Below are 222,632 nucleotides of genomic sequence, written 5' to 3' on the forward strand. Positions count from 1 at the left end.
AGTGCAATAAGTAATGTTTACCATACATTACTAACTTGTCCTGCATAATTAGCTATTTCTATAGTTATATACTTGTTTCTATATAACATTTTAGAAGACAACAGGGCAATGTCAAAACAAAGGGAGGCTTTCTACTCTCCATTAAAAAATCAATTGATACCTCTTAAGCCTTTCATGTATCTCAATCACAGCTGAGAAACATGTTAATTGAAACTAGATGGGCTTTTAAATCGCAAGTCTTACTTTTTCATTTCAAAGCACAGTTAATGTATTAATGTAAATACAGTCACGCAGAACAATTGTAATAAAGTGTGTCCAGCATAAAATACTTTATTTTTCATTATAGCTTTTAATAAAGAGTAGACTCTTATTAACATGTTGCGTTCTCGTTTGTGCTTTCTGCTTGTTAATCAAAAATTAAAGCTTGGCCAATTTAAAAGCCCACTTAGTTGCTTCACAGAAAAAAAAAAAAAAAAAAAAAAAAAAACTCTTTTTCACTGTATAGATTGAACTTAGTGAATGTTTTGATCTTTTGAAATCATAAATGATAATATTTTGCAGTGTATCCTTTAAAATTAAATCACAAAACCATTAAAGGCCAAATTCAATTAACTTATAACGAGGTTAAAAAGTGATTGTGGCCTGAATTTGTATATTTTGCCTGCTAAAAAATAATTAATTTGGCCTGATTTTGTCCACCGTTTCTAACTTTTGTCCTTTAATACTGTATATAATATCTTACTTATATAACTTTCCAGTAGTGCAAGTGTTATTATATCTATCTGGATAACCTGTGTAAAAAAAACATGCATCCAAACCGTAGGGGCAGTCACTGTGAAGCAATGTAAAAACAGTTACCTCACCAGGGAGCATTCAAACTACTCAAAGTTCGGTGTCTCTTTGTTTTTCTGTTCATTTCATTCTCACACTGTATTCCCAGCACCTCTCAATATCTGTCTTTAGGTCAGCAGTGACTTAATTAACTTCATAGAAGTTCTCACTGATTTTAACTTTGCCCTTTTAGGAGACAGTGGGGAAACATTTGCTAGCTTTTGAGCTATAAATAAATACAGCTGTTTTTTTATTTTTATACAGCTAATTTTTCATTCTTACCTTGCTTCCATCAATCAACATTAGTCTACTTTATTTTCCTTGCCATTGTTGACCTTATCACACAAAACATCCCGGGGGAAATTGTAGTAGCATTTAACTTTGCTGAGTCCCTCTCCTTCGTAGGTTGCAAAGCATTTATTTTGCAGACCTCAATTTTAAATTCTCTTGCCTGCTTCTGCCTTCGACTATAGCTAGGAGAGTCTGGGACTGTAGATCCACTAGCATGGGACTCTCTTTACAGCTCTCTGTACCCATTGATCTTTGTAGCACATTCCCTGCTTGTCAGTGAGGATTCCAGTCCTGTATCAGCCCTAAAGCTGAACACAGATATTTCAGGCAATTGTAGCTGGGTAGAATGTTTGCTGGAAATGTGCCAGTTCTTTCTTTCTTTCTTTTACAATGAACACAGCACAGCTTAAATACCAGCACCTGGTTTGAAGCAAAAGGCGATTCTGAAGGGATAGAAGCACATTACTTACTGGATATACAGCAGAAAATATATCTAAAAAATCAGATACCAGATAAACCATGTATAATCTCTAGATTCAGGTTAGAGATTATAGCAGACCCCAAGAGCTAATGTTATTTTGCACCTCTAAGATAAACCTTTAAACCAGTCCTGTATACCAAGTGTTATTTATTGTCATCCTTACTGTGTTCTTTTTGGCTGTAGAGCATTATAACAGAGTCCGTACCTCATTGGTTTTAAGGCTCAGACTCCGAAAGCAAAAGTTTGTTGAATTTCTTATCCAATCGTACAAGTTTAGAACAGATTAACGACAATATGTATTAGTAACAGTTATGCAGAATAGGCAACCAATGATTTCCTATGTAGAGTGGCAATACCATTCTACAGTAGTTCAATATTTGCTTCAGTTACTGTCTAAAAAGGCAAACAAAATACTTGCATTAACAAACTAGTTGCTGAATAAACAATGACCACAGAGACAGCTATAGCGGATGATAGTTCAGATTAAAAAATGAGGATGTACAAAACATATACAATCCCTAGTGCTGTCTTGTTCACTGGGCAATTACCAAACAATTCAAGTCTGACTCATTTGGTGTAGGGTACTTATTTGAAGTTAAAATGTCTGTTTGCTGTCAGAGTCAGTCAGTAAAGATATTTAAAACTTTCAATCTGACAATCTGAAACCAGTCCTGGACTCCTCAGCACAGAGTAAATCAAACTTTTATAATGACCTTGGAGAACCTTATGTAATCAGACAGATGACTCTACATTGGAGATGTGAAAATCTCCCATCTCCCCCCTCCCTTTTGTTTCCAGAGTTCTAGGAATTATACACTCTCTTAAACAGCATGCTACCCCAGCAAAATAAGTCACGAACTAAAGTGGTACCCCCTGTTGGCTTCAATGTGATATCACTCTAAATTCACCCTAACACATTCTGACCCCCTATGGCGTTTGCAAGCATGCACAATGAACTCAAAGTCTAAATCTAAAAACTCTTTCATCTGATCTCCAGCAGCAATATTTCACATGGTCCCCTATGCTCAGGCTTGTGCCAGCATCTGTGAATTTAAAAAAAAATAAAATCATCCTGTCTATTAACTATTAATCAGGGACTTCAAAGATTTATCGACTAACCCTGTGCAGTAGATTCACATCAATGCGTTTCAGGGAATTTCTTGTATGTGCAGTATAGACGGTCATAAGTAAATATACTTACTGTTATGGACTAATATTTTGCAGCTTCTGTGTGAAATATTGCCATAGTATAATGATAAGATCAGGGTACAGTGAGTTGATGGGGTAGCAATGGGGAGCTATAAAGATAAATGGATAACAATCCAGGTTATCTCTTCTGTTTAATAATGTTAGGAATATTGAACCATTGTGATGACTGGAGTAAACACATAAAAATATGTACTGTAATACCACATTTTATGCTTCTTTCATTTCTTTTGTGTAACCTAATGCAACTCTTCCAGCATGAACTGTCTCCCTTGTTACCGTGGTTACCAAGTAAGCCTTTTGTTTCATTCAAGTTACCATTCTGCCACTTCTCCTTGCATAACATGAATTATTCAGGGTACATTTCTTTTTTTTACCTGTAACTTAGGAAGAGAGCTCAGATGAGAGGAATAGTTTTGCAATAGTCTTGACAGTCCAGAATGCCTTTATTTTATGTTGTACGTCTTACTAAAAGGTCAACTCTGCTTTTTGTATAACCTGCAACTTGGAAAAAGGGTCTTCAGTAAGCTATTATGTCACCAGATGGCTCATACAAAGAAAGTGGAATTATTACAACAACTGTGACAACTGACAACTAGATGAGAATTGATTTCAGAAAATGTATTGCCGACAATCCTAGGTACAAACAATACTTAACAACACTGTTTTTAGAGTTGCAAAGTTTGTTTCTGGTTTCTTTGCTTCAGTATTAAGCAATGCATGTTTGTAAAGTGATTGAAGTGCTTAAAATGTGCTTTTTTATTTTCTAAGGAATTGTGTTGATGATCTAAATGGGTATTTTCAGTATTCAGTGTAAAAGGTAACACGCCTTTTTAGTGTCAGAAACACTATTATTGACCCTAACAGGGGAATTTAAAGTTTTACAAAACCAAAAGATACAAATACCACAATTGAACAAAGTAATTTGCATTTCACCTCTCAGCAGTGTTACTTGGAGTTACCTCCCTTTAATTTAATTTAAAAAAAATAAAAAATAGTCAGCATTTCCCTGTGAGGGCCAAGGAAATAAAGGAAACGGTGGTTAGTGTTTTGATCACACTGAGTGCCCTTGGCTATCTATCTGTTTAGGTTTCTGCACTCTTTATCTCTCACAGCTGGTGTGACGTAATTAGTATCCTTTAAAGTCAGCTTTATATGAAAAAGTTTTTTCTAGCTTTGTGGGACTTATTGGCATTGTGCTGTATGCTTTGAATCCCAAAGGGTTTGACTTTATATTGCCAGATTTCGACATTAACATTTACACAGGCAGAATAACTTCCTTGACATTTAGAAAGAGGGAAAGTAGCACCAATTTGTGTGGAAAATGTAATTGTCCAAAATTAGGTTAATTTCAAGGTAACACATTCTTCCATTAAATCTGCATCAACCTAGAGAGAATATGAATCTGCTTGTTTTAATGACCCCAAAGGGACAAAGGCATAGATACTGAAGATGTGTAGCAGTTATGTATTTTACAACCTGCAAAGAGACATGCTCCCTTAAGGTGGTGGACAGCAGCATTGTAGCTGGTATTTCCCTTATAAATACACACATACTGGAAATTGCTCTATCTTTGCCCAGTGCAGCACAATACTGGAAACTGTCCTGTAGGCTAATTAGTTTGACAGGTATTTCACTCTCCACCCTCATAGGTTGCGACATTGCAAGCAGTGCTGTGCAGCTGGTGGAAAATCACCTTGCCACCCTGGTCAAGTTGTTACCTTGTTTCTTAAGAGAGGAGACAGACCTAATCTACCTTTTTATTTTAAGGTGGTGATAGTCATTTGTGTTAAAGAGGGCTTTCAGCCTTCTAACAATACCAACATGTTACATAATAGGTGTTGGTATGCACAGTGGCATTAATAGCTCAAGTTATATTGAAGATTCCATTTTGATAGTTAATTATTCAATGTCAGGAACTTAAGGAAGCACAATTATAGGAATAAATATGGATATTGGAAAGGGGATTTCTCTTGTTTTATTTATTTTTCTCTGTGTAGCTATAATTGCAAGCGCATTACACCATTTTCAACTATTATTCACTTCAGCTGCCAAAGTTCATCTGACAGGATTACAAAAACTCTTATCCAAATCAGCTCAGTGAAAAGACTAACTGGCTGCATTAACCACAGGGTAACTTGAGAAAGGATTTATTTATTGTCTACTGAATAAATAAAATACTAAACCTAGAAGAAACACTGTAACCTTAGTTACATCAAAGCAATTGCTTTGATTGTATGAGTGTTGCCCGTTTTCTGAACTGTCTCGAGAATTCCTCGTTGTTAATGTAATTTGTTAATTTTAATAGGATCTATTAAGTGTTCGACTTTATTCTTTTTATGGGTGATCATGTCTTGTCAAACAATCCTGTACGAAAACAACGAATAGTTAACCCTCCTATTAGGTTTCGGGTCTATTTGACCCGACTCTAGTTTCCAATTAGCTTAAATTCTATTTTTCTTTTCATTTTATGTATAATATTTTATGACTTTTCCTAAGTTGGGGTCATGAACTTATACACAGAAAACAGAACCTTTGAGGTGTTTATTTTTTTTAGAACAGGTCATGTATACAAATAAGATGTTTCGGGCCACTGTGACCCATGGCATTTATATATGTAGATTTGTGTGCAGGAATAAAACAAACTTCTTTATTATTATTATTATTATTATTATTATTATTATTATTATTATTATTATTATTATTCTGGAAATGGCTGCACCTATCTGGAGATATTTATAAACAAAAAATATATATATATCTTAAAGGCAGAGCCTAATTATCTCTGTCAGCATTGCAACAGCATCTCACTGGTAAAGATATTCTAAAATGAGAAGCTCCCAGGTTGGCAGTCAAAGAAGTTTTATCTCCGCTCCTGGACTAAAAGAGCATAAAAGAGTAAAACCTTTGCAAATAAAAACATTTAACTAATCTAAGGCTGTTCAAATTAGTTTGAAATTGCATCTGGTCAATATGACCCAAAACATTAACAGATGTACCTAAAATCTGAACATAATAGGAGGGTTAACTCCACCCCACCCCCCCCCTTCATCCTCTCAAACGTGTGTGTCTTCTGAATGTGAATTCTTCAGTGCCTTAACACAGATAAAGCTGCCAAAATAGGATCAATCAGCCACCCCCAGTGACAGAATTTTAGTGCCCCACTTCATAACTACTGTTCACTATATAGAACAGATCAAGGAACCTTCAAGTTTTTTGTGAACAGAATGCATGTTGCTTCATATGTTTTGTACCCGAGGTCATTCTAAGAGTACTTGAGATTCAATCATCATTTCTACCTCATTTTTAAAAATGGCCTACGGTACCTGTAATATGATAACTGATTTGCAAATTGCTGTCAAAAAGTCAAAACTGTCTTATTTTAGGCTGACATGGCAAATTGTATATACAGCTCTATGAGAAAACAAAAATTCTGACTGATGCTGAAATAGAAACAATTATCTTAGTTTATGTGATCAGCTGATTAAGTTTATAGACAGAGATTTTTTTTTAAATTTGCATATATTTTATAATATATGTTCATAGATCTTGCTTATATGTACACTTGTGTACAATACTTCACTGAAACCTGAGGCTGATTAAAGCCAGGTACATTTCTGTTTGCTAATCTTCTCAGTAGTTGACACTGGTGACTGTTTGTGGGTTAATGTATATTACAGTAAAAGTAAACTTCCATCTGGAAGCAAAGTGTGCTCGCTAGACAAACATGTCCCCTTTAAGAATTCAAACTGCCTTTTACGAAATAATTATAATTCATTACAGAGGGCTGTCAGATTCATCGTGGCCCCAGATGTCCTTCAGCTATCCCAACGCCTGTCATTCTGTCAGGCTCCAGTCGGCCAATCGATTCAGAGATCTTTACCAGAGCATGGAGTACATGCATGCCAAGTTCCTTTTATTTTTTCTTTACATTGACCTTTTATTTTTTAAAGGTCTGTGCTAGAATAAAAAATATTCAAGCTTACTTCCATAAGTTAGTTACTTTTAATATAATTCAGTGGAAGAGCCTCTCTTTGAAAATGAAGACTCGAGAAAAGGAGTCTCCTCTCTCTGCAAGTTTTAAATAATTGCAGAAAAGCATTTGTGAAATTTTGAATAACTGTGTTTTGGTTATTTTTTGGACTGGGTAGCGTAAAATGCTTGGAATGTATGTGAGTTTAAAGATCTAAAGCCATATACATTTTTAAAGGGAACGTACCATGCTGATCACTCCAATTGTAACCTTAGAGGCTGAGACAATCGCTAAGGTATATAATACCAAATAGTTCAATACTTGACTTAAAGGAGTCCAGCGATTGAATTCCTTGACACAGTCTTCACACAGAAAACAAAAGCACACTGACACTTCGTTTCAAGATTTCTTAATTTATTACTTAATTTTATTTTTTTGCTTACTTTCTTTTTGTAAGAACATTACTGAGAACTTGATTCCTGATACAATGTTCTCAGAAACACAAGCATATGTTCGTGGTACCAGACATATTTTAATATATATATATATATATATATATATATATATATATATATATATATATATATATATATATATATATTATAAGATTGTTATGTATATACAGCAAAATCCCATCAACATGGAACAAAGTATACCAGCAGCTGGATTTCATTCTGGTATAGTGTTACTTTCAGGGATTGTGAAAGACTATGGAGGCACTCAACTCCATGCACTAAAATAACCTTTTCAGTACATTGTTTGTCTGCATTCACAACCCTGGGATTATATTAACCCTTTCTGGATCTCTCTTATACTGATGCTTGGAATGCATGATTGGGGATGAAATGTACATATGAAACTTTTTGGATTGGAAAGACCTACAGTAAAACTTTCAATAAATATTTGCCAATAGCCTGAGCGACTATTTGAGATTCTGTGTTTATTATGTAAGATCACTAATCATGAAAAAGCTGCCTGCACACAACCTTATAGAAACGACATAAGTAAATTACAACATTCCAGCAATGTCATTAAATGGTTGTGGGTAATAACAATTTGTAGTGTAATAATAATAAAAACAGAAAAATCCACTGAAGACAGCTGTGTAAATATCGGAACACAAGCTTGTATTAAGGAAGGCTTGCAGCACAATAAAAAAAACAAACATGGTTTTAAAATTAATAAAAGCAATAAGTGTCATCTTTATTAACACATATTATATTTATTGTTCACCCTGAAAAAGTGTACATTGTTAAGCATGGACAATCGATGAAAAATTAACCAGCAACGAATCTTAATTGCAAAACAAACGCATGAAATACTGTGTTCATACAAAAAATAAGTTTGTACTGTTGGCCCACAAAAACTCAAAAAAGGTTCAAACTGTTTAAAGATTAACAATAAAATCAATACAAGTACCAGTTTTATCACAAAATCAAAGCAAAAGTGACTAATTTGTTTTTATAATGTGTACATTGATAAATAAGAACTCTGAAAAAGGAACAAAATACAAATATTCATTGTAAGATTAAAATGCACAAAATACTATTAATACAAAAAAACACGTACAAATACACTAAAAGGCAACCCTGTTAATATCAGAAAAGAAGTTTAGATTTTATTTTCAGTACGCTCAAAAAAGCTTCACAATAAGTTAAATTCAGTTTTCTTATCATTCATCTTGAGCTTCAGGGTCTCTTCATCGCTGTTGAACAACAAATTGGTAAGCTCGTCTTACAGCCATGTGTGTATTGGCTGAAACACTCAGTATGACATGCATTGTATTATTATTCATAACCTAACTTTTAAAAGAGACCCGGTGTCAATTTACCAGATTTCCCAGAAGACCTGGCGCTTATTAGAGACCCAACGAGTATTGGAGACCGGCAGTTATTTGAAGTTTTACGGTATTCAAACACCTTGACAGTCTGATAAGAAATATGCATTGATTTACATCCACATTGGAAAGACCCACCCAAACACCTCCATCACAAAATGAAATGTTAATCCAAACACCTAGCGGGACACTTAATACAACCCTACCCTTAATTCTTATCCTGACCTATTATAACATTTCCACATTCAAACCCAAGAATGAACAAATTCATGTTTGACAGACTTCAATAAATATAATCCTTCTCTAACCGCTTGTCAAACCCAATTATAACTCTTACCTAATCCATTTTTAAAAGCCCATTTCTGTGTTATGAGAATGATCTCTGTCGACAGAATCTTTTATTGAGGAATGAACAAGGAGCAGGAAGGGACAGGCAGAGGCTACTACGGGTAAACATGCACTCACACCTACCATCTTACTTGTGTTTGTGGAATGATATAATGGGGGAAGAGAAAAATATGACATTAAATAAAGAAACCCAAAGGAAAGAAAAGCTAAGGAGTTGTCACTTTTGACAAGTTTCAACACAGAATCCCACTGCCGGTATTCTTGAGGCCTTATAAATCATTGAAAGACAAAAAATCTAATTTTTTTTTTCTTTCTTGCAGGACAATCATAACAGTTAACACAGCATAAAAGACACCCCCTGATTGATTAGCTGTCCTTCAGAGTAGCAAGGATTGGTTGAAGGGCACGCAATGATTTATAAATGACAGAAAGATAAACAACTTGTATTTACAAACTATAGCTGATGCCCATTTTAGGTATACACTGAGGGGCTGCCCCATGAGTATAGTTGTACAGTGGGAAAACCAAAGCCCTTCACAGAGAAACTTGGGTTTTAGGCAGTACCTAAACTGTTTCTCAAGAAGTGGCAATGACACATTACCATCTTCATCACTTCACACTCATGTGCTGAAAAAGCAAGATTTCTTTTTGGCCTTACCATTACAGCACGGTGGAAAATACTGCCCTTTGTGACAATGAAAGGCAAAAAGAGCGGATTGACAGCGTATAAGATACTCTTATGTGAGGGAAGTATGTAAAAGGTTGCTCCATTTGTAAAATATTGTTACCTTGCTTTTCATGTCATTGCCTCCAACACAATGGCTTTTCAGTAAAGCTTTTATAGAAATTGAAAAAAGGCATAGTCTAGGTTAAGTAATCTCAGGTTGAACAACAACTCCACCTGCTTAGCACGTGATTGACATGCTGACTTCAAATCCTTTAGCAAGCTGAAATTATACAATTATTTTGTGTAAAACTGCCAGGAATATAGCCAGAAGTGAAGATCACATCCACTTTCTTCATAATTTCAGCTGCGGTATTCAACTGAGCAGTGCCAAGGGTGAGTTGCTATAGTAACACGTCAAACCTCAGAGAAAAGATTATGTACAAAACAAAAGTCGAAAATCTTGTGAAGAGAAACTTTAAGAAGATATTTCATAATAACACTGTTGATGCTGGTTGTGCAGGATTCAGATATGCAAATGAGAAGGGGGAAATGGTTGCATTTGAAAGGAGGGAGCACTTTGGCAATTCCATTGTTCGTTGCTTCAGACAGCTCAAAACTTATCTTAAGCTTAAACTGCACTGCCAAATGTGCAATACCTTTTGTTCAGAAATTGAGTTATTGTATAAGTGTGCTTGGTTTGCCAAATATGAACACCTCCACATAAGAACAAATACAGACACAATCTTCACTATAGTTTTTGGCATTTTTACTTTTACAATTTCCACATTTCACTTTTTATTATTTGGAATCAATGCACGATTAGTACATTTAAAAAAAAAAAAGTATATAAATTAATAACAAAGACATTGAATGTTATCTTGTCCTTTGTAACCACTGTAAGACACTGTCTTACTTCAAATTAAAGAAGGTTACTTCTGACCTGAATCACAAAAACTTTTCTTTAAGGTCAGTTGAACAGGGGATTCGTGATTTCAACGAAACCACAAACTAAAAAAGTGACTAACTACCTTCTTAATTTGATAATTTAGGTAGATATAGCTCATTGACTTAATTCTGATCAAGTAAAAGAAGGGGTAACCCTTGATAAGGTGTTCCATTTGTTGGCAATTTGGGGTCCACGTACATTTAATAACAAAGCAAGACATTACAATTTACATTCCTTGGACCTGCATTCAAAGCACAGTGAGGAATAGTACTGAAAGGTAGAGGCACAACAACAGGTATTACAGGGTCATTATGTACAGAAATAACCAAACCTTCCCTTCATTCTTTGTTCACCTGCAACATAAAGACTACTGAAACACAACATTCAATACTATCAAAATGTTCTGTAAAAAAAAAAAAAAAACTCTTCTTTTTTCCTTTTTGTCGAACATTCAAAAGAATAATCTTGAAGTAAAAAAAAGTAAGTTTTGTACTTTTGGACTGACAGGTGTATCCTGCTTTTTCAGAATGAATGCTGTGCTTCATAAACAACATCAAACCAAACTCCCATCTGCTCTTCTGAAATAAAGACTTTCATTGATGAGCAGCAAGGCAATCTTAACCTATTTCCTTCCACCTGTGATGATTAACCTTAAAAAGGAGCATGCATGCTCGAAATTTTGCCTCGTATAAATGTATACACAACTGAAAATAATGATGTGCCATTAAACATGTACAATAAGACTTTGTCTTTAGGGGCATGGCAGACCACCCAGAGTCCAAAGCTAACTGCACAACTGGGTTAGCTCCTGATCAAATGTGTTTGGCAGTTTGGAGCTAAAGGCCTGAAGAGAGTCTCGAATTCTAACCACCTCACTAGTGGAGAGCTTGAGCCTATGCCGCAGCAGACAGGAGAAGAGATCCAGGCGCTGTGGGTTATGTGGGGACAGCCTATTGACCCGCTCTCGCATCTCCAACAGCAGGAAGAAAGCTGAGTCCTGAGATCCCTGAGTGTAGGGATAGTCCAGTTGCATGATCAAATCTCTGATCCCTTCTGGGTCAAAGTGCATGCTATAACCAAACACCTTGATGCTGTTTATCTTCATGTAGCCCATGTCATCTGAACCATTTCCAGGGTCTAAAGGCTCATAAAAGAGAGTTTCATTGCTGCTAGGATCATCTGACCTGATCCGGCTCCTCAAGTAGATGTGGACAGTTTCAAAGAAGGACCTCCACTTGGTGCCCATCATTAAGGTCCAGTTGTAACACTGAAGTCCGTCGTCCAATTTAGTTCTTTCCCAGTCTGGGAAATCCTGTTGGCTTACAGGCATGAACCAACTTTCAGAGTGACTTCCCCCAAAGGGGTTTACATAGATTGCAGGCACTGGCTCCAGGGTGTTGTTTTTGGTGGAACAGATCTGAAAGGAGATACCCATTAGCATGTGGATGAGGTTGGACTTGTTCTTGTTGCTCTTTAGGGTGAGAAGCATGCGCTTGCGCCAGGCCGGGTTGAACCAGCTGCCTAGGCGGATGTCGTTGCTGATGTAAATGGCGTGCACTTCCACCCTGCTGTCCAGATGCTGCAGGAGATACTTCAACTCTGCGTCTGGCACGGCTGAGTCAAAGTTGATATAGTGATCCAGAGAGTCAGCAACTTTGGGCTTGCAGGCACCATGAAGCAGCAGGTAGCCTGGGTTGCAGCTGGCGCAGCGGGTGAGATTGTCAGGGGCACAGGAGGAGCAAGCTGCTGCGTCCGCCACCATGCACGGGACTGTCCCCTGGCAGGCTGTCTGATCAAAGGGGCAGGTACAGCCATGGACCTCTTCAGAAAAGATTCCTGGAGTGTTGTGCTCATTGCAGTATAAGAGGGACTGGGCACGGTTCAGCCAAAAACTCAAAGGTCTGTAGGAAACAGAAAAAAAACCCAAAAGCTTAGTACAACCTAAGAAGATGTTTTCTTATCTCATTAAATTATAACAGATTCAGTGTAACATTAACTGATTTGTATCTTAAGGGATTTAGATTCCTCTTTTCAACAGTTTGGTTGTTTTTGTTTTTCTCCTAAACTTACTAAACTTAAATTTCATGCCAGCTGTAGCCATTAGTAAAAAACTATTAAGAACCGCTAGGTGACACAAAGGTTGTTTTCCTTTCTTGTTTTTGCTTTCTTAGGAGAGCTTCAGGTACGGGTAAAATATATTCTGTTGGCTTGGTCATTAAAGATGATGGCCCCTTAACATGCAACAAATGCAACAAACAAAAAAAACCTTATGATAGTTTCCACCATGTTCAATAAAAAGCAGCCTTTTCTGTCTGTCACATAAAAGACATGTAAAACAAGGAGTAGGGCTCAAGGGATTAATAATCAGCGAAACGTTTACAAATAAATAGTTTCCTCTGTCTCGACTCCCATCCCCCAACAGTCTAATTTTAACTACACCAGTACTCATACAAAATACAAATTAAAACCTGTTTAAAACAAAGGTGCCAGATACTGTTTACCTTTCCCTGGGGAGGCTAATCCTTGGCAGTTTTGGGCAGCGTTTGCTCAACGTGAAAAGTTTGCGGACAATCTTTTGTGCTTTCCAGAGAAGCAGCCTGCTGCTGGCTTCCAGTTGTCCATAACGTTGCTGGAGATTGGTGTCTGCCCTCCAGAACTGGAATATGACTGATGTATTCAAAAAGCGATCAGTCGGCAGTCTCTTCAGGAAAACCTTGTATTCATCTGAGGAAAAAACAGAATCATATTTGGACATAATCAAAAAATAGCATATGTTCTGGAAAGCTCAGTTCTGGGGGGGGGGGATTGGGAATACCTGGTGCTGTGTAAGCAATTACAAGATTAAGTTCAAAATAAAACATGCACTGCTAGCTTTTTTCATTACAAGTCATCCCTAAAGGTGTACTGAAAATTTAGAGTTCACAACCCCTTTCAAGAAAAAGGAGATGTCCATTTGAACTTTAAATTATTATTCTTTGTCTATGACATGAATAGCCCAGTTGAGAAAGCTGAGAGAAAAATAGCACATTTGCTTCAGGTTTGATTTTCAAACTTACTGTAATAAGTCTCATTCTTTGGATAATTAGTATTTCCAATTGCCTTGTGTCATACAATTGACAGAGAATGAGGAGAAATATGAACAGAAGTATATTCATATTCAAAATGCAGACAGAATTTAAATGATAGCTTTGTGTTTGGTTTAAATGGACGCCATGTACTGAACCATACTGGGTATTCACGCTGTGCAGTGGTCCTTGTAAAATTGAGAGCCTGACTAAATTTGATGGGTATACAAGAAGACCTAGCACTGGATAAAGCAATTGAATAGAACCCTGATTAATTATGGGTGTGCCTAACTTGGGAGACCATTTTGTCTCTCACAGAATTTCAATTCACTATTAAATTTCTTTTAAAAATCCTGTTCTTTGTATAAGGCTCTAAGGGTTAAAAGCTACCGTATATGAATGACAGAGTACAGATAATCCAGGATAGAAATGCATACACTTAACTCAGGTACCAGTAGTGCCTGTAATTAGGCACCTGTCATGTTGTAATGAATGGTATCCATGGAAATATACAGCCAGAAATACACTTCTTAAATGGCAGTGGTGATCCCAGTGGTCAGTGAGCTTACTCCCACTGATATTATAGGTTAATTATCATTGAGTCGCATTGTGCCATTCTGTGCACAATAAGACTCAAAGCCAACACCTCTAGGCTCAGATCTCAGCCTAACTGTCAGAGCTTGAATAAATCTGGAACTTTTCATGAGGTGGTCAGTGAACTCTTCCACTGGAGTGCATGGCAAATCCAGCTGCTCATCAGAGCTGCCTGAAGTTGTTGTTTGTGGGACTGACATTGCCTCTATGGAAAAGAATAGACAGATGTCATGCATCATTTTAGATTAATGGCAAGATACTTCAGAACACTGGCTTACTGTACGTGTTTGTATAATAATATATGCACTGTATCAGGTTTGCATTTTGTAGCATCTCACCAGGTCTAATATCCTAAATACAAATAAAATGGTATTGTACAATTCTGGCCTGAGACACTTTCTAAGACCTTACCCTCAAAAACAGTTGGGTAGTATTCTGTATGCAACATACCTATACTAGTTTTGCAGTACTGTTGCATTGACTGCATTAAAAAGTTACCATGTTCATACTATCAAATGTCAAAACTCAAAACTGCAACATATTAAAAGGATATTTACATTTGGACCATAATAATTATATGTTATTTAAATAATCCACTGAGGCTTCCATTTATAATCATAAATCTTTAAATGATAGATTTTTTTGTTATACAAAACACAATAAATATGCACATATTTCAGATCTTAGTTTGATATTAAATGTAATCTATGAAGCAATGTTACCACAGAAATTGACAGAACTAGATTAATTACAGTAACTGCATAAACACCTCATACCTAAACTGTTAATTTAATTTAAATGTCAACTCTCTGCCTTTGTAATGATTAATAACTGTTAAAAATAGGCCATGTTCCATAATTATAATCATTCTAAACAACACTGTATGGGAATATCCCCTGAACCAAAGAAGAATTTTGCTGACAATACTGAAATAAATGCCTACTCAGGTTGGGAGATATTTGCATCCTGATTGGCTGATAGGCATTCGAAGCCTTTGAATTATTACAGTACAACCAACAGTTAAAAAAAGTCCCAGCAACTAAGACCTTTTACAAACAGATATTACTGCACTGAGTGTTTAAGAACGTTTTTTTTTTTTTTTTAAAGTTTGAATTGGCTGCCATTTCTTCCCCCCAATAAAAACAAAATAATAATACGATGTCAGACTTCCTCCATGTAAATTTGAACTTGTTTGTCCACAACAGTTTGGTAACGGAACCAAGTAATAATTAAAAAAAAAAAAAAAAAAAAAAAAAATGAAACTGTGAGTACTATAAGACACCGCTCTCAGTAATATGAGGAACATTGGTATACAAGGTGTTGGAAATTCCAATATGACAATTCAGAACCTAATTTTAGAAAATGCTGGATTGTAGGTGAACATTCTTGGAGAGTATAAAAGGGTTAGGCATAGGATGATTGCTGTCATTACCAATAAGTCAATATGGAAAAAAGTAAAGAGCTACCTGAAGACCTTAGGCAGAAAACGATTTATTGTAATAAAGCTTGAGAAGGATACAAGAAGATTTTCAAGCATTTGATCATCCCAATTTCAACTATTGTTTCTATTATCAAGAAGTACAAGACTCGTGGTACTGTCACAATGCTCCCTCGGTCTAGAAGAAAGAAGGTTCTTTCATCAGTAGAAAAATTGTGAGGAAGGTTAATATCAATCCAAGATTGACGGCCAAAGATATTTAAAGTGAATTAGCTGCAAGTCGGACTGGGGTTTCCATTTCTACCACAGGGCGAGTATTGCATGCTGAAGGTCTCAATGGTCGCAGGCCAAGGAAAAAACCACTCTTAGGAAAACACCACAAGAACAATCATTTAAAATTTGTAAAACAGCATTTCAATGATGGATATGAGTTCTGGTCAAAGGTTTTGTGTAGTGTTGAAAAAAAAAAAATCAAGCTATTTGGTCACGCTGGTACAACACAACAACGATCCAAAGCACACATCTTAATATACTTCAGAATGGTTAAAGAAGAATAAAATCAATGTTCTTGAATGGCCTAGTCAAAGTCCTGATCTAAATCTGATTGAGAATCTTTGGTATGAGTTGAAGAAGGCTGTGCACAAGAGAAGTCCTCTGAATTTGAATGAACTGGAACAATTTTGCATTGAAGAATGGTTAAAAATCACTAAAGAATCATGCCAAAAACTCATTGACAAATATCCTAATTGTTTAAAAGAGGTTATTGCTAAAGGTACCTCAACTAGCTATTAATTAAATTTTCCTTGTCAGGGTATGAATACTTTTGAATTAGCATTTTTGGAGTGTTGCAAAAATAATTAGACATATTTCTTGTTACTTTTTTTTTTTCCTTATCACAAAAGCTACAAAAGCTTTTTCTTATAATTATTTGTTTTCGAGAAATTTCTAGAAATTATACATTTCCATTGGGATATGTAAACTTTTGACTACAACTGTATATTCTTGGTGTAAAATATATTCCCTTTGTTAACTGTTTGCTGCAACCTCCTGAATTAATCTGAACTTCCATTCTCATGGTTGCCATTCGTAAGAGAAAATATTGTTTTTGTGCTTTTGCGTTTCTGGCTTCTGGCCATCAAAAACTAAACATGATCTTTAAAAAAAAAACGAAAACATCTTTTCCAGTTTTATCAACTTTGTCCCTCTCTCCTCTCCTGCCCTCCTCTGAAACATACATTGAACAAGCAGCAATAACCCTGTGAACTGCATGCCAGTGATAGAAATAAGAAAAATAAACAAACAAATACAACAGCATTTGTGGATTTTGAATTACCCAAGGAGAATTTCAGTTTACCCTGATCTTCAACATGTACAGTATATGCATTACAAGGGTATGTTGCAAATGTTTGGAATATTTAGCAACTTGTAGAAACTTTCATTTGCACTTTGTGGCTGGACTGAATTACTTAGTATTTCTACTCTGAAAAAAGAAAAAGCTTACTGTTAGACAATACGTAGTGTTGAATGCTTTATTCTTTTTTAATTTGGTTGCTAGTTTCCCATTTTCACACCTGAGAAGCAGTGCTCACAGTTTAGATGAGCTGGTGTGAGAAGTATTTTAAAGACTTCAGCCTCAGTTATCACCTGCTGTCTATCAATTTCCTACAAAGCGGAGGCTTATATGCCTATTTTCTCGGCTATAGGGGATTCAGTTTTTTTCCTCCGGTTTACCATTCAGCTTAAAGCCAGCAGGCCTTTTAGGCAAACAGCTGCCTAGCCTATGAGGGTTTTGAATCCACTTAAAGAATTCTGTATCTTCCTGTAATTGTCTCCCTCAGGAAAGGAGGGAGTTGTTTTTGTACGAGCCCACTGTCTCTATGTGGAAACGGGGAAGCTTACTGCCAGTAAAAATGCTCACAGTTAATTTATAGTTGCCTGTGACAGAGAGCGAATGAATCCTAGTCAGTAATCTCCATCCCGTTTTGGGAGGGTGCTGTATAACAGGATAAGTGTGCCCCGTACTGGATGGTTTGGCAGTTCATTCCAGGGAGAGTTGGAAGCCAACCATCCAGGAAGGGGGCCGAGTCACAATACCATAAGGTGATGTGTCAGTAATGGATTGTAGGATACGTGATTGGACTCGCTACCGAAGGGCGTGTCATGAAGCAATCGGTTCCTTTGTTATGGTTTTACGAAAGGACCAGGAGGAGTAAAAGCGAACTGTGAGTTTGTGCTGTATTCTGTCTGTCTCATAATTGTTACTTGTACCACTACTAGGCCAGCTCTACACCCGGGCAGCACTTCACCACTGTTCACCATTCACTGTACTTCACTACGTACACTAATAAGCACTCACTCTGGACTTGTGACTGTGTTTCGTGTGTTATTCGTGTTGCTTGTTTATTATTTCAGGACTGTACCCCTTGGTATAACCTCAGCTGTTTCATTGAACTTTGTGCCAATGCTTACACAGCTGTAGTCAAAAGTTTACATGCCCCAGTGGAAATGTATACTTTTTAGAAATTTCTTGAAAACAAAAAAATTTAGGAAAAATCTTTTGTAGCAAAAGTTTTGCTTTTGTGGACGAGGAAAAAAAGTTACAACATTTTTTTTTTTTTTTTTTGGCAAAACTCCAAAAATGCTAATTCAAAAGTATTCATACCCTTTGATGCTATGTGGTATTGTCTACAACAGTGTTCCCCACTAAAATATTGTGATGGGCCACATAAGTGACTGAAATGCAGGTTCGAATAGAATCAGGTGAGATCAATGCACATTGTTTGTTTACTCAATCAAGGTATGAGGATAAAAAGAAACAACTTCCTTTTGTAATTATTGTTTGATTAAGAAAGCAAATCGGCTCAAAATATGTTTAAAGGGACATCATGTGATCAAAAATAAAACCCGAAAACTAGAAGCCCTATTTATAAGCTACATGGTCCAAACAATTTTTCATAGCGCTTGTTTAAGATAAAGGACACCAGGTTGGAGGTTATTTAGAAAACTGCACTGCAGTGGTACAGCAATTTACACTGACCAGGAGTCTATTTCAAACTGTTCAGAAGCAGTGACAATTTGCTAATAGTCTGCACATCTTTTGAGTCCAGGACTGGGTCCCCACAGATTGCAATAAGGATGGATACATTACAGTTATTCAGTCAAGCAAGGCATTTAACAAATTACTAAAACATGTAAGAGTTTCTAAAACAAATAGTTTACAGCAATTTGGTCATCTGACTAAAAGGTATAGCCATTTGGTCAAAAGTAAATGTTCTGGAAAAGTCTAAATAATTGTGACTGATACATGACTACAGTAAATGTTCATCACAGAATCACTCAATACTTTGTTCAAAACTTGGCAACGCAACATAGCTTTAACATTGGGACTGAGGGGACAAAACGGTATACAGCTGTTGATATGAAGATTGATTCTGTATATTGCCAAAATATTGCCTTGGTTATTCATTGCAGATGACTTCACAACGATCCAAGATACACAGTTCTCTCATATAATCAAGGTTAGTGATTATATAATTGCTGTCAGCATCACAGAAGGCAACCCAGATGAGAGTCAGAAGGAAGGCAGGCCACACATTAGTATCGCCTAAGGGATCCACATAAATGAATAAACTGTGGTTTGCAAACCAGTGCAGTAGAGCCAATTATAGCTACAGGCAGTAAAACATTCTGCCTTCAGGGGTTATGGACTTGGTATTGCACCTCCACCGGTTTACAACACCACAAAGCTATTCTGATAATGCATGTTTATTACAGTGGACACAACAGTTATTTACATCACTGCTTTCTATATGGTAAATATAAAGCAGTGATATTGAATTTAGCAGCTAAGTTATTAAGATCACTCCCAGCAGAGAAACGATCAACATGTACAAGGACTCATATCAAAGTGATCTAGAAATGGTCTACCATGTACAAACCATTTGTGCTTTTATTTGTCTTATTTTCCATTTAACAATGACAGTCGCTCCACTTCACCTGTAAGGCAGAGATAATATTCAGATAACTTCTTGTGTGAAGTGCCCTATGGCAAAGCAGTGGCAATTATATTTGATGCCTCAGTGACAGTAAAGAAAAGCTTTCATCAAATCATGAATCTCTGCACTCGCAGTAGGATGTCAACCATTTTATGTTGCTTGGTCTAAAAAACATTAACAGCCATGAGCTATTAAAAAAGTGGCTTAGAAATTTGAGATGATTTCTGGAGTGAATTAGTAATTAAGAGGCTTTTCAGGATGTATTTTGTAGGTTTGGTATAAGCTTAAAAACACTAAAGCAATTAATCGAACAAACAAATACCACTAAACACAATAAACTGAAAAAAGATAATGATTTATGTTATAATAATAAACAAGTTTGAGAACAGTCTTCCACCTCCTCCCCCTCATCACCACCCACACACTACAACTGAGCAGTTTGTGTAACAAGGGACAAGAAACCTAACGTGCTATTGGCCCACTACAGCGAATACTACAGCTTGAACTATAAAGCAAAAAGTTAAGAGGTTGTCCTTCCTAAAAGGTAGATTGTATAACAAGGGTCAAGTCACCATCCACTGTGTTACTGCCCCTTCTAATGGGCACCTTGTGTAATAAAGGCCAGACACAGTCCCAACTGGCAGTATGAGCTGTGCAGTAAAAAACTGCCTCATTGCTGTTTCAGTTCCTGTCAGGGCAGGGAAGCTCAGAATGGAAAGATAACCAGCACACAGAAAATTGTTTTACTCCTAAACCCCATAGGGGTTCTCAACCACTAACTGTGTTATAATGGTCGGGTTCATAAACCACCAACATAATCAGGGTTCACATGTTAAAAGAAACATTGTTTTTGGGCCGAAATTGTAACTGTACCTGTTTATGTCGTATCTGCGATGTTGTATGCTGGTTTATCTAGTCACTGTATTGTACAGGCAGTTGTAAAAGTCATAGGTTAGCAGGCAATTTGTTCAAAGTATGAGGTGCTTTAAAAGCAAAACTGAGTTTAGTGTTCAGCAGGGGTGACTGTTGTATAACTGTGACAGAACTCTCAAAGACAGGTGGGGTGGTTGCTCATTTGTGGATGCTGAGCCTTCCTGAGGTTCCCACTGTAACAGGCACTGCCTAACAGCTGCTGTTTTGTAGTTTTTAATGTATTTATGGTATTCTTCTTTCACACTAAACTTTAAGTGCCAAGAGCTTTCATATTATTCATGTTGCTCATAAGCTGTTTGACTCAAAACAGGATCAAGTGGGAGATGCGGTCTCTAGATGTTAATAACTGTTTCACCCCAAAGAAGTGATCTCACAGCAGACTCCTGTCAGACTGGAACATACTGGGAAGCAGCTCATTCTTTGTTGTTTGGAGGTTTGGGAATGACCACATAATTAACAGAAGCAAAAAACATTAAAAACACCCAAGGGAAAAACATTGGGAAGGCATCCTTGTAGGGAGAGCTTGCGTCTTGGCCTTAACATATTGAGTTAACTGCTAAATATGGCCACCAGTTATCTTAAGGATCACTTCTAGCCATGGACTAGCATTATAAACAACAGAACAACTATCCACAGGAATAGTCAACAGTTCTTGATGGATGACGTCCTTCATTTTAGCCACTGCTGTTAGACCAGAGCAGTGCAAAAGAAGTGGCCTGCTGATTTTTATAAACACCCTGTGTTTCACTTATAATATAACATGTGTTACATATTTAACTGCTCTCATATTTCGTAACGGTGTCTTAGAAATGTCAGCTGAATAACACAATTGATTTTTAACCCTCTCTATATTGAAAAAAACAGGCTGCGCTGACACAGCTTGTATATATTGTGCTGGCTTACATTTAATGGATTGTGTGGATTGATCTGTTTGCTTTCGGTTCTCTTGTCGGTTGTCTTTACATGAGAATGGCTTACAGTCACTGCTATGATTATTTACATAACCATGTCATTATTAACCCAGCCTAGAATACAGGTATTTATTTTATTTAGGATTTTAAGAGAAACAATAATTTTTATGTAATGCTAATGTGCATCACCTACTGTTAAAGCAGATATAAGGCGGTATTTTAGTGTTGTACTTGGATCCTAACAGTTTATTAGAATTCCTCTCCATCACATTATTTAGTTTATGCATTATAAGTTACAAAATGAATGCATTTACCATAACACCTATTCATAAGAGTGAAAAACAACAATATTTAAAAGTGTGTGCGGGGGATTCTGACTCTTCCCTATGAACTACCAGAAAAGAAAGTAAAAACAAAAATAAAGGATTAAAGGAAACCAACTAGACACCACGCATCATTTATTTATTTATTTATTTATTCTGACTGCAATATATAAGCAGTCTCTTGCCGCCATGTCATTTTTCTTGGCATGCAATCTGTGTGCCACCGTCATCTTATGTAAAAAACATAGAGACTACAGACTATTATCACTTTTAACAACATTTGTCATTTTGAATTGATATTTTTATTTCAACAGGGGAAGCCAATACAGGCAGCAATATGCCTTCCCTGCAGCTTATCCAACACTAGTTTTTCCGTTACAGAAATATAAACCAGCAACCTATAAACATGCAAAAAAAGAGAGATATACTTGCTTTTACAAGTTCTGTTTTAAGTAATGTGTTATTAGTAGTTTCATTTTTAAAGGTGACATCCGCTATTTGGTTCTGGTTCAGAAAAACCTATGTGCATAATGGTTTGTGAAATGATAATTACATTTGGAAATGGAAGAAAGCCAGTGTATGAAGTAAAAAAGTTGCAGCATACAGTGTTTTGGGAAGAGATATTATTTAAAAAAAAAATTCAGATTGAAAGGTAGAGGGAAAGGATTAAAACAAAAAAACATGTTGAGTAGGGGATACTCACACGGAGAGGAACTGTCTTAGCTGGCAGCTATCATTTCTAAGAACACTTTAAAAGGTATTTATAGGTACTGTCAGAGATGGTCCTGTAGCAAATCTGTTATTCCTTTCAGGCTTCACCAAGATTTTGACAAAATGATAAGATGTATTACTTGGCTAAATACAATCTTCAGCTGTGCTCCACTCTTGCCATAACATCCCTCAAGAGCAAATCACTTTGCCTGCTAAGGAGAGATATGCATTCTGATGAGACAAACTGTTACAGTTAAAGCGATTTGGGGGCCCTTTCATAACAGCACCACCCTTATCAGTGGCTTGTGGGTGAGGGCTGTTTATCCATCCCATCAGATCTCTAAGAAGCAATGAAAAAAATCCACAGCTATGTTTAACCCTGTAACATATCAACCATTTTGGACAAAAGTGTACTCCCACCAAAGAACTACGTAAAGGGGGAAAGCCAACTGGAGGCATCTAGAATAGACAAATGGATGACGGTTTGGACAATACAAAGCTGGTTCATAAAAACGTACAACGGAATGTTCTTACCTGATTCCTCAAAGTCTGCATTAAAGCTGGCCCAGGCTTTCTTGCTTTTACGCAGATTGTCCTCCATAACGTTGATATCTGTGGAAGGACAGTTGCACTCTGGGAACTTGCTGCTGCACTGGCACCAGCAGTCATTGCTGCGACAGAGGAGCTCACCCTCTGAATTGCAGGCCACATAGCTGAGGGCCGCCTCCACGAAACGGTTCTGAAGAAACTCTGGGAGGATGTCTTGGAGGCCTAAGATTAAAATGAGGAGAAAAAAAAATCCTGGGAAATCCTTTCTTTGAACTGTTCAGGGTCTTATGAATTGTTAGTATGGCAGCATACCCCCTACCAGGAGTTTAAGTGAGGAGGTAGCTTCTCCTGAAACTTACCACAGAAAGTCAACCATATATTTTTTTTTAAAGTCATACAGTTATTACGGAAGGATAATGTGTTTATTTGATCCGTTGAAAACAGGTTGTTCCACTAATATGTAATTATATGGTACTTCATACTCTCTTTTATAATTGTATTATGTGAATGATTTAAAATTTACATTTTTATATTTCTGTATTACTGTAGACAGTAGTTGGGCTACTGGTGTTTTTACAGGAGAGCAAATATTTTAAATGAATAAATCCCTCTTGTTTTTTATCCATTTTAAACAGGGGGAAAATGCACTTAAGTCATGTTTTCTGAAAGAAAAATCTGCAATGGTTCTGCTGTTTCCAGCTGCGATATTCACCTTTGATATCCACTTCCCCAGCGATATTCACCTTCTGGCTATGGATCACTGATGGGAACACATGTTAAAATTTCCAGCATCGCTTTCTACTCAGTTCAGTGGAACCCTAACATAAGCCTATCATGTTGCAATTACCATAAAAAACATACCCACACACACATAAGAACAAGGAAAAACAATCCAACCTGTGAATTGGGTCAGTGCTTTGAACCAAAATGCCTGAGAGTGACAAATCCTGCATTATAAGTTAATGTCTAAGTCATAATTTAACAGAAAATGATAGGACTGCAGATCTCAGTTGTATTTTTTTTTTTATGTTATTTAAGGTATATCATTTAAGTACATGATCCTTTAATGGTTATTTTTTGGGTTATATAAATAGTAGAACTCAATTTCTACAGTACATTGATCTCCAGATCCATTCACATTAGTAAATAATGTAAAAAAAGACTCTGAACCTGAGTTATAGAATGTAGGCTACATGACTCTTTGAATTTAGGTCAATACTTAATCTAGTAAAGGGGAATTCTGGGCTGCTAACAATGGGCTCCTTAATTGCATCAATCAGAAAATTTGGAATTTATTTTTTTTGGACAAATCTAATGAATTACAAGGGTGCACTTTTCATAGAGTGCATATAAATATACCTACTCTGATTTTCCTAGAAATGATTACTGTGGTTACAGGATCCCTAGCAGCTGGAGGCCTCCTTTAGGTGATGACAGTGTCAAGTTAGTTGATTACTTTAATGTCAAACAGAGGTAAATCAACAGAAATAGAACGCTTTTTGGTGGTATATCTTCCTCCCGACCTCTGAGGGCGCTAAGTAACGGGAACAGAGTACCCTGGACTGTTTGGCCTGAAAATTCATTCCCAGGGTTAAAAGGAAGTCAGTCATATACAAAGGGGGCGGAGCTTCAGTGCACTAACTCATCGACCCAGAAGGGAAATGATGTGGCAGCCGCAGATTGGAGGAGCGGCTGAAATCGTTTACCAAGGGGTCATGTGTGACAGTACAAGAAGGGAATGAAGTGACATAATCTAGTCCTTCTTTATGGTTAAGGAATCGATGGGAAGGACCTGTGTTATATCGTGCGTGAGTGTTTTGTTTGTTTTGTCTCGTCTCTAACTACTGTTACTTGTTATTTAGTAGACGACTAAACACGTCCGGAGCTGTCCACAGAGGCCAGCACAAACCCGGCCATCACTTCATTTGTTACCACAATTAATCGTATTTTGCACCACGAGCACTACAGCTCTCACCCAGGACTGGTGACCATGTTTGTGTATTGTGTGTGTACTATTGCTTGTGTTTATTATTTGGGACTGCAACCCATTTATTTATTCCAGTGCATTACACATTGCTGTGCATTGCATGGAATTATTGTTTAGTCACCAGACCAGGAATATAATTAAAAAACAGTTCTAAATGGATTACAATGGTCTATCTCCTGATTACGCACCGCATCACACCTGCACCTGTACACTGCAACCCACTTTGCCACAGGCATAAATAACTAAATGCAGCCATAATGGAAAAAAGGTTCAGAGAGATTGTTTTCCCTCTCTTGCCTCTTACCTTTGATATTAAACAGCATATTAAGCTGCTGACATTCCAGCAGTCATGTGACATATTTAAAAATAAAATTCTGAATGTTCTTCTGGCTAACACAAATCCCTTTACTGTCATGTAAAACAGTAAAGAGATTTGTAAATAAATATTTTAACACAATATTGCATTATGATCTAAATTAAATATAGCAGACGACCACACGTCATAAAATCAATTTTCTGTCCCCATTAGTTACATTGCAGAGACAGTAGTTAATAAATAAACAGAAACTACATAAATACAGAGACACAATGTTATAATAAAGATGACAAGGCAGGGTTTTCCAATCCAGTTATAACCTCTGGCTCTTTCTCTTCCTGCCATCAATGCATTCTTGAGGAATGTTTTTCCACTGCAGTCATGAGATCAGCAGCACTTCTGGACTTGGGAGATTTCCTTTCGAGGTTCATGGCCATCATATTTTCTGCTGGATTCATGTGATGGATTGGTTTGGCCACAGCATGGATGTTATTTTCTTGTGTGTGGGTGTGAACTGAGTTATTTGATGTGATTATGCCTCTGTTTGGTTAACAGAGGCATAATCCTCTTTTTCAAAATGACCATATATCACAGTTCCAAAGCGCCAACCTTGTTTTCTCACCTTTAAAGTTTGAGTAAGATGTGGGGTATCCGTATTTATCCATTAAATACAGACAGTTGTATTTCTTTTTTTTCCCCACGGTAAGTCATTGCGTATGTTTTTATCTGCACTTTATTGTGTGTTAGCTTGGAAATAAGTTGACGCTTTTCTGAATATATTGTATAATTACTATTCACTTGTTTGCCTCTGGCTGCAAGTACAGCATTTATTGATTTGTTCTCCACAGAGACAGACACATAATCCAAATAATTTTACATAGAGTACTTGAATAAATGTCATATAAATGAGTGTGTGTGTGTGTGTGTGTGTGTGTGTGTGTGTGTGTGTGTGAGAGAGAGAGAGAGAGAGAGAGAGAGAGAGAGAGAGAGAGCTCTTACCTTGTAAATGAATTTTGTTTTCAGGACTGTGCACTAAGACTGAACTGACTGAATCTAGGCTGTCATAATTACTGCATCCTAGCGGTCCAGTCCTGGTTTCTGTTACCTAGGAAACAGGAAGGCATTTTTAAAATCACTTATCAGTATTGCATACTTTTCCATTGATACACTTTACATGAAAGAATACCAATTGACAATACATTTTATTAAGGAATTTGTCAATACAGAAATGTCATAGGCTTTAGATTTTAATCCACCTCATTAAAGAAACTGAAGTGTGGTGCATCCTTGAGGTGATGCAATAATAATTTATATAGCAAGTGTTTGGTCCTGGATTTTAATTTAAAAAGGGTAGTAGTATGCTTTGAGTCTGATTTCAGTTGAATCAGTCAAGGCTGGTTCATATTTAAGTCTTACTAGAATAGGGAGATGGTTGTGCAAACGTAAAGCTACAGTTGAGATAAATTCAACTCTAACAACCACTCTTCCTTGGGTCACCTGACAGTTTCATGACCAGAGAAGCTATAAGTCTCCTGTCATTGAAGTATTAACCAGTATTTATTTGGCTTGGTAACAGGCTGCATTATCTTTCACCTTCATATACCATTTGTCATATAATAACACATACAGCTGTCTAAGTTCTATAGTTCAATATCACCTGCTCTGGTCCCAAAAACATGTTTCACCTTCCTATCTCGGCAAAGAGACACAGCATAACAGAGTACAATTAGAGTGAGTTGCTCAGTGTTCTTGTAGGCTTTTATTCCTAACCACTGTATATTTCAACGAAAATACAGCTCTCTATATAATGGGTAATATCCTCCATCTGAGGAGGAGGCCAAGAATCACAGCGACATGCATTCATTGGGGATCTGATCTATTACTGACATAGTAACCTACCTTCTGGCAACCCCACAGTATGTAGACACCAGGTTTTTACCAACTGTTAGAATTTAGATCACTTGAATCCTGGTGCAGAATTTCAAGTAGTTGCTGATGGAATTCAATGTAACCTAACAGATGATGTTATTTATATTGTGTTGCCTGTTATCCTTGTTATAGACAGTTGTTTAAGCACTGTTTGCAGACAAGGTTAAGGTTACTTTTGCAGCAGAAGCTGCTGTCTGTAAACAGAGCGGTTAGCAAATGGACAGATGAAGTTGATTTGTACAGTTTTATTTAAGCCTATATGACACTGTGATTTTGCTGAGCAACGTATACAGAAAATTAAGTGTCATAATTAAGTGTAATTTTACACTGAACTTACTACTTACAAAATGTGGGTGAATGCAGTTCCATTTTAGAACATGAAATTGATCCTGGGGTTAGTAAAGCTGTTTAAAGTTGCCTAAAGCTGCCTGGATTATTAAAATGGGTGTTTGTCAATGGAGAAGATGAAGTGGTGTTTGTAGAGACAGTTTCCCTGGAGAACTGACATTTCTGTCTTCAGATGGAAGCAGATTTTATTGACATGTTTCGGTGGAGTACAGTAACTTTCATGGCTTAACTCATTACATGTCTAAAGTTGGTTTAACTATTGTACCCTGAGAAAGGAGCTTTGAGTTGTTATACAGTGTGTATTGTAGTAATTGCAGAGATAGTTAAAGATGTTCCCTGAATATTGTACACTGCACACTGGTTTAAAGAGTGTTAGGAGTTAAAGTTAACCTGACAGCGATAGCTTACCAGATAGAGAACGTTTCTATAGACCGTGTGACTAGGAGAGTTCAAGTACCTTAATGGCAGAGGTTGCTATCTGGAGATGGTGCAGTCTTCTTAGTGTACTCTCCCTGTCAATAAAATAAGAGGCTGCCAGCTGATGCAGGGTCTCCAGAGTTGCTGCTGAACTGTTGCCATTGCCTTCTGCTTTTTTGCTCAACTTCTGCTTGTCCAAAAATATAGTAAGTGATTCTTCTCCTACAAACATAATTTAAACATTAAGAAATGGGGACATACTTTATGTTAACTTCGTATTTTTTATTTACACTGCTTTACCAAGTAATAAAACACTATCTGTGGTCTTCAATCATTCACTATAAAACGTTGGAAAGAGGAATCGGGGATTATTGCTCTTCCAAACAATGAAACATTGTAAAGAAATGTTGTACAGTAGGTTGAGACACTGGTCTTGTACATAAGGATTTAAAGTGGTTGCACAGGCAAGGTGTGGTTTGTTTGTTTGCACTGTCCATAACCCACTTGGTCAAATCCTAATGTTTTCCCAAGCAATGCATCTCTTATATTGCACTTTATCATCATAACTAGTACATGTATTATCTTCCACTTTACAACACAAAGTATACAGAATATACTATACAGAAGGGAGCTTATGTAAATGACACAGAGACCTTGGTCAGGTATCCACAAATGATGTTTTTCCCCTGGGATTTCAGCTTTAAGATCATTCCTAGCCAGTCTCATCGAAGGGACCTTTCTGCAGAAAACTTTTTTTTATTGCACTTTCTACACAGATAAATCACATCATGGGAAAACAGAAGGCAATAGATACTGTGTCGGGTTAGGTATTTTGGAAAAGTAAATTACATATTACATTACCACACAAATCAATTTTTTAAATTGCACAAAATTAAATGTATTTTGAAAATAACACAATTTTCTCTAAAAGTCAATCTGCAGCACTACAACTCCATCACAGAGCCAAAATTACAGTTAATTAAAAAATATAACAATGTCTCACACATATACCGTAATGTGTGTCAATGAAACAATGGCATCAGGGTGTAGCAAATTCTGCAAAGCAACAAGGATTTTTAGAATGCACCCAGTAAAGCCTTTTAAATCCTGCCAGCCAATGAAGGCTGAAAAACCACTATAGTGGAACAGAAAGGAAGTAAAACTTTATAAAAAATGATGCAAGATAAAATAAAACGTTCTGCTCCTTTGTGCATTAAGAGCGGCACGACCATGGGGTTTCATCATGCATCTTAACGGCACAGCAATCTACCTTTGTTTTATAGCATGATCTTAAAACATTGACGCGCCCTTAAAATAATAATGTACAGAAAGAGAAGCATGCTATACGATGATGATATTTACATTTTATTATAAACACTTTTGCTTTCTGTACTCTTCAAATATCTCTCCTGAATGAAACAGTGGTTAAAATGCACCTATAATCTGAAGCGATTGTAGGAGCTTCACGTGGCTATAGTGCACTCGCTTATAAAACCAAGCATTCATTAGATATGACGAAGCATAATCCAGTATTGACATTTATTGTCCCCGGTTAGGACAAGCAGATGCTATATATGTACAACAAGATCAATCTGTGAGAGAAAACGTAGTTAATCAAGACAGATAGATAATTTGAGCTAAAACGTCAAATAACAATTGATCCGTTAAAGATAAATAGGTAGATAAAAAAATGTGTGGGTGTCAGAATCGACCAGATAAAAGTTCAAGTAAGATAAACTATCTGGTTCATTAGTTCTTCCCATTTTCTCTCACCAATTGATCCTATTGTACTGATGACAAAATCCCGGGGCTTCATTAAATATGCACGTAGAATTAAAGGTAACCAATTACTGCTTTTAAGGAATAGATTAGTAATTTACATAGTAATTAAATTTTATGCACACCAGTACTGTACAAGTGATGGACACATATGCTCAAGGAATAGAAACAAATGCGCTGTGTTTACCTCCTAGTGTGGCCGACACCAGAAAGTGGGTCCCGTATTTCCTGATCAGGTTTTCATTGATCTGCTGCAGACTGGGCCGGCGTCCCAGCAGTCTCAGATTACGAATGAACTCGGGGGTCAGGGGTAAGGGGGCCTTAAAATAGTCCCGCCGTTCTGCAGCCAGGTTATTCACCTTCCAGTGGCTGAACTCTCTGCAATAAAACATACGTTCTGTCACGTGTTTATGAACCGTTTATTCAAAGATGTATTGCACCCTTATGGAAAGCTATAAAACCATATCATTTGGTTGTTTCAGTGGGCGTGTGATAGAGCGAGATTAAAATATAGCAATGTTTATTGTAACAGGAACCCCCTTGATAAAATCTGAATAGATTATATATATATATATATATATATATATATATATATATATATATATATATATATATATATATATATTATATTTGGTCTAAATATCTTAAGAACTGTCATTGCAGTAACGAGTAATCTCACTCCCTCACACACACACACACACACACACACACACACACACAAAAAAAACAACTATGCAGTTATCTAATACCCTAGACACACATCTAACTGTAAATGAAGTACGATTAAAACACACTGAAATCACTTCATTACCGTTAACTTAATTCAAAGTTGCACGTTGATCTGCATTGTTTATTTAGTGTGAGAACTGCTATAGATGTTTAGTAAAGCATTTGGAGCAGCAATTCCTCCCCGTTGTCCCCTATGTACAATATGCTGAAGAGACGGTCCCTCCCAAATAAGAGAACTATGAAAATGAAATAATTACCTTCGCTATTATTCTTTATGGACCACTAGTAAATGAATGCAGATCAGGACCCCCAAACCAGGCAAAGGACTGTAAATAATTTGCACAATCAGAACAGACCAAAACCTCCTTCACTTGATCATTAGTAAATTGATTTGGGTGGCATGGTCAAGCAAGCATGAAATAAAATAAAGTGGGAGGCTTATGAAAATTACTCCACAGACTTAAAAAAAAAGGTTGCATGTCCTTTCATTTTTTCAAATTAACTGTAGCTATTGTGTGGCCCTTTGAAGATGGTTTTATTAAGTTAATTAGAGGTAGAACAAGCGGAGGACGTCCCGCCTGCCACTAATGATGATGGATGGGCATAATTAAAGGGCTTAAATACAAGCTGATGTAACCTGGAGCTCTGCAGGGTTTCAATATGCATGTATTATAAAACATGCTTCTCCACTTTGGACACCTGAACAGCTGCACTGCTCAGACACCTTTTCTATTTTCAGCTCCTGTGTTTGTTATCCAATGCAGATAACCTCAGGCTGTGGCAGTCGCATTGTAACCTCATTATAAAAGCAGTCCACACTTGCCCTTCTAAAATGAAAGGGAGACAGATAAAAGATGTGTATCAGTGCATTTAAGTCCTTTACCCTGGGAATTGTCTAATTCTGATACAATAGCACCATTAAGCCCCCCTTTCATCTGGGATCTTATATTTCTGATAATGTGCTCTGGTCATTCAAATATAATTGAATGCATACAGTCATTAATCTGTGTATGTTGCTGTAGACACAGGAGGGAAACTACAATTGCTGTTGATGTTTGCTGAATATTTAGTTTTGATTGCCCCATTAAAAATCATGCAATAAATGATTAGGTCACCAGGAGATACTAAGCTGGAGAACATTTTTTTCTCCAAATATTAACAATTTATATAGCGGAGTGATTTTACAGACAAAATTTTTTTTAAATAAATGAATAATAATGCAGAGGTATGTTTGAACAATACAGCAGATGATTCCAAATGTGTTGACTAAAGCTATTTATTTTGTTGTTTTGTAAATTAAGTGGTGAGTGTTTTATATCCTTTCAGAAAGTGATTAAGCCAGAATTCAGACCAAGGATGTAGGAGTTCACAGTCTTTTGCCTAACCAGCAGGACAATACCTCCTTAAATATCGAAACCTTACACAGTAAAAAATATTCAGAACAAGAACATGTTTTGCTTTCATACGGTATAAGTTAATAATTTAAACAGAACCTTTAAAAATGTAGTTTGCACAGGCATGTTACAAATGTGAATGATGTTCAACTAATCACTTGGAATTGTGTTCTTTTTTGTGGCTCTGGTGTACAAAATGCTTAGGACAAAATTTACTAAAGCCTATAGTCCTAAATCTTAAAAAAAGAAAAGTTTCCAAAATATAGACAGAGCTTTAGTTGTTAAATGTATTGTTGATAATGTTTTAACATTAATTTTCCTACCCATAATCATCTTCAGAACCACTGCAGTTAACCCTTTATTTTATAATACTGTATGCTAGGTACACTAGCAGGCTGATTGTAACCATGTTGGCTCATGTTACAACAGCAAGAGAACATTCAAAGAGGAGATTAAATGTTTAAGAGATACAAATGGCAAAATCATAGAGGAAGAAAAAAAATAGCAAATATGTTAAATGATTACTTTTCACAAGTTTTTACAAAGGAAGATACTGACAACATGCCCCACATGTCATCCAGTTCCTATCCAGTTTTAAATAACTTTAGCATAACTGAGGCAGAAGTGTTAAAGGGACTAGGAGCTCTTAAAATAAACAAATCCCCTGGGCCGGATGAGATCCTCCCAGTAGTACTCAAAGAAATGAAAGAAGTAATTTACAAACCGCTAACCAAGATCATGCAGCAGTCTCTTGACACAGGGGTGGTACCGACAGACTGGAAAATTGCAAATGTAATACCGATCCACAAAAAGGGAAACAAAACTGAACCAGGTAACTACAGACCAGTAAGCCTGACTTCTATTATATGCAAACTTATGGAAACTATAATAAGATCCAAAATGGAAAATTACCTATATGGTAACAGGGTACTGGGAGACAGTCAACATGGTTTTAGGAAAGGGAGATCGTGCCTAACTAATTTGCTTGATTTTTTTGAGGATGCAACATCGATAATGGATAATTGCAAAGCATATGACATGGTTTATTTAGATTTCCAGAAAGCTTTTGACAAAGTCCCGCACAAAAGATTAATTCTCAAACTGAACGCAGTTGGGATTCAAGGAAACACATGTACATGGATTAGGGAGTGGTTAACATGTAGAAAACAGAAAGTACTGATTAGAGGAAAAACCTCAGAATGGAGTGTGGTAACCAGCGGTGTACCACAGGGATCAGTATTAGGTCCTCTGCTATTCCTAATCTACATTAATGATTTAGATTCTGGTATAGTAAGCAAACTTGTTAAATTTGCAGACGACACAAAAGTAGGAGGAGTGGCAAACACTGTTGCAGCAGCAAAGGTCATTCAAAATGATCTAGACAAGATTCAGAACTGGGCAGATACATGGCAAATGACATTTAATAGAGAAAAGTGTAAGGTACTGCACGCAGGAAATAAAAATGTACATTATAAATATCATATGGGAGATATTGAAATTGGAGAAGGAATCTATGAAAAAGACCTAGGAGTTTTTGTTGACTCAGAAATGTCTTCATCTAGGCAATGTGGGGAAGCTATAAAAAAGGCTAACAAGATACTCGGATACATTGTGAAAAGTGTTGAATTTAAATCAAGGGAAGTAATGTTAAAACTGTACAATGCACTTGTAAGACCTCATCTTGAATATTGTGTGCAGTTCTGGTCACCTCGCTATAAAAAAGATATTGCTGCTCTAGAAAGAGTGCAAAGAAGAGCGACCAGAATTATTCCGGGCTTAAAAGGCATGTCATATGCAGACAGGCTAAAAGAATTGAATCTGTTCAGTCTTGAACAAAGAAGACTACGTGGCGACCTAATTCAAGCATTCAAAATTCTAAAAGGTATTGACAGTGTCGACGCAAGGGACTTTTTCAGCCTGAAAAAAGAAACAAGGACCAGGGGTCACAAATGGAGTTTAGAAAAAGGGGCATTCAGAACAGAAAATAGGAGACACTTTTTTACACAGAGAATTGTGAGGGTCTGGAATCAACTCCCCAGTAATGTTGTTGAAGCTGACACCCTGGGATCCTTCAAGAAGCTGCTTGATGAGATTTTGGGATCAATAAGCTACTAACAACCAAACGAGCAAGATGGGCCGAATGGCCTCCTCTCGTTTGTAAACTTTCTTATGTTCTTATGTTCTTATGTTTATTAGGTGCCCCAAAAACATTTTCTGCCTTTATTCAATTTTTAACCCTAATTCACTTGTCCAAACTAGACGCAGTTAAATATTCCCTCTGAAAGGGGCACTGGTTCACTCATAAAAGCGGATCAAGAGTGGTGTACTTTCAGGGGGGGTTTAACAGAAAGAAAACTGAGAAGAAATTAAAATCGATCTATAATACGAGTCTATCAGGTCGATGGCACCATTATTTGTTCACCTAACACAAACCAATCAAAAAAGACATCAACAGCAAAACCTTAAGGTCAATGGCTTAATCATATATCCACATTCATGTCAATAGGAATGCAGTCTCAAAACCACATCAAACTCGCAGATAAAGTGGAAGACGTAAAGAAAACATGGTTCTTATATCTATTGCTGACCAACACAATTCATTTTTTTACATTTTCTATGTGAATGTACACAATGTATCTTACCAGGGAAACAAACAAAACAAAATTGCTAGGGACTACTGCTCTCCAAACACAATCCTTTTTGTTTTGTTTTTTATTTTCATGCTGTTCTGCATTGAGCTTTTATTTGTGAAGGTGGTGTTTATAATTGGATGATGCATTCAAGTTAGAAAGCTTTTGATATGAAAATACACATTCTGTAGAAATATTATAATATTTTTAAAAACTCTTACATTTCTACTAATTAAATAGACAATTAGCATTGCCCAAAGAAAAGCACAGAAGCATCCTAGTAAAATAAATAAATAAATAATATCTCCTATATAGGACTTTTTTATCTACGGAATCCTGAAACTAATATGTTATCTGATTGCAAATATTTCGAGAAAGTGTTGTATATATATATATATTATATATATATATATATATATTATATATATATATATATATATATATATATATATATATACAGTGGCTTGCAAAAGTATTCAGACCCCTGACCAATTCTCTCATATTACCGAATTACAAATGGTACATTGAAATTTCGTTCTGTTTGATATTTTATTTTTAAACACTGAAACTCAGAATTATTGTAAGGTGACATTGGTTTTATGTTGGGAAATATTTTTAAGAAAAAAAAAAAACTGAAATATCTTGCTTGCATAAGTATTCAACCCCTGTGCTGTGGAAGCTCCCAGTTTGCACCGATGAAAGAAATTGCCCTAATGAGGACACAATTACCTTACCATTGGCCTCCACCTGTGAACCATTAAAGTTGCTGTCACATTTTCTGGATAAAAACCCCACTGTTGAAGGATCATTGGTAAGGCTGTGAATGAAGGAAAATGAAGACCAAAGAGCATTCTACAGAAGTTAGAGATAAAGTAATACAAATGCATAGATTAGGGAAAGGGTACAAAATAATATCCAAGTGTTTGGATATCCCAGTGAGCACAGTTGGATCAATAATCAGGAAGTGGAAGCTGCATCACACCACCCAGGCACTGCCAAGAAAAGGCCGTCCCTCAAAACTCAGCGCTCAAACAAGAAGGAGACTTGTGAGAGAAGCCACAGAGAGGCCAACAATCACTTTGAAGGAGCTACAGAGTTCAATGGCTGGGAGTGGAGTAATGGTGCACCAGTCAACCATATCAAGAGCTCTGCATAACACTGGCCTGTATGGGAGGGTGGCAAGAAAGAAGCCGTTACTCAAAAAGTACCATCTGAAAGCATGTCTGGAGTTGCCAGAAAGCATGAGAGTGACCCAGCTGCGATGTGGGAAAAGGTTTTGTGGTCAGATGAGGCCAAGATAGAGCTTTTTGGCCAAAACTCAAAGCGCTATGTGTGGTGCAAACCTAACACTGCCCATGCCTCAAGAAACACCATCCATACAGTGAAGTATGGTGGTGGCAGCATCATGCTGTGGGGATGCTTCTCATTAGCAGGGACTGGGCATCTTGTTACAATTGAAGGAAGAATGGATGGAGCAAAATACAAAAAAATACTGCAAGAGAATCTGCTTCAGTCTGCTAAAAAACTGAAGCTTGGGAGGAAATTTACCTTTCAGCAGGACAATGTTCCCAAGCACAAAGCCAAAGCAACATTGGAGTGGCTCAAGAACAAAAAGGTGAATGTCCTACAGTGGCCCAGTCAAAGTCTTGATCTCAATCCCATTGAGAATCTGTGGCACTATTTGAAAATTGTGGTCCACAAGCGTCATCCAACCAACCTGAACAACCTGGAGCAAATCTGCCAAGAAGAATGGACAAAATCACTCCGACACTGCATGCAAAGCTGGTACATACTTACCCCAAAAGACTTAAAGCTGTTATTGCAGCGAAAGGTGGTTCTACCAAATATTAATGTGTGGGGGTTGAATACTTACGCAAGCAAGATATTTCAGTTTTTTATTTTTCTTAAAAATATTTCCCAACATAAATCCAATGTCACCTTACAATAATTGATTTTGAGTTTCTGTGTTTAAAAATAAAATATCGAACAGAACGAAATTTCAATTCAGTAATATGAGAGAATTGGTCAGGGGTCTGAATACTTTTGCAAGGCATTGTATATATATTGGCACTAGGATGCTTCCATAGAAAAGTCAGGGCAACAGAAAAAAACATTTTCACAGGGTAATTCAATAAATAATAACAATTAAAAAAAAAATTCAACAAAGGAAAACACTCTAGTATTACATGCTTATTGTGTAAATAAAAACAGAAAGCTTTTGTAATAAAATTTATTTTCTTACGCAACTATGGGTTTCAGGTGGACAATTTGAATAGTGAAAAAAAAGAAAGAAAGAAAATGTTTGCAACTTAAATTGCCAGAGCCGGCATTCTCTCCTTCCCTGTCTGTTGAGACTGTGCCAGTCGCTGACTCTGTCATGCTGGTTTCTGCATGCCGATTCCAGGATTTACTTACTTGGGGGGGGGGGAGCCAAATGTCAGATGCATGTAGGGAGATTAAGGAAAGGCAAGGGGTCCTGCATCAGCACTGAGTGCAAGCCGCTCAATAATAAAGCAATAACAAGAACTGCTGAAAGGGAATTGAAGAAAAGCGAACAATCTATTTTCTGACAATGAAACTTTCTCTGAAATACCTTTAAACAAAGTGAACACATTAGGGCTAATACACCTCGCTGGCTCACATGTCAAATAGCAACAACAAAAGTCAGGACTAAGTTTAAATGATGTCTGCAAAATCATGCAACTTCAAATACAATACCATAATGGCTTATACTGGAAGTGCTATATCTCTTGGTTATTCTGATTGGTCACATTAGTTTCCTGGTTCTTGGAGGCATCTGCAGCCAGCTAGGGGGGGGGTTCATCTTGAGGGACCCTTGCTACATTAATGGTTTGACTTACATTGTTGTGCAGAGGTCCTTTTTTCACTTATTGTTTGTATTTGTAGGAAATGGACATCTAATATTTTAGGCTTGTAAAGTACTGTTAACAATATAAATCTACTTTGAAAACTAGGCTACTGAACGCTTAACTTATTCCAAATTGTACAGATTCTAATTTCAGTGATTCTGTTTCCATTATGCGAGAAAGTCAAAATCACTGATTGTACTGTTGATTAGCAGGTCTAGCAGTGCTGAACATACTCGTTACATAAAACCAGTTTAAAGCATTGGCCTATGTAATCTGAAGTGTCCCACTTAATTATCCAATATTATCAGAGATATCACTGAACTTTATTTATCCATAGACTTAGTGTATTTTAAAACCTTGAAATAGACTTTAAATCAGCTTTATAGACTTTACAACACACTTGCTTCCCCATGAAATACAGGATAACTATAGCTTATTCTGCAGTTACAGGACATCAATTCAAGCGACCCTACTATACACACTAATCTGCTTCATTGTATTTTTTTCTAGTCACTAAACAGCTAAGAACTCTCAAATAAGGTCCCAAGATGATAACTGTAAAGTTCAATATGATAGGAAATCTTTATACAATTATATTATAATAACTTAATTCATATAGCTTGGACCATAACTGTCACAGTTTGGTGTCTTTTTATTGGACCTCAGACACCTCTAACAACATTAAACTTGCCACGAGGGATACATTGTGGATTTGAAAGAAGTCTTTTATCAGTGCATACAGGTCTATTGTGGATTCTCCTAAAACATATTTAAATATCAGCATGTGAGGATCAGTGGTGTTTAATCTTCACAAGGTCTATACATCTGATTTATCTCTTTGTTTCAGTGCCTACAAGGCTTCCACTAGCGGTTTCTGAGATATACAAAATAGCATTTCCTACCAGGACAGTGCTTTGAGGCACTGAATGGCAGGCATGACAGATTTAGTCTCACTATAAATTTAATAGAAAGGTTTTGACATCCATAACATTAAATGCTCAATCATAAGATGTTCAGTAACAGAAATTCTAAAATTACACTAATTTTATGACAAGTGTTTTTGTCAGTGTCTCACGTTTTATAGATTACACCATTCCTACTCTTTTGTCCCATTCTGCCAGAAAAACACAAGGCATTGAAAAGGGACATTATAAGACCTTCCAGACTAGTTTAAGGGCATCAAGTTGTTGTCAGCATGTTAAATTAATAAACTTGAACACTTAAGAACCGAGTTTCTGTATGACCTTATTGAAAGGAGATAATAATCCTCCCCTAAACCACTAATTGATATCCTTGCTTCTGGTGTTTCCATGGAGATTTAGCAGATTGTAGAGCAAAGGGCCAAACATGTTTTAGCTTCAGAGATGGAAGGTGGTAAGAATAAGAGCGATGCATTCATTCGAATTTTGAGAAAAAAACTTCTTCTCCCCCAGCTTTTATTGTGATGCCTGCATCCTCTTCACTTTAATTTTTGTGAAGCTCTGTTTTTTCATCATCATTTCAGATGAGTGTAATCCAAAACTATTCACATGTGGACTCGAATGGAAATGTACCATTTCCAGAATGTACCAGATGGCCCACAGCTAGAGTATACAGTTAGAAACCCAACTGGGATGGCTTGTTTTGTTTGCCTAATCCCATTTATCGCTTTTTAAAAAAACAAAAACAAAAAAACAAAAAAAAACAACAGTGCATATAACAACATATAGTCAACACATTTACACAGCCAGGAAAAGTATAAGCAAATTATGTATCAAGAAAAAAATAGAAAATAATTTGCTGAGTTTCTCTCACCTGTAGATCTTGTATCTGGTGGTGAAGCCCTGTTGGAACCTCTCCTTAAAGTCAGTATACTCAGGGGAGCGGTGAAAGGGTCCCCTGTCAAAGAGGAGCCAGTCCAGGTGCCCGTCCGTCCTGGCAGCTTCTGTGGAGGTGGCACGCTGATCCGGAGCAGCAGCAAAAACCAAAAACCAGCCGAGACGACCCAGTACTGCCCACTGCCATAGCAACATCAACGACAACCATCTAGCAGCTGACGAGCACTGCCAACGCAACTCCATCCTGCCCTAGTGCACCCGGGACCAGCATTCTTCTTGTAATCTCTCAGGACCTGCAGAGCAAAGAAGAAGGGGAAATGCAACATAAGATTCTTGTGATTCTGTTCCCACGAATATCATTGATGAAACCTATTTCGCTGTCCAAACACTATGTTTTACAATGACCACCAGTTGCACCTGGTCTTTGCCTTCCATATATGGCATTTATAATTCCTTTAAAATTGGGAGCATGTGAATAATATGTGAATGTTCCTCTAATTTAGTCTATTTAGATTTTTATGATTTTCAAATTTTTTTGGCATAATTGCTAATCTATTAATGTTATTTTAGATATTCTTACATTTGGCACAGTAACTAGTTTTAATTTCTGGGAACGTATACAGTTGTCTATAGGCTAAGGGCTGATTGTTACAGCGTGATCCTGCAGCAGAGTGCTTCTGTGGAAACTTTGTTGTGGGCAAATTCTTGTTGCCCTCGTTGCCAGAGCAAATGCTTCTAATTTCTTTCAAATCAAAACGCAAACATCTCAAGATTTGACAAAAAGGATTCTGTGACATTGTCTATATATATATATATATATATATATATATATATATATATATATATATATATATATACAGATATATATATATGTTTCAATAACAAATGAAAAAAAAAAAACCCAAATCTTGCCCTCACAATATGGGGCTCGACTTTTACACAAGGTCGACTTTTACTCGAGTGAATACGATACATTCCTTCCTGAAATGATGTTAGAATGCATTCTGGTTTTAATAGACACTCACTCAATTAACAGCTCTTTTCAGACCGTAAGCTCCAAAAATACATACGCAGAGGGGTACTGTCTATTAAACACCAGTACTGCTGTTCTTTAAATAGAAGATTGCACAGGGGCTAGAGTTTGAGGATACAGGAGACTTGAGACAACAAAAATATATGTCTGATTTCTTAAACCTACACTTTTACAGCCTCAAGATTAATTTAACAGTTATTTCTACTGTAGTTGGTTGAAAGCTGTGACATATTAGAGAGGCGGTTGGAAGTTGCAATGATTAATAATGTTTTAATATTGATTGTCTTATTGAACACACCAAATGACTGTATTCTTGTATGCGTGCAGTATTAAATGCTAATAAATTACAGTAGAAGGTTGGTATGGAGATGTTCAATTGACTTTTTGGAGGTGCTCCATGGTAACCTGACATCACATTGGTTGAGAACACACATTTTAATTATTCTGTGATTCTGCCTTTGGAATCCGATTTGTTTGTTTGTTTGTTTTTTGTTACACTAGTCACTGGTTAAAAATAGAATTGCCTCATCATACATCTTAAATATTGCAAGGCCTCACAAGGAAACACAGGATAGCTTAAACAACTATCTTAGTTGATTAATATTATTATTAATTATTTATTTTTAAAGTAGCTGGCGCTCTACATTCTAACTGAAATTTTGAATAAAGAAATATAATTACAGCATGCACTTGTGTCAATGTTTCTTCCCACTGTCCTTTCTCCTCCTCTCTCCCACTTCCTGTCTCAGTTTCTTGCCATCCCACTCTTGCTTTCTTTAGTGCACTCACCCTGCTCTGTTCTTTTTCTTTCCAATCCCTTGTCTCAGTTTTATATCACTTTTATAATTTACTCATTCCGCTGCAAGCAAGAAACAAACTGCATGCACAGCAGCAGGGGTGAAGAGATATTTTCTGAGACAGCTGGAGCTATAGCACTTCAATTCATTGCCTTTTTCTTAATTTTCCATATTGAATTTGTTTCTGCAAGTGAACTTGTTGAGGTGAACAGCTCATTTGCATAAATGCCCTTCAATTGAGGTAGAAAAGTAATTACACTGGAACAGGCTTGGACTGTATGGTATAAAAGATCTACCAGCATGGTGCATGGCTGTTGTTAGTCTCATTGTAATTTATGGATCACTAAAAGAAAGAAAGAAAGTTCCTGACTGCGGAGAGTTGACTTCTGAGATGTACCAGTATGTAGGCTAATTGTCTTTACTGCAAAAGAGCAAGATGAAATTCATTTAAAGAGCATTCTGTCCTCTTGTGATTAGTGACCACTATGAGACAGTTGAAACACTGACACCTAGTGCCCTCTGTCTGATTTGCAACAAAACACCTGTTTATCAGCCTGTCTAGTGTGACAAATAGTTATTATGCAATTAAGTAATGCATGTATCTAATCTAAAGCAGATGCAGCGTTAAATCGTTTGGTCCTACTCTACCTCATCCATAAATGTACTGTGCATATGTTTTAAGAACTGTCAATCTGTGATCAAATGTTTTCTGTTCATTGTATAATATGGAACTAAATAAAAAAATACAGTATGCATATAACTGAATCAATAAAACAGGCAGACACCTGAATCTGAGTACAAATTAATAAAAGGGTAAGATAAAAAGTAATTGGTTTGGTCCACAAGCGGGGAAAAGAAACATTGAGAAATTCTGTGTGCCAAATGTGATTATATTTTTTCCATATTTACACTACTTTCTAACACATCAGAAGTCAAGTTGGATTTTAAAAGTTGTATATAACCTTATAATATGATTTAATTGTATTATTTCCTCATAAATCTACAATATCTGCGTACAGTGTATTTCATACCAAAGTCAAAACATGATTGTGTGTTATAATTTCTGTTCACATGTTGTTATTATGTTTTATTGCCTAGCAGTCTTGTGCAACTGTATAATTATACAGATAACATACAATTTGCAGTGCAGAGCCAACCTCTCAAACTGTCGAGAAGAATTGAGCACAGGAGAAAGTAAAGAAAAGCTTCTTCACAAAGCAATTAGGTTCGATAATAGTGACAAAAAATGATGGCAGCTATTAGTATGCACTCCACACAGTAATATACTGAGCAGCTGTCATGAATATACAACATGTGCTTGATCTGTATTGCTATAGTTTGCAATCTATTGCAAGATAAGCACACTGGATTGATATGCATTATAGAAAAAATGATCAATCATGACTCACCCCTTGAAATATTCTAAAGATTTTTTATATTTAAAGTTTAACTTAAACTCAACCCATTCAAATGTAACTAACAATATCATTATTGGTATCTAAACACAAGTAATGTGGGGAAGTTATAGTTATTTTAAAAATGCTGAGCATTATCAAAAGAGGTAGCCACTGCTTTTCTGCTAAACTAATGTTTAACATCTATTCTCCTATTACTTCCACAGGCCCCATTCTCTACACCAAATAAAAGAGGAGTACAGAAAACAAACAAGCAAAAAAAAAGAAAAACATATCTTGTTTATTTTTTTGTTCCTAATCATCATGTATTTACAGGATGGATCAAAATGCTTCACTCATTAGGCAAGGTATAACAACAAGTTATATTGAGATTCGCTTCCAAGCTTATGTCTTGTGCTTCCTCATTATCCAGGTAGACAATAAAACAGCGATGACTCGACTGCACTCACAGGCACCCTCTCGTGCTTCACTGACCTGCTCAAAAGTAGAGGAACCAACAACTACTTAATACAAAGTTCCACTGGGCCAACTGCCAGGATTCTGAGCATAAAAAAAATCTTCAAAATCTCCGACGATAATGAAGATACCAATTACCTAGTAACAGGAATCGGGGTTGGGTAACATTTTCCCAGCTGTTGAGTAAATAAGACCCCAGCTGGCTCTAAATACTGCAGTGTCCTGGGACATAAGCCCCAGTTACCCTAGTTTCCAGCTTCCTTTCTACTCATTATGTCACAAGATGTAAGCAAGAAGATATATAGATGCCCAGAGCCATGCTCAGCCTTAAGTGCATCCAAGCACCTTTAACCACCAGAGAAGTGGACTGGTTCAGTACCAAACACCTTCAAGTGTGTTATTTTATATAAATATCAGATATTGTTCTTCTGATATACAGCCAATTTCATGGCTTTAAACCCCTTTTAGCCTATCAAATATCGTGTAACTGCTATTATAAGAAACTACACTCAACTCAGTAAATGTAACCTGGTATTCCAAGTCTACATTACGTTTAATAAAAAGCCCTGCTCTTTAACCCTTTTCAATATCTGATATCCTATTTCATGACCCTGACATGTTTTGAAGACATTCACTGAGACCCGTCATCCTTCAGTGTGAATATCAATTTTCAGCTTAGAACACTCTGATGGTTTAACTGACCCTAGGAACTAAAAGTGTTGAAAGGTTACTGAGATAAAGTTTTTGAAAATAGAAATACTTTTTTTACTTTATTTTAATGACAAGCAGCAATGAGCAGGATGTTTTCCTTTTATGTCTTCCTGTAAAAGTGAATGTGAAAGCAGCTTGGGCTGATCCAGTCCTCTTTATTGTGCTGCGGACTCACTGACAAGCACTGGCTGAAGGGAAGCTCAAGGTTACTCCTAGGGGAACTAGAAGAATTATAGAATGTAATAAAATCTGAATTGGTTTAGAGTGGTGGTGGGGGGGGGTTGATATGGGGTTGGCTGAAGTTATTGATCTCAAGTTACTGATTCCTTAAACAGTGATGCAAGTGCGGATCACAAATGCTTGAAGAAGTTTTCCAGTGGTAAAATTTAGTATGATTGATGTTATTAAAAAATGTTCACATATTGTAAATTACATCCAACATTCAAACGTGGCTGTGACAGAGATCGAATGACGCTTGGTGTTAGATCTCCCTCCCGATCTGAGATTGTACTAGATAAAGGGAGCAGAATATCCTGGACTAAAAGGCATGATTGGAGAAGCGGATGCGCTCGTTAACCAAGGGGTCATGAGCGAGGGTATAAAATAGGGGCGTAGCAAAGTAATCTGTTCCTTTGTAAAGGGTTGGATTTGACCTTGAAGGAGTAAAACACCATTGCTGAAAACTGTGAGTGTTTGTTTTGTGTTTGTTAGTGTCAGCTGTAACTGTTGTTTGTCTCAATAGACTCCCAGTAACACGATCCGGAGCTGTAGCGCAAGCCAGCATCAACCCGGACATCAGTTTCACCCCTGCATTTCACAGAGTACTGTAATCACCACTAGCACCCTTTCACTCACTGTTTTGTGTTTGTATTTTGTGTTTAGTGTGGGTGTGTGTAAAATCTGGACTTCAGGTTGCAGGTTAAACCCGGGGATTACAAATTACGAGTGATACACGCTGCTGTATCACTGCAGCATTTATTATTTGCAGGTGTTTGCCTTAAGGCTCTGGACATTGTAATTTATTTCAATGAACACCCTTGCACCTGAAAGCAATTGTCTGCATGAGTAATCTGCTCTGCACTGCACTCACCTCTTTGCCACAGTGGTACAGACTGGGGTGTGCAAAATAAAATAAAATAAAAACTACTGTATAAACCCATTGACTACAATCTACAGATAACACAAATCATCAGCGATATTTATACTTAAATCAGGGGCACATCATATACGGAGTGACCTCTTATTCCCTCGGCAGGCAGTGCTGTTGATGTCACTCCACGGAGGGGCCTATCAGCAGCACTGACATAAAATGCTCTGGCACCTTGGGTTGCCGGTATATAGAATATATAGTATCAGCCCTTATCAAAAAAAAAAAAACAAACTTCACCAACTTTAGAAAAACAGGCCATAGGTGATCTTTTTTATTCTGGCACAAATATATTTGATTTTGACACTGATTATGTCATTATAGATTGCTACCAGTGCCTAAAGCACTTGATAATGTGGGATACGCTAGGGAATCAATATTGTTCTTGCTCCCAGGCACATGCAGGCTCACCTCGCTACTGTCCCTCTTATAGCTATATTCTCACATACGCATCACACACGTCTTACAGACGGTATCCTGAATATTTCTTTTTTCATTAAAATGTTGGTTCTTATTTATTTTAGTGCTAATGAAGGTGGAGGAAAAATAACAAGTTTCTCAACTGCAGCCAATGCAAATCAATCACTATTGGAAAAACATTTGCTGCCACCCTGTCCTGTGCGATGGTATGTTGATATTAACCTTACATATGTATTTATTCGATAAATCAAAGCTATATTACAGCTCATTAAGGCTCAGATGCTCAGATCTTACCAGTCAACTAAAGAGCTTGCTCTAGTCAAGTGGTTGAGAATGTGTTTGTGCTGATGTCACTACATCAGCTGTTAGGAGGCATTACATTCTTTAACCCAGATATGCCTGAATTCTAATTCCAAGTGACCTATATGTAGGGCAACAGGCTTAATCAAAGCCTTTCCTTGAGCGTAATCAAGAACATATTTACATCCAATGACACAGTGCTGAATCATACAAAAATAATATCATATTTATAACCTGTAATGTATTGGTATCGTGGACCATTACATTTAAGTAAATTAAATAAAATAAAAATAAATAGAAAGGTAGGGGTATCTCAGAGATGGATGTCTATTCAACTAAAGTGCTTAGCAGTCAAGTATTGTATGTGCCTTTTGCTGATGTCAATACACATACGGCAAATAACAAAATCGCAAGATTAGTCTAGATTGTGTTATTAGGTTTCAACAACCTTGAATATGCAGTAGATCAGTTAATGCTCTAAAAAATATGTTGACCGCCGCTTGTTTATCATTTGAGATCAGGCTGAAGAACCCTGATTTACTATGAAGAACATATTACTGTTACTACCCATTAAAGGCACTGCTCCATGTTGCTTTGCCAGCATGGTAGCTCAATTTGCTAAACTGCCGCTCTGTGCCTTCATTTTCTGACACTCACCACTTATCTGTCAGTATTGTGGTGAACAACAGGGTTTTTTTTTTTTTTTTTTATATTGTGATAGCAATTAAAAAACAAGCCATACGTGAAGTCAGTCTGCATTGCAGATTTCTGTCATAAGTGAATTGACAGACAGGGGCTGTGGAGGTCCCTGCTTCTGCTTGGTTTCACTGGAATTAAGTAGCTATGTTAAATGCATTTACAGAAGAGTTATGAATGCACAGCACTTAAGCCTTCATGCGTTTCAGGTTGCGTACTGTACATTTATAAATGATAAACGTCCGAAAGACAACAAACACACTTTAATTTTATCTTTATAATCCTGCCTTACTTTAATAACCATATTGGCTGTCACATGTAATATCATCTTAATACAGCTTCATCAATAACCTTACTGTTAAAACCTTCATTATGTATATCTTGTATTATTAATACTGGTAATCCACCTGCTTGTGATGCTATTTCTGTACAACAATGACAGGCTGGAACATCTGTAGGTCAGTGGTTGCCATGGCCACACCTGATCAGCGATAATTGTAGGTGAACAAATTGATGGTCACCCCTCAAACGATTCACCTTGCAGCAAAGGAAAGTGATCTTTCAGATGTGTGAGTTTGAAGATGGGCACCTTGATGGATCACTACAGAGTAGTCAGATCCCAACCAGAGCTGAGCTGGCCTGCAAACACTTGACCTTCATTTCGAGACTGTGGCAACAGCCACCAGAGTATTATATCTGAATATAGTGTGATGTAATAACTAGCTGAATGCAATTTATTTTAACCACAGCAGTATTCAGCACCTAATACTTAAGCCCTAAGGTTCGAAAATCTAAAATGGTGGACAATCTGCATAATCTGAATTCTTAAGAATAAAGCAAGTGGATAGTGGATACATTAATGTTATTTCTAATCGTAATATAATGGTCTGTACTTATTGACTTTAGTCTCAAAAATCCCCAACTTTGGATACACCAATATTTAAATCGCTAATCTCTAGTATTTTATCTCCTTACAGTGTACCCTAGTCTTTAATAAAAACCTCTTGGTTTTAAGTTATTTTTTACTGATTATTAAAGTATGATTTTTGAAATGATCAATTAACTAATTTTGGCATGCAATCTCTCTCTCTCTCTCTCTCTCTCTCTATATATATATATATATAGTTACTGAAATAAAAAACAAGTATTATTGAATTTCAAATGAAATACAGAATTTCAAAATGGACATTTATTTGTGAAGGACATTTGTATTCTATTATGATCTATTGTGACATTTATGCCAGTGGCTTAATCTTCCTGCAGCTGACTATTTTAATGATCTGAGCCTGCCAATAAAGGACATTTTGAAGAGAAAAGATTCGAACCCTTCAATGGGCAAATAATAAGAAATTCAATATAGACTATGGGGTCTGCCTTGTGGATAAATGTTACATTCTTTGGCCCAGAGTAAGAAATGGGTGATGTATTACTTCCTCCTGGTGCTTTTTGATCGAATGCTATTTTCTTAGTGTAAAGCACTGGGTGTCCAGATGATCATTGTGGATGTTAAATATATGGCCTGAACTATATCACAAGATATTCTTACATTTCACGTACAGCATATGCAGCTTACATATATATGTTTTGTTCAAGGCCCAGCACTCAGAAATCAAAAGAGGAAAGGAATCAAAGCAAGGTTTGGTTTGACACGTTCATACCATAATACGCACAGTTGCCATTGGTTTCATACTTCATACTCCCTTCCCTAAGCATTGCTTTATATTTGTTTTGTTTTGTTCTAGACTCTAGTTTTGGTTTTAAGTGAACTTGTGTTTGTTCTTTCTCTGGCTAAAGATTAAACTAATTATAATATACAGTACAATCAAAGATACCTTTCAGTTCACCTCCCTACATTTTTAATATATGGTATTAAAGTATGATCCTTATGTTTTTCATATATAGAAATCGGCCCCTTTAATATATATTTAAATGTATATGGGATATATTTAAAATATATTTTAGTCTGTTATCCACACATCCACATTTATTTTATATGATGAAAATATATGGTGCACCATATATTTTCATTAGTCTGTAATCCATATAAAATAAATATATGGATTACAGACTAAAAAATATATTTTAAATATATCCCATTTATATATATATATATATATATATATATATATATATATATATATATATATATATATATATATATATATATATATATAAGGATCATACTTTTCTACCACATATTAAAAATATATATTTGTTCCATAGGGGCTGGTATACCATATCAACACACACATTCCATTCTTACAAACATTCAATTAAGTCATTTTTATTTATGTTTTTTATTTAAATTATTTGCTCTTCATTGAATGGTTTTCTTTTTGCGTTTTAGTTTACTGTGTTATACCATCACAACAGCACAGCAAAGTAAGAAGTGGGGTAAAATCAATAGTAAAGCATGATGGATGCTTGCTGTATTAGGGAAATCTGTAAATTTACCATTTACCAAATTTTCGGAAGGGTTAAAGATTGAATGGTCCAGATCTGATCAATCAGAGCTCACACAATGGCCTCTGTGGTAAAAACAAGGTCACAGATTTAATGTTAAATACCAGGCTGTGGCTGGTATTGGATAATTAGCAATAAGGAGAGACAGCTGTTAACAGCTAGTATCGATCTTGTTATATTCTGTGGTGTGTTAGGTGCAGTAGAAGACTGGCTGCAGAAATGCATGTGTAGTTTCAGTATAGTGTACTGTACAAGAACATGGACCAATGTTAGCAACCCACTGCTGGCTCCACCTACTTCCAATATTTGGATAAGAATGCCTGCTATTTATTACATCACAATTCACTACAAATTGTAGTAAGTTCCAGTATTCTGTTCCCATCACCGATGCACAGAGTATGCCAGCAATGAGAAGTTTTGTCCACTGCTTGGTTCTGTATGTCCTTGCCTTCATTGAGTCCAGCTGCACTCATTCGGGTCTTCCTGCTGCTTATTCCTAATTGAGCTTTTGACTGAATGATGCTTCCAGGTTGTATTGCTGGTGCGATAAAACTAGAGTGTTTAGAAAGCTACAGAATGCAAAGAATTACTCACAGCAGCACTCCATTCTTAGACTACTGTGCCCAACAGCTTTTACACACGTACAGTACATTTTCATCACACCTTATCAAACTGCATATTAACTAAGATTTATAACATACCTTCAAAATGATTTGCACATATATAAATATCTGACTTATATTAACATGTCTATTTTATATAGCATGCAAGAGACAGTTAAAAGCTTTTCTCATGTGCTACCGGTAAAGCGTTCTGAAAACATATGCCTACTGGTAAAATTCTGCATGAGCTACTGAAGCACGACGAATCCAAATCAATAATCTCCCTCTCAACCTGTGAGGGTACTGTACAACAGGAACTGCGTGCCTTGTATTGAGTAGTTGGGCAGTTCATTCCAGGGGCAGTCAGAAGCCGGCCATTCAGGAAGGGGGGCGTTACCAGGAGTCCTCGCCCTAGTACGGTAAGCGAAGTGTCAGTCATGAATTGGATGAGACATGATTGGACTAGATATCAGAGGGGGTGGGGCTTAGTGTACTTTAGGGGGGCGTGATGTCGTAATCTGTTCCTTTTTTTGTGGTTAATGGGAGGAAGGAAAGGCGATCAAAAAATGAGTGAAGTGTTGCTAAACCTAAACTGTGTGTTTATCTCTGCCAGACAGCTAAATCCGGATCTGGGAGCTGCCGATTTACCCAGCGACACACCCGGACTGCACTGAACCTGAACACACACCCGCACCACTGTCTCCAGCACCGCACCTGCACTGAGAGCAAACACTGTCCAGAGTCATGTCTGGAACCAGTGGACAGAGGAGTTAGCTAGCTGCAGGTCCAGCCTGAGGTGATTTTCTCTTTAGTAACTTCCATGAAGTTCCTGTGTGCGCATGTGCGCATGCGCGCGCACACACACACACACACACACACTCACACACATACAGTTTTAATAGACATTTAATAGAATATTAAAACATTTTAATAGTAAGCAGCAAAAATGTCCGTTCTCAATAATTTAAACATGGAATCATCCTTTTGACTGTTACAATAAGTTATTAGTGAGATTTCTTTCATACTTATTAATTATTACATTTTTCATTCTTTTGAAAATGTACGAAAGTGTATTTCATAGCTCATTTTATTCTAGTGCAGTTCTAAATCTCTCGGAGTGAAGAATTTCACTGCTTGAAACAGGGAAACTATCTATACAAATTAAGCATTTGATTGCGAGGTAAGTGTCTGGTACTTGACCGACATTTCAAAACTAACTGATAGCTTTCAACACTGCCTTATGACAGCAGTATATAATTGCACATCAAAATAAATCGTAAGACAAATGCATAATGGTTTCTGATACAGTATGTCAACACATGCACATTATGCAATTACAAATTTAAAATGACAATTCTGGTGAGAGTTTGTCACGTCTTTGTAAACTGGGAATTAATCTTAACACCTATTATTAAATAATAGATAATATGTTGTATTAAAAACTGTTATTATTACATTTTAATCACAAATATAACTGCACATAAAAACAAATAATGTGACAAATGGTAAATTATTTCTGTTTGTCATAACCCATATACAAAATAATGTATATTGTATGTATTTTTCTTTCGCTAATACTTGCAAATATATTGCAAGTACAGGTGCGAAGAAAACCTATAATATAAAGTAGCCAGTGATTAAGTGTAAACTTTGTACACTACATAGCCTAAAGTTAACCTATCATTAAATAATAATATGAAAAACATGTTATTAATATTACAACGGCGTGTTTCTGATGTTTACCACATATACTGTAGCTTTTAACAAAGATCCTGACAACATTAAGAGTAAAATAATTTACTAGACACATTGGAAACATCGCTATAACAGTCTGTTCTGAATAAAAGTACACATACACAAAGTCCTTGACTTAACCTTGCGTTTAAGCGCTAAGATTCGTGCATGCGTAGAAAGGCTCAATAAGGCAAACGCTCAAAAAGGCAAATTTATTCACGGCTAACTTATTTCCCGTGACACCGGCACTCTGACTGCTTGTTAACAACCCGGAGGAGCGCACCTCGCGGTGGGGGCGTGGGCACCGCGCTGGAGTGAAAGGGAGAACTCAGCCTGTACTTTTCCATCCAGCGAGGTTACCCACGGTCAGGCTGGGGCCCCACCCCCTTTCATTTAGTGTTCAGCTCCCCAGACTGAGGCACCTGGGATGGAGGATTTCCATACAGCTGTCATTCTGGAAACTTCCAGTAAAGCGAGGTGTCCATTCTGGATTGGTTGGAGTGGGCACCACTTCCCTCTAACTCTCCGATAAAAGGAGTTGAGAGCTGGATCTTGGGGTCTGACTGAGAAAAGGAGAACAGAGTGAAGAGAGAAAGAGCTAAAGAGACAAAGAGCTAGAGAGAGAAAGAGCTAAAGAGAAGAGAAAGCTGATTTGTAGAAGTGTGCGCTGTGGCTGACAGCAGCTTTGTTAAAGCGATTATTAAGGCTAAAACCAATAAAGTTTAGCCTTGAAACCTTGTCTTGCCTCTTTCTTGACACCGTCACAATATGTTTATGCTCCAGCTCCAGTGAATTTGGATCCAGTTCCATTTCTTGTTCTCGTTAGTGGAACCAGCCCCCGGAGCAGTGGGTAGTCCCATATATTATTTAGTGGATGGTTTGTTACTGTACATACTCAAAGATGAAACCAACAAACCAATCTGTAACGGATTTATTTCAGAAGAAGCCAACTCTGGGTATGAAAGTTTAGTGCTTGTATTTCTTATATTATTATTGTTTTTATGCAGACAGTCTCGTACAATGTGATGTTTAGCTGTGATACGTTTTCATAAATCAGTGTTTTTCAAGTGCAATGGCAATGCCTTCCCCTACCCCGATATAACGATTCATAGCTATAGTACTTTTCACGTTTTGTATTTGATGCCATGGGTTAGAAGAATTGAAGGTAATTCTATTTATAAGTTCACTGTTTGGCAACAGAAAAAAGTTATTTTCCTAATATTTTCGTTAGATAAAAAAAATCCAAGGAAGTACTCTTTTAATACCGATGATTATTATTATTATTTTTTTTTATCATTTTCAGCCTCTTTAAACAGCTTGTTCAGTGGTAACAATGCGTTGGATACTGAAGCATCATACAGTCTCAGCAGTCCAATCAGTCTTAGCTATAGTATCAGCCATCTTACAAGTCCCAGCAGTAGCAACACCAGTCCCAACGGTGTCAGCACCAGTCTTACCAGTCCCAGCAGTGTCAACACCAGTCTTACTAGTCCCAACATTGTCAGCATCATTCTAACCAGTCCCAGCAGTGTCAACACCAGTCTTACTAGTCCCAACATTGTCAGCATCATTCTAACCAGTCCCAGCAGTGTCTGCACCAGTCTTACCAGTCCAAGCAGTGTCAGCACCACTCTAACCAGTTCCAGCAGTGTCAGCACCACTCTTACCAGTCCCAGCAGTGTCAGCACCAGTCCCAGCAGTGTCAGCACCACTCTTACCCGTCCCAGCAGTGTCAGCACCAGTCGCACCAGTCCCAGCAGTGTCAGCACCAGTCTTACCAGTCCCAGCAGTGTCAGCACCAGTCCCAGCAGTGTCAGCACCAGTCTTACCAGTCCCAGCAGTGTCAGCACCAGTCTTACCAGTCCCAGCAGTGTCAGCACCAGTCCCAGCAGTGTCAGCACCAGTCGCACCAGTCCCAGCAGTGTCAGCACCAGTCGCACCAGTCCCAGCAGTGTCAGCACCAGTCGCACCAGTCCCAGCAGTGTCAGCACCAGTCCCAGCAGTGTCAGCACCACTCTTACCAGTCCCAGCAGTGTCAGCACCAGTCTTACCAGCACCAGTCTTACCAGTCCCAGCAGTGTCAGCACCAGTCCCAGCAGTGTCAGCACCAGTCTTACCTGTTCCAGTTATAGCATCAGTGTCACCAGTTTCAGCATTAACTTCGGGAGCAGTGAACCAAACGCATGTCTCACTGAAGGTATAAACCCTTCTACTTACTCATATTTATAAGTTCAATTCTTCTTGTCCTTTTAATATCACATATCTTTAACAGTTTGCATTAATAGTCTCCAGGCTTTATGAATAGGATATGTCAGATTTTTTAAATTTGTTTTATTTAGACACAAATTAGATTTTTGCCACAGTAAAAATCTATTCCTAGCTAAGCCCCTATACATGATTAATGATTGAATATTTAGAATAATTTTCTGCCAGTATAGTTCGCAGCATGAGTCATTTACATTTTTTTACATTCGAACCAAGTCTGCTCATTGCCTCAGCACATGTGTGCAGTCAATAGCGACAATTACATTCAAGGGACAGCACAGTAGAAGTCTTGCTTCATTTTGCTAAGATTTCTTACCTCAGCGGCTATGTAAATGTAACCATTGACCCTGGCTTTCATTGGCAGTTAGTGTGTGCCTAAACATGCTGCTGTAACAGATGTTTTAACAGGATAGGATTTTAATATTTTAATTCTACCTATTAAATACGTTATTACTGCAGATTTGTCATGCGCTGATCTTCTGCTGCATTTAGCACAATCATTCTGGCTCTGCAGACATTTCTGAACCCTAAACATTATTGCCTTTCCAATATGTTATTTTATTTTGACACCATTAAATTGAGCTCCCTCATCTGTCTGGATTTGAAACCGAAATACATGTTGCCTTAAACATATTATTTGGGATTTTCTCTATAGATGAATATTCCTGTTTTTAAATTATTTAAATGTTTTTTTTTTTTTTTTTTTTTTTTTTAACAGTGGTATACGTACGTAAGCAACAACTGAATCCCACATACCTTGACAAGCATCATCTTTGAATTCTGACATCAATAGCTTGCATATATGGAAGTCTAGAAATGCATTCCTTGTTTTGGGCAAATCCCCATTGGATGGCGATAAGACCAGTGAAAACCACTTAATATAATTACTGGTTGATTGAAGTGCATATTGTAATCACAAATTGAATTTTCTTTGTTATTCAACTAAAATCAACAAAACTGCTTTATGTGATCAAAATGGAGCTCTAGGTACCAACATGATTACATTAAAATGTACAGAAATACTGTAACTTTATACTATAACAGTCTGTGATTCCCAATTTCCTCACTACTTAGAGGACACTTAATTTTACTTGTTATTCTATATTGTCTACATTGACCAGTAATAAGTTTCACCTTCAACAAAGGTGCTGTAAAATATCTCTCAAAGGCATTTTAATGACAGTTTTGTAGAGGACATGTGTATATGTTTTAATCCAACAATAATAAACACAATAATGACCAAAGAGTTGTAAGTAAGTTTAAATGAATCAGGTCTGAGGGATGCGAGAAGCCTTTACTGACTAATTGTGACATCACATTCTATTTCTAATATTATTCATGGTGCTTGAGGTGAATTACGCCAGTGTTTTACTTCTGACCTGGAAAGCACCTTAATCAAGCTGTTAATTCAGTGCCATCTTCTATCATCACTGACGGAGAGAAGCATGCAGTGCCCTCTGTGGTGAAGCGGGGCATATTTAGGTGACCATATCCTCCCTTCCAGATTCGTTTAGATATCAAAGATGAGATAATGTACTGCTACACTGTACCCAAGCGTTGGTCATCTGAGTGACAGGGATAGAAAAAAAAATCCATGAATTGACTTTCTTTAGAAACACGCTCTTTCCTTCAAAAAAAGTAAATTGCTGTATTGCTAATTACTACAATAACCAAAACTAAAAAATACTGTATCACCTTAAATGGTCCTGATGCATCTAATTATGTAACTACTATTTAAATATAGTATAATTACAATTACAGTTTGTTACTACAAAATATGTATTGTGCATATGTTTTTTTTACCATCAAATATCTGCTTCCCCCCCCCCCCCGTTAGAATAAAAGTCAGGCACTGCTTTACAAATAGTGTTTTTCTTTAGGTTTAGAAAAAGGTTTTATTTTCTGTAAAAAATATTAATACATAGTTTTGATCAAGAACTCCACGGCACACACAGACCAGAAGGAATTTCACTGATCAAGTGGGAGTGCTGCCAATGCTTCCTGGTAAGTAGGGATATTTTAAAATAAATTCCTACATGTTCTACTCATCTGGCAAGCCTGCATAGCTCTACCAGGCAAATGCCCAAGATATTCAGCAAAGAAGCTATACAGTAGCAGTAGTTTAGTTTATTGTTAATCTTAGATGTGCTCCCTTGAGGATGAAGTCATCATATTTTGGTATTTCAAGCGGTCGTCTCTCATAAGAGCAAACACAAACAAAATAGATAACAAAGACCCCATGAGTACAGTTCAGAGGATTTATAAAATCCATTCTCCTTCTGCTGCACTATGCATTCCATAAAGCTCCATGCTGAACCTAATTTGTTTTTTCTCAATGCAAAACTTTGCGACATGTTATACAATATGAACTAGCTAGAAAAATAATCTCTATAATTAAATGTAAATCATTGTTATTGACAGCATGCATTTTTAAACAGTGAAAGACATTTTAAGAGATTTGTAAAATTTCTGATATATATAATATATATATATATATATATATATATATATATATATATATATATATATATATATATATATATATATTTTTTTTTTTTTTTTTTTTTTGGAGCTAATGCAAGTGGGGAAATACATCTCTATTAAAAGAAAACCCACAGAAACATGATCACACAAAACTGCAAAAAATAATAATAAAAAATGCCTACAAATGCTGGAACAAAATACTGCTAAGTATTAATTTCCAACTCCCCCCTGCCAGGCACAGAAATTCAAAGAAATCAGGTTATACTTACAAGCCCCAGTGTGCCGCACTTTTGATTTTGTTTGGTTTCAGAATATCTTCAATAAAAATGCAGGCTATTTCTTCCTCAGCTTCAGGAAGGTAAGTGGAGAAAATATTTCCACCAAACTCAGGCAAAGACAGAGGAAAGTTTAAATAACAGCTGTCTCTAGGAAGAAAGTAAAGATCATTTCAAGATCATATGCCTTCAATCATGCACTAAAGGCACCTGTGACAGCTTGATTTCTGTGTCACTATCAGTAACAATACAAGTCCAGTTGGTACTAGTAGAGACTAAACCGAGTCTCAAGAGGATGGTACACCAGTGGGGCTGGTTTTCAGAACTCCACCAAGTTGTTTGTTCAGTCACAACTAGAAATATTTGACTGCGTGTCGACTTAATGCTCACTTGGAATGCTGCTACTTCTGCGCATCACCTGATATTGCTGCGCTGCAAACTGTAAAGATCTGGATGCTGTAATCCAGTCATTGTCATTGGAATTTAAGCTAGTGGAACCTGGTAAGATCATTGTCCCTGCTTGACAGCTAATGCAGACTTTGGTTTTCTGAATTAGTAGATAGCTTCATGTTGAACAGGTAATCTGTTTCCAGTTCAAGACTATCAAAACTGTTGAACCTCCATTTAACACAACTCGGACCCCAGTTCAGGTAGCGCTAGAAATCGTTTACCATAAATAGTATATCTTTAAAAAATCAATGATATCCTCCAGGAAAAAAAGAAAGTATCCTTAAGTAGCATGAGGATATCAATCCAGACTATTTGTATTCTCTTGATCCCTTAATAAAAAAAAAAAAAAAAAAAACACACACACACACACACCTTGGAATCAGAGCATGACATCCACTTTGAGCATCTCCTGTCTTCACAGAAAAGTCCCTTGTGAAGCCTCTGTACCAGGCACCATGCACTTTCAAGCACTGTGCTGTAGTTCAGTGATTCACACACAAGCACAGCCTCAGAGTATCTTTCAGGAAAGTATGTCTTTTCTTTTCAACAATACTCATCCAATTGATTCCTGAAACCACACCCCTCCCCACATGTGATTGGTTGCTGGCTCTGTAAAGGCGGGTTTGAAAGCTGGTGGGTGGTGTGTTTTTACTGCCTGGAGGGACAGGCTCGATAATGAAGGCTAGATAAAGCTCCTGTGTTTTAGCCAGTTGGCTGCTGCAGAGTTGTAGTGAAAGCTGGCAAACAAGATTTGTATTGACATCTCTTGTTTATTGATGGACAATTATCTCTCTGTTTAACCTGTAAATTAAAAGCTGTTTTGTTGTATTCAGAAAATTGCCAGGTCAAGGGTTTTTTGCCCTTATTGAGTGTCCTTGGATAATTATCCTCATGTTGTTGCTATTTTTTTCTTGCTGTCTCTTTAAGGATAGCTAACCTACCTCTCACAGCTTTGTGTTTTTATCATGCTGACTAGCTACTTATGCTGGGCACCTTGCACTCTTCTTAATACTCAGTTACATATAATGAACTGTTTGCCACTTCAATTATCAGCTCTCTTTTACCTACATGACCATCTATTCTCTCCATATAATACTCTATTCACACTACCTAAATATGTGTGATGATCATTTAATTGTGAATGAGGTCAATGGCTATGACATGGTTTAACACATTTGAGCATTATTTTGGGACTGTTGTCTTCTCTTCATTCCACAACTAACTACATGCACTTTTTTATTTTCAGGTTAGTTTGAAAAATGCAGCTAAACCTATAGTATTTTCTTTCCAGATTTTCAGCTTGGAACAAAAACTAATGTTGTAATTCCGTGGCTTTCACAAGGACAAAACACCCCTCAATGGGATGAACTCATTTTTGTAGATTTTTTGTTTTTCTTCCTACGAAACCATGTAATATATATATATATATATATATATATATATATATATATATATATATATATATATATATATATATATATATATATATATTTTTTTTTTTTTTTTTTTTTTAAAGAACAACAAATAGGCTCTAGGCTCTTTAACACATAATTTAATAATTTTCTGTTTAGATTCCATCCTGAAACATTGACAGAGAAAATAAGTGCCACCCATGTGAATTAGTGCACAGATTCAAAAAGAAGAACCATACAGTGTCATTTTTATGAGACTCAAACAAGCTAGAATTTTGTAAAATTGATGTAGTATAGTCAATAACTATACACTATTTTAACATTTATATGCAGACTACATAAGTGTATCCTTGTTTTTCTGCGCCTTTAATGTCACGATTAGATCACAAGGCAGTCAAGCAATATTAATATGTAAATAAGTACACTGGGGTATCAATGAAAGTACATAATGACATTTCAAGGCCTCATTTGGCTATTCCCCAGCTCACCCCAAATTAGAAACAGTAATGAGAACCAATAAGCCACAGATGGTCAAACACTGGGGCACAGAACCACTCTGATCTTTTTACTTCTTATCGTATTATGGTCCAATCAAAGAGAGCCAGATGCTGTTCTCTCAGGAGGAAGCTCGCGTCTATCGGAGCCACGCGGTTACAAGTTCACAGCCTTTTTAGGGCACAACCTGGACCCACTCCATCTTCCATCTCGGTAACATGGAGTGTCAGGTGGTCATGCAGCTAAGAGCTTTAGGAAGACACATTGAACTGAGCTTCCATCTGTGTTGATGATTTAAAAACATTCCTACAGCTTCTACTTCCAAACAAAAACTGTTCAGTGCTCTTGCTCCCCCGTCCTCCCATTACAATTTCAAACTGTATCCCCGAGCTAGTAAACAGGGCATCATTAGACAGGGCTGTGCAATTGTGCAAAGCGAACCAGTTATCAAATGTTTCTTCAGTTAACCACAGGACTAAGATCATGTTTATTTATCACGTGTCACCGAGGGGGATGTCACAGATCTGTAGGAAATGTGGCCTGAAATGTAGGCTTATAGGGAGCTGTTTTACAGGCTTTTTTTTTTTTTTTTTTATACGAATGGCACATTTGTTTTATGAATGTCTGTGCTTTTAATAAGCCATTGTCTTCATTAAGTCAAGTCCTTACCTTTATAAAATGCTTGTTAGACAGCAACATAAACATTATTTTTTAAATATACATTTAACATGAAACATTGTTTAAATAATCTGCTCAACATTTACAGTACTGTTTTTTTTTTCTTGAATCACCATATTGAACCCTGCGTTTAGTTTTGACAAGGATAAAACAGTGAATGCTGGTTTGGAAGTAATGGACTAGAGTCCAATAATACAGACAGACGCAAAAGCAGTTGATTGCCCATATTGCCTGACAAACCTACAATGTGTCTGCCCTGGATGAACTACCCTATTAGGGGTAAAGAATACCTTTCTTCCTGACCTTCAGTCTACTGTCCTAATCACTGATATCATCAAATACATTAACCCACTGCTTACCCTCTATGGCTATGCACAGTCAAGGCAAACCATTTTTTTTTTTCACCACTGCCATCCCCTGGTCCTTTCTTTCCAAATTATTTTTCTTATGCCTTCAGTGTTGCTACGTATTGCTTGAAAAGCAGCTATGGCTGTTCAGGCATATTCATTGTGTGTTACAGTACCTGGAAATGCATATTGTTATGCTTTTTTATATATTACAGAGATGAGTGCTGATCTCAGAATTACGATGTCTTTAAATAATCCTACCACTGTTTTCCAATAATGAAATGTCACTGCAACCTTTTTTCTTTATTGTGCTTTTCTTTTTTCTTTTTTTTTTTTTACTTTGCTCATTGTACATCACTATAGTGAATCATTATAACTTAGAAGGGAGTAAAACAGGATGTCATCCTTATGCAGAAATAACAATGGGTTGATTATTAGAAAGTAACATGTCATGTTAATGCATAAAAACACATTTATATTTTTCAGACCAATTTCATAAAATGTAGATAATTTTTCTTCTTTATTTACCCTCTGCACATTATAACATAGAGTGCTCTTTTTGAAAAAAAAGCTAAACAGCAGTGGGAGGTCCTAATGCTGTCACTATAGTGTATATAATTAACCTGCTCTTTCTTGACCTTGTTATTTATATTGTCTTCAGCAATAAGAGGGGACATTGCATGGCTCATGTGGAAAAACATTAGCAGTGTTAATGTAGCTATAAAGGGAGGCAGTGTTGTAGATCTACCACGGTTTTGAAACTGTTCCACTTGCATACAGTTCACCTATTAGAGTCGTAGTTAGGGTTAGCTGTATATTTTTTTCCCATGTTATGTTATTTGGTTTCACTTGTGACACATTTTTATTTCACAGCTATTTCTCTCCCTACAGAGGCCTTTTGGTCAGAATAGACTGTACAGTTGTCAATAGCCCAGTTGGATCCCATATATGATGTAATTCCCCCCCAAAAAGTGGTTGGGTTGGCAAAGTTTTAATTTCAATGAGATTTGGTAGCTGGTCAAGACAGTCACATAATCCTAGATCTTTGGAGAGTGGTTTTGCCATCTGATATTGAAGAACCCATTGTAAGAAACATGGCATTGTACAAACAAGACCTTACCTACAACCCTGTTTGAGACTTATTTCACAGGGGACCCTTATAGCAATAAATAATCTGACAAACACAACTGAAAAAGCAACAGTATAAGAATACAGCAGGAGAACTTGGAGGTGCAGAATGGCAATGCAATAGCCTTTCACTCCACCAGCCTCCAGGGAATCAAATACAAATGAATTTGGAGGCTAAATCACAAAGCCGCTACATGATTTCAAATACCTCTTTGACAAAGGCTTAGGATTAAGGTATAGTGCAGTGTAGGTCCATCGGGACAGGTCACCAACCAGTATATAGCAAATATAGTCCCTCAGCTATGCACACTAAATTTACAACACAAGAGTTTATGACACAGCGAAGGGCATTTAATGTAGGACAGGTTTAAGATGCATTGGCAGGACTGTGAAGTCTACTGTTGTCCCTGCTCACAGTGTACCAGACCTTCAGTGAACTCTATTCATTAGTGCTGTCAAGCCTACTCCTTAATTAGCATCATTGCGGGACTATGCAGAGTTGAATACAAACTATTCTATTCCTTTGTCTTAAACAAGAAGGACAAGCTTGGCTTTCTCTCCTCCTGGCCTCTAGTGACATTTTTGTTAATAATATGTGACATGCTTGGCTAATCCAAAAAGTTTGTCTCAGTGAAGATGTTCTTAATTAGCGTCTTATTTCTTAATACACTATGAGAGGCCAGTAACTGATAATCTGTACACAGTGTATTGAACATCTAAATAAAAATCACTTCTTTAATCACAATTTACAATATGAATATAAAATATAACTACTTTGGACAATCAACATACATGTATCTGTGATGTCCATAAAAGGAAACTAGATATTTAATTTAAAAACCGCCATGTAATAAACAAATGTGATGTTGGCAGTCTGCAGTGTTTCACAAGTTAAAATGATATAACCACAACCAGTACGCTCTAAATCTGAAACTGAACAACAAATTAGCACACTGTGTTGATATCTGGAATCAGATGAGCTTATGAAAATATTAAATTGTGGATCATTTAAATGCAGGGAAGGGATTCCAAAACTGAAATAAAGTACAGTGCACAACGAAAGCTCTCCGTTTATGTCTCACTGTGACCTATTTAGCTCAGTTTGTCACTTAAAAGAGAGCACCAAGAAACAGTCCTGCAAATTAAACTGAGGTCAATTTACTTGCAGTCTGTTAACCAAAGTGATGGCAGTTCATTTTACTGTATACTGTATTCGTTAACAATTTGTTATGCTTGTGCATATTCAGGGTTTTAAGGGATTGAAAACCCACTGAATGGGAGAGTGCAGATTATTACAAATATACCAGTGCAAAAGGACGTGCAGTGTTATTGATATATAAATATTGCTATACTATTAATATAGTATTGTTGATCAAATAATGACTACTATATATTTAATTTATTGATTCCCCTTTAAGTGTAAACAGAAAGTATAAAAAGCTTTACATTTTGTGTTCAGTAGTTAATAACCCCAGTTTTTTTATCTGAAAAATACCATTGTAGTGCCTATCTGTCCGCCCTGTTACTGCATCCCTCTCGCACTGCAGTTTATGAGGACCACCACCATTCTTATATCACAGGCACTGGATTCACTGGAGCTATATATATTATCAAGAGATTGGTTGCTAAAAAAAATACACATATAGATTTCCAATAATAATCTATTAAAAAAAAAAAAAAAAAAGATAGCAGAGTAAAGCATCCTACGTGTAACCTGTCAGTGTTTATTTTGCACAGATAGCAACCCTGAGACCCGTGCTTTAGCATCATTCTCCTCTTTATCTCGCTTCCCCGACACACTGCAGTTGCATCTTTGTCAGGGAATATCCGAAGCAACGTAATGTCTGGGATGATGGAGTTGTGGCTGTGGTGGAGACAAATCGGTTGCTTCCTGGGGATATTCGCCACGATCCTCGCAGGGATCCCCGCTTTGAAAGCAGAGGAAGACCAGTCCCAGGACCTAGAGTGCAAAATGAAGAGCGTCACCGTCTCTGCGTTGCCGTTTTTGAGGGAGAACGACTTGAGCATCATGCACAGCCCGTCCGCCTCGGAACCCAAGCTCCTGTTCTCTGTCAGGAACGATTTTCCTGGAGAAATAGTGGTGGTGGACGACCTGGAAAACACGGAGCTGCCTTTTTTTGTGCTGGGTGAGTTTTTGCTTTGTTATTTATTCATTCACATTTGCACGTACATAGACATCCTGTCTAAGTGTGTGTATATATTTGTTATTTTGTTTGTGTACGCTACTGGTCAATTGTTTTAGCTGCAGCTTGGACAGGTGAGCCGGAGCTGCATACAATAACATTCACTATGCTTGTTTCCCTGTAGCGGTATTAATATGGAGTTTGTGTTTTAACAAAAACACATTGTTTTTTCTTGTACTAGAAATACACGTTTGAAAATCATATTCAGTAAGCATGTTGCACAAATTCCAATGAGATTCTTATAAAACAAAAAATAATTTATTAAATACTAAGGCATTTTGTGTTTGCATTACTTTTTATGTAAATTTGTTTGCATTTACTTGAAATGGACTTCACTGAGTAGGCTTTGGATGACAATGCCCAGTACAATTAGTGTTTTATTTATCTGCCTGCATAAAAGTTGGTACATGACTAAGCTGTAGAAGAAATAACGGTAAACAGAGCAGGGCTAATTGGCATAGGTTTTCTACAGGTTTGGACACTGGTGGCCTTTTTATCTCTGACAATTGCCTCAGTTTATTCCAAGGCCACAGTGACTGAAAGTCAGTTCCATGAATCTCATTAAACATACCAAAGAGTTAGGAAGTTAGAATATTAAAAAGTAAATGAATAAGTCAATACATAAATAAAACATACAGCATATTTCCCTGATGCCTGGATTAAGGCACCATATTAAGGCTATTCAGGACCTGTCAGTTTACTTGGGCTAAGATTAGGCTAAATTCAAATTATAACATTACTGTTTTCCCTCAACAGTTTATTCAGGTCATGTTACACTATGTGTTAATATAAAAGCACCCAAAATGGTAAAACAAAATGCTTCTCTACACATCTACTAGCAAAAGACACAAACACGTTCTAGTTTAGTAGTTCCCTCAATTTTTCCAGTTTTGATAGTAAACATGTATTACTAGCCTATTGACCTCACATTTTCTAATATATACTCTGTTTTGCCACTTTATTGGAAACCAGTAAGTTTTCTCCTGTCGTTTTCTCCCTGGTCTGACGCATGGCGGAATGCCTGTCCATTTACAGTAAGTTTTACACAGAGCTGCTCATGTACTCACTTGGAACCAGCATGAGTAAGATCACACGACTGAACCCCAGCTGAAAGGCAGGATATTTGTTCTGTTCTGCCTCAGAATTATTTTGTATACTACAATGGTATACACATATTTTGCTTATTTAGCACTTGGTCAGTGTAGTCTGCTGGAAGTCACTTCCTTTTAAAGACAGTTTTGCTTTTTGCATGACTTCCGCTGCAGCCAGCTACATTTCAGCCAGTTGGAATTATTTTTTGTTGAGTGAAGGATATTAAACTGTGTTATCTTTTGACATTTTCTGACTAGAAAGATTATGGGTGGAAGAGAAAGTGAGGTTACTTAATTGGGCACTGGATGAAAGGTGAAAATAACAGCTAGTTATGTATTTATTTTTCTGTCAAAATGTGTTTAATTTTAAATGTTAGAATTACTGTGAATCTAACACTTTGGGTTCAACATGACCTCTCACTAACTGGGGAAAGCTGCTGAACATATTCTAGTCCAAATCACATATTTTTAAATCTATACTATGTGGCACACCAAACTGTGCATTTTCTTTGCACTAATACTAATAAAACTATTATTTTTCCTTTTTTGTTGAACACTAGTTGAAATGTTTTATAATTACACTATGTAACACAATTTTTGTTCATAAAAGATATCAAAGTGCCTCCGTCCGGGATATTGGTTGAGAACACTCCCCATTATTTGGCCACCTTCCATCCCATCTAACTTGGCTTTAGGAATTGCAGATCGGCTGAGATCACACTCGAAGGTGCTTTGTCTGATATTCTAATTATAAATGGTATGGTCAAATTTACTCAGTTTTTTTTCTATTGAGGTATTCCCATGTATATCAGTGTTGCCGTTCATCAAAGGCTGATCACCCTTAAACTCCAGACCCTTCTGAAGTAACTGCCCTCTGTCCCGATTCAGGTATAGAAGTTAGGTGAATGTATGTAATATGGCAATGGTACTGTCCACAGTATTGATGTCAGTGTCTTATCCTTTACAATAACTGAAAACAAGAAAGATGTTTAAGAACAAGATTAGAAGTTATAAAAATATATTCCCCAAATGGTGTTATGTAAGTAACTGCCACACTGCATTTTGTGACGTTTTGCAAGTTTCAATGAATTTGTGTTGTGAGGGCAACTGCAGCATGATTACATTCATTCTGTTTGGCATGGCATTATAATGCCATCCATAACAGTTTATAGTAATAGTTTAACAGATGCCTTTTTATTTGAAGATTCTAACCTTCACTGTATTTTTTTTTTTTAATGAATTCAGGTTTGTAGGTTATAGAACAGCATCTCAGAAACAATTCATGATTCATGATTCTGTTTATTTTATTAAGTAATTATCAGGTAAATACTCCGCTATCAGTCAGGTTCTTAACCAAAAAAGCAATCAAGTGAGTGAGTCTTCAGTCGCTACTATGGTCTGTTTTTTGACCAGTACTACAGCAGTTACACTGCGTCATACTCTATACAGCCATAATGGACCAAGTATTCATTTTTTGAACAATTAATTATTTTTTTCAAAATGCCTGCTACTACAATAAAATATTTTCACAGATATGAACAAATTCGGGACGCCTTAACCCTGACGTTAATTCAATAAAAGTGGTTAATTTGCACATTTACAGTATACCTCTATTCTTTTACCATACTTTTAGGTACAATATTTACTGTGCTATTACAATGGTATACTGCAGTAACTTGAGATTTAACCATCTATCCACTGTACTTGTTTTATTGTATCTTCTTTTTTTTAAATGTAATATTAATTACTCATTTAGTCCATTAGATTTAAAGTGAAATAATTTACACCTTAACAGGAAGAACAGTATTTAGTTTATTTGTAGCTCACTATCCACCACAAATCGTGATGTGCATCAAATATTCTCAATACAAGTCATTTTAATGAATATTTAAATTGGGATTTTACCTTGAGTTCTCTAAGAAATCGCTTCTAATATAAAGAAAAACTAAACCAAAACCAAACTTTTTAAGATAATTCTGGCTCTGAGGTTTTTTAAAGAATGACAAAATTGCTCACGAATACAGCTTGCCTTAATTCACAAAAATTACATTAAAAAAATTAAAAAATAAAACATATTTTCTTTGGAATAATGCACCGCCTGGGGTGCTGTGAGGAATAATATAGTGTTACAGTTATTGTGCTGTAATTTGCATAGCAATGCAGTTTGGACAGTTCAGTTGAACCCTCGAATTTAACACCAAAAATTGGCAAAACTTTTTTTTTTTTTTTTTTTTGAGAAAGTACAATTATGTTACATCTGCATGCTTTGAAATGATATCAAAATAAAACAAAACAATCATTCTTAAGAGTTTCAGCCGGAGATTACCAATGCAAAAGAGCACAGTTGTTATATAAATAAAATATGACATTATAAAAATGAATACTTATTTATAAATTATCAAAGATATTGTGCTACAAAAAAAATAAAAAAAATAAAACAACAATTTTAAATGATATACTGGTACTGAATTTTAAAGTGAGAGCTTGCCCCCATTTTGTGTGACAGGAAATATTTTAAAAACTATAAGAAACAAATTAGTTGCAGGTAGTTAGTCTTATAAAATGATGTTTTTGTTCCTTAAATGGATACCTTTTTATTTTTTATCTGTACTGTCAAATCTACAGTGGCATTTGGCGCATTCCTGTTTGAACCCAGGCCTACACTGAAACTTCAAAAAGTGCCACTGTGACCTTTTTCATTGCAAATACCTGACTTGCACCTATTCTATTTATTCACAAAATGTATTTTATTGAAAAAAAAATAAAATTTAGAGATATTTTATAATGGAGCCTATTAGATTATTTAATTAGACATTGTGCATGTCCCTGTCTCTCTAAAGACAATCAGTTTGGAATTTGTCCCAACTTCTTATTGGTACGCCTGTTTACTGTAAAAGCCAAGATGAAATACAAACATGCATTGTCCCAGGATACCTGTTAAATGTTGTCAAGGCTTGTTTTACTCTTTTTAATAGGAACTCTTTCCTATCTGAGCTGAAAAATACTGTACTAATTCAATAGGTTTTAAAGCTGTAAAATATATTACTTGACTTATACTATGTGATGCAATAATCTTGTATTAAAGTGACTTCTTTCTTGCTGGGTAATTGGAGCGGCTCTTTTAACTAATCCAGTACAGTTCTTATTAGGTGACAACGATTTTGTGATTTCAATGAATACAACAGGGAGCTGCCTACGCAAGGTCCAAGGCACTGTCTCACAATGACATGCATCTTTTAAAAGGATTCAACCTCAAATTGAATGTACAAGAATGTATTAATATGTAATTATTATTGTGAAAAAAGAAAAACGCTGTATACCATAATGTGAAAAATCAAAAAGAAAAAGGTAATGTACAAAAATGTGAATAATTAATAAAAAAATTAATTATATCAGGACATTTCGGACTACAAGGCCTTCTGCAGCGGGATGGAAAAAGCAGTGCTGTAAATAAGCTTTTTTTGTAAACAAGTTGTCTTTCAAAAGAAAAGTTTAGGAGGATGATGACATGATGACTTCAGAACAGAATGTTGTATTATAAGGTATGTAAATATGTTATGCGTCACATTTGCTGATCAGTATACATACCTCAAACAAAATCCAGTGACAACTGCTGAATCAGATTTAAATAAATAAATAAATAAATATATAACACAGTGGGTATTTAAATTGATCTGAAGATCCTGTTAGTATGAAATCTCTCGTTTGCACAAATCATGTGACTGGTTGCCATGGGAACCTTAGCTGGCTCTAGATGGAGCTCTGAAGAGAGATCTCTTTATACAGCAATACGAATGCTCTACCATTTAATAGTGTTGATAGAAGCTTATATTCTGCACTACTCTAGTCTATGCTTTCAGTGTGAACAAAGCTGTAACTGGCTGGTTATGTGTGATTTATTCAGCACCTTTTCATTCCCTTTTTAGACCTTTGCACCCTTGTGCCTCTCTTAACATCTTCCATGTTTTAAATGTCTTAAAAACATTATGGCAAAGAACCTGAAATCTCTGTGCAAACTGAAGCTTTGGTGCTAGAAAGGCAAGGAATTAAATTAGGGTTTTAAAGCAGGGATAATTTATTACATGCCATGCACTGCAGCTAAAGAAGATTCCCAAAAGCAAATAAAAAAGGATGAAAAGTTGCAATAAAAAAATTAGCTAACTTCTGGAAGAGCAGCTGAATCTGAATGTGCAGTGTGAGAGGTAGTAGACTTGTGTATCAGGCATGTCACTTCAGCTTCACTCAAAAGGTAGCCATTTCTCTAAAGAGCGTGCATCTTCTCCATGCCATCAGTAATATGTACAACACTCTTTGGCATACAATCAATCTGTAAAGGCACATATTATTTGGATTTTAGGTTCACCCATTGGGGTATAACAAAAATGCTAAATGTTGTCACTGGGATTATCTTGGGATGTTTCCTTTTTTCAGTTTTAGTTTTTAATTGTTTGGTGTTGCTTTAGCTTTCAAATATTTTACAAGTGACCAACAAATACATACATTGTCTTTTACTATGCATACATTTAAGTAAGAACTTTAGGGACATCTAGTTGTGGGCTACAGTTTTCTACATTAACATTTCCTTCTGATTGGATCTGGAATGAGCTACACTGGCTCATTCAGTTTTTTTACACCAATTGTAGCGTGTTGAAATGTATCCAACCATATATTTATGCAAGACACAGTCGCTGACACAATTAGGTGACTTGAACAGTCACAGAGACTTGAGGTATGAGGATAATCTGAGCCCACTGAGTTGTAGTTGTAGTTGAAAAACACCTTATAACCTTGCCTTCATCCCTGGCCAACTGCTTCCAGCACAGCTGGAGATACTGTCTGGCATCCCTCCTAGAGTAAATTAATATCTATGTTGTTTGTGGTTTAGGAGGGTCAAAGTTGTACTGCCTTGTTATTGCTAATAATCTTGTTGGGTAGTGTATATGCTAAATACTGGGCAGGCATGATGGGTGTGACACCACCACCATACCTCCAGTGCTGAACATGCTTTGTAAACAAAATATATTGTCACTTGAGAGCCTCCCTTTAATTTTAACTCAAAATTCCTTATAAAACACAAAGCATTTGTGTACTGTTACTGCTTTTGTATGACAAAGGTACAGTACCAGCACAAGTAATAATACAGTAGACAGCCGTTAATCCGTCTTTCAGTAATTCGTGTTTTGATAATCCATGCGGTTTAATACAGTACATTATGAAAATGTATTAGTGCAGAAATCATCTGATCTATGTGTAAGCGGGTATTCGCACACTTTGTAGCAATATAGGCGGAACCTATTGTTACGGATAGTGTTTCCTGTTTAAAGGTTCCTAGTCTTTGACAGCAATATAGTGTAACACACACATACTGTATGAGCGCAGAGAAAGCGAGTGTTGTTGTAAGAACTGGCTGTAGAAAATAAAGTATTACTTGTTATTGTTTGCAGTTGGGAGCTTGTCTAATTACTACCTGTGTTATCCCCATAAACTTGAAACACAATTTATTAGTGCAGAAATCAGCGTATCTGTGCGGAAGCTGACGGTCATCATTTGATTTAATTCAGTTAAATTGAGTACAGTATAGTACAAGCCAACAGACTGTGCTGATTTGTAGTTACTGAAAACCAGTGACAAGTGAGCAGAAAGCAGACTTAAGACTCTCTTAACCTGGCAGTCTTCTTTCCTGTCAATAACCAATCAGCTTTTTCCGCTATTGACTGGCATGCTTTCAGAAGACACTGCTGAGATATAAAGACCCAGGACACGGATCATATTTGAGACCAAATTAGCTAATCAAAGTTTCTAGCAAATTTCTACTGCTCTCAGAACTACTGCAGCAACATTGCCTGTTTCCTCAAAGCTCATTATTACTGCATGAAAGGTAAATTGTATCACCAGGTCATGACCGTACCAACAGTGTGTAAATCCAGATGAAAGGAGAAACTTGTAGACCAGATGTGAACAGAAGGTGGAGACGTCACCAGGAGGCAACCCTGCTGGCAAGAAGGGGCACAGGACGACTAAATCTGTTTTCATCTTTTATGCAGTGTTGAAAAAGAAAAGTCTGTCTGAGAATGCTGGTTACTGTTTTTCTCCCGTAACAGAAGAGTTCAAACATCTCTACCTCATGATAAATTCCACTATTCTATCCATTTCCTTTGACAGCCAAGACAGAGTTAACCCTCTCTGCACCGTGATGCTGGAATTATCTTCCATTGATCACAAGTATACAAAAACCACTGACAATATAGGAGAAGAAAGGCTTCTAACCAGAATTCTATTGCAGCACAGCTGTATTATTTATTGGCTGCATTTTTGTGTTCCATGCTATCTGGATGTCGCATAGTTTCAGACCACATCATAGTGATTTGTTTGGGTGAAGGACCAGTGCAGAAACTATGTTTCCTCAGCCTTGTGACACTACAAGGCATGACACATGTTTTGGCAAATACCTTTGTCTTTCCAAGATGTAAGACAGAGACCTGTATATAGCGAGTGCTAAAACATTGTTAAAGAAATTAAAGACAACATACTGTCTTTTTAATGCTTGCGTTTTATTGGAAACTAAGTCCATTTTGTAGTTTCACTTGTTGTTACATTTTTGAAGACCAAAATATGATTAATTTGATGGAAGGGCTCAACTACGAGATCCAGACCCTATATACATGGAACATCTGAACTGCATTTCTGCAGGTCAACACCAAGCTTTATTTAATCCATCAAAAATAATTTAAATATCACATAGTTCAATCATTTGAAGACTCTCTAATATCTCTGTTTACACAGGCCATTTTTAAGTGGACAGGACAATTAACTGAATTTCAACACCAGAATCAAAATCAGTTTGACATGAGACCTTTGGATTCCACCAATATTAATTTCTTTCATAAAGTATGGGTCTGGTTTTGATGAAATGTGGTAAAATGCAAATATATATGGAAAAGGGCTTTACGCTAGCCATAGCACTAGCATGTCACCAAAATCACACTGCAGTGATGTCATCAAAATCTGAGGCAAATCCGTTTTGCCCTTGCGTTAGAGGTTTGCCCCGTAATGGGGCCCTATGTGTCGAGTATTCAGCATTTCACAGGTGGCAGGCATTACATCATATCTGTCTATCAATCACCTAGACATTTCACACTTTTTTTTCTGTTTATAGAAGATTTAGTGTTTATAGGATATCCAACTGATATCCTTGTATTTATGAGCTAAAGTATGGAAATGTTGTCCTCTTGTGTATCTCATTTTTTAAAAGCTCAATTTGAATATGGAATATTTCATTGCAAGATGGGCTTGTTATGCACCTACTGTATGTGTATGTGTGTGTGTACATATGTGTGTGCATGTGTGTACCTTGATAAAGCCAACTGCCAAAACACAATGGGTAGCTGTGACAGGGAAGAAATATTTGCTATCCTATAAGGTCCTAGGTGCATGTCCTTCAACGAACATTGTGTGTAAAAGTAGAGGATTTTCTGTTAGAAGTGGACCAGCAGGAGACTGAATCCTTATTAGCAAATCAAAGTAAAGTAATTTTGTACAGACCCCCATGGAAAGTATAGATTCACATGCCTCCACACATACAGAAAATCAATGTTTGTTTAGCTGGAAGGAAAATCTTGGTAGAGAAAAGGGAGCTGTGTTTGAACCAGAAGAAAGGATCTCTACTAGCAAGCCCCAAGCAAAAGAGGTCTGATGGAACTATGCCTTCAAGCTGATGGGAAGTCATTGCACTGCTTTGTTCTGTGTATTTTTTCTTTTGTTTCTGAAAAATCCTTGGAAATGCATTTTTATTTTGAAGCCCCAAACTGTGGGAGAAACCTTATTATTCAGTATTATGTAAGGATAGTGTGTGGGATATTTGCTATCTTAACAAATAAAAAACGTGCAACCTGTGACTGTCAGGTTTAATTATGCTTTTGATTGGCAGAGTAAAGTGGGATATTGACCTAGTAATCACACATCCTATCGACTCATTTGCTGAATGAGTTTAAGTAAAAAAATAATTACGGCCATTTACAAAGACATGAGAGGCCGGCCTGTCGACAGTGGTGTGTTATAACAACGTTCTACGAGGTTTAATGCAGCACAAACAGTATGCTAGATTTGTTTAAATGACACCTTGCCTTTCCCCATGTTAGTCCTTACACTTATTGTATTCACCTTTTGGAATTCTCAATTCTCACCCAGTATTCTGTCTAGAGGGTGAAAATTAGCCCAGACCAATTCATAGGGGGGGTGGGGGGTGAGAATTATTTTGTAACACTGGCCTTGGGTGTAGACATGATATTGATCAAAATTGAGATTTCTGCCAACTTTGTGGACCTGTGTTGGCAACATGAGCACCGTATTCCTTCGAATTTAAGAGGCACTTTTTAAACTATTTTTTTCTTCTCAAAATTGGCCTGCGTTTGAATTCGAGTATAGTAATGCGTGTATGAAAATTGCTAACAAAAGACATGGCTACCCGAGTACACAAACAGCAACGTGACTGACTGTCGAGATAAAGACGAACAAAGACGTTACTGCCCGATAGCGAATTAGAAGAGAAGCTTTTACAATCTCAGCGTTTTGTTATTAGGCTCCATTCTAACAAACAGTACCAGCTTGGACAGATGGGAAATGCTGTTTAGACCCCCATATTTTTCAGACATGCCAAGCAATACCACGGTTCAGAAATTGGGGGAAAAACAGGTGCGAGTAATCACGACTGGAAACGAGAAGCAGCAGACAACCGCAAACTGCCTCCATATGCATAGTTGAGGTTTTGTCTTTGTAAATGCATATTTATTTGATATTTTATTTTTTCCTCAAATTGAGGGTGGTAAATTTAGCTGTGTCTTAAATTCGAAGACGTCTTAAATTCAAAGGAATATGGTCTACTTATTGGTTGAGGAAGGATGCAAAAACTACACTTGAACTAGTAGTGTTGTAAGTATAGCAGAAAAAACATGACACATTGACATACTTCAAGTCTTTATTTTATATAACCATTCCAACATGGAAACAGACCTCTTAGAAACCTATTTAGTATGCTAACTTGTATCCTAGACCGCTCAGAATCTTTCAGCCAATCACAGCACACACTTCACATTCTGTATTCCACAATGCATCAGTTTTTACATCACCTGCTTTAAAAATTCATACCCGAGGCACCTTTTTGAATTCCATTTAACTGGCAATCCATTCAAAATGGGGATATCACAATCTGCCACGTGCCTCAGCCACTAACAGTACTGTCTTCCTCAACCTTTTCCCTCTTTTCAATGAAATTGACAATCAAATAAATAAGGTTGGTAATGATTAGAAAACAGATATAGCTGGGTTTTTAACTTATATATTAATAATAAAGCTCTATATAATAGATCATCTGTGGATGGGTGTATACTTCTGCTTGTGCTGATATTACCCACTTACACAGACATTCACTGTCCTATAACCACATATTCCCTGTATGGAAAAAATTGTAATAAATAATCCTACGGATTTCCCCTGATGACGTTCTTACAGTAGTTAGAAAGCAGAAACACAGAAATTGAAGAACAAAGCTCACAAGACTTACTGCCTCCTGCTAACACCAGCAGGCAAAAATAAACCAATTTACGGTAATGAACCCTCCACTGGGTTTTTCTGTATTGCTGGAAGGACAACAGACAGAGTGTGTTGATGCTAGTCACCATATTAATGTCCATATTTCTGAGGAGGGATTAATGATTCTATATCTTTCAGTATGCGATCAACAAGACCTATACTGTAGCACCTGTTTACCGACTTAAAAAATGGAATAAATAAAAAGGAAGAGTTAATAGATCAGTTTACAAGATTTCAAGTGGCGTTTCATCTCAATGTTTTATGGTTGAGAATATATTGCATTATCAAAAATATTATAAGGTACGGTTTTAAATCCTTAACTATTTTGCTGCAGTTTGTAATTTTGATGTGAGATCAATTACTTATAGAAATGCTTTTTTTTGGGGGGGGAGGGCAATAGAAATAGAACATATTAAATTATAATTTCTAAAATACAATAAGAAAAAAAATTTAAATGGCCCAAAGGGATATTTATATTATGTAATATATTGAATATAGTGTAAATAATAATAATATACATTTCTTAAGTAAAGTCCACTGATCTTGTGATTCATGTCCTGCAGCCACTGTTAAGATACATCAAATTTAAAGATTACTTTAAGTTTTTCTGAGGTTAAAACATATTCGTGAATATTTTTGTTGTTACAGTAATGACTAATATACTAAATGTATACATGCATGCTTTCAGATATATTTGAATATTAATAAAGAGTTCTCGATCATCTATTCTTATTCATTATCACCATTCTCATATTTGAATAGGAAATTAGTTGCTATAATTATACAGATATGTTACATTATGTTTCTATGTTTTTGAAAGCTTGAGTTTTGATCTTACATGTGGCTCCAATAAAGGTGTCAAGTTGAATTATTTGAAACCATGAACACATAGTTTACAAATGACCTTGGTGTATTAAAAACAAAACAGCCTGCGTGTTCTAATTCCAGCTGGACCTGGGGACCCCCGGGGGTTAACGCACAGCACCTGAGCTCTGCCATTTTACACGAATGACAGTTTGGCTATGGAAATGCACAGGCAACATATTGATAGCTGGTTTTGTGAGCATCATAAAACCATGATTACGTAATCATTAGTGCATCATAGGCATAAGAGGGCTGAACTGGGTGATGAAATATTTGTAACTGCTAATATAATAAGCCTTTGATTTGTATTATGGAGAGTATCTCATGCTTGATTTTAAGAGGCATGGTTAGAATCAAGGTTTAAGCAGCAATATCTATTGGTGCAGTGATTTTGTAAATCTCAATACACACCGTGTTGCAAACATCACAGATTGCTTTGTTTGGCAGGCTGCAGCTTCTGGGAAACTGAGTCTTATTCAGTGGGTGTTAATTTACCTGACAACGGCAAGAGTATTTGCATAATTTAAAGCATATCTTTTATTTGCCAAGATGGACTATGTGACAAGTTTAAGGCACCTTAGGCTCTAAAGGGGAAAAGTATTTATTTTGCCTCTGAACTGTTTACTTAGTACTATGTGCTGTGTTAGCCCTGGCTGTACAAGGCATATGTGTATGTTATTGCTGTTCCATTATTTTTCTTTGTTATAGATTTTCCAGTTTGGCTTTTTGATGCAATAGAGTTACAGCTGGCTATATGTGAAGGGGTTTCAGAGTGTCAGCCCTGCAATTTTTCAGTGGATATGAGCTAACAGGATCCTTCTTGCATAGAACATTGTCAAAAACATTATAAAGCAGCTCCTTAAGAGTGTACCTACACAATTTAGGAAATCTGCCACTGTTTGACAAAGCTTAGGTATATAAGAATGTATTTGTAAGTCTGTTTTGTTTGATTAATCAGAGGTTGATATTCAGCAGTAGTCTAGAAAAGTTTCATGCATACAGAATTGAATCCATCAAAACATACTTTAAAAAACATTTAATATTTTGAATAATTTTATTGCATATATAATTTCACACTGGCATGCTCTACTCGGGTCAGAACCTACCCGGGTCAGGACCAGGTGACATGAGGGTTGGGTATGTGATTTCACACTGCTTTTGAGAAAGCAGGGTTGACCTGGGTGACAGACGCAAGTGCACAATGCACCTATCAATGCTCTGGATTGAACTGTAGGCCCAAATGTTGATTAGAGAAATTGTTTCTACATCCCTGCTGCAATCTGACTCATGCTGCATCTCAATCAACAGAAATATGGCTAAACACAATAAACAGAAATGTTCCTTGCGGAATTGAAACCTTCACGCAGACATGGCTGTTTTTTATTGTGTTGGCTCATGAACAGCTGTCATACATTTTGACTCGCTCAACTTGCTTTCTAAAAGGTCAACCCGGGTACTATGAAGGAATTGTGACCTGGGTAGCCAGAACCCTGGTCTGGATCCGGGAAGGTGTGCCAGGGGAAAAGGGGCTTTTGAGAATGCTTATAAACACTGTTAAAAAACACATACCAATTCCAGAATGAGGTAGAGAGAATATTTAACTTTATGAACTCTACAGCAGGTGTTCTTTTTCCAATAAAACCATTGGCAGCCCTTGTGTCTAGAGGAAAGGTACTGTAAACTGGTTTAAGAGTTTTTTCAAATATTAAAGGCCTTTCTGACTTGTATTTATCAGACAAAACATATTTCATATCTCCAGTTATTATCTTAGGCACAGTCCTATCATTTTGGTAGATGTTTTGTTTCGATTCAGTTGTCTTGGAAAAGCTACCCTTGTGAGGAAACAGCTTTTATTGGTAATGCCAACATTGATGATGCTTTGATTGGCAATGCCAACAAATTGTGCATTTGAATTGTTATTTTGTCTCAACCAAATAACTTTAACTAGATCTCCCAAGCATGGCACCACAGCTAAAACGCCCCAATTTGCCATAGTGAGTATATTTAATTTCAGGAAGCTTCATATTATGACTCTACTGTCTTATCATGCAAGTTGGCTTTATAAAACATGATTGATTACCTTTGAATTATCATGCAGAATGAGAATTGTTGGGGATTACTGATTTGTCAGAATTTTATGGCTACCCTTTGTTGTATTGCATGGATTCATATTGGCTCCCTCTGTGACACATATTTACTTTCAGCCCCTACCTTTGGATGGAGTTTTCAATATGTCCCTTTTCTCATTGTCAGCAGTGCAGAACTCAAGCAGCTAATGCATGCAGGGTTAAACACTTCGGCAGAGTTTTCAGAATTATGTTGAAGATCTAAATGCGGGGCTCCTAACTCCCTAGCAAGAATTGTTTATAAATTCAAGCTATTGAGTGGGGCTCTATTTTCCTGCAATCGGATGCGATTGCCCTGGACAAGTATCCAGTCAGTGAGCAAGGAGTCGTCACATGACAGCATCTACACAGACAGGAAAGAACTTGAATTTGACAGGAGAGAGCTGGAGAAGCAATTTCCTGCTCTGCTCCTGTACTCATAGTCCTACACATGAAACTGGTAAACTGGGAAAAGTTTTCAAAGTTTTCTATGAACGTTTAAAAGCACCTGATCAATTTAATTATTTTAATAAAAATAATAGAAGGGGAAATAACCACACAAAGTAATCAATCAATCTAATGTATATATATATATATATATATATATATATATATATATATATATATATATATATATATATATATATATATATATATATAACATCCGTTACAAAAATGTCCAGAAGTAGTACTGAAAGTGTGCCAAAATAAGATATTACCAATAGGACCATAACTACTTGCAGTAGTCTACATTACTTTTTTGTAAGGGATATACCGAAACAGTCCTAAACTGAAAGTACAAGTACTCTGGATGATGAAATTTATGCTAAAATAACAATGAATGTTTTTTAAATGTATTTACTAAAAACAACAAATAAATCCTTAATACATTCTGTAAAATAAAAACATTCAGACATATTTACAAAATTCGAAATAGGCGTATACAAATACTTTGTTCCTGCCTCCAAATACCCTCTATATACAGTGCATCGTATCCGATCACACCCTATTGCACCCGGAGCGATCAGCTGCGACTGCATGCAATCAGATTGCACTGAAATTGCATAGTGTATCGTGGCCTTAAGTTAATAGTTGCTCCTTCTGAATCAGTTTGATAAGCCATGGCAACTGACTCTGCTGCATTAATTCAATACTAGGAGCAGGGAGCAACAGACTTCAGTATATACACTATGATATTCTATTATTCTGACCTGAATAATCTCTATACATGCCATTAATGAAAGTGCAAGTCAGAGAGATTTTCATTTTATAATCTGTTTAAGGATACTTTTAGCTGAGTGCGTTGGCCTTTTGCAGCATTTTGGATATTGTTGGCATAAATAAAATTTAAAAAAAACCTGCTTATGTAAGATTTTTGGCTACTTAATAAAGTACTTTTATCATGAGACAAAAGATGTGCCTTACTTGATTCTGTGTTATTGCATGCAGCTAAGTTAGTTGTAGACTACAGTGTCACTGCCATAGTTAAATTCTCTGATAATGGCATTTCAAGATATAACCTGTTTGTTAGCTCTTTTGTAGTAGCAGTTGATAACAGGAAGAGAAATACGTATTTGTTCTGAATTCCCTCTGTTAATACACAAGTGTTATACACTGTTCAGTACAGTACAGTGTGATTCCAAGAGCTGCCAGTACCTAAGGCCTAAAGGCAGCCAGCCATATGATCAGTATAAATGGTACAGAATGAAGAACTAGTCTCTTCCATAAGGCTTGTCATAATTAGGTGGTTTGTTATCATGTAAAAAAAGGTGACTTTATATAGATTTAATGAGTCTGGGAGCTGATGAGTATTTGCAGCTGTGGGTTTTTTTTTTAGAGATTTACGGTTTTACCACATTGTGTGAGTTATCACATTTCTTATTGGGTGGGGGTGGGAGATTATTGATTTTCTCACTAGAAAAATTAATTTACAGTTTTGTATTACCAATTTTCATGATATAGAAGGTAATGTTTTGTGTCTGCATGGTGGTTACAAATACGTTCTGTATTAGACCCAAACTACAGCCAAATACTGTGGTCAGCCTTGTTTGCACTGTACTGTGCTAAATAATAGAATTTTAACATCTGTAATATAAATAAAGATTAGTTAACCCCTTAATCATCTTCTTCAAAGAGTTCTTGCTTCTCATTTTTTTTTGCTATTGTACAGCTCTAAACCACTGCTATTTCCATGGATGCTTTTGTAAATAAAATGTTTAATTTAAAATGATTTCTTTCATAAATGGCTGTCTGTTGAAGATGCCCTAAGCCATTTTAGATATCCCTTTTCATATTACTATGTAATGAAGTAAACTAGTAGTGTTGGTATGTTTTGTGTGGCACTTTTAAAATGTTCACTCTGCTGGATATACAATTTAGCATGAAAAGATATATATTTTTTTGAGTTTTTGGTGCTGTGTTTGTTTTTGCCTTGATGTTGTTCAGTTCCCTGTTGCTTTAAATATCCGAAAGCATTGTTTTTTTTCAGACATCTGTCTTATTGAGTGAAATGTTCGTCACCTTGTTTAAATAGTGCTGACTTTGATTAATGGCAGGCTCTCGTTCTTATTCATGGAGAAAATTGGCACAGTCAGAAGAAATATACCTCGATACATGCAAGTGTCCTTCTGTATGTGCTTACCTGTGTCTCCTGAGTCTCTCCTACCTCTGCCTTCATTTATCCTTTGGGCAAGAAGTCTTGAATATATTATAAAATAGCTTTCAATCTGAATTCCTTAGTCTCAATTCATCCTTTGGAAACCATTTAAATGTCACAGAAGGAAGAGTAAAGGAAAGGAACACAGTCTGAAGTTCAAAAGCATGGTCTGGCTGTATTTGCATATTGTGGTTTCTAGTCCTAGTTCTGGGAACCTTTCTTTCTTTCTTTCTTTCTTTCTTTCTTTCTTTCTTTCTTTCTTTCTTTCTTTCTACAAACTATAACAGGGTGATGTTACCTACATGGGTCATCACTGATAAATAAGGAGTCAGACAAAGAGCAGTGGGTGTTGACACGCCACACAGGTTTAAAAAACAACACAGGCCCGATGCTAGGGTACCAACACAGGTCATCCTAGCACACGATTTAATAAAGAAAACAAAGCTAACATATAAATGTTTGCCACACAAGGTGAGTGCTAGCCTCATTAAAAAAGACGTCTCGCTCTAGGAACCTACTACATGAAATAAACCTCACTATACTGTTTGGGTGATTGATGTTCCCTAAACTAACCTACTGTTGTTGTTCAAGAAGTCACAGCCTCTTGGTGACTCCAGGTCTTTCTGACGGTCCTAGCTGGGCAGCGCCTTCACAGGCATCATCTTGCAGTTGAAGGGTTCCATAGTTGTTATCCTGCGGAACGGACGCTCTCCTCCTCGATGTAAACAAAGCGCCCGTGTTTTTAAACAGGCGTAGGCTCCCTGGACGTGCCCCCAGCCAATCAGAACCTCCCGATCAGCTCAGGCCTCAAGAAATAAACATGATTCCAGTTTAACTAAGTATTTATTCCAGTGCATAGTTTGCACAATTTTGAATGCTTAGTGAGTTTTGCCCACAGCGGTTAAAAAACAGCTGTGCTTTTTAAACAGCTGTTGTACCAGCGCTTTTGTGTCTTAGAGCCTGATACAGTTGGAAGATGCTCAGCTTAATTCTCCCTTCAGAGATGTCATGGAACAGTGCCCATCATTCTGTCGAACTTTACTGTGGTGAAGCCCTTGGCCCTAGTGACAGTAGCTGAATTGAATTGTACCCCATCTTGTTCTTACTATCAAGCTGAGGACAGTGCGGTCTAGTTAAGGTAAATGAAAGCTGCAACATAGCAGGGCACCTGCCTGACTTTGCTCAAAGGGCACCCTGAGCTGCTGCTGCTTCATCAACCATTTATTCTCACTGTCATCATCGTATTTGCCATGATTACTAACTGTCGCTTTAGTCAAAACTGCACAAGGCTTATTGCAGCTAATGTGCTTTAGGAAAAAAGTGTATATTTCTACATGCGATTGCTGTAACTTACAGTGATCTACATTTTCATAATATGAATGTAATGTTACAGGGATTGAAATTAACACCCGCCAAAAGCGGGTTAATTTGGTCTGTGCCGAGTAAATATTACGTACTTATACGCCACAGTGATGGGTACTATTTTCTACCCATAACACTTTGAATGTCAGCGGCTCTGTGCTAGTGGTGCGAATTTGTGACAGACCGCTGTACATTTAATAAACAAAAACAACAAGAAGCTTGAAAAAAGTATGTTGCCACAACTTTTGCTTTCGATTAGTCTATTTAATGTTTTTTTTTTTTTAGCAAATCACATATGAAAGTGATGTTGCTGACAACCAAACAAAATGGAGAAGGAGGCGGTGCTTGCGCTGTGAAGTGATAGGAGTAGTTTTCTGTACAGTATGTCAGTATCTCCCTCGGTTTTTTAAGAATTTAAAGTTAGTTTCTGATATTTATTTAATTAAATCAGAAAGGATTTTTATAAACAACTTCTGTTAGTGTGGAACTTTTTGTGTTGAAAACTAAAAAAATAAGGCTAATATAATGACTCAAATGTGTCTTTGTTAGTTTTTGGGTTGTACAGTGAAAACATTATTGCATTTATTGAATGTATTGTATATAGTTAATTAAATTATACATGTAAAAAAAAAAAAAAAAAAAAAAAAAACCTTTTAAATTATGGTCTCCCTATATAATAATTTCAACAGCTTGCCTTGTTGAAATATTTATTGTTGTTGATGCTTTGTTTCTAATGTTTTGTGAATAAAAACAATAAATATTAAATATATATATATATATATATATATATATATATATATATATATAAATATATATATATATATATATATATATATATATATATAATGTTTAGGGTTGCCACCTTTTCCACAGACCAAACCCGGACATATTTTTGTCAGCCTAGCTCTATCAAAACTGCAGTATACTGTAATACAGTTTAACACAATACCATCAGATCTCTGTACAGTATAGACAGTACTGTGCTCTTGATATTTCTAGCAATCTAACTTGCAAGCCAGAAAAATAGTAGCTATATCATGATATGTTAGAGGCTGATGTTACCTGAGACGAGTAGCTGTGGTGATGAGTAATGCTGTAATAAATCAATGTAATTTCTCAAGCGATGATCCTGTCGACTTGTTATTTATTTTAAATTTTTTTTACAAATAATTTCTGAACCTGAAAAGCGTGTTTGTGTCGGCAGCCATTGTATCATGGCAACCCCTACCCCGTAATAAATGTTAATAAACTTTTTTAATAGACGTTAAAAACTACAACACTATTGGTTGTGTGTCGATAAGAAGAGACAAAATTAGTCAAACTGTACTCAAATTTGGTTCGGGTTTTTCGATGTTAATAATGGCTACTTCTAAATATGCAATGTTTATAGATACACACACGCATATATGTGGTTTCATTATTCGAATGCTGTGGGCAATGTAGAATGTACAAATCAGTGCTAAACAGTACATTTCTAATAAGACAGTGGAAATCCTTTAAGCAAATAATTTACCGTATAACTGGAAATTTGGCTGGGGTATTAAATTTACAGAGTTGCTACCTTTGTAGATTGGCGGTTTTTGAATTGGCATTTAACACTTAGCACGTTCCCAAAGAAAAATGTCAGTTTTGTATTTCTACTTTTAATTTCAACAACATTCAAATACATGTTTACTTAATGACATGTGTCTGTTAAAACAGTATCTTATTGGCAAAGGCTTTATAAAAATGAGTTACAAAATGTATTGTTCTATATTGCCCTTCAATTTAAAAATATCAGTAATTGGAAAGGATTACTAACTGCAGTACTTTAACAATAGGCATTTGCTAACTCTGTTTTAAGACTTAGCTCTGGTTCATTAATATAACACAGTGGCATGATCACAGTATCATGTAGGAATTGCAGGACAGTATTCAGGCCCGGATTAAGAACTCACGGGGCCCTGGGCACAGACTAGATAAAATTGCCTTTTGTTGAGCAGCTTCGGATGCAGTTAAGAGGCTGTTGCATTTCTACTGCATTTTCTTTTGCCTGCAGTTTCTCAACATTACCAGCTCCATGGGCCGCCTTGCTCCTCGTTGTTTTTTTTCAGCCACTTCACAGCTGTCTTGTAGGAACTTGTCTTTTTTTATAAAATTATTTTTGAGTAGCTCCCCCCCCCCCCCTTGATTAGCGACGGTTGGCAGCCAAATCCATGATTTACTAATTAACATACCAGCGGCAGTTAAAATATGCAAGCACACAGTGGTAGTTAACCTATGCTGCATACCACCAGTCTGTCAGAGTGCAGGATCGCACATTGTATGCCACACTTTGATTGGTGGAAGTATTATTGGCTATCCAATCCAAATTCCACTCCAAAATGTCCTGTTATGGTATATCAAAGTAAATATTAAAGGAAGGTAGGTGTTTCTTATGCGTTTCACTTAAAACCGGACAGGGTGGCCAGGCTTGTTAATTCCTGCAAACCCGGACAGTTGGAAAGCCCAAGTTGTTGTTGTAATTATTATTATTGCTGTGCAATTTTTATTTTTATTTTTTAAATATAGCATCGCCTGTCCAATATTTTCAGTAATACTACTACTACTACTACTACTAATAATAGTAATAATAATAATATTTTGTGTGCTACAAACGCTGAAAAAGGGATTCAAATGATTGCTATTAAACTATAATGCAACCACGTTAAATAAAGTAAATCTCATTTGGTATTTAAGATTAATTTTGGCGAATTTACTATTTATTGGAATCAATTGTATCTTGAGTTGACTTGTTAATGCTTAGCTGATCCTCAGTCAAAAAGTGTGACAATAGAAAATAGCATTTTTTTTAAATTATTTAAATTATTTTTTACTAATATAGGGTTGATAAACAGACCAGACTAAATCTAGGAATGACAAACAAGCAAGAGTATTTATAGACTGCATTGCAGAGGTAGAAAGAAGACAGCTGCAAGAGAATAAAAGGTGCAAAGTTCCTGTCAGTGATGTCCGATGGTTCAACCGATAGCGCTGTCATAGAAGAGTAGCTAGTATATGCATAATTAGAAAGGGCTGGTGATTGTGCAGTTTGTGCGCATGCAGTCTGTGGAAAGGGCAGATGCCCAACCTATCTCAGAAGCTATATCTTCACTCATGAGGCAGATTGATTCAGACCCTGCTGAGACTGCTCGTAAATGTTGATTCTTTTTGCATTTTCTTTTGTCGTCGTTGCTCACCCCCTGGAATGATGTTAGCCGGTAAAATGTCTCTGTGGCCGGTGGATTATTCCATCAGCTAGCTATGGTGGCTAGTGCTTGATCAGTGTTATTGTATATCCTTGGCTCAATATAAAGTTTCAAAAAGCCTCAACTAGCAGTGTGCTCTGTAATTTCATAAATACTTAGATAAATATTAAGACGGGGTAGAAAATAATCCACAAAGTTCTTTCCAGTTTAGTTCATCTTTTTATGAATGGCCTTTTGAATCTAATCTCAAATCCTTTGTCCATTTTTCTCTGTTATGAAAACAATAGAGCCTAACTTTTCCAATATCTGTTGGTAGGCAATATCCCTTCATTTGCAAATATCTATTTCTCTTACTCTCCAGTTTCATTGGACTATTTCATTTCACAGCCTTCGATTGCAATCATCTTGCCATTGGCACTGCTTCATTGTCTGCAACCATATTTTAAGAATTCATTGGCGATGCTGTCGCTTCCACTAGCCTTACCATTGCTAACTGACAACACTACTGCTTCTAGCTCTCCCTGAGGCTGTTTAATGATGCCTTTGAAAATCACAATGCATTAAATTCCTGCTAAAATCTAAGGCAATTAAACCCCCAGGCAATCAGTATTATCAGGAACGCCCATTTCTGTACCTTGTAACCAAAGGGACACTTCATCAGACCAAAGTTGATTAATACTGGGTGACCTTGCAGCGTTGTCTGCATTGTCCTCTAAAAGAAGTGTGCTTAACTTGGACTAATCGTTAGAGTAGAAAACACAGTCAATATACAGCACGATTAACATAAAAAATGTGAGCCCAGAGCTCAAAAACAACCAAAGCTTTTCAAAACCAACCCTTCTGGGATTTAATTGGCTTCCTGAGCTGATAATGCAAAGGGCTCAGCTGAAGTTACAAAAAATAAACATGCTAAATGTTCACACTCTTTGTACCTATGACAACGAAATCACTACATCCCCACAGATGCCCACACAGTTATCCCTTAGCTAATACACCAAGCTCTAGCACTGTGTGATCTTTCTCACAAATATTTCTTGATATCCCTTCTAAAACCATAACTTGCATAGGAAACAGTATCATATTTTTCATAGTAAGATATGTATTTGTGTGGAACATACACCTGTTTGTGTGTGTGTGTGTGTGTGTGTGTGTGTGTGTGTGTGTATGTATATAGTATATATATATATATATATATATATATATATATATATATATATATATATATATATATATATATAGTTTAAAAATAAATTGCTGTGTACTAAAAGGTGAAAAATCAAAAAGAAAAAGGTAATCAATAATTGATTAAAAAAATGCATTCTATCAGAATGTTTCAGACTACAAGTCCTTCAGCTGGATGGAAAACAAGCTGTTATTAAAAACAAGTTGATTTGTATATACATATACAACTATGGCCAAAACTGTAGCATCACCTAGAATTTTAGGATTGATCCATACTAATAAAAAACAAAAAACCCATATGAACATAATTTAGATCTTTTATTGAACATCATGTAATCAAAGAAACTACAAAATGATCAAGTCTACTGAAGGCTATAATAGTAGTATTGTATTTCATGTTAGATTTCCAAATTTCCCATTTTTCATTTTTTGGCAGTTTTGTCGCCAAGTATATGGAAAACTACAAAGCGGTATATAATCCAATATGTTAACGTTGCATTATACAGCAGGTTTCATTTGACTTTATGAAGCAAAATTAGAAAACTTGCTTTATTACACTATACACTGTAACATAGTAACTTGTGTGCTTGCAGTTTGGTACCAGTCACAAAAAATGAATAGATCTGACTGAGCATTTAGTAGCGATTCTTAATGAGCTGGTAAACTACTACAGTGATTCTTAAAGTAATTAAGTGATGTTTGGAATAACTACCAAGCTGCAATAAAATCATGACACTTAACCCTTTAGTCGATAACAGTACATTCTCCCTGTCATATATATATGGAGGACTGGGAAGCAGGATATCCAAGTTTAGCCACTGTCTTGCTCTCATCTTCCTTGGAAATGGTAATAGCTAGAATAAAAGTACATTCACTTATAATTCTTTAGAACTCTCCAGCTTGGTTTTTCTACCATCAGGTGACAGTGAAGCAAATAACAGTATTCTTGTTTTTTTTTTTTTTTTTTTTTTTTTAAATAATCAATATGTTAACAGCATTTCTATCAGTCATATTTCCTTATGAACTTCAGAGGATATATAAATCTGCTATACCAGGAGCTAAAAGTAATAGTTCTGTATTTTGAACCTCATTGACTTTTTTTATGAGAAGCTAAAAAAGTTAGAATTCCAGCACTGACTGCAGAAGGATGTGAGCAGAATAGTGCTGATCCGCTGTAATGCTGAACTGTAAAGACTGCCTGTCCTCCTCTTCTACCTGCATAGTGTTATACTCTACCGCACCAAATAATTACATTTCATAAAAATCTATTGCAGTAGAACTTCGTGATTGCTGCAGGGTGTTCATAAGCATATGTTAGAATTGCCTGTAACTAAAAATGCATGTCCTGCACTAATAAAAGTTCTGCAGCTTTTACCAAAGGAATACGTTAATGGTAATAATGTTAGAAAACTAAACTAGACAATCTTATTTGACTGATTTATTATATATATATTATATATATCTATATATATATATATATATATATATATATATATATATATATATATATATATTTATTTATTTTTTTTGCAGAAAGTGGAAAAGTTATCTTGACTAATATAAGCCCCAACTTCTGCTCTTTACATCACCTTACAGTAGCCATAATCAGTTTTTTAGGTTTCAGGTGCATTATTTAGTGACTTATGTCTTTCTGAGTGTGGTCTTCGGTATTACAGTGTGGGGGAAAAAAAACTGACTGAGTTAATGCAGCACAGTTATTTACCTCTTATGGTCATAGCATTGTTTTTTGAGGTATGGCCTTGAAACTTCCAGTAGTGATATTTGTTTTAAAATAACCGGACTGTTCTGTTTGATCAAGGCACTGCAGACCCTTGAAGCAGAATGGGAGATGTTTATCCCCATGTACTGTTAGAAGGGGCTGTTCCTTGGTTTTCAGAAAAGACAGAGTTCTGGAGTTCAGATGGGAAATGGCCCTGTTGTGACAGGTGAAAGCAGAGCCCTGACAGAAATGTCCGTTTTGGTTAAGAACTATGTCTGACATCTGCGAAGAGCACCAATTAGACAACCTATAGGCAAGGTCTGCTGAAGAGTAGTGATAACAAAAAATGACATTCATACTGTTTAAAGCAAGGTTTATGTGTAGCCAAGTGACAAATGTATGTGTTTGTAAAGGCATCTAGGACTGTCAAAACACTGCACTAAATTCCTATTGTTTCAACATTACTAAACAGTTCTAAATAATAATAATAATAATAATAATAATAATACATGCGTCTTGTTTACGTCATTAAATACGAGAGTAATATGTAAAGAAATTCTTTAATTTGTGTACACACACATATATATATATATATATATATATATATATATATTAATATATATAAGTATTATATTATATTATATATACACACACACACACACACACACACTCACACAATCAGTAAATACAGCAAAAAGCAGGAAGGCTGCTTAGGAAATCCGAACAAAAGGTTTTTCTTTCATTCCTAAAACCTGTGTGGACACTTGAACTGTGTCCAAACCAGCATGTTCCATCTCATTTAGATTGCTTCTCATAAATCCAGCCTGTTTCAAGCACTGAATCAGATTTTTTCATACAGCAGTCTTAGTAAACACAAGACATAGTTGAAATGCTGCTTTAAAATAACTATATATAAAACACTTGAATCAATTAAATCAGTGCTTTCTGTATTAGATACTCCTTGTTTAATATACCTCTTAATTTTGTCATTTTTCTCTGCATTAGCTAACCTTGTAAAATTGATGTGATGACGGGTTAGTAGAGACTGTTAATAAATTAGGTAATTCAGGGGCTATTAAGAGTTTTGTGATGAATCACTATTTATCAGAAAGCCTTCAAAAATCTAATTTATACTGCAGTTTTTGAGGTGGTAAAAAAATTTATAAAAATGTACTTCCTTGTGCTGATGATGCACAATATAACTGTAGTTCAATTTTCTGTTTCCTCTATCATTTACATATTTGTGATCCTCCTGATGTGCATTGATTGTTTCATTTGTAAAACTGTCACTTGCAACCTGACTCCTGGGAAGTTACAAGAAAAACCAACCCGTTGGAGCTGCCATTTCCCTGGCCACGCATTTGCATTGAGGTTGGAATGGCCTTCCCAACTTAATTAATCAGCAGTGGTTTAAATGCTCCCCTGGAGACTGGGTGTTCCTGTTAGGACCGGTTACATACAGTAGGTCACCTTCTTTAATGCTAATAGCTAGAATTGTACATTCCCTGGATGGAGTAATGTGAATATATTACCCTTCCTCATTTGTGATGGCTTGTGAAAGTACTGGGAGAGTGATTGAGTGTGAAATGGTGTATTACACAAAAAATACCACAGGATATATGCATTCATTTTTACTTCTGAAATTACACAAATAGCGTGTTCCTTTCCCATCAGATTGCTTAGTTAAGTTGTTCACTCATTTCCATTGCAACTCTCCAGTGTTATCCAGGCACTAGAACCTACCTCTTACTCACAAAACCTGATCCATAGCGCTTCAGGACTGCACGGTTATTTTGAAGCTTTACTCATTTATTTTGTATTTTTTATTTGAAGAAGAAAGCTTTAAGGTGTACACCTTGAATGTACCTATAAAAAAATGTAAGAAACTATAATTTACAGGGCTGTGCAACTTCATTGTTTGTTAGGCAGAATTTTATTTAATAGTCTTTTGTCAACAGAAATCTCAGGCAGTGCTGAGGACATCCCCCTGGTGCGATGGAGACAGCAGTGGCTGGAGAATGGAACTTTGCTCTTCCATATTCAGCACCAAGACAGCAGCCAAAATCTACCAGGCATGTCCCCTACAGACTACCCATCAAACGAGTCTGCTGAGGAGGAGCTGCGCATCCTGCACATCTCTGTCATGGTAACACTTTTCTATGTGGTATTTAAGTTATAATGTGCAGGGCAGGCATAAAGGCAGTATCAGTACAACCCACACCTTATCATGTGTTAGTGCTTACTTACAGTATAGCTGCTCTAGTAAATTAATCCTACAGGCTTTAACAGTATGGGTATTTATTTTATCGTATCATTGATCCCCATGGCCTGTTCTCAAAATTCTGCACTCTATTAGATAGGTCACAGCATGTGAATGGTGAGCAAAACGGCTTGTCTGGCCTGTACAAATATTCTCTATAAACAAATGAAGGATGGTGGATCAAGATAATACATTTTTTTGGGGTTGCTTCATTCTGCCATAAACCTCTCGATCTCTTTTTTCTTTTAGATTTTGTAATTGGCATAGAAAATATGTAAATTTGTCTAACCACGTAATTGCAAATATCCACTATAATCTTATATCTATTACAGACTGCAGTATTGTTAAAAAAAAAAAAATAAATCCCCATGGCAACGTTCATTCCATTAACATCATAAATGATAGACACCGTGCAAAGGTCCTTAAACCTTTTCTTGTATTTCCCGGTTTTTAATATTTTGTTATGCACTGCAATTTTAGCATTAAACTTATGTATGACTCTGTTTTCAATAATATTGTTAGTTATGCCAAGCCTGTTCACCAAACCTCAGACTATTTAATTTATTATGTTTTTTTCTTGAGACTAGTCCACCATATCTCATTCTACTTAGAACTATGTGTTATCATAAAAATACTATAAAATAATTAAAAAAATAATACTTCTAAAGCATTACTGGCAGAAACTTGTGTCTGCTATCCTGCTAGTCTGACTGTGCCTCACCTGATCTATTTTATTATTGATCTTATGTTTATTTGTTTCTTTAAATGCTTCTTTAAAACACAGATAGATAACTTTAATCTACCAGGGTTGGCATTAACACGTAGAAATGTCGACAGATGGCTCAAGCCTGATGTTTCAGCTTGTCGCACTGCAGGCAGTACAGGGACGTGGATTCATAAACCCTCAAAGATAACATAATTCAAGCCTCCCCAAGACCCAGGCAGCAAAAAGAGATGCAGAGCACGGGTGGCACTTTCCGTTAGGAAGCATCTGTCAGCAGCCCATTTGTATGGTCCATGGGTAATAACCAGAGAAGACAAATGAGCTCAACATGAGAATCTTGCAGACTGTGCTTTAATATGAAGATATTAGTGCAGAGAAGCCTGTTGTGCAGGTCTACCCATTTCCACGCTATGGTTCCAATTCCATGCTGGAGGAATAAAGGGAGGCTCTATGGCACCAGCATTTGGTTCAGAACTCCTACCTTGTTAAACATGGGCTATAGGATCCTTAGACAGTCTTGTTTGTTACACCAAGCTCTGTATCCCAAGCCCCACTCAAACATATATTGACATTTACTGTTACATTACCAAGGCCCAGAAGTATAGACTTGAAAGAATAAGGCCCTCTAGGAAGAGAAATCCCATATATGAAAAGATATGATTCATGTTGTAAATATCTTTTCATTGTGCCCTGTTTTTTTATTGCTTGGCGTCTTCCATCTTTCTTATTTTAGTATCAATACACTGTTTTTGTTGTTTTGTTTCGACTCTAGAGTAGTTTTCCTACCAAGTACTATATTTCCCGCCATCAACTTGTGTGTCTACTCATCTGTGAATCCTTGGTTTGTCAATCACATTTAATTTTTCAAATGCACAGAGGATGAATTGTTTTCAAGGTCATGACAGAAAACAAAGTAGTCTTCTAATCAGGGCTGGCATTTTCCTCTTCAAGAAGTCGATAAATATTCAATTTGATTTAGGGAAAATAAACAGTAGGTTTTATTTTGTAGATGTATCTTGTTTATGAGCTGTGCCACTGTGCCTGAGAAGAATGCTTAAAATTGTTTGTTCTTAGTTTAGCAATAAAACAAGTGTTTTTGTTGTCTTATCATCTGCTCGTTTTGGCAGTGTGTACTCTTATCGGTCAGACTACTGAGAAGTTGGCACACTTTTTGCATTGTAAGTGCCCAGCTTCCCCTGTCGATACTGTAAATCTTCTCTGGCGGAAAATTGTCTTTGATGAGAAAGCTTTGACAAGTTGAGTCTCGAATTCAAGCATTGATTTGAATGTTAGCATAGTCAAAGTTAGTCTGTGCTTTCATTTACCTAGAATTCCTGAAAAGGGGGCCCTAGACTGCTGTTGGCTTCAATTAATAGTAGTCTCCTAATGTTTAATGAATATTAAGCTTTAGGGTTCAACATTTCATTTTGCCATGCTAAAAGAAAATCTATATTACTCTAAAGCAAAATGTGCCAGAAATGCATTGCATAAAACTGTAGGCAAGAAGAGTACAGTGATTTAATGGCTTTCCAGCGATTTCTCTTTCATAATACAGAAAAAAAATCATATGATAAGAAATACAAAAAAAAGCAAACGCTTATCTGGTGAAAATTTTAACTTATTCCCAGTGGTCTGTGATAAGCCAAAATATTGCTGCAGATATTAAGAAACACATTAAATATGGATTAATGTAAAGTAAGTTGTAATTCCACTTCTTTAATAGCAGAACCATGCATGCATTATCAGGAAGGTGAGGGGAAACTACCCTTACTTTTTGGGTTTGTGTTTAAAGTAAAACCACACAGATATGCTGTAACAGCTTGGGAAATGACAAAACTGCAGTTCTGTACACAAACAATGTCTGTAGTAGTGTTAGACTGGAAACAGGTGTGTGTTGTCTAGCGTTGAAGGTTTCTGTGGTTAGCCCCACTGTAGCATGTCTCTTGCTTGTCATGAAACTTTGCACGTCTGTAGACAGTCATGATTGCTCAGTGCAGCCACTGCTTTGAGGGACAAGCCGGTAGCAATGCACCTACCATCATGCTACTTGTGAAGTCTCTCCTTGCCTTCACATTATTTTAAATTCATCTTTCGGAAGTATTAAAAGTAAATCTTACCGTGTTGAGTGTAATGTAAATTAGTCTTCCCCAAATCCGTTATTGGTCATTTCATTTAATTTCATTCCACCTGAGTTTGTTCAGACTGAATTGCTTCAAGCTTTGATTGAATTCAGTTTAACATCTCTACATCTGAAACACAATGCATTTAAAATTAGACCTGGCACTAAACTTATGCCTGCCTACTTTCGAAGTAAATTAAATGTGCAAATGTGGAGAGCAGATTGCCATCCTGAAAGATTGATTATTTATTTTTTGGTAAGCACTTTTTATACATCTTTTTGTAATTTTTATACCAGTAACTATTATTTTCCAGTTTCTATATGACCAAACTGTTTCATAAAGGTACATTTTTATGAACATGAAATTCATCAATATTGCACTCCATCAGACATCAACGTTTGCCTCTAATCCAGTTATGCACCGATGGAAATAGTTGCTTTCACATTGCACTTTTGTATGCCTTCCGATTTCATCAAGAGCTTATTTAAAATTACCTGAGACGGCAGAGCTTTCATATTCACTTCTCTGCAAGGCCTGGACATGTATTTTGTGAAAAACATTGTCAGGAAGAAACACTGAACAATGTTAGAGGACAGTAATTCTTTGCAGGTGTCAACATTTGATAATGCTTTATTTTATAGCACTTGTAAGCCAGGGTCCACACTGCAAAATGCTGGGAATGAAAGCATAATGGGTCACTATTACACTGGTGTAGTTTGGAGATCTGGATTATACAGATTATATGTTGTTGAGTTTTAGCTGCATTACAGTATGACATTTTGAACATAGTTTTAGTAAACTTTTTAGTTAATCCACATTTTTCCTAATGGTTTCATTATGGTTTGTTGAATCATAGTATGTTTGCTGTAGTGTTTCTTATTGTAAAATGTCTCATGGAAATGATCTAAACAGTGGCAGCTCTTAATGCTGCTGCTACAAGTTTTTTTTTACAGTTTATTTTTATTTATTTTTATTAAGTGATGATAATTATGGGGTCAATTAATCACCTCTGCAGAAAAACAGCAGGATTCATGAGGTTTTAGGTGTGTCAGTATTGGGATCTGCAGGCTTGTTTAGATCATTAAAATATACCCCAGTGCCTTTAAATGCATTATAGAAATATGATGTAGGTGTTGTTGATCTAATACTGGGTCTGGCCATATGGGTTGGGACAGATGACTGCCACCCAGACTGTCCAGCTCAGCTACTCAATGACTTGTGGTAAAGAGGCCGTTGAGAGGTCAAGAGGACACAGGCTTGGAAGAGTGCATCATGAGTAACGCTTGCTTGGTTTCTACTGTTAATTCCTTTTCTGCAGTGACCTCCAGAATGCACACATTTCGCATGGCTTTTTATCTTCTAATTGCTACAATTATTTCTGATTATTTTTTGTACAACCTTCTTTCATTTTAATGACATACTCCTCTAAAGGTTAATTTCCCCTTTCACTGCAGACTGATTTTCCTGCTCATTCTGTTGTGTTGAGATTCTTTACGCTAACTTAATTTTTATCTTTAATACAATGAATCTGTCATGTTGTTATTATTATTATTATTATTATTATTATTATTATTATTATTATTATTAATCTGCTAATTTTACCATTTATCATTGAGTGTGATATTTTGTATAGAATATGCACAGCCTACTTACCAACCCCTGCATGGCCTCAATAAAATCACTTTTACTGATACAGGACCAAAATATAGAACCCACTGAAACGTAATACTCTATGACTATTTGGAACGAATTAGTACATTATCAGTTTTGGAGTAACATAGGTTGTTATGGCCTGCTCATTATCATAATCACTATTGTGACAATTTTTAACATCACTATCAGAGCCTTGTATATAGAATAAGTATCACACTAGATCTTGTGGTCCATGATTCCGCAGTACATTCAGTATTTGTCAGTATTAACTGAGGTAGCCCTATTCCAGGTTGCTAAGTCTTCCATCACTGTGTTACAGGGAGGGATGATTGCTCTTCTCCTGTCTATCCTGTGCTTGGTTCTGATTCTGTATACTCGGCGCCGCTGGTGTAAACGCCGTCGGGTTCCTCAGCCCCAGAAGAGTGCCAGTGCAGAGGCAGCTAATGAAATCCACTACATCCCCTCCGTGCTCATGGGCGGCCAGGCCCGTGAGAGCCTGCGCAATCCCCGTACCCAGTGCCACAACTCCACCCTCAGCATCCGCGAGACCCCCATCCTGGACGGCTATGAGTACGACATCACAGACCTGCGCCACCACCTGCAGCGCGAGTGCATGAACGGGGGCAAAGACTTCACCAGCCAGGTCACCCGCACGCTGGACTCCCTACAGGGCTGCAATGACAAATCCAACATGGACCTCACACCCGGTAATGAGAATGGCACTTGAATGAAAGTGTTACCATTAATTAAATTACAATATAATGGCAATGTTGTTTTGCAAATGTATGAATACATGTGTAATTGCAATGTTTTTGCAAATAACATGAATTGCATAATAACACAACTGCACTACACAAGTGAAATACAGTTATACAGTACACTGTAATTGTAACTGATGCCACTTCAGCTAAGAATAAAATATTACCATTTGAACAATCTTGTTGTGGAACTGTAAAACAAACCCTAATTATTTAGACCTCACTGGGATCAGAAAGCTGTGGGTCCAGGTCATAATCTTTATGTCAATTTGATTACTTATACATAATATAATGCTTTCTATAAATGGTGATAATCTTTAATGTTTTATTTCTGCTAATTCCTTTGTATATATTACTAATATTTGTGTCTCAGGTGTTGGTTTTACTGTACATGAAATAATAATACAATAAAACAAATGAGAGAAAAAGGGGATCTAAACAAAACGATGTATGTAAAAAGATCTTCTGTATACACACAAACAAGATACAACTGGGTTCATATAATTTATGGTTCACTTAATTTACCTTTTAAAATGGAATTTTAACTGAATGACACCTGTGGCAAAGTGGCTAGTGGAGGGGAACAGGTATAACGGTGATGCGATGCAGGAGTGACAGGCAGACAACAGTTTCCAGTGACAAGGTGCTTTTATTTATAATCCAGGTCTGGTGACCGTTAAATAATAAATCCCCGGCTATACACAACAATGTGTAAAGCACGGGGATAGCAATAATACAGACACAGTCCCGAACAAAACGAACACACGGTCACCAGTCCTGGGTGAGTGCAGACGTGCTTGTGGTGGGTGAAGACACTGTATTTCGTGACGGTTCCGTGCAGTGGTGATCCGGATTGTGCTGACCCTGGTCGACAGCTCCGGACAGGTGAGTTAACTGTCTGGTGGTGCAAAACGCAGACAATTACAAACAAACACAACAAAACACAACACGTAATTCTCTTTACAACGAGAGCTCCTCTCTCGCTCCTTCTCTCTCCAAGCGTTAACCCAAACGAAGGAAAAGACCAGCGTTACCCTGGCCCCTATATGTAATCCCGCATGATATCAAGATAAACGGTTGCAGCTGCCTTATTACTTGCAGCTGCCTCTCGTTTATCTCTCAAATCAATACGGTCTTACAACAGAGTCGCGCTTCCCTCCAGGCTGACCCACTTCCCTGACCCGGAAACGAACTGTCAGGCCAGCCCTTCCAGATGCTTCTCCTCCCGTTCTTTAGCGCCCTCACAGGTTGGGAGGAAGATTTATCACCAGAACTCATCTTTCCGTCACATATCCCACCGCTCAGAGTGGAGCCGAAGGAACACTCGGCTAAATCTACCTTCCCCATTACTCCCCCCTCCCGGGAAAAATAATCCGCATTTTGGTGGTCTTTCCCCGCACGGTGTACCATGTGGTACATGAAGGGCTGCAATGCCAGATACCACCGAGTTATCCGGGCATTGCTGTCCTTCATTGTGCTTAACCACTTGAGTGGGGCGTGGTCTGTGACCAGATCAAATGAGTGTCCCAGCAGGTAGTATCGTAAAGAGTGAGTAGCCCATTTAATGGCCAAACACTCTTTTTCGACTACGGAGTAGTTGCGTTCCCGAGGTAACATTTTTTTACTGAGGTATAATATCGGGTGTTCTACTCCAGCTACTTTTTGGGACAAGACTGCACCCAAACCTACATCCGATGCGTCGGTGTGGAGGATGAATCTCTTGGTGAAATCTGGAGTAATAAGAGTGGGGGCCTGGCAAAGTGTACGCTTAATAGTATCAAACGCTCCCTGACACTCAGCTGACCATTTAATTAAATTTGGAGCACTCTTTTTGGTGAGGTCGACTAACGGGTTAACCACTGTGGCGTACTCGGGGATGAAGCGGCGGTAATAACCGGCTAAGCCCAGTAGTGACCTCACCTGAGTCTTGGTTTTGGGGATCGCTGCATCAACCAAAGCCTGGATTTTGGTGACTACAGGTCTCACCCTTCCATTCCCCATTAAAAATCCCAAATATTGAGTCTCTGTTTTGGCAAACGCACATTTCCTCAAGTTAGCTGTCAGCCGGGCTGCCCTTAGAGACTGAAGAACGGCTGCAACCCTAGCCAAATGCTCTCGCCAGGTGGAGCTGTATATCACCACGTCATCAATATACGCTGCTGCATATTCATGATGTGGGCGTAAAACCTGGTCCATCAGTCTCTGAAAGGCAGCGGGCGCACCATGTAGCCCAAACGGCATGGTTTTAAAGTGGAACAGCCCTTCTGGTGTTGAAAATGCGGTTTTCTCTCTGGAGCTGCGGGTTAAAGGGATTTGCCAGTATCCCTTCGTCAGGTCCAGAGTGGAAATAAACCTCGCTTTTCCCAGTCTGTCTAAAAGTTCGTCGACCCGAGGCATGGGATATGCATCGAACTTAGCAATAGCGTTCACCTTTCTGAAATCCACACAGAAGCGGTTGGTGCCGTCTTTCTTAGCCACTATGACGATCGGACTGCACCACTCGCTCCTGGAAGGCTCAATCACCCCAAGCTCGAGCATATCCCATACCTCTTTGCGAACGCCACTTCGTCGACTTTCCGGGATCCGGTACGGTCTCTCTCGCACTGTGACACCTGGTGGAGAGATAATGTCATATTCAACTAAGTTTGTCCTGCCGGGCACGTCAGAAAAAACATCGCTGAACTCCTCAATAAGCTTACGCAGCTCTCTTTGCTGATCCGGAACCAATTGTTCCCCCATAGAAATCGCTCTTGTGCTCGGGGTCTCTGGACAGGGACCTAAATCATCCTCCATATTGCCTGGGGCTATAAATAAGACCTCCCTTGCCTGCCAGGGCTTTAATAAATTGACATGATAAATTTCACGTTCATTTCGGCGATCGGGCTGTCTAATTTCATAATTTACTTTCCCTATAGCCCGAATCACCTCATACGGCCCCTGCCATTTAGCACACAGTTTCGATTCAGATGAGGGAAGTAGCAGCATTACCTTGTCCCCTGGTCGAAAGGTTCGAATCCGTGCATTTTTGTTGTAATGCTGCTGTTGTCGGTGCTGAGCCGATCTGAGGTTGTCTTGGGCCAAACGACCGACCAAATCCAGCCGATCTCGTAGTAGGAGCACATACTTCACTACATTTTTAGACGAGCCTTTGTGCTCCTCCCACCCCTCCCTCAGCAGGTCGAGAATGCCGCGAGGCTGCCGGCCGTACAGGAGCTCAAAGGGGGAGAACCCCGTTGAACTCTGCGGCACTTCTCTCACCGCAAAAAGGAGGTAGGGAAGAAGCGATGCCCAATGTTTCTGCTCCTGTGTTACAAATCGCCTCAGCATCGACTTTAAGGTCTGATTAAAACGTTCAACCAAACCGTCCGATTGTGGATGATAAACGGACGTCCTGATGGGACGTATTTTTAATATTTTGTACACCTGCTGTAACGTATTGGACAAAAAATTGGTTCCGTGATCAGTCAAAATCTCCTTGGGGATCCCTACTCTAGCCATAATCTGCGCTAACTCGGTGGCTATTGCAGCTGCACTAGTGGACCTCAATGGAACTGCCTCTGGGTATCGCGTTGCATAATCCACCACTACTAATATATGCGTATACCCAGAGTCAGAAGGTAGCAACGGGCCCATTATGTCCATTGCAATGCGCTCGAACGGAGTGGAAATAATCGGCAGTGGGACCAAAGGAGCGGGGCGCACTCGACCTGGCGCTACTCGCTGGCAGTCTGGGCATGTGGCTACATATTTCGACACATCAGTATGAAGACCGAGCCAATAGAATCGAGCCAATATTCGCTCCCTCGTCTTCTCGGCTCCGAGGTGCCCCGCAAAAGGGATATCATGCGCCAGCCTCATGACCTCGGTCCGACAAGACGGGGGAACCAATAATTGTGTTACAGGCTGTCCTGTGCCCGCGGCTAGGTTTACCCTATATAGTAATTGCCCCTTTATACTGAAATGTGGATATACTAGCGGCCCAGCGCCATCAACATCCTTACCTTCAATGGACCGGACCTGCCCCCAAGCGTGCACCAGTGACGGGTCGTTCTTTTGGCCCCACACTAGGTCCGCGCTTGAGTACCACGGGTCCGGTATATTGAGAGGGGCTGGAATAACCTCTGCCCTAGTCGGCCCAGTAACCTCGCTCTCTCGGTCGCACTGCGTTCCCACTCCCTTCGACTGGCGTTTGTTACCATTACAGCACTCTCCCACCAGACCCCAGCCTTGTCTCAAAGACGCTCCCTCCCATTTCGCGGTCCGTCTCTCCTTATTTGTTTTTCTAGGACGGAACAGAGGGGAAAACATTTCAGGATGAAAAGGAAACACATCACCAATCCGTTCCTTTTTCCCTTTTTCTGCCACGTTTACGTGTGTGGCTGAGACTGCCATTATTTGCACCAATTCTTTGAATTTTGGCCAGTCTCGGCCCAGAATAACTGGGTGCGGCAACCTTTCCGCCACCCCGACTACAAGGTGACGTTTTATCGGTCCTACCGATAAATATACTTTTAGGGTGGGGTATGCCGCCGTGTCTCCATGGATACAGGAGATGGCCACCTGACCTTGTGGCCGCCACGACATACCGCCCAAGAGAGCTGTCCTGATCAAGGTCTGCTCACACCCTGTGTCCACTAACGCGTGGGTTTTCACATTCCCTAAAACCACGTCAATCAGACAGGGCCCCTCCCAACCGTTTTCCCCCTGCTTACCCGTTCCAGGTGTCCAGTTGCATGCAGCCACGTCACACTCCATAGCAGCGGGGCATGACCTGGCCCTATGTCCTGGCTGGTTACACCTAAAACAGAGTGGAGGGACAGAGGGGGCATAGGTTAAATATCTGTCCCGCTGCTGGTAGGGCAACGGGGCAGGGGCAACACCTCTACCCCAGCTGGGGGCCATCCTCGGTCTCCATGGGGGGGAGGCAAGGGGGCCCAACGGGGTCGGCGGTCTGGGAGGTCTGGGTGCCGGGACCGAGGGTGATGGTGGTGGTGTTGGAGGAGAGGGAGGGAGAGGTTGGTTCCTGAGCAGGGCAGGGGCTGACAGGATCCCGACCCGGGCTGACGTCAAAGAGTCCTCAAAATCTTCGGCCAATTTGACCGCCTCCTCCAGGGTGTCAGGGTTGTGGCGCCGTACCCACGCCTGAGTTTCGGCGCCGACCACATGGCAGAATTGTTCCACCACAATGGCTTCCCCCATTTGTTGAGCGGTCTTCTTCTCTGGGGTCAGCCAATGGACCATGTGGTCGCACAACCGCTGTGCCACCACCCTGGGGCGTGTCTCCGGGGCTCTCCGGTACTCGCGGAACCGCGTCCGGTGGGTCTCCGCGGTGATGTTGAGACGACGGAGGATAGCCTGCTTGACTAGGTCATAGTCAGTGGCGTACTGGTCGCTCAGGGCTTGGTAAGCTGCCTGCGCTTCCCCGATCAGGCAAGGTCCTAGCTGGCTTGCCCAGAACTCCCGAGGCCATCCCGCCGCGGTTGCCAGCCGCTCGAACGCCACCAAAAATGCCTCCGGATCATCCTCCGCCGTCATTTTCATGGCCCGTGCCTTCGGGGCCGACATCAATGATGTTCCGGTAGGGGTCGCTCCTGCAGCAACGATCAGCCCTACCCGTTCAATGAGCGCCGTATAGCGCTCCTCCCTCCGTCTCTCCTCTGCATCCCGTCTGGTCTCCAGTGCCTGCAGCAACTCCGCCAGCGCGTTGCGGTCCATAATCCCGTGTTCTGACACCACGTGTGGCAAAGTGGCTAGTGGAGGGGAACAGGTATAACGGTGATGCGATGCAGGAGTGACAGGCAGACAACAGTTTCCAGTGACAAGGTGCTTTTATTTATAATCCAGGTCTGGTGACCGTTAAATAATAAATCCCCGGCTATACACAACAATGTGTAAAGCACGGGGATAGCAATAATACAGACACAGTCCCGAACAAAACGAACACACGGTCACCAGTCCTGGGTGAGTGCAGACGTGCTTGTGGTGGGTGAAGACACTGTATTTCGTGACGGTTCCGTGCAGTGGTGATCCGGATTGTGCTGACCCTGGTCGACAGCTCCGGACAGGTGAGTTAACTGTCTGGTGGTGCAAAACGCAGACAATTACAAACAAACACAACAAAACACAACACGTAATTCTCTTTACAACGAGAGCTCCTCTCTCGCTCCTTCTCTCTCCAAGCGTTAACCCAAACGAAGGAAAAGACCAGCGTTACCCTGGCCCCTATATGTAATCCCGCATGATATCAAGATAAACGGTTGCAGCTGCCTTATTACTTGCAGCTGCCTCTCGTTTATCTCTCAAATCAATACGGTCTTACAACAGAGTCGCGCTTCCCTCCAGGCTGACCCACTTCCCTGACCCGGAAACGAACTGTCAGGCCAGCCCTTCCAGATGCTTCTCCTCCCGTTCTTTAGCGCCCTCACAGGTTGGGAGGAAGATTTATCACCAGAACTCATCTTTCCGTCACACACCCATTATAATATTCTGCCATAAAATGTCTTGCTTTAATTGCTGCAACTTAAATGACAAAAAAAAAAAAAAAAAAAGAAAAAGTATTTTTTAAAGGCCCTTCACGTAGGTTCTTCAGTCACTGCAGTCTGAATGGTTGAGTACCTTTAAAATGTGAGAGATATCCGGAGGCACAGAACTGCAGGTATTGTACAGTGTAGTGTAATGAAAGGATCTAAAACTTGAACTACTCAATCTGACTGGGGATTTTCAGCCCCTGTCCCTGAATGACACAAGTCTTTGCTGCAGTTTTCTGCATTTCCTAATTGTGCTTTCTGTTCCATCAGGGAGTGACAGTACCAAGCTGTCCCTAATGAGCAAGTACAAGGATAACATCATTGCCACCAGCCCTGTAGACACCAATCACCAGCAAACAACTCTGCTCTCTCACACCTCCAGTAACCAGCGCAAGCGCCTCTCAAACAAAACTAGAGGTGAATCATCTTTCTTTGATTAATTGCTGTGTTTAGTGATCTTTACACTGTACAAGATGCTACATGTCATGCAGTCCCTGATAACAATAATTAAAGAAAATGTTATGACCACTTCCATTCCTGTTTTTCTCTTAATCACCAATAGGCCAGTAGCCACAGAAATCAAAATCTTCTTGATTTTGCAGTGTGTGAGTGCCAGCTCACAAATCACTGCAAAAAGTAACGCCTCCTTTCCACTGCCTGGCGCTACAGGCTTCATCTGCCCATGGCTAGCCATTGAAATCTTCCTTTGAAGCTGATCTTTCTCGCACTAGAATATCTCACCAAAAATGAATTGTGTCTGAACCCTCTACCCGCATGCATATCCACTAGTCTGCGTGCCACAGAAAATGTTACAAGGAGCTGTCCAAAACAAAAGATGAAGGTATAGTCAGAAAAAGGCCTGCTACTGACTCAGTCATATGTATTCAGTGTCTCATGAGATGAAATGGAAAGTATTTTATAACAGTCGTTCCCCATACATTCCCCAGACCAAGTTTCTATGTGTTATTTGTTTTATTTATTATTTTGATTAAAGTGGATGTAAAATAATGATAAAATAAGGGATCAACCATTACCTCTTTCATAGTACCATAGTAGTAAGGTGTGTTGGAAGGGAAAATACATTCTATTCCATCGACCTCTATGGCTGACAGTCAACAAATACTACTGTAATTTTACAATTTTCCATTTTGGAACGAGAACTGTACTTCATACTATATATATATATTTTTTTAAGTGAAAGTTTTAAGTGACAGTTGGCAAAGTCAAAAAAGACGGGAAATTATCAGGTAAGACCACCACTGCGCTCTTACTTCGCCCATGTTCTGACAAGGCCTTCCAGCACACACTGCTTAACTGGTACAGTTGGTGGGTTCATTCAGACATCATATTAGTCACCACCACTGGGCAGGAGAGTGGGTTTCTGAGGATCGAAAAGTTCTCTGAAACAGCCTAATATGCCTTAGATCAGTGTTTCTCAACCCCCCTGTGTCTGCTGTTACTCCCCACCCCAACTCATTTCCTTTATTGAACACTAAATTAAATTAACAATTGGTCTAATCAAAGCGGTTGAATGGTTTGAAAGAAAGATGGTTCGAACGAATATATATATATATATATATATATATATATAATATAATATATATATATATATATATATATATATATATATATATAATATATTACACACCATAGGATAATAATAGTATTATATACACACAGACAACGTGGGGGGAATTTGCTTTGTGCGTGTTCATCGATGTTTTTATTTTGCCACAGTTCGAGTTAAATGTTTAATAAACTAGACGTATTATTTATTTAATACCGGCAAACAGTAAACTCGTGTCTACTCACAGAGCGCTTTGCGTGGAGCAGTGTCTCTTTTCAATGATGGTAAAGCTTTTTAGGTATATTTTCTTTTATTTCTTATCGTTGTAGTAAGCTACGACTACGGTACACTCGTTTTATTCAATGGACATGCTCGTACGTCATGTGTGACGTCACCTACTTCTGCCCATATTATTCATTTCTTAAAGGCACAGTGCTCAATTAGATTGAACTTCAAACTCAAGGGTAGCACAAGTAAACAAACTAGTATACTAATAAAGAACTTATGACGGTTTTAACCATGTTATAAAGATATGAACTTTTAGTTTTTAAGATTTGATTACTCACGTAAAGTACTACAACATTTAATCATACACAGAAACATTACATGAAGCCCAGATTCTCGGCATATAAGAACAAGCCCACCGTTCCAGTAGTAATTTCTTTTTTTTTTTTTATCAGCATTTTAATTTTATAATATGCGCACAGTTTCGTTGTTAACCGACTTTTTTTTTAAAAAAATTTCATTCTTGTGCAGTATACTTTTCAGCCTTGTGCACACAACAGGGCTGTGGGCAGCACCGTGCCAGTCGGGTATGAGGATGCTGGCATTGAATGGTGCTGACACAAGCCAGGGCACGGTATGGATTTTTACAAAACTCATGAAAACAGTGTGGCACGCTTTCATAACAGTGACAGAACAATGCAGCACGATGCTGCAGACGTCATGGAAACGAGGTATTTGCCAAGTTTGTGTATGTGTGTGTTTTCTTTCAAACTCGCATCCGTATTTTTAAACATTTTACGCAAAAATAAAAGCATATTATTATTATTATTATTATTATTATTATTATTATTATTATTAATACAGGTAATTTTATTAGTAGTAATTGTGTGTAATAGCATTCACTGACATTCAAACGAAACAGTAGTACATTTTTTTTTTTACATTGTCTAAATAATTTGTAAAAACTAATTTTTACGCCATTCTGTAGCTTTAATATCACCGATGGGATTTTCATAAATTATCAAAAAAAAAAAAAAAAATCTCTGTGAAACGGACACTAAGGGTGACAAATGGCGCCCGGACCGGTTTTGAAACGACCGAGAAAACAGCCCCCTCAAAATTGGGTTTAAACACGAAACTGTCTGTCACTCTCACTGTAATGACACCATCGTCCCATTACAATCAATAACCTATTTAATAACAATAAAATATTGTATTCATGTTTATGCTTCCTGGCTCCAATTATTAAAGACTCTAAAGCAGCCCTAGGCTACATGGGCCTTTATTGTTAATGGAATCTGCTTCTCAACAGAATAGTTTCTTCTTGGTTGCAAAAGCTATTATTTTCTCAAACTAGCAGCTTTTACTTCTCATCCTGACCTTGAGAAGAAGCCTATTATTTGTTCTGTTGCATTGTCATATAAACAATAACGATTTTAAATAAAATAGAGGCTTTCTTTATCAATAATACAGTTTTGCTTAAAGAGTGGTTGTCTCTATGCTAAGCCAATGTGTAGACATGGACTATTTATACTTGGTATTGTGAGAGGCAGAGAGAAAAACAGGGAGATGAATGAGGGGATCATTTCAGAACAAAAATAAATAAATACAAAAGATCCAGTCTGTTTATTCTTAATTCTGTAGCAAAATAAAAGTAGTTTCTGTCCTGAAAATGATACATCTATTGATCTTTTTCTTCTCCTGTTCTGTCTCTGAGATTAATATACACCCTGTTGTCTCTTGCTTGCTAAATACCTCCCTCCAAACTTTTCCATGCTCCGACTATTGTTGTCTGCAAAGGAACAAATTAACCTTTTCAGTATTATAAGCTCCTTCATTTAAATAGTTTCAGATGTAATTTTAATTGTTGTAACATTTTGTGTCATTTTATGATGTTTGTTGTCATTCTTCTGTGGTTCTGGGTTGTGTTGCTTCAGCATTAAGAGATGTTTCTTTTTTATACATTATAACAACTCAATATTGGAGCTCAGAATGATTGCAAAGTCAAAAAATGAAAGAAAAACAATTAAAAATACACATGGAGCTACTTATGTTTCAACCAGATTTGCTTATTTTTCAGACCTTTTCTGGTTTGTGCAACATCTGTATCGTTGGCAAAGTCTCGATGTGATGTGTCTGGTTGTAAAGTGGTTGTAAAGTCCTGTACTTTACCTATAAATAACATGACAATTTTGATCCTCTCTTCCACATCTGCGTCTCAAGAGAGCTAATTTTGGAGACTTGGTGCTGGAATAAGCATTTTGTGCCTACAATCTGTCTTCTGTACTTCACAGTATGTACGGTAGGGCACATATTCCTTCTACATTAAAATGCCTCCAAAGTAGTAGTGGAAAACAGATTCCACAGGGTTACCCTTCTTGTCTGTGTTTATACTTAATCAATCAACAGCTGTGATCAAAAGTTTTGCATCACTTAGAATTTTAGGATTGAGACATCTTTTTTTTTTTTTTTTTAACACTATGAAGATAATTTAGATATTTTATTCAACTTTGTGTAATCAAAGAAACCACAAAATGATATTGCAAATGTCTACCAGAACCATAATAGTAGTACTGTACAAAATTTCATGTTAGATTTCGAAATTTCACATTTTTCAATTTTTGTTAGTTTTTCTTTAAAAATATTGAAGCAGTATGTAATTCAAGATGTTAACGTAAGATTTTTCAACAGGTTTCGTTCGACTTTATGAAGCAAAATGTGTTCTTCTGTAGGGTGATGCAAAACACTTGGCCATAACTGTATCTGCATATATCTTTTTTAGCATGACATTCTTAGTGTTCTGCGTTTGCAGTTTGTTCAGAATTTTACCGAAAAATTACAGGATTTTTTTTTTAACTGGACGTCGGTTTTTACTGATTTTGACTATTATTCAATATTTCCTGGTACTATTTTGTAGGAAATAAACAATATTTTGATTAAAATGCAGTTTTGTTTTCATTGATATTGACATTGTAATAAGCAGACCTACACTGTATTATTTTAGTTGTCAGAGGATCAAATAACATTCAAACATGGTTCTCTTTCACTTCACAAACACATTTTCGCCTCATTATGTTGGCCAGTGTTGATTATTGAGGCAATTGCTGGGCTAGTAACTACTAGCTAAGCTTGATCAAAAAAATGTAAATAAGGAGCTCCCTAGTGGTGCATCCAGCAACCCCTGTGGTCTGGCCGGGCGCCTGCAGGCTTGCCTGTAAGCTGCCCAGGGCTGCGTTGTCTTCCGACGCTGAAGTGGCTGCATGGTTAGTCTGCAGTGTGTAAAGAAGCGGTCGGCTGACAGCACACGCTTCTGAGGACAGCGTGTGTTTGTCTTTGCCGCTCCCGAGTCAGCACAGGGATGGTAATGGTGAGCTGAGTAAAAAGAAAATGGACACAACTAAATTCAGGAGAAAATAATAAAAAAACAATTTTAAAAATGTAAATAGTTGCCCAAAAATATAATATTTTTAGAGGATGAGAAATGGGGCGCAAACGTAAATCAATTTATGAAACAAACGGTTCGAAGTACGAAAGGCAAAAATAGCAGAAGTGGGTGAGATGAGGCAGAGGATGCATAGCGCCGCATTGAGGTAAGTGTTTGCACTGACAGTAAAAGAACTTACTGAAAAATAAGTGACACATTAAACCATTTTTGAAGCTTTTGCACACGCTTTAATAAAACAGAGCACAGGATGACTGTGTTAATGTGTTTGTCAGAGTGCTGTGATATGCTGGACAGCCACTGTTTATTGCAGAGAGGTATGTATTGGTAACTTCATGTGACAGTCTGTCCACCAGCTAAAATACTGCCTAATGCAGACAATCTTAATTGTAAATATTTGACAGAAAATTTAGATGCTTTATTTGGTAAACCTATATGGAATGCATTGATGGAAATGTCCAGTGTGATTTCTGACGCGTCTCCCGATGCCTTGCACCATCCAGTTCTGTAAATTTGCCCAAATGTTCGCAAAGTACCAGCTAACTTGGGAAAATGTGGCTTTGACTTGCACAGATTCTGCTTCATCATACATGTCAGGGACATTGTTAATCAGAAACCAAAACTGCTACGCATCGTATTCCACATGTAAAGTTTCAATTAAAAACATTTTTTTACCGATGTTATCCCTATTTTAATATATGTAAAATAAACTCAAAAAAATTCCTGGATTTTTTTTTTTAAAGATAAAAACCGAAAACGTGGAACACTAGATATACTGTACATTGAGAATAGGCCTACACATAAATTATTACAGCAGAAGAGATAAGTTAAAAAGAAATAGTTTGATTAAATCATTCCCAATATTAATTTCTACAGTAAAGATAACATCCGTCACACCTTCAAGTGAGATCAATATTATTTTTTTATTTGTGTCATTAACCACACAGAATGATACTTTTAAGTCATTGTCCAATTGTTACCCCCCCCCCCCCCCCCCCCCCCCCCCCCCCCCCCCCCCCCAAGAACCATTTAGAATTTCTAGTGACAGATTCCTCTTTTACCGTATTATTATTTATGCAATCTGGATTTATCTGTTATCTTGGATAGTGGAAGTCATTTGTTCTAAGCTTGTCAGAGCTAACACAGTCACTTTGCCTTTCTGTTTCGGAACAGAGAGCAGCACTCCCTCAGTTTGTTTGGGTTATTGCACCATCCAATTAGTCCCTAAAGAAGAAGTCTAACCCTCATGCCTGCTTGCTGCTTTATCTGTTTATATATCTTGCACATAAAACGAGTGCTTCTATTGATTTCTCACAGTGAAGAGTATAGTAGTCTTTGATAAAATAGGTTCTTGGCATATAAACAAAACATGACTCCCAAAATTAGAACTTGCAGATGTTTAACTTTTAGAAAACATGCTCTGGTTTGCTCAGTGAAGCTCAACTTACCCAATGCTGTTGTTATTTAATGGTAGTGCCAGTGTCTTTAGATTTTGGCATTCTTTATGGTCCTCAGTGTTTTATGGTCCAGATTATATGACATAGCCAGTACCGTAATTCTAAAGGACATAACATGCACCATTGCATAATGCAGACCCCATGTAGAACTGTGGAGCCTTGGGTTAAATCCCTTAAATGTATGTAACAGGCACCTCTTGCATAACATGTACCTCTTGTATAACACTCATCTGTAGCATACCATGCAACGCCAGTTTATGAGCAGCAGGTCTAATTCTGTTGGCTCTGGTTCCAGAAGCTCCTGTGCTTGTTTCCATCTTCTGTTGTCTTCTCGCTGCTGCGCAGCATTCTTATTCACTTCCTCAATTAATTCCTCTAAATAGTTCTTTTTTTTTCTGATTCATAGGGGTGCTGCCATTTTGACACCATATGTGGAAGATCGCTTACACAACAAATAAAAATAAACAAAACGAACCTCACTACAAACAGGGCAGCTAAGCTGTTTTCCTTGAAAACAAAACACACATTTGCAGTGCTAAGTTTGTGTGTGCTCAGATTGGATCAATCATGTTGGTTCATTGACTGTCCTCCACAGGGGGGTCAGCATTCCTTAACCCGGAAGGGGATTCCAGGACTGAGTTGGACAGTGAACCCCAGGTGACCTTTTACACTGACCCCTCGAAAAGGAGACGACTCAGCCGAGGTATGAGAAATGGTAATGCCACTTCTCACGGTTCTTTTTAAAAATTTGCATAGTACAAAACCAAGTTGTAAAACCTCATTAGATTTGGCTTGTGTAACAGTGCATGGGATGGCTTCAGTGGATACATTTTGTCATTGCCAGTGATTGTTGCTGGTACACTGTCTCTCTGTCAGAGAGCAAGAAGGTTGAGGAAATCAGGATCTCAAAACCCAGGAGACAATGCTGTCACCAACAGATGGAGAGAAAAGCATTTGAAAGCATGGTTGCTTACGATTACAACGACTTGATCCAATTACCAAAATCCTTTTAGCACACAGATGTCACAGAAAGACTCTGTCAACAATGTAACTAACACCTTTAATTAAAATAAGTAGAAACTGGCATACAAAGAATGACAGCTCACAGTACTTTGAACTGTGAATCTTAAAAACATGTTCAGGTCAAATAGAGGTTAAATATGGTTAAAAATGTGTCATTATAATGTGAGCTTATTCACAAATAATTGTTGCAAATGTATTTTATTAATCTATCTGATGCTTTGATATTTAATGGTAAAAGTGTTGAGTATGCTGTGATTTTATTTTTTTAATTGACAAAGAGAAAAACAAAACAATCAAAACATGCTTTACTTACTGTAGATACATGCAAGAGCCAGTAAATAAAATTCACCATAATCTATAACACAAATGACATTGACATAGACTATGTGTGTGTGTGTGTGTGTGTGTGTTAACGTGATTCACCCACAGTAAGCGATGGACAGTATAAACTCTCACACAATAACCTGACATTCAAAATGTCTCCCAATAACCAGTGCAGTAATCAAAACAAACAACCGTATGTAGTTAAAAATCTTTATTAAGACACTCATTACACTAATTAAAAAGATGTATTAAAACCTATGAATCTAATAAAAAGTAAGTACAAAAAAGTAATGCAAGTGCAGAAGTGCAGGGAGGGGGTTATTATCCTGTCTGCAAAACACACGCGGAAATGGGTGTTTATTAATGTGTTAATTGTTCTGGCAGTTGGCCACAACTGTAAATTAGTAACAGCTGCCTGTATTTTGTTAATTTTGTGGGGAATAAAAACTCCACAGATCATTCATTCAGGGCTGACGAATGAAGAGCCCGGTCGTGAACCGCTATGAGAAAAGGTAGTACGTAGTACTGCAAAGTTTATTTTGTGTTTTGTTTTCCAGGAAAACAGCTTAGCTTCCCTGTTTATAGTGAGGTTTCGTTTTGTTCATTTTTATTTGTTGTGTGAAAATAAAACTTCCGTAAGCACATTCAAAAACAAACATCTGTGGTCTTGGTTCGTAAAACAGTGCTCAGACAGAGCCAGAGGAGAGCAATCTTCCACATATGGTGTCAAAAAAGTGGCAGCACCCCTACGAATGAAAAGATTAAAAGGAGTGAACTGAGGAAATGAATAAGATGGCTGCACAGCAGCGAGAAGACAACAGAAGATGGAGGCAAGCACAGGGGCTTCAGGAACCAGAGCCAACAGAATTAGACCTGCTGCTCAAAAACTGGCCGGTGTCTTTCCCAGAGCAATAGGAGGAAGAGCCACGATCTGCAGTCAGGGGGGAGGAGGTGATCAACCCACCTCCATCACAGTCTCAGTCACAGCCCGTGAGAGTCACTCCAGTGCTATTAAGTGTGGTCCCATGCCCCGGCTTCGTGGACACCAGGCCGGAATGCCCAGATCTTCCTGCACTAGACCTTGTGCCCAGGTCGCAGCACTGCCATGCACAATTGTGCACACAGTTACTCCGCTCCTGGTGGAACCTAAGATGTCACGCTGTGCATGTCAGACATTGCGGCTGCTCCCCCTTCCTTCCACTGTGTTCCCCCTGGGGACCCAAATGTTGCTGTGCCGGTCCTGAGCTTCCCACTTCTGCCTGTCGTTTCTCGTGTCCTGTCACCGGTCTACACTTCATTCACCCAGGTCAAGCTGTCCGGGTCCTTCCCTGTTAGTGCATGGTCCGTTCCTGTGGATGTCGGAGTAAGGACTGACCCACCCTCAAGCCCATCTGTGGAAGAGGGCAAAGATTAAAAAAATGGGACTTGAGGGCGATTGGTCCTTTAAGGGTGGAGGGAGGTTTTCGTGTTATGGCCTGTGTCTTGAAAAGACAAGGGGGAGGATGTGTAGCAGGGCAGGGAGGGGGTTAAAATCCTCCCTGTAAATTGCAAGTGAAAGTGTGCTATGTGTTATTTGTTCTGGCAGTTGGCCACAATTGTAAATTAGGACCAGCTGCCTGTATTTTTGTTAATTTTTGTGGAGAATAAAAACCCCACCGATCATTCATTCAGGGCTGGTGAAGGAAGAGCCCGGTCGTGAAAAGGTACTTTGCAAACGTAGTACTGCAAAGTTTATTTTGTGTTTTGTTTTCCAGGGAAGCAGCTTAGCTGTCCTGTTTGTAGTGATGTTCCTGCATGTCTAGTTAGTGCTCAAGTAGAGCTAGGTTTTGTTTTGTTTATTTTTATGTGTTATGTGAAAATAAAACGTGCGCAAGCACATTCAAAAACAAACACCTGTGGTCTTAGTTCGTAAAACAGTGCTGAGAATGAACCTGGAAGAGAGTGATCTTCCACACTACATTACTGCAAATAGTTTCCAGCGAAGAACTCTGAGATATGCATCTGGATGTTCTTTTTTTGCAAGTATGGATGGCAAACCTTCAGCGTTTCCTAAAAAATCCCAATTTGCTCTATATCCAGATTGCTCTCCATAGTATGCCGCTGTGTTTCATGCGTAGGACTCACGCTTACATCATCTGCATCTGTTTCAGACAGAGTGTCCTGGTCACCAAGGTGACACAGCTGAGAATTCTTCTGGGGTCAGAGTTTCAGTTTCCATTGTATTTTTGTCAGCAACTACAGAAGCCCCAACTTTTTCAAGAAACGTTGCATTTTTTGCTGACTGACAGAGTTCCAAGCATGCTTTAGCAAGCGCACAGCATCTAACAGACATTTTATTTACACAGGATTTTCGTGCTGATGTGCATCGCTTTTCTCTTCCCAGCCGTGTTTGCTGTTGCAGGCAGGCAGTGTAAACCTGACACTGCGCAGGATTAATTTGCCAAGGTACAGTAGAGGGGTAATCGCTCAGTAATGAGGAACAGCTGATTGATCGATCTGTCAAGCTCTTACTACAGTAAAGTGCTGCCTTTGTATTGAAATCTCTGTGAATGGCAAGGTAACGGGGTGAAAACAGCTGATTGATGGATTAGTAAGAGCGATTACTACAGTATAAAGCAGACATGCTATTTAAGTCTGTGTGAATGGCACATAACGAGATCCAAGCAGCTGAGTTCGCCCAAAATATACGGCAAGATTAACACGGTATAAACACTATTTGTCTGATATAAGTGACTGCCCGAAATATGGTGTACATGGTGGATACGATATATGGTGTACATGGTGGATACATTATATGATATATATATATATCTATAATATTAATATATATATAATTTATATATAATTTTGATCATTTGATAGAATGGTTGATCTTTCAGGATACAGTGTAAAATAGGGCCCAAACATGTTTTATTCACTGTTTTAAGAATCATCTACTTTTATAAATTATGCGGAAACATGAAACCTTAATAACTTGTTCTACAGTGTGGAACTGCATTGCAGTTCAATCAACCATCTGGATATCTCCAGGGGATTTCCTCATAGTCACGTCAAATGGAGAAGCATTTTCAACTCAATATCGTACCAGGTGGCACAGAAGAAGAAGAAAAAAAAAACTTTTTATGTAGCAATTTCACTTTCCAAGCAAATAGTGCAGCAATTCGAGGTAAATCTTTATTGTTCTGCTGCACTGAGAAGGTCCCACACATCGACCAACAGGGGATACTAGGACAGAGCTACCATTCCTTCAGGCCAGGTTTTCATTTAAAAGCACATTTATTGTCTGAAAAATTTTGTTTGGCAACTTTATAACCTGTGACCTCAGCCAGAAGTGTAACGTCAGAGTTTCTTCTTTCTGCATCTCACAGGTTCTCCACGAAGTCCAATCAATAAAACTACCCTGACTCTGATCAGTGTTGTCAGCTGTGTAATTGGTTTGGTCTACTCATCTCACCTCACCTGCCCCCTTAATGTTCGCATCATTCTCCACGTGCCTGAGCACCTCATTGCAGATGGTAAGTTTCATCATTATTATTCATTTGCAGTCTTTGTTGGGTAAATCAGTGCTATTTTGACTAAAATTCTGGACATGAAATGACAAGAGTGGCTTCTTGAATTTGTGTCTGCAATTTAAGCATTTTTTTTAGTTTATGAACTGTAGGTGATGCAGTATGTTAGTGTTTTGTAAGGGAACATGTTCTGTGTCAAATGCAATTAATGTGTTCATTCATAAACTGAAAAACTTGTCAGACTATATTGCTATATTTTACAAGATAAGACTTTTCAGACAGTTTTATGAACTATAATTTCAGAATATTTTACAAATTTGAGCTATGCATGTTATACAAGCTAATTGTACAACTCCTTTCTAAGCCACTGGTCAATTTATTATGGATATGGCATGTTTCAATTTTTAAAAGAAAATATAAATCAAAATTCAGTCAATGGTGCAATCCAGACTACTCTGCTTTACTAATTCCACTAACATGTTTATTTATGAAACACTAACAGACAAAAATGTTTTAATAACAAGCCTTTCTCAAAATGAGCGAGGGAAGACATCATCTCCAAAGCACAAAGTACACCCTTGAGGTTAATTAACTTTTTTTTCTGTATATCCTACTCAGAAATCAATATCTGTGTTGAAAAAAAAAATCCTTTCTGATTAAAATGCAGCAGTCCCAACAAGGAAAATACTGGTGCTCTGTGATGTAATGTTATTCAATTGGCTAATTGAAGATGGTCAAATTGTTCATCTGGCTGGCTGTTTGTGGCAGGATGTTTTATTCACACAAGGTAGCTAGCGATTGATTTCTGGAAAACTGAATTTTTATAATTTAATAAATAACAGAACAGAAAAAAAAAATATTTGAGCATTTACATTGGATTTATTTAGCACTAAAGTTAGTTGGTGTTTCTTGTGTCTACAGGAAGCAGGTTTATTTTACAACAGGGGAGCCAGCTGGATGGCAGGGACTGGTTGAATCCAGCTCAGGTGCTGCTCTTCTACCAGCAGAATGCCAGTGGGCCCTGGATGACTGAGCTCTGCGGCTGTCGCCTCCTCGACCCTTGTGAGCACCAGTGTGACGCTGAGACAGGTATGCCCTCCAGATATGGCTAAGGTTTTCCATCACCTAGAATTTTAGGATTGAGGCATCTTTTTCTTTTTAATTATATGAACAGAATTTAAATATTTTAGTTAATATCATGTAATTGTAGAAACTACACAAAGATATTGCAAAAGTCTATTGGAATACAGTATTTCATGCAATGTCACATTTTAAAATAGTTTTTTGTTAAGTATATGGAAAACTACAAAGCGGTATGTAATTCAGTATGTTAAATTAACATTATTCAGCAGGTTTCATTTCGACTTTATGAAGCAAAATTACTTAATTCTATAGGCTGATGCCAAACTTTTGGCCATAGCTGTACATTTAGTTAAGGGATCCATATATTTACTGTTAATTATTTAGTGTTTACTGTATACTTTGTATGTAAGGATTGACAGAAACAGTTGAATAATAAAAAATAAAAACATGTTGTTGGTGTGGAAGTCTACCTTTCATGTAAAAATATAAAACAAATTAAAATCCTGTTCAGAAGGCTGAGCTGTCTGGTATTTATTATAGTTAGCATGTATGGTAGTGTATCCAAAAAAGTCAATTTAAACAATTTTTCTTTTGAAAAAATACTTAAAAACATAAAACCGGAAAGCTGCAAAAAGGCTGTGTGTTCATTTTTGTTATGTGCAAGTAATTGGCATCGCCGACATACTGCAGTCTTTACAGTCTTTTGCAAGTTGTTTGTAAAATGCCAACGGCAATTGTGATAAAAATTGATTTTTCAAAGTGTAATAGCTACAACGCGAATCTTATTAAAAAAAAAAAAAAAGTGTTAAACCTCACGCCACTCAAATTCTAGTTTTAATTGAAACATTATAATTTGGAAATACATTTCTAAACGTGTTATAAGTAACCAGATGAAATAGCATGATATTGTTGCTGAAGTTAGTATAATAAAAGTGACTTTTTTCTTTTAATTAATGTAATTAATCAAGATATTTCCAGTTAAAGTGAATTAGAGGCAACTCCCTGAGAGGAATTTAACAAATGTAACAGTTAAATAGCAAGAAACAACTTATGCTACCCTGGGATTCATTTTTGTTTAATTAGAGCCATATTATAGTGCGCTATAATATGAATAGATTAGTTGCTGTCATTGACAGTTAAAGTTTTGAGCTGTGTTTGATTTAAAAGTGTAATTAAAATGTGTAACTACAGCACAGTTCTTGTTATTAGTCACTGTTATTTAAAGTAGTGCATAAGGGAAGGATGAGAATATAATCGACAGAAGATCAAGCTGTTTCAGTTTATGTTACATTACTGATATCTTTTGCAAATTAGTAGGGTTTTTTTTCTTCCTTTTTTTCTTTCATTGCTTGGATTGTTATTTGTCAAAACTTTTCCCCAAAGGTATCTGTAGTGTGCAGGGTTCTGACTGTACTTTAATTGGTGTTGGGACCTATTTGAGGCGCAAAAACAGTGGCAGTGGTTGAGGTATAATTCCATCACTGGGAGTTTGTGGGACCTTCTGTTTGCATATGTGTGGGAGAGGTAGCTTTAAAACCATTGTAGTGCTTCTGGTTGGGAGGATTTCAAAAGAGAATGTGGATAGAGTATTTTCCTACACATAGGGGCAGTAATCTTATTATATTTTGGAAAATGTCCCCAGGCCAGTTTGCCAATTTTACTTTCTGTTGCATTTTACAATGATTTGTGTCAAAATCACTGAGGCATTCAACTGGGTAAGTATTAAAGGCAGGCTTGAAGGCCTAAAGGATTTGTTGTCAGCTGGCTAAGGGCCTTTGGCGAAGTACAGTTATGAATTATATGGATATATAAAGCCAAATTTGTTAAACCAGCATGTAAACTTTATTTTTTTGTGATCAAATGTTTTTGTTGGTAAATTACAAAAATATAATAAATTAATTCCCCATTTTCCTTTTTCACCCTCTGTCTTCTTCCCCTACCTCTCCTGGGAGAATACCCACTTCCCTCCCACAAACACCCCATAATGTTTCTCAAATCTGGGAAGGACCTGATGGTACTGGGCACAATGCGAGAGGTAGCTTACCTTGCAGCCTACAATATGGCCTGACGATCAGAGTACCTTAACAGATAAAAATAAGTGTGCAAGGCTTATCCCTTGCATTGGATTGATCAGAATAAATGCAGTTTGCATGCATAATTTCAATAGCCCAGCCAGACAGGGTCGGGAACCACAGTGGAGGGGATTTAGACAGAAAATCGATCGGGTCAGACCCATCCTCCACGCCTTCAGGCCGACGACCCAGGCGAAGATTGATCCGACGACTCCTGTTCTCCAGCTCTGCCGTCTTAGACTCCAGTCAGTCTGTCCTGGTTTCACAAGCTGTAATAACCCTCTTGTTGGCATTTACAGAATTACGGAGAGCAGTCAAATCTGCTTTGAGGTTCTTAAACTTCTGGGTAAAATTCGAAAACCCAATCTGCATGGTGGTCGTTTTAGTCCCAAGATTCGTGTTTTCAGTATGAGAAAATATGTCTTGAAGTATTGGTGGGTCTGTGCCATACGGGCCTCTACAATGGTGGAGAGGTCTAAGCCTGTTGTGTTTTTTTCACCCTTTGATGTCAAAGAGGAGTGCAGTGTGGGCCTTTTTTTTGCCAGCTCTCGACTTCCTGGGGTTCATCAGATAGTATATGACTATATATAGGGTTAAGTGCACTGAGGTGTGTTCAGACAAATTATAAAATAGATGAGGGGAGGTGAAGAGAGAAACAACTTTGCAGCCATTGCTCCCGCAGGTCATGTGACCTCAAAACCACATGTAAATTTCATATACCGTATGACCATATACATGTACAGTGTAGAATTAGAGAGCCACATTTCTTTACAACTTTCTGTTCCTTGGTGTATTGCTCATTTAGTTTGGTAGACACTTTGTATCAACTAGCCCAGTAGTTTTCTAATATTTTGGGAAACCTTCAAAGGTTATTGTGCAGTGGCTTCTTGCAAATGCACTGTTTATTTATTAAATGGATTGAGTTTATTGCGTATAAAGCTGGGTTTTTCAAAATCTTTTGCAACAGAACATCATGTTTTGCACATGTTAATGACTGACCCAAAATTCTCTAGTATGTTAGAACCACATGAAACATGTGTTAACCTATCACATGCAAGACCTATAGAACATTTTTCCCACATTGGCTATTAAAAATAGCGTACCTTGAACTTCCCTTACAGAATGTGTCCACATCGTAACATAACCCTACGACCTGCAGAACAGCTTCTTCAGTGTTTGCCTTCTCTACCTTTAAACACTGGCCAGTTTCAGCAGCTTACTTTTAACAAGTCGAGCTTGTTGAACTCGCATCCTCCAAGTGTTCTCTAATGTTCTTGTGCTTATAAGTATGCAGGTTAGGGATGCAGCTCTTTAATTGAGCAGCTGTGACACACTTAATTGTATAGGCATTGCTGAAGTTAAGTAAAAAGGTGCAAATAACTTGTTCGTTTGCATCTTTGCAATGCAACACTATGTGCCATCTGTTTTGGCAGTTTTGAAGCACTGCACTGATAGACCTCTTATGGAAAATGATTTCCTTTGTTTGGAGATGAAAACTAAAATTTTAAGGAGACAGTTTTTTAAATCGTGATGCCCCGTGCTGGTCTAAAAATGCTGCTTAACAATAGGATTTCAGCGTTTACTAATAATCTACTTTAGATCAGAAATAATATACATTTTAATAAAAAGAAATGTGCTGATGTTTCTAGAAATGTAAATACATATCAATGTCTAACGGGATGCGATGTGTATGAATTATCAGTTTCATTCAGTTTCTTTTAAAGGCGGGTTCTCCAGTTGTTTTATTTAATCTACATTCTTACAAGAATATTAAAATGATTAGGGGAATGGGCAAAGAACGACCTTTCTACAAAAGTTTTGAGTAGATTCATTTGTGCTGTAATGAACTTTAGAGATGCTGTGGTCAGCTCGAATGTATGTTCTGAAATAGGCACTAAATCTGATTAGAAGCATATACTCATTTACTGGAAGACATACAGTAGCTACACATTGTTTGCCATGATTTTTATCAATTATATGCAGTCAGGTAAACCTTTTAGGACAGTAGGTCAAGTAAACCAAATGTTTCAATTGAATGCCTTTACCAGTTTTCTCTTTGCAATCTGTTTTAAGCTGTATATCTTTGTGTTTCTTCTTGTTCCAGAGGCATTAGTCAAAATTTTGTTTATTGCATTTAGTTTATTATAATACTGTAACATTTATGTCCAAATTTATGATTAAGTATATGAAGTATACTTATACTATATTATACTTCAATTTATGAAGTATAATATAGAAAGGGTTGGCAGGGCTAGCTACTGAGGCCAGCTACTGATACAGTAAAAAAGTCACAGATGAAAGGGTAGATGGGAAGCAATAAAAACGTCTCAGAGTTGTACGTACTGAGTCTGAAAGTCCTGCGAGGGCAAGTGGTTTAACTGGATTTGCTTCTGGTAATTGTAGACCCTTGTCTCATTTCATTCCCCTTACTCCCCTGGCTGGCACACAAGACATTTATTAATCAGCTGAATATTTTCCTCTGTCTCTCATTACTCCTGCTCCAAATTCCTGCTTTTTCCATTTTTCATTAATTCAGTGGAATAATATATGTACTGCATGTCTGTCTCCAAGTCCTCAGCATTTGGGGATTTCTCTTGGAGTAAAAATGTCATTAATAACTAATAAAATAGGCCCCTTTATGACCTTTACTGACCCCATTTATCATTTACTGAATACAAAATAATAATAAAAAGATTAAATGAATGACAATTTATTTATTTATTTATTTATTTTATTTTATTTTTTTTTTTAAATAAAGAATTATACTTTTTCTGTCAGGTCATCATTTGAACTTTACACAACCTTCATGCCAGTTATAGCTACTTCTTCCTGGTGTGCTGTATAATGAGTTGCTGTAATGTCAGTCTCCTTTCTTGTTACTGTGGTCACTGTGACTCTTCCTCCTGAATTCCTGTACCCTATTTGCATTTTACCCAAACTCCATCTCCAACTATGACTTTATTTGTTTTTTGGAGATCACAAGTAAACCAAGTGTGATAAATATTATACCAAAATCTGGCTTTGGGTATTCTCTAATTAATATCAGAACAGCTCACAGAAGGCAGGTATTATTATTATTATTATTATTATTATTATTATTATTATTATTATTATTATTATAATAATACAAATTATTGTTAAAAACACAATAGATCCCCTTCAAGATATCAGTAGGTTTTATTTTATTCACAAAGCCTGAACAAATCTAACAAATCACTTTTGCTTGAAAGCAATTGCAATATAGTTGTCTTTGATAAATACACAAACAAATATGCCTGAATAAGAGCACCTTGCAACACGTTACATTATACTGATACATAACACAAATTAAGCCCAGACATCCATAGAAATAAGTGAAGCAAACGCACATAGATCAGACAGGATCAGATCGATTTCCTGTATAGCCACTGATGAAAACCTCCAAGCACCTCACAGCACAGGTGACTTTAAGTAAGACGAGTGGAATGTTTTTTTATGCCTGATGAGAAAACAAGGAGAGAGAACCATCCATATTGTGCCATAGTTTTTATTAATTTTATTTGATGTATGAACATCTTAGTAATTCCAGAAATATCCAGGACCATTTCTTTTCATATTTTGAAGCAAGCCCAATGACAAAGGAACTTTTTCTATGAGGAATAAAAAAATGGTAGCACAATAATGTGGTAACTAACAATGGTTTATGATAATTATAATCTTTATTTTTATATAGCGCCACCATCACAAAGCACTTTACAAGATACAAGACTAGGGTGTGTGAACTATGCATCAGTTGCAGAGTCACTTACAACAACGTCTCACCCAAAAGACAGAGCACAGGGAGGTTAAGTGACTTGCCTGGGGTTACAGAATGAATCAGTGGTTGAGCTGGGATTTGAACCGGGGACCTCCTGGATACAAACACATTTCTTTGCCAGGGGTTACCATGTAAATTCATTAGGTAAAAAGATGTTGCTGACAAGGCCATGTCCCTGTAATTACAAAATAGCTACCTTTTAAATTACTTAACTATAAAGAATGCAATTCAATTCATTAGTGTAACCAGCAATTTTACCTGTATTATAATTTTGTTGCAGGTTGGAGAGGATAATGTAATTTTTGTGAATTTTTGCACATGCTTAAATTTATAGTACTTCTTGTTATGCTGGTCAAAGGTTCAGTTTAGTTTCTGTAAACCATTAAATGTGTGCTTTGTTTCCCTTCAATTACGGGCAATACATGCATACACAAATACGAATAAACAAGACCATTGTAAAAAGTGTACACTTTGTACTGACACTACTTTATATACATCACAATTATTATTTAAAAATGCCTTATTAGATAAAGTGCTTTAATAAGTGAAGCATGTAAACCTCATCATTTTTATTAAACAACCTCATTAAAAAAAGCAAATTGCAGGCCTTTTTTCTTCATAATATGTAGAATTTGAAGTACGTGTGCTTAATCGAATTCCACGTTTGGTTCAGGGTTGTTTCTCACAGATGTTGTTTTGCTGATTGCGTTTTTATGTTCATTTGTTTTCCAAACCATTAGCTACAATGTACCAAAAATGTTCTTGGTAATCACTCAGGCTACCTCGGGCACCAAAACATAGCCCAGGAATGTTTGTGTTAAATCTGTTTCTAGCATTAGATATTTTATATAAAACATTTGAAGGCCGGCCTGTTCTCGTATTGTAATAGCAGACCTGTTGCTTTTACTCTTTCTAAGTCCTGGGAGGTAGTGAGACAAGAACGTGTATCATTACTACTGCATTACTGTTTCCTGTAAAGGTCCCAGAATGTCAAGCTTAAAAAATTGATAGATATTTTGCAACTTATTAGATTTTATTTTGTCATTATATTGACACATTCAGATTTTCAGAATCAAAAGTTTCCATTGTTGTTCCACTTGACAGAGACCACTTTCACAGCACAACATGCAACATGGATGTTCACTGACTATTAACTAGCTTTGTTCAGCCTATGTTCTGAGTTTTTTACATTTATTATTTGCTATTCGGTTTGATTAACTTTAGCCCCCCTGGATAAGCGAAACCTGTTTTTTTTTTTTTAGCATTGTGCAGCATTAGGAAATATCCTTCGAGTTCATAAACCACCTATTTTTAGGGTTAGCCATGGGATAACCACTGATAGGTGTTGCAATCAAGAGTGAATCTCCAGTGCTGCAAAATGATCCAGTAAACTCAACTGTGGCATATGGTGATTAAGTTGACCAAACCAACCTCTTAGAGCCATCCGATGGACAAATACTGATACCTCATGTTCACTAGACCCCAGCCCCAGAGGACTCTTTCCTATTTGATACCCTGAAGAATCATCTTGAATATATTATTCCTTGCATCTGATGCCCTGAAAGAGGCTTCGGAAGGAATGGCACTGTGATAAAACTACATCTGTTTTCCAGAATGCAGTCACAGCACTTCAGTGAAGGTAGCTATCATGGTTCACTTCTGCAACTCGGGGGTCCCTGTATCTTGCAATGTACTTAAAGCAATTCTGGACCAATTCTGCTTTTGTGTTAAAAACCTTTTGAAACTTTTGAACACCCTTCTTTAAAATAGTGAGAAAGTAAGCTGCTATTAAGTGTATGCATTTCAAAATAATGGGGCTAAATAGCCAACTATGGATGTGTCCAGCTTGTACACCAATATTCCCCATCATGAGGGTATTAGTGCAGTTGATTACTGTTTACAACAGCGTGGTTCTCAGGTGATGCCCCCTAGTTCATATTTGATAGAATTGTTTTCTTTGATTTTAAATAAAAATGATTTCAGGTTTGTGAATATTTATTATCTCCAAATTCAAGGTGTAGCAGTGGGTTCAGCAATTCGCCTAACTATGCCATATACCATATTTATATATGGGTAAATTTGAACACGATTACATTTACAACAATAATCCTTTTAAATCTTATCCAAAGTTGTGGTTAAGTTACATTGATGATATGTTTTTTATATGGACTGGACCTAAATATATGTTGAGTAAGTTTGAAGAATATGTCAGTAACATTAAATCTACACTCAAGTTTACTTCAGAGATTAGCTTGAGTATGGTTTCTTTTCTAGATGTGCAATTTTTGAAGGTGGGGCATCGCCTGATTACCACTTTATATAGGAAACCTACAGACCGTAACAGTTTTTTAAATGCTTCTAGTTATCAACCTCCTTCTTTGAAACGCAATTTGCCCTATAGTCAATTCCTTAGATTTAGATATATTTGTGATTCTGAGGATTATTTTATATTACAAGCTAATGAAATGAAAAACAAATTTTTGACAAAAGGATATAAACAAACATGGGTCGACAAAGCTTTATCTAAATGAAAGTCTCTTAATAGAGACCAGTTACTTGCACATCAATTTAAGACAACCAAAACTAAATACTCTGTTACTTTTGTCTCTACCTATTCACCTATTTCAAATACAATGAAAAACATAATACAGACTCATTGGCATATATTATCAACCGATCCCAAATTATTCTGTTTTACAGTGTTTCCACGTTTTACGTTTAAAAGACAACAAAATTTGAGAAATGTATTTGTTAAAGCAGACACTTTTATTCCACCATCTCACTTTTTAACAGATACCACAAGGTAACTTTAATTGTCACAATTGCGCTTGTTGCAATGCAATAATAAAAAGCGATACAATTACCCATCCTAAAACTAATAAGCAGTTTAAAGTATGAGGTAGGATTACTTGTGTTACCAAGTTTGTAGTCTGTTTGTTGAAATGCCCTTGTGGTCTGTGCTATGTGGGTAAGACCATTAGGGAATTGAAAATGTGTATAAGTGAACATCAAAGCACTATTAGGAATAATGATACAATCACCTGTAGCGAGACATTTTAATGAACAACAGCATAGCATTTGTACTCTCAGATTTATGGGGATTGAAGTGGTTAATACCCCATGTTGAGGTGGAGATCGTAATGAACTGTTACTAAAAAGAGAAGCCTCTTGAATGCACACTTTGCAAATGGAATCTCCTGGTGGCATGAACGAGGAGCTGTTATTTACACCTTTTTTATAATCTTATCTACTGTTGTTGCATCTAGTGGTCCGTTATGATTTCTTGTGCTAGTTTGTAATTTTAAAATAGACTAGACCTGGATATACATATTTTTCTGTTGGTCTGTATGTTTTAATAATAAAATATTTTTGTTCTGTATTTACTTTGCTGAATTAGGCATGATTATTGATTGTTATTGCTTATTGAAAGGTAATTGAATAATTAATGCTTTAGACCTATAAAAGTCTTGCCTGTATATGCTTGATTTAAATTGTGTTACTGCACTGACGAAGGCCAGTGGCTGCAACACGTCTGTGAATTCGCTTCATTATAACAGGCTTAACAGCAGATACCTGGTGAGTGCTTGACTTTTTATGACATTCTGTATATTTACTTGAGTCTATACACACCGTCAGTACAAGAACATTAATCTTTTAGCGTGCTCCTATTCTTTCAAGATAATGGAACAGTAAAGTGAGAAGATAATGGAACAGCAAAGTGACGTGAAGCAGGTTGTTTACTGAGAAGATAATGGAACAGCAAAGTGACGTGAAGCAGGTTGTTTACTGAGAAGATAATGGAACAGCAAAGTGATGTGAAGCAGGTTGTTTACTGAGAAGATAATGGAACAGCAAAGTGACGTGAAGCAGGTTGTTTACTGAGAAGATAATGGAACAGCAAAGTGACGTGAAGCAGGTTGTTTACTGAGAAGATAATGGAACAGCAAAGTGACGTGAAGCAGGTTGTTTACTGAGAAGATAATGGAACAGCAAAGTGACGTGAAGCAGGTTGTTTACTGAGAAGATAATGGAACAGCAAAGTGACACGAAGCAGTTTATTTTACAGAGTGCATCAGCTTCTTTAACAAATATTAGATAATGTTTTTTTTTTTGTAAATTTTCACTGTCTCCTCATCTTCTTTTGTGCCATTTAAATCATTTAAAAAATAAAACAATAATGTTAGATAACTAAAGGAGATGTTATACTAGGATTCATGAATGCACAATGAGGTTCTTGTTTTGTTTACATCCCATTCACATGTCAGTCTGTAACGCCTGTCCACAAGGTTATATTTTCTTCTATTTTCATACCATTATGTACACTACTGGGAAGATTTCTTTTTTAATATATGAAGGTAAGCTATACAGTAATACAGTTTTATTTAAATGGACTGAAATGTAGAGTTTTAGATTGCAGGCAGAATATGCAAGTTTTGTACCTTGTTTTTACCCGAGTTTAACAATGTTGATCGCTGTTATTGCTTTCTGTGTGTTTATTTTTGTATTCTAGATGTGTTTTAAACACTGTATGACCTTTAACAAATCTTTTTGTACCTGCAAAATGATTCCATTGCCAATAAATCCATAAGACATCAAATTATGCCTTAGGTGACAGCTTTAAAGATGTCTTTTGGAGACAAGACGACACTATATAGAGGTCAGATAAGACACTTCCAGGTTGTAATATAGCTGCATAACTGGGATGCATAACACACTGAAGTTAGTGCCAAAGTTTTATAAAGATGCATGTTGTTATGTTATTTCTGTTTTCTCAGGTGAGTGTCAGTGCTTTGATGGCTACGTGAGAGATCCTGTCCACAAGCATCTCTGCATTCGGAATGAATGGGGACCAAATCAGGGGTAAGCTTCAATATGTTTAAAATAATTCAGTGTGCTAGGAATATAGGAATAAGTCATCGCAACACAGTTTAAAAAAAAATATTGTAATATTCTAGTTGGAATAGCATAGAGTGTAAAAAATAATGTTAAACCCCTAAAGAGTTGTTGGAATGCTATTTTGGTTGCAGACCGTTAGTTATCCTGATTGAAACTCCAGAATTCCCATGAAAAAACAGTATCTGATGTTTTGTTCAAAAACCTATGTCATTCCTTTCAGTATCGGACATGAAATCATTTCCAGAAATTAAAGACTAGCTTAGAAATGTAACTCGATTTTTTTTTTTTTTGAGGAACTACATGCCCCACCAAAAGTATACAAAACCCTAAACTAATACCCAATAATTTAAAAACAAATAATTCAAATGCGCATTCCATATCTTTATTGACTTAATCACCCGCCACATTATGAATAACTAGGGTTTAAGGACCGCTTTTGCCAAATTGCTTTAACAAGTTATTGCAAATGGACCAGATTAATAAAAAATGACCATAGGTTTTAATAAAAGGACTTTATAGAAGCTTGCTATTTTATGGTTGGAACGATGACTTGAGGGTACTGCTATGGTCATATAAATTTTTATAAAAGGCATTTTTGTTACGCATTAACTTTAAATTGAATCACTTCAACTACTATCCTCTCTTTCTCTTCTCACCCTCTATGCTCCTCGTTCTTCCCCTCCCCAGTGCGAAAACTTGAAAAACTGACATAATGTTACACTTCCACAACAGCAAACATTATAAGCCATTTTTATACTTTGCTTTGACAAGCTGCGAACATTCAGTTTGTAGATTTTCAAAACCTATCATTATGTGTTGCTACGTGACAAAACCAGGTGCCACTCAAAGAGAATTGTGGCTAAAATGTTTGGAAGACACTCAAAGTCTCAAATAGGAAAGCGTCTCTTCTTGTGCGTTTATTTATGTTAGGGTGAGGAATGTATTTTATTTACATAGTGTATGATGAGCAAAACAATCTACTACTAACAGACTAATTAATAAGGGATGACTTGCTGTATTTAAATGCTTTAAAATTGATGGGCTTCTGTCAACACTTCAAGAGTGTTAAAATACTAATAGTAGTCATGTTTAAAGAATATGTCAATAATACGTAAAGTTACGGTAGCCCTCAGTCTTTCTCATGTTGTATAATCAGTGTGCACTGTTCATTTTAATGTCATTTTCTTCCAGACTACAACATTTAAAACTGACATGTTGCTTAATTTTTTTTTTTTTTTAATTTAATTCCCAAACCCAGTAGACTGTGATATGTTATGTATCCTCCTCATTGTTAACTATGTAGCTGCATCCCTATGGCTATGGTTGTACATCAAAGAAAACCATAAGGAAAAAAGAACTTCAAATTAATATGGGGGCTTTCTAATGACGAATTAGACTGCCAGTTTGTCTTGGTCTATTCTCAGTGTCCTTTTAAAAGCTGATAGACTTTATACTGTAAATAGTCCCATAGACTGTAAAGTGGGGCTGTTAGGTGAGAATGAATTCCAAAGACCTACAGGTCCATTGCTGAGAACCAAGCTGCTAATAATAATAATAATAATAATAATAATAATAATAATAATAATAATGTACATCTGAACTCACCATTTATAAAGCTTTGTCTGGTGAGTTATTACAATGATCTGTATCTTTTTTTATGAAAACAAAAAGTTTGACATTCATGCAACTTTCATTTCAAGTCTTGTTAAAGAAAAATGCCATGATTTAAAAACAGATTTTGAAAACAAAGAAAAAAAAAGATTCTTTAAATAAATCATGAGGGTTTGTGAATATGGCAAGAAGAGAAACTTGATTTGAGAGATGTTATTGTTGTGAGTTGGGCTTTCTGCAAAGGAAGGGCACCCACAGGTCTCATTTGTAATATAGGGAGGTCCCTGTTTTCTGGATCATCCAGAAGAAGTTTTAAATTTAATTGCATTCAGTAGCTATCTAAACTGAAGTCATACATCAGTGAAGAAGACATAAATGGTTTTTCCTAAATATCCATTGTGATCTATCACCAGTGAACCTTATAAACAAGAACCTAAATACATCTTCATGGTGCCACGTGATGTAATAGACAGCACTTTTCAATTTGGGAAGGTTAATGTTAAGATACGGGATTTCTGGAAGGTTTGGGTATGTTTTTAAAATGCAAACATATTGTCAAATTCTATGATGTTTTATGGACTGATTATGATATTAATAATACTCCAAACCATTAAACTGTATATTGCAGTGTATTTATATAACAGCCCATGCTATGCAATTGAAATTGCTCTCCCTGACGTGAAACTGTACATGATCTAATTATTGTATATACATACCTTAAATAAAGATAGACAGGAACTGCCCTCAAAAAATCTAGGTATCCTTTTAGGTAATAACAAGTTCACATCTGGTATCAAACGACATACTTGAGTGGTCTTAATAATATTGGAAACGGTGAAAAAAATCTAATTTTACCAGGCCCTGCAGCTCAAATTTTAATATGACCATTGAGCCTGTTGAATTGTTAAATGGGTAGGGAAAAAGGATCCAGACAAGTTAAATAACTGTAAACATTTGCTTGAGAGTTAAGAAATGCAAATGACGGGCCTACATCTATTTAGTGTTCTTTTTGAAGGTGATGATTTTGTCAAGGCTGCTGTCTCAATTATACTGCATAACCACGGACCAGGCTTACACTGAAACAGTACATTTTTTCAAAAGTACAAAACATGATCGGTGTGCTGAGCAAGATAATAGCAGAGTGATGTACTGGGTTGAGTTAGCGCCATTCAAAAACAAAACACACAATCTTATGAATTATTTATTTAATCATTCTGATTATGTGTTTATCACGTTTACATGCTAATATTAATAGCTGATCTCTTTTTCTAAATCTGTTTTTTTGCACATTTAACTTGTTTTGAGATGACAATGTAAAGCAAATAATGAGTTGTTATCACCTGCAATAAATACAGTTGGTACAGCGTCAGTGACTTGAAGAAAAAAAAAGAACGTCCTAGTTTTTCACACTGCAGATCTGGTTACCCTAATTACATTAGGGTAACTAGTTATACAGTACCAGTAAGAAATTAAAGTTACTTTCTCCTCTGCATTTTCATTAACATTCAACCATGGTGATTGTGTCGGTGTTTCAATTTATAGGAATATAGAGAGAGTGGTACCATGCTTGAGATCAGATAATTAGGGTCAGAAGCAAAATGATCAGTAGGACAGTGCGAAGGAATAAAATCGCTGTGATCTTGGGAGCTTGTTCACTTTGCACTTATGTGAGAAACCATAAATAGATTTTAATTGCATTTTGCACGTAGTGGAGTTTCACAGTGGATATTAAGTTTTAAGGATTTAACAAATGCAGTGGAAAGTGACACTTAGTGTTTCTATAGGCGGATATGGTTACAGGGCACAATGAAATATGCCAATATTGTCGTTCAGGAAATCCAGGTGTAGAATGTGGTCAGGTTAAATTGATTGATTGATAAACACACCTGGATTAGACAGCAGAGCAGTCTGTTTGGCTCTGCTCAAGAGAGGTCATTTGTTTTTTAAAACTTATTAAGTGGCATTTGCTATATTTATTGTGTTTAATTATTTGCTAATTTAGAAATAAATGCCCCCAAAGGGCTTAATTGCATATATTTGTGATTCCTGCCTGAAGTTCAGACATCCTGTCACACAAACAGTACACAATTAAGCCCTCTCTTTTGTCACCTAAGAAATAATTGAACAAAACAAAAGCTCAAAGTTGCAACCAATAACCAATTTACCTTAACTTAATTCTGCACCTGGATTTCATAATGTATTGGGTTTTTAACCCCAACTCTGTCAAACTAAAACAATACAATATACAGATGTGAGCTCTTCTTTTTATTTATTTAAGTTTAATTCCAGTAAATATTTGCAATGGTTCTTCTATATTAGTCCTGTTTTTGTGGGTGCATGGTTATTGAACCCCACCCCACCCCCCCCATCTTAACTGTGTTTTAGCATTCAACATTTTACTTTTCTCACAAACCAGCACTACTTGCTTACAGACTTAGATGTTATGACTATGAATTACATTTCAGTTACTATGATTGCTTTTCTAATTACATTGCAATCTCTGGAACCAGTATATATTTTTCTCTCAAGCCAACTTGATTTGTCACCCAATCCAACTAGATTCATCCAATTTCCAATTTAAACTTGCACCCCCTACCTTGTGTCGTCAAACATTAATCACAGCTGAAGTTCTATAAACAGTTTTGCTTAAACCCTTTTCAACCCCTGTCAGTGCTGTATAAGAGACAGAATAACGAATGGCTACCACTTATTTAACTTATTAATCACAGTCACTCAGAATGCCTCTTCCTAATGCAGTCAAGCTTCCAGACTTTTATATAAAAGGTGATGATGGATCATTAATAGACATTTGTGTGTGTGAGAGCCTGTACGTGTATTTATGTACCTACGTATTATTTTCTATGTATAATTTGCCTAGGTGAAAAGTAAACGATTACTTGAAAATGCATAAATGACTTTTATATTACTATAGTAATAGTTTTTTTATATTAATATAATAGTAGTTTTTACCTTTTGTGAAATGAATTCATATATTATGTACCAACATTAGGGTGGTGTGTGTGTGTGTGTGTATGTGTGTATATATATATATATACTATATATATATATATATATATATATATATATATATATATATATATATATATATATATATATATATACTGTATACTCTGCTTCTTCTGCAGTCCTTGGCCGTACACCATATTCCAGCGTGGCTTTGACCTGGTGATGGGGGAGCAACCTTCTGACAGAATATTTAGGTAAGACCTCTGTCTCCTGTTGTCTTGACAATACTTGGTCAATGTTTCTATATTCTACACAGCTATATGTGCAAATGCAATGTACATAATTACACTTCAATAGTATTACCAGCTGGGTTGGAGTTTGAAGCCATCCTCTATCACAACTGAAATGAGTTTGGTTAGTTCAGCCTTGTCCTCGGTAGAGATTAGTGTACAGTTTTGCGAATATGAGAGTATTGCCTTGTGAGAAACACAGAACTGAATGGCTGGGGATGTTCAGGTCAGGAGTGGGATGCTCTCGCAGAGTTGTGGGGTAAAGCTGACTCCAATTCTAAATGGAATTGCTATAAGCTGTTGCTTTTAAAGGACTTGAAGCGTGAACCAAATGTTTTTTCCAATTTCCATTATCTATTTAACTTGTCATTTCTTTTGCCTGATGTTGGGGTTTTGTCATATACACGGCTCCTTTGAGAACTAAGATAATAGATTTTTGGTAAACTACCTGTTGTACAGTAGAATTTAAAAATCTAAAAGATGATTTTTTAAAAATGTATCATTGAAAAATATAACATTTTAAGTAAAGATATTCAAAGATTTAAAAAAATGCTAATTCTGTGAGAAACTACATTGAAATAGACATTGAGAAATACTTAAGCCTAAATATTTGTCAAAGATATAATCAAAAGAGAACTTAATTAACTTCCGTCCTTTCGTGAGTAGCAAGAATCATTGGGAAATAATTAAAAGTAAATTGTGGTGGTGGGGAGATTCATAGCACACTTGCAGCAATAGTCATAAAGGATTAACATGCCAGTCATTGCATTGGGGTCTTATACATTTACTGATATGTTAATAGTTTATGAAGTGTTTTAAAAGGCAGTATTTTTCTAAACATATGTTAACAAGCACCACTTTTAGGGTATGATGCTCCATTTAACTGCAAAGTTAGCATTTCATGAGAGAGAAATCAGAATGCTCATGTACACCATGCAGTGAATATTGAAACAAAAATATCCTGAGCCTTGCAACAGCAATTTAAATGTGATATTCATTCTGTAAAGCCTCATGGATCTTTAGTATGTAGACATTGTTTTAAGTACCATCCTGTTTATCCTCCTGCACACTGTTCAGCTTTATTATCACATGCATTTATGTTTGGATATAATCTGAGTAAATCCCTGTCAGCTAGTGTCTTTTATCAATTATGATTCACCAGTTTACTTCCCTACATACCAGTGATTTGATTTATTTCCTCGTAGAGGGGTCACGTTTTGTACCTCTCATTCACACCACATTTTGAGTTATTTAAAAGTGTGTTTTGGTTGGTTAAATATTTATTTATTTATTTGTTTATTTTTCATAAAAGCAGCCGTCAATACAGAGATTTATTTATTTATTTTTTTAATAGGGGTCAAGGTCGGTTTACAGCATGTTGTACCATTTGTCCAGTAAGTTGTGTCACCATGCTAAGACATTAGAATTAGTCTCATAAAGTACAATTTCCACCTTTTTAGATTTGAAGCTTTGCATTTCACAGGATTGACAATTTACAAATACCCAAACTGTGAACCTCATTTCCAGCAACCTGCTTACGTTTTGCATTCTTGTTCACTAGGTTCACCTATACTCTCGGAGAAGGGATGTGGCTGCCTCTTAGCAAGAGTTTTGTCATCCCACCAGCCGAATTGGCCATCAACCCCTCTGCCAAATGCAAAACAGACATGACCGTAATGGAGGATGCTGTGGAAGTCAGGTAGACCTCTGAGTCGGTTGAATTTAGGTTTATGACTTGAAGAAGTGAAACAATATAACTTCAATTTAGCTGGTGATTTTCAGCAGATTTTTTTTTAACTTAGATGTGACTGTGGAACAGAAATAAACAACACATATAAATGTATTATGCATTATTTTAATTACCTCAATTATATTTAGTTGTAGCTGCATACTTACTAGCAATGTGCAAATCGTTGATCTAAGGCTCTGAAAATTACAGTTAGCATCTCAAATGTTATTGTTTGTTATCTTTAGCCCCACAGCCATGGTATTTTTTTTACCTGGGAAATCTTTTTTTGGAGTAAAGTAAAGGTTATGCGCAACAAAAGGCCAACCAATGTTAACAGAAGCTGAGGTGGTTGCCCTAGCAACCAGCAGCAGCCCTCAGTCAGGGTCAGTTAAAATGTTTGGCAAGTTGAAAAATATCTAGCGGCAGATGGCCATTTCAATCTTGCGGCAGTTTTAATATTTTACGACTTGTTGTTTAAAGTCAGGTGAGAAACTTAATGATAAGAACAGAAACACTATTAACAGTCACGTCAGGTTTATATTAGCTTTCCATTTGAAACAGTAAGAACATTCAACGTGGCGAAGTCCATTGCCAAACACTAATACGATATATGGTTTAATAAGTATAATAGGGTTTATACCTAACAAAAAAAAAAATAATGTTTATGTATTTGCTTTTTTTTAACCCATAGAAACTACAAATGTCCTGCACATTTCTGATCAAAGTTACATTTCTAAACTAAACTGGGATTGTTTTGCTCAGATCGCTCAGGAATCATGAAATATGGTATAATATATGTACTTGGTCCCAGTGCAGACTGAAAGATGGCATACTGTAATTGAAACTGCTTTCCAAGGTGTCAAGGAACTTGGGGGATTTGCTAAAAAAGATCTGACTGCCCACTTAATGCAAACAAACAAGTCACCAGTATCTAGTATACTGTAACTGCATGTTGTTATCTTGATTAATAGTTAAATATGCATTTAGTAAGAGTTTTTTATATTTCTCTGGGGAAACATTTAACCCTGCTGGTACTACTGTACATCTTTTAATTACATTGCATCTAAAAAAATATATATATATTTTAGTCAAGGAAAACCATGTTAAAATGAAAATTGGAATATATGGAAAATATGTATTGATATATAGTAATTTAAGCACAGATTATCGTCTATAGCCATATGCAGTTCAACAGTGCTGTACGTGCGCACCCTACTTTGTGTAGAGAAATATTGTGGTGGTTTGCTTTGTGCTGGTTGCCCCCATTGGCAGCTTTGTTAATTTATATTGATTTATCCATAGTAGTAAAGTAAAACATCTTGGTACAGTAATGCTACTTTATTACCGAATTGCACAGCAATATACAAAATCCTAAATAATAGTAAACCTCTTTCAGCTTCAATTGCTTTAGAGTGGGTTTTGCCCTGAGGCCGATTGTGCAAAGCAGTGAAAAGGTAGGCGAGCCAAACATTGTAGGATTTGTGATTTCCATTTCTTGAAATTACCATGTCGCTTATATTATTGAATTCCATGGTGCTGCAGTTGCAGTCGGCCATTAAATTGATAAATTATTTCTGAGTGCAGTTCGACTGTAGTATAACCCCACTAAAAATGCACGTTATTGCAATGTATGCAACACAGGTTTTAACTAACAGCTTAATTTACTACTGACTGGCAACAGTTTTCAGGGTGTTATCTTAAGCAATGAACAAGCTGGGTCTGAAGTGCTTTACCGCCCCAAATATCCATCAGGTGACCCATGAGTAGAATCTGGATGTGTGACCTTCTACTCAAGGAATGTAATAAATAAATATAGGGAAGATATTGCATTCTAAGAACCGTACCATTTCTGTATGGATAGAATTTTCTTCTCAGTACTAGTAATGTATATTGCATGCAAAGCAAATATCTCCAGGCACGTGCCAGTGCATATTCATTGGTCTTGTCTGCTGGTCTCCACACTGTAGCTCTCTAGGGAGATATGAAGCGGTTGGAAATTAATCCAACCTTAAGTGAGGAGAGACAGCATTCTGGAAACTGGGTTTTAGTTTTCATTCATTTTCTTTTTTTTTTAGTAATTAGAATCACCTTGAGGAAACGGCTTACATTTACACAATATATGTGACAGGAAAACCTCCTCTAAGTGGAATCTTGTGCATCCTAATGCAAATATAATCAGTTAGTGAAGTAGGATGTAACCAAGAATTCCTCTGTGTCCCATTTCAAGTCCTGAGGCCACAAATTGGGTCCTGTCACTCAACGGGTTTCATTCGTGGATTTACTCTCCATACAAAAAAAAAAAAAAAAAAAAAAAAAAAACAAGATTGGAGGGATTGTATATATTTGACAATGTTAAAAGACTTTTTGTGAGCTCTTAGGGGGGGCATAAGGACAGCAAATCATTAGCTTAGCGATTCTGTCAACACAATGCATGTTCTTAAACCAAAATGATTAGTGCCAACTGTACACATTAACTACTTTTAATTAAAGGTGATTAGTAATAATTGTAATAGTTAACACATTAAGTTTTACTTTATAGTAAATGTAGCAACTAAATACATTTATTTGAATATGCAGTACATTGCTGGGCAAAGCTTGCTTATTGTATTGCCTGTAGTTATTATTGCCTAATAATTCAAATAAATGTGCCTTTCCATATTACCAGTACCATTTTAACAGCTCAGTGGTTTGAGAAATCTACCAGTTACCATGACAATTCCATTGTTTTGTTTTCATAGTTCCAAGTCACTATTAATGATTGCATTGTTCAATGAATGATGTGGAATACTGGAGCTGAAACAGCTGTGACCAGTCACTGCCCCGAAACCATTAGAAACAAAGCTGTTTCCATATACAAAATTGTTTATGATACATAGCTGGTCATGGAACCTGTCCATGCTTTTTACAAAAGTATTGTATTTGGAGCAGTTATTGTGTAATGGACGTATCTAAGAAGCAACACAGCTGAACAATGTAAATATATTTATTACTGTTCAAGGATTGTATTCGTGAAGTTTGAAACATAAACTCTAGAAAGGTTGCAGAGTGTGCATCAGCACACATGTTATGGGGAATTTAATCATTTAAACATTTTCAAAAATATGTTATGCATGTGAAATATAGATGTTAACCTCACCTAATGTACAGTGTAAAATTAATGTATAAAATTTTCTAAATGTACCAAGTCTTTTCAGATAGGGCAACTAAAAGTTAGCTGTTTTCCTGTTTTTCAGTAAGGAATTGTATTTAAATCACTGATCAGTCAAATACTCCCACTACAATATATACATTATCTACCATTTGCCCTTTTAAAAAATATATTAAGGGTACATACAGTTTTAGAGAATCAAAATATATTGTAATTCGTGCATGCAAATGACTTGCTTTATTCATTTGTAAATGTACTGCCAGTTTTAAGGACTGACATCTGTTCAGATTACATGGGAGTGCATTTCAAGTTTTAAATGTGAATCCCCAGAATTAATTCATTTATATTTAAATGAGTGCTTCTGTGCAACTTTTTACATTTTCATGTAATTTGCATATTTTTATGCAGGAAAATGATTATGTGAGAAACTGTCAGAAGTGTTTTTGTCTTGACATGACATAGGATGTTAGTAGGGTAAAAAGTAGTTCCTCTGAAGATGAACATCAGTAAAGGGAAGTTCCTAATAAAGCAAGCCACTTTCAAAACCCATTAGAGATTTGTCTCCTGTGTAGGCATGCATCTGTAATTGTGCTGGTCTAGTGGATTAGCTACTTTTTAAAATGTACGCAGACAATACTGAGGTCTATAAAATCAAATTGGTTAGGGAGATAAAAGTCAGTTTTATAGAGTTTAATGAAAATCCCCTAATTGTTTGTTACAGATGATCTCACACTGAATGCAAAGAAAACACAAATTTGCAAATGAAAATAAATGTTCCATTGTTACTTAAGACACAATTAATATTGAAAATAGATAGACTGGAAACACTTAGAGATACATTCCACATATAGAATGTACAGGTTGATAATTCAATGAAAAAAGTCTGCTCTTGGTTTAAAATATTAGTTATCTTAACTACAGTATTCTTGTTGTGTAGGGTCAGTTTGCATATTACTTTCTGTTTTAGTGATCACATCTTTGTGAATTGTTTAAACTCAGATGTTTAAAACACCCCTATGGCCTCAAAAGATCTCTCAAACACGTCTTCTCCAAGTACACCATAGTGTAGAAGAGAAGTCGTCATAAAGTTCTGTTATGGTCACAGAGATAGTTTAAACCTCTCAGTTTTAAAATGGAATCAGCATGGGATGGCAGAAACAGATACACAAAGTGAATCTAAACAACAGACTAGTTCATTGTTGTATTGCATACAGTATATATTTCATTTTGTTCATATTATTTAATAGATAATGAAAATAAATTGTATGCTTAGTTAGTTTGTGTTGGTTTAATAGCAGGAGGCGGTACATTTAAAACTACAACATTCGCTTTCCTCCTAAGATCTTCATGAACACCCTAGAAAAGCGTCATTGAAGTTCTCTCTTCTTCCTCAGGGAGGAGCTGATGATCTCCTCAGCCTTTGACAGCCTGGAGGTCCTGCTCGACTCGTTCGGGCCAGTGCGTGACTGTTCGAAAGACAATGGCGGCTGCAGCCGGAACTTCCGCTGTATCTCTGACCGCAAACTGGACTCTAGCGGCTGTGTGGTGAGTGAGAGACATCTTCTTTAGCTTCTCCTTTTTGGTGCTTGTAATTTAGTTCTCATGAGGTCCAGCAGGCACCATTAAGCAATTCTCCCTCACAGCTCACTCCTTTACCACAGTCTTCTACCACTCTTGAGCAGAGACTGACAAGTGCCGAATTGAGTAGGGGACTTATATCCATTGGGGGACAAATTGAGACCACCAAACTATCAACTGAGCCTTATTCAAACCCAAGCCTCAAGTGGAGAAAGACTCGCAAGGCTAGAGAACTGCACAACCTATTCCATATTCAGTAGCTACTGTTATGATGATGTTACGAAGGTCAGATTTATTTATTTGTATTTTTACCATCTAGGAATGTGTTTAATGTTCAGCCTCTGTTTAAAATATTTGAGCATGAAGCAATGAAATTACAAATGGGTGACATTTGGCAAAATGTAGACAAATTTTTAGAATAAATGCCCTTACTCACAAGACTCTGTATGGATTGTGGACATTTATGTTTTTTTCCCCAGCGTAGTCAATTGCAGTGTATGTAAAATCTATTTTACATTCTGTAGATATGTTAAAAAATAATAATGCATCTGGCATGTGATTGTATTACAGTGGATGAGAATATGTAAGAAAGCCTGCCAAGACGTGCATTCACACTCTGAATTAATTTGCAGACAAGTGCTTTATGTAAATTGATCTGCACACTAATGGGAAATTTAGCTGGTTCTTTTTTATCATTCCCTTTTTTAATACCGGGGCTGTACTAAGAAGATGAACACCGGGATAAATAAATCTGAAAACGTGGACATGTCTCCTGTAATATCCATATCTAAATCCCATGGAAATGTTAGAGGATAAGTGTTAGTATAAACAATGTCATGAACATTACCAGTTTTCGCAGTTGTATTATTTGAGGATCAGATTGTTTAGGATAAAGGTCATTTGCATTTCACACGCAACAGTGTTTTCTTTATTTTGTGTGGTATGCTGGTTTAGTATGTAATTTGGCTATGTGTTTGCTGGAGGACAGTCAGAATGATGTTCCAAATCTGTTGCTTTGTAGCTGTTAATGGTAATCCTGTGGTCTGCTAGTTGTCTGTTTGGGTGTTACCAGCCCCTCTAGCCCCAGCCTTAGCTTTCACCTCTGGCATCTGGCATTTAAACGCCTCAAGGGATAACACTAGAAAAATATCTAGTCAACAGCGTGTGCACATTTGAATTCTCGTAGCATTAACACTGCTGGCTGTGGGAAGGAGGGGCTCAATTGTCTGTTCATTATGTAGCCAATGCCAAGCCTTGGTTGCTCTGCTGGTAGAAAAATACTTACATACAAGCTGCTTAAGAAAATTGCATTCTGTCCTAAGCTATTAAATTTGATAAACAATTTGCTGCTTCAGTAGGAGTGAATTATTCATTGCGTTAATGAAGCTAGTCAAGCTACTACCTTTGCTGACCCTACATAGTTGTTTGTCGCTCATATTACAATACACACAACATTATATAATTTCCATTTCCATTTAGTGAGCCTCTTGAGGTAAACTGTATGGGGCAAACTTGATTTGAGATGAGATTTATCATTTTGAAATGAAAGTTCTGTAGTCAGGCATAGTAGCTTAAAAGGGTAATTTATAGATATAATAGTTTATCAAAAAAGATTTACCATTATTGTGTGAGAGTTTTCCCTTACTCCAATACATTGTACTACTTTATGATGGAATTACATTAAGACAATAATACATCTTGCAAAGTACAGTAAGCACATTTTCAGCCTCAGAACCTTGGAGGACTGTGCGGAGCCAACAATAATTACCTCTGACATAATACCCCCACCATAGAGTAAAAAAAAAACAAAAAAAAAACTAGTTAAAAATTAAAAATTAACTATTAAAAAAGGTAAATTCAGCATCACCTCTGATATGAAATACTGGTAAATAATAATAAAAATCATGTTTTTAGTATTTAACCTTTGTTCCTGTAGTAAGTACACATTTTATATATGTGCCTATGTTGCAATGAAAACAGTTAAGTCTAAAAAAACCAGTAAATATAAAACATTAAATACATAATTCTACAATAGTGATATGATGTCAGTGGTAGTATTTCTTGTCAATCTGGATGCGTTCTTGTAGAGCTCCGTATGTCACTCTGGTCTGACCAGAACATGCTCTGCTCTGTGAGAAACGACTTTTCAGGAAGGAGAATCCACGATATGATTGAATGCAACTGAATAGTGATTGATGCAATATAACATATGATGTAATGACGATAATAAATTTGGCAAGAGGCCCTGTCCAGGGTGCACGACTGTTACCTGCATTGCTGGCTGGCTAGGCGAATACATGAACATTATCATGCAATCCTGGTGCCATGGATAGAAAGTGGCTATGGGCCACCTTCCCATAAAAGACAAAGCCGCCAAACCATGAGTGGTATAATGGATTATAATGAATAAATAAACTACGGTCGAGAGCACATTGCCAATATGAAATGATAAGAAGGTAAGCAACTGAACACAGGGCCCGCCTTCTGGAGCATGACTGCACCAAAGGATGAGCCCGGCCTCTCCAGCCTGACCACGCATCCCACAGACTAAAACGATCCACTCAACACTCAGGTAAGAACAAAGACCCTACTTACTTTTTTTTTTTAATTTCGATGGTAGGAGGAAACTTGGCTGAGGGTAGCCCTTCCTCCAGGCTCTAAAATGGTCGTCTCCCTGTTTTGGCCTCTCCACGCGCCTGTGTGTCCCTAGTGATTGAGAGGCCTAAATAAAAAGAAACGACATGAATACAAGCCACACAGAGTTTTTACGCCGCACTTGGGAATGATGCATTGATTAGTGGGCGGATTCTCCTTCCGGAAATACAACCAAGTTGTACCAAGAAATTACTTCAGATAAACAAAAGTAAACTTTCATACCAATCAACATTCACCTTAAACATATTTATTAAAATCCAGTTTTATATAGATAATTTCAGGCTTGGACTGCAATCTCTTAAAAGTTAGCCTCTTCGAGCAAATGACAATAGGGTCACTGGGAAGTATGGGTGACCACCTGTCCCTAATTGGGCAGGACAGTCCCGAAATGTAAAGATCAAATCCCGGTCCCAGGAAATCATTTGTCCCGAAATCATTTGTCCCGAATCTGTAGATACGGTGCAATCTAACAGTTTAGTGCTACAGTCAAACCATAGCATATCTGTTTATAGTGCATCACAGCACGGCTCCTGCTGCATTATTTTGCAATATCCGACACTCACTAACGCGCCAGTTAAAACAAACAAAAAAAAGTGTGTATATATCCAGGCACGCTCCCAGAAATCTTTAACATGGTACGCACAAATAACCACACCAACATCACATCACGTGCCGACTCTGCATCAACATACTATAAAGTTTTTCAGTCAGTGCTGCATTTCTGTTCTTTCCTGAGTTTCCCCTTTTAAAAGTAAATAAACACAGTGCGCTGCCATCGACACAGAACAGCAACTACAGTGACAGCCAAATAGTCCACAACAATAAAAGCTTCAAATAAACCTATCTGAAATACAGACTTAAAGAAAAAACTAGCTCAAAAATATTTTAAGCTGCTTACATTTTTAATAGTGTCCCGTTTTTGCATTTTTAAAAAAGTTAGTCACCCTACTGGGACCAGAATCACAAGTTGAGAACTATGCATTATACTATGCATTTACCATGATTTGCCATGATTCTTTTTTTAAATGTGCTTTGCCATACTGCCCAGTGCTTTAAAAATTTTACCGATGCTTTACAATTCTTTATTACACTTTGCTAAGCTTTTGCTATGGCGGTTATTGTTCAGTTTTCATATGCTCGCTGTAAGGGGATCGCGTTCCCCCCCCCCCCCCCCCCCCCCCCCCCACATCTATCACTATACCAATGCCATATTCTAATTACTGTTTCTGGTATATCAGTTGTGCTTTTGTCCTTCTTTCATAACTATTACTTGTTAGAAATCAGTCACACCCCTACTGTTCAATTAGCACCTCAGTTCGGCCAGGCTGCCATTCCCAGCCAGTGTGGGAGCCAAGGCAGTACAGTTGTTTTGATGTGATTAATTAGTTATTTTGCCTATGCAAAAGGGAAATTTGAAGCTGTCTTCTCTTTAACTGCAAAACGAATTGGTTTCCATAATAATAATAATAATAATAATAATGATGATGGAAGAAACCTCTGCAAGCACGAGAGATGGTATTTAGATTTAACCCATTCCAAGCTGGAGTGTTGACAACATTCGTTTCCAATTTAGTTCTGAAACACAAATGAGTTTAATACCTACCTGTTTCTAAAACAAAATCTAATTTAAAATAAACAATGTACTAGTAATTGCAAACCCAAAATTTGAGACCTTAAAAACTCAGCTACAGAAGCAGTTAGAAAATGCATACATGGAGAATGTCTTCAAGTAAAAAAGAAAGGTATAAACTCTCCTTCATGTATAGTTTTGGAGTGTCTACAATGTATTCTTTACTTGGGAGTTTTTGTGCATTGCGCTCACATGCACTCAACACAGAAGCTTGTACAGTAAGGGATAGCACACAACAGGACGTGCATTATGCTGTATTAACATATGGCTGTAGTTGGGTTGGAGACATGCGTTTATGTTGATAATGAAAAGGAGGTGATTCAGACCAGCAGGGAGGATAAAATAATAAAACAGTCAGTGATCCAAACAGCCTAAATAGTGAAGGAGTTGGTAGTCTTTGCTACAGTTTGCAGGCCAGTATATTATTTAGGCCCTCAGGGATAAGAATCAAGAGGCCTGCTTGTAATGACTGGAATCCCATTCATCACATATAGCAATGGGAAAGGCAATAATTGTGAAAGGAATAAACCAATGTTAATATTATAAACTAATAAGAAATGATTTAAACTATTTCTACCTACAAGTTGTTTCATGCTATTTTGCCTTTTCACACACTCATTGCTAAATACATCTCCAAGACTTGATTTTAATTATCCTAAAAGTGAAATAACATAAAGCCAAAAACCAATAATACCAAGGAATCATTTCCTACTGTCACAACATGCATTCATGTGGGTTTAAAGACTGTTTTTTATCGAAGCATTTGACAATGGGTGGGTGGTAACAGGACATTTTAAATAATACCAGTAAACTTTTACAGAACATTTTAAATAGACAGATAAAATATATATGTTATTAAAATATGATAGTGGAAGCCATGCTGTTGTGGTACATTTCACTTTTGTTTTTGCACAGATGCAGTCCTTCAGGCATCTGCTTGTTTTGCATTTGCAATACTTTTTCATGGCTTCCTTTGGCTTTGATTCCTTAAGCATCATAAGGGGAACCAACTTGTCATGCACAATAAATCTACCAAAAGAAGTAGCATCAGGATAAGCTGGATCTGGATTATAAGTATTTTTGCTCACAACCATCTGGTGAAGACTGCGAAGAAGATGGAGATGGAAAGCATCCTCTGTTGGGGGCAGGCTCCTGAGGTCTGCTCTTGTGGTTGCAAAGAGGTGAGCATAGAGAGCATCTAGAGAGCCATCAAAGCCACTCCTGTCATACAGTGCTACAAAGAAATGTCTTGCCGCTGTAATCATTTCTCCAGTCACATGCAGACTTTCACCTGGGATGGGATTTACAGCATCTCTAAGAGCAATTTTCAGAGCTCGCTTCTTCCCCCTCATGTAGGATAGCTTACAGTATCACAACCACTTAAAATGTAGGCACTGAGGAGAATAGAAGAAATAAGCGAAGCATCCATGATGCATTTTCTGGCAAGAACTGCTGCAATGTCATGACATGGTATAAATGAGTCCATCTTCTATACCCATAATTGCTTCAGGCCTGGAATGTGTGTGCTGTAGTAGATGCACATAAGTATGTGTCAGTAGCTTGAACTATAATTCTCCTGTAGCCTAGGTTTTGGACACAGTATACAATGTGAGAGAATATCCTTGTGTCTGCTTCTTCTATGTAGCGGAGCAGATTTGATTTAGTTTGCGGATTCTTGATAAAGATCTTCCATTCTAGGAATGGCAAGAGAATCACATGGCTCATACTCTTTCCTTGTGTCTTTTTTCTCCTTTCTCTCTATTTACTTTTCAGACTTTCTGCTGGGCTAACATCGTATCTCCAACTAAATTAATGCAGTCGCACAGTTTGGGCTTAAAGTGGAGTATTTTCTTTCGATAGTTACCCTGCAAGTCATTGAAGGTGATGCTGTCAAGGTGTTGGTAACGCAGCAGAAAAGTCATAGCATCTACAACCAATAATTTGTGTTCATCTGAATCTGGTAATTGATCGTACTGTCTCCAGGAATCTCCCAAGTGCTTCTTAAGTGCTTCTACCAAGTAATCTGATTTGCTGCCTTTCTGCAAAGTATAGCCTTGCTGAATGTCTAGGTCAGGTTCAAATAAGGAGGAGGGATAATTTGTCCATTCATGGTTAAAAATAGACAACTTTTTCTCTTCATCCAGGTCTTGTGCAAAGTACAGGCTTCTGACAATTGCACTTTTTTCACCATACATGGATTTTGTTTTGTGCAGCAGAAGTCGTCTTTTTGGCACTTTTTGTAAACGTTTGAAGCTTCACATCTGCTTTTTCTCTGCCATTCTTTTGTGTATAAACTAAAGCTGCAAGTCCCTTCTGTTTGGCTTTCACAAGGTCATGTGATTCTGAGGTGATCCACTTACTTACATGTTTTCTTGGGCTGCTTAGCCTCTATTGCTAGATCAGTTAGTGATTGACTCTTTTGGCGATCCCTCAGGGTTAAGTGGCTGCTTGCAGTCTGAAACGCTTTTAGGGTTTTGAGGTCTCACAGGTTTTGAGCAGGGGTATGCTAGCCACAGATTGTATCTCTTCATCTTTGTTCCAGTACTGCTAGATTGTATGTGTAATGCCATGCATTGATCTGCCATCTTTTGTACACTCATGCGAACCTAAGTTATCAGTGGCACAGGGCGTGAATCTACCTGGCTTCAAATTGAGAGACTTGGTCATCAACTGCAGTTGCTACTGTTGTCACATATATCTGTGCATCTTGATAACTAATGCTATTGCCAAATCTATTGAGGAGTGTGATTGTTTCCTTCTAGTTGTTTTTAATACATGAAGTGCAGTGCCTACATGTTTAGGACTTGGGATACATGAAACAGCTGCAGAGATATATTGAGCAAGATTAAGAACTAGTTCATGTTGTTTGGGATTTAAATGGACTCTTCCATCTTCACCAATATCTGGAGAAGCATCTTTCAGCGACTATGCCACGTGATTGTAGAGATTGTTGCTCACACGTTGAGATGCAGCTACATAAGAAATGCCCATTGTGGAAGGCTGAGACTGAGCCCTCTTTGTTGTGACCTGTGGGTCTGGTTGATTTTTAGCTTCCACATGTTCATCATGCTCAGAAGCTGAATTGTGTGCATTTCTACTACAGGAAGGAGAAACATCAGGTAGGCTGAGTGAATCGTATGTGTTGCGCTGAAATCTGTCTTTTCTAATGGGCGGTTTCTGTTGACTGCCGGTTTTATGAAGCTCTTTTAATTCTGGCCTAATGCTGTTTGAGTGATAGGACATGGCTTTAAGTTGTGCTGGAGTGTCACTAGGCATTTCCCTCTCACTTTCTTCACAGTATTCAGACTCATCTACATTTTTCTTCAGCTTTTGCACCTCGTAAAGCAACCTGCCAACACTCAGGTCTGATGAACACAAGACACTTGATGTTCCTTTTTGTGGTACAATCATTGCTCTACACCCAACAGAGCCTTGATAGTAATTCTGGAGGTGATTTTTCAGACTGGATGACCTGTAAGAATGGCCATTTGCTATACCATGATCAACTAACCAAGGACAATACTGGTTGAGAAGTTTTGTGATATAAAAGACACTTCCATCCTTATATATATATATATATATATATATATATATATATATATATATATATATATATATATATATATATATATATATATAATCTTGGCAGTTTAAAGACCCTACCAATACACATTATATATTTTGATTCCTTTCAACAAAAGTAAACTGTTATGTATCGCGTTAGCGTGACTACTTAGGTGAGCATATTTTAAACACCTAACACATTATGTTCATTAGCAAAACAGGTGCATTATTGATGGCAAAATTATACTGTGTGTTATTGTTTCAATACCTCTGCTGTTACAAGCAGAAACTATGCTGCAAATAATGCATCAGTTTCTTATTATTGATGTTATTATTCTTATTTTTATTTCTTTATTTAGTAAAACAAAAGTTTCAATCTTGGCTAAGTAATTACGTTCACAGCCTCCAATTTTACCAGATGTATCTTTTGCCTACATACAAGAGCTGGGCCACATTTTGAAACACCGAGCATGGTCAAGTCTAAAATGTATGAAAATTGTTCCCGGAGGAGAATACTGTATACAAACATTCCTCATACTGTTTCTTTGTTCAGTCTTTGATACAGAAACACCTCACAATTGAATGTTTCCTATCATATCTATCAAAGCATGAATAAAACTACATTACCGTGTAGCTTTTTGTTATGTTATGAGAGCTGCAATGTATTTCTGTTATTGCATTACCCATGTATGTAAGGAAAGCTGGAATGTGTTTTTGTTCTCTAACCCCTGGTACTTCAATAACTGCAGTCCTTTGATGCTTTTAACAGTCCACTATTGTGCTGTAAAACAAGTTATTTCGAAATAATAAAAGAACCCTAATTTGTCATTGATTTTTTATTTTAGTACTGTATTCCTATATTTAGCACTATTGAGTGTTTTATAGCATGGATTTATTATGTTATAAACATTGCAAAGTGTATAATAGCACAGTGAACACATACAGAATGGAAATCATTATTGTCCTTGAAGTCTGATATAAAACCGAAGGTGGCTAGGTTTTAGGCTGCATGCCCCTAATAAGCAAATGCTCAAGTGCCATTGCGTCTGCAGCAAGAAGGGCTATTGACGTCATTGCGGTGATGTTAACATGAAAAACACCCAGGGATATCTGTTGCCATGTTGTCAGTTACCTGCTGTGTTTTTCCGGCAGTAATTGTGTAAAGCAATGGATAAGAGCAGTGGGTCACACAGCCACTGTTCACTGCAACACAGATTCCTTTACACGTATTTTGCTTCCATCAAATATTGATCAAACAAAAGTAGTAGTGATTTAAAGAGTATGTGCTGAGGATTGGTTGGAAGATTTAATGTACCATATCTTTACATTAGAGGCAATAACTCAGTTGTCACCAAGCTAGCAGCGAAGTGACAAAATCGATACAATGTCCAGGGACAAGGCAAGGCTTTAGTCATTAGGTATGGCCTTTTATACCCGATGCAGCGAGTGGATGACTCAAGAGGCTTGTAACCTAAATCTGTAACCATCAGAGTTGCTAAAGAGGAAGGTATAGGCTACATTTTAACAGCTTTGTCCCTTTGTTCCTGAGGCTGTTTCATTTTTTGTTTCAACTGCATTTGTGTTGACTATGAGCCACAGCAATTTTTTTTCTCATTTATTATCTGCTCATACATTAGTGGGTTCTTCTCAACTGAATGTCTCTGTGCTTACTATACAGATGTACAAAATTTAGAAATCCAGTGCATACTATACAGTTATACTGCAATATGAATATTCTGTATTGTAAAAATGAAGATAGTATAGCATAAATGTTTAGGCAGTTCTGAAATACCCAGACTACACCATTTCAGTTCAGCTTGAAACACTTTAGTATAGCTTTAAAAGTGCTGGTGATCAGGTCATCAGGCGGTGCTTTGTCAAATAACTATTGTGTAATTTTAACACATGAACTAACATTAGTAGTGCTGTGGCAATATAAAACAGGGCCCCATTGTAACTCATATTTGCACCATAATCAAGCACATGGATAGACCTACAGTTTAATGAAGATATATATACAATATATGGTTCCAGGCAGAGCCTTGACAAAGAGACTGTATTTTGTTGATGGGGGAGACCAAGCCCTATAGGCTGCCAAACCAATGCAGTGCACTAATGGGAAGTGCACCATTGATCAGGTTAGGTCACTGAAATATTGCATTAGTAAAACTGCTGGTTAGTTAACCAGTGTAATAAAATAATAGTGTACATCACAATGACAGGACACATATTGACCTTAATGCAAAATAATATCGAACAAGGAGATGCTTGGGCAAATGCGTTAAGTATGGACTGTTTTACATACAGTGCTAGTACCACTGAAAGTCCTTGTGGACGTATCCCAATACAGTACAGGGATGCAGACTTCCATAGGAACCTATGCCAGTGCAGACCAGTTCACTGTTTTGGTAGAGAACTAGAGTGTTTTTTTTTTCTTTCTCTGTGCAGTAAATGTATAATCGTCCACTAAACATGATTTTTTTTTCTGTCAAAGTGCCCACCAGGTCTTAGCCCGATGAAGGATGGCACAGGATGCTACGATCACCACATTGGGATTGACTGCTCGGATGGCTTGAATGGGGGGTGTGGGCAGCTGTGTCTTCAGCAGTTGGCACCCTTGGCTGAAGACTCTTCTCTCTACAACATCCTTATGTTCTGTGGGTGAGTTATTGTATCGATGCAGGACTAATTCGATTTTTTTTTTTCATAACCATTTCTTTTTCCTTAATATTATTCCTGTTGTATTTAATCAATGCAATCTTTATTACCAGAATTACTATACAATATGTAACAACCTTCACACTTCTGGTTTGACTATGCCGAATCCTTCACAACTCTATTGTAATTTTAACTTATAAAAAATATCATTTTTATTTGTCACCGTAACCCAGCAATACTGCGCACCTCGTTTATAGTATAAAGTTTAGACTTTTGTGAGAGTCCAGAACTATCGGATGATTCTTGTCTTGTACAGTAAATGAAAAATCTATATCACAAAATGTATGAAGTTTCTTTTAATGTTTGCTGATATCAGAAATATTTTAATAAGTACCCCTCACCCCCTCCCTTAGGCTGCCATCATGACTTCACTGCATTCTCTTTCATTAACAAAGGTTCAGTAAGATCTCATGCACAGACATGTCCAAAAGTTGTCATCTATGAAAGAAGCCTGGATTACAATACACCATAGTCCAATTTGCATTTATAAAGCACCTACCATGTGCAAGCATCCCAAGGCTCTGAAAATAACATTGAGCCTGAGCAGCCATGTGTGGGCCAAGGTAAATATATTTTAAGCTTTAAGGCTTTAAGTACGGTTTTTAACACCTGGTGTGTCAGAATGTTGAATATTTCCTGACAGGTAGTTGTAGAGATATGTGATGTAACCCTAAGAAAAGCCCTTACATTTTGCAGGTTAAGCAAAACAACAAGCCGGCTTTCATCTGAAAGCTAAAGCAACAGACACCTGATCTCATATAAAATAGGTTTGTTGTCTAGTGCTCAGTCAGCTTGAAAGGTTTGACCCTGAATACAGAATGCATTACTGATTTTGTACAAAGTGTCACCTGGGAAACTACACCACTAGCATATCAATATAAAGGTATTCAACTGTATTTCTTGGTCAATAGTAAATCGACTCATTAAAAAAAAAAAAAAGATACCTTTCTGTTATATAGTTGAGAGCTCGGTTGGGTAAATACACCTGTGTGTACCTGAGACTCAGGGTGCAACGATCATTAGTTATAATAACTACAAAAAATAAAAGCTAAATAGATTCAACAGATTTTACATATATATATATATATATATATATATATATATATATATATATATATATATATATATATATATATATATATATATATATACACACACACACACACACACACACACACACACACACATATTAACAACCTCGGTTCCCAGCAAAAAGTTGCCAATAAGCGGAACGCCCCTGTTTTCAAGTGTGTTTATATGGAACAACGATATATAGCCTACTGTAGTTGTACAAATATGGAACTGAAATACATGTTTTAAATGTTAGTGTTAAAAAAATAATGTGAGAAACATGAAATATCCAAACATAGAACTGTTTACTACAAGCATGTGTAAAACCAAAACAAAGGGGCAGGATAAAATAGGAATACACAACACAACAATTTTAAAATAAGAAATTGTCCAACGTTTTTTGCTTTTTACAATGTTCCACATCCCACTGTGAATCCATCTCAGCTTTGCGTGCAGCTTCATAGCCAGTTTCAAAGCCACGATTCTGCCTCAGTCTGCCCGAAATACGCAGTTGCAAAGTCATTGTGTCATAAAAGCTGCATAAAGTATGCGCAGAAATCATGTAAGTGCTGTCACTGGCAACTAGTAATAAAGTTGTCAATAAGAGGTATGCAGTTGCTAATATCAGAATTCCATAAACATTAAAGTCTGTGGGATGGGAAGGGATTGGTTCCTGGGAAAACGTTGTTAATAACCTAAAGTTGTCTAACCAGGGTTGCTAATAACTGGCATCTACTGTATTTGCATTACAGTTGCATTGAAGACTATAGGCTGGAGCCTGATAGACGGTCTTGCCAGCTCCTTTCTGAGACATGCACTGAAGGCTTAGACTGTGGGGAACCGGCCGACATCCCAGCAAACCAGACGGTCTTTGGGGACCTCTTTTACGGCTACAATAATCACACCAAGGAGCTCACTTCAGGACAGATCCTAAAGGCGACTTTCAGGTAGGCTGAGTAATGGAGAGATATGTCATTACTTAAATGTCATTACTTAATAAACCTTTCCTGAGAAAGTTGCTTGATTAAATTAGGTATGCTAATACATACAGTAACTGAACGCCTTAGGCATGTATGGTTGGCATTGCATTTTTATTTATTTTTTAACAGGGCACATTTTATATGCAGTGGCAATTAACTGATATAGTTTACTTGTTGTATTTATGACAAAAACGAACAGGTATTGTTTACTTGTTACATTTACTTCAGAAAATGAATAGGCAGAGTAACGTATTATTATATTGTGTGCTTGGCAACAATTTATACTTTTGTTTTACAATATTTCACAAAAAAAAGCAACACTTTGCGTTTGTAATAGTAAAAACGCTTCTGTATAAAAAATATATAGTATGACATTAACTTTTATAGTCACTTGCTGTCAGACATTGTTTATTATAACTTCGACCTATATCGTACAGTAGAAAACAAAATGAGCCTATGCAATGTCAACTACAACAACGTTAGTTAAATTCTTATTTTAAGCATACACTGCTTAAAAATGCAGCCCAACATGAATTGTTCACTTTATCAAAAACAAGAGACAAATATGTCATGAACATACTCGGTTACAAAATTCAGTCAAACTTAAATTTGTTACTAAACAAGACGGCACAGTAATAAATTCCAGCTTCAATATGCCGCCTAATACACCCACAACCATGCAGATTAAGATAAACAAAAATTACAAAAGGTAATTAATTCCCACTTAGAGAGCCCACAACTCCTTGGAAGTTAGGGAGTTTGTTGTTATTGCTGCTGTAGTCTTGGTTTTAAAAAAAGTGCTTTTCAGCTAAACTGTTTACGTTCAAGAATTTGCTTAAGTAAGCTACGGAGGAGGACCTGAGGTGATGCCAAGCTGTTTTGTAACTGAATGCGCATTGGTGCTGCATTTGAACAATAATTTGCCTGGTTGATACTGTTTTCTTACGGATAACAAATACCCCTATATTTACTACAGTTTTGTCAGTTTGAAACCAACTACAAAGAATTACTTAGGGTGAATGTTAGTCTGGTAACTGTATAGGCTACATGTACTTTAAACTATGAATAATAATAATACCAACTTAAACTATTAATGTTATTTAGGGTTCAACCTATTTTTTTAAGTATCAGAATAATATTCTACTCGCAGTTCATCGTTAGATTTAATGTAGCATCAAATGTGTTCTGCACACAACTCACTACCCTAGTGCTGTCTTCGGATATTTAATACAATTCAAACACCGCTCTTTTGAGACGTGTTTACTGCATTGTGATCGTACGTTACACAGCACTGAGAAAATGAGTGTCAGTGTTCTTGTGTCATTATTAGTAAGCACGCCTAACCAAACATTCAATTCTGTGCTGGAAGAAATTCAAGCATGAATATCGGTGCACATTATTGGCTAAAATAACAAAAACTACAGATAGACGAATGTATTTTTTTTCCCTTATATCGGTGCCATGCCGATTATCGGTGCACCTCTAAAATAAATGTATGTATGTAAGTATGTATGTGACCTGTCCTCACAAGGCAGTTTGCATTACTGTAGACACTGTAGTGCATTGGTGTGTAACTAGTGACATTGGAGGCTGTCAGGATAAATATGAATTGGGAACCCTAAAAAAATGTTATGATACTACCTACAGTTTACAGAATATGGTTATTTTACATTCCATTTCTATTATAACATATGCCATCTTTTATAATTAAATTACCCACTAATGTTCATATTTCATCATGACAAACATAGCCCATTAAATATATATATATATATATATATTATATATATATATATATATCTATATCTCAGTTTCTAAAAATGTTTTGATCTGAGTTGATTTTTTTTCACCGGTTGTACACTGTTTAAATTGGTAATTGTTCCATGTTGTCCAATTAGTACAGTGAGTAATTATTTGATAAGCAGTTTACAGCCAGGGTAGTTGACACCATGATATAGAGAAAGCAGAAACTACATGTGATGTTGACCAACGGAAAAATATAACGCTGTCAACAGAGAGAGAGCTAGGAATAGATCTAGGGTACAGTCACCTCAACATTAGTCTGTGGGAGTACAGCTGTATGAGTTTTAAACTGTAGAGCAGCATCACAGTGTGTTTAGGCAGATACACCAAAGTTCAGTCTACACCCCTGACTGCTACACAAACGTCACAAGTGGGCTCAAACAGCAAAAACACAAAATGAAACAAAATGTTTTTCCTTAACAAAACAAAAGGGCCCTTAATCAGGCAAAACCTGTGGCTAGTTTCAATGCTGCATTCCATCTGGGATTTCAGCTACACATTGGTTAAACAGTATTAAACACACCACATAAAAGGAATGTTCTCTGTCTTTCCTTAGGACACTGTTTTTCCTTCCTTCCTTCACAAAGTAACAGCCCTGGACTGGAAAGTGATAATTGCCTGCAGTAGTAGCATGTGCATCCAAGACAGTTTATGAACCATATTATCTCTTTACCTGATGTCCTGAACTGTTGTCCTCATTGTAAGGTTATTGTACGCTTGCTTTAATTTGGCACAATAAAAACTAATTTCCAGTGCACTGTACTTTTAGATTGTCATTATTAGCGTACCTACACAGGAGTTCCCATTGCGGCATCTGCTTCTGTAGTAAAGTCACATGGTTAGGAAACCGTGTCATTGAAATTAAAATTCAACAGTCCAATTATATTATACTTGAAATTAATGGCAACACCATGGCATGTTGCAAACTAGAAATAGTAGTTAATGCTTGCAAGGAGGTGGATCTCAGGTGTTTGCACTAATCTAATTTGGTGTCACCATGAGAATGAAGTCTGATCAGGCTTTGAAAAATGTTAAGTTTCACAGGTTGCACAGTGGCTTGAGTAAAAAGTGCATGGGAATTTCGGCTAATCCTGTTAAATGTATAACTTAAAGTAATAGTGAGTAGTAAGTTAAAACTGACAATGAACTAGATAGGTTTAATGGAATTAACTTGGCCACAGGAAGTTTTGGAAGTGCATAACAAAACAGGAGCATAGGGGCACAATAAAATATCAAAATATCATCTACACATTTCCTGGTCATTAAGGCCTTTATCTTGCATTCATATATTAGTAAGGACAGATTTTTTTATTATTTCCACTGGAGAGACTGTTAAAAGCAAAGTCATAAAGATGAAAAGAAAGTGAATTTCAAATGGAGGAAACAGCGACTTAAAAGATCTGCAGCCCTGCAGCTTTGACTATCTTTAGAAAAAAATGTTTGTGAACATGCTGTAACAAAAACTGTATTTAACGATCAACTTGGTTTGCATTGATTTGTTAGGCTTCCTTTTAATGGGGAGCTTTTGTTTATGTGAATCTTCAGCAGCCACTTTAACTGCTCATAAACCATTTAGATGCTGAATTTGTGTTTTTAATGGAAATCCTCTGGTAAAATGCAATAGTACCCTTTAGTAAGACTTCTGTTTATCATGGCTACCATATCATGGTCATGTGACTTTTTGTAACAAATTTATATTTATATTTTTAAGTCATGCAATCTCCTAAAACCAGGCAAAACTTTCTCCCTCACAAGAGACTATCATAACTGTTTATCTTGCATGCTTGGGTTACACTTCAAAATAGACACCAAAAGGATTTTAACCAGTCATTATGGCACTTAAGAAGTTACTGCTGCTATTCACTGGAAGTTGGTTTCGCTTTCAAGATTGAGCATGCAGTTCCTGAAAGGAATTGTGGGTCTTGAAGTTCAACCGATAAACAACACTGTCTGTTTACTATGGTAACTGAAGCCGCCATCTTGATGCTACTGATTTAATTATTTTTTTGAGCTAATTAATCTGGAAAGGACCAGAGATATACAACTCATTTTTATCTCATTTAAAGAGTATCAGAGGACACAGACAAATTACATTTGTGCAGTAATATCAAGCATTCGTATTGCTTTTACTTTCGTTTTGTCCGGAGGCTCAGTGTTTGCGCTAAATAATCCCTTCTAATCATGGTTCTCGTGAAAAAAGTTTGTTTGGGTGCCTCTCCTGTTGAAAGTAGCCACAGAATGGTAAAACAGACAGCTTAAATGCGGATTTGAAGGCATCCATTTCAGATGTCTTGTCTAATTACTTTCCTTTGCTTGGCCCTGGCCCAGCTTTCTCATGCAATATGCTGAGAGCAGATTTTAATGAATATTTTATTGCTCTTTGTTCTCATAAGTTTGCCTGAATCATGATTAAGACCCCTCCCCCCCACCTAAAAACAAACAAACAAAAAAAAAACACCACATGTGTATATTCCCTCAGCACCCCCCAATTATATCTTATCTGCACGCTTAATTAAAACTTGCCACAATTTGACCTGGGAATGAAAAAAAAAAGTGGCTGGAGGCTAAAGAGCTTTATTTAAACTAAAGGTGTAAAATGAAGTCCCAGGTTTCTGGAGGAATGGAAAAAAAAAGGTTTTTCTCCAAGAAGCTATCAGTTATCCTATAATAATAATAATAATAATAATAATAATAATAATAATAATAATAGTAATAATAATAATAAGTTGCAAGCAACTTTAAGGAGTTATTGTGAAATTTAAGAATTTTGATTGGTTGCCATCAGTCAGTTGTAGACATCACTTTCCGTAGGCGTTTTTTTTTTTTTTTTTTTTACAAGCTTGACATTAATAGTAACAACACATTTTACCTTAAGGAGAGGTTAAAGGTCGCGATCAATATGATTTTTGAATAGCTCCCATATGGGTTCCTATCTGTGTTCCATATTAACCATGACCCTATCTACACTCTACAAGGTAAACATCAATATCAATGTATTTTTAATAAAAATTACGAATGGGATACCGCAATCCACCTTCAAATCGGTAATTGTTAATATACACACACACATATCTTGCTGGAGTTGACAAACAATGTGCATTATCTCACCTGATTCTATTTGAACCTGCAATTCGTTCTGGCCTTAAGTTTTACTTTAATCGGCATAACATTGTCAGAGAAGAAGACATTAGAATATTTCTTACAAATGCAGCATGGCCACCAAACCATGTGACCAATCAACTTCTCTTCTCAACTTCTCTTGAACAAATTTAAATATAGGGTAATTATCCAAAATACTTGAAAAATCCAATATGGCCACCAAGCCGAGTGACCTATGACCTTCATTTTTGGGCTGACACAACTTCCCACAGGCCCCTACCATTGTGTTAAGTTTCTTGAGTTTTCGTGCAATAGTTTGAAAATTTGGCGTAATAATAATATTAATCTTAATAACAATAAAATAATAACTGATAAAAGTTTCATTGCAGACAGAACCATTTGTAACACAATGCTGCTGTAAGTGTTCATGTTATTCATATTAAAACCAACACTTGCACCTTATGAAACCTGTACCATTGTGCTGACTCCAGCGTCCTCCAAGCCTTTTCTCTTTATGTATGTCAAGAATAGAGATCTCTATAGGTAAAATGGCTTTTATAAATCACTCACAGAGTGAGTTGTGATCTTTTAAACCTTTACAGTATTCTTACCCCAAGGGAGCTAAGCTTCAGATTTGCTGGCTGTAATTATTCCTCTGAGTTCTTGGTATTGAGCTTGCAGACTCAAATATCAGTACTGAGCTCTCTATTTAATTTGCAGCTTGTGAGATCGTGATGGCGAGCTGTCTGAGTTTCAGTGCTGAGTTCCGTTTATTAAGTTTGATGACTTGAAGGTCCCATACAGAATTTTGTTCATTGAATTTGTACGCTCTAAGATTTCCGTTAAGAGTTTTTTGTATTAAATTCAATTTACTGGGATATAACCGTGTTATGTTATTTATATCAAGTATTGTTGGCACCATGATTCAGGTGCTAGGTTTGCATGTTTTTTTGAGATATCTTTAAGTCACATTTTAGATATCTCAATAAATTTCCTGTTCATTTAGAGGTATCACTAAATCATTTAGAAATATCTCTAAATAACTTCCTGTTCCTTTAGAGATATCTCTAAATAATTGTAAGATCTCTTAAAACAACTTCCTGTTCATTTAGAGATACAGATGAACCCGTCTTATATCACTTTGCTTAATATCATGCCCCGTTTATTATCGCGATTTTTCAAAAACCTCTTGCCATGCATCACAGGTTCTTTGAGAAATTACCTTTCTTAATATCATCTCACAAACCCGATTATTGCCACATTTTGTGCAGACTGTTAAATGCTGGGTGACTGGGCTTTACTAAGTAACCATAATATAGAATTAATTCCCAACGCAACTAACAACCAATAACCATCTCTGCTGATAAACTGACATTTTGTGCAGCCTGTCAAATGCTGCATTAGCAGTCTTAATGGGATAGAGTACAGTTACAAAACACCAATATCTCAATTTTTTTTCTTTTTTAACAGTCTTATTTACACACACAAAAAAAACACCAAGTGCAACCACTAATTGATAGCTCTCATCAGTCGAAAAATGTATTCCCTTGTAGAGAATGACACAAACTGTTTTGTTCCAGTTAATGACACAAAACGTATTTGTCCTGTAGTAAACTATATGCATTTGTTTAAATGTACAGGACAATTAAATGTAGTGTATTAAAACATGGCTCTTTAATTCACCATTAGTGTTCTTTATCTCGCACTCGTAATGTGCTGTCATAGGCAAACGTGAAACCCGGTTTCTATCACGACCCACTTTATATCACGAATTATGCCTGCACGGCAATCATGTTATAAAGCAGGTTAATCTGTATCTCTAAATAACTTCATTTCGAGATATCTCTAAATGGACAGATGTCCATTCAAAACATAGAGCATTTTCACAAGAAGTAATTTAGATTTCATTTTTTTAATTTCGCGGTATCTCTAAGTGAACAGGAAGTAATTACAAGATATCTCTAAATGACAGTTTAGCGTACCATGCTAGCAAAACATTTAAAGATATCTGTAAAGTAATTTGAGATATCTCTAAATTATCATTTGGCTTGCCATATGCACACAGCACTGGAGACAGAAGCCCTTGATATTTATCACATTGCTCCAAGAGTGTGCCTTTTGGGGGTGATTCAGTCAAGTTCACAGTGAAATCGGCTTCAAACTAGATTGGCCTATGTGCTGTCGTGCGTAGATGAAATCTGATGAAAGTCTCTTAGGATCTAAGTGAAATCAAAGGTAAGTCTACTCAGCATTTTGATAAATAATAATCACTATCAGAATCATAACTTTACAAAGACAGCAAGCAAATTAACAGGGAAACAACTATCTGTCGTGTTGCTCTGCATAATATGACTACTTATTTATTATTATTATTATTATTATTAATAATAATAATAATAATAATAATAATAAATAAATAATAATAATAATAATAATAATTAATAATAATATAAATTAAAGCCGTCTTTAGAATTTCAAAATAGTGTAAAATGCATCCTCTATACCACTTCAGTTTAAAATAAAAACGTATATATATATATTATATATACTCGATTTTACAAGCGTATTATATAAATTTTATAACCTTGGAACTGTATGCCAAAGTTTAGATCATATATCGAACTTTGACATTCGGTAATACGACGATGTGTATATATTAAGCCCACTGTATGCTGTCAAAGTCTAAATAATAATAATAATAATAATAATAATAATAATAATAATAATAATAATAATAATTTTTATTAATTATCAAAGGGCCAACCGGAACTAGCTCTGATTTCGCTGTGGTCTGAGTGGACTTACATCTGATTTCATTTATGTCAGACAATACTGAGGTCGATTCAGTCATACCCAACTAGACCTTGCTTTCATTTTTTGAGACAACCTAAAAAGGTATAGTACCCAAGGACATTTCTATGTGAACTACCTCCAAAGCTCATTTTACTGGATGTGAATCTATGTCTCCAGTGGTAAACGCATAACCCACTGTGCCTCTGACCCAATATATTTCTACTGTTGGTTGCCTTTTACTTACTGGTAAGATCTGTGATATTTTTGCCACAATTCAATATACCTTAAGGCAGAACAGCTTTTATGCTGCAGGTCACGTAACTTGAAAATTTGCAAAGAGAGAGAAAAAAACAAAAACATTATAGAATAAGAAAGAAAACCTATTGCGAAAAGCAATTTGGTCAGGGGTGCTACTGAAGGGCAAGATAATCCAAAAACACAAAAAACAAGTCAGTATCTCTTTAACTGGAGATGTATGGCTTGAGGTGTATTAAACTGCACTGACAAAGAGTCAGTTGAAGGGTGATAGCTTCCAATGTTGCTCATACAGTATGAACTACAATACAGTAAGCTCACCAAAAATGAGGACTTGAACATTAAAGCAGAAGAAAAGTTAAAAACAAAATAGGTCATTCAGCCTGTCAGTGCTCATCTGTTTTCTTAGCTGAATAGACACTTTGAGAGTTTTACTGTTGCCTTTTGCAATATAAAAATAAGAAGCCTTCTTAAATTGCAAAATTGCAAACTAAACTGAAATTCAGTCTTTTCTCTCCGTTCAGCTGCTAGTACACACGCACACACACTCACACACACACACTGTTTACTGGATTCCCAGGTTCCAAGTTCCTCTTTTCCCATTTCGCTGGTCATTTCCACTTGGCCCAAGGAAATATATGATTTATGGATAACTGCAGTACTTGTACCTTCAGGATTCAACTTAAGTAAGGTGATGGTTTTGAAATGCTAGTGTGAGAAATTTCCAACCACCATGGTATTTAGTTAAGCAGGAGGAGTGTTTTATGACAGGAGGAGTGTTTTATGTTTTTTCTCCTGTAGTTAGAGTACAATTGCTTTTCTAACAACTGGTGAAATTGAGAATAATCACAGCTTGGCAGGGCTTTGCTGGTACCAGCACATTAACAGCTCAGTTTTTCCAACATGGTCACTGAAAGTGTCTTTCCTACTGGCGCATGTGTTGTAAATTCTTGGTGGTGATTGGCTGATTGGGATGCTCTTAAATCTACTTCTTTAGCTCAAAGGTTGTTTAAGAAATGGCCAGTTGCAATTACTGTATATGTTTTGAAGGTCAAGAGATGTATCTGTTTGGTTACCTTGTTTCGTTTTCCTGTTAGTTCTCTATACTTTATACCACTTAATACTACTGAAACCATGAAATATAGCCCAGGCTTAATAGTGCTGTTAAAGTGCACCTTGCTAGCCAAGCCTAGTTATAATTTCCAGATGTATTTACAGTAAAAAAAAAAAAAAAAAAAAAAAAAAAAACATCCATTGGTTACTGTACTAACATCTGTGTTTCTTGGGTATGCATGGCCCACATTAAACTGGTGTTAATGTTATATTCCATGTCTTACCAGTTCAATGTCCCTGGTTGTTTTTTTATTACTGGTCCAGTATGTCTAATGTCTGCTCTGCCAATTTTCTTTGTTGACAACACTTTCTAAATATTGTGTTTGTCCAGTGTAATTTAGACACCTATAGCACTCCTGGCCTGCCTTAACACTTCTAAATTGCTTTTATCAGTGTTTTTAAAATTAGTTCAACAGGTAGAAGAATAGCATAGAGTAGTTTTTGTATAAAACATGACAAATAATGGTCATCTCAGAAATGGAAAAGGATAATTTACAGAAAACAAAGGGGTATAAAAATACACATGGTAAATAAAATATCTGAATTAAGCACTTATATACACGTTTGATTGTTTTTTTATTAGTGTGAAGTGTCCGTAAATAAATCAATACTTTAATTCTATCTGTGACCCCAGAGAGAAGAATTTTGCCCGTGGGGTTGAGCAGCAGCTACCAGATGCCATGGTGGTGGCATCAGTCCCGACAGAGGTCCAGTGCCAGGAGGAGCTGTTTGACCCAGTGCCTGACCCTGAATACCTGACAGGTAATTGGCGACGCTTCTTCTCTTTCCCTCTACGGGTGCATGTCATCGGCATATTATGACTGGCACATGCCTGACATGCCTTGTGTTGTGATCTTTGTTTTACAGAACGGGTTTGTTACACTTTCTTCAATAGCTGGTTGAATTAAAAACACACTCTTAAAAACAAATTCCCCATAGCCTGATAGTGGGTTCCGTTTCACTTTCTGGAGCCTTTTTTATATTTCTTATACTGTGACAGTGTTTTCATCATTTCAGATAGTGTACTGCATGCTCCCCACAGTATCTTTAACCTCAATACATTTTCTCAGAACAGCCCATGTTTCATATATATATATATTGTAAATCCTCACCACTCACGCTGTTCGTTGCCCCTTTAAAATAGACCCAGCACACAAAAATTGAGTTTTCACAGTGCTAACGCGCACTTTTTAATAAACAGACAAAATTAAACAAACAGAAATAAACACCTAGCTCTCCTTTAGAGCACTAACTAAACACAGACTGGATCCTAGCTAACCACAGGACGGCTAAGCCATTTACCTGCCACACAATACCTTCCTTTGATACGACTGCTCTCTCTCACTCTCTCACACTCTCTCTCACTCACTCACTCACACACACACACACACACACACACACACACACACACACACACACACACACACACACACACACACACACACACACACACACACACACACACACACACACACACACACACACACACACACACACACACACACACACACACACAGGGGCTCTTTCCTCAGCAGCCCTGAGCAAACTGGCTGCCTCTCTTAAATACCCTGCACCTGACTCCAATTTACAATTAGCACCAGGTGCAGGGGATTAACTAAACAATAAAAACAATTAACACAATTAAAACCCTTAGCCCAATCACCCAACAGCGCATTTTCACATGGATTTAGCAGGGAGGAATTTTAACCCCCTCCCTGCTAATTTACAATATATAAATATATATGTGTGTGTGTGTGTGTGTGTGTGTGTGTGTGTGTTTTAGTATAATATATAACACAAAGTAATATATACAGACAGACATATTAAAGGATGCATAAATATGTATTAATACTGTGAGATAAAGAATTTAGTGGTGTGCTCTTGCTTTCAAATCTAATGAGCTGAATTTGTTAAAATTTCATTAAACACAGGCCATGAAATAGGCTCCATTCTTTTATTGTAACCCCAGTGCCTTGAGTCAAAAGGAAGCATCCTTATCAAGAAATGAATCTACCTCACCCTTGCAACTCCTTCATGTTCCCAGGTTTCAAAGTGCTGCATCATTTTTCATCTTCTTTCAAGTTTCATATGTGTCAGATTCCTGCATGCTCTGTAAATGAAGGATTACTATCTCTAGGCACAATGCTAAATTAACAGCATGGAGGTTTTAACAGCAAATAAATCAATCTGTTTTTTTGTTGTTCTTTTTATACCATGTCTTGTAAAACAGTATTTCTCTCAAATTCCCTATCCTGTTTTTAAACTTGTGCTGAGAAGTGCAATATCACTCTCTTATCCTCTTATGGGAATACAATTACAGACCAAACCTCAGCCACATTGCCTGCGCTTGAATTTATGACAAGTTACAAGGAAAGTTGTCATGCTAATGAATTGAAAAAAATATCTATCTATCTATCTATCCATCTATATATATATATATATATTTGGGTTTTATTCTTTTTTTTTTTGCAGTGTTCTTTGATTTTTTTTTTTTTTCTTTTTTTTTTTTTTAAACGTCCCTCGAATTACAGATTTTTTGTTGACGATACCAGTGTCATCTGGCTCGCTTTGCTAATGATGAGGTTGGGAGAACTCTGGTAACCCTACCATAATTGCCCAGGTAATTGGCAAGGTAATTGCCAATCAATGCTACTTCCCAATGACATCATTAAACAGTCTGTTTTTATTGAAAGCTCTGATCTCAAAGGAGACTAAATAGAACACCAGCTGTCATCCCATGGGATTCTATGACATCATGAGACCTTTTACCACAAACGCCTGTGGCTATACTTATGTATTGGATAAAGAAGGCCATTACATTATATAGTGCGTCATTGGTATGAGAGATGTTTGAAACCAGGTTGTTTCTAATAGTAAGGGGTTTATTCAGTTGATCTAATTTAACCCCAGGGAGGCTGCTATTTAAATTATTTTAACAGAGAATTTTAAATATATTTAATTACATAGTTGTAAAAACAAATAAAATTGTATGAGAAAGTGTTGCACTTGTTTCTCAACTTATAAGTAAAATGCTTAAATTGTGGCAAAGCACGAGTTTAATGTGTCACCGAATGGACGGGATCTGTCGTGTCAAATGCACTGCAGCAAGAGAAATTGACTGACATCTTTTCCAGGCTATAAGAAGAACTTTTATCGGAATACCCAAATTAAGGATACCATTCATTAATATGTGTAATAGTTTAAATCAATTAGCACTCTTCATTATAAATGTTGTCTTTTGAGCTCAGGATTTCCTAGCAGTAAACCACACAGCACTGTTATATATTTTATGAATTTTATCGGGAAAGTTAGAAAATAGATGAGGTACAAAAGTAGAAATTAAGATGAATATAAAAATAGCATAGATCAGTACGTTAAGTTTATGCAATCAAATAATATATCAGCTGTAGTAAAAACATGAATGAATCAATTATGTGGAAACAAATGTATTCATCAATTATCTAAAATTGATCTTTATGTAAAAAGTATAGATACTCATATCAGTAAACAAATAACATGACTATGCAAACATGATTGAGTAAATATGAGTCAGTAAATATCAAAATACAAAATTGTAAATAATACTTTATCAATCTGTTGTTAAAATATATCTCTTTAATTAGAATCCACGGTACATAAACTTGACACCCATTGAATTTGTTCTTTATTTCAGCAGCTTTACTCAATTTCTTAGATCACTATTTATTCACTTTGTTGATAAAATATTAATTCCGCCCCTTTTGTTCAATAATACAATGTCTTAATACATTCCTTTACACTTCAGAAATATCACCCTTTCTGCAATTATACATGTATTACGTCCCCCAGGTATATTTACTGTAGCTCTTTTAGTTTAATGGTGAACACTCAATTTGTTTTGCAGAGTTGATCCCTTGTGTGATGACTTTGTTGAGCGTTGTCCTTCAAGGCCACTCTGGCAGGCTCAATCAGTCCAAAATTAATTAATTCATTATTAGCCTTTCCTTTCTTCAGTAAGGATCCGGGTTACTATAGTTCCTACTATACTTTCCTTATTGTTATTATTTTTATTTATTTATTATTTTTTTAACAATGTTCAGGTTTTCTTTCTAGTGTATTGAATTATTTGGGGAGTTTAGCTGGGTGGAAAACTGGTATTTTTCAGTTGTTGTTTGCTCTCTTTGTGACTGAGACAATCTCACAGAAACAAAAACTGCTCTTTTTATGACCTTGAGGGCGTTTACAACTTATAGACATTAATATCTTGTTGGTTTAATAACAAAAATAATTAGGACACCAACAACTGGAAATTATTGAGTCAACTTGGCCTCTGTCTTTATAACTTGCTGCTATGGTTACCACGCCAGTTCTGTTCTATTTATAACCTTCTGTTAGAATTTAGATGTGCTTGTGCAATTAAAACTCTATTTAACCCTTTAACGACCCTTACGGTCTTGCAAAGCTGTGTTTCTTATCGAAATACTATTTAGAAAATATCTTAAAAGGATTTAAGGATATAAGTCATCCAATCATTTGACCTTGAAATCAACCTATTTACCTGTGCTCAAAACAATAAAACTAAAATTGAATAATATTCCAGTAATTAATTACTTTATTGTCTTTATAAACCTTACTTTATTACTTTCAGTTCATATTACTTTTTGTTCAATGACACTAGTGATCTACCACATTAAACAGAATTTTTGATTGGTAGCCTGTTCTGGCAGAATTACTTTAAATATCTTAAATAAAAAAAGAATGCATAAGTTGATGATGGATAGTAGGTCATAGTTGCACCTTGACAGAATAAGGCCCTGTCAAGCTGCACCGCTCCTCGCTGATTCAGGTTTGTTGCCGCTATGGCCTGTGTATTTCTCACCATGTCAGCACTTCCAACACTCTCCCAACACCCCTTCGAAAGCAGCTCATTCATCTACCTATTCATCTTCCAGTTAGAGATCCATTCATCACAGACCTGAGGGTTCTATCAATTATTCCAATTGGGAGGAAAGGGAGAGAAGTCTTTGAAAGGCAAATACATCTTTATTTAATTGAAGTCACGTAAGCCGGGCAATTGCTCAGTGGGTTACTGCAAAGACTAAGAGGTACTTTTCTCAAATCTGCATTGGCATATAACTTACGTGAAGATAATAGAGATATTTGACCATGTGTTGGTCTGCCTTTTTTTTTTGTTATTCAGGGACCATTACTCACAATATGGGGCCCTTGTTTTGGTGCCAGCGTGTTTATGTATAGTTACTATACTATACTATATTTTGTAGTGCATGTGAAGTATTGAAAAATTAAAATAAGGTAAAACTTCAATAAGTCACTAACTAAGTGAAGTACTGAGAAATAGTCAAACTGACATCTCTAGCTGACAACAGTATCTACTGGATGATCAGAGCACATAGGAATCGAACGACATATCAAGACACTTTTATCAGTCAAGGCCATACAAGGTGGTTCTGGCAAGCTTTGTACTGCACAAATTACATATATCAGTCTTATACAAGTTCATGTAAATCCAATCACTACAGATATTCGACAGAACAAACAAGTTTCAATTCCGACTGGATTGGTGGCCCATTGTGGCCTTAAATCTTTTGGATAAAAACAAATGTACTTGTCATTAATGTGATCCTTGTACAGGAAACAGAATTTATTTTTTTATTTTTTTATTTTGTATTCACTTTGCCCGAGGTACAGAGAAACATATAAGCAATTAAGTTTTACTGCACTTTCAAGACTGGGTCTTGATTAATAAACATTTGGCAAAAGAATGTGTTGATATCAAAGAATTTCAATCCAGAGGGAAATTTACTCTTTGCTTGTATTGTAGTATTTTTATTTATGTATTTATTTTTTGACGGGATTTACACAATTTACAGCAACTAATGACACAACAATCATACAACATATATTTAGGGAATACAAACATATATACTGTATGTGACAGAAACTTATTTTATGAGCTGTGTAAACAAGTTGTTACTTTATATGAAAGGCTAGCAAATACAGGTTGTGTAAAAAAGTATGAAAGGCCTCTGTCTGAAGTATACCCAGCAGACAGACGACAACTGCATAATAAACTAAGGGAGTCCTTTCAATTACCGTGTTATCATGCTCCAAAGGATTAGATTCCTTTTAAATCTCTTGACATTGCCTGACATAACGTTGCAGCTAAGGGAGAGGGGAAAATAAAATCGATATTTTATTAGGTCATGCTGTAATTTATGGCTTAAGAGAATGCCACACGTTTGGAGAACAAAATGTACGACGTGTAGGAAAACTATGCAGTGCATGTTTAATTCCTTGTCACATAATTTAGCAAAAGGGAAAAAAAAAAGTTTTGGCCTGTCGTTTTAAGAGACAAATATATTTTTGCAAATAGCATAAAGGTATATACCCCAAGGCTATTTGTATGTTTTTCTTAGACTATGTGCGCAAAGCACAACCATTTGTGGGCCTGTTTAAATACTCACCTTTTGTTTTTCATACTTGTGGTTTATCTGAGTTACACTCTCATGTGTACATTTATTTATATCAGCATTCTAAAACAAGATCCTGTACACGATCAGTGCAAAACAAAAAAAAAAAAGGTAATTCTAAAATGTATAATATGTATTCGGTGTAGGGGTGTAACGATTCGCATGTATGTACGTTTCACTGGTACAGACTCCAAAGGTTCGGTTTTAATCGATGCACTATCAGCCGTATCAGTACAAAATGAGGTAAAGGTAACTTAAAAAAATTATTATATAGTTTATATAGAAAAATAAAACTGAGCATATACTTTTACTTATAAACATACAGAAAAAAAAAACACATTTGAAGTTCAAACTGCTAAGATAGCGGCCATGAAAGTAATATTAGATGAAAACAAAGATAAACCTATACAAAAATCTTTAAATCACCTGCGATTTGTAAAATATGCCACCCGGAAATTAACTATACTGGAAATGCAACCCATGTATCGAGGTATGTATTGTATTGTTGTGAACCCACAGATACACACCCCTAATTAGGGGTCATTCCAAATAATTACCTTTAAGAAATTTGAAGCTGTTAAGGATTAATTAAATTTAATAAAACAATACATTCTAGGAACTCATGGTGACAGTAGTGTGATGATCTCAGAACTACATGGGACAGTGAGGCTTTCGAACTCGGCAGCATCCACTCTCCTACCCCTTGGTAAGCAGAGCAATAGTTTTCTAATACAGTAGGCTAATACTTGTTGAATACTTCTTGCCCTCTTGCCTCAGTGAAAATGTTAAAAAAAGTCATGAGCCTTTTTGACATTCATTAGTTAATTGAGTTCAGGCTTCAGCTTCATGCACACCCTGCCGCAGTGTAAATGTCTTGATACTTACAAGTTTCACATTCCATAGTAGGGTGTTTTTGGAGAGGTATGGTCCATTAAGAAACAGATTTGGGACCAACCTTTATGGTGAATAATGGTGTAATTTAATGTCTTTCTTGACACTGATTAATTACATACAAATTTAAGAGCTGATTTTTCTGTACTAAATGACAATTTATTAATGAATTACATTCCATGTGATAATTAATACTGTGGGAGTCCCAGCAGGAGACCACCCTCTCTGAGCAAAGTCTTAATTAAGTATTTAATTTAGCTGCAGCCAGAATTTGTAGCATCAGTGCGGAGGAGGGCTGGTACAAGTCTGGAGAAGCAATATTCTTTTCAGTATCAGGAGAGTATGAGGAGAGACTCTCTACGGGTCATCAAAGCGTACTCATGTTTGAAGAGCATCACTGTTAAATTAAAAAAAAGAAAAACTAAATTTTAAGAAGAAAAAAAAATCCTCTCAAGATTTAGCTTCCTTACCTCCTGCAGTGAAAATTAATATCAAGAATGCTTGACAAAAGCATAATGCAGGTGTTTGTTCTTTCATTTTCAATCCACTTGGACAGTCACAGTCACCAGGTGTGTGTGTGTGTGTGTGTGTGTGTGTGTGTGTGTGTATATATATATATATATATATATATATATATATATATATATATATATATATATATATATATATATATATATACTGTGAGGTCGCAGTATAATGACTTTCCATGCAATTGCAAAATTAGGAGTTACTAGAACTGGGTAGTGCTTCCTTCTAATAAGAGCTGCTATGTTTATCACGGCTGGCGGACAGGACGTCGAAGATTTGCTGAGTCCTTCATTACCCAGCTTTCATGCGGGAGGCAGTTATGGTCCTGCAGGTCTGTGCTGATGGATGAGGGCAGCAGAAAGGTCATTTAGGGTTATGTGTGTGCTGCTGAAGAATTTGGCCCCACTCTTTTCCCCAGTAAGTGTTACTTTGTATGCTACTCAAGCGTACCTTACAATTTCAGGAGTTGGCTGGAGACACTGAGCTGTTGTTCTCAATGTAAAGTGGTGGCTTGTAAATCATTGTGTCAGCCAATGAGAGCGCAGAAACCCACAGGGCAAGGTTTTCTGAGCTGTGAATTCTCACTCCAAGAAACCATTTGCACTTGACCACAGAAGAGTACATTCCCATTTAAAGTTTTGAATAGCTTTTATTATACAGAGAGTTAGAAAAGAAGCAGGTTGTATCTTGTGCAGTGCACAGAGATTACCAAATACATGCTGACACTGTTTGATTGTATACTGAAGGTGAAGTCTTAAGACCGTTCTGCCTGTGTACTTGTAATATTAACTATTGATACAGTGTTCTGTGTGGAATTGCATTCAAGTGTTCACTATAAAGTCACTAATATTTTAAACAGTGTTGGTTCACTGAGAAGGCTAATGTATTTATTTTCATTATCGATATTTTAATTTGTGTTTAGCTCTAAAGTGCTTAATTGTGTTCCAACTGCTGACACAAATAAAAACATCAGCTCATCAAACTGACCCCTTTTTTTTGTCACTATAGGGTTTCCTGTATTGCTGCATCTAATTAAACTGTTAAGTGTGGTCTAATATGCACAGCTGTTTTACTCAAAACAAGTACTTGTAACATCTGTTAAAATAATATTTTGTAATAAATTAGCAACCACTATGTGGAATACCTGAATATAAATTGAACACAAGTTGATTGAATATAAACTGACTTTATAATTAGATTATTTTTTAACATTAATTTTAATAAGAAACTAATGCAAAATGTGTACCAAGTACTTAAAGAGCACAGTTAGTTTAGTAGGCAAAAGATCAAATAGTCTGATTATTTATATTTCTATGCCAATAGTATTTTGAATATGTGTCTTATGAAGAGGAAATCCCAAATGACATCTTTTCATGAAAAGTAATTTACTTTTTATGCATGAATATACTTGCATTGGTTGGAAAATTCAAATACTTAATTGACGTTTTGAGATTCATATTGACTGGCTTCCAAGAACACCCGTCAAACATAAGGTGTGATTACAGAATACTAATTTTAGATGGGAGATTGTTAACAAAATTTTACAGGTATTTCTCACATTTGAATGCGGTAGACAGTTTATCAAGTTACACCGAATACCCTATTCTCACTACCTAAATAATGTGTCAAGGATTTGATGCTCACTTAATTCACAATCATGTTGTCAGAATATGATAGTTAGTGCATTATGTAGGTCGTTTGACCCTTCTTTGTGTAATTTACAGACACCACATAGTTCATTAGATACAAATAATCAATTGTTACATACCTCAAGTGTGAGGTCAATGCACATTGAAACATTGTGTGATGGTCATTCATTCAGAATCACATTTTCAGCACATGACGAACACACATTATTTAGCCAGGGACACACTTCCTTTTTTAATTTGTTTTTATTTCATAATTTATAGTTTTTACGAAAGATACAGAAGTCAGTTATTTGGAAGGTCATGCACATCTTCTCTTGCATGTTTTTAGTGCTAATGTGAACTGAAAAAACTGTTTTGAAGACATTTCTAAATTTATATTTTAACTGCTTTGCACTGACTTTTGTGTCTAAAAAAAACAAACAACAACAAAAAAAACCCATTTAATTTAGATGCCGCACATTTCTGCTCTTAATAGATGTGTAGATTTGGTTCAGCCTTGTGTGTCAACCATTTTTTTTTACACTACAGCTGTTGTTTTCTTGGAACACTTCCAAGAAGCACTAATTGTGCAGAATCTGTTGCCAGCTATAGGGTTTCCCTGGTGTGTTTGCAAAATAAATGTTCTTTATTATCAGGCAATACTGTAACTTTCAAAGTATCTGATGTAGTGACATGCTTTATCATTTCTCATATCTTTTACTTTAAAAAAAAAAAAATCTGTTTTACTGATTATTGTAAAGTGCCTTGGGAAAACGTGTCTAATGTGAAAGGCGCTATATAAACGCAATTATAGGTTATATTGTTTTCATCAGTGTACAAATTCAGATTCAACAGAGTTTATCTGTGAGAAGAATTAGGTTATCGAGTAGAGATATACCTTGGAATTGGATTATACTCTTCCGTAGTGTGTTGAATGTAATTGCCATTGATGCAGGGATTCAGTTATTCAGGTAAAATTGCTTTCTTAAGGATTGTGTGTGTGTGTAAATTGGCAACTGTATGGAAGTGTCTGCCTATGAGTCTACCTTGAAAAACAAAACGCAATAATAAATTGGAAGACTCTGTTCATGAATAAGTCAGTACAAGTGTGCCTTTTGTTCCTGTGTTCATTTGCCAAGGGGTTTTTATGTTAAGCATCTGCTACTATTGGGCACCTTTGATTCTAATGGGAACTATATGTGTGTACACTACCATAAGGCTTTATGTTTTATTATTTAATATATTGTTTTGATATGTATTTGCTCTGAAACAAGTCATTCTGAACATTTAACTAAATGAAAATTAATTTTTTGTTTTCCTAGTTTGTTTACATTTTTAAACTTGTTTTTTTTTGCAGCTGCTATCATTGAGGAATAGTGAGCTGTAATTTACTGGCTTGTTTGAAGAATGCAGCGTAAATAAAATCCATTTTGAGAACACGTATTATCATGTATTATATTAGTGTAGGCTTTTGATGTGAGTGGTATTTTAATTATTTTATTTCATTTAATTACATCATCACAGTTGTGAAAACATGGCGCTGTTTTTCATGTCTGAATATTCTTTCAAAATAGTTTGCATCTTTTCGCTAGTCGTTTTTAATATTTTGCTACATGAAAAAATGTTTTGGGCTGCAGAGAAAACTAAGGTTTGACAGATTAACAGATGCCTGGCCTGCCAAGTTAAGCTGCCAAGTTCTTTATCAGTCACCCAGGTGTTCCATGACCAGAGCCCTTGATAGCATGTTTGGCAGAGCTCTTCCTGAGCAGTATGTATCACAGATGGACAGAGAGATGTGACAGTAAGGCTACGATGGTACCATAGAGCAACACCTGTGAATTTAGGACCAGTCAATTCTATTTTTAAATATTGTAGTGATGCCTCTGCATACATGAAGATGCAGTCTTCTTAGCTCAGAACATTTTCTGAACACATTGGTGTAGATGTACTAAGATGGGCCAGTCGCAGTGCAAACATACAGCAATTTGCATTTTCGTTACGACAATTTGCAAGGTGCACATTTTGTCGTATGCAGTAAGAAAAAATATGTCAATGATCTCTAGCGAGAGTTGTGCAACATTTTTTTATTTCAAATAAAATAGCGGCAGTTGAGTTGTGGTTGGCTACTGCAGAGAATGCCTGAAGGATAACGTCTATACATGCAAGGGTGCAAGCTTCACCCCCAAAAAGCTTTTCATAATCATGCAGTAGCCCCTCGCTAAACCGGACATGTTTGTCCAATATAAGAAGGTGTCGAGTATAAAAACAATACAATAAAATCTCACACACATACATTTACAGTTCTCCATGTATTTTAATAGTAGAACCCCCATGTGGGTCAATGTTACGCATTTTGCATACTCTTCCGCTGTAAATCGTATGTGTATGTCCGTTTTTGACTTTTCCTGAAATATATGAATTAAATATCCTGATGGTGTTTGATATCCAGAATCGCAAAAATGATAAATTTATAAACAGTTCTACCTAGAACCGCCACGTGGGTCAATGTGACCCAAGAATTACAATATAACGTAAGATATTCTATTATTTTTGTAAATGCAGCAAACAAGACATGCCCCCTCCTCCTAGCACACTTGTTTTTTTTTTTTTATTTCAAGCCTTTGTAGACTGACGAAACAAAGATTGCTATGATAGTGGATTTGTCAAGATGCCAGCTCAGTCAAAGCCTGGTTGCTTATTTTTCAATGTACCTGGGAGACAACAATCCTTCATTTTGTTCCACAAATGCAACTGGGAAAATACCAGAAGGAAATATTTAATTTTGAAAGTAGTCATTTTGATTGGAATATGGCAAGCTGCACTCAGATGCATACAGCAAACTGAAATGACAGGTAGGATAACAACTTATGTGCCTAATATGAAACATATTTAATATATTCTTTTTTTATATTACTTTTAGAAAAAAAATCGGTTTTGCAGGTTTGTATGTACCAGTTTACACATGTTTACACAATAGTATTCAATGGAACTGCATCTGCATGTTTACAACACAGCTCCTGGATGCAGGCACAGTCATCTGACAGATGCGTACACTCCTCCATAGAGTACAATGCAGCCATCATACCGGAAGTAGTGTTATATTTTATTTTTAAGTAGTATTAGAAACAATGATTTCGGTTTTATAGTTTTGTGTGTACACATACCCATTTACACCTGTACACGGGTATATGTACATACCCATTTCTTTTGAAATTAGTATTTTATTATATTTTTTTCTCTGTTTGTAGTCATGCTGTATATGTGCTCATTATAAAAATAAAGCATTTTGTGTTTAATTTTACATTTCAATGTTGTTACATTGTTTCTGCGATGCAAATGTTAGATATGATGTTCATGAATACAACTTTTTGGTTGTATCCGAGAGTGTCTTGCATTTTCATAACGAAGCAGTTTTAAAATGTATGGGTCAAAGTGACCTGCGTGGCAGTTCTAGGTAGTTCAGAAATCGGGCGGTTCTAGTAATATAAATCATTGCGCTAAAATAACACTAATGTGTTTTGGGTACGCTACACATTACATTATGTAAAAATATAAATCTGTACAGTAGGCCTATACAGTATACAGTGCAGTAATAAAATCAGATGAATACCGAGCACACTTTTTTGTACTTTAGCCTACTGGTAAAACAAAATAGGTCATTCTGCTGATTATTTTAAATAGAAACTAAATTATTTCACTTTTTACTTTTTTATTTTAATTTTATTATTATTATTTTCAACTTGGTCTAGTAGCCTAGACAATTAACACACAATATACAGTATCATGGTCCTCTACAGATGCTCAGAATGACCTGGAGGGGTTAGTGGCACATGTTGTGTCCAGTCTATTGCTCCCAACATGCTGGGAAAACCAGAAATGTCATAGAGATTTGTTCTCAAGGCTTGTAAGTACACCCTTAGTGAAAATTAGGTACTTTGATGTTCGTCTCAAAAATACATTGAGCACAGCTAGCAACATGCAAGAAAAAGCAGACTGGGAAATGCCAGCAACAATTGCAACTGTTTAAAACATGCTTTCAAAAGTTCTTAACAAATTGATGCAATTGTAAGTGTTTCAATTGCCCACAGCTTTTTTACATCTCATTACAATATTTTCTGATCCCTCATTTGCACTCCACCCTGTCTCCACCCTGTTTTTGTGAATTTCTGCAGGAACGCCCATATTAAATATTCATTTAAGGCTAAAGCGCAAATAAGAACTGCAGCTGCAAAGCATTCGTTAACATGATGCTAACAGCTTTACGTTTGTTTAGGACATTTCACGCTACACTTCTGACTGGTTTGCATGTGGTTTGCAATGATTAAGACAGATGCAACACTTTACATCTACCCCATTGCCTGTTCTTTATGGGGACATAGAAAATACAGTGCCCTGATAAAGGTTCAGTATCAAACAGAAATTCCTGCAGTAAGACTGCTGTCTAAAAAAAAAAACTAAAAAAAACCAAGAAAAAAAAAAAACCTGTTTTAAGCTCAGTTAATTCTAAAATATTAAAAGGAAATCTTTGAGCGTTTGTTTAGGGGAAAATCTCTCAAAATTCCTGTATGTGGGGAGATTACATTTAAAAAGTAATCCACTACAGTTACAAGTAACATATTACTTTGAAAACAATGTAGCAAGCTATAGTTACAGTTAATTCTGAAGCACAGTTTACATTTACAGACATTTGTTTTTTTTTCTTCGGTTTAGTGAGGCTACAGCTCAAAATATTCTTTGAAGGTCCAGCTATTAAGCCTACTCGTTCCCTCCTCTGACACCATTGTCTAGTAAGATGGCATGAAAAGCGTGTTCATTTACAAATTGCTGAAAAATTTCGTTAGGTTCCATTACACCACAACTGCATAAACCCCAAATTATCTTAGTCGTTGTGGAAAAGCCTGGCCAGTCTTTCAGCAAAAAGAAAGATAAGTACAGGGTTAATGGGTGTGCTTATTGGTGCTACAGTGAAGTGTTGAACAGTAGCCAAAACCTCTCTGTCTCTTTTTATTTTGTTCCATGGGAGTGTCAAATGTTCTAACACTAATTTCACCCTGGATACTGCACTATAGTAGTTGGTGTTACATCTTTAATAGCAAACCAGCTATTTTATCATAACGTTAGTAGGACTGGTTCCGCTTCGGTAGTTCCACTTTAATAAAAAGTGCTGACAGACATATAACAAGTCTTGTAATGGATACATTGGCTATACCTAGATGATCCAGTCAAAAGTGTAAATTAGAATCACTAATTATTAGCATTCAAATCTAGTTATCGCTGGAGCTACCGATCAAGAACATTGTAAGATTCACATCTAATGCTGACAATACTGGGTATACACTGTATCACCCGGATAATGAAATCCACTGATTCAGCTCTTTTGTTTGTTGCAGGTATGGTAAATTACAGCGAGGTGTCTGGCTATCCCCTGGTTCAGCATTGGAAACTGAAATCAATTATGTATCACATCAGACTCAATCAATGGACACTTTCACAGGGTAAGTACTGAACGCTTCATGATAACTGGAGCTGGTTGTACAACCAAGTCCTTCTTGGGAGCACTTTGGGTGTTTCATTTAAGCTTTGTCTAGGTAAAGTTGTTTGGACTGAAATTAAGATACATGCTTAGGAAGCAGAATCAGGGCTGACCATGTGCCTTAGCTCAAGGCCCTCAGTTGGCAGAGCGCTTTTCCATCGCTCAGCTCTGATTCGATGCCGACACTGACTTTAGCTTAATAAGCTGTTAGTTTCCTGTGGCTTAATACTATCTCAGTAAAATTAAACCACTGCTTTTTGACAGGCCCTGTCATGACTTCTTCACACTGTGCAATCATCCCTTATAACTATTGTTCTGATGAGTCTGTGGCACCAATTACCAGTCTGTGTACAAATGCCTTGGCATTGTCACAAAATGCTATGTAGGCAGTTGTGGTATCCAGTCCTGGTTTATCATAATGAGGAAACTAAAGGCAAACAAAACAAAATGAAAAATTATGCAGAGTGCACAACTCCAATACTCACCCCCCCCCCCGCTAATCTTTATTCAACTTGCTATGTAAACCCCTATCAAGAACCATACAGTATCTCTTTTGCATTTTTTGCCCCACCATGTCACCCCATCACCCGTACAACTTCACCTCCAGGCAGACAAGCAGGCGAAGCTGGGCACCAAGCCGTGGAGGCAGAACAATGCAGAGTCTTACCTCCCTGAGAGTGGCTCTCAGCACTAACAATCTCCATGTTATTCATTTTTCAGATATAGCTGCCAAGTAGAGATCAATACCCTTACCCTGTCACATGCCTCTTTGCAACCCACCATATGTGCAGTTATCAATTTAAAAATGTAGGTGCTAGTCTTTTAAAATTGTTTTTTACCTCCCACTGGTATTTGTATCACAGCACAACTTGCATACCAACATTTTTAATTGAAGTTTCTAATTAGGATGCACCGTGCAACATCTTTTAAATGTACACAGTCTTTCTCATGTATTTGTTGCTAATTTTCTGCAATACATGTATTCCCTCTCCTCTCCTCTGTATGACTGTTGTGTAGGAGGATGTTATGATGACTTGTATGATGAACTAATTACTTTTCTGTTACACAAAAAGTTTAACTGATTTCAGTAGTTGTGTTCTAAACAGATGGCCGTTTAAATAAAAAATGTGTACAATTTTAAAGTAATTTTTCCTATGTAGCACTCATGTTTATTATAAGCACCATCTTTAAACACCTTCAGTGTTCAGTATTATGAGATGTGAATAATATTAATAGAAAAAAATAGGTTCTTTTCATTCATGGCAGTTGTTATTTTGCTGTGATTGCATGATCCCTCCCATGCGTGTAATTAATTAAACCATCCCAGTTATTGATTTTTTTAAGTCAAATTAAACTGACATATTCCCGTCTTTCCAGCATTTAAATAGATTGGAGACTTCTACAAGAAACGTTAACATACACTAATAAAATGTAGAATTGTACAGTATGTGCACTGCAGCACAGTGTACAACGTCCTTAATGCAGGTGTACAAAAGGTGGTCTTTTTCCTATACTGTACACTAGGAGTTCAGCCTCAAACATGTATTATTTCAGTTTATTGTTTCATTCTTCATTACCTTGTAGCCTTCAATGCTGCAGTCCATTCCTTGGATGGAGCCACCCTGCGGAGTGATTATATGTCTGTCCTAAAGGACTTTGGCAACCATTTTGTCCAGGAGGCTGTCTATGGGTTTGAGGAGATGTGTACTATTTGGTACCCCAATAAACAGGTTCAGAGACAGTTATGGGCAGAGTACCAAGACATCAGCAAAGGTAAATATTTAACTTTTTAACACTTAAATGTATTTTAAAAAGCTACAAAGAACATTACAATGAAGATATAGAATACTTTATGCCATCTTAATTTGCATAGTATTATTAATGTGTTAATTATATATATATATATATATATATATATATATATATATATATATATATATATATATATATTGTACTTACTCATTCAGTAGTGTTTCCTGTTTCAGCATTCATAATTATTTGGAATGTCACCAGCATATTTTCTCTATCGGGCTGTATTTGAGCAAGCATATGCTTTATGCAAATTTAGATGCCAGAAATAACTCTTCAAACGTGGGTAAATCACCCTGGGATGGGGTAGGATACCAGCTGGATTAGTACAGAATGAAAGACTGATCAATAAAATAGATCCAAACCTTGCAGTAAAGCAGTACAAAATGCAACAATCTGTCTGTCTATCTATCTGTATCTATCTATAACATCTAAGATCTACAAAGAACATTGCTAAAGCATTATTCACTTGTGGGTTGATTGAAACATTCTTGAAGAATATTTATTCTACTCTGAAAAACTAGAAAAATAATTGATTTGAACTTGATGTGGGCATTATTGGGAAACCCTGCATATTCACTGCCTTTAAGCAATGGGAATTGAATACAACTACTATACATTGATGTAGCAATAGGTGCACAAAATAAGGTTTAAAATGAACTGGAAGGTTGTTATCTGGTCATATAAATGGTCAGTTTCCTTGTGATACTTGAGTCACTCTCAAATATATTTTAAGAAGAAACCGGTTTAACAGCCACTCATAACCTTGGAGCCCCAAAAAACTTAATGTAAGGAAAGCCGGTTGTCAAATTTGTCTCTGGTGTGTCTTAAAAGAACAAAAAAAGATACAGCACCAAAATCCATGGGTAGATAAATGATGGCCGTCCTTTGTATGGTGCTTTTAGTCCTTCCTCCAAATCTATCTTTGATTTGGAAATACCCCAAACGAATAACATAGGAGTGAACTGGTCGAGTTTGATCTGATTAAACCATTTACTTAATTTATTTCTAAGCGTGATACAGCAGCAAGTGTCATGTTTGTCAAATATTTAATAAATGAGTGAGTGGGCACTTTAAACACCTGCCACAGTGCAGTATCTCCAGGATTTTTTGCTTAGTCTACATACATACCGTACCCATGGTCTTATTTGGCCTGGTTCTAAACTCACCGCCAGTAATAGACAGCAGGTCTATTAACAGAAAAGGTTGCTGACCCCTGCCTCAGTAAGTTAGATTCCAAGTCCATACCTAAGATACAGAGTAGAATTGCAAGTACTCTTCAAAACAAGTATCACTTCATTCTGTGATGTCGACAGAAGCTCTTGTCAAGAGACATCTTTGCTTATTTGTGAAACCACAACAAACAAACATGGTTCATGCATTCATTTGTTTACTTATGTATTTATTTATTATTTGTGAATGTCTAACAAGGTAAAAGGAGTCTCCTTGTTTCCTGAATGATTAGCATTGTTTGGTTCTGTATCTACCGTGCACATGGCAAGTATCACAACCTCTTTTGAAAACCAAAGGGTAGTTTGTGAAATACCCAGCTAAATGAATATAAACAATGATAATGGGATCAATGTATCATTGGTGTCAGTAGGATCAACAGGGCGAGTCAGAATACAAACTTGCCAGTGTAAATCTTAACCACTGTGCAAAAGAGCCGAGCGCAAAAGAGTTTTGCCTTTACAAGCACAACCTCCTTTACATCGCAGGGTTCGGTCACGTAACCTCTTGCTGCATCTTTTGCCCTGGACCTCCCACCAGCACCCTACATGGTATTAAAACAATCGAGCATACAACCAAGAGCTTTCTCCAATTCCCTCAAAGACAAAAACATCCCAAGTTAATAACTTTGGCTAACCGAATCTAATTTAAACCCTTCTCTAAAAAAAAATAATGAATCAATGGATCTTTAGGCATATTGCTAGATGTATAAAACTTTCAGGAGGTGAATAAAGACCCTACCAGCCCCCCTGTCTAAGATTATTATTATTATTTATTTAGTAGATGCCTTTATCCAAGGCAAATTGCAGAGACTAGGGTGTGTGAACTATGCAAAGCTGCAGAGTCTCTTGCAACACCATCTCACTCGAAAGACAGAGCACAAGGAAGTTAAATGACTCGCTCAAGGTCACACAGTGATTGAATTGGGATTTGAATCAGACATCCTGGTTACAAGCCCTTTTTCTTTAACCACTAGACCACACAGCCTACTAATGATATACTTTATATTAAATATATATCTGTGCTATGTGTATTACTATATTCTGACATAAGGCAAGTTGGGCCTATTGTATTAGTCTCTTAATAATGTAATATTTATGTTAAGGTTGAGCACATGTCGAAGACAAATAAGACAAAAAAAAAAAATCCCACTTGCTGAATTCATACATTTTAACTGGCACAGAGTGAAGTTGGATGGGAGGCTTCAATCATATTATCTGCTACAAGCTTACTCTATCATACAGTAACTTTGTCTGTGGCTGATTACTTACCCAACTGGTGTCTAATCTCTGTCCCCCTACCCCACAATCTATCTAAAGATTATTTTCTTGTTGAATTTCTTTTTAGTTTCACCACTGTTGGCAGTTGAAATGTGAGTTTGTGAGATGTCTAGTTGAACAGAGTTTCTAAAGACACTTCTGAGACTGGTTGGTGCAGGTAATGACAGTTACAGTGGACAGTGTTTGCTTTGAGGTATCATAGTGATTGATTTAGCTGACAGCGTGGTTCGTGATGACTGGGACGTGCAAACTGGGCTTGTTTCAGTTTTCTTTTTTCTTTAAGATTGCTGTCAGCGATGCTTCATGAGATATCTGAATGATATGTTAATTGTCCTTCTCTTTGATTCCAGCAAAGGATTTTGATCTGCTGTAATTTCTGTTTAGGCAACATTTGTCCAACAGGTTTATAATGGCATTTAAAGGGTATATAAGGATCTTTTTTATTTTATTGTGTTACGTGTTCACCTTGAACACTTTTTTTCATCTTTAAATTGTTGTTTTCTCTGGTTGTTTCTATTATAGCTTCAAGATGGCAGCACATGTATTTCTCAGAACTACATTTCCCATCATCCTCCTGCTCACTGGTAAATCCAACTCAGGTACATATGTGAGCAGGAGGGTGATTGAAAATGTAGTTTGAGTGGCCCGTGCCGGTCCATGTGAAGCCATCTTGGAGGCAGTTGAATGCAATTTAAAAGGTAAAGTTGTCAAAATGTAAAAAAACCAAACACAATACAATTAAAATCTCTTTATATACCCTTTAATATTCAGTTGCTAGAGACCATCACATGTACAGATGTTCTTTAGAAGACAAGTCTGCCACAGTTACAGTGTAAGCTAGTTTTAAAAGGGTAGACACTGACAGCTCACAGTTCTCTATAATGCAACATGTACAATGTTGCTATTAAAACATATTATTCCAGTTTCTATATCATCTACCACGAGAGTTCTAGGGAAGGGATTTTCAACCCATCCCCACCGACTACACATTACGAGACCGGCTTTTTCACCGGTTTCAAACAGTAAATAATAAAAGACAGACAGTGCTCGACCACCCGCACATAAACACAAAAATAATAATAACAACAAAAAATGAATATATACGTACACATATAATACAACAGGGGGTGGGCACCCCGTCACATTTACACAGAAAATAATATCTGTAAGTTTTGTTCATTTTTACCCTACATTTATGCAAAGTTGGTGATAAGGTACTGGTTATTTATTTTTTTAATCAAAAGCTTTGACCCCCCTTAAACATATTAACATGACTATTGATGTGTAATTACTTGGCGGCAATAGGAAGAGCATTCTTTAGATGGAGCTCACTCAATCTTGTGATTGAGGCAGTGATCAGGTTCCATCCCCTTCGGTTGCCTAATGAGGTTTTACTCAGAACCTGATGACATAGTAATTAAGGGTTGTTTTTGGTTATTCTTTTAACAAGTCTTTCATTACACACTTAACCCCAACAATGCTGCTAGCAGCTATGCCTGTTTATGGATTTCTTCATCAGAGATAGCTGGTGTGTGTTGTTCTGCGGTCGTGGTGACTCTACTTGCTATTTGTATTTTTTTTTTGTTTTTAATGTTCCTAAAAATGCCTACTGCAACAGTAATTGTATAAATGAAATACCAAGACCAGAGGTACGTTTTCAAGCCACCTGGTTGTGAGCTGAGATCTGAAACATAGTGTTCAGTTGTCATCTTGTGCCTCTGTTCCTAACTAAAAGCATGGTCATTCCAAACTATTGTACTGACATTGCAGGAGAATTGGCATTCATTCATGCATTTATTCATTCAAGTTAGGGTGACACTACTGTAATAACAGAAAAACAAGACTTCCAATTACCTATTTAAATTATTAAAATATCAACCAACTCTGAAAATATATATATATATATATATATATATATATATATATATATATATATATATATATATATATATATATATATATATATATTTTTTGTCTATTGTGTACCAAGAAATAAAACGGTACATTTTGCCAATATTTGCCTTTTATTCCCAACTGTGGTCAGGTGAGCAGGTAAATCTTAATTGTTGTAGTCTTTACTTGACAGATAGACCCACTGTTGCAGCTACTTTTGAAAACAAGTCAGTATTATTTCAAATGCCACTTTGATGGCTGGTTTCTGTGTTTTAAGTGACAATACACAAAAGATTTGTTCAGGTAATCCAACAAGAGGTAAATCTCTCCGAAATGGCAAAGGAGAGAACAGTAAAACACAGCCCAACATTTCTAGGTTAGACAAAGTCCTTTATAAATAAAATGCATATACAACACTATGAAGGTTAAACTGTGATATTGGGTCTTTAATCTAAAGTGTTATAAACAATATTAATTAGAGTGACGTTGTTGTGTAATTACAGTAATTCTACTAAATTAATGAATGAATAAGCAGAAGCATGTAAAACTTCAGTAGGTGCTACAGTATATCTCACAGATTAGGGAGACTTTCCATTCTTAATCGTTTAGAAGGGCACTGGTGTAGATAAGAACATAAGAAAGTTTACAAACGAGAGGAGGCCATTCGGCCCATCTTGCTCGTTTGGTTGTTATTAGCTTATTGATTCCAGAATCTTATCAAGCAGCTTCTTGAAGGATCCCTGGGTGTCAGCTTCAACAACACTGCTTGGGAGTTGGTTCCAGACCCTCACGATTCTCTGTGTAAAAAAGTGCCTCCTATTTTGTGTTCTGAATGCCCCTTTGTCTAATCTCCATTTGTAACCCCTGGTTCTTGTTTCTTTTTTCAGGTTGAAAAAGTCCCTTGGGTCGACATTGTCAGTACCTTTTAGAATTTTGAATGCTTGAATCAGGTGGCTGCATAGTCTTCTTTGTTCAAGACTGAATAGATTCAATTCTTTAGATTAGGAATAGCAGAGGAGATAATAATGTTCTACATGTTAACCACTCCCTAATCCATGTACATACATGTGTATGACTAGGGACAGAGAATAATGAAGTCTCAGTTAGTGACTGTGATGCCCAGCACAGGCAAGATGGTGCCTTATGACTTGCCCACTGGAATGTTGCAGAAAAAATGACTCAGCAGATGTCTGCATAAAAATCAGAAACCATCACAGCCCTGGCCGTCCAGTGGTTTTACCTGCAGCTTTTGATAAATTGTCTGAGATAAGCTCTGGCAGGCTGCTTGATTTCACACTGATGTTTTCTGTGGTTTAAAACTTTCCGAAATCCCCTTTGAACTGCTTTTTGTGGACATGGGCTTGCAGGTGACAGTCAATTGCAAAGCACCTGACCGTGAAATCAAGCTCATGCTGTGCACTGGGCATAACATTAATTTAAGTCTAATACTATATAAGACAATGGGTTGAATACCTGCTTGTAACAGTGTAGTCTGTCAGTAGGTTCTTGTGACAGGGAGCTTTTATTGCCCATATACAATAGCTAATGTCCTCTGGAAGATGCACAGCTCCCCAATCCAAAAGGTCCATTTCAGTAAATGATTAAAGATATGTAAGAAATATGGACAAATCTGATGAAGTTTGAATTTAATTCATGCTTCTCTGAAGAAAACAAGGTTTATAAATTGTATGGTGACGGTATTAAAACCCACACTGTTTAGATAATAAAATAGACCCAAATGTAATTAATATTATACAAGAGTCATTAACTGCCATATTCATTTCCAACACTTGAGTGATAATGCTCGCTTAAGTGTGCTAAGTTAATGGTGGCTAATATGAATAATGCAAATAATAATTAGTTACTACTTTATCAAAGGGTGACTGGAACTAGTATATGCATAAAGAAATCAGTCCTAAGTTAGTATTTGGAACAGATCAATGATGTTTTTTTTTTGTTTTTTGTTCCACCCCCCCAATATATATATAAATAGACCTTAATGAGCTTAGCTCAGTATTTATCACAAAGTTCCAGTGAAGAGATCAAGTGTTGTTTGAGGAAGATTGAGGTTAGATGGGCACTTAAGCCTGGTTTAGCTCAGTGGTTCGTTGATTCAGTAAATGTTTGCTTTGCATCATGTTTGAATTGAAGCTTATCGCTGGCACTAGAGTGGAAATGTTAATACTGTGTGAAGCGTTGAAAAATGAATATGACCTTCAGCCTTTTCTGCACATTGTTTCTGCACAGTGATGAGGAGCATGTACCAGCCCTACTTTAGGTGTTATAACCCCATCCATCTTGTCACAAAATGTGTTGATATGAAAGCAGGATGGTAGCAATAGAAAAGTATATTATAATGGACAGTGTTTTCGAAATGTGCTTCCTCCTGTTCTTACTGCTAGAACCAGATGTACGATATCGAAGTTTAGATGATAATCATTGAAGTGATGAGTGTATGGACATGGGCAATAGATATAATGACATAATGAGAAAAACAAAATCAAAACAAACTAACCTTCCCTTATGAGCAGAGGGTCTTTATTGGGCTAGATTTGTGATGTACCCAGCGGTCAGTGAAGGAGAGGTCTTTGGCAAGCACCACTGACACTGTAACCCCAACATAATTATGTAACAAGGCTACTAAAAACTTGTTAGTGGAAGCAGAATATAAGTGGCCACTGGTCTTCAATGCTATTTAATGTACAGCCTTTGTGCCCTATGTACTTGATACAACTAAGAATTTTCCACGACCAATTCCAGGCAACTGTTCTTGGCAACTTTTCTAGTTGGTGGGCAAAAATAGAAAGCATGAATAAATAATAATAATAATAATAATAATAATAATAATAATAATAATATAATAATAATAATAATAATAATAATAATAATGCTAACTCTTAATTTCCCTTGACCATTTATTCTGATTAAGTCAGTCCTGCCAGTTTAATAAGCAGTCTCTATCTAGGTTTTACTCAATCTTCATTTCACAGGAAGCCTCTGTATTTCATTGATATTAAGAATCTGATTTAAAATGAAATTGGAAATCCAAGCCTTTAATAATTCACTATTTAAATGCGTTGTAGTTCTTTGTTATAGTTGTCTAAACATTTAAGTTTTGCCCAGCAGAACTGTTTTTCTGACATTCTCAATTTCCCTGTTGTATTCTAAGTCAAGTTTGGTGGGGGAGGGTGGATCTTGATGCTGGAACCCGCTCTGTATCAGGAGGTAATTAAGACTAATGTTCGATTTGAGGTGTCATTGACTTGAAGGACAACTACCCCCCCTTTGCTTTCTGGGTCTGAGTACACATGGGTGAGCTGTGAAAAGCTTCTGGCTCCAATTACTCTTCTGTTTCATTTCTACTGGCTAATTCGCTGTTTTAATTAAACCAAAGATCCCTTCACCCTTTTGTTACAAAAATCACAAAGGGTTCTACCTGATCAGCATAACTCAAGAGTCATGGTTCAGTAGTTACTCCTATTAAGTTTGAATAATGGCTGGAGAAACCAATGTCACTCCAAAGGCCGGAACAACTAGGATATTGCAACGGTTATTTTGATTGTTTGAATGCCATTTTACTTTTGTTTTGTTCAGATCTAGACACAGATATCAACAGATAGTAAAACATAAATATTATGATCTGTTGATAGATTGGGAGAAATATGCACTTTTTAAAACCTGCTAGCGAATAAAGATAGCAGCACCATAACTCAAATTTAAACCCAGGGAAAGTCTTGCAAAGGAAAAGCGAATATTGCCTATCTCAGCCCTAGCTGTTATGTTTGTCTACTTTGCACCAACAATAGCTCTTCAAATAATTTTAGGTATTTTTGTTCTGCAACAGCTTTACTTTAATGATGTTACTAGATTGCCATCTACTGGGGAGACTTGTGACTAGTTATTCTGTGATATCCAGAACTGTGACACTGTAAAAATGCCTGAAGGCCACTTTTTTATAATTATAATATATACTGAGTTAGTTGTATGTGTTTATGCCTATTTTGAGAAGATACCAAGCACTTTGTACAGTGTTCACTTTTTAATTAGAGCTATGGGTTCAATCTCTGCAGGATTGATTACATTTTTAAATCACATCTATAGCTTAATTGCATCTTCTATTAAAGGCAGTGGGCCATAATTTTAAATTATAATTTACAGTTTAAATGCATACTGTAGATAGGGCAAAAATGAGATTTTGTAATCCTTTCTGCACTGAACAACTCCACAATCTGGAGAAATAGTAAGATGAGGAACAAGGATACTACTAGTAATATGCCATCCATTAAGTACTAATGCCTAAGTGTCTTTGGCTGGCAATAAGCTGCCAATCATTGTATTACTTTTCGGATGCCAATCCTGCAATAACTTTATAGAGGCTGAGCGTGCATGTGAAACGTCAAACGATTTGAGCTGGCTTATACATTTCATTTAGCCTTAACACTATCAAAGAGAAAATAGTGTTTGTGTGTTCAATTAAAATTGAATTAGCTAATATTCTGAGCCAAGGTTGCCATTACTTTCTCTACATCCTTTCCATAAATACATTAACAAGACAAGAAAAACACTATGACCGTTGGGGTTTTAAAGCAAAATTGTTTATGCTGAATCTTTGGAGTTTATCTGTATATGTTACCTACCTACTTGTTTGATGTTCCTTGCACAGTTGTCCACAGATACAGTATGCAGATCCGGGGTAAGTAACAGAGGGTGTTGGTTAGAGTCTGATGAAAGAACTCAAACTTTTTTAAATGTTTTCATCTGTCGTTTGTGTGTGTTTATTTAATAAATATGTATTCATTATAGAGAGGTTTAGGGGCTCTTTGTATTGGTAGAAAATTGTGGGTGTGACACTTTAATTAGCAAGCTGAGTCGTTGATGAAAAGGACATTTGTTTCTGCTAGAAGAGCTAGAGCCAGATAGAAACAATGAGGGTAGAATATTGCTTTCTATATGGGATATAGCTGAAAACAAAGGAATGAACAGTTAAATAATGTTATGCATAAATTAAGTGAAAACAGTTTCATTTTTACAGATGGTATTCTGGGCTTTAAATGGTTACATTCTCATGGGTCAGCAATTAGTAGCAAAGAGAAATGCCTTTACCATACAGTACAAAGACAATGCAGTGCAAAATCCTAATAATATGAGTTTGTTATACAAGCTGGTCCTAATGTGATCATCATGAAGTAACCAAATAAACACTATGGATATTAAAAACTCTAGACTAGGGCTTTATTGAATAGCCTTTAAAAAGTATGTATACTTTTATACATAGTATGTATGCTTTTTATAAGTAGAACATAATAACAGTTTGTATTTACTCTTGTAACCAGGAGTTCAAATGGACTATTTAACTATGCACACATTTGGGCACATGCACACAAAAACTGCAGAAAGACAAAACGTCTCAGTATTTTTATAGGAAGGGGAAGTAGCAGTTTGTGAAGATGTTACCTATCACTGCAATTAGCAGGTTCTTGATTTGTGCTCAAAATTCAAAGGATGAAGCAAGAGTCTTACTAATAAAAAAAAAAAATTAAGAAATGCCGACAGGTTATGAAAAACATATCCACAGTTTAATAGAAATACTTTTTAAATGGCACATTTTCTAATTATCTCATGTGAGTCATCTTTTAATATATCACAGTTGTCTGAATATCAGTAGTTTTGCTGTGTGCCAACGGGAATAATGTAATTGTTAATATTTTTAGATTAAAGGAGACACAAGACAATACAAATGGTAACATTCAAGAGATTTTGGTATCAGGAAATATTTGCTGAAGGTATCACACTTTCACAATCTGTGTGCCTGACTCCATTGAATAAAAATGATGCCTCTGGTATTTTAGATCTGTCTTTTGTTTGGAGGTACTTTAGTACAAATAATGGAATCCTGTTTCTTCATAACTTGGTTTCCTCACCTGAGGTGTGTCAAGACCTGGAAGACACAGTCAAGATTCCACATTTACACAAACCACTGGTACATCAAACTTTACATTTATTGGCTAATCATCAGCCATGAAACAAACATTTAACCAAATTATGATCCTGAAATGGGATATCAATGCAGTTTGTATTAATATTTTCATTAGTTAGATATTAGCAGTACAGGGTTTATTTATTTATTTATTTATTTATTTATTTTTTTAGTCCTATATATTAGGGTAGCCTTGCCAGCTAGTGAAGTTCATCTTCTCAGACAACTTCAACTGTTTCCCAGTCAGTCATTTTCATACCTGGGGATTTCACCAAACACCAATTAAGTATGAGATTCAAACTGTCTGTCAAATTCCCACACTTAAACGATCTAATACGGGATGTTCAAACAGATGGCCATGTAGTTAGCCTGTCAGCGTATATTAAGACTACAACAAATAGTATTAAAAGTACATTAAAGCATTATTATTATTATTATTATTATTATTATTATTATTATTATTTTGAATTTGACGGTTAACTCACAAGGAGGGGGCTGAGAGGGTAGGTTGAAGCAGCATGGAGGGGGAATCTGCAAGGTGTAATTGGCACCATTCCACCACAGAAATTGCAGGAGGGTTCTCTGGGAAAAAGGCGAAAAAATGCTACTGACAGCTCCTTTTCCACTGGGCAGACAACAAGAGAGATGCAAACCATCTACACAGGGAATTGCTGTCTTATAGTTTCTGTCAATTGCTACTAATTATTTTATTAGTATTACATAACAGGGCCTAAATCAGAGTATTGGAACAATAGAAACAGGACAGTTTTCTGAATACAAAAAAAAAAAAAAAAGTTGTGTGTAAAATCCCTTTTAAAGCTTTTTTTTTTAAAATAATAAACCTTTTTTTGTATCTACTGTACAGTGTATCGTGTATCATCTATTATAGTAAGCAATGCAGGCATCCCAATCTGTTGATTTGAACACATTAAATACTTTATACACATATGTGGCAGGGCTGAGGAAGTTTGCTAACATACCGTTCAATAAGACCTAACTTCTGCTAAAAGCGCTCTGCTTATTGAACACAGCCCTGGTACCCTAGTGGTGGCTTAGTTTCAACATCAAATCCTCTGTCTCGCTTGTTGGCGGATATTCACACATAACAGTACACCCCTGTTACAACACACATAATACATATTTACTTCTAGAAGTTATTATGGTGTGTCCAGTAATGCAAGAAAAAAGTTCAGAAAAAGGAACATGTTCCTACATGGGGAATGTTGTCAAAAACTATTATCAGTTGTAAATTATGTGTTAGTGAAGGAGTGACAACACTGGCAGGAGCAATTGAAGAGACTCTAAAAAGCAACAAAAATCAATCGCGATTTGAAAAACAACACTTGCTAATTAGTCCTTGGCCTTAGCAGAAATATCCAATTGTGCTAAATTAGGCTTGGTTGTGAGTTTTATTCTGTACACTGTTGTCTGAAAAGGAGAGCTCTGAAAGTGATTTGTGTTTGTGGTCTTGGGAGGCAATCTGTATAATAAACATATCAGACATAGACTAATGGATTGCACTTAAATAAACCCTTTGGGTTTTTAGTCAGATTTCTGGTGTGTAGAATTGTTTTGATTACAGCAGGTAACATCCACCCTCAAGAAGCTAAACCAATACAACTAACCTATGCAATGAAGCGTGCAGGCACATTTCAAGCGGACATGGAAACATGTAACAGTGCAGGCTGAAGATCAGAGTGATTCCGGAACATGGCTGAATTCTAGAGATGACAATAATACCCTTGCAGCAAGTTACAACTCAATAAGAACGTATCATTAGAGAATTGAAGCATGCTGAATACACACATAAATCAGTACTGGCAATCTAATCACCCCTTTGTACTGGTTCCATTGGAACCCATTAACTGAATTGACGAACATCAAGATAGATAATGAAAAAGAAAAAGGTTGGATAGCACTGCATCACAGGCAAGATAAAATTTTCATCAGTAACAGCGTTATCCTTGCTGTATCATTTTTAGAGTTAGCCTATTTTCTTGCACAGTAGTCTTGTCACTATGCAGCTTGGAAGAGATGGGAGCGCAGAGGAAACTTGCACCAGTGGACCTAAATAGACCAAGGCTGAACCAATTGCATCTAATAATTACGTAAATGAAATAATTAAACAAAAGCCTGTCGGACTTCAAAGAAGGTTCTGCAAAGTCCCTCCTCACCGAGCACACTATATATCTCACAAAAACAAAAATACTTTCATAAAAATATAATTCACTTTCCCACACTTCAAAAATCAACATGTAAACTGTATTACACACAGAAATCCTCTTAACATTTGTAAAATTAGTAACTTTTTCTAACCTATTAAGTTGCAGTAGGACAGATTAAATGCTGACGACACTCTCATGGTTGAGCACAGCACCGGCACAGATATCCTCCATCACTCCTACCTGAGCGCCTTAACCCACAGTACCAGGGGCTGCGTCAGCAAACTCTACCCTTGTGTGTTCCCGGGCTGAGGCTGTGCGCTCAAAGGATGGACTATCAAGAACGTATTGCACTTACTGTTTTTTTTTTTTTCAAGGCGGTTAAAATGCGCAATGTTCTATTTTTTGTCTTTCAAGTCTGTGCATGTTCATGCATGGAGTGATTTCAACTGTTGAATTGTAAGCTTGAATAAAACTAATAAAGACAATCACAGAAAAAAAAAAAAACAATATGCCACGTCTGTCAAGAGAGCAGCGCCTACGTGCAAGAGGCTGGACTAGGGCAGCGTACTGTGGCTCACCATCTTGGGTGCTCACAGCCAGGAATTTCAAACCTAGCGAAACAGTATAACCAGACACCCTGTCAATGACAGGCCACAATCTGGGAGACCAAGTGTCACAACACCTGCCCAAGATCGACAGATCATTTTGCAGCATCTTCATGATGTCACTTGTTAGTCAACACAATAAAAAGTCACTGCACCTGCTCTAAAACAGTTGGTTATTTTTTGATCACATCTGCTGAATTTTATACAAATATAAGTGATATGTTTCTTTTGATGCTCAAATATAAGTGATACATTTCTTCTGATACTCAGTATACTTCAGCAACGTCTCTGTATAAATACCTTTAAATTAATAGGAATTCTGATTCTAATTGTGTAGAAGTGGCAAGGTCTCAATAGAAACGTTGACAGTTAATGTTCTATCCTATCTGTTTTTGCTGATAGATATTAATTGCCTTTTTACTCTGCTTGGCTTAATGAGCCGCTCATATGTCAGACTGTAATTAAGGGGACACGTTCTATCATCTTAATTACAGATATTTCCTTCCCATTGATTCGTGCCATTGCTTTTCAGTAACAAGTTTAGCAAGGTGGCACATGCAGAATTTAAAAATGTATTATACAGTACCTTGCCTTTCCCCAAAAGCCTACTTCTTATTTTGTGGTGTGAATACTGGGGAACACTCTTCTTTTTTTTGTCAGTGCCAGACTCAACTTAACAAGGGGGAGGGGGGTAGTAGGCAGTTTATCAAGAAGTAAGGGGAGGAAAGTTCAGTGAACAACCCCATTGTCATCACATACGGACAGAAGACTGTAAGTGCTCTAGGATTGTGTTTTAATTGGAGTGATTTGTAGTACTCGTTTTAGAGGGCAGCAGTTCCAGGTCACATAGTCCAGATTTATTTTACTTTCACAATAAAGTTGTCAGTAATTAGGCAAAGTGGTGGTTCTGGCAGGGAACTCACATTAACTTGATATCAAATCACGTTAACATCAAGCATATTTGAGGCACTTCCTATGCCAGATCAAATCGTCAATGGAATAACTGGTATCTTATTTGTGCGTCAGTAAACAATGTGTCCAAATGATCAGCATTTATATCTTACCTTAATTCATTATGCCCCGTTGTGCTCCAGAGCTCGCCTCCTTCTCCCCAGCCTACTTGCTTTTGACTTCATCTAACAGGGTAGGGCAGCTATACTGCCCTCCTGCCCATGGCTTCTGTACGGTCAGCCTCTCCACTTATTGGATAGCTAATTTATAGGCAGGGGTACCTGGAAAGGTAATGACAAAGGCCAAAAAATGTAGTGTAAAATATGTATAATATAGTAGTGTTGTCTAGTCTATGTTTTAATAAATAATGCATGAGTTTCCTGACTGAACAAATTCTGATGTACAATAGCTCCGAAATGTTTATTTACATTTAATACACAATACACACCTTGGAGAGGTAGTCTTTGAAAATGTGATTGTAGAATCAAGAACTATCAGTATATTATGCAATATAGATACTGAAATAGAAAGACATGTACTACCCTGTTATAGTAATTGGAACACATTTGTGGGGTCATTCATAAGTGTATTTCTCATTAGTGAGGTGCAGTGAACTTTGCCATTATTGTGCAGATTTTCTTAATATTTTACACTGTTTGAACTTTCTTAAGCATATTCACCAAGCTTTTGGATAACAGTCTTGTTCACAGTTACTATTTCCTCAGCTGATACATTTCGCTCAGCTTCCAGTCCCTAAGTGTTCCATTAGATTTCAGACAGGACTGGACAGAAAACACACACCATACCTAACTACTTTTTGACACATTTGAAATGGAGTAGTGTTCATGCAATACAACACAATAAAATATGTTTATAGTTAAAATAATAGTTATGTTTAGTTTTTATATAAGTTTATGCATATATGCAATGCAATTTTCAAACATAGCGTTATACTCTCTTTTTCAACATCTGCCTCAATCGCAGCTGTCAGATGGGATCCTGAACCCTTTCAAAAGCCAGCTGCCTCCCTGATAAATATTGATTTTCCCAATTCAAATTAACATGTTTTTGAGGGTTTTTTCACCCAACCAAAAGTTTATGATGCTGCAGTGTGAATAACAACCAATGCTGGATGTAAGGTTGTGAATGTGAATTTTTTCGTAGTTTAATAGAGCAAGTTATTAGTAAAGATTGTCAGACGTGAGTTTTAGGGTGTTGATATCTGAGCTCCAAGCTCTGTGCTTTCCATAACTGCTATATATACACACATTTTTAAGTAGCATGATCATTAAATAACTGCATATATTTATCATAGTTTTATGATATGTGGTATTTTTTAAAGGCTGCTAAGCTACAGTAATTCCATTTTACTCTAGGATAACATTATAATTATCGTGCCGCACGGTACAGTAATTATAGCAGCTTTTAAAAACTACAGCTGCACCGAACATAACAGGTGGTTTTGGCATTTAATGCACTGTCATTAATAAATAATTGTATACAATTATAGATTTTATTGTTTGGTACTTTTAATGACAAATCCTTGTGCTTGCGTGACATAAGCAAGCATGTCTCACTGTATTATCCGATATAAATACAATGTTAACCCTCCTTTGAACAGTTCTTATATTTTTCTTATAAATCATGTAAAATGATGTGTGAGTCTAGATTTAAGTAATTCAAAGGATACAATATGCATGTTTGTATACAATATGCAAAAACAAGTTCAGTATAAGCCAACTGGAATTCAAGCATCTCTAATTTAATCTCTGGCTTTAGTAGGTGGGGTATCCCTGGAAATCAGAGTTTGCATTGATAGAATGAAGGTGCTGTCAGTTAACGTTAAAGAAAGCAGCTGAAAGTTCCGAGATTAATCAATTACAGATTGGAAGATTAAGTGCTATTGGAACTTGTAAATGAATATTTCACTCCATGTTTTTAGCTAAAGTAATTGCATTTGCATGATTTATTTTGGTATTTTTTCATGTCTGTCATTCACTTTTAAAAACATATTTTGACTTAGAATAGTGATACAGTAAATGACATTCCCTCCTGGAACTAAGGGAAAGCATTTCAACTATGTTTCATATCCCATCTAAAAATGCAACATCCTACAATATATAAATAAGTGTTAGGAAATTGAGTCTGCCCTTGATATAATTTATCAGAAAATAAATTATGGAAATTATTATGATTGATGATACTTGTAATGGTATTACAGTAATCCTAGGATAACAGGATGTAATGCAATAGCTTAACTCGGTAACTGTCAACTGAAATCATTGTATGGCATGATTAAAAAGCAGGCAAGGAGGTGCAAACTTGCCACTGACCTTAGTTTTACTGTGCTGCCTTTTTAATAAGAGGTATGTTGTGTAGCTCTGCACCCATCGGTGGCATGTTAATATTATTTTTCTCTGGGACAATCCTCTGAATATAACAAAATAAGTGTTCCAGTTACCAAATGATGGATAGCATGATACCTTTTTCCGGCAGGCAGGTTTAGTTTGTGCCATCTAACAGGTACCTTACTCTAGAAAAATGTAACGTTTAATAAAGGTTTGTGGTTGATCAGTGCCATCTAGTGATCAAAAGTGCCTCTTTGTTTAATACGAGCAATACAGTACTTTTGTTCTTTCAGCTTTGGTGTAATCAACATGTGTTATTCCAATTTAAACATCAAACATCCTGATTTATATTAGTTCTGGGAGTTTCCAAATTGAAACCAAATGGTACAGCTGTAACTGATTGGCTGACAGGCTGGGTAGACCATGGAAACAGGATAGTTATATATTGGGAATGGTTTGTTAAGCTGGGTATTACATGGCATTGGCCCGGAATGTGATTACTTTTCATCTAAATAGATCACACGATTTAAGGAAATTAAATAAGCGGTTTGCACAAGTCACAGCTAGTTTATCGTTATGACATTATCTTGTTCTCCTTTGATTTGCTTTATATCAATGAACTTGGTATGTTTCCCACGCCATCGTCAACAATTATGCAGCTGTTGTGAGTGAATTCATGAACTGTGCAAGCTTTCAATACTACGTTGTTTTGGACAAACCACATGGGGCTTACTGATGCTAAAATCAGTTTTGAATACCTTGAATATAGTAAAAAGGAGGTCACACTAAAATATAATTTGCTAATTAACTTGGGAAACAAGTAGGATAGAGCTTCTGTACATACAACAGTACTCAGGCAGATTAGTATTACAAAAAAAACAAAAAAAAAACATGGACAGATATCATTGAGAATGAGAAAACTGATGGCACCACTTTGTAAAAAGAGCAGTAGATAATAAGTTTAAACATTATCATTGTAGCTTTTTTCAAAGGACAACAGGTCAGCTTTTCCCATAGTGTAGACTGACAGAAGACAATTGAAAGGATGAATTATAATTTGTAGTTGGCCATCCATCTGTAAAATGTAGCACACGGCATCATTCCATAACCATTTATCAAACAAAATCTACAGAGACCTCTGACTCCAGACCTAAGCAATGGTTCTGCAGCTTCATGAGCAGGAAACATTGAGATTAACACCCTTCAACCTCAGCCTGGCAGAGAGTTTCTACCAGATGTTGCACTACATTTAACAACTGATAATTTACCAAGCTTCATTGCTCACATAACTACCCTAGGTTTTACGACCCACCGTTTAGTAGGCCAGTGTGACAAGTATTTCATGGCTGTCCATTTAATGGTGTACATGGAACGGTTTGTTAGGTGTTCACAGAACTGCTGTTTGCATGAGGCATGCAGTCCACATAAAGAGGGTCATACAGAAACATGCATTTTAAACACGTATGAGTAATGTAGCCTATGATTTATTTAAATAAAACAAATAGAAAAATAATAACTACAAGTGTTAAAAAATATAATTACATACAGTAGTATATTTCCAAAAAAGGACAGAACATTATTTCCAAAGTAGAATACTATACATGTACTAAAGACATTAGCCAAAGTGGTTTGTCTACTTTCCAAATGCATTAGAGCCACCATCAGAAGCAGTATTTTCAAAGTCAAGCTTTCTGAGCTTTTAAAATGTGTCTGTTAAGCTCAGCAGCATGTGCTAAGTGCTAATGTATGAATAATAAAAAAAAATGTTTATTTAATGACACAAGCTCAAGTCACCTTGCAAATGCACACATTGAGATTTATTAGCTAATGTTATTGTAAAGTATAACTGTAATGTGTTAAAAAAAAAAAAAAGAAAACGTTTAACCCCTTCACCACCACATCTATTCTTAATATACCCAGTGTATTCTGCTTAATCAGGAATTATTTATCTCAGTGACTGCAAACTGGTCCTTTTAAACAATTGTAACTAGGCAAATATAATACTTAAAAAACACATGGTGCAGAAGTTTATCCAGATATAAAACATGTATACCTACCTGGTTGTGGACATAAATGTCAAAAATGGTTAGTGTTTGACAACCAACCAAAAAAAAAATATATAAAACACCACAAACATAACATAATTGCAGAAAACTTAAATTGTCTAATCTATGCAGGGAATTCTCCTTCTGATGAATCTGAAGAACGAGAAAAGGAACCCAAGACCCTCACATTCCCAGCATATATTGCCAGCCTTTTGGACTCGGGTGCCAAGCGAATGGCGGCAGGTGTCCGGATGGACTGTGGAAGTCAGGGTCAGTGCCCCTCGTCCTGTCACCTGTGTCACATGAGCCCTGGGACGGGACGCTCCATGGAGCCAGTGCTGCTCCAGATCACCAAGGCAGCACCACTGTATGAGCTGATCTCCAACAATGAAACCCAGAGGGTAAGGAAGTACAGTATGAACCTTCTTAGGCTACAAGTTATTTAAGGGTTGAGTGCAAGCTAGTACAACTGTAAAATGCCAAACAGCGCATTGGAAACAATTGCTAATAAAAATTAAAAATGCTTGATTCAATTCTCAATGTATTTATTGCAGGCACTGCAGAAAGCCATGATGAGCATGCTGTGGTGCTCAGGAAGTGGTGAAGTCATCGATGACTGGTGCAGGTGTGACTCCAGTGCTTTTGGAGTAGACGGGCTTCCTACCTGTGCAGCCCTTCCACACCCTGTGTATGTAGCGCCATGTGTTGAGGCACCCTTGTTTGTATCTTTAAGGTGTAACTATAAAGAGTTAATGAATGTATTTAATTATGTTGATTTTAGATTGCTATTCTGGTTGTATAGACTTGCATTTTAATATCTGCTGCTGTGCCTATTACTGATTATCCCCAGTGATAGTCAGTATCAATGTGGAAAATTAACATTGCTGTAGCGTACAAACATCGTTTTATTTAAATATGATTTACAAGAACCTGTACAACTGAGTGACATATGTATGTCATTAAAGTGCTAGACTAAATCCAATTTAGTGGCTTATCACTGTTGAAGCTGCCAGAAGGTTTGTGTGCAGTGCGTTTTTTTTTTTTTTTTCTCAGATTACTGCCATGGTATTTGTTTAGTGCTAAAAGATGGAGTGCATTTCCACATAGCGTCGAATGTAATTTGACAAGGCCCCCAGTGTACCTTTCAGCAGCGTTATCTTCTGTGAGAGCAGGAGCCCCAAATTCTGTGCAACCATGGCCAAAAGTTTTGCATCACCTACAATTTTAGAACTGAGACATAATTTAAAAAAAAATACAAAACTATATGAACTTAATTTAGATCTTTTATTTAACACCATGTAATCAAAGCAACTACAAAATGACATTGCAAAACTATATGTCAATATGTTAACATAAAATTATTGAGCATGTTTCATTCAACTGCACAAAGCAAAATTAGTTAATTCTGTAGGTTGAAAACTTGTGGCCATAGCTGTATGTTTATTGACTAACCATGGATCTGTCTCATATTTCTAAAACTCACCAAAAAAATATATCATTTATTAATTATTTCTTGTTGTCATGTTTCCAGGTTAAGGTTATCTCATGCCTATGAACCAAGCAGCTCATTGGTTGTCTTGGAATGGGAGCACACAGAACCACCAATTGGGGTGAGGATTGTGGACTACCTCATCAGCCAGGAGAAGGTGACGGAGAGGACAGACTATTCGAAGGTGGAGACAGGTAACCTTGTTAATATCTTGTTTGTTTCTTTTGCTGATCACTGTTAAGTGATTGAGTGAACGTGAGGCCCACACACATAACTTTGCAGTTCATTAAAATGTGCAAAAGATGTAGATGTTGCAACCTGAATCACTCCTGATGGTGGTGTTGTTTAACATTTATTCTAATGAGCTTACATTGTGATTATGCTTTTTTTAATAAGGGGAGGGGAGGGGGGATGAAGCTTTAAAATCTTCTTAACGCTTGTCCATTTACATAAAATATTTTGGTTTGTAAATGACAGACCTAATTGTGCTACATTGTTTCAAAGCGTCAGAGGAGCTGGGTTGTGTTTGACTCAAGGAGACTTGAGGAACCTTTGATGTCCTTGCTTATTTTTCATGATCTGCATCATTTAATGAGCTGTTGGCACAGACTGCGTATGCTAGCATATTAACTGTGCTTTCTCATTTGTGTCGCTGGCCCCATTCGTTCTTCACAGAAATTTTCAGATGTCTTGTAAATTAGTTACAGTTACTTTAGGCTGCTCATAAAAGCTGTACCTTCCTTGTTATAGCTCATTCTAGGGGAGACTTGGAGGGTGCAAAATGCCCCAGCCTCTGGAAAAGTTTCTTTGACATCACTTTACATTAGAGTCTCGCCTTTTCAAAACGTACAGAAAGTTTTTTTTTTGTTTGTTTTTATTTTTAAATTTGCATATACTGAGTAGACTTTGTAGATTGAAATAGGCTGATAGAAAGAGATATGCTGGTGAAAACTAAGCAGTGGAATTTTTTTTTTTTTTTTTTATGTGAACACTATCGGGTAGGGAACTTGCCCTGCCAAAACAAAATATATTGTAAGTAAAAGATAGCTAGGAAACTTTAAACTGTATCATTATACATGCAATGATTTAAGAGGGTATCAAGAGTGAATATCAATGGATATGAACTTTCCCCTTACAGGCAGCCTGGTCTTTGAGCAGAAACGTGACTGTCCTTTTTCTTTTTTCTTTATCTTTTAAGCTTTTCCTAATTGTGTATATTTTAATCTTTTTCAGAACAGCAGGTCTTATTTGAAAAAGCTGAAAGGAATGAAATTCCTTTGGTATGTTATATATTGATTGGATGTACACTGTTACCAATAAAACCATGTAGAACTTTTTCATATGTCTGTTTTTCTCAAAAGCATTACTATTCGTCTTTAAAAAGGTCTTGATCAAAATAGCCACATGAAAAGATTGGATAAATTTTCCTCTGATCAATAATTGTATATGTAGATTTCTCCCCCGTTTTTTCTTCCCTGCAAAATGTAACCACAAGGTGGAACCAAAGGACAGTGAGTCTTATAAAGAAGAAAGTTTTTCTGTCTGTTCCTTTATGCATTCAGACCCCGCAGGGGCCAGTGCAACCAAATTTCGCATGGCCTCTGCTTTCATCCAGGGGAAGGTCGGGGGCTGTGATTGGATACAAAGTTTTGACCTCCCCCCACCCCGTCTGGGGTACTTTATTTAGTAACTCCATTGCTGGATCACTACAGTAGTCATCCCACAAAACCAAAAAATAAATAAAAAGAACAAACATTTTTTAAAAAAAATTTAAAAATGGCAAAAAACTAAATAAGTTTTTAAAAAAAGGGAACGGGGTCAGAGCACATTGTGCGACACCCAAGATCGGTAAGTTACAGGAAACCATAAGACTACCATTCCTCAATTTGTCACACATGAAATATTGAAACATTGAATTTCCCTGGGCAACGCCGGGTAGTTCAGCAAGTAATAAATAATTAAACAAGAGCAAAGGGAAGAAATAAGTTTAGACCTGAGTTTTTAAAAAGAGATTCAACCAATTAAAAGGAACACTTCTCTACATTCATCTCTACTTTAAAGATAATTCGTAATCACTCATTTATTGCAATTGATATTAAAGTTAGGTGGCGTTATCAAGATGTTGTTTATTCAAGATTGTTAAAGCTTTGGTATTCCACAGTTGTGTTGGTTTGACACTACCCTATAATTCCTTGTTATCTGTTTACTACATTTTCTATAGATTCATAGCTTTCTGTGCGCTCCACTACAGCAGATGAAACGGGCACATGAAAGCTGTTGCTTTCTTCCCTATTGAAACCTTATTTAAACCATGTCGTTCTGGGAGTCAAATGTACATAAATAATTAAAATACTTATAACTGCTGTTCTGCTTTTTTTACAATGTTTACAGTGTGAGTGTCATTTCTAAAATATGGTTTTATTAACATATAGTTGCCAGAAGATACTCTCTTTCTGGATTTGTTTGAAATAACCTTCATATTAGAGTTGCTCAAAGGACTCGTATGAAGTTTATGAAGATTAAATATAACAATTTTTCATTCTGAAAATCAAAGTTTGGATTATTTGATGGTGCATGTGTTCTAAGTTTGAATGTTAACGACTGTGAGCAGCTGCTGCAGTTTTCTTTTGCACAGTCCTGTAGGGGTTTGTCCAGTCTACATATGTATAAAATACATTACTGCTATTGATCTGTGCTCTTTTTTGATTACAATCTGTCACATTCAATGCTCTTGTAAATTATTTTCTGAGTTGAGATTTATTAACTTTTTTTTTACAACACACTTGACCACGGCAAATACTCTTAAGACCACTGTTAAGTATGATGGCTTTATGTAATGCTTATGTATTTTTTGTATAGCAATATGATCGCAGTACTCCTACCTCAACTTGTAACGGTAGTGTTTTAAAGTAAAAAAATAAATAAAAATGAAAAGGATATTCAAATGGAAAGTCACCAACACAGGTTGCTGCACAAGAAAGGAAGTCTGAGACTCGCATCAAGAGTTGGTGCACTGATTTCACCAATGTTAATAGATCCGTGCAAAGTATCATAATTGATAATTAACCCTCCTAACTGATTGCTTATGCACTAATCTAGAACATAATGTGATTCGGGCACACAAATTGACATCATACCCTCGTCCCAGATGTTGAAGTTGACTGAATCGGAAGTCTGGTTTGCAGTCATCTGGGACCAGCCAGGTTCTCTATGAAAACAAACAGTTGCCAGGTCCAGGCTGATGTGAGCACTTTAATACTCTGTAACGGTAGGGTTTATTTAGGGGTCAGTGGGACATAACATCCAGTGTATAAACAGATGAGTCACACCATGTGCTCGGCGCTGGTCTCTTCAATGCCTACCTACAGTATGGCTCAGAAACATGACAGAGTTTGATGGGGTTCCCAGAACACAACAGAAGCACCCGAAGGGGCCCATTGAAGTTGACATGTATAGTGTAATTCTTTAAGACTTTTTAAGAGATTGAAGAAAATGCATTCACAGCTTTTTGTGAGCGATGTCATTCCACTGACAGTAAATGGCAGGTGCCTGCTGCGGTAGAGAGATCCCAGTTGGTTTTAACTGGTTTAGTGGAACAGCTGGTTCCTGCTAAATAAATAAGGTCAGTTTTAAAGATGACGTCTGTGTTCCCAAGCTGTGGTTTAACAGGGATTTTATAAAGCAAATACATGTTGTGACAGGTAAGGGCGTCTGCTAAGAATAAATAATACATTACAAAGCATTTTCTTTCCCTTAAAAATAATAAAGTATTAAAAATAAATAAAACTGAGTCAAGCATGTTTAGCATAGATCTGGATCATGGCAGCAAATAGACTGAGAGATAAATACCCCTGTGGCCATAAAAATCAAAGGGGCCACTCTGATAAAGCAGTTTGAAAATAACTTACAGCATATTCAGGACAGGATTCAAACAAATACAGGCAAAGTCAAGAGTTAAATAAGCGCTCCTCAAAACCATAGTGCTTCTGTTCTTCAGTGTTTATTTATTTCATTTTCAGTAATTATTTATTGTAATGTTTAGCTGAGCTTTTATTTTTTTAAATAGTGTAGCCTGCTGTTCTGCAGTTTTGATTTGTTGAGGCATCCTGAGAACTGCTCATTAAATAACTGTGCACAGTACCTCTAACAGTATAGAGTAAACTGCTGTATGGACAGAGTAAGTAATAACTAGTTGTCTCCTGTTCTTCTGGGATGTTTTGTTGGTTACAACCTAAAATTGTAAACCCTTTATATAGTGCAGTATATAACAGATATACTCTATACTGTAGCACTGTAGTTTCTTCACCTGTCTGCAGATTGTGAGACTATAGGGCCATTTACAACAGAGAAGTCAATTACAAGTACTGTAAAACATTCTCTTGATCAGCTCCACATGCCCTATTTTAGAATGTTTTATTTATTTATTTATTTATTTTTATGAGATGTTCTAAATCAAAGGTACTGTACCTTAAAACAGAATGTAAGGCTTAGCTCAAAGTCCTTATCTCAGGTTTTCAACTGGGGGTAGTTCTAAGGGTGATAGGGGGTAGGCAGGACAACTCAGAAATGCACAAATAAAAATGAAAGTAAAAGAATATAATGTTACATATTCTCCAAACCATGGTGTATAATTATTTAACTCAATTAAATAATTATAATTAAAATAATTATAAACTCAAAGTGAAACGCAGATGAAAAACAACCAATCAGAAGTCCTCAAAAGTTTCAGTTCATTCCAGTTTGAGCTACCACTTTTACAATGCCTATAGAAAGTCTACACCCCCTTTCAAAATGTTCACCTTTTGTTGCCGTATAGCCTGGAATTAAAATGTGTGTGTGTGTGTGTGTGTGTGTGTGTGTGTGTGTGTGTGTGTATATATATATATATATATATATATATATATATATATATATATATATATTTTTTTTTTTTTTTTTTTCATTTATCTACACATCCTACCCCACAACTTCCAAGTGAAAAAAATATTCTAGAAATTTGTAGAAAATTAAAAATAAAAACTGAAATAGTTTGGTTGGATAAGTGTCCACCCCCTTGTAATAGCAATCCTAAATTAGCTCAAGTGTAACCAATCGCCTTCAAAATCACACACCAAGTTGCCTCCACCTGTGTTAAATTGTAGTGATTCACTTGATTTCAGGATAAATTCAGCTGTTCCTGTAGGTTCCCTCTGTTGGGTAGTGCATTTCAAAGCAAAGACTCAACCATGAGCATTAAGAGCTTTCAAAAGAACTCTGGGACAAAGTTGTTGAAAGGCACAGATCAGGGGATGGGTATAAAAAAAAATATCAAAGGCCTTGAATATCCCTAGGAGCACGGTCAAGACGATTAGTAAGAAATGGCATGCCCGAAACTCTATCTAGATCAGGCTGTCCCTCCAAAGTGGATGACCGAGCAAGAAGGGGACTGATCAGAGAGGCTACCAAGAGACCAATGGCAAGTTTTTGCAAGAGCTACAGGCCTTTATGGCCAAGACTGGTCAAAGTGTGCATGTGACAACAATATCCCAAGCACTCCACAAATCTGCCCTGTATGGTAGGGTGGCAAGAAGGAAGCTATTACTTAAGAAAGCCCATCTTGAATCCCACTTGAAGTATGCAAAAAAACACTCAGGAGATTCTGTAGCCATGTGGCAAAAAGTTTTGTGGTTTGACAAAACTAAAATGAAACTTTCTGGCCTAAATGCAAAATGTTATGTTTGGCGCAAACCTAACACAGTGCATCAACCAAAGAACACCATCCCTAATGTGAAGCATGGTGGTGGCAGCATCATGTTATGGGGATGTTTCTCATCGGCAGGGACTGGGGCACTTGTCAGGATAGAAGGGAAAACGAATGGAGCAAAGTACAGAGAAGTCCTTGAGGAAAACCTGCTGCCCTCTGCAAGAAAGCTGAAACTGGGACGGAAGTTCACCTTTCAGCGTGACAACAACCCAAAGCACACAACCAAAGCTACACTGGAGTGGTTAAGGAACAGAAAGGTAAATGTCCTTGAGTGGCCCAGTCAGAGCCCCAACCTAAATCCAATCGAAAATTTGTGGCATGATTTGAAGATTGCTGTCCGTCAAAGCTCCCCAAGGAACTTGAGAGCTTGAACAGTTTTGTAAGGAAGAATGGTCAAATATTGTCAAATCTAAGTGTGCAAAGTTGGTAGAGACCTATCCCAACAGACTCACTGCTGTAATTGCTGCCAAAGGAGCTTCCACCAAGTATTAAAGTATTATATATTTTTAATATATAATTTTTTTCTCAATAAAAACTTTTTTCCCCTTAACAATGTGGAGTATGATGTGTAGATAAGCAGAAAAAAAATCCTCATTTAAATGCTTGAAGCTCTGAGGCACTGACACAACAAAATGTGAAAAAAGGGGGTGTAGACTTTCTATAGGCACGGTATATGTGTTGATTGCTCTGTAAGAATGTATTTTAAGATAATTATGTGCAATGCATAAGTAGTGAGGTCCACTACTCAGTATTTATGTGCCGAGCTAAAATGTTAAAGTTTCTTGTTCAAATTCTGTAGTCTACATTCTGCTCTGGCTAAATTCTCATTGGTCTGGGTACTTCCTAGAGAATCAAGTAGAACATGTATTATAGGTAGCACTGAATAATATATAAAATACGTATTTCTGTAAGGAACATATACTATCTAGAATCTGATCAGAGAAGAACAAATGCTATTTCTTATCTGATTCACCCTCTTTTTGTCATGTCATTTTATTTCTCCTACTATTCCCCTTTCACCATCTCTCAGCTGGTATATGGGGGTGACTTTACCATACACTCCTTACCTTCTTTGTTTTGGCTATATATAGCTGTGTTGTACCCTCAGAGGCAAGACCATCAGGCCAAGAAATTACAGCATTTACATCTGTACATTGTAACATCTCAAAAAACATTGCATATGTCATCCCTATTATTTTCCTGTCTGAAATCTTGTTCTAATCTAAATTTTAAAACATTTTGTTTTTTATTGGGTTACCATAACAAACAAACAAACAAAGAAGGCTTCTGCTTTTCCCCTTGCCTAGATATAACACTTTGGACTAATGTTTTGACAACCACAAACAACGGAAAGGAAGAAAGAAAAATGTTTATTTTACAGTTGCAATACATCACTGTTTTGGCACTGCCGGGCGGGTAGATCTGAAAAGTGAAGCATTGCCAAGACTTAAGGATTTACATTTGGGAGAATCTTGCTTTTTCGTTTACCCCACTGTGTCGCTTCACAGCACTTATTATTTTATTCAGGAAAACTCGACAGCAGGGATAAGAATAATTTCAAGCAAATAGTACACACTAAATAGGAAAACATTAAAACATTTTCCATTAACACACCAATCAAGATCAGTTCTGTTAGAAATACAATATGCCATTATGCAATGTACACTTCTTATTGTGTAAAACATAACGTGACCCAAGGAGGAATATTATATTCAATGAAAGGTAACAGCATTTTTTTTTATTAGCTTGCTCCAGTATTTCCATTATAATGTAATACTTTCACAGTCCTCTGTTTCAACCTCATCTCTTGCACCCTTGCATTGGACACTCATTAGGTAACTTCTTCCTTCAGTACCTTCAATCCTAACTGGTTCTGAAAGAGTTCAAATTGAAATACACCACCCACTCGATATGTCGTGGTTGTCGGGGTCCAGTACAAATCCACTACATATTGAGGGCCGCGATATAGTGAGAGACACATAGAATAACAAATAGGCTAATAATAAATATTGTCCAAACACGCCCTTGTTTTATCGTGGGCGTCAGGGTCCAATATAAATCACCTATGCAACCCGCATTTTCTAATTTTTTGTATAAAAAGTAGCACACCGTTTTAATTTGTACTGTGGAGGATAATTGCTTCTCATCAACTTAAGTCGCCAATTAATTTCATGAATCTTCCTCTCCTTTCCCAAACGCACAAACCTGCTGCATTGATAGAATCCATTACCAACATAGGAGGAGTGTTGCTAGGGAGTTGACATCATTGCCCTGTGACTTTTGCTACTGCATTGCTTAAAAAAACTGCTTCAGCAAGTAGATATTTAATTTGCTTTGTGATATTGTGCAGTGCATGTGTATGTGATTACAGTATGATATTAGTGCTTTGTTTTTAATTGCTCTGTATATTTTAGTTTGTGTTGTGCAGTACAAAATAAAACTAACAGTAATTCTAAGTGAAATTGTCTATGTATATTGCAGCTAAGGCATGCTCAGTTAGACTGTAAAAATTAGGAGCCAACTCCAGAACCTGGTTGATGCAGCTGATTTCTAATTTCTGATTTATTCTTTCAGCTTGTTATTAAACCAGGTCTGTTTTTTTTTTTGTTTGTTTTTTTTTCTGTCTGTGGTCTTTACCATATAGGGGCGAATGCTGCTATCGACATGCGTAGTTTAGTTAATTTAAGGCCTATTGACACCGAATGCTATGCAACAAGTGCACATGTAGTACGACACACCGCTCGACAACTAATTATTATTTTCTTTTTAGTTTTGATAGAAACTATTCACACTGCCTGTGATGCAACTCTGAAGCGACACTGAAGCAAGGCGAAAAGAAATAGGATTGGTGTCTATTTTTGCAATTTTGTCACACAGCAGCTAGGGAACTGACCAATGGCCAATCACGAGAGTCACCCATCACATTGTGTGTGCCTGTTGCCATTGGTGTGAAATGGCAGTGAAAGTAACATTTTATCACAGGACAAATCGCATTTTGTCAGGTGTGTATAGGCCTTTAGGGTTCTTTAAAATTTGATTAATGTGTAATGGACCAATCTGCTTGTATCTTCTATGCGAATTGTTTTCCCTGGTAAGATGACAAGGTGAATAGGCTACCATTAGTAGAGTTGCTGATTATAAATGAATGCCTGTTAGAAATATTGTAATTGATGATGTAAAATGTGCATACATTCTCCCCAAATAGTATTGAGACACCATGAAGAGTAATGTACACCTCAAATCTACATATCGGTTCACATTCCTCTAGATCAATGGCGGCCCATTTGAGGTTTGGTGGCGGCCCCTCTGAGTATCTTTATCAATGTATTACATTTAAAAAAAAACATCAATTAGATCTGCCACCTTGGCACTTGCGCAACCAGCTTCTGTGTTGTTGTGCTGGAGTGATTTTCTCACACCGCACACAGTCTGTTAGTGGTTGTTAGGCAACAGTTCCAAGGCACACAGCCAACGTCATGTGGAAGTACGTAATCAATGCTTATGCAGTAACTGCATGCAACGTGCTGAGCCAGTGGAATGACAGCGGTGAAGTTGGCCAAATTAAATAAATTGTTTTAATTTAAGAGAATTTTTTTTTCCCTTTCTGGGAGCAAAATGTTCAATTTAATAACCACATCTAATGTTAAATGGGAATAGATTAAACCTGTTTTTGTGTGTTATGGCTGCTTTTGTTGTGAATCCACGTACATTTAAAATACTATTTGCCCACTTATTTTTCATTGGAGTTTTTTGTTTTTCTTTGAGAAACACAGAAGTAACGGGCAGCTAGTAAATGTAAATTAAACCCATTTATATAGTTATTTATCTTTGCTGTTGCACAGATAAGCACAGTTTGAATTCTGTGTGGTTTTACATTGTGAATTCTGTGTGGTTTAAGACTGTTGACTAAAAAGACGATAGCAGCGGTATAGCAGTAATGTCTTTGTTCAAAGATTTCCTTTTTTTTTTAAATAAGTACAGTATAATTGTACTCTATGCTTTGCCCAGTGTGTTTGTGTAAGTACGTTGGTATTGTGTAGGTATTACAACCTGACAATTGAGTTAAAAATAGTTCAGTTTTGTTGGTGGCAGCCCACAAGCCGTTTTGTGGGCTGCCACAGTGGCCCATGGTTACGTTGAGGTTGCCAACCCCTGCTCTAGATGTAGCTCTCTAAACTGCTCACAGTAAAAAATTCCTGGACCCAAAACAAACATGTCAGGCTGTGGATATTTTTGGTTTGCATTTAGCCCCTGGAAAATAATTATGACAAAGTCTCTCCAGGAGCCTGTGGCAAAGAGGCTGCTGATTGTGAACAGGGGCAGAGGTGATGGAAAAAGGACTTTATTTTTGTAATTCTCGGTCTGGCCACCAAACAGTAGGCTCTGGCTATACACATCAGTGTGTAAAACACGGAGAACGAAAGACAGGGATTGCAGCCCAAATAATAAACACGTTATCCGCATCCACAATAATACTAGCCATGGTCACCGGTCTCGGTGCGTGCAGTAGTGCTCGTGGTGGGTGATAACAATTTATTATATTGACTGTGGTGAAGTGTTGATCCGGCTTTGTGCTGGCCCAGGCGACCGCTCTGTACACGTGTTAGCCGTCTAGTGGTTTACAAACAAAGACAATTACTAACAGAAACAAGCGGGTCAATACTTTCTTGCAATGGAGTCTCACCTTCTTTCAGACTGACTGACTTCCCGACCCTGGGAAAGAACTGTCATGCCAGCCCGTCCAAAGGACTCTGCTTTCGCTGCTTAGCGCCCTCACAGGTTGGGCGGGAGATTTACAAAGAAGATTCATTAAATTTCTGTCACAGAGCCCTATTTATTGTATTTCTTCTGTAATGTTTAGGAAGAGGTATCAAGCAGCCTGCACAATTTGCAACTGGGTAAGCCATTATAGCAAACAATTGAGGTCACCAGAATATCTTGAGCTATCTGTACTCATAAACCTCTTTTATTAGAAAGCCAAGCCAGATACATCTGGCATATATAATGTTTAAATGTGTGATTTTGATATATTCCATGACAAATCACCAATAAATTAAAACTCACTCAATTGAGACACAAACTAAGACAAAGCTGAATAATTATCAGATACATATTCCATTGAAGCTCCTCTATGCTAATTGCACCGCCAAAATCAAAGATTAAACATTGGAAAAAGAAAGGAGATTGAACCATTATTTTTCTGTCTTCCAAGGTAGGTGGACAGATATTAACTCCCCACCCTCTAAGTTACAATTAGGATTTTATTTCCGTTACTGCTCTCAAAAAGGTAATATGTTCCATATGGGAGTTTAAGACTTTCAGTGAAGAGTGCCAAGAACCAATTTAATACAAACTTGTCCATGTTGTTGACTATCTCTCGTCTTTTCTTAGTATCAAGCAGGGCAAATCAAGACAGATGTTTTTAGTTGAGTCTATTCTTTTGCACCCTGCCAAGCACACCACAACCTATAGTATAATTGCTATCGGTTAAACAAAACTAGTCATGGTATCAGTAATTTAGGACAGGGAGGCAGTGTTTGTGATGAATTGGTGTGTTTCAAGTTGGCATGTTAATCTGTTTATGAGTAAAAAAAAAAAAAAAAAAAAAAAAAGATCAGCAGGTGACTTGAACTACACGTTAGCGTTCAGGTGAAAACACGGTGGGGCATTTAAAGAAGACCAGCCATCTATCTAATTATGAGTTTTTATTTAAAATACATGACTATTTAACATATTGCTATTTAAATTATCTAAGTGATGAGAAATGCACATATTACAGCTGTTTAAATGATCATAAAATGTCCCTCACTGGACTTCTACATACTTACCGATCAAAATACAGTATCAATTGCAAGGATTGAAGACACTTTTAGAGGTAATCTTTATAGTGAAAACATTAAATTGTTGGTGGTATTTACTGTAGCTCTGTCACTGTTTAATCAATTTGATTAATTTTCAGTTGATTAGTGTATTTTGATCGGGATGTAAAACGTCAATGAGGGGCTTTTTAAATTCATTTAAACAGCTGTAATATGTACAGATTAAAACACCAATTCATCATTCACCAATTTGGATTTATAAAATGACAAGAATATGTTTCTGCTGGGACAGCTATAATGGATATTCTTTTCTTTGAAAAACCTATTGCTAGAAACCTTTGCCAACTCAGTTTGGAAATGCAACAATGCTACAGATGAAAGCCAACAACTGCTGGGCCAACATTGCATCAATAATAAAATGTATTTTTTTCATAGTTACTAGTGCTGATAAAAACTGAGACAATAGGTTAAATACTACAGCAGCAGAGCGACTTCTCGTCTTGCATTTTCAGAGACAGTGTTAACTGTGTAATTACTTTATATTGTACTGTACAGATGTCAGGATTCTTGACTCGGTTTACTTCACTTTTTTTTTCACCTTCAAATTCATGAAAGTCTGATGCCAAAGCTTTGTAGACTTTAATACTCTGTTCACATGTTTGTACTGTACGTATGTAAAATTGCAGAGTCATTTTTTTCTTAGCAGCAGGGTACAAAAATGTACAGTAGAGACCTGATCACATCTAGATGTTAAATACACAGTACTACTCTATACATATATTTATTCTTTTAAACCATACAATTCCACATACTGTTTTTTAGTCTCTTCTGACATAATTAAAGCAGAGCAAAAACAAAATGATTACATCAGTACTAGTAGGTGTCAATAGGCAAGTAACAGGCTTTATTAGACATTGCCCTGTGTACTTCAGTAAAGCTGGATTCAGTGAAAATGCAGACACATACTGTGTGTGTGATGGGCTCACTGCAGGTACTTTAGTCTGTAGGGCTACCATACCAGCTGTTTCAGCAAGAAAAAAGAGATTAAGTTTTAATCTCAACAGCACATATAAATTCAGTAATGTATGTCATAACTTTGAAGGCAGCAGGATAGCAGTTCATTTATATCGTGTAGCAGGATGAAATCACTTTTAACTGCTATAAAAAAAAGGTTGTTGAGACATTTAACAGTCTGGCCTCCACATCTCAGTCACACTTTTCATCAGCAACATTAACTATTGTTTAATCAAAGAACAAAATGTCCTCATCACCCTCTCTGAAAATTTTGTAAAACTTCCCAGCATTTTGAGGAAAAAAAAAACACCTGTCAGGGGCCTCAAAAATTCTTTGTTTTTGTGCCACAGTTTTTTTTTCTATCTGTCAGAAAGACAGAACTAAGACCTCAATGAATGTTTGTAATTATGAGGAAAAAACTCTTGTATTGTCGTTGTTTTTCTTCAAGGTGAATAGATGATGGATCTGTGTGGGGGAGAATTAAATCAAGTTCTAACCAGTAAATGGGAGGCAATACTTATTTTTTTCCTATTAGAGCCAGCAGCTTTTTTCTACAGCTATGGCCAAAATTGTTGCACCCCCCTATAGAATTAACTATTTTTGCCTGATAAAGTCTAATGAAACCTGATGCACAAACCTGAAGCACAAAATGATGTACCACTTTTCTAGTTTTCCATATAGCTAATGAAAAATTGGCAATTAAAAAAATGACGCGTTTCAAAATCTAACATTAAATACTGTACTCTACTTAAAGGAATATTTATAGGTTTGATTGTTTAACAAAAAAAGTACCGTCATTGCATGTAAGCTTTTCCATACTCCAATGCATTGCACTGCTTTTTGGATGCAGTTTGGACTTTTAAAAACTAAATTGAAAAATGTTCTTTAGCAAAAAGATGCTACAATCTAATGAAATTTAAATAATATCTACTTGCATTTCTAGCTGAAAATCACCATAATAATTATATTTACATTACACAATATGTATAAAGACATTACTACGCATATCAAAGTACTAATAATTCTACAATAGTGATATAGCATTGCTTGTATTTCTTGTCAATTTGGGTGTGTTCTTGCAGAGCTCAGCATTTCACTCAGTCTGGACAAAGTGGTCTACATTCTGAGAAAAAAAACTGTTTCTTCAGGGGGGGCTTTTTTGGTGCACCAAGAAATTATATCAGAGGAAAATCTGCAGTATTACAAGGTGAAAAGTGCACAAAACAAAAGTAAACTTTCATACCTATCAATATTCACTTTACATATAAGGGTAGATAAATGCATGGTTTGGATTTAGTACTGATTCATCTCTCATTGAACTCCAGCCCCACTTTCTCCCAGTGGTCCCACGGCAGCAACTATACTATGGGACTTCTATTCCAAAAATATTTCCATCAGAATGTTGGTATTTATGTCTGATAATGGACCACTTGGCAACACTCCTCTTTTACGTAACTCCCAGGGCACCAAGGGTAAAATGATTTCAGGTGCAGGGTATTGTCTGAAAGTAGTTGCCATAACACTGATTAAAGCAAACTTCAACAAAACGTGGTTCATAATAATCACTTCCTTTAGTGGGTGGGTTCCCTTCATCAAGATAGAAAGCTTCCAAACCAAAGTTATCCTGCTATTTCAAATTAGGGTGAGATCCAGTCACACACCTGCGACAACAAGAATTTAGTGGGGAACTTTTATTTTCCTGTTGCTTTTTATGTCTACATTGCATCTCTGGTCTCTGTATGGAGAAGGCCACAACATCCACTAAGCACTATGGCAGAAGCTTCTTGCATTACTGAGCTAATAAAAGGGCCAAAACATTTGTGATATTGTGTGATTATTTATATTTTTTCTTATGTACCCACTTGCTCTTACACCAAATGAAAAAGGGCTACAGTGATAGAAGCCATGTGCACCAGATACTCTATATCACAAATGGCTATCTGAGACATAATGGTCTCCATATCACATAGCCACAAATCTGGGGCAAAGGATTTTTTTTTAATTGCTATTGTAAGAAGCATTCAAGCGATTATTCTGTATAGATTCTACTTTTGCATTTGCCAATTTATCCATTCTAACTTGCAGTGAGCAAACACTGGTCATTAAAATGACTGTGTACATTATTATATTAAAGGGTGAGGTGTGCATTGGCAGCAGGGATTGAACACTGGAACTGACTTATTTATTTTAAAGATTTAATGGAGGAAAATATAGTTTAGTCCTCCTGCTGTGTTTCCAGGGAGTCCCGTGTTTGAGAGGAAGTCAGTGATCCAAGCAGTGCAATAATAGCAGCACTGTTACCGATACAATAAAATCAGGCATGTTTACAATACACTGTTGCCATGGTAATTTTGATGAAAGATAAAAAAAAAAAAAAAAATACCTGATATGCTTTTTACAGATGTTAAAAAAGTATATTTGTGGACATATATAGTATTATTATTTAGCATGTCATGCAATATGTGTTTTGTTAGGCAATGTGTTGTGTAAGGCTGTAAGCCCATGAAAGGTTTGGGACCTGGCTATAGTAACATTAGGTACCCTGGTCCACGCTTTATAGACACCAAAGGCTGTCATGCTTCCTTCCTACAGTTTTGCTCAAGTTAAACAAATTAAACTTATCATAATAAAATAAAAATAAAAAATCAAACAATTTAATTAACTTCCTACGTTCATAAAAAGCTCAGTTGTTTTCTGTGTCTACCCTACAATAGTTAACTCCTCAATTTATTAAAGTAACACTTTTCCAAACCTAGAATGCTTAAATAGCAATTAACGTCTTTCCGTTGGTCTTTCCAGGCGCTAGTCATCACAAACCCTTCTCTGTGTGCGTGTCTGATTTTGAAGGGCAGTTTGAAGGTTGCCATGCCCAATCAGCATCTCATTCTGAGGGAGGTTGTGCCACATATCTTTTCCTTCTGGTTTTACCTTCATGGAATACTAAAATCAGAAGCATGACGTTGTTTCCAATGCCTGAGAAAAGACCCTCTGGCTACATACCTATCCTTTGTGCTGTCCTTTAAAATGTTAGGAGATGCATCCAATGTTTTAATGAGGGCAGGGGCTGTTATATTTTTGTTGACAACTGAAGTTTCTTTAGGGACTTAATTGTATATCAAAAATAGCCCATAAAAATGATTTTGTGCACTGTTTCTTCTGAAATACAGAACGTGAACACCCCTGATACAAAAAAAAAAAAATAATAACTTGGTGTATAGCCAACAAACACTGGAAACACAGTGGAAATGGTTACTCAATTCATGTTGACCACCCCTTGCCCATTAAAAGTCCCTCCTTTCTGATGTGTATCTATCATTGATTTGTTCTGAATATTTTAAACCCACCCCCACTACTGAGTGGCAGCACATTTCTACTCCGCTTGCAATGTTTAAAATGAGATTACAATTAGAAATGGTGGCTTGTTCGCTGGATTTAAAACTGTATCACAGTTAAGATACGGAGGATTTAAAAATAATAATAACGTTTTTTTTGTTTGTTTTTTTTTCTGCACAGAAGCCATGCTGAGTTTTGTGGATGATATCCTTTCTGGCACCAAGTCTCCCTGTGTGATGCTGGGAGGGATCCCAGACCAGCTGACCTCATCCATTAGCATGATAATCCGTTGCTTGGAGCCTGACACAACCTACATGTAAGTCAAGTGTTTAGCATCATTGTAAATAATTGCTGTTGAGTGGATTGATGTCTGCCTCTGTTAATGTGAGAAGCTCAGTATCACTCTTGTATGTGTTTCAGGGAGCATCTAATAATTAGAGTGTATAAATGACCTTTAATTGCACAGTATAAGCTATAAGCTGTCAGTGAAGGCTGAAAAAGAGGACACAAAAGTAGTCTTGTTTTGGATGATGTCACTGGACCTGCCCTGGAGACTGGGGGTTGAAAGGTCGGAGGTTGGGACCGTACTCTGTACAAAAATACCTGGCAAGGGTCCAGGACAGAAAAAATTAAAAGATACAAGGTTGATGTCAAGAAATAAGTGAGTTCCGTTGGTGAAGTATAGGAAACAGGTTTACACATTAGAATGGCATACTCAAGAACCATGTTGCTAACAATACCATGCTCACATAAACACAATACTAGAAAAATGTGAAAATGATTGTAAAAATAAGAATTATAAAGAACCCCTACTTTTCATTTGATTCAGGTTACCCACATTGGCCTTAGATTGTGAAAATGAAGTAGTTTCTCATCTAATGCAAATATTGCATTGGGATTTGTCGGTTTCTGGTGTTTCACACTGGTATCTTCAAAAATATGTTTTATTGTTGTGTTGGTTCAGGAAAGAAAAAAGGTAATGGGATCAAGGTGGATTTAAGGGACTAAAGACTCAATATTTGTGAAGTAGCAGTAGTTTTTTTTTTTTTTATTGTGACAAATGAAAAAAACCCTTCTTATATATATATATATATATATATATATATATATATATATATATATATATATATATATATATATATATATATATATATATTGTTACTGTTGATTGCTGAAGGATTGCTGTCTAAAATGTAGGAAACTATTGATGTAAAGTGAGTGTCTAAGTGGAGGCTACAGGGGATTAAATGCTTGAAGAAAATGTAACAGAAGGCAACAGAGTGTGATGGAGTCTGACAAGCTCCCTCTGGCATGCCTCTCCGGCTCTTTGCATTGACTGCACCATTAGCCATCCCACAAACCCCAAACCTGCACACATGTGCATGCATTTATCTTATGGAAGGCTAATAAAAGAGAAGTCAGACTAGAAAGAGAACTGAGAGAGAAAAAAACCAGCTCTGAAGACCCCTAAAATGCCTTTGATGTTGTGGAGACTCTTTTCCATCTTTAGGTAACACTTCTTACCAGCACCGTACATACTGTCCTTATATGATATTGGCATGCACATCAGTCTTACAGACTGGTCGTTCATCATAGCTTTCAGAACCTTTTGGTGCACAGTTATTTACAGACCCATGCTAATGCAAAACATTCAAAACTCTTCATAGCATAGGAACCTGAGAACATGCCCACTGTTTTACTGAGATTTAGAGGTGTGACAGAAATACAATTTCTGGTTATAAATCTCCCTCTCGACTGTGAGGGTGCTAAATAGCGAAAGGAAAAATATGTGGACGGGCTGGCCTGACAGTTCGTTTCCAAGGTCGGGAAGTCGGTCAGCCTGGATGGAAGCAAGACTCTGTTGCAGGAACGTATTGACCTGGAAGGTAAACGAGGTAGCAGCTGCAAGCTATAGCCGCATCAGCTGAAATTGTTTACCAAGGGATCATGCGGGGTAGCATAAAAGGGGCCAGTGAAACGTTAATCTTTTCCTTCACTTGGGGTGTGAGCTTTAAACCTGGAAGGACTGAGAGCTGCAGTAGGAACTGCCAAGGAATATTCGTGAGTGTTTGTTTGTTTTGAGTTTTAGTAATTGTCTTGTTTATTGTATCAATAGACGGCTAAACACTATCTGGAGCTGTTGCTTTTGGACCAGCACAAGCCGGAACTGCACTGCATGAACTGTCACCAGATAACCTGTTATCACCCACCACGAGCACTACTACACGCACCCGGGACTGGTGACCGTGTTTTAATATTGTGGGACGGATAACGTTTATTGTTTATTGTTTGGCTCCGCGCATTACACATTGTTGTGTTTTGCCGGAGCGTTTTTCTTTTGTTGGTCGCCAGACCCGGATTACAATTAAAACCACTTTCCTACTGGATTACAGTTGTTTGCGATTCCTTTTGCACCGCTTCACCTTCTTATGACCTCTGCCACAAGAGGTCATAAGAAAGTTCATGAAATGTGTTGCCTTAATCCTAGGTGTTTTTAGAGTAAATTATGGTTTGTTCACCTTAAAGTTTTTGCACACAAAAACAGACTATATCTTAATTGTAAAAAAGTGTTTTTGTGATCTTTTTGTTGGCAGTTACATGTAGTTGTTGTTTTGGAGCTGTCCCCCAGATGGTGCTGTAATGTAACAGAACCAATTTTACTTTGGTTTGACTAATTCAGGGAACACATAGCCTGTATATAGTAGCAGAGACTATGCGATACACAAATACAAAGAGTATTGTAAAATATTCTTTAGGGCACATACATTTTGTAGTAACAAAACATTCTATAGTATTTTTTTTTCATTCAGTCAAAAGGCTTTCTACAGTACCTGTGAAACCTGTGTCTTGTTCTTGTAAACATTGCGATTGAATATGCAAACAAGTAATGTAAGTAGATTTTCTAAAGTGTAGTCTAATTGTAACAAATGTTTTAAACATTTTTTTTGCCCCATTCTTATTTAGTTTAAAAAGAGCTCCACATTCACAGGAAGGCCATTAAGCATCTCAGTTTGTCCTGTCACAGGTTTCGGCTCTGGGCAGTGGATAGCACAGGCCGCAGGTCCAGGTCGAGTGAAGTGACAGTCAAGACACCCTGTCCTGCAGTGGATGATGTGAAAGCACAAGGTAGGCCCAGGTGAATTCTGGGATGATGTGATGGACAGCTCTGGCCAAAAGTTTTGCATCACATAGAATTTTAGGATTGAGACATAATTTTAGGAAAAAAACTGAAGGAACATAATTTAGAACTTTTATTTAATACCAACAATTCACGTTTTTCGTTAGGTATATGGAAAACTACAAAGCGGTGTGTAATTCAATATGTTAACGTAACATTATTCAGCAGGTTTCTTTCGACCTTATGAAGCAAAATGTGTTTATTCCTATAGGGTGATGCAAATCTTTTGTCCATAGCTGTATTCTACAAGTAATCTGCTAGGTTTGAAAGGTTTTTTTTCTTATTTTATTTTAAATGGTTTTAACAATTTTGTTTGTGACTTTTCTTAACAAACCCAGAAGTAGCTGACAAGATCTACAACCTGTTTAATGGTTACACCAGTGGAAAGGAGCAACAGACAGCCTACAACACCCTGATGGACCTGGGCTCTCCCAGCTTGCATCGCGTCCTCTACCACTACAACCAGCGGTACGAGAGCTTCGGCGAATTCACTTGGCGTTGTGAGGATGAGCTAGGGCCCAGGTAAACACACACACACACACAGGCACACGCATGCACAACAAGCTTTTTACAAGAACACAAAGGGAATTATGTACTGCATGGGCCGCAAAAAAAATAATTGTTTTCTGTATTCCACATTGCTGTGCTGCGTAGCCAAGATTTAAACAGAGTCAGACTGCCGTTCCACTTCCTATTGCACTGACAGACACATTCTGCTGTGGAAAACTAACATTATATTTAGCGATTTCACAATTTCTTATTTAATTTAACATTCAATTAGATAACCCATTTTAAGAATCTTGAGAATGGGTTGTAAGTAAGAATTAATTTGTGTTCTAGCTTATTGAAATTAGTCAGAGCTACTAGCAGCCCAGAATATAACATGAGGAGATGAAAAAAAAGCCCTTTTTTTCCCCCCATTGTTAAAGATCAGTGCAATTTTAGCCTTTTGTCTCCTGGAAATCAGTTCAGTCTACAGACAGACCAATTGGTTCACCCCAACTGTTTTGATTTTATTTAAAGAGGGTTGTCAGATAAACTACTTTTTATTTTTGCAATGTGAATTAGAAGCGATAGCTCATTCAATAACATGAACATGATCTCCTGGATCACATAACTGATACAAACCAGTTAAGACAACAGCAATCATACAAAAAAAAAAGTTACAAATAAATAATAAACATATTACATAAAACAAATAGTTACTCCATGTAATAAAGTCTTTTCAATAGTCTGGCTACAGCAATCAAACAAAAGACTTAAAGCTTTAGTGACATATTATACATTTTACACTGGGTGGGATCTGTATAAGATGCTGTACTTTGTACTGTACAAGCAGACTTGTACAGTACAAAGTAGTAAACTTTATTGTCAGCAGACACACTGTGTTTTGATTTTTATTTAGGCAGAGTCATTAAATAGTAAGGCACCCTGTGAGTCTCTAACAGCGATTGCTGGGTTGCCACCAGAGGAAAGCCAACTAAACTCTGCCATCTGTTGCCTACCATTTACTGTATGTAGGAGGTAAACCATTGTCAAGCACCATTACTCACATCTATTTCCCATATAATGCATTGTTTTTTACAACGTCTAAGGCTTGAGACAGATCAAGATAAATAGCTCCAGCTGTACTACCAATATACAATGTTATGCCTACCATGCACTGCATACAATATTATACCTACCATGCACTGCATGCAATGTTATGCCTACCATGCACTGCATACAATGTTATGTCTGCCATGTACTGTACGATGTGCCTGGCATTTAAAGAAAGTTCATGTACCACCACAGCTAAAACAGCAGAATAAGAATTTGATAATGTTTGATTGGGTTTGCACCAGTAAAGAGATCATGTCTGTGTGTCATGAGGACAGGACCCACCCAGCATATATTTTGCAACAAGGATTTAGTAAAGATTTCAGACTGTATCAACAAAGTCATTTTTTGAGATCCAGTTTGTGGATTGAAAATGCTGCAATTTATTTTCTCAATTAAAGCTAGTAACTGTCAAAAGTAAGGCCCTAGCAGGGGTTGGGGGATAAAAATGTACCCATGAAAAATATGCCAGTTTCCTCTTTTAATAGATGTTTACATTTATGGTGACAACCATTCGTATTTGGAAAAAAATATGCTCTTTTCAATATAAACAAAACAAACCTCAAGGCTTTTTTTTTTTTTTTGGAGCAAATAAACATCCAAATTTCTTAAACCTCAAAAGCTGCGGCAAGCTTTTTGAAACATAAATAATAACTCATGGAGCCACACATTTATTTAGATTTAATTGAATTACATTTTTTTTAAAGAAAACTCTAAAAGTGTGTGGGTACAGGGTTTGAAACAATTTTAAAACAGAACTGCCAAGAAATTTTTCAAATGTACCCGACGTTTTCTGACATCATTGATATTCCATGATCTTGTTTTGTGAAGGGTTGCCAAGGTAACTGAATGATCAGTGTCTCCAGCTGTACTGCTTGGTCTTTACTGGAAAGTGGAAACGAATCAACAATACTGTAAATACAGGCTGGTAATACAGTTACTTGTCCGCATAGCACTACACAAACAAAACTTTCTTGCAGAGGGAAGCAACACTATTCAAGGACTACCACCACTGGCAGAGGGGGCGCTGTATCCAATCCATTCCTTCAATAAAAAGAGTGTAGTCTATGATCATTCATGGAATACTGTGGTTATTACAGGAATGAGAACAGCCAGAAAACAAAGTGTCACATATAAATGCTGTATTTAGAATAAATGTACCAAATGGCAGTTTTCCAAATGCAAGCATGTTAAAAACATTACCTGCATAATGTGTAAATCATGGCTTTGTGTGGGCAGTTTTAAGGAGATCAGGTTTTAAACTAGAACAGTATGTGAGTTTTGCTAAATCCATGAATTCAATCAAGTGTTTGCAATCTACTGGTGGCAGACTTGACCATCTGAAGTGGTAAGCAATGCATTCCCTAAGGTGAGCCTTACTTGTACAATGATTCTAACAGTGGTCACCTGTAGATGAATACCTGTAGATAAAGTGAAATTTAAAAGGAAATCCCTTAATGAAATAGCCTAGTTTTAGTTTGGAGCAGGGTTGAAATACAGAAGCTCATAATTTTGATGAATGAGTTTATTTTTGTGCTTCTAACCTTGTGTTAGTAATGGCTCAGTTAAACAATTTATGTTTCCCTCCACTAATACTCATGGATTTCATTCTTCACCCTGCTTTTGGTTGCAGTTTCTGGATAAGAGGCTCAGCCAAGCAGTCCGTCTCCTGCCTGTGTAAACAATTATCTACCTTCCAGTTAGGTTTAAGCACAGTTAAGCTACAGATCCATTAGAAAAGTTCATTATTGGAGACACCCTGGAGAGTTTTTCTAGCCCATTTTAGATATATTAAAGCTATCTTAAACCAAATATGTATTTATTTACTGTATTCATTTTAAATATCACACACACAACTCTTTGAGATGCAAATCATCCCATTTTCAGCGGGGGTCCGTCCTAGGGAACAGCAGTTCACTTGGTTACAGTACAACAAATACCATTCACTTTATATACAATTTCTTCAAAATAATAACAAACCAATGCATACCGTTTAAACAAAACAATTAGACAAAGCAAACATCTTTCTAAAACAAAGTATATTGATACTCTGTTAACACTGTACATTTGAGATTTTAAAGAAGTGAGGGGCTGAAGCTGATATTCATTTTATTATCATCATCATTGTTGTTATTCACTTCCAGGAAGGCTGGGTTAATCCTTTCCCAGTTAGATCACCTCAGTGGCTGGTGCAGTGGCCTGCTTCAGGAGCCGAAGATCGGTCTGCGCAGAGTCTCTCTGAAGTATCTGGCCTGCCGCTACACTGACACAAAATCCTTTGGCCTCAACTGGGTTGACCTGAGCCTCGACATCAGAAAGGCCTGTGAAGAACAGGTGCTCGCGGTGCTGTATAATGACTATGGGGAGCTCAAGGTCCTCTGAAGAGCAGACTTTCTTTGGCTGAATGGATGATGGATTGCCAAACATTACTTGAGTCTGAGGGTACATGTCTGGATTGCATTTTCCCTGAAACAAACCTGCTCTAACATCTCAAGTTTCCCTAACACGGTTACACATAACTAGATTAAAGTATCCTGTGCTGACTTCTCAAGTGAAGAAAAGTCAGGTTTTTGCTTCTAGATGTTTGCTTTCCCATCTACATCCCAGCATTGCTTCAAAATAACAACCAGGGACAGATTTCAGAACCCAATGCAACATGTCTCATACCACTTTTACACACAAATGCCGCTACTGAGCCATCTCAGAGATGTTTAGAAAATTATTTAAAATACCCTTTCACATGGCACATACAGTAATTACGCAGTCTATGCTGGTATAATACTGTCATAACCCTTTCACACAGCCAAAGGGATCATGCGAGTACAGCTTCCAGACCTGTCAGTCAGCAGATCGTTTTCATAGTTATGAAACAAAACAAATACATAAATAAGCAGAATAACGTGGGTAAGCTACTTAACTAATAAAGTTGCCTATATCAATTTCTTCTCATTTAGTGAATGCTGCTGGAGAACTGTAGTGTACTGTAAACTTCCCTGTGCTTGCTTTGTCCTCTCTATTAATAGTATATGTATATATGTGTAAAATTGAAATTAAAATATTTCTGGGGACGCATTAATAATATTATTTTCATTCAGCCGTCTGATACCAACTTCAGTGTATTAAAAGTTGTTGGCTTGTCTATTACACATACTGTCAACAGCTACAATAAATATATATATATATATATATATATATATATATATATATATATATATATATATATATATATATATATATATATATATATATAGACAGTTTGAAGTGTCTGTTGTTCGCTTTGAGTTTCCTCTATATTCTCGAAGTCCCCCGATCACATTAACTGGATTGTGCAGGGTCTGTGACCCCAAATTCTACTGCACAGTTCCAATTGCTGTATCTGTTTAGTAGCTGCCACTTTTAGAATTCTAAGGTTAACAATTCCTCAACTTCTGGTCTCCAATTACTACCTCGTTCTTGATTAGCCATTGCGTTTTAAAAAAACGTGCAACACCGCTGACAGAAATACCCAACACGTCTGGCATACAGTCACGTGAGATTTTAACGTTTAATATATGGCCACAATAGAGCTTCAGTGCTGACATAGCTTTTCACACAGGACTTGAGATGGTTCAGTGTTCAGAGAAGGCATCAAATACGACTGCTTTGTGACGGTGTAGGAAATTCTCACAGACCAAAATGCTGCGTCAGTGCCAGTTCTGAGCCATCATAACTCATCTGTGTGAAGGCGGTTTCAGATAGGTGAGCCATATCATCCCTCCTGTGTTAAACTCACTGCAATCTGAGACTTGGGATGTATTGGAAGAAGTTTTTTGGGGGGAATAAAAGTCTTAGAATCAATCCCAAAAATTTAAGTAATATTTTTAGTGACTATTTCATTTTCTTAAAATGTTGATTGCAGTGCTTGACTGTAGAGGTAAATTGTGTTTATGACTGTTGTTTTTTTATATAACAAACACAGAACAGTGTTATTAACAGTAAGTGACAAGGTGTGCCCTGCCATGTTTATCGAGTTTTAAGGCTTGTAAACCTCAGTAACATTATATTATGTCAAAAACACTGAATTGCAGGGTCAAGTCCAAAAAAGTGATTTAAAATAACAGCCAGACACTGTAGGATCACAGTACAGTTAGGCTATATATATATATATATATATATATATATATATATATATATATATATATATATATATATATATATATATATATATACTATTCCTTTAATTTAAGACATGCTTTTTTAACAATTTTTTTCTCCTCAAAAATAGCCTGTGTCTTAAATTTGAGTATGCGGATGTTAAAATTGCCAAGAAAAGACATGACTACCTGAATACACAAACAGCAACGTGACTGACTGCCAAGAAAAGACAACAAAGGCGTCTGCCCGAATACACAAGCAGTAACGTGACTGACTGCTGACAAAAAACAAACCGAGCTTCCTGTGGAATTCCAAGAGGAACGTTTACAATTTCAGCATTTCTAACAAACAACATTATGCTAATCAGACATGTTCAATGCTGTTGTGGTTGCAGGGTTACATGTTGCCTGATTCTGTGGAGTGTTGTGCCATGCTTGCTGTTGCCAGGATGTGTGATGCCATATGTTAGTGGTGGTGTGTGTACGACAGAGACACCATCTTAAGTATGCAGTGCGCAGCACAATAAACAAGCTCAGTGGTTCATCAGTTTTGTACTGTACAACAGCGTAATTGAGGCTGTATCTTTGTAAATGCATATTTATTTGAAATATTATATTTTCCTCAAATTGAAGGTGGTAAAATTCGACTGCGTCTTAAATTCAAGGATGTCTTAAATTCGAATGAATATGGTATATACCATACACTAACTTGTAACAGTCACTAGTGTTTAAAAATGTTCAGTTTTTTTTTTTTTTTATTGTGACAATTAAAGTAGTTTGATGATCTCAGATTTGTATCTTATTAAATCAAAAGATGCCACAGTAATGCAATATTGTGATGGATGGGCCAGTAAGGAAACTTCAGTGAAAATAAAAATGACTGTACTCTTCAAAAATCATGCTCTCCCGTTTATTTACATACGTCTGCCATGGTTTTATTCTTCTAATTCAGATGAATACATTGTATTATTAGATATATGTTAGGGCTGCTGTTTTAGATCTTTTGACGCTAAAGTGTAGAATGTATTTTTATCAGATTTTCTAGTTTAGCTCAAGTCAGTTTATTGTTTAGCTGGCTTCCATTTAGTTGAGCACTATGAGAATAAATAACTAGAGTACATTTGTTTTAATCTAACTTTTAATTTGTAATGTGAATGCTTATGATTGAAGCAGAAAGTGATCATTTCTTTGGGAATCAATTATACAGCTGTAATCAATTATTACACCCAAATGAACCATGGGCTGGGGTTTGTTTTTATAGAATTTTTTTTTTAAATTTGCATGTGTAACGTTTCGTAAAATCTGGATTAACTGGTGTGTGCTAGATGTATACCGTATGTACTCTTCCCCTTTTCAATTGTGTTCTTTGATATTTAACATGAGATCAAAAATAATGTAATCTAAAAGAAGTATGTTATATTGTCTATATTGTATGTACTTGTGGTGTTATGGTAATGTCCATTCCACAACAATACAAATCTTAAATCAATGGTAGTTGATCCAGTTTTTGCCAAATTCTTCAGCCTATCCTTCTCTTATAAATCATGCTCCTGTAGGGAGTTTTGTGCAACAAATCATGGCATAAATTAAAGTGTGATTTCAGGCTAAGATACTGTAACAATGTTCTACTGTGCATTCTCTTAAGTTACCTCCATTAGTTATTGTTAGATGCAGCTTCATATATTGATCTGGCATAGTCTGTATGTAGGCTACTGCACTTCAGAAACTTCTTCAATATCTTTTCCAAGTCACCCAAGTAGTGGTCATTATATATAATGTTGTTTTGTGGTTTCTGTATGCTAGATGACCAAATAATTTTTTGACTGTTCATTTGGCTTGACTCTGGTCCAAATGGACTCTTAGTGGTGTAGGGCAGAGAGAAATAATGAAAAATAATGAGCTCCCCACTATCAATCTGTTTTGTGGTAATTAGGCTGCTCAGGTGCTCAATTGCTGTAAATACTTTTGCAGTGAGGCAGTCTTCACAGCAGTGTTTAAACAATAGGAAATACATTTTCTCAGTGATGCCTGTTTCAGCTGGCCAACAAGAAGGCCTTCTTTAGAGGATTACGGTGAGGAGGAAAAATGCTATTTTCATCATAAGTATTATTCAAGGAATAGTTACCTCTTTTGTTTCTCTACTGTCATTCCCAGGACAATGACGATAGTGTATGACAAAGGCCCAATTAGACTTTCGCAAATCACTAGCCAAAGATAGACAAAACTACTCTATGTTGTAGCTATCAGTGTTTTCAATGAAGACAAAACAATAAAAAGGCATTTCATACATTTTTAATACATGTGCAATACAGTTTATTATTGTATACATATTTTACTTAGCATTAATCCATGTTAAAATATATCTCCAGGTGACCAGTGTATCGTATGCTTTATTCTTCCTGTTGAGTGGATTTGAAATACACTCATAGAACATAGAATTGCAGAACCTTTATAGTTAAAAAAAAAAAAAAAAAAAAAAAAAAAAAAAAAAAAAAAAAAACATGGGGTAAATTTCCAAGATCCAGAGACAGTAATTTTGTATTCATAAGAAATAAACAAGTGCATAGGTAGTACCATGCCTTTTACTGGACTAACAAAGGTAATGAAATACACACATTCTAGGGTCCACAAAGAAACATGAGTAGTCCCTGTCTGGGCATGAACATTTGTGTACCTTGTAACCTTTGTCTATTTAAGCAGCGAAACCCAACAAGAGAGAATCACTATATGTTCTGGCAATTGAGGAAGTAAAAATAAAATTATATATATATATATATATATATATATATATATATATATATATATATATATATATCCATTAATACTCCAAAATTTCATTTAGCAGCATTGTTGTTCATCTTGAAGTAGTATTGTGTAAAAAGCAAACCTTTGTGTCTCACCTGATATCTTGGAGATCAAACCTACAGTTAATAAAATATCTGTAATATTGTCATGAAGTGTTCAGTATAACAGCTCTCTGTTGCTCACTATTATTATACAGGCAAGTTGTTTTGAATCTGAGGTCAACAGTTGTGAACTCCAAGCAGCAGCTCGGTAAAATACATTCTGTTTACAGTAACCCAAGAAATAACACATGAAAGCATTGATCTGGTGCTTCATTTGTAATATTTGTGTACAGACGTACATCGAAGCAAGCTCATTTAATAACACTATAGTGCTATACTGTAAAGCAACCAACAAGGCCCACAATTAGGGAGCCCTAAGTATATATCTTTTTTTTAATTAAAATGCCACATATAAGCTAAGGTTAATTATAACCTACATGTACAGTCAATGACAACAGTAAATATAGATATAACAAAGAAGTTCCTATTAATAGTATTGTTTTTGCTTATTAAAAGCGTTGCGAAAAAGGAGAAATTGAAAGTGTGTCCATGCCCAAATGATTCTTGCACTGGCACTATTCCCATTCAGCCACATGGTTCCCAGTGCACACCATACCAGCTTCAAGGCACTATGCAAAATATGTAACTCGTAATTATAGAAGATTGACTGTAGCAGAAGCATCAACAGCAGTCTGCTATATCTCCTTTCCTCTTAATATATATTAATTTTGGTTCAGTCTGCATAGATAATTCTTCATTAACCATTTGTGTTACTTGACACATTTGCTAATGGAGAACTGAACATTTGTTTTTGATTAGTGGAAAGAAAGCACAATTAAACAACACAATCTTTACAGCCTGTGATGACAAATAATAAGCTTGTATAGAGAATTTCTGACCCATTGTAACCAAATTCTAGACCTTGTTCGGAGGGAGAGCAAAGTCTTTTAAGCAGCTGTGTTTCACATAAAACAGTTGTTATATGTTATCTTGTACCAAAAATTCTAACAAAGATATAACCTAGAATGGTAGCATTATATAAACTTAACAACTTAACAAGAGT

The 222,632-nt window shown here is 36.7% G+C and overlaps 2 protein-coding genes across 5 annotated transcripts; one reads left to right on the forward strand and one right to left on the reverse strand.

The window, feature by feature from the left end:
* Positions 1-8,386: 8,386 nt before the first annotated feature.
* LOC121330490 (BMP/retinoic acid-inducible neural-specific protein 3-like) lies at positions 8,387-56,903 on the reverse strand. The gene is made up of 8 exons (XM_041277041.1): positions 56,108-56,903; positions 39,293-39,608; positions 30,063-30,253; positions 28,137-28,318; positions 26,402-26,507; positions 23,085-23,321; positions 13,082-13,304; positions 8,387-12,481 (listed from the first exon to the last, which is right to left on the reverse strand). Exons 2-8 carry the CDS (start codon positions 39,556-39,558, stop codon positions 11,365-11,367), a joined length of 2,322 nt encoding a protein of 773 aa, XP_041132975.1. The 5' UTR covers positions 39,559-39,608; positions 56,108-56,903; the 3' UTR covers positions 8,387-11,364.
* Positions 56,904-62,139: 5,236 nt separating this feature from the next.
* Positions 62,140-218,728, forward strand: LOC121294112 (astrotactin-1-like). 4 transcript variants are annotated; one of them, XM_041217684.1, is made up of 22 exons: positions 62,140-62,770; positions 88,581-88,768; positions 93,699-94,086; positions 100,935-101,081; positions 112,071-112,217; positions 113,133-113,300; positions 123,938-124,022; positions 128,816-128,890; positions 130,488-130,625; positions 135,198-135,348; positions 145,725-145,891; positions 147,772-147,966; positions 157,697-157,824; positions 171,970-172,074; positions 173,697-173,885; positions 192,548-192,816; positions 192,970-193,103; positions 193,947-194,098; positions 209,994-210,129; positions 212,839-212,939; positions 213,333-213,513; positions 216,735-218,728. In XM_041217684.1, the coding sequence occupies exons 1-22, from the start codon at positions 62,464-62,466 to the stop codon at positions 216,970-216,972; spliced, it is 3,789 nt and encodes a 1,262-aa protein (XP_041073618.1). In that variant the 5' UTR covers positions 62,140-62,463; the 3' UTR covers positions 216,973-218,728. The 4 variants fall into 4 exon arrangements, with proteins under 4 accessions (XP_041073618.1, XP_041073617.1, XP_041073619.1 ...); XM_041217683.1 differs by having other exon boundaries at positions 62,141-62,770; positions 213,330-213,513; XM_041217685.1 differs by having other exon boundaries at positions 62,141-62,770; positions 213,330-213,459.
* The last annotated feature ends 3,904 nt before the right edge of the window (positions 218,729-222,632 follow it).

The sequence above is a fragment of the Polyodon spathula genome, chromosome 18 (genome assembly GCF_017654505.1).
Source record: "Polyodon spathula isolate WHYD16114869_AA chromosome 18, ASM1765450v1, whole genome shotgun sequence".
Classification (NCBI taxonomy): Eukaryota; Metazoa; Chordata; class Actinopteri; order Acipenseriformes; family Polyodontidae; genus Polyodon; species Polyodon spathula.

What these genes read in the sequence shown, in the direction of transcription:
- LOC121294112 (XM_041217683.1), top strand. Translation starts at nt 62,464, where the DNA reads ATGTCTGGGATGATGGAGTTGTGGCTGTGGTGGAGACAAATCGGTTGC. An exon ending in TCCTGCACATCTCTGTCATG is followed by an intron (nt 88,769 to 93,698) that starts GTAACACTTTTC and finishes ACTGTGTTACAG; the next exon opens with GGAGGGATGATTGCTCTTCT. An exon ending in GAATGGGGACCAAATCAGGG is followed by an intron (nt 124,023 to 128,815) that starts GTAAGCTTCAAT and finishes CTTCTTCTGCAG; the next exon opens with TCCTTGGCCGTACACCATAT.
- LOC121330490 (XM_041277041.1), bottom strand. Translation starts at nt 39,558, where the DNA reads ATGGAGTTGCGTTGGCAGTGCTCGTCAGCTGCTAGATGGTTGTCGTTG. An exon ending in AAACAAAATTCATTTACAAG is followed by an intron (nt 23,322 to 26,401) that starts GTAAGAGCTCTC and finishes TTTTAATCTTAG; the next exon opens with GCCTCCAAGACATCCTCCCA. An exon ending in ATTAGCCTCCCCAGGGAAAG is followed by an intron (nt 12,482 to 13,081) that starts GTAAACAGTATC and finishes TGTTTCCTACAG; the next exon opens with ACCTTTGAGTTTTTGGCTGA.